The 288,358-nt window shown below is 38.3% G+C and overlaps 2 protein-coding genes, 1 long non-coding RNA gene and 1 pseudogene across 4 annotated transcripts; 2 read left to right on the top strand and 2 right to left on the bottom strand.

The window, feature by feature from the left end:
* The first annotated feature begins 22,353 nt into the window (after positions 1 to 22,353).
* On the top strand, positions 22,354 to 140,916 carry HECTD2 (HECT domain E3 ubiquitin protein ligase 2). Of its 2 annotated transcripts, none has more exons than XM_072625132.1 (22): positions 22,354 to 22,868; positions 23,212 to 23,517; positions 59,345 to 59,471; positions 75,909 to 76,047; positions 82,071 to 82,173; positions 82,601 to 82,690; positions 84,469 to 84,533; positions 89,770 to 89,815; positions 92,217 to 92,326; positions 93,294 to 93,442; positions 94,075 to 94,198; positions 94,452 to 94,548; positions 107,689 to 107,796; positions 108,558 to 108,690; positions 112,004 to 112,092; positions 115,202 to 115,360; positions 122,547 to 122,621; positions 126,226 to 126,313; positions 126,407 to 126,513; positions 133,731 to 133,846; positions 134,450 to 134,593; positions 138,661 to 140,916. In XM_072625132.1, the coding sequence occupies exons 2-22, from the start codon at positions 23,353 to 23,355 to the stop codon at positions 138,779 to 138,781; spliced, it is 2,355 nt and encodes a 784-aa protein (XP_072481233.1). In that variant the 5' UTR covers positions 22,354 to 22,868; positions 23,212 to 23,352; the 3' UTR covers positions 138,782 to 140,916. The 2 variants fall into 2 exon arrangements, with proteins under 2 accessions (XP_072481233.1, XP_072481230.1); XM_072625129.1 differs by having other exon boundaries at positions 22,354 to 22,727.
* Positions 140,917 to 193,577: 52,661 nt separating this feature from the next.
* Positions 193,578 to 202,229, top strand: LOC140524568 (uncharacterized). Its single transcript, XR_011973760.1, has 4 exons — positions 193,578 to 193,619; positions 200,419 to 200,519; positions 201,025 to 201,107; positions 201,859 to 202,229. It is a non-coding gene; the product is annotated as an uncharacterized lncRNA (long non-coding RNA).
* A 1,983-nt stretch (positions 202,230 to 204,212) lies between these two features.
* On the bottom strand, positions 204,213 to 211,726 carry LOC140511494 (large ribosomal subunit protein uL11-like; annotated as a pseudogene).
* Positions 211,727 to 264,655: 52,929 nt separating this feature from the next.
* On the bottom strand, positions 264,656 to 269,876 carry PPP1R3C (protein phosphatase 1 regulatory subunit 3C). Its single transcript, XM_072625140.1, has 2 exons — positions 269,579 to 269,876; positions 264,656 to 267,043 (listed from the first exon to the last, which is right to left on the bottom strand). The coding sequence occupies exons 1-2, from the start codon at positions 269,590 to 269,592 to the stop codon at positions 266,104 to 266,106; spliced, it is 954 nt and encodes a 317-aa protein (XP_072481241.1). The 5' UTR covers positions 269,593 to 269,876; the 3' UTR covers positions 264,656 to 266,103.
* Positions 269,877 to 288,358: the final 18,482 nt, after the last annotated feature.

Raw genomic sequence — 288,358 nt, forward strand, 5'->3', positions numbered from 1 at the left:
GAGTGGGAGGGACAGATTAATTTGAAAATATGCATGTTAATTGCAAACTTAAATAATTAGCTATTTTTTAAAAAAAGGAATCCTCAGCCAGGCTGAAATTATGTCTTGTTTTCTCCCCTCACAAATAGAAGACACTATCTGCTTAAGTGCTTTTACTTAGATATTAGCCCCAATTCAATCAAAATCTATTGTATACAACAAAAACCTAATTATATAATTGTAGTTAGCTCTTCAATTTGTTTCTCTTTGCTCACCAAATTCCAAAGAACTCCTTGTAGTTCTATAACCATTTGCTCTTCCCTTCCTCTGGTTTTAGTTTTATCTTCTTCCTGTGAGTTACCATAACCCTTTTCTGGAACCCTTCTTTAGCTTTTATTTATTTGTGTGCTTTTTTAAATTGCTACTTACCTTATCCCTACCTAATAGACTGTAACTTTCATATTTTACTTATTCTTGTCTCCTCAGCACCTAATTTGGTGCCTTGAATATGGTAGGGGATTGATACATTTTGTTTGCACTGAAGCTCTGCCTCAGTTTTCCTCTAGGCAGGATGGAGATTTTAAGTGGCTGCCTAGTCTACTTCATAGGGACCTTGTATGGGCAGAATGAAACAGCTGATGAGAAAGTCTTTTGAAAATTAAAGGCATTTTATAAGTATAATGTAGCATTATTAAAAATCAGTTTTGAAAATGATGCTATTTCCCAACACTATTGCTTAAACCAATGCTACTTTGGAAATAAACAGCTGGAGGGTAAATTAGCATCCCAAATGATCAGTGGAATAGGTGATTTATTCTGCCCCCTCACAGCTCAGATGAACAGAAGGCAATATCACAAGATCAGTTTACCTTAAACTAATGTACTTAGTTAGAACTTATATTTTTTAAAATTATTTTCATTTATAAGGAAAGAGAAAAAAACATTATTTTCAGCTATTTTCCTCAGCACACAGAAGCCCCAAATGGAGTTAATGTGCCCATGGGGCATCTGAAAACCAGAGGCTCCCTTCAGATCTGCTATTTGTCTACAGATGCTTAGAGTGGCAACCCCCTGGTGCGAAATTGTGCCTAAGAACATAAATCGTGTTATTTCCTTCTCAAAAATTGGAGAGCATGCGGAGAATATAAAAGGATTGAAAGGATGAAGCAAATATGGCATGCCATATGTACATATACATTAGTTTTTTATTCTTAGAATCACAGAACTATGGAGCTGGAAGGAACCTCAGAGATGATCTCCAACTCCCTCAGTAGCAGAAAAGGAAAAAGATTCAATGTTTTACTCTAGACCAAAAATAAACCCTGATTTTTTCCTAGCCTAGTCTTTTTCTAATAGGTTGTCTCTGCCCTAGCTATGTCCCATTTTCCTTCTTAACACCAATCTCCTTTCTTCCCTATCTCTCAAATCTGGAATCTTCTGTTCTAAGTTTAAAACTTCCATTTTCCTAGTTGATTGGTATCTCCCTACCTGAGTCCTCCGGGATGGGAAAGCAATCAGATGTGCCTGAGCAGGATCTTAGGAATAAAACATTCCAACTTTGATTTCCAGACAAGTCATGACTATGGATTGAGCAAGTTACCTTGATTACTGAGCTCAGCTGAATGAACTGCCCTGAATCACTGACCCAGGAGTCCCCAGATCTCAGCTAAGATACTTATAAACTGAGTGGCTTTAGTTCAGTCTCTGAATTTCACTTTTCTCATCTGCAAAATGGGGATAAATAATACTCACATTACTTATCTCATTGTTAGGCACAAATGAGATAATACATAGTAAGCATTTTGCAAACCCCAGAATGCTAAATAAATTAGAATAGTTTCAGATATATATGTATATATATGCATACACATAGACAAATAGGCTACACATTATATAGAACATATATGATATATCTAATATAATGCATAATGTACATATGTTGTCATAATATATTATATTATACAAAAATTGTATTATATTGTTTTCTGTATTAAGTTCAAAATGTGGGTGGCACAACTTAAGAAAGACCTTGGTAAGGTAGAGAACATAAGGAGGAGGGCAATTACCTGGAATCATAATGCCATACCAGGATCAGTTAAAGGAAATGGAAATTCCTGGAAGAGAAAAGGCTGAGGAGAAACATGATAGTTGTCTTCACATACTTGAAGGTCTTTCATGTAGAATAGAGATTTGACTTGCGCTTAACTCCAGAGGGCAGTAATAGCAGTAATTGGAGGAAATTATAAAGAAGCAAATTGAGGTTTGATATAAAGTACCAACTTCCTACCAATTAGGGCTCTCTAAACATACAAAGGGTGGCCTCAAAGGTTAGTGGATTCTTCTCACTGGTAGCCTTAAAGCAAAGGTTAGAGAATCATGTTTTCAGGTTCAGGTTAGACTGTAGGACCTCTGACGTCCCATCTAATTCTGAGCTTCTGTGACTTAGGAGATAACAAGGATGGAAAGGCCAGAATAGTGATTTTGATGAGACAAGCATGGACCTAGGGTCTGGGCATGTGAGAAGTTACTTCCAAAAGGTTTATTAATCTAAAGAGAGTTAAATGGGTACCCCAAATTCATAAAACGGGGCTGAGGCCAGCATACACAAAAGGGAATATATGAGGAACAGGAATCCAATAGACCTGCTGAGTTTAGATTCGAGGATGCAAGTTAATGCCAAAGGGACCAAAAAACAAGAATGAATCGTGCTGATCCTAAGGCAGAGGCTATATGTTCTTTGTCCTGATTTTATGTTCCCTTTCACAATGGGTGGCTCAAAATACATGAGATGTATTATATATGAGATGTGTTAACTGCTTCGCAAACTTGTTGGAAAGATCAATGTAGTGTCATGGCTCCTTGGAATTAGGAAGCTCTGGGTTCAAGTCTTGCCTCTGATATAGCCTGCCTCTGACTCTGACCCCAAGTAAGTTATTTAACCTCTCAGTTCCACAACAATGAATTGTAGAGAAGGCGCTGCCCTGAACTGGTAGAGAGCTTTCTTATCTGGCAGTTCCCTAATCCAATGAAATCCCAGATTCGGTGCCTATCCCCATTTTAGGTTGACTGGTCGGGGCATTTTTAAAAAATTGTTTCCTTTTCCTTTAACTTCCTCTAACTCTAAAATTACAAGAGTCTAGGAGTTAAAAGAAGAAGAAAGATACGGAAGGGGAGGGGAAAGAGAGAAGGATTTTCTATGGGAATTCTGCTACAGTGTTCTTTACTCCCATATTTATAGCCCACATGTTAATGTGTTTGCATTTTAATGTCAAAGGGAGTTTTTCCATTAGCATTTAAAAGAAGTACCCAACTAACATAATCATGGGATTTGAAACCAATTTTGTTTTCTGGGAAGTTGGCAGTATGCTATACTGGAAAGATTATTGGATTTGGCATGGTAACACTAGTTTGAATCCCAGGTCTGTCATTTATTTAAGACCTTAGATTTAGAGGTAGAATAAAGAACCTTAAAGGTTACTTGGTCCAACCTCCTCATTCTACAGGTTTGGAGACTGAGGCCCAGTAGTAAATGGCAGGTGTGGGATTTGAACAGAAATCATTTAACTTTATTGTCAATGCTGTCTTATGCTGCAGTTTTGACCATAGGCCAGTCACTTCCCCTCTCTAGACCTCATTTTCCACATCTATAAAATGATCAGGTTGGAAGAGATGATCCCTAGCTCTAACACTCTCAACAGCTCTGACTTGGTGTGTTGAAACTTGCAAGAATTTGAAACCATTTAATGCCTTCTCTATGCTAAAATTATCTTTGGAGGGAAAGTTTCACACACCAAACATTCAAGAAAAAGACTAAAAATGTAAATATATTGGCTGCTTGTGCCAAGAATCAAGACTGGGGAAGGAAGATGTGAATTCACCCATGCCCAAATTAGGAAGGGAAAAACATTCTGCAGCTCATCTCTCAACATTACCATAATGTCTCAGAAGCCTGTTCATCATCTCATGCATGCTCACTTATCTCATAATTGGCAAGCTGACTTTTTGGAACTTCCCTTGTCAGCAAAGTAAATGTGGGACTTAATCCAAGACAATCCTGACTGGTGAATAAATAGAGTGCATGAATAGAACAAAGGAGGAAGGAAGGAATAGTGATCTCTTGCGAAGAAAGCTTTAATTATAAACTGTTATTATAGCATAACACAAACATGTAAGCCCATTTTCCACTTTCTTGGATAGTTTTTGTTTTTCCAGACAATGCTACCATTTCTTCAGAGGGGGCAATACAAAGGAACATCTGTTCACAGGAATTTTTATTGGCACTGGTGACTCCATAAATGATGATTTCCTCTCTGGAAAAAAAATCAAGTTTAGGAATTTTGGTGATTTAACTTCACATTAAATATGCAAGGCTAGAAGGGAAACACTGCTATAGTCAGCTGCTTTCCTGTACTATCTTCAGCAAAAGACAACTTTAAGTTCAGAGATGAAAAAAATTTGCAATCTGGGCAAGTTAACTGATAATAAATTTTTGAGACTCACACCAAAGCTCCTATTCATTCAAGGCTCATTTCAATAAATCAGCAATTCCACAATTACACTGAGGACATAAATTCTCATTTTTTTCTTTCCTTCAGCAATCAGTATTTATTAGTAGTGTCCATTCTTCACAGAGCACTGAAAATGTATCACTATTTGTGTGGAGTCACAGGGAAGGAGGCTATGGCTTTTTTTCCTTAAGAAATGTACAGTGTCTATCTGGATGAAGGATGACAGGATTAACATGCAAAAATACAGTGATAATTCCTGAGAGGCATGCTATATAATGGATTTAGCCTGACCTTGGAGTCAGGATTATCTAGGTTTAAGTCTTCCCATAGCCAGGTACTAGCTGTGTGACCATTAGCAAGTTGTCTAACCTCTCAGTGCCTCCAGGCAACTCTCTATGACTAGAAGGTACAGAAAAGTTACAGATCAGCACTAATGTAGGGATTTACATGCTGGGAATTCCTTGTATAATCACCCTTCTAGACTAGGAAAAAAACATTGCCAACAAAACCCTTCATTTATATGGTGCTTTAAGACTGATAGAATGATTTCCTTACAATAACCCCATGAGGTAGGTAATGCAATTCTTTCCATTTTATAGATGAGGAAATGAGGACAGAGTACTATTGTGATTTGTTCACAAAGCCAGCATTCAAAATTAGGTCTCCTGTCTCCAATTCCCAACTCTTTTCTTATCTTGTGTCCTCATCCTCCCTATCTTCTGTACAGTCTTCCCCACCCCTTCTCACTCTCTTATCCCTGAATTTTCTCATAGCTCCTAGTTTGAGACACTGCATGTTTCTGGTTCTCTGCCTATGTCACTGCATGTTTGTCCTCTTACCTTTAGCGGCAAATTTTCATTACCCCTTCATATTGCCATTTCCCAAAGTTCTAACCTTGAGTTAAGTTCTGCTCTTAACTCTGCTTTTCTTTTACAAACTGATTTACTCCCATTGCTTCAACTATCACCTCTCTGCTGCAATCTCTATCTTCAGCTCCAACCTTTTTCTTGACCTTCAAATCCACATGCCAGTGCCTACTAAAGAACTCTCCCTGGGTGTCTGTAGCTCCAACATGATATTCACAGCACCCATGGCAGCCATGAATGCTGCAATTCTGAATCACGAAATACCACAGACTCTCCACATGAAAGACAGAACCAAAACATTTATTCAGACACCAGAAAGCCCAGTCCATCATAGTAACAAAAGTCTATACACAATAATAATGGAAAGGACAACACCATCCTCAAACCTTTCCCCTGCTGGGCTTTCCACAAACCAGCTCCCTTAAACAAATCACAAGCAGGCTCTCTCACTCACGCCAGTCAGCTGTCTTTCCCAGCTCTGATTGCCCTCTGATTAACTTCCTCTCAGCTGTGCTCTAGCTGTGCTTCTTCCTGTTCAATGTGACTTGACTCATATGATTCAGGCTTCCATGTGACTTAAGCAGCTCAGAGGAGAAAGTGAGGCTAGTGACCTTGCAAAGCCCTCCCTCACTCAAAACAAAGTCAAGTACAAGTCATGTCATCATTTCTCTGATGGCATGGTCCTCTTTGAAAATGAAAGATGAATACAACAACAACAACGAGCAGGTCTTATGTTCCTATTAATGGATAGGAAAGATCTTCCCATTAAGAAGCAAAATTACATTAACAATAAGCAAAAATGCATTATCAATACAGTGTCTCCTAAGTACTTCAAACTAAACATGGCAAGACTGACTTCGCTTCCTCCCTACCCAACTTGCTGCCAGCTGCTTTTTTTCTGTGAGGGTTACTGATGTAACCTACAAACATTTAGTACATGTTTTATACCTTGATGTTGTCTTAGACACTTTCCTCTGCCTCACATCTCATATTCAGTTAGTAGCCCTTTCCTATTGGATATTGCTATTCATTTTCTCTTTATTCTCGCTAACAATTCTCTAGTAAGGGCACAAATTATCATCCTCTGGACTCAGTAGCCCCTTAGCAGGTCTTTCTCCATTCTTTCTTTTATTCCATACTTCTTACTACTATCAGAGCAGTTATCTTCATGCATAGATCTTGTCATGTTATACTGCTAAAAAATCTTGGACTAGGAGCAGTAGTATAGTAGTAGTACTAGTACTAGTAGTAGGCTACTAGAGCCTAATAATAAATTTCAGCCCGACATCCAAGACAATCCACCATCTTGTACCACCTAGGGTTTCTAGCTTTGCTTCAGACTCTCTTTCAGCTAAATCAGACTACTCATTTTCTTCTATACACATTCCCTGCACAGTTCTATAAATGCAGAGAAACCTGAAGAATTATTTTTTAAAGAAATATAAAATAAATAAGACAATATAATATTTATGGTCAAATATATACATAATAAGATTATACCACTACCTCCCATAATGTAATTGGAGAGTACTTCAAGTCTTTACTTGCTCCCAAGTGTAATTCCTACTAACTTGTTATGATACTGTCCTCATCTCTTATATATGAGAGGTGAGAACAGATCAAAATATTGAATCAAAATATAGGTAACTAATGTGTAAGCACTGAAGTGGAAATGGATGCCATGTAAGTGAAAGAATGCTATAATGGCTTAGAAGTCAGAACACCTGGTTCTCAATACTGTGTGATCTTGAGGCAGTACCTTTTGAGGTTCAGCACCCTTTTGAGAGTCATGAGCCTTGAAAAGCTCCATTGTCATAAATTTTCAATGTATATATTTTATATCTCAGAAATCAGCAGATGCTACAAATCAGGACTTAATTTATTGTTTTGTTGATTGTCTCTAGACTTAAGAAAATGTTAATAATGTATATTCAATTTCAAAGTTTCTCAGACCATAAAAATTTTGGGAGGAGAACCAGTTTTTAAACATTTGCCAGTACACCATGTCTTGGTTTCCTTATCTGTAAAATGAGGCATTTGGACTAAAATGACTTCTTATGTAACTTGTAACTTTAAAATTCCTAAGATCCAGATCCTAGTCCTGAATTTCTACTACTTACTGTATGATCTCAGGTATGTCACTGACCATACTGACTCTTATTTGTTTTATTTCTCTTTGTGTTTGTTGTTTATTCATTATTCATTTATTGATTTATTTATTGTAAATTCACCTGTGAAATAGTGTATGATTCAAAATAAAGATCAGAAAATTAGGTATTGGGGACACCTGTGAATTTCAAATGAAAAAATACTATGTGAGAACATATATATATATATTATATATATATATATATATATATATAATATATATATATATATATATATATATACACATATGTGTCCGTATATGTGTATATATGTATATATATTTATCATATATGTGACTGTTGCTGCATATTATACCCTATAAACCCACTAGAGGGCAATATAATCATGATTACTATATATTCCCAAATTCCAACAATACTTGGATCAAGACTTGGATAAGAAAATTAAAATTTTTCTTTAAATGAGTACCTCATTACTCATATTTATATTTTCTAATCAAAATTTTCATCAATATTTATTTAAATATTTTCCCAACCAAGTACTACATTTATTTAACTTTTGAAAATGTGAAATGAATGTAAATAGTATCTTTGCACAAATTATGAAATTTAAAGCCAAAGGGATTCTTAGAGGTCATCTGGTTCATAACGCTCATTTGATAGATAATAAACCCTGATGCCAAGGGAAACTAAATTACTTGCCCATGTTCATACAACTAATAAGTAGCAAAGGCAGAATTTGAATCCTCTGACTACAAAGCCATTATTTTTTTCTATTACATCATAGTTTCATGATAGTAGTGACGCTTTCAAATTTTCAAACTGATTTATCATTTATATGATTAATCTTCACACCAATAGTAGGGCAATGTTCAGTGCGGTTGCTTTAATGGATTGTGGTCTTATTGATATAGGTGTTCTCTCTACCATTACAGATTGCAATCCATCCAGACCTAATCAGACTGTAATATTCCTATCCATAGAAATCTTATAAACTCTCTATAGAGATCTATCCATAGCTTTGAAGGCCTTCGTCTTGTCTTTATGTTTTACAAATATCATCGTAACACTTGGGCTGTCCTTTTGTTATCTCTTGCTCTTGCCAGCCCACCTCCTTTTCTGATTGTACATAACCTTATCCCATTCTTCTATGTTTACCAATGGTAACATATTTTAGTCTGTTTTTGCCCACCACATGTATCTCAACTTTCCTTTGAGTCACCCACAACTTTGATTTATTGAAGACTGTGGTATACTATGGTTCACAGCTATATATCACCAGAAGAAATAGGTTTTTTTAAGGATGAGTTTTTGTGTGGAGAGGCAACTTGGAAACAATAAAAGTATTGTATAATTCCAAATTTAATACAGCTTACTTTCTTCCTTCTATTCAGTTCTCAGCCCAGTTCAGTGTTTGTCCTAAATATATTTACTGATAGACCAATTCAATGGAATGGCTGTCTAGGTGCATGTTCTAGTCTGGACAATAGGCATTTTCCATCCATTTGATTTTTTGTGAGGATATAATTATACTAATATCTGATTTCATTGAGTAGGCTCTTTAGCAATGAAGGATTTGATGCAGTCAGCCCAATGTTATCTGCAAACAAGAGCATCTAGAGGACTCTATCACTTATAAAGAATCTCTCTTCCATTTGGATCCTGAACAGAACATACTTCATGACATCTTTAGCAACTGTATATTAAGTGCTCAGGGAAGTGAGATAGATATTAGCCATATGGTTCTAATAAACATACCAAGTATAGCAGTCTAGATCCTGTTTACAGTCAGGGTCCCAGGGTCAATGGCTGTCAATCAAGCAGCACTACACAATTCACTGATACGTCACTATTACATCCTAGATTTTTATCTGTAGTAAAGGTCTGATTCATTCAGCTGCTAGCTCAGCCCTTGACAATTAACTGCAGTGCTTCTTTTATCTTCTCTTTATCTACCTTATTATTATGCTCTATTTATCTACCTTAATTCAATGTTATAATTTAAACACAGAATTTAGTTAAATTAGTAGATGTGTAGTAAAATCAGATGCATTAATTCCACATAACAAAGATAGTACATTTCAAGGTAGGACTCCATTTTAGGCTGCAGCCCATCTTCCTTTTCTGTCATAGCATGAAAAAGATAACCCAAAAGTTTAATGTTTATTATAGCCTACTCATTTTCTGTATCAGCAAGCACCCCAACACACACAGCAGGGCCTCCCATCACAGGTTCTTAGATCTGCATTCATAAAAGGAAAGGCAATATTTGAGGGGTTAACAATCACTTTAATAAAGCACATATATCATTCCTTTAACCAAAAACATATATCATTCACCTCATTCAGGGGAATCAGCATTCTGAACTTCAAAGAAAATACAGAAAAATCAAAAGATCAACCAACATGACTTCCTCTGCCTGAATTCAACAGATAATTGGACCCCAACTGTCTGACCATAGTTACCAGAGAGGAAAGCATGACATCTGGGTTCTCAAAGCTGGAGGGCTTCTTAGCAGCTTTCCAGAGTACTTCTGTGGCCAAACAAATACTTCCAGTCAAAGTAATCAACAGACATAGTTTCCTCTGCCTGACCATAATTCAACAGACAGGTATAGCTGTCTGACCATAGTTATCAGAGAGGGAAGCACAACATCCAGGTCTTCAAAACTGGGTGGGGGGGGCCTCCTTAGTGGCTTCCCAGAGTCCTCATCTGGCCAAAAAAGCACTCTTACAAAAACTATACCCCAAACTAAAACCTCACCGTTAGAGTATTTATATACTTTTTAGAGTCAGGGGGCATAGCCCTCTGACCCAGTGCCCTAATAGAAAAAAACAAAAGGTACTTGGGACCTTCCTACAAAACAGCTCCCCTAATCAAGCTTCTCACAATGGGCAGGCCTATCAATGGGTGGGAAAGATCTTCTTTAATCACATTATTCAATCAGAGGCACTTTTAGTAAAATCAAAACAGCAAAAAGATCCTAATTTGATTGCCATCACATTTTCTCATGAAAAGCTGAGTGCAAATAGGTAATCATGAGCAGATTAGAGAATACTGAGGAAACTTTAGTGAGAATTCTTATGGTTGCCATTACATGAGCAAACAGGACATAGGATCATTCCTCCAGAATCTCAGGACTTCTGTCTCTGGGACTACATGAGTATATGCCTGTCCTGGGAATTCCAGAACTGAAATGAGTCATCACTCAATGATTCAAGGGGCTAATGTCTTTTTCTTAGGCCCTATTATATTCAGATAACATAGAATAATCCCTATATCCTATTTCAGTCTTCTCTCTCTACCATCTCCAGTGGCCCCAAAGGCCCAAATAGCAAATTAAGCTATGTCAGAATGTTGGTGTATTGGAAAAGAAATAGAATGTCTATGTTACATAAAAATCTAGTATCACTTTCAGACTGAGTTTATATATAGAACTAATAAAAAAAATCTCAGTGTAGAGATTTAGAAATTAACTAAGAATTAGAACTAAGCTTCTAACTCCACATGCCTTTGCCTGAATTTCTCATTTGTTTTTATTCACTCTTGAGTTATAAGAATCTTCCATTAATGTCCTAATGTGATATTTCATCATGGTGTAGAGATAACCCTGAGTTTTTAAGTCCATAGAGAACTACAAACTCTGAAATGTCCTTCTATACTGAAGAACCTTTAAATATTGGCCTAGCGACAGACTATATATTGGCGATCCAAGGGCCAGTTGTCTAATTTCAGAAAGGCTAATTACCAGGTTGGCTGGAAGGTAATAAACATTCTGGTGAAAGTAACTTTAGCAAGTAACATACAGCAAGTCAAAAAGAAATTGTGATCTGCTTTGATGGAAGGAGTACCCATATTGATAAAAGCACAGACCCTTGAATTATCGAAGTGTATGAAATTCTGTGACACGATAGCACATTTTTTCATGCTATACATTTATTGGGATTCAGGATTAGACAGCCTCCTTAGCACAAGAGACATTAAATTGGAGAAGTAGTTCAAGGAAATCAAGTTTTTCATGACCTAAGTTAATAAAATTAAAATGTATTTCAAATTAACCTGCTTACTTTATAGATCTGGGAAATTACTATTGTTTCCTAGAATAGGGGCTTTTGGTTTGTAAACCAAGGTGTTCTCTTTACTTTCTCATCTTCTTTTCTCAATCTCTTTTTATTTATGGTGTTCAGCCTAGTTTTACTTCTTCCAGCAGCTTGGATTTCCATTGATATGGCAGCATAGTAGTTACTCATCTCTGGGTAAATGAAATTCCTCCCTTACATTAGCAATGAATCCATGATGAAGAATGTATGAATGAAAAACTATTTAAGTGCTTACTATAGGTCAAGCATTGTACTAAACACTCAGGATACAAATAGAAAAAGTATCTCCACTTTGTTTCTGGAAAGGAAATATTTTATGACTATCCAAGCTAGAACTCTAAGCCAAAAAAACTAAACAGCTTCCTGGAAGAGAAAGAGATCTACTAGAAAGTGAAGTGGAATGGATTTGATTGTTTATGGGCTCAGGTACAAGACCTTCCTTCTTATGTGAAGTTCAATAAAGCCTTCCCATTTTCAATACAATGTTAGCTTGAGTGCTTGCATGGGAGCTAGGGTTATTTTCCTTTTTATTTTTTTTGATACATAGATATTAGTTAATTTTTCAGCTAAAATGAATATAACTAATGAAAAACCTTCTAAATTGAACCTGATCTGTGTAAACTCAGAAATTGGTTCTAGGCTACTGGTTACAATTGAGAAAGAAATTTCCTCACAATATCCATTTGAAGTAGGTAGTCTAATTATTATTATCCTACTTTTACAAATAAGGAAACTAGGTCTAATAAGCTAAATAAAAAACCAAGGTCACATTTTTCTTTGAAGCAATTCTCTGCATGCATGGCATTTCTTTTTCCTGACCTTGTAGAAAATATACTTTCATTTGTATAGTTCAATAAATGATTTCTTTTACTTTATGTTTTTAAAACTGTCAGCATGAAGAGTTATCATAATTTGAGTATGTTTTTAACATTCCCTCAACATAAGCTTGTTGACAGAAGATGGATGTAATATGAATTATAATAAATAAGATAATAGAGTAAAATGGCAATGATGGTGGTTTTTGCTTGTATTAAGACTTCCTATTTTTCAGAATTGGATATTTAAAGGAATTGCTACTTCATTTATGCATTTGCTGTTGACTACTTCAGGAGACAATTCAATTTTCCACTAGATAATGACTACTTAAGATGTATACACTCTACTTCAAAACATAAAAGACATAACAATTGGTCTCATTTAATCTGCCAGGAAAGCTTTTTGGATGACAGCAATACAGAATATGAATGATTTTTAGGTGTAGGTTCAGAAATACTATCTCTACTAAGTAGAGTACCAACTGACAATGTTCACACACCACAGTAGTAAAATACAAGGATTTGTGAAGGCTGTGATCTTCAAAGTAGACCTATCTTTGACTCAATAGAAAAGTTTTAGGGAAAATCCTGAGGTACATAGAGTTAAAGTGGAGCCATCTCTTCTAACTTAAAACTTCCAAAGATCTTTTTGCCTTGAGGTAGGAAAAATGCTGATAACTGAGAAAGGAAAGCATCACTAAGGAAACAGTACTTAGCTTCGCCTTAGAAAAAAGATAAGGAATCTCTGCAAGAAAGAGGAGTACTTTCTAAGGTTGAAAGACAGCTTGGACAAATAAACAAAGGTGGGAGATAGCGCATCAAATTTCAGAAACACAAAGTGGTTCAGTTTGATCAGAACATAGATTTAGCTTTCAAGATTAATGCTACTTTTAACATATAGGACAAGAGATCAGAAGTGTTGTTGCTAGCAGATATAAAAGGAAGAGATGTAGATGGGGGCAGAGGTTCTCCCTGTTTTACCTAGCTTTTTATTTGTCCTTAACTGAGGGGGATTGTGAGTTTGAGAGGAATCATTCCAGATTTCCACACAACTACTATATGGTTATTTTAGGCAGTCTCCAAAATTATTTACAGGCATATAAACTCTTTTTTTATTTTATTTTTTTCATTTTAACATAGTTCATATCACATAAAACAATTCCAACTTTTGGTCAGGTGATACTTCTTTTAAAGTATTTACAATATAGACCACAAACAAATTTTTTTTTAACATTAACCAGCTGAGACACAAATAATAATTATGTATGCTAACTTCACAAGCCCTTGACCTAATTGTCTCCACAGCATTACTAAGAATTAAAGGACCCTAGCTTATTGTTGTTGGTCTAAAGTCCTAAGCCTAATGGCTTAATTTTAGACTTAACCTCGGATGTTCTCCTACCAACAATCTATAATTTAATAGATCTGGCATTAAACTTACAAACCTTTTGACTATAGAAAATTGCCACTAAGAGTAGGGACACTGCAAGGAAACAACATCTCCCCAACTTCATGTCAATTCCAGGCAGGAGTAGATTGTCAACTTGCACTCAGTCAGGCTTAAAGTCTGTCAGGTGTCATTGGGGAGTCCAGAGAATCCTACCTCAGCCCAGGCTGAACAGCTGCTCTCCCACCCTTCCCATGAGATCACCTTTTTCAGTTCAAACCAGCATCTCACAGGCTTACTGGCATCATGGATTGGAGACTCAGACTGCCTTTCTTGTTATCCATACCTGGAGTTAGACTCAGAAGACCAGTCAGTTAAGAGTCTCATAGCATCTTAATATAGCAAGCTCCAATAACCAGGATTCAGATATGACTCTAATTTTACATTGGCTAAGGAACATCTTTTGAGACAAGTATTAAGTGGCTTACATACCTTTCTACACCTGTTCTAGTTCCTTCTTCAATAACAATCATAAAATCAAATTTACCATTAAAACCTTAACTTTTCCATCAATGACAAAGTTTACTCAAGGTCACCTCCCTCTAGGAAATTTAGCCTAAAATTCTTTTCCCCAACCTAAAGATGTCTCTGATTTAGTCTCAGTAATTAATTCAGTCAATTGTTTTAATACTAATTGCTTTTACATCACTTTGTAATATGTGTAATTTTTCTCCCTATCTCTCCCCTCCCCCAACCCCCTAGTACCTTGCATTTTGATTGCCCCTTCCCTCAATGTACTCTCCCTTCTATCACACCCTTCCCTTCCCTTATCCCCATCTTCTCTCTTTTCTTATAGGGCAAGATAAATTTCTATGCCCCATTACCTGTGTTTCTTATTTCCCAGTTATATGCAATAATAATTCTCAACATTCGTTTCTAATACTTTGAATTCTAACTCCTCTCCCTCCTTACTCATTCTCACTAAGAAAGCAAGCAATTCAATACAGACTAAATATGTGTCATTTTGCAAAAGACTTCTGTTGGAGTTCACGGGTCCCTGAAACCCCAAACCCAAGACTCTTGTCCAACAAGACTCTTGATCTAGTGAGTAATGAATGAGGCAGGAGGCAAGATGGAGATCACTCCATTTATTCCAGCTAGCTCACATACATCTATAGTCTTGATGATGTAAACATACCTAAGCATATACAACGAACCTATCACCTAACAATCTTCCTTATATGGATGTCTTCTCCACCGCACACCTGGAACTGTACCTGGAACTGCCATGTTGCCAACAAGGACAAGACCCTTCCTCCTAGTGCCACCTAGTTCCATCCCTACTGACAAGCCCCTAGTTTACCTAGGCAGGCTCTCCGTGTAGTGTCCTGTGATGGGCAGGGGTCAGCTCTAACTCATCCCGTTACAGACTTCCATAATAATCATGTTGTGAAATACTAACTATATCGCTCTCTATCCTACTCTATCTCCCCTCATTAGACCTTGTCTCTTCCCAAAAGTGCTTATTTCTAGTTACTCCCCTCTCCCATTTGTCTTCCCTTCTATCATTTCCCTCACCCCACTTGTTCTTTTCTTCCCTACTTTCCTGTAGTGTAAGATAGATTTTCATATCAAATTTAGTGAGCATGTTATTCCCTCAAGTCAAATGTGGAGAGAGTAGCTTCACTTTTCCCCTCTCTTCTTCTCCCTTTTCTCTTCCATTGAACAATGTTTTTCTTAAGTCTTTTATGAGTTAGAGCCTGCCCCATTCCATTTCTCCCTTTCTCCTCCCAGTATTTTCCTCCCTCACCCCTTAATTTTTATTTTATTTTTTGGTGGATATCATCTCTTCTGATTCAACACAGCCTGTACTCTCTGTCTATATGTGTGTGTGTGTGTGTGTGTGTGTGTATAATCCCTCCTCCTACCCAAATACTGAGAAAAGTCTCAAGAGTTATAAATAATTTCCTTCCATATAGGAATGTAAACAGTTCAGCTTTAGAAAATCTTTTATGATTTCTCTTTCCTGTTTACCTTTTCATACTTCTCTAGATTCTTGTGTTTGAAAGTCAAATTAGCTCTTCAGTTCTGGCCTTTTCATCATGAATGCTTGAAAGTCCTCTATATCATTGAATGACCATTTATTCCCTCAAAGTATTATACTCAGTTTTGCTGGGTAGGTGATTCTTGGATTTAATCACAGTTCCTTTGACTTCTGGAATATTCTGTTCCAAGCCCTTCGATCCCTTAATACTGAAGCTGCCAGATCCTGTTTTATTCTGATTGTATTTCCACAATACTTGAATTGTTTCTTTCCAGCTGCTTGCAGTATTTTCTCCTTGACCTGGGAACTCTGAAATTTGGCTACAATATTCCTAGGAATTTCTCTCTTCAGGTCTCTTTCAGGAGGTGATCAGTGGATTCTTTCAATATTTACTTTACCCTCTGGTTCTAGAATGTCAGGACAGTTTTCCTTGATAATTTCATGAAGATGAGGAGGGAGTACATTTTATGCTTGGATGACAGCCAGAGAAAATGCCCAAAGCTTTAATATAGAAGTCTTTCTGTAGAAGAATAAGAAGGGTTTTGAGTACCAAACAGAGGATTTCGTATTTGATCCTGGAGGTGATGGGGACCACTGAAATTTACTGAGTAATGACATGGTTGGACCAATTCTTTAGGAAAATTACTTTGGTAGTTGAATGGAGGATTAATGAGAGAAGGGAGAGACTTGTGGCAGGTAGGCCTACCAGCAAACTATGGCAATAGTGTAGGTGAAGTGAGAGGATCTGTACCAGGTGATGATGGTTAACAGTGGAGATAAGGGGTCATACTGAAGAGATATTACAACAAGGTGGATATGGGAGATGAGAGATAGTAAAGAGTTTAACATGGTACCTAGGTTGGGAGTCTGAGGGATTGGGAGGATGGATTACCTTCCACAGTAATAGGAAAATTAGAAGAGGGTGTCTCTTTTTTAATGCTTTCACTACCATCTGTGTTCCCTTCCCGGTAGGTGCCAGTAACTAGTGCCTAAGTTCCATTAACCAATTTATGTAGAATAGCTCTTATACAGTAGTATTTATTTCAGTGATATAGCAGTAAGAGAAGTACAAATTCACCTTTCTCCCTGCCCCCCAGATATCAATGGCATACTCTCCCCTTATCCCCCCTCAGACTTTGTGGAGAAGAACAGGCTCATTTTTAACCTAACACTGGTCCAAGATCATGTACAAATGTGGTATGACTCTAAGATAAGGCTTCATCTCAGCAACCACTGGGCCAGTAGCTGTGTGAATAGACAGAAAGAGATGGTTCCAAGAGATGTTGTAAAGGAAGAATTGAAAAGACTTAGGAACTGAGCTTATGATACTTAATGTCAGTTTTCTGAGTGAAGTAAGAGATAAGGACATCTGCTGAAACGGAGGGGGATAGGGTGAGACTAGAGACTTGAGAGAGGAGCATGCTTGAAACACCTGCTTTGAGTAGTGTTATAGAAATAAATCAGGGAAGAATGAAAAATTGTTGTGCAACCATGAACTGATAACTGATATTAGGTAACATGAATTTGTAATAAGCTCCTCGTTATGGTGGCAAGATTTCTTTAGCAACCTTTAACAGCTCAGGAGAAAAATCAAAGAAGGAGTATGGTAGAAGTAATCTATAGTTGAGGATTAGCAGCACATGAAAAGCAGGACATGGGAGCAAGAAATCCAAGTGTATATTTGAAGTGGTTAATTTGAGGGTCAATGCTGTGAAGGAAGGAAATTGAGTAGGGAATGGGGAAGAGTGGAGAAACAAGGAAGAAAGAAGGACTTGAGCTCATGATGAGAATGAAGTAGATGTTTAAGAAGAGATGGAAAGTTAAGCTGATGATCAGAGAGGGAAATTTCAGAGGTCTTTGAGGTGGCAAAATTTCAGGTAATGCTAAAGTAAGTATAAGGCAGTGTAACCCCTAAGGATGGTTATGATAAAGACAGAAATCATGAAAGTTGAGACTATAAATGGACAGTTCAAAATCAAGTTATATGAATTATATAATATTAATATTATATTATTATATACATGGGAATTCAAAATGTTCAAAGTGACATAAACATGATCATTATGACTGAAAACAGGACTTGGGGGGGGTGTAGAGAAAATCAAATACATCCTCAAACAAGGAATTTTTTTTTTTAACATGCCATAGGCTTTAAGGGAAATTCCAAAACTGTTTTAAGCAATGGCAACATGATTGTTGTATGTAGCTTCCAGAAGGATATCTTTGAAGAATGCTCATTTGAATGTATAAACTCTGACATGTCTGTAAAAAAAATCAGTAGCATTCTTTTATAGTCACACATTGTATAATCAATGCACTAATTATATACTTTCCTTAGTGGGGCTGTCAGGACATCTGGCAACCATTAAACTTAGCCTAGTTGGTATTATGGCACATACTTGAGAGAAATAGAGGAACTATATTTTTAATGTAGGTTTCATTAATTCAGACATATTTTTGTTTTCTATTTCTCATTAGCTAAAATTAGTGATGCTTTCCTTTATGTATAATTGAATAATTAATTCAGTTCTTCTCTATGAACTCAAAATTTTGACTGGATTCAAGAGAAAGCTCATTCAGTTCCATTCTTGGATTTTCAAATGTGACTTTTTGTTTGTTTATTTAGACACTGACACTCATGTTAAAATCCAGATCAAATGGCTGGGTTCAAATTCTGTCATAGACATTTTGTGACCCTGAACAAATCAACTAGGCACTCTCAACTTCAATTTCCTCCTCTGTGAAATGAGAATAACTGCATTTCCTCCGTAGGATTGTTGTGAATATTAAATGAGGTAATGTATGTAAAGTGCTTGGCAGCCCTTAAAGTGCTATGTACATGTGAACTATTATTATTATCATCACCTGTATTCAGGAGAAAGGAAGGGAAAGAGAATGAGTATTTATATAATGCCTACTATGTGCCAGGCACTGTACTAAGCTCTTTAGAGTCATTGTGCTATGAAAGGGGTATTGTAAATCACATTTTTGAGACTATATGTATTAATTTAGTTGTTGGTATTATCATTGTTCAGTGATAGTGAGTTAATGCATTACTGGATGAAGTGAACCTTATCTATACTGTCATTCTTGCTACAAATGAGAACAGAAGGCATAAAGTAAGGAGAAGCTAAATGGAAGGATGGTTCACAGATTCCCCCCAGAGTGATGAATGAAAGAACTAGTGCAGTTGGTTTCATTGTCCCCAAAGGGCAACAAGTAAAAAATAATTAATTGGGTTATCTCACATCATAGTATCCATGAGTGAAGAAAAGAGGAATGGCCTTGAAGATAGCCGCGGTTTATACACCAACATGTGCTGCAGTAAATGATGAAGTAGAGAAATTCTACAAACAACTCAACAGTATACTTCAAACAAAATCAACGTATTCTTTGAGATTTGGTGACTGCAACAGTGGTTACAAACAAACAAATAAATGAATGAATCAATGAATAAAATAGCTTGGGAAATATAGCTGAGATAAAGAAATTTAAGAGGCCCATGGTGTGTATAGCTTATTAATCAGAAATCTCAGGCCATTCTTGATATCAAGATTCTTAAGTAATGATATATTCACCCTACCAAGTCTTGCTGTCATGCCAAATTATTGCATGGAGATGATCCTGGGTTCTAAAAGACCATACCTTTGGATCACTCTGGAGTGTGAACCTTGTAGATTATATATTTTGTCTGAGGATGAGGCTGCTCAAGTTGGGAAGGGTTCATTAACAGATGTTTAGATACGTAGTGGTGAATTTCTTTGGCCATCCAACTCATAAACCCATGCATGGAAGTACTGAGTTTCTGATATACTTCAATGGAATCAATACCCATAACAATGAAAAGTTAGGTCACCTTAGCTACAAATTCATACATAGGGAAGCTACCAGTATTACAGCAAAATTGTCATAGCTTTGCGATGTATATCATGCTCCTCTGTTAAATAAGTATTGGATTAGGTGATCTCTGTGGTCTCTTCTAGCTCTAAATCTTGAGATCCTAGTAACTTTATCTCATAAACAGGCTATAAAATCCCAGAAATGTACTGACAGAACAGCTTTGAAAAATGAATAAGGTAAAAGTCAAAGACAATTTTTTCTCACCCCATTTCAGTCTTCTGGCATCCCATTTCCACCACCATTCCTTACAGGGAGGGATTGAACTGACTATGCTTACTGTAGTAAGTAAAAGATTAATTCCAAAATGTTCGAAAAATTCTACACAATAAAAGTAATTGGGCCTTAAAAAAAAAGTAGGGAAATGTATTGTTAGTCATTCTTATCTAAACCTAGAAATTCAAAATTCAGAAATGCCTTTTTTAGAAACATTTACTTTTAAATATTTTATTCTATTAAATCTTACCACATTCATAGACACATACCTTCAAAATTGTTGCTGTGCGCTAAAAAAGAAAGCACAAAGGGTAAAAAGAATAGTGTATTTACTTCCAAGTCATTTTCAGCCAGGCACTTATATAGTGAACTGCTGAATGTAGTTGAAAATTATAACTCCAGGGATAATCTTTTTCTTAGTTATTTGCCCCCACAAACCAAAACAAAGCTAAAACCATAACTTCAATATTGTTCAAATGGGGATTCTATAACAGTCATACTTCGAAGTCAGCTCTACATCATGGGCAAGGTTTGCTTAAGATGGAAGCTGAAGCCCGAAAACTAATTCAAGAATAACTAGTAGGGGGTGGGGGTGAGGAGAGAATGAGATTTCAGGGGAAAGTTAGTTCATGATGTCTAAAGATGGATTCTTTTTCCCTCCAAGAGTAATTAATAAACACTTGTCTGTTGAGTAGATAACACATTTCTAAACCATTTTCAATGAAAATAAAAATAAGAATGACAGCTCATGAATTACAAGGAGACAGACTTACTTGAAATTAAGAAAACCTAGCATTTATAATTTGGAGAGTTTTTTGTGCACTGATTTTAAACGCTGACATTCAATGCTGTAAACTGATTAGTGCAGACTTTATGTTTACAAAATATTTCCACCAGAAAACAGGATATTGTAGTATTGAGAGACATTAAAAGATGTGATCGTCACTGCCAGTAAAAGGTGTACAATGTTATGAATAAAACAAAATATTACTATAATTTAAAAGTATTTCAATTTGGATTGGCTTTTTTAGCCCCTTATAACCAAGTACGGATAGTTCTAAAGGTCTGGAAATTCACAATTTAGCAGCTTAATAACTGTGTTTTTGATCCATTCATTTGATCTTCCTGAGTCTTCAAAGACCCATTCCAGCTCTAATATTTTATCATTTTATGCTTAATCCCAGAAGTGTATAGCACCATTTCTATTTCTCAGTCAGATTAGAAATGTCTAAAAATATAGAATTCAATGGGTAAAAGGAGAGTATATGTATGAAGAGAAGAATAAAACCTATTGAGAATTTATCACATTTTGAATTTTAACTTTGGTGGGTAATTCTTTACTAAGTAGTAGTTATAATTTTTTTACTCAATTAAATCCTTGTAACAAAGAAGCTGTACAAATGCAATGTTTTACAAGAATCTGGAGTCTATTCTGATGTCTTTGTCATTATTACACATGAAGAAATTGTAGCAGAAGCAAGATAGGCCATCTGCTGCTTATAAAGAATAGGAAGGAATGCCAGAGACAGAAAGAGGTGGAGGGGAAGGGTATGATGGAGGGAAATGAGGTCTAGGAAAGCAAGGACTATTCCATTTATAGTTTGAAACTTAATCCGGCATTTAGCATGCAGTAAGAGCTTAAAAAATGCTTCTTGATTGGTCTAGAGGAAGCCATTCCTGTTCCTAGTACCTTCTCTCTGAGGTTAACTTTCATTTACACTAAATAAAATATGCATTATATAGAACAAATTCTAAATATATTTAATTATATATTACGAGGAACTATCTGTAATATATACTTATATGTAAGTATACTTATACTTAATATACTACACCATTTGTTGTTGAGTCCCATTTGACTCTTTATGACCCTATTTGGGGTTTTCTTGGCAAAGGTACTAGAGTTAGAGTGTTTTGCCATTTCCTTCTCCAGTTCATTTTATATACGAGGAAACTGAGACAAACAGGGTTAAGTGACTTTTCCAGGGTCACACAGCTAGTAGGTATCTGAGGCCACATTTAAACTCACAAATACCACCTAGCTGCCTGCATACTAGACACACATATATGTATGTTACTATATGTACTTATACTAATATGTATACTTAATTATGTATATACTTACATATTGTATGTAAACACGTGTCATATGTATATATCACATGTATCTATACACACACGCCTATGTATGTATGTGTACGTGTGTCTGTCGTCCGTGTTGGAATGAGAGAGAGGTCCTGGAGGGAAGGGGCTGGTTTTTCCCCTTCTTGGTCTCTGTGACCCTTGGCATACACAGTACTTGGCACATACTAGATTGACGGAGTTTAATAAAAGCTTCTTGACATTACAAGAAGGAAAAAGTGGGGGTGGGGACAAGAAGTACGAGAGCAAGATAGGGGAGGGGGAAGAGGGGGAAAAAACCCGGGGCGGCTGGGGTGTTTCGGCCCGACGCCTCCCGGCCTGGGGGCTCTGACCCGGTCCGGGGAGGTCCGGGGCCACGCGGGTACCCTTTGGAAGAAGGGAAGGCGGGAGCCCTGGCGGGATCCCTCGGGGGAGGCGCTGTTTACTCGCATCAGCGGGAGACGAGGGCCGGCTCTCCGGGCGCCGCGGAGGGGCAGGACAGCGAGCGGCCGCTGACCGCTCCGCCCGGGCAGGGCCCCAGGGCCCGAAGGCAGTGTGGCCGCGGCCAACGCCAACCCTGGCCGGGCGCCCCGCCCCCGCCCCGCGGGCGCCTCCAGCCCGAGCCCTCTACAAACATGGCGGCTCCCGGAGCCGCCCCTCCTCCCGGGGCTCCCGGAGCGGTCGGGGTGGGTAGCGGCCGGCGGCTGCCAGAGAGGCCGGCCCTCGCTTGGTAGTGTTCGCCTCGAGCGCGGGCCCGGCTGCGGGGGCGCGGGCCGGTGCGGGCGGGCAGCAGGCGCGGGGCAGAGGCGGGCGATGTGGGCCCCCAGGTGACTGACTCACAGACGCGGGGGGAGGGGAGGAGCGGGGCGGGGCGCGAGCCCCCAGGTGACGGAGCGGGCGCTGGGGAGCCGGGGGCGGCGGGGGGAGGGGCCCGGCGGGCGGGTGGGCTGGCGGGAGGAAGCCGCTGTCGCCGGCGGCGCGGCGGGGCGGGGGCGGGAGCGCGGCGAGGGAGGGAGGGAGCGAGCGGAGGGGGAGGGAGAGCGAGGCAGCGGCTGCCTGGTGTTCCGCCCGGGGGTGGCGGGGAGAGGAGGAGGTGTTTGCCAGCGACTGGAGCGGAGCCCTCTCGCGGCCGCGGCATCAGCAGCATCGCTGCATCCCCTGTATCCCCAGCATCCCCGGCATCCCGAGCATCCCGAGCATCCCCGCTCGCTAGCACCGCGGTCCCGGGCAACGGTCCACCCCACTCCCGCCGCCTCTCCGCCTCTCCCTCCCGTCCCACAGAAGGGGGTCCCTGGGCTGCTGGGTGACACCATGAATGAGGACACTCGGGATCCCCCTCCGGCCGCGGCAGCGGCAGCGGCAGCAGCCCTAGTGGAGGAGAAAGAAAAGAAGGAGGAGGAGGAAGAGAAAGGGAGAGAAGAGCAGCGAGAGAAGCTGCCCCCCATCCTCGCCCCTTCCAGCTCTGCCGCGTCCGGGGTAGGTCTGCCCTCCGCGCCCCTTGGGAGCTCCCGGGACTGGGATGCTGAGGGAGTGTGAGGGCATGTGTGCCCTCAAAGACTCCAAGTGAATCTGCATGGCGGGGGGGGGAGGTTTGAGAAAGGGAGGTTCATTAGCTTGATTCATGACCGAAGTCTTGTTTTGGGATACATGTAAAGAGACTGGAAAAGCAAAAACGGCTAATTCATTTTTAATATTAAAAATAATAGTTTAACTGCAGACTTCTGAAGCAGCTTGCAAATTGAACATTAAAAGCTTCTGAAATATGGGTAAGGGCTTTCTACCCTTGCTTTTTAATTAATTATTTATTTCTCCTCTTAGTATAACGGAGGGATGAAATAGAAAGGATCAGGAGCTAGACCCGGGGTTCAAGTCTCACCCTTGCCTGTGGTGGTTGTATGACCCTAGACAAGTCACCTAGGAGTTGCAGAGAGAGATGCTGCTTTGGTGGAGGGAGTATCCTGACCCGAGAGTCCCCTGTACCGATGAAATCACGGGTCCAGTCCCTGTCCCAGTATCTTTGTGAGTTCGTCTGTGTCTAACAGGCAGAATTGTTTAAATCCAATTCTGTCATTTGTTCAGGGGTGGATTATCAGGCGGCAGCCTGCCATCTGAGGCAAGGAAAACTTCCCCATTTCCTTATTTCTGCTCCCTCCCCATCATCCTGAACCTGTTCTCTAGTGACTTCCCATCTCACTGTGACCTTTCCATTTCTGTCAAGTAAGTGGGAGGTAGATAGCGGTGATAGTATTGTTTTTCATATGATATGGAATGGTGACTTTTAAAAGCTTCCATAGACTTTTCACTTGAAACTAAAGTTATCTGACCTTGTTCAGAATGATTCTACTTCAGAGATAAATTTTAAAGAACTTCCAAGCATTTCAAGCTTCATAATGCTAGATAGAATATGCCATTGAGCATGGTTTATTTTCTACAGTATCCTCTCCCCTCCTTTCCTTTTGCTGACAGTTGTAACACTGGTTAACTTGGCACACAAAATTCAACTCAGATGTTGATATTTTTTTCTGTGGTACATACTTTAAGTAAAAACTATTTTTTTCAAGTTTGCCTTGTTTATAAAAAGCCTTGATACTAATTAACAGTGAACTTTACGTGCCAAAATAGTAAATGAAAGTTAAGTGCCTATTGTAAATTTCCATTAGTAAATCACTTTTAAAACCACCCTCAAATGACTAAGTGTCATACTAAAATAATTCAGTCTTTTTTTAATGTGTTGTATCAGGCAGGAATAGTGGTTTGATGCGGTAGTTTTGAAATGTTTAAAGCCAGCTAGGTGGCGCAGTGGATAGAATTCCGAACCTGGAGTCAGAAAAGACTCATCTTCCTGAGTTCAAATGTGAACTCAGATGCTTACTAGCTGTGTGACCCTGGGCAAGTCACTTAACCTTGTTTGACTCTATTTCCTCATCTGTAAAATGATCTGGAAAAGAAAATGGCAAACCACTCCAATATCTTTGCCAAGAGAACACCCAAAGGGAATTGTATGTGACTGAAGCGCACAAGGACTGTAATAAATGGAAGCTAGAGAAAGTTAAAATCCTAAATTATTGCACACAGCAAATAGTGAACTATAATTAAATTAAATACATTTTTTTAAGAAAATCAAACCATTAAAGTTGTGATTAAGTTGGGGGCAGGGTGATTTAAAGGAATTCTTCACACACTCTTTCAGATTTTGTTATTTCTGGTTCCTTAGTTAGTTTCCTTGGATTATAGAAGAGGTCTGAATAGGGCAAATGGATTGTATTCTAGTAGTGTAAATAGATTTATATGGTATTCCATTTACATTTTCTCATAGAAAATGTTACCAATGGTATTTAGGTTCCAAGGTTGATAGATTACCCCCTAACATAACTGAAATAATGTGTATTCATGGTAAGTGTAGTAGAAAGGAATATTGTTACAATACTAATAATTAAGACAGAAATAGAAAACTGAATAAGAAGTAGTTCTTTATGTGACATTCCTGCTTTTGAAGAAAATCAGACTTATATAGAGGAGAATATGGAAGCAAACAGAGACTTCTAGAGATGCTTAAATGAATTTCTGTTTGGTTCTTTCTGGCATCTGACCTTTTTCAAGTGTTTTAGAAGCTAATGTCATTAATTCTTGTGTCTAACCTTTATATGACTTTCTTAGTTATTTATGTATCATTAATATTACTTATATATTTAGCCATGATTAAATCTAACTTTTATTTGACTCATAAATGAAGAGATTTTTTTCCCCCTGAAGTAAAAGATGGAAGAGGGAAGGGAGTTACTGAATATATGAGAAAAAAATTGCCTGAATGGGCATTAACAGTTTTCAGCCACTGAAGGAAAAAGGCAGACCAGGTACCATCTGCAAAGGGGAAAAATGAGATACTGTATAGTGAGTGTAAGTAAAACTGCTTTGTGAAGTGTTATCTGGATATACCTTGTTTATTGTCATTTTGATAAATGGTAGGAAAAAAGATGATGTTGGTTTAGATGAGTTCCTCAAACAACCAGAATTTGATTATAAGGGTCAGATTTCAATACCAATAGCTAGCATTTATATAGTATTTTAAGGTTTGCAAAATTCTTTATATTTTTTATTTCACTTGATCCTCACAACAACCTCGTGAAGTAGGTGCTGTTACTGACCCCATTTTACATATGAGGAAACTGAAGCAAAAGTTAAATGACTTCCCCAGGGTCACATAGCTACTAAGTGTATAAGGCAGACTTTGAAACTGTCTTCTTGCTTCCAATTCCAACATGCTAATCACTATACCATTTTGCAATCCCTAAACTACTATATTAAGCCAGTTATTACTAATTCATAATAATAACATCATTGTCTGTATCTAATAGGAGAGAAGGTTGAAGAGATTTCCAGAATATGTGCATTAGAGAGGATCACTTGCCATTTGTATATATGGGTCTTTTGCAAATTGACTATACCTAACTTGAAGTATGACTGTCTTTTTTAAGAGTGGCAATGTGATTGTTAGAATTGTGTCATAACAGTCTGCTTCGTTCTGATGTTTCCTCAGAATTTTTCAAGTTATGCTATTTTTTTGAAGATTTGAATTTACGGGACAAAAAGAGCTGTATATGATAACCACACTTGGCAGGGCCCTAAAAATTCAATTCCACAAATTGAAAACTAATTGCAGTGGTATTAGAACAGTATTATTTTCTATTATTTTTATAGCAGGTGTGCAGTATTGTATGGATTTAATAGATTAAACAAGGTTTTGTGGGCTAACCTGGGATCCCAAGTATCATTTATGACAATGGTTTTTTATTAAAAAAATGTATTTGGATTTCCCAAGAACTGGCTTACAAGTGTCTTGTATTCAAGAAGTTCATTTAAAAGTTCAGCAATGCCTGAAATTGTTGCTCATTAATTTTTTGGTAGTTTGTATATGGTTATCACTGTGTGATTAGTCAATATTTTGTCTTCAAAATTTGGAAGAATTATACTAGAGCTTTGGCCCCTGGGGTTGGGTGGTTGGTGGGGCAGTTGGAGCGGTAGGGGGGGGCAGTATTGGGGAGGGTAGAACTAGGATCAGTGAATGCCAGTTGCAAAGAAACAGATTTAGTTTTGAATGAAACGTAAACAAATGGAAGGGTTCTCTGAATACATTGCCCAAACAAGATTTTTTTTAAAGTTTGTTACTAAGTGTCCCACTTGCATTTCTTAAGGTTACTTGTTGAATTACTAAATATAAAAAGTGTCATTCAGTAGAAATTATTGCTACCTGCAGCTATTGATATTGTCAAATAATATGCAAAACAGCTTTGAATGTTTCCACTTGAAAATAACATGGAAGGAAGGAGAATTGCCCATGTGTCTTGAGACCTATTAATGAAGAAATTAAAATCTTCCTATTTTGTCTTATGAGTAGTGAAGTAACAAATATAATTGAAGATGCTTGCTCATTTGTTTACATATGTAGGGTACATTATTGAAACTGATGCTAGGGAAGATTGACTACTTTGCAAACCTATTAATGGTCTTGCCCCATGAAGAGAAATTTTCAATATAATCAATGTAGATTATAAAATAAAAAAATATATTATGTGGGAGAATGTAGACTGTACTGATGGAGCTTAATCAATGCAAGCACAAAAATACAAATCTATAAGCAATAGTTTTAAATGTACCCCCCATGCAAGTTGGTCACATTACATGTTTCACAGACAAGCACTTACATTAAGAGATAGAAGCAGGAACTGCATGCAGTTTTTCAAGTCATTATTAATCACCTTTTTAAAAAATGTACATTAAAATGAAGACTAACTGAAAATTGTGAATACTATGGAGGAACAAAAGGCACTTCTATGTAATCGTGAAACCTGCTGCCTTACATTACTTTTCACTAACATTACATTTCTCATTGTTGTTCATTCATTCAGCTATGTCCAATTCTGGGCGATCCTGTGGACCGTAGCATGATAATACTGTCCATAAGGTGTTCTTGGCAAAGATATTGGACTGGTTTGCCATTTCCTTCTCAGTACATTACCTACCATTATTTTGAATGTTTGGATTAGAAGAAATGGCAGTTTTTCATAGAGGTGATAAAGATGAAGCAAATTCCTTTTACACCAGAAATTTCTTCGTGATATAGATTCCATACTCTGATACAAAAAGATGAAGTTAGTATATTTATGAAAAATTTAAAGTCCTAGAAAATAAATTTACAAAGATAGTATTTTTGAGATGCTCTCTAATTTTATTTTTAATAATTTTATTTTTCCCCAATTACTTATAATTTTTTTAAACATTTTTTGAGGGTTTTTTTGAGTTCCAATCCCTCCCTCCTCTTGCCTGTCCTTGAGATGAGGAGCAATCTGATACAGGTTATACATGTGGAATCATGTATAACATTTCCATATTAGTCATTTTGTGGAAGAAAACTTAAGAGAGAAAAAAGAGAGGGAGGGAAGGAGAGAGAGAGAGAGAGAGAGAGAGAGAGAGAGAGAGAGAGAGAGAGAGAGAGAGAGAGAGAGAATGAGAATTCTTTGGTCTGTATTCAGATGCCATCAATTCTTTCTCTAGAGGCAAATAACATTTTTTCACTATGAGTCCTTTGGGATTATCTTAGATCATTGTATTGCTGAGAATAGCTAAATTATTTATTATTGTTGTTCATTATCAATTGTTCATTGTACAATATTGCTGTTATTGTGTACAATGGTTCTGCTTGCTTCACTCTGTATCAGTTTATGTAAACGTTTTCCAGGTTTTTTGAAATCATCCTGCTTGTCATTTCTTATAACACAATAATATTTCATTACAATCACATACCACAACTTGTTCAGCCATTCCCCAATTGATGGGCATCCTCTCAATTTCTGATTGCTAGCCACCACAAAAAGAGGTGCTCCCTAATTTTAAAGATGCAGCACTTTAAATGAAATAGAAAAAAGTACAGACTTGCTAATTAATCTCTTAAACAACTACAGAAGTAATTCTCATTTTAAATTAAGTAATTCGATATTTCTAAATATGAAAAGATAAGTAACTCATTGGTCATGGACAAATATGAAATATTTGATCTTGTTGTGTGTTTGTCCTTTGTTCTCAAAGAGGACCATGACATCAGGATGATGACATGCCTTGCAGTTGAGTTTGATTTGAGTGAGGGAGGGCTGTGCAAAGTCACCAACCTCACTCTCTTCTCCTGAGTCATCTGGATCCAGTGGCCTGATATTCATCAGGATGACTGGATATGACCCAGGCTGCAATGTGAGACCCTGGCCCTTTCAGGCTAAGGTCTTATGGCATTCTCACTTTGAGCGAGATACACCCATTCAATGAATAGGCTTCTTTAAATAGTTTCTCCAATTGATAATAATTCCCTCTATAGTACTTCCACCAAGCAATCATCCAGCATTTGACTAAAGAACAGTGACTCACTACATTTCAAGGTGATCCATTCCATTTGTAAATAGCTATAATTGTTAGAAAGTTTTTACTTACACACTGATCTGCCCCTTCAACTTCCACTAAATGCTTCTTATTCTTTTATCTGGAGGCAAGCAAAATCGAATAGCATTTTCAAATAAAAGTTCTTCAAATGTTTGAAGACAACCCTTATATTTCCCTAAGACTTTTCTTCTAGACCCTAAATGCCTATAGTTCTGTCCTTTGAAAGTGTTGGCTACCTCTCACTATATCACCCCCAGCTGGTCAATTTCCTTTCTAAAATTTGGCACCCAAAACTGAGCATAGTATGTGGTCTAATTGTTTAATGGAATATTGTACAAGAGAGCTATAACTTATACTTTTTTTCTGTAAAACGTGCTACCCTTAATGTAGCTTAAGATAGTATCAGTATTTTTGACTGTCACATAACTCTGGTGATATATATTGAGGTGATTTATATCGAAACCTTCTGGTTCTTTTTCCAAGAGCTGTGATCTAATCCTGTCTCGCCTGTCCTGTACTTATGCAGTTGATTATTTGAACTCAAGTGTAAGACTTTATACTTATTCCTACTAAATTACATCTTATTACAATCATTCTATCCTGTTAAATCCTTGTTGGATCCTAATTCTAGTATCCAGCATCTTAGTTACTCTCACCTAGCTTCATGTCATCTGCAATTTTGAGATGTGTGAACAAGTAACAACTCGGTCTTCACGTAATGCCATCATTGTTTAAAATGTTGAACAGATTAGAACTGGGGACAGCGTCTATTCTTGTTTAGAGTATCCATGCCCAACTAACAATTCATCTGCATTTTCATTTCTTGGCATAGAGTGTTGGACATGGAATAAGGAAGGGTTCACAGTACACCTTGACAAGGATGTTGGTAATGAGCTTGTATAACTTATGCTACTTCTGTTTTACATGATTTATGAAGATAATACACGTTCCACCAACTTCTACAAGATATGATGGATAGAACACTGGACTAGAGACAGTAACCCTTGGGTTCAAACCCTGCTTCAAATATTGACTAATTCTGGGACCCTGAGCAAGTGTAACCTTTTTTAACCTTTGTTGTCCTATCCATAAAATGAGTGTGATACCTGTATACCAGGGTTGTTGTGAGGATCGAATGAGATAAAAACTTCGAACTGCTCTAAAGTGCCAACAATTGTTTCTCCTCATCATCCTCCTTTTAATTTTGGGTTATTAATTTAGGTATTATTATTTATACATGTATTCTTACAGACCTGAGAAACTACTGGTTAAAAACCTGTCACTTAGAGGGCAGCAAGGAACACATCATGGGTGTGAACAGGTGGCAGCACATTCCAAAGAAGGGATTATGAATGAAAGCTGAAGTAAAAGATGTCATTAAAGATGTATGAGAACAACAACAAAAAAGATAGGCTGGTCACATAGTAAGACCAAGGAATAACAAACAAATAGAAGGTCCCCAGATATGAACATATTTGTTGATGCCCCTGTGCTGAACTTTTGGGAAGACCTGGGCAAAGCTCACACAGGATGGGCAGCAGTCTTCATTTTTGGAGGAAATGCCAACATCCGTGAGATCATAGTATTTGAGCATGTATGCATCCACAGGCAGCACCAATGATAAATTTATTTTGCTTTAAAAGCTTATGGTACCAAAGTGATTCTCAACTGTTTTTGGTTCATGGCTCTGTGAGAAATTGTGGCACATTGAATGCTGAAGATGGTGACAAAAAAGGATTTCCAGGTGGTTGTGCCTTCAGATCCCTTACCTCTGGAATTCCTCCACCTCTCCTTTCCCTCTCCCATACCTTGTCATTTCTTTGCTTCCCCAGAACTCTTACCTGAGGACATGACTTTGCACCTCCACACATACTGCAGCAATTGTGACCTTCTTGATACTAAGCAGGAAGGAGCAGTAGTCAGCCAACTAGCATTTATTAAGCACTTACTATTTTTCAAGTACTGCAACTCAAGGCACTACTTCCTAGAATGCCCTTTGAGGACCACAGATGTAGAATGCAAGGCAGGAAGGGATATGGTTTTGTTCTTGTATCCTCAGTGCCTATAGGGTAAATGTTAAATTGATTTGCTAGGGTTTTTTTTTTTAATCATAACCATAAGGTACTTGCCTCTCAAGTTCCTTAAGCAACAGAATGAAGGCATGGTGAGGGTCGATTGGGCTTTTAAATTTCAGTTCTCCTAATAATCTAGTATGGAGCTAATATTATTCCCAGGGGAAACTTGAAACTATGGCTATCTTATAGTTAGCCTCTTCCTACGCACTGCTCAGTGCCTTTTCCTGTTTCTATTCCAAACCTTTAAACAAGTCTTGGGCCTTCCTAATACTGCCCTACAAAAGGTTCTCCCTGAGTAGGAGTCAGAAAGGGAAGGCATAAGAGCAGCTACTGTGCAGATTTTGCACAGTGTTGGAAGATCGACGTAAGTTATTTATTTTTAACCAGTAGTTGATTGTCTCTTGCTAGGGAAGGAAGATGAAACAAGAGAAGGTGGGAAAACGCAACTGGGAATTTCTCACTCTCAGTGGGAAAACCACTAACAGCTCTTGGAATAGCTGTGATATTTTCCCTCCTGTTTTTTTCCTTTCTATTAGGGTTGATTGCATGATAAAGATTCTGTCACATTCCAAAATAACTTATTTTTGAGCTTTATTTTAGAATTATGGTAGAAAGAGCCCTGAAAATAAGTAAATCCGAGTCTGTCCCTAGATTTGCCACTAACTTGATAGAAAACCACTCTCTGACCTTCAACATCCCCATCTGTAAAGTGAAGGCCTCCATAGTATTCAATATTGCTAACCTCCTGCTAGATCTGCCTTCCCTTGACTTAGGAGATGCCACATTCTCCTGGTTCTCCTACCTCTCCAAAACTTCAATAAATATTGAGTGCCTACTATATTCAAAGCACTATTCTTGGTGCCAGGGATACAAAGAAACAAAATAGTTCCTGCCCTTAAGGAGCTTTAATTGTACTGGGGGAATCCAATATGTATAAGCAAATATAAAATATATACAGTTATATAAAGACGTTTCAGAAGGGAGAGAAGGGGGGGAGATTAGGAAAGACCTTATTTTGATGGTACTTGAACTGTGGGCTAAAGAAAACAGGGAGTTCTGTTAAGATAAAGTGAGATGAAAGGGATTCCCCAACTTTTTACTGTTTATTTCATTTTACCTGGCTTGATTTCTTAGAACCTCTGACTTAGACTAGGAACTTTGTTCTGTACCTGACTCCAACTGCTCCCATCTCTAGGACCGCATGCTCCCTAATGTAGGGTACTACTCAAGCTTCCCACCAGAGAAATCATCTATTGTCAGCTTCTTTCTGGACATCTCCACTCTGCATCCCTCCATCTTCCTGTCTCTAGTTTTGCTTTTTTAAGGCTTAGTCCAAGGGTCATTCTTAATGTACTGTTCATAATTGAGGAATTCCACTATTTAGTCAATTAAAGAAACTTTGCCAAACCAAGTCTGAAATACATTGTCAGTGGGGATGTGTATATCTTGTGCAGGTGTAGCATCTTCAATGCCAGAACCAAGGCATCATCCTTGAACTTTTTCAGTCCTGACTTTCATAAAAGAAACATCATCCAAATTGTCACAAATTCCAAATTAAAGGAGCCCTGAATGTATATGATTTAATTGTAAAACTCAGCCATTCAAAAATATATTAAATGTATAACTGAACAGGTAATCTTCCTGTTTTTGGTGAGAGTATCACCATCCTTCTAGTTGCTTGTACGTACAACTCTTTTCCACTAGAAATTATTCTGTGATGAAACAGAGTAAACTCTGGCTGTGGGTAATAGAAGTCAGAGGATGATGTTGTAGGATCAATTTCCAGTTCTGGACTCAGCCCATGGAAGCCTATGGCATCTCCCTTTGGGGACTAACTCTAAATTTTGATGATTTCTCATAGCCAGTTTTCAAGGTTATGTCTTATTTTGATATTCAGATTTTAAGGTATACAAAACAACAGAATCATAATGTTAAAGCCAAAAGGAACCTTAGGGATTATCTCATTCAATCTTCTGATGTTAAAGAAAAATGAAACCCGGGAAAGAAGAGTCATTTGTCCAAGATCACACAACTAGTAAGAGCTGGCAGAGTTAGGGCTTAAACCAAATTCCAAATTCATTGCTCTTTCCACAGTAAAAATCCTTTTTGTGAAAATAAAACATAATGAGCAAGAAATCTAATTAAAATTTTAAATAGATAAGTTGGCTATTTCAGTGCTGAAGTTCATTATTTTGACATGCTAATAAGCCTGATGGAAGTTTGAAAATTATACTTAAAAGTTAATCTAACAACATTTTTAACAGTTTGATGATTAACCCTAGTTTTTTATGCCTACCTCTGTTCCATGGACCTAAGTACTTCTTACTTTATATTCTTTAGCCTCCATTTCAGTACTGTGGGGAGCTCTTATCAAAGTTGTATTAAAAATCATTCGAAACTTTGTTAATTTGAAATCTAGTAGAACAAAAATAAATTGATTTCAGGTTAACCACATTTCAACTATCTGACATTTAGTCAACTGACCAATTGTGATTACTTGGATTAGAAACACATTTAAAATAAATTTGAAAATAAAGGATTTTGGTAGTATTAGTATTGTATACTGTTAGTCTATACTTTTCAGATTCTTAAAAATAAATAAACTAGAGCTGGAATTCCTTCTCATCCCACACCTGTGTCAAAGTACCTACCTGATTATTAGCTTTTTCAGGAGATTAGGGTTAATGCATACTTCCATAGTTTACCACAGAGGGTGTTCTCAGTTATCATCTACCAGGTTATTTCTCAATTTAATGGCAAATTTTGCTTTCCAAACCCAGAAAGATCCTTTAAAACAAATCACTTCCTTCAGTTTTCATAGGAAAAGAATGAGTGACCAAACACCAAGTCTAGAAAGACTGAAGCTTTAATTAGGGTAGTTAGCCTGAGAGGGAAGTTCATACTGTTTTTATTTCTGTCAGGTTATATCCTAAGGAAAAGACCAAAGTTGGCACCTCTGTCCTTAAATCATAACCTCAAAACACTAATAAGGAAGAAATGGCTAAAACACACAAAGAAAGCAGTTGTCCAAAGGAAAAGAATCCTCAGGACTTGAAAGAACCTTTACTCACTTCCTCTTCCTCAGCTCACCACTCAATGCCCTCCATAATTCCCAGGATTTTAAAGGACAAAATATCTTAAATCTTTATCCATCTTAGATGTCACATAAAATGACAAATTTCTTTCTTAAGGTTTTTGATAGAAAAACATGATGATTATAAAATCTAAGTTAGCTGTAATGAACAAGAAGCCAAAACAAACATTTTTTAATAGTTACTTGGTAGAATTCACAAGGAATGCGGAAGTGAAAAATCACATCTTTTTATCCCTTCAGAAACTTACCAGTCTACCAGGGGAGCTTTGTGCAGATAAGCATGATACAAAGAAAATGTGTTGTAAGAAAATTGGATAAGGGAAAAAACACTTTTAGACAGGTAGGCTTCATAGAGAGAGGGACTCTGAGCTGAGACTTGAGAAAGGAGAAAGATTTCAACAAGCAGAAATAAGAAGAAAACGTATTCCCTTCCAGTCATGCCAAGCAGCCTGTACAAATGTTTAAAATACATGGAGGCAGGAGAGAAAAGGCCAAAAGTGAAGAACATTTAGTTATCAGAAGGTAATGAGGAATAAAGCTAGAGAAATAGGATGGGCTCAGGGTATGGAGAACTTTAAATGTCCAGCTAAAGAGTTTATAGTTTGTTCTGTAGGTCATGGGGGAACCACTGAAGGTTTGAGTAGAGTAAAGACATAATTGGAACTGTGCCTTAGGAAAATTACTTTTGCATGTGTGTGAAGGATGAGCTGGGTAGAGAAGAGACTAGAGACAGAAAGCCCATTACTGAGAGATGGGTGACAAGTGGTGAGCATCTGAACTAGGGCAATACCAACATGAGTGAAGGGGGAAAAGGAGAGAAGGAATTCTATGGAAGAGATAATATGGAAGTAGAATTGACTGGACTTGGAAATTTATCAGAACCAAATTTGAAAACTAATTTGATACATATTAGTAAGATTCATGAACTATTATTGTCCTTTCTTTTTAAAGATGCTGCTGTTTGAGGGTGATTTAAAATATGTATGTTTGAAATGGTCAGTATAGTCCATGTTAAGCAATTACGAAATCTTTGAAAGTCGTGAAAACTAGTGACTGTAGCTGATGCCCAAAGTATTTGTTGATAGTTAATACTAATGATGAACTCATGATCACCCTGAAATGTTTATTCAGAGAAATACCTTGCCAGGGTTGAGTTGTTTCCCAACCATTCACAATTATGCTCTATTGTTTGAGGTTTGGTTTCATTGAATTCTTGAAGTGTTTTTTCCCTGCCCTTTCTGCTTGCAATTATCACACTTCAGCTTCCAACAGCTGTTTGGGTATCCTGCTACTGCCAATTTATAGTTGTGTGATGATGAGCATCACTTTGAGACTCATAGACTGGCCATGTTCCAAGATTTGTCACTGGTGTTCCTGTTCAGCCAGGCTCATAGATAATGTGGATGAAATGTTTCAAGAAACTGATTTGGAATTTGTAGTAGGTTGAGGTCTCGAATGAAGTTAGAGAATGTTATCGCTCTATAGGTTTTAGACTGAAGCTTGATAATAAGTTCATTTTGGCATAAGATGCTACTTAAGTAGAAGAACTGGGTAGTATGACAATTTTTAGCCCTTATTTTTTCTCAATGAAAGTGTTTCTCTTGTTCAAACTGCCACTACCAGTCTTCTTCAGGCTTATTGTTGGTCTCCCGTGCTATTCCAGCTCTATAAAATGGTCTTCATCAGTCCTCAGTCAGGCATCTTGAATGCGGACTTTGAGACTTTAGTCACCTATGATACGTTTTTGTGATATTAGGTCTCCTAAGTTGAACAATTAAACAAGATGTCTTCTGAGTCTCTGGTGCAGCTTTCCCTGCACCTAGAATGAAAACGGATGAAGTAAAAGTCCAAAATCTCAGGTCTACTTCTTGGGGCCACATGACCAAAGGGGAGGAAGTTGTTCCCAGACCTGCCCCTTTTATCACAGGCAGTTTGTGAGTGAAAGTGTTATTCTGCTGAGCAGGGAATCAGATTCCCTGGGATCTGAATGCAAGAAAAAGCCCTAATAGTACAGAGAATTCTGGCTAGAACCATTAGAACTATGTGGTAGGCAGAATGTTCATGCCTATGCCAGTTCTCAGGTCTCCCCAGGATCTTCTCTATTAGTGATGTCATTTTTTATTGGTCCAAGGATATGCCAAATCCCTATTATAATTTTAACATTTTGTATTGTTAACATTTAGATATAATCTCTAATATATGTCCGCTAGTAGGAAATACTAAAATTATTTGTTTGCCTGTATAGATGAGACTCTAATAGAAGAAATGTTTGATAACTCACATAAGAGTCTTTGGATCTTAAAAGGAGGAGAATTCTTTACTACTGAAAAACTCTGGGACACAGTAATAGATGAAGAAATGATTTGCATCTTTTGATAGTATATTTTCTATCCACTATTGAGATAAAATAATAACAGTAACAACAACAGTAATTAAGCATTTATATAGTGCTCTAAAATTCACAAAGTGTTTTATATACGTTATCTCATTTGATCATTAAAACAACTCTCTGAGATAGTTACTATTAAGACCATGCAAAAATTACAAATTGGTGTAATTTTCAAAATTTACAAAATGGTGGCTCTTATTTTGGGTGTTAGCCTAATAGATTTAGTTTTGAGCTGAAATTTAGGATAGTTAAGCTGTCAAAACACAGTTCTTCATGTTCCTGGCAAAATATCAGCTACTAACAGTTTTTATCTTACTGTAAAATATTATTTCTCACTGGGTATAAGTGAAAACACTGTAGCACAATGTAACCAAGCCCTTTAACATTTAAAATTTGAAAATCCATCTCTTAAGTGCTATAAAAAAAGGAATATGGGAATATTTCCTTAATTATCTGCTTATGGCCTCATTAAAGTTTTTTTTTCTAATTACTTTGGGTAAAATATGATCATCTGGAATATGGCACCAATATGGCAAGGATGTATTGGACATGGAGAAGGAAGACCTGAGTTTGAGTCCTGCCTTAGACACTTCCTTCTAATATGTCCCCGGGCAAGTCACTTAACCTCTTTCAGCTTCAGTTTCCGCATCTGTAAAATGGAGATAATAATAACACTTACCTGATAGGGCTGTTTTGAGGATCAAATGAGATAATGTATATAGAGTGCTTTGTGAACTTTAGAATTCTGTATAAAATGTTTTATTATTGTTCTTCTTGTTGTTATTGTTATAATAATGTGAAACTTCTGATGGATAGAATGGCCATGCAGTTACCCATCTGCTCAGATACCTGAAGCAGCCTGAATAAAGCTCTGAGGTCTCTAGTCCCAGCCCTAATCTATTGTAGATAAAATCTTGGAAGTAGCTCCTTATTTTCTCCACTCACTGTCTGGTCATCATGCCTGGTATTATAGCCCCTTTCATGTGGAAAAGAGAATAGATGGTTCCTCCACCCATCCTTCCCAGAAATGTTCATATTTAGCATGACCGACAGGTATTACCTCTTCCCCTTAGTTCCAGCCAATGACTGAAAACACAAAATTGCAAGATTTACTTGGTTCTCCCCTGACTGTTAGCCCCTAATCCAAGATATACAACTGTAGTACAGATATATTGAAACATGATTGTACATTCAGTGCAGCCACTGAGGCTGAGCTGCAAGAAAGTATGGATTGATTCTCTACTGCTTGTGCTAATTTTAGCCTAACAATTAACACCAAGAAAACAAAGGTTCTCCACTAGCCAGCACCACATCAGCCATACATGGAACCATCAGTTATAGCAACTGGAGAAATTTTGAATACTATGGATAATTTCACTTACTTTGGCAGTATATTTTCCAAGGCTGTATGTATAGATGATGAGGTTAACACACACATTGCCAGAACTAGCTTAGTGTTTGGGAGGCTCTGAAGGAAAATGTGGGAGAGAAAAGGTATTAGGCTGCCTACCAAATGGAAAGTCTTTAGAGCCATGCTTTCCTCATTGTATGCCTGTGGAACCTGGACAGTCTACCAATGCCATGCCAGGAAACTGAATCACTTCCATTTGAATTGTCTTAGGAGGATTCTGAAGATCGCCTGGCAAGATAAGGTACCAGACATTATGGTCTTTCTCAAGCACAACTGCCAAGCAGAACTGTAATGAAGAGAGTGTAATGCTAATGGACTAATTCGAACATTGTTCGAATGTCAAAATTTTGTTTGCTTAAAAGGGCATTTTGTGGATAACTCACACATGGCCAGTGCTTACATGGAGCAATATAGAAGCAATATAAGAACATTTTCAAGGTTGCTCTGGAGATATTTGGAATTGACTGTGAGACAAAGATCACCCGGAATGGCATGCCTGCATCAAAGAAGACACTGCTTTATGAGCAAAGCAGAATTGCAGTAGCTCAAAAGAAACATAAGATGTCCAAATTTACAGACGTCTCCACTCCAAATGTTCATATGAACTATTTGTGCCTAACCTGTGGTAGAGCCTTATGAGCCCATGTTGTTCTGATCAGCCACAGACAAACACACTGTGCCTTGACCCCAACATAATGATATCATTTTGATCCTCTTCAAGAAGGAAAGACAACAACCAGCCATAGTAAGACAATACTCAATATGAACACTCAAATTGTTCAATGGATCCATGATATCGTAAATATGGAAATTCCCTCCAGTGATGCAAACGCAATGCATCCATGGGTGCCTAGTCTGTGACTCTTGTCCAAGGCCTCTTGTCATTATAGGCAGAATCCACTTAGCGTACTGAAGGCCTTCCTTGCTTTCTTCTGACATTATAGGAATACCATTGGAATATTCTGTGTATCATACCTCAACATAGTACCAGTCTGCCTTCTCTTTGGGATACCCTGTATATTTCAGCGAGCTCCCATTCCTCATACATAGAATGACAAAGAAATGTTTGAGTTTTATTGATACTTTATTGATACTTCATGTAAACATAATTTATAATATCAGTATGCTGTTAAATCTGAAAGAGTAGCCTGCATGGGAAAACTTATCTTTTTCTTAGAGCTTTTGACTTGAATGTCCTTACTTTGATGAATGAAACAGGAAAGAGAAGTTCTAGTTCTGCCATTAATTAATTATACAGTTTTAGCCAAGGTCACTTCCCTTTTCTGATCCTCATTTTCCTTGTTTTCAAAATGAAAAGGTTAGAGTAGATGACTTCAGAGCTTTGATTTAGAGGCAAGTGAGTTCTAAGATAATCAATTTTTTATAATCTCCTAGACCTTATTTTCAGCCTCTACTTAAACTTGTTTTGCTTTAAAAAAAGGAAATTTAAAATACAATTATTGTTGTATGGAGTAACATTTTGTCATAGTGGATGGAGACCAGGCCTTAGAAGACATGGGTTCAAATTGTAACTCTGACACAAATGAGGCAGCCAGGTAGTATAGTAGATAGAGCTCTGGACTTGGAGTCAGGAAGACCTGGGTTTAAATCCAGGCTCAACCTTTTAGCTGTGTGACCCTGGGTAAGTCACTTCACCTTGTGGCTGCCTCAGACTCCTCATCTGTAAATTGGGAATAGCAATAGCATCTAGCTCCCTGGATGGTTGTGAGGATAAAATGAGATCATATTGGTAAAGTGCTTTGCAAACTTTTAAAGGCTACATAAATGCTGGCTATTATTGTTACTCTGCCTATGATTGGCAGTTCATTTAACCTCTCAGTGCCCTCAGCACACTATGAGTTGCACAATAGTTGCTGATCTGCATTGGTAGAGAGAATGTTCTCACTGTGGAACTCTTATACCATCAAAATCTCAAGTTCTGATCAAGAGATAAAAAAAACTATGTTGGAAAATGATCTGGGAAGTGCTGATTCTTTTGTTTGTATTAAGCAAAGTAAAGCAGTGTGTGATTTGATTGAGTGCCACAATACCAAAGCTAGGAGGTGGCATCCTGTTCAAATGGATCTTTGATCCTATCATTTTGAATGTGCCGTTAAATGATCCATATTGTAGCTGTGTGTCCATCTTTGCCTGTCCAGCCTGGTTAAGTCCTCACTCAGTGGCAAGTCTGGAGAACATCCTCACCTGAGATTGCCACAGAATGTCCACTCATAGACGTGTACCTTCCTCCATTTTTGCTGATGTTGGGAGCAATATTCAGACTTTCTATCTGTAAGCACATCTTTTCCTTTCATATATTTTCCTGACATCAGCTTTTACTTTTGTTGTTTGTCAGAGTTCCTCATTTACTTAATGCTAAAGCCTGCTGACATACAATGGATTTGATCATGCTCTCTTTCAGGAAGTGATCAGTGGATTCTTTCTGTTTTCATTTTTAGATCTGGAGAATGTGGGCTGTTTTCCTTTCATGATTTCTTGAAATAGGATGTCTAGACTTTTTTTTTTGGCCACAGTTTTTAGGTAGTCCAAGTAATTCTCAAATTATCCCTCCTTCATCTGTTTTCCAGGTCAGTTGTTTATGATATGAGATACCTTGTATCTTTTTTCCCAACCTTTTTACTTTGTTTTAATATTTCTTATTAAGGAATCATGAACTTTCATGGTCTCATGTTGATTGTTTCTGAGTAAAGTTTAGTACATTTTTGTACCAAACTGTAAATTCCCTTTCTATTTTTTTCTTCCATGACTCTCATTTTGATTCCATTTCTTTCCTGTAATGGCCTTATATAATTATTATTTATATATTAATGATTTAATTAAAGCATTTCCATAATATAGTAGAATAAAAAAGATTGCGCATGAAACTGCAAATCTGTTATGTACAACTTGCCACATTTCTTTTAAATATAAAATTCAAATATAACTGTATATTAAATATATAATAAAGGTACCGTGTTACTTTCTTTTTTTTCTTCCCTCTCCCTCCACCCTAGTGATGGCTACCATTACATACAAATATATATGTGTGCATATATATATATACATTATATAAGTGTGTATGTATATATGCATATGTATATATTTATATAATTTATATATAACACATATAAATATATTACATAATTATTTCATACATTTATTTATCAGTTCTTTCTCTGGATGCAGATAGCATCTTCCTTCATAGGTCCTTTGTAGTTAATTTAGGTATTTATAATAATCAAAATAACTTACTCACTCAAAGGTGTTGTTAAAACAGTATTGCTGTTACTGTATACAAAGTTCTCTTGGTTCTGCTCATTTCAATCTTAATTATTTCATGAAAGTCTACCCATATTTTCCTAAAATCAATGAACTCATAATTTCTTATAATGCAACAATATTCTGTCATGATCATATAACACAACTTGTTCAGCTATTCCCCAATTGACGGGCATCCCCACAATTCTAGTTATCACTACAAAAAGAGCCACTATAAATATTTTAGAACATGTAGGTTCTTTTCCTTTTCCCCTAATCATCTTTAGAAATAGGCCTAATTATCTTTAGAAGTAGTGATGATTAGTGACCCCTAATCATCTTTAGAAATAGTGGTGTTACTGTGTCAAAAAATATAGGCAGCTTAATAACTCTTTATGCATAATTCTGGATTGCTCTCCAAAATGTTTGGATCTGGTCACAGTTCTATCAGTAGTTAATTAGTGTCCCAGTTTTTCTACATCCCCTCCAATACTTATCATTTTCTCCTTTAATCATTCTAGACAATATGCTAGGTATAAAATGACATCTCAAAGTTGTTTACATTTATCTAATCAATAACAATTTAGAGCATTTTTATATGACTATAAATTGTTTTGATTTGTTCATCAGAAAACTGCCCATTCATACCCTTTGACCATTTGTCAGTTGGGGAATGACTTGTATTCTTATAGGGCTGACAAAGTTCTTTATATGTGAGACTGTTAACTGAGATAGTCTATAAAATTCCCCCCCGCCCTTTTCCTTCTGATCTTGGCTAGATTTGTTTTATTTGTACAAAAAACTTTTTAATTTAATATAATTGAAATTATTTATTTTATACCTCACACCTCTCTCTTCTGTTTATTCATAAATCGTTTGCCTATCTGTAAGTCTGATAAGTAATATGTTCCATGTTCTCCAATTTTTCTCATAATATCTCTTTATCACTAGGTCATGTATCCATTTTGAACTTACCTTGGTAGATGGTGTAAGATATTGGTTTATGCCCAATTTCTACCAGACTGCTCTCCAGTTTTCCCAGCAATTTGTTTCAAGTAATGAATTCTTATCCCCAAAACTTAAGCCTTTACACTTGTCAAATAGAAATATTTACTATATTCATTTACTTCTGTAAATTGTATGTCTACTCTATTCCAGTGATCTCTCTATTTCCTTGTACCGGATAGTTTTGATAATTACTATCTTATAATGTAGTTTAATGTCTGGTACTGCTAAACCTCCTTCCTTTACATTTTTTCATTAGTTCCTTTGATATTCGTGATTTTTTTTTTTTTTGGACTTCCAAATGAATTTGTTACTATTTTTTCTAATTTAGTAAAATAATTATTTGGTAATTTAATTGGGATGGTATTGAATATATAAATTGGTTTAGGTAATATCATTTTAAAATGCCTCATTTCTTCTGGGAAATCTAATTGAATTTATGCCCATGTTGTGTTTTCATTGAGGCTTTACTTTTTTTGGTTTTTGGAGGTTTCTGAGGGTTTTTTGGAATTCTTTTCCTCTTCTGGGTTTGTGTCTTAGACAGCCCTAGCATCATAATACCTCTTTATCTTCTTTTGTTTACTTTTTCCCCAGTCTTGTCCAGATTGGGACTTTGTGTTAGGGCTAAGCTTTGTGCAGTTCTGTGGAGACTGCCCTGGCATTATATGGGCCTGGCCTGTTTTAACTCCTGTCCTACTGCTGGATTCAGAGACTGTTGTGGCCTTGTTCTTTGCCTAGGCTCCATGATCCCTTTTCCTTGGGAGAGATAGAGCCAAAGCCTTCTTCTATTCCAGAGAGATGTCCAGTTATAATATATCTTCTGGATAGAGAAAGCACAGTGGCGTCTACTGTGGAAATTTAGTCTTGAATCCCCCTTCTGAGGACTGGAGTATGAGTGCTAAAGTCCTGTTCTTTGCCCATGGCTGAGTCTGAGGTCCCCTCTCTCAGGTTAGAGGATCAGAGTTGCCACTCTTGTTCCCATAGGCTAAGTCTCAAGTCCCATATCCCTTCCCTGAAGGATCAAATGGATGACACTGAAACCCTATTGTGACAGTTGGTGCTGAAGTCCTTTTCTTCACCCAGGGTTGAGTCCAAAACCACAGTCTCCCTGCTTTGCTTCTGTGGTCTGGCTCCATGATTTGGGCCTACTTCTCCCTATCCCACAACTTCTGTGGTCACTTGTATGTGTGAACTTGTGCTGCAAAGATTAACCATTGTAGCTTCTTATATTTCTGATCTCTACTTAGTCTGGGATTTATATGAGATCTTTGGATAATTGTTGGGGGGGGAAGAGACGGACCGTACTGCTTACTTCTAATCCTCCATGTTAGTTGGTTTCTGTGCCTTTTTCTAAGTATTTCTTTACCTTACCATCTTCATTAATTCTCTTCTCTTTATGTCTGTCCTATATTTTTATTCTTTAATTCATGATCTGTATACTTGCTTATTCCTTTTTTAATGGAATTAGGGCTCCCAAAGTGACCACATTTGAGTTTTACCTTACAACAGATTCCTATATTATTGCCCTGTAGTTCTTGCTCATCCTTTTCTTTCCTCCCCTTTTTCTTTGTCATGTTTCTTTCTTTGAGGTATCAGTTCCTGAGGGAGATAGTAAAGAGAGAAGCATTACCCCATGGTAGAAATCTCCTGTGTCCCAAATTGTGTTGTCTACTTCTAACCCCCACTCCTCCCTGTGGTCACTTTCTTTTCGTTTTGCTGTGCTGTGAGTCCAAAACTCTTATTGTGTGGATGCTAGTTTCCCTCAGAGAGTTCTAATTTCATTTGAGGCAAGGTATGTCCAACAGGATGTATCCATGGACAACTTTTATCTCTGAGGAAGTGGTCTCCTTGTACAATTCCCAGCAAAGTAGATTGTTTGTAAGGACTCCACCTCCTATTACTAGATATATCTATCTCTCCTTCTGGGAGTATACTTCAATGAGACCCAGCCCCACTGAATAAAGATCTCCCTCTTTCTTTCACCTTGTATGAGTCCCTTCCTTTGCCTCCTCTTCTTGCTGAGAGATTAAAGGAGTTATATTTCCTTTATTGTTTATCATGGACTAGATTAGGGTACATCACACATCTCCTCCATCCTCCATCCCTCCCTATTCCTTTTTATGCCCCCTCCCATTCTGCTATTTAGTACCATGGTATTTCAGGCTTGGTCCTTCATTGTAACTTCTGTTTCTTTAGATTCTACTTTCTTTAGTCTCTTGCATACTTTTAGAAAAAAACCTGTTACTGTCTCATCTGTTACCATTTTTTTATCCAATACATGTCTTTCTCTTTTTTGGTTGTTTCTTCAGTCTCTTGAGTTAGAATTTTAGTTTATTATTCTTTTCTTGGTAGTTGTAGTTGTATATTTTTTTTGCTTCTGTTGATTATAGTGTTTGTAACTCAAAATGATCTATGCACATCTCCCCGTTCCCCTCCCAAGAATGCTTCAAATGTCTCTCTTATTGAACATCAGTCTGTTTTTTCATTGTTGATTAGGATCAGGTTTGCTAGACATATCATTTCAGGCTGCATCTTAAGCTCTTTTGTTTTTCAGAATATATTATTCCATTACCAACCTTAGTTTCTAATGAGTGTGGAATAATTTTCTATTACTTAAATTTCCATTCTTTTATATTTGAATGTCTTTCTCCTGGTGGCTTGGAGCATTTGGTTTTCATCATTGTAATTATGAAATTTAACTTTTGTGTGTCTTGGACAGTGCAGTGATCTGTGGATTCTTTTGATAGGTACCTTATTATATTCAGTAGTTTTCAACAGTTTTCTTGCTATTATTTCTTGTGCTATGATAATCAGGTTTATTGATTTCCCATGTTCTTCTGGAAGGCCTGGGATCATTAAGCTGTCGCTGTGTATATTGTCTTTGATATGAAAACATTTTGTTTATATGAACATAATTTTTTTAAAAATGTTTTTGCTTTTTTTACTTCTCTTCTTCCAGATTGTCCTTCACTTCAGTATATTTATATTTCCAACCTGGTGTTCTCTCTTTGTTTTTTAGAGAAACTCGGCACTATGGATTCAAGTTTTTTCTGTTCTAATTATTTTTGCTGTGCAGACTTAAAATTTTGCCATTTGTTCCATTCTGATCTCTCAAGATTCAGGTTTTTCTCTTGAACCTTTCAGGAACATCCTGCTTTGGTTCCATGTTTTCTTGGGAATCCAAAGGGTTCTATGTTTCATCAGGTAGTGATTTAATTTCAGTTCCTTTGTCCTTTAATGTTTATTTAGCTATGTCTATAATGTTTCAAATGCCTTGAAACTATATCCTCTTTTAATTTTACTATCTTCCTTGTTAATGTATCTGCTTGTGTTCTAGGTTTTTAATTGAATTTTCTTCCTCCAAAGGTCATTGGTGATTTTAGTCTTTTTCCACGTATTTCCCTGTCACTAACTTTCTGACTTCTCCTCCTTTGATTTTTGGTTAGCCCTTGGGGACTGGACCTCAAAACTATCTCAGACACCTCTCTCCCTTTGAGGAATGTAATTTTCACTGGCATTGGCCCTTGTCCTAAGTAACTTCTAAAGGGAAAGGACTGGCCCCAAGTGGATTCCAGTCTCTTTTTTTTTTTTCAGTCTTGATGCATCTCAGGATATTGGCACCCCATTCTAGTTCTCTCCATTCTTAAGTTCTGTGGTTGGGCTCGGTAAGTGTCTGGCACTTTTCGTAGGCTTGGGAAAAGGTAGAGTGAGAGGTAGGGCAAAATTTCTGCTAATTTGCATATGACTGGGCAGAGCTGGGATCTAGTGCTTGTTGCAGCAGATTGCCAGGGGGGAAAGACATATCTATGAAGTACTAGCAGAGACTGGTAGTATGAGGTATATCCCTGAGCAGATCTCAGCCCAAGCCAGTGGGTTAAGTTTGTGTGCCTTCCCTCAGCATGAAAGCTGTTAGGGGAGGGGTGCTGAGTGAGTGATAGGGATTAACATTCTTCAGTTTTAATTTATAAAGACTTTATCTTGTTGGGTTTTTTTGCTTTCTTGTCCTGTGAAACCACTTATAATCAATTCCTTTGCATAATTCCTCTCTTGAGATGTGGGGAGTAGAAAGAGAGGAGAGGTTCTCAATCCTCCGCTTATTCTTTTTACAGCACTTGACATTGTTGATGACCTTCTCCTACTAGAGTTTTGTGACACTGTCCTCTTTGTTCTCCTCCCACCTGTCTGACTGTTTCTTCTCCATCTTTTTAAATGGATCATTATCCATATCATCAGATCATAGATTTGGAGTTGGTAGGGACCTTAGAGGCCATCAATTTCACACTTGTCATTTTACAGATGAAGAAACTGAGGCACAGAAGGCTTAAATGATTTACCCAGCATCATACTGTGTCCAGCTCCATTATGTGATTGCCTTTTTTTTAACCCTTAGTAAATTATATTCCCTTTCTCTTCCTCCTTTGCTTCAATGTTTGCTATTTTTGAAGGGAACTCGGAGCAATTCGTGAAAGTTGCAGAGAAAGAGACTGAGACTTGATGTGAGTGTAAGGAATTTAATTAATGGAGCACTCCAAGCAGTCAATTTGATAAGCTTAGAAGCTGAATATTAAAAATTTTTGAAAACACCTGTCCCTGTAGTGTGGACATGCCCACTGGGTGCCTTTAAGAGGACAAAGACAGCTCCAGATTAAGTCCCGGAGACCTAGGCTGCCCAGAATTAATTAGATTCATTGGAGTCACCCTTTGGCTCCTCCTGGTTAGATGGGTTTTCTTTTTTTTTTTAATTTGAATTTTTGTATTTTTTAATAGATTTATTTATTTTTAGATTTCATCATTCATTTCCACAAAATTTTGAGTTCCATTCTTTCTCCCCATCTCTCCCCTCCCCCCTCCCCATAACACCTTGCATTCAATGTGCCCTCCCTTCTATCACACCCCACCCTTCCCTTATCCCCATCTTCTCTATTTTCTTGTAGGGCAAGATAAATTTCTATACCTCATTACTTGTATTTCTTGTTTCCCAGTTATATGCAATAACAGTTCTCAACATTTGTTTCTAATACTTTGAATTCCAACTTCTCTCCCTCCCTCCCTTCCTACCCATCCCCACTGAGAAGGCAAGCAATTCAATACAGGCTATATATGTGTCTTTTTACAAAAGACTTCCATAATAGAATAAATATATTGCCCTCCATTCTACCCTGTCCTCCCCTTTTTTCTATTTTTCTATTCTCTCATTTGACCTTGTCCCTTCCCAAAAGTGTTTACTTCTAGTTACTCCTTTCTCCCATTTTCCCTCCCTTCTACCATCCCCCTCACCCCACTTCTCCCCTTCTCCCCTACTTTCCTGTAGTGTAAGATAGATTCTTATGCCAAATTTAGTGAGCATGTTCTTCCCTCCTTAAGTCATATGTGAAGAGAGTAAGCTTCACTTTTCCCCTCTCACCTCCTCCCTTTTCTCCTCCATTGAAGAAGATTTTTCCTGTCTCTTTTATGAGTGATAGTCTGCCCTATTCCATTTCTCCCTTTCTCCTCTCAATATTTTCCTCTCTCAACCCTTAATTTTATTTTATTTTTTTATGGATATCATCTCTTCTGATTCAACTCTACCTGTACTCTCTGTCTATGTGTGTGTGTGTGTGTGTGTGTGTGTGTGTGTGTGTATAATCCCTCCACCTACCCAAATACTAAGAAAAGTCTCAAGAGTTACAAATATTATCTTTCCATGTATGAATGTAAACAGTTTAGCTTTAGAAAGTCCTTTATGATTTCTCTTTTCTGTTTACCTTTTCATGCTTCTCTCAATTCTTGTGTTTGAAAGTCACATTTTTTGTTCAGTTCTGGTCTTTTCATCATGAATGCTTGAATGCTTTCTATACAGATCTGGTCTTTCTTCAATATGAATGATTGAAAGTCCTCTATATCATTGAATGACCATTTTTTCCCTTGAAGTATTATACTCAGTTTTGCTGGGTAGGTGATTCTTGGTTTTAATCCCAGTTCCTTTGATTTCTGGAATATCCTATTCCAAGTCCTTCAATCCCTTTATGTAGAAGCTGCCAGATCCTGTGTTATCCTGATTGTATTTCCACAATACTCGAATTGTTTCTTTCTAGCTGCTTGCAATATTTTCCCCTTGACCTGGGAACTCTGAAATTTGGCCACAATATTCCTAGGAGTTTTTCTTTTTGGGTTTCTTTTAGGAGGTGATTGGTGGATTCTTTCAATATTTATTTTGCCCTCTGGTTCTAGAATATCAGGACAGTTTTCCTTGATAATTTCATGAAAGATAATGTCTAGGCTCTTTTTTTGATTATGGCTTTCAGGTAATCCTATAATTTTTAAAATTGTCTCTTCTGGATCTATTTTCCAGGTCAATTGTTTTTCCATTGAGATGTTTCACATTATCTTCTGTTTTTTCAATCTTTTGGTTTTGTTTTGTAACTTCTTGGTTTATTGTATAAACATTAGCTTCTTTGAATTCCACTCTCATTTTTAAAGAACTATTTTGTTCAGTGAGCTTTTGAACCTCCATTTCCATTTGGTTAATTCTGCTTTTTAAAGCCTTCTTCTCCTCATTGGTTTTTTGAACCTCTTTTTTCCAATTGAGTTAGCCTATTTTTAAAGCTGTTATTTTCCTCAGCAGTTTTTTGGTTCTCCTTTAGCAATCTGCTGAGTCACTTTTCAAGCTCTTCTATGGCCTGAGCCCATTTCATATTCATTTTGGAGGTACTGGAGACAGAAGCCTGGACCTCCTCTGACAGTATGCATTGTTCTTCCTCATCTGAAAGTATGGAAGGAGATACCTGTTCACTAAGAAGGTAACCTTCTATAGTCTTATTTTTTTCCCCTTTTTGGGCATTTTCCTAGCCAGTTACTTGACTTCTGAATCTTTTGTCAAGAGGAGGGTCCTAATGCTCCTCCTCCCCCCAGGCCCATGCTCAGGACTGAGGTTCAGAGCAGCTGCTCAATTCCCCCAGGGACTTTAGGCAGGGGGCGGGGCCACCACTGAGGGCTGAGGTACAGATCCCCTGCTCAATTCTCCTAGAGGCTTTAAGCTGAGCTAGTTGGACAATGGACCTGGGCTGCTTCCTGGCCATTGTAGCACTGCCTGCTGTTGATGCTGCCACTGCCTCTGCCACCACCTGGGGCCAGTGCTGGGGGGACCCCTGCTTCCCTCTTGCCCAGCTGGGAAAACCCTCCCACATTGACCTTTTGAGCTTTCTTTGTTGCTTGTGGGTTGAGGGATCTGGGACCCTCCCTGCTGGGGATTCTGCACTGGAGGCCTGTTCCAGTCCTGTTCCTCCCCATGCCACCTGACCAGGGCTGGGCCCCTCTCTGCTCAGCATCGCATGGGATAGACCTTTCCTGTCAGCCTTCCAGGTTACCTTTTGCTGGAAATCTCTTTCACTCTGTCGTTCTGTGGCTTCTGCTGCTCTAGAATTTGTTGAGAGTCATTTTTTTGTATTTTGTGGGCTGTGGGGGAAGTGCTAGAGTATATGCACTTTCTACTCTGCCATCTTGGCTCTGCCCCCTAGATGGGTTTTAAGATCATTTGGTTAGTCTGGAGAGACATATGTTAACTGATGCTGAGTGAGGCGAGCAGAATCAGAACACCGCACAGTTATAGCAACATGGTGCAAAGACCATCTTTGAGACACTTAGCTCTTCTCAACCATACAATGATCCAAGACAGTTCCAGAAGACTCATGATGAAAAATGCTATCCACATCCAGAAAAAAGAACTATGGGATCTGAATGCAGATCAGAGCACACTATTTTCTCTCTCTTTTTTGTTTTTTTTCTTTCTTGTGGTTTTTCCTTTTTGTTCTGATTCTTCTTTCACAACATGACTAATGTGAAAATATGTTTAATATGATTGTATATGTATAGCCTTATATCAGATTGCTTGCTGTCTTGGGGAGGGGGAAGAGGGAGAAAAAAAGTCTTATAAAAGTGAATGTTGAAAACTAAAAATTAATTTTTTTAAAAAAGTTCATTTGGTTAGAGTATGAACATGTTCCCAAGATCATTTAGAACTCTTTTAGAAAACATGGTCTTGTAGAAAAGCTTCTTGTATATTCTGTTCTATAAGAGTGAAATAACATTATTTAAAATTTTTCTTGTCATTTCTCTGTTCAGAGGACAGACCCGAGTGTAGCAAAGCAGCCCTGGGTTCTCATAGGGATGGGAAGCAGGAAGGGGAGAAGGGAAGGAAGAAAGCTTATGTACATAAGCCTCAACCTGGATCCATCAATAGATATCTTGGAGTGTCATGGAGAAGTCCTTATCCATTCATGGCTTGCTCAGTGTTTTCAGACCTTTGCCTCTAATTTAAAAAAGGGAATTATCCCTGGAAGTGTGATCCCAGAATAAAACCTTCTAGAAAAGAGATTTGTGAGATAGAACCAGGCTTAGGGCTTTCCTTGAGAGTAACCCCAAGCTCAGAAATTCAGAGATTTGACTTTCCAAAGAGAAAAGGAAAGAATTTCAAGTATTGGTCTTGTTCCTCAGGCTATCCTTTGCTGGTTGTAAGTCTCTTCAGGGCCACCTGCTGCTTTCTGCCACCAATTGCAGTGATGCAGCAACTAGTAAACCCTGGCAAGAGAGACTTATTCAATGGCTATGTGTGAGGTGGGACAATGAAATTTTCCTTTTTACCATGATACTCTTTGCTTGGTTGTCTAGAGGAACCTAAGGGCCAAAAGTAAAAGTCTAGGTGAAGGTGGCAGGATCATTATATATGGGTGTGCATGTACGTGTGTGTATATACACACACACACACACACACACACACACACACACACACATATAAATGTTCTTCCACATTTAATTCCATCAGAAGTAAAGTACAAACAAAACTTAGAGAGATGCAGGATTCCTGGCTCAGTAAGAAGGCAAATGAAATAATTCAGTTTTATGCCAATAGTAACAATCCAAAGCACTTTTATGATAAAAGCTATTTATAGACCAAAAACCTATGGTGCATCACAACTACTTAGTGCTGAAGGAACCACATTGATTAGTGATAAAAACATGATCCTATGGGCTGAACACTTCCATAGTGTTCTCAACAGATCATCATCAATCAATGCTGAGGCTATTGACCATTTACCTTAGGTTGAAGTCAATCCCTCCTTAGCTAAACTTCCATCTGAAGAAGAGGTTTTGAGTGCCATTAGGCTCCTTTCATGTGGCAAAGCACCTGGTGCTGATTCTATTCCAGCTGAAATTTACAAGGTAGGGGGACCATTGCTTATAGAAAAGCTGACTGAAATATTCCAGGTTATATGATAAGAGAAGGTTGTTCCCTAGGAGTTCAAGAATGCCTCCATTTTTCATCTCTATAAAGGTAAAGGGAATAGATTGTCCTGCGACAATTGTGGGGGCAGGGTGGGGGTGTCTCTCTCTTAGTCATTGCTGGCAAGATTCTTGCTAGAGTTGTCCTTAATAGGCTGATCTTTCACCTGGAAGATGGTCCTAAGAACCAGTGTGACTTCAGAAAGGGCCAAGGAACAGTCGATATGGTGTTTGCTGCCCAACAACTCCAGGAGAAATGCCAGGAGCAGAACAGAGGTCTGTACGCAACATTTGTAGATCTGACCAAGGCCTTTGATACTGTTAGTCATGAGGGCTTATGAAAATTATGTCAAAATTTGGTTGCCCAGAGAAGTTAATCAGTATTGTACACCAATTTCACAATGACATGTTTGCCTGAGTTCTGGATAGTGGACAATAATCTCTGCCTTCCCATACACCAGTGGAGTGAAACAGGGCTGTGTGCTTGCTCCCATGCTTTTTAGCATGATGTTTTCAGTCATGTTGTCCAATGTTTTCAAAGGATGAACAAAGCATCAAGGTCAGCTACAGTACTGATGGTAAATTCTTCAGTTTGAAAAGGCTACAAGCCAAGACCAAAGTGTAAGGAGTGTTGGTGCATGATTTTCAGTTTGCAGATGATTGTGTACTCAATGTAGCCTCTGCAGCTGAGATGTATGGATCAGTTCTCTGCTGCCTATGCTAATTTTGGCCTAATAATTAACACCAAGAAAGCACAGGTGCTCCATCGACCACCACCACTGCATCCATATGTGGAACCATTGGTTACAACAAATGGAGAAGTTTTGAATTCTATGAATAAGTTCATAGTGTACTTTCCAGGGATGTACACATTGGCAATGAAGTTGATGCATGCATTGCCAGAGCTAGCTCAGTGTTTGGGAGGCTTCAAAGAAAAGTTTGGGAGGGAAGAGGTATTAGACTGACTACCAACTGAAGATCTACAGAGCCATTGTGCTGACCTCATTGTTGTATGCTTGTGAAACATGGACAGTCTACCAGCGCCATACCAGAAAACTATATCTCGTCCATTTGAACTGAATTAGGAAGATTCTGAAGATTATCTAGAAGGATAAGGTACCAGACACTGAGGTCCTTACTTGAACTAAACTGCCAAACATTCAAACTATGCTTCAGAGAGCACAACTCCAATGGGCTGGCCACATTGTTCGAATGCAAAATGTACGTATGCTTGCCAAAAAGACTATTTTATGGAGAACTTGCATGGGGCAGGCAATCACATGGTGGTCAGAAGAAGCAATACAAAGACATTCTCAAGGTCTCTCTCAAGAACTTTGGATTTGATTGTGTGACATGAGAGACACTGGCATAGGACTGCTCAGCATAACATGCCCACATCAAAAAGGGTGCTGTGCTCTATGAGCAAAGCAGAATTGAGACAGCACAAAGTAAACGCAGGATGCGCGGATTTGGAGTATCCACCCCAGGTATTCATGCAGAATATCTGTGCCCAATCTGTGGTAGAGCATTTTGAGTTTGTATTGGTCTGATCAGCCATAGTCGGACACATTGAAACTTGAGTGTATCACGGTGATGTCATTTTAGTCCCCTTCAAGAACAAAGGACAACAACCTGAGAACTATGATAAAAAAAAAGAATCTTGATACAATAACATAAAAAATAAAGAGAATTGTTCTGAAGCATCAGAATAAGAGTAGAAAGTAGAAATAAAAAAAAAAATCCACCAATCATCACCTGAAAGAGATCATTCCAAAACCTCCAGCTAAAGGATAAGATATTATGAGCAACAAGGAAAAAAAAACAATTTAAATAAAGTGGTGCCACAATTAGAATCACACACGACCTAGCACAAATGATGTAAAAAGACCCCAGGTCTTGGAACACTGTATATTAAAAGAATTGGAGTTCTGTCTGAAAATATCATACCTAGCAAAGGTAAGTATAATCCTGGATGAAAACATGGACATTTAATGAATTGTCAGACTTTCAGGACTTTGTTAAATTTAAAAAAAAAGCTTGATTTGACATACAAGATTTGACATACAAGAGCCAAGAGAAATATAAGGTACGTTCCAAAGACTAAATTACAAGGGCCTCAATTAGGACAGATTGTTTACCTTTTGTGTATGTAAAATGTATGTCTAAGATTGTTAATAGTAATTGGGTAGTTCATAAGAAAGATTGGGGTAGAATTGTATATGATATGATATGACATGATATGATATGATATGATTTTTATAAGTAGAGTCTAAAAACATTAATTATCTTATACAAATGAAGTGTGAACAGAAGAAATGACATAAAGGAACTAGAGACGGGGGCTGGTAATTCTGGAAGCCTATTTTCATTGGGAATGGGTTCAAGAGGGAACAATACATATGTATCTAGAAGAGTGTAAAAGTCTTCTAAATTCAGAAAAAAATAAGACGCTAAGGGGATAGGGAGAAGGGAGAGGATAAAGGAGGGATCTTTAGAGAGGAGAGTGAGGAAATAGGTTAAAGGGGAGTATAGAAGAGTGTTTAGATTAATGAGAATGGGAGGATAAGGGAGGGATGCTGGCGGGGGGGGATAAGTTAAGTAATAGGAGGGCAAGGTAGCGGATAGAAGTCAAGTAGACAATTCAGGAGGGATAGGAAATAAGAGATATGCAGAAACATAAAATAAATATCAGGAGTAGAATTTTTTAGGGAAAAAGGGAGCAGGGGTGGTAATGATCTCAGACAAAGTTAAGGCTAAAATAGATTTAATTAAAAGAGAAAAAATAGTGATATTATGTGTCAGCCATTTATCAGTGTTGTTTTGCACTATTTAAAACAACTCGGCAGTATAAGGTGGGAATATTGCTGTAGCATAGGAAATGATGAGTTGGTGGAAAAACATGGAAAGACTTGGATTTATGAAGGAAGAGATTATCCATCCTCAGTTAAGTCAAAAGGGTAAGTATATACAGATAATACATCTTACATAGATTTATATGAATGAATTTGTCTACATATGAGTTTGATTATCAATATAAATATAAATTTAATATAAATAAATATAAATATAAATATAAATATGATAAATAAATGTATGTGTAAGTATAATATATATGGGGATGTGCCTATTTACATATGTGTATCTTTGTGTATGTCTATGTATGTATATATGCATGCATTCATATATATGTATATACGTATATATGTATGTATGTATGTATATACACACACATATATCCACACTTAATTGTAGCTTGGGGGCACAAGAAAGAAGAGGAAAAAAGAATAAAGTAAAAAATGTGCAGCAGAGATCAAAAGAAAACTTACAAGGAAGCTCTCAACACAATGCGTAGTATTTATTATGTAGGCTTTCTTGAAATGGAAATTTATTGCTGTATATTTTGAATCCTCTCATGTTCTGTTGTATATACTGCAATGCTTTTTTTCTTCTTTCTTTTGTATTATTTTAGTTTTAGTATTTAAGTTTGTTTCTTTTCTCTTTTCTTATTTTGTATTTAAGTTTAAAATAAAAAAATTTACAAATAAAATTTTTTTCTTCTACAGTTTAATTTTTTGTACCAAGTTGTTACTGTTCATTCCTTTTTCTAGTTTCAAGACTTGCTTTTATGCCAGTAATTTCTCCATTTCCCTTCTTAGTTATTTTCTCTTACACAAATAATCCCTCATGCCTGTGTATGCCTAGAATTTAATTTCCCCCCTTGTCCAGCTAGTAATACTACATATTGTATTTTTATTACTAGGTATTAAAACATTGTGTTTAAATCCCATTATAACAAACTCTGTGGGACTACAGAATTTATTTGATTAGGGATATTGTTACCATGTATAAATTCCTTGAAATCGAATTCCTAGGAGCTAGTGATTTTAAAATCTAACACGTGGCTTTACCTGGCTTGCCCACAATGTGTTATCAAGTGAAAAGAAGGGCTTTCAATCTAGTGGGGCTTATTACAATCAGAATGATCGCTGGGGAAGAAAGAATGTGTTTGGTCTGCAAACATAGGCAGCATCTGTGACAGAAATGAGTGTAAGGTCAGTGGTCAAATCGCAAATGGGAGTGAGGTGTATAACCAAGCCAAGAACACTATTTAGGTGGAGTTATGCCTGAGTGTGGGTTCCTGTGGCCGTTGTTCTGGAGGATAATCAGTGGACTACTTTCCATTCAGCTCTGCAAAAGTCTGTTTTATGAGGCAGCTATAGAATGTAAGCAAGATGCCAGACTCTGAATCAAAAATTGAATATTAAGGTATAAAGAAATCACCATTAGAAAGGAACCCTTGTTGAGCTGACTTGATACTTAATCCATTTGTTCAGGTGGGTTTTAATGTGCCCAGGGAAAAGAAAACAAAGTTCAGTCACTCTTGAAAGTCTCTGATAAACTTACAGATGATTAACAGGTTCAGGCTGGACCCATTAATTAGTTTTCATGCAAATGAAAGAGCATGATAAAATTGCTGTGACAAATATAATATTCTTTTGTTGGAAGGAGCCTTTTTGAGTAAGTTTAAGAAGCTGATAGCAATAGTACCAAGCTAATCAAACTGTGCCTTGACCAAGAGTAATAAGAAGGGGTCTCTGACAGAAAGAGATAGAATGAGAGACATTTAGAATTGAGTTGTTAAGAAGGCAGTTAACTCCTATTAAGTGGGGGACTAGACTGAAGCACATCGTAAATGGCCAGGAGAATAACCTCAAAGCTCAGATTTATCACTTGTACATCCCTTTCTTTGTTCAGAAGTTAGAGGTAAATCAAATATCCACTCTTAGTTTAATAGTGAATTATATATCATAAAATTCATTAGTGAGTAGATTTTATGTTATATACACATTACTCTCAGTTATTAACATTAGGTAGCCTAACTATGACCTCAAGGGAGGAATAGCACATCTGGTGGGAGGGTTTGCTGAGCAATTTTCAGGACTGCTCATCCACCTTGGTGTCTACCAGGCATTCAACTCTCACCTGTGTCTCCAAGAACGTATAGCATACACAGTGGCCACACCCCAGTAATCTCTCAAAGGACAGGCTAAACCAGGTTGAGGGTAACTGAGAGGCCTCAAACCTGTCAGTGAGTTAAGGGAGTGTTTACCCCAAGTATGTGAAGACTTGCCCTTGGCAGAATGGGTGGATAAGAATCATTTGTTCCAATGGCCATGAAAGTGACTGAAGCAGGTGCTGTGGATTGGTCAGAGCTTGGTTAGACATTGAAGACACCAAGGTCATCCACTGCATCTCTGGTCATCAGTAGTCCTGATTTTTGTCTTGCCACTGGATTTTAATGATTCTGGAAGACAAAGTGAGGCTGAGGACTTTGCACAATTCTGCCTAATTAAATTAAATTCACCCATGAGTCAAGATATCACCCAGTGATGCCACTGGTGCTCTTCAAAAATGAAGGAAAAACAACAGTGACTCAAAGTACAGCTATACTTCCTAAGAGGAATTCTCAGTTTGAGAGAGTTTGCCTTATAATCTAAAACCTTTTAAGAGACATCAGTCTTCAGAATAACCTTTCATAAAATTGGAGGGTTGAACTAAAGATGACTTACAGGATTCTTTCTGGCTGTAAATTTTGATTGACAAAGTGCCATCTGAATGTTTCAGAGGTTCCCAAACTTATTTAGTCTACTGCTCCCTTTTAAAAAAAAATTACTCAGCACCCACCTGGAAATCTTTCTCTTTTTTGTTTTTAATATATAATTTATTTTTCAGTTTTCAACATTCACTTCCACAAGAATTTGAATTCCAAATTTTCTCCCCATCTCTCCCCACCCCACCCTAGGTCAGTGTGCACTCCTTCCAACCCTTCCCCCAGTCTGTCCTCCCTTCCATCACCCCCCCTTTCTTTCATCCCCCTCCCCTCTATTTTCCCATAAGGCAAAATAGATTTCTATACTCCATTGCCTGTACATTTTATTTCCCAGTTGCATGCAAAAAAAATTTTTAACATTTATTTTTAAAGCTTTGAGTTCCATATTCTCTCCCTTTCTCTGTCCTCACCCAACCTCATTGAGGAAGCAAGCAATTCTATATAGATCATACATGTGTAGCCATGCAAAACACTTCCATAACATTCATGTGGTGAAAGACTAACCACATTTCCTTCTGTCCTATCCTGCTGTCCATTTATTCCATTCTCTCCCTTGACCTGTCCCCCCACAATAGTGTTTGCTTCTGATTATCCCTTTCCCCAATTTTCTGTCCCTTATTATCTTCCCTCTCCTATCCCCTTCCTGCAGAGTAAAATAGCGGAAATCTTCTTTCTTTAACCCTTTGATTTTTTAAAAATTTGCATCATTTCAAAAAACTATAATTTTTTAAAATGATGCATCTCAAATTTAATAATTTAATTTAATAATAAATTTGTGGGGTTTTTTCCTGCATTGAAATGCAGTATCACATCATGTAACCATATAGTATTGTATCGTAAACAAATCATTATATATACATAATCCTGCCAACGCATGCTGGACTTCCCAAAAATGCATGATATCCTCACCTCCCAACACTTACTTTTTTAGACCTATTGGCAGACTTGACCACTGATTCGTTATAACTTACATTTTGTATGTTTATTTGGAAGATAATGTAGTCACTATGACTTTAACTCAGTTATACAACAGATGAAAAATATACTAATGGTTTTTCAAAATTCTCTTCTTTGTACTTCTGCCACCCCTTATTTTTATTCAATACCCCCCCAATTGTACCCAAGTGTACTGTTGCCCCCCAGAAGGCATTATCGCCAAATTTGGGAACTATGGACTTTATATTAATGGTAATCACAGTGTGAGAGATAGTGTAGGGAGCTGTCTCTAACTTAGGGCCTGGGTTCAACTCTCACCTCAGATACCTACTGCTTATGTGATGCTGGGCAGTCACTTCACCTGTCTCAGTACCCTAGACAATTCTAAGATTAAAAGGTGCACAGTAAGTGCTGATCTGCATTAGTGGGAGGAAGTTTCCTCACTGAAGTTACAGTTCAGGTCCCAAAATGTATGTGTAGGAATGGGGGTGTCCTTTGAGAGCTTCCTAAAATAGCACCTTGTCAGTGCAAATTAGTGATCAGTCTAACTTGTCATTTGCAAATTTCTCAGGTATCTTTTCCAAAATGTCAATAATTGATTTCTAATTGGGCAGTGTTAATGAAGATTGTCATTATATCACCTGATTTGAAATCATTTGCTTCCAGCAAAAATTCATTACTTTATACATATAAAAGCATCAGATGTGCTTAGTTTCAAATTAAGAAACCTATTGTAAATATCACTGTGATGCAGTTCATGGAAATATTATTTAAAGTGGTGGATATTTAAGCATATTGAAAAAAAAACAGTTTGCTACAATGACTGCCTTCCTATTTCCAGGCGGTGGAGAGAGGAGCCAAAGGCCAGCTTTCTACTTTCAGCAGTTTCGTTTCAGCTGCTAGCCAGAAGAAAGAAGTGGCTGAAAAGAGTTCACTCACACAACTTGTTACACCGAACGTCAAGAATGGTAAAATAAAACAACTTTTGTTCTAAAATTCTGAAACTGTGGCCATTCTATGAGTATTACTCATATTTTTTCTGACCTTTTAAAAAGATTTTTTTAACTTAAAAGAGACATGCAATTAGCATGTCTCATGCACTCATACACTTTAGACACCATGAAATTTTCTAGGCAGAAAGATATATTGTTACATATATATGTATATATTTATACAGTTTTTATATTGTTGCTATTACTGTGACTGCCTTCTTACATTCTAGCCCTAACTCCACCCTCCCCAACTATCTAGGTCACAGCCACAGAGCACATTGAGTCTGTGGCCGTGTAGGAGTGGTCTCTCTAGCCTACCAGAATTCTCTTTCCTGGAGAAGTTCCTACTCGCTAGGCCCAAATTTCAAAGGTACAGCTCTGACTCACAATAGTAATACAACTTCTGTAGTCATAGAGGCCTTCTCTACCCTGGTTGGTGCCAGGAGGGCCAGTAGCAAGAAATGAAATACATTGAGGCTGGCAGGCTAGCGTTATATTTCATTGCCCCAAGGTTTCCTTTCCTTTCCCCTCTGCTTTTATTTTTATTCATTTTGCCAAAAATCTTTCCTTGGGAAGATTGGCAAAGAATAACTGAGTGAATCAGAGAGATTTATAGCCTTTGAACTGGAAAAGATATTGGATAGCAACTAGTCCAGCCCCTCAGCAAATGGCTAAGGGCAAGTGAGGCTTACCCACTGAGAAACTAAAAGTCTTGACTAAGGTTACAGAGACCTAGTACTTGAGCCCAAAGGCACCTGTCCCTTAGTGCCTTCCACACAACACAATGAAGTTGCCTTTTTCATCTTACTTTTTTTTTCTGCCAACCCACATACATTGATTATGCACCTGTCAGAGGCCCAGTTCTGTTCAGGGTTCTATGTGAGATTCAGGGAAGCATAAGACAGAGTCAATGCCATGACTCCCTTACTTGTTGCCCCTTTTCCCCCACTGGTGTTCACATAGCTATGAATATTTGCCTCCAGGAGCAAGCTTCTTGAGAGCAATAACCATCCTGATTTTGTATATGTTACCCCAGTGCCTAGGACAGTGCCTGCCATAGGTAATTAATACATGTTTGTGGCTTGATCAATTGATTACTCTTAATGAGTTTATAATCTTATTGAGGAAAGAACATCTGCAAGGCAGTAGATGATAAATATTAAGTGACTAACAGCATAAAAATTGTTCAGTTGTTAGAACAGTGACCCCCAGAAAGCTAATATAGAAATCTGATAGGGGATTTTTCTGGGTGGTTTAGAGCTAAAAGTATGACTTGAAATTTGCAACACAAATGTCCCTACTCATGTCTCCTAAAATACACCAAATCAAATAAGGGTGAGAAAATGGTTATGAGGCAGTCTGCATAGGGTGGGCACTCCAGTTTTCTAGTTTCTGGTTGGAGAATAAATGTATAAAACATGCTTCTCTGTTGTGCTGATGCCCTGTCAAGACTACATTTTTAAAGACTTCCTCACCTTAGAGAGGGAGAACTCAGAAGCCCCAGAATGGAAATTTTATATGTGTGTGGGGAGAGAAAGAGGTTAGTATCTGGGAATGTATGCTCTATCCCCGGTTGGAGGTCTAGCCCTGCGATGCATGCCTGCCCCTGCTCCCTTTCTTGGCCACACTAAGGGTCCTTCATGGAGAAGCCCTCCGATCCCACTGCTGTGTCCTCTGATCTATCCTTGAATCTACCCACCTCCACTTCCTCCCTCAGTTGGGCATTTGATTGGGTGGAATTATTGGCTGTATTTCAGGAGCACGTGCCCTATCCTTTGGGTGGGTGGGGGTGGGGCAGGCTTTCTTGCTCTTCTCAACATAGCTTCTCCCAACCAAGGCAGACTGGCCTGTACCTCTTCTCATTCTGCCAGGCAAGGAAGGGCACTAACTCTGGAGTTAAGGGCACCTAGGTTTCAATCTGATGTCCGATATTTACTACCTGTGTGATGAGGGCCTGCATTGGAGTGGTAACAGTATCAGGGGAGAGAAAGATGAGAGATGTTGCAAAGGTGAAATCAGCAGGCCTTGGCAATAGATTATGTATGGGGAGTAAGAGAGCTTGAGGAGTTAAAGATAACATACTAGTTCTTATAACTTGTTTTTGTTTCTCCAAAACAGTTACCATGTATGTAATTTGTATGACTATGTCTGCCTCATCCCAAGGCTCAGGTTAAGTAAAGAGAAATTTGGCCCATCCTTGGTACATCCTGTTTATTGGTAATGAACCATCGAGAACAGAAACGAATTTAGCTGACAGAATTTGAGATGCAAAATATGAAAACTGAAAGCTAAATTACTTTTTGTATTCCTCACTTCTTAACACAGTGTCTGACACATAGTCTGACACATAGTCTGACACGTTTTTCTGCTCTTGAGTATGTCCTGTTATAGCCTCTTTTAGGATAAGGTTGTTCCTGTTCTCCTGTTATGGACATCATCTCTACAAAAGTCCCAGAACTTGTCCCATACCCAGAATTACTTTGAAAATGACCCATGTTTAAATCATACTGTTTAAAATCTAGTCTATTAATGCTAGCCACTGCCAGATTGAAGGCAACTCTTTTATTTCTGGCTTCCTGCATTCACCATACTGAATGTTCAAACCTCAGATTAGATCATAGTAAAGAATGATCATTTCCTAAAATATGTGAAGTATAAGATGTTCTATAACATGTTTCAAAAGTTACCTTTTTTTTAGAAACAAATATTTGTACTTATTACAGAAAACACTATAACTAAATTCTTCTAGGATTGTAATTAGCCCATAAAGGAACATCTTACCTCAGGCCATGACTCGAAAAATTCAGTTTCCTGGGGCAAATTCAGAAGGCACAGAAGGTTAAAGGCCTTCAAATACCATGTAGCCAGCCTGTGCCACCTTCACTGTTGACCCTAGGCCTACTATGTATCCATGATTTCACATTCCTTAGAAATGCTTTCTAAAGTCCTTTTGGTAACATCATTTATGTCCATCTCAATTACCAGAAGTGGACTGTAGTCATCAGAGTTGTCAAGTCTTTGAGGGTAGCTGGTAGGTGAGAATGGGTCTCCATTATATTCTAGATATATGTTCCATAAAAAACAACATAGCTATCTGTTGCTATTATCAGGTTGACAAATTACTGCCCCCAACCACCCCCAGCCATTGGAGAGTCACCTGTCACCACCATGCATCTCATCCTCTAACTCTTGTTGGGTGATCTTTGACCATGGCACCTAGAGAGCCACTTTGCCATTCCTTGGAGAACAAGCAGTTGTTTCCTACTTACAGGACTCAGTTTCCTCTTAGGCTAGATACAGTGGGCATATAAAGAAATGTTAGATGTTCTCTGCCCTGAAGGAAGTTACAATCTAGTAGTTATAAGCTATATAAACATGGAAAGATAATTAACAGTACTGCCTAATAGAAAAGTGACAAATGATTGGTACAGTGTATTCTGTAGGAATTCAGAACAAGAAATAAATAGCAATAATAGATACTTATGCTATGAGATATCACATTTATTTATATAATTTATTGCTGTGCAGTGGTGTTGTTATGAATTAAAATTCCAGCACTGAACCTGAGCTAAAAAGGATTGGTGAAAATACACTACATTATCTTGTTAGTAAAAAAAAGCAAAACAAAACAAAAAAAAAACCCCAAAACAACAGCATCTCAATGTGCTACCTTGATCCGGTAGTACTTCTGTGACTAATACTGTTATTGATAACAAATGGGAAGTATTTATTGAAAACAGCTATGTATAAGTGCACATTTTTGTTCTAATCATTCTAAGATATATACTATACTATAAAAATTTTGTGCTGTGTAATAAAAAGTTTATAGAAAGGAGAGATCACTTCCAGTTCTGGGCATCCTGGAGAGGGTATAATTTGAGCTAACCTTAGAGGATCGGTAACAGACTTCATCTGATTTAAAGAGAGTAGTCATTCTAAATTGAGAAGGAGATTAAGCTGTAAGCAAAGACTAGAGGCAAGAAAGTATAAAGTGTGGTTGAAAGATAGCAAATAGACCAGTCTGGCTCCATAATGATTTGATTTGATGACCTGTTTTCTGAAAGGAATTCCAAATGTTACCTATTTTGGGACAAATTATTTAAGGTCTCTGGGACTCAATTTCCAGTAATGATTGTACTAGATGAGATTCTTTTTCCTTCTGGCAGTCAGCCATTTGGATACCTCATCATTCACTGGCACTGTGACTTGAAGATAGGATTGAGAAAATAAAAAATGAAATTTGCTTTTGATAATTGGTCAAAAATGATAATTGTTAGTTCTAGTAAAAGTTTTTGTGGAAGATGAAGTTATAACCAAGCTAAAATGAGTTTTCTTTTAAAGATAATATCATCATTTTAATTACACATCTTTCCTTATGACTTTGGTTTACAGAGGTCACTTTCATTTGGACTTTACTTACTTGGGGAGTGGTTTTACCACATGGTGTCTCTTCAATTTAACTCAGTAAATATTGTTTTAAGTGCTCATTAGTATGAGGCACATATATCACAATACATTAAAAACTTGAATCACCATAAAAATAAAGTAACTTTACTGCCATATTCAACTATAAATTATTTCCTGTGGGATAACATTTAGAGCTCAGAACTCTTGTTACACATAGAAACCCTAACAGCAAACTTTGTTATTAGCGATTCTCTTTAGAACGAAGAGAAGGGAGACTGGGGAAAACCGTTGCTTTCTCTAAGCCTGAAGCACCATGCCACCTGCGACTTTCTTTGTACTAGCCTCATTCTTTTACTATCTTTGCTACTCATATATTCATGGAAATAGTCTCAACTTCTCTGTTATATGACAAATTTAAAATGGAGGACTACTCATTTGTGAAAAGTGTCTTAATCCTCAATATTCATGTGCTGACAAACATATGCTGCTTTCTTGTTGATAGTAATCTGGCAAATTTGGCTAATAATCCTACCCAATCTTACCATGTGGTATGTTTCTCATAATTTTCATAATACCGCCAGCTTCTACCCAGCCCTTATTCTTCCTGTATTCGTTTTAAGCGTTTTTACTTAATGTTTCTAAGCAACCAACTAAAATTGGCAACACTATATTAAAAGAAAGGAAAAAATAATCACTGCTTATCAATTCAGCACACAACATTCTCAAGTATTGGCTGAAAGGAATCTAAATGACTGGTTTTCAACTGATAAATTCATTATAGCTTATTTCATAGCATTGCAAAATCCTGTATTTCAAACAAATCTGCATGTACTAAAAAGAAAGACTTGCCTGTTCTATTTTTAAAATCAGTTTGAGTTTAATGTCATCTGTCTTCGTCATAGTCATTGATTGCTTCCTTTTGATTCTTATTTTTAATATCCATCTTTGAGAACAGGCAAGAAGTCCTTTCTGAAAACAATGCCTTGATATTCAGGAACATTAAAGCAGCTGTGAATTGCCATTTCCTCCACCCCTTAATAGATGAATATCATATCCTCTATTTAGGTTTTCATTCACTAATGTGAGGAAAAGGATTCTGGCTTATTACTTAACTCGTTTCATTAAGATAGAATGGAGTAGTACTCTGGATCACTGTCTAGCCTCAGCAAAACCTTCTTTCTGAGCTAAGTAGCAGTTCCATTCACATACTTGGATTTTTTCTATTCTAGAATTTGGTTTTGTCTAACATTGCTCTCTACCAAACTAAACTCCCCCTCCCCCTTTTTTGGTGTCCTTGCTTTACTATTTTTTCATGTTCTCTTTTTGTAAAAGTTTATTGATGCTTTTTGGTTTTTTACATCACAGATATTTCTCAAATACTATGCCCTACACTTTCCTAACCCTAATATATAGCTTCGTTTGTCCCAAAGAAACAGTTACTACTATTTCATCAATGCACTAATCAACAAATTTACTTTCATCTTAATATTTTTTCCTTTCTTACTCCTCTCTTCTAGCACATACAGATCTGTTCTTAGTCCTCACTGTGGCCTCCCTCTGCCCCCTAACTCCTTCAGTTCTTTCCAAGGCCATTACCCCTACACCGACTTTACTGTCTTCCTTTCTCAATCTCAACCCTTTGGTGAGTCAGTTCGACTCTCCACTAACCTCTCCTCTCACTTCCCCTTTTCTATTATTTCTTTGTTTATTCCTACCATCCACATTTTTTGTTTATTGTATATTTGCTGCTGTACAAAGCTGAAGGAAGTCACGAAACCATCCTGATGAAATCTACTAAAATTTTATATTACACAATTTCAACTGAATCTTCATTGTGGAAAAGCAATCCTTGTATTTCTCCTTGATCAATTCACTATCCTGTTCACCATAAGAGCTTTCTAAAGAGCTTCATCTTGCCTCAATCTATAACAATCTATAACATCAAACAGCACTCTTTCATGTAACATCACCACACACTCTTTCCAGTGAGGACTTTACCTCATACTTCACTGAAAAAAAAAGACTCATTTAATGACAGCTCCCTTTGTCTTATCTCACATCACCCAGAAGTCTTTCCCTACTATTTCCTCCTTCACAACTATCTTACCTGCCTAAGTGTTCACCCTTGATCCTATCCTATCCCATCTTCTCCACCAGATTGTACCCACTATCATCCATGCTCTCTCTCTAATCTTTTACTTTTTAAAAAATCTTCAATAAAAAAAAATCTATTTTCTCTCTTTTCTACCTCTCACCCATTGGAAAAAAATATCATAATACATATTACAATAATACATATTATTGTGCAAAAAAAATCCCATATTGGTCATGTCCAAAAAATGTTCCTCATTTTATATCCCGAGTCCATCACCTCTGGGTGGCATGCTTCATCACTTGTTCTGTGTTGAATTGATTAGAGTTCTTAAATTTTTTAAAACTATTTGCCTTTGAAATGTTGTTATTGTAAAAACGGTTCTCCTGATTCTTATTTCACTCTGTATCAGTTCATGCAAGTCTTCTCAGGTTTTTTAAAAGCTATTTTCTTAAAAACAAGTTTCTTAAAAACTTTCATCAATTCTTACAGCATAGTAGTATCCCACCATTCCGCAGTTAATAAGGACACCCCTTAGTTTCCAATTCTTTGGTACCACAAAAAGAGTTGCTATAAATTTATTTTCATGTATGTCCTTTGCTTCTTTCTTTGCTTTCTTTGGGGTAAAGGCCCAGTAGGGGTATTTCTGGATCAAAGGACAATTTAGGAACAATTTAGGATGTTTGGGTTCATAGTTCCAAATTGTTTGTCAGAATAATTTTGCTAATTCCCATCTCTTTCAATAATGAATTAGTGTTCTTGTTTTTCCATAACCCCTCCTACATTTGTAATTTTTCTTTTTTGTCAACTTTGTCAATTTATAGGTGCTAGGTAGAACCTCAGAATAGCTATAATTTAAGTTTGATTTGAAGAACTTTTTGTGGGGCTATGTATAGCTTAGATTCTTTGAAACTTGCTTATTAATATCATTTGATTATTTGTCAATTAGAGAATGGCTATTGTTCTTGCAAATTTGATACCAGTTCTTTAAATGTCTTGGAAATTAAATCTTTGTCAGAGAAACTTGCAAAGATTTTTCCCCCCCAGTTTCCCCATCTAATTTTAGCTGTTTGACTTTTTTTGTACAATATCTTTTTATTTTATGTAATCAAAATTGCCCATACTGTCAGCTGTGATCCTGTCTTTTCTTAGATCACAAACTGTTCCACTCTCCAAGGATCTGAAGGACAATGTCTGCTTTGTTCCTCTGATTTGTTTGTGATATCCCCCTTTGTGGCTAACTGATATGCTCATTAGTAGTTTTCTTGGTATAGGAAGTATTGATCTAAATCTGATTTCTTACAGACTTGCTAATATTTTACTTAAAAATTTTCACATCAGTGTTTATTTGGGATATTAGCCTATAATTTTCTTTATTTTCAATCTTTCTGTTTTGCATATCAAAACAATGTTTGTATTATAGAAGGAATTTCATTTTCCTGTGTTACAATATTGTCTTTTATTTTATCTTCATTTGTTGTGGATTCTTGTTTTTATTTTTGATAGTGACTATTTCATTTATCTTTTGTTTAAATCTAATTGCTATATTTTATCTATTTTATTGATTTTTCTCTCTAAAAACTAATTTCTAGTTTTACTTGCTAATTCATTAGGGTGTGTGTGTGTGTGTGTGTGTGTGTTTACTTTAGGATTTGTTCATCTCTTTGATTTTCAGAATTTCTATTTTTGTATTTAATTGGGAATTTTTATTTTGTTAATTTTCTGTTTTTTAAAATTTAAATAAATTTATTAATCTATTCTTTTTTTTCTTTTTTATTGATGACAGTGTTTAGCGATATAAATTTTCCCGTAAGGATTCTTTGCCTGTGTCACCAAATTTTGATATATTGTCTATGATTTGTTCTTTGAGTCACCAATTTTTTAGAATTAAGATATTTAACCTTTAATTTTTTATCCTTCAGCGACTATCACATATTATTTTATTGCATTGTGATCAGTGAAAGATGCAATTAATGTTTCTGGGGTTTTTTAATTTGTTAATGAGGTTTTTATGCCTTAATAAATGTTCAATTTTTGTAAAGTTGCCATACATAGCTAAGAATATGTCCTTTCTATTCCCGTTCATTTGATTGTTAGAGGTCTATCATATCCATCTTTTCTGTTATACTAGTTATACCCTTAACTACTTTCTTGTCCATTTTTTTTATTAGATATGTCTTAATCTGAAAGGGATCAATTGAGATCCCCCACTATTATATATTTTACTGTCTCTTTCTCCCTATAACTCACAACTTTTTAAGTATTTAGATGCTATACCATTCCATTCATGTATATTTATTGAAATTAATTCATCATTTATGTTTCTTCTTTTCAGCACAGTGTAGTTTTTTTTTTTTTTATCTCTTTTACTCAAGTCTTTTTTGCTGTTACTTTGTCTGAGATCCTGGTTGCTGCCCCTGCCTTTTTTAGTTCAGCTGAAAAATAACAGCCTTTTAGTTTAACTATATGTAAATATTTGTTTCAAGTGTGTTTCTTATAAACAACACCTTGTTAGACTTTGCTTATTAATCTATCCTTTTGTCTGCTTTTATTTTATTGACAATTTCAGCCCATGCACATTGACTTGTTGTTTACTCTTTCACTCTGTTCTCTTTTATATTTTCCTTTCTTTACTCCTTGCCTCCTCTTTAAAAAAGAGGGTGGTGAGAAAGGAGTGTGCTCAGCATTAATGCTTCTTGCTTGATAATCTGCTTCTGCTCCCCTGCCCTTTTTCTCTCTTATTCAGACCTCAGTCACAAAGTTTTACATTATCTCTTTCCTTTTTAAACATTTCTTCAAAATCCACTCCTAGAGATTAAAGTTTGTTTTGCTTATGAGTAATCTCTCCCTGAATCTATCCTTACTTTTATTTCCCCTCTCTCCTTCCCCCATTTCTTCTTGTTTCCCTGGAGTTAAATCTATTTCTTCACCTAATTCTGGATGTCTATGTATTTTGTCCTTACCAATTCAAATGAAAGTGAAGTTCAGAAATCAACCCTTTCTCCTTCTACTACTTGTACATTACAATTATGTAATATAATTCCTTGACCCTTTTCCTTCCTGAGTATATTCTCTCTGCCTGACTTTCATTTTTCTTTTAAGATGATCAAAATATAAGAACACCATCTCCAGGCCTTCTTTCTTATTTAACTCCCTTTCTGACCCCTGAAAATATTAGGGTTCTGAGGGGAAATGTATCACCTCCTCCATTTGCAAGGCAAATATTTCATCCTTATCTCTCCTGAATGATTACCTTTTATGATTCTCTTAAATTTTAAAGTTTCTATTCAGCTTTATTCTTCTCACTTGGAATGCGTGGAAGTTCTGTATTTCATTAAAAGTTCATTTTCCCCCTCTAGGATTACATTCAACTTTTCTGGGTAAGTTATTCATGGTTGTGTAATCCATTTTTTTTTTTTTGCCTTGCCTTTACCTTCTTAGTACTAGAACTCTTTTTTTTTTTTTTTGACTGCTTAAATCCTTTTTCTTTGACCTTAAAGATCTGGATTTTTGCTGTGATGTTTCTGGGGGTTATCATTTGGCAGTTTCATTTAGGAGGTAATCAGTAATTTTTTTCTGTTGTCACTTTGCCCTCAGATCCTAAGAGATTTGAGCAGTTTTCTTTTATAATGTATCTCTTTTTTTAAACTTAAAAATACTTATTCTTTTCTTTTTAAATTTTGAGTCCCAAATTCTCTCCTTCCCTCCCTTCTCACCCATCCCCCACCTACTGAGAAAGCAATATCAATTTTACATGTGAAATCATGCAAAATTTATTTTCATATTAGTCATATTGCCAAAAGAAGCAAAAAAAAATAGAGAAAATTATAGCTCAGTTTGCACTGAGTTTATTATTTTCTCTCTGAAGGTGGATAGCATTTTTTTCCATCACGAGTCCTTTGAAATTGTCTTTGATCATTGTATTAATCAGAGTAGTCAAGTCTTTCACAGTGGATCAACATTGCTATTACTGTGCATGATGATCTCCTGTTTCTCCTCACTTCACTTTGCATCAGTTCAGGTCTTATCATGTTCTTCTAGAACCTGCCTCCCAGTCATTTCTTAAAGCATGATAGTACTTTATCACAACCATATACCACAGCATGTTCAGCCATTCCCCAATAGATGGGCATCCCTTCACTTTTCAAATCTTTGTCACCACAAAAAGAACTGCTATAAATCTTTTTGTATGTAGAGATCTTTTTCCTTTTCTTTGAAGCGCCTACAGCAGCCATGAATATTCCAGTGTAATTCTGAATCATGAAATACCACAGACTCTCCATGTGGAAAACAGAACCAAAACATTTATTCAGATACTAGAAAGCCAAATCCATCATAGTAACAAAAATCTATACACAATAACAATGAGGAGGACAATGCCATCTCCAAGCCTTCCCCCTGCTAGGCTTCCCACAAACCAACTCCATTAAATAAATCACAAGCATGCTTCCCTTAAACAAAATGTGTTTCTTACACTCGCAGCCAGTGACAGGCTTGCCTGCATCCTTCCTGGCTCTGAATGCTCTCAAGACTAACTGCCTCTCAGATCTGTTCTAGCTTGGCCTCTTCCTGTCCCACCCATTCAGCAGACTCCTCCCATCACAGGCTCCATGTGACTCAGACTCATGTGATTCAGGCTTCCATGACCCATGCAGGTCACGTGGGCCCATTAATGAAGGAGAAAGATCTTCCCACTTTAAATTAGCATTACACAGATCTAGTAGAGGAATTGCTGGATCAAAGGGTTTTATAGCCCTTTGGGCATAGCTTCAAATTCTTCTCCAGAATGATTTCAGAAGTTCACAACTGTACCAACAGTGTGTTAGTGTAACTATTTTCCCTATCCCCTCCAGCATTTGTCATTTCTGATTGGTATGAGGCAGCATCTCAGAGTTGTTTTAATTTGCATTTCTCTAATCAATACCAATTTATAGCATCTTTTCATGACTATAGATAGCTTTGACTTCTTCTTCTGAAAAGTGCCTATTTCTATCCTTTGACCATTTATCCATTTGGAGATAGCTCTTACTTTTGTAAACTTGACTCAGTTCTCTATATATTTAAGAAATGAGACCTTCATCAGAGAAACTTACTGTAAATTTTTTTTTATATTTCGTCTTTGTCTGTGATACAAAACAAAATGTAGCTTTTTACAAGCTATATTTTTTTTTTAGCAAAAGTAGGTGAGCATTTTAGCAAAATGTAGTTTCCCTGATTATCTTTTTTAATTAGGTCTATTTTTGCTTTTGCTTTGTCTAAGATGATGATTGCTATCTTTGCCTTTTTTTAGTTCAGCTGAAACATTAGATTCTGCTCTAGTCTTTTATTTTAATTCTGTGTGTGTCTTTCTCTTTTAAGTTTTTCTCTTGTAAACAATATATTGTTAGATGATAATTTCTAATACATTCTACTATGTACTTCTGTTTTATGGGTGAATTCATCCCATTTACATTCACAGTTATGATTGCTAACTGTTTATTTCCTTCCCTCCCATTTGCTTCCCTCTCTCTCTCTGTGTCTTTCTCTCCCTCCCCCTTTTCCTTCCTCCCTCCATCCCTCCTTCCCTCCCTCCATGTCCTGTCCACCCTCCCTTTTATCATCCCCTCCCCCATTCTCTTATGCCCTACCCCTCCTGTTTCTTTATTAAGTAAATGGCATTTCTATACACAGCTGAGTGTGTATGTGTGTGTGTGTGTGTGTGTATATATGTGTGTGTGTATATATATATGTATATACATTCTCTCTTTGAACCAGTTTCAATGAGAGTGAGGTTCAAGCACTTCCTGCTCCTCCTTCATTTCCCCCTTTACTATAAAAACTCTCCTTTGTGAACCTCTTTTATGTGAGAAAATTTTCCCCATTCTATCTCTCCTTTCCCCCTTCTCCCAGTGCATCCCTCTTTTTCATGTCTTCATTTTCTTTTGGATATCATCTGAACACAATTGACTTACATGTCTTCTCTTTTTGTAGACTCCACCTGCCCTAATAATGATAAAGTTTTTGGGAATTAAATGTATTATCTTTCCATATAGGAATGTAAACAGTTTGAGTCCCTTTTGATTACCCTTTCATGTTTACCTTTTTACGCTTCTCTTGGTTCTTGTTAATTTTATTGTATCACTCATTTCTTTTCTCATTTTTTTTCCTCTATCACTCTTATCTTTTCTTTAACTCTTCCAGGAATTCTTGTTGGGTTTGAGTTCAGTGACCATTTTTCTTTGAGGCTGTTTTTCGCATAGTTGTCTTCTTCTGAGTTTATGTCTTGTTCTTCCCTACCACCATAGTAGCTTTTTATGGTCAAATTCTTTTTGTTGTTTGTTCATATTTCCAGCCTATTTTTTTACTTTGAACTTTATGTATAAATTGGCCTCTGCTCACCTGAGTGTGAGGAGGCACTGCCCCAACCTTCAGACTTTTTTTGTTGCTGTTTTCAGAGCTAGTTCTGGGGGTCTGAAAGTTTTTGGTGCTTCTGAAATGCTGTGATCCTGGGAGAGGAACAGTTACTGCTCTTCTGGTCTGTGCTCTGGTCCTTTCCCGGGAAAGACCCCTTCTCCTCAGCAGCTCCAAACACTATCACTCCTCTTTGCTTTGGTACCATGACCAGGGCCCCTGTTCCCTTGTGTCCAACCGCCAGTACTCTTCTCTGCCCTGGAACTGTGACTCAGAACTGCATATGGACAATAGAGTTGCCTGTCAGAGAAAACTGTATTCAGTGCCAGCAGAAGGTCCCCTGTAATCTCTTTTTGACCAATTGTCTGATCTCTTTATTGTCTCTGGGCTGAGCACTCCTAAAGTTGCTATTGCAGCCACAATTGTTGCCACCACCTGTGTGAGCTCCTGACAGGCCATCACCTTGGTACCACTGACTTCTCTTGCCTCTTAAGTTTTCTTAGGCCAATAAATGTCTCTCTAGCCTTTTGTTGGCTCTGCTGCTCTGAAATTTGATTTGAGGCATTATTTTAAAGTTGTTTGAGGGGAACTGTTAGCAGAGTTCATCTGGGTGACTGCTCCTTGTCTGCCAGTTTGTCTCCATCCTTTTTTTTTGGTCATGACTTTTAGGTAGTTCCAATGATTCTCAGATTGTCTCTCCTTGATCTGTTTTCTAGGTCAGCTATTTTTAATATGAGATTCCTTACATTTTCTATTTTCATTGTGTCTTAGTTGAGTATTTCTTGTTGGCTTTTGGAGTTATTAATTTCTGTCTGATCTATTCTCATTTTTCAAGGAGTCTGTTCCTTGAGTAAGGCTTTATATATCTCTTGTATCAAACTATTAATTCTCCTTCCAAATCTCTCTTTTCCAGTTCTTTCCTCTAGTATTATTATATTATTTATAAGCTGTTTTTAAACTCTTGCTTTATTTCTTCCAATAATTCTAGTTGAATATATGTTCAAGCTTACTTTTTCTTTGAGACTTTGCTTGAAGACGTTTTAGAGTTATTGGCCTCTTCTAGGTTTATGTCTTGGTCATCTTTGTCACCATAGTAGCTCTGTATAATGAAAGTCTTTTCTGTTTTTGTGATTTTGTGGGATTTTGTGTTAAGCTCTGCATACAGCTAGTGGGAGCACCTAGGTCTTACTTAGAACTGCTTTGAATTCTATGGGTCCTGATGTTACTTTCTCTGGGTATTGGATGCTGTGTTCTTGAAAGATATTAGGGATGGTTTAGGTTGAGGAATTATAAGCTTTCAGTGCACCCCAAATAGTCAGATCTTAGAGCTAGGTCTTATTGCTGCCATTCTGGTCTGAACTTTGCTAGTTTGTAATCCCAGTTCAGGTCTGGGCAGCACAACTACAGGCTTGCCCCTGGTTGGACTTTCAATAGCCTGATGCTAGCCCTAGAGCTAGTTGGAAGGCTCTGCAGGTTCCGAGTAACAGAACTGCTGTCTTCTTTTGCCTGAGTTCCCTACTGTGGTTACTTAGCAACAGGTCCCAGACTAGATGAGGAGCTGAAAATAAGCCCAGAGTCTTGAAATCTAAAACTCCAGGGTCAGTGCCACTCAAATACTCCTTGTCCAATACGTAGTTTTGGACCGTGACCATACCTAGGTGCAGGTTACCTCCTCAGTATGCACTGGGTCTGTGACCTGGCTCTGGTGTATGAGTAACAGAGTTGCCACATGGTTCCTGCACAGCATTAGACCCATCCCTGCTGGTTCTGGGACTGCTTCTTGTTCAAGTACAAAGCTGCAGGCTCTAGTTTCATCCCTGCACTAGAAAGCTCTGTGCAGCATCCTCATCTCCAGTCACTAGACACCGTCTTAGTATCCACACTCCTCTGTCTGTCTCCCTCGACTAACCCAGATTAGAAAATTGACTGAATGTGAGTTTCTTTGGAATTGCTGATTACAACTTAGTATGGTCCCCTTTTGAAGTCTTTGTTGACATAGTTGTTGAGATGAGCTTGACTGAGCTGCCTTCTCCTTCTCTGCTATATTTGTTCTTCCTGTTGCTTCTCTCTCTGTCTCTTTCTGCTTCTCTCTGTGTGTCATTTACAGTCTTACTATAGATTGTCTCTTTCTCTTCTCCTGCCTGTAAATATGACCCTGTCTTTACCATCCTTAAAACTTACTCACTTGATCTTGCCTCTTTAAATTTTTCTCTCCTGATTTTCCTTTTTCCTGACTGCTTTTTGTCTGTCTGCTTTGATGAATTTTCATCTACATCGCACCCACTAACTATGGGTACCACAATGCTCTGTCATAGGGAGTTATTCTCTTCTCTGTCTCTACTGTTTCAATTGGTGATCTTAGCGATTCCTTTGGACTCAATTATTATCTCTACATAGATGGAGCCCAGATTTGTGTATCTTACTCTAGGTCTATTTCCTGAGCTTCAAAGCCTTCAAGCTTTTCAACATCTCAAGTCAAATGTCCCATAGACACCTCAAAATCAACTTGTGCAAAATAGAACTGATATTTTCCTCCAAATCACCTCATTTTGTCAAGGGCATTGCATGGTCATCCATATTTGCAGCCTTGGAATCATCCTTGTCCCTTCTCTCTCCCTTAATCCCTATATCCAGTCATTTGCCAAGTCTTATTGACTCTGTCTCAACAAAATCTCTCATATCTGCCTTATCTTTGGCTCATATAGTCTCTCCCTTAGTTTGGGTTCTTACCACTTCTCCTCTCAACATAGGTAGCTTGTAAGCTGTACAGGTAGAATCAGTGTGACACTTGACATGACACTTAAACTTTGAAGACATTACTTTTCCCTTCAAGAAAATGAGAGAATCTTATTAGATTTTTTTCCCTTAAATGTGCCTTGGTCTTTTAAATATATAATCCCTCCATAACTCCTATGCTATTAATTGTCTATATTGGTGGTGTTAAATTCAAAAAGAAATGAATCCTTGAGGCCACATGTTGACTTAGAAAATCATAAATTAATATTCTCTGTGTTTTATTATGTTGTATTTATTTTGTTAAACATTTCCCAATTACATTTTAATCTGGTTCAGACCATTCAGGAATTCTCTTGGCCTTTAGTTTGATGCCTGTGGCCTATACCATTCATTTGGTACTGTTTTATTTTTATGGTACTGAACTTTTATATTCCTCTTGTATTCTAATTGAACTTTTCATATATTTATGTCTTGATTCCCCAACTTGATTGCTAGATTATAAATTGTTTGATATCAGGAACCATAGTCTTCATACTTATTGTTTACCCCATAGTATCCTTTGAATATTATGTGCCTAATTAGCATTTTTTGATTTATTCAATTATCGCCATAACTATTAACCAAAGTATTCCATGCCAATTTTCCTTTATTATAAATAAATCCATGGTTAGCCAGAAAAACAAATTTTATATGCTATACCTATTTTCTTTATTCATATTAGTCTAGCATTTTCATAGTTGGGAATAATAGCTTATAATTATATGAATGTTCTGTTTTATACCTCACAGTAAGAGATCTGCCACCAATTTGCCTTGATGTTAGACAAAAACAACGCCTCTCTATTGATTCATTGTCAGCTGAAATGAAAGCACCAGTCCCTCTGGAACCTGCCCTTCCCATTAGAACCAAAACTATGAAAGACTTTCAGTAAGTTTCAGCTCTCTATTTAATATTTACAAAGCATTGTCTTCATGTCCTTGAGACTTTTACAGAATATACTGTTCTTTTTACTTTTGCAAGATGTTAGGTGCATGGGTTACCATAGAATTCCTCAGTTATTGGTGTTTATCATTAGTTTATTAGCCTTCTTATCAGTTAATCAATATGTTTTGCGTGCCAAATTCTTATTATTCAGAGTGATAATGCAATTTGTAGCTTTTTGCTGTCATCTTCTCTATTTTTCAATTTTTTTCACTGCTCATTGTTGCTACTAACCCTGGTTGACCCAGGAAAAAGGAAGTAAAATCCACTCATTTTTCCATGTTTTAGCAGCTCGGATAAGGAGGATTTTATAGAGACACTTATTAGTAATAACACCAACAATAGATGACATTTATATGGTGCTTTCTGACAATAAGTATTATATGTAATGTTTCTTGTTTGATCCTTACAACAATCTTTTAAATTTGAAACTCATGAGATTTTATGACTAATAATTTGAACAAATAGGCAAAGAAAGTTTAAAAAGCAGAATAGTGTCTAAAAACATAGAACAAAATAATATTGCTCGCGATTGGTTTCCAAGAAGCAATAATAGGAGCCAGAGAGCACTTGAAAGTATGACAGTCACATGGCAGTGACTTAATAAATGTTTATTGATTGTGTAGAATATGAAGCAAAAGGGATGATTAAAAAACTTGACTTTAGTAATGGCCGTCAAACTTCAACCAAAGGGCAGACCACACATGTAGGTATAATATGCTAGACTCACAACCTCAGGCATGTACTATTGTCAGTAGTTATTTTTGCATTTGCAATACAATTAGTAAGACTCCATAAATCCTCCAGTAGCCAGCACTTTGTAGAGCTACAAGCTTCTTAAAAGCTGTGTAATATGGCAGATGTAAAATTCTATTTTCAAAAACTATCTTTTAGATAAAGAAGGAAGCTTCAGAAATGACATAGAAGAATTTTATAGAGGGAATGTGGTATAAAGGAAAGGATGCTTAATATACAGTTGGAGGACCTGAGTTTGAATCCCTACTCCACATCTTACCAGCTTATGACCTTGGACAAGTCACTTAAACACCCCGATCCTCAGGTCCTCATTTGAAAAGTGACAATAAGAATATTTGTATGATCTGTTTCTTAAGTGTTGTAAAAATGTGTGTGAAGGCCTCTAAACCTATACAATGTATGAAGGCCTTTAAACCTATACAGCATGTCCAAAAGTCCTCATGGAGTTTTAAGCTTGAATACCTTAGATAACTCTGGGATGCGCTATAGAAATGTAATCTAGTAAGCCAGTCAGTAAGCATTTATTAAGCACCTACTTTGTGCCAGGCACTGTGCTAAGCATGTAGGATACAAATACAAAAACAAATTTAAAAGATTGTTCTAGTCCTCAAGGAGCTAACAATGTTAGGAGGATAACACATAAAAGGAAAGGGAATTGGGGGTGGGAGAGGGGAGAGAAGTACCCCAGGGGCAAGATAAAGTCCAAATGCATGTAGTAGGGTGGGCAATGCAGAGATGGCTGGCCTGAGCACCCTCCTTAAGTGGAAGTTTTGCAAGGAGCTCTCCATTCCACTTCCATTCAGAGTGGTGCTGGGTACAGAGGGTACTGATGAAGAGTGAGTACCAAGGTTAAAGCAGTCTTGCCCAGTGATGAGGTTCCTGGGGCATGATAAAATCCAGAGGAAAGTAGCTAGGTTTTACTATGGCCATCAGGGCCCATAAAGCAAAGATAGAGAATCTGATTTTTAAGGCCCCTTTCAGCAGTGAGAGTATGAGTTTCCTTTTACTTTACCCCTAAAAATCACTTTTTAATGGCCTCATTTTCTTTCAAAACTACCTCTAGCCTATATTTCTAACCAACCTTAATTTTTAAGTGTTTGTCACTTTTCTTAGACTCTTGAAGAAACTGTTTAACTGTTGCCTGTGTACAAAGTTTTAATCGTTCCTTCTCAATTTTATTTAGCTTAGTAGTTTGTACCAAGAGTATCTCTGTGCTGTGCAGTTTCATTAGTCAACATACCTAATACTTAAAACCAGAGAGAAAGAGGTCAGAGAAAGAAAACTATATTCCTAAAAGTAAAACTATCCCTAATTAAAATATTTGTAAAAATATTGAATAAAATGTTAACAAAGAGGCTGCAGCCATATTTTTAAAGTATTGTACACTGTGATCAGGTAGGATTGATTCCATGAATGCAGGGTTGTAGGAAAGTGACTGTATAATAGACCATATTAATAACAAAACAAAAATCACATGATTACATCAATAAATGGCAAAATGCCTTTGACAAAATATAATATTCTTTTATGTTTAAAAAATATCTAGGAAGCCTATAAATAAATGAACCTTTCCTAGGATGGCCAATCACATTTATGAAAGTCTGAGACTAAGAGTAACTATCATTTGCAATAGAGAAATAAGTACTAGAGGCCTTTCCAGTACATTCAGAGGTAAAAACAAGTGTGTCGGTTGTCATCACTAGTATTTAATATAGTTCTAAAAATACTGGCTAACGCAGTACAATGAGAAAATATAAATTGAGGGAAGAAGAATACAAAGAAACGAAATTGATGCTTTTTGACGATGATATAGAATAGTTTACTTAGAGAATCTTAGAGACAAAATTTTAATATTTGTAGAAACCATTACAATAAAATTAGCAGGGCATTATGTAAGTATACAAAATTAATCAGATGCTCTTCCCAGCAGAAGTGGGAAAACTTTTAATCTCATCACTGTGCTGCTAACTTAACCTTGGCTGCTCAGCCACCTTCTCACTTCCATCAGCCTTCTCTCCCCTCTGATACAAAGCTGAAGGGTAGAGTACTAAGCTCCTTCCAAAGCCTTCCTTCACAGAGGGCAGAAAATTGGATTTTTGACTCCCTCCACTCTCCATCTGCAACTCTGCTTGGTTTCAACTCCATGGAACAAGATGCCCCTCACTGCCCCCTAACTGCCTTCCCAGCTTCCTTTTAAGTTTTGTCTTCCCCCATTAGCCTGCAAACTCCTTGGGAAGAGGGGCTCTCATTTCTTAGTTTTATCCTTAGTGCTTACTTCGTATAGTACCTGGCACACAGTAGGTATTTAATAAATGTTTATTGAATTGAATTGAAATAGAAAAAGAAATTCCATTCAGAACTGCTACAGAATGTGTATATCTGAGAGTTTGTTTACTGAGACATATACAGGAATTATGTAAATGCAACTACAAAACACTTTTTACAGAACTAAAGGGAAATTTAAATAATTTTAAAGTAATTAATTTTTCATGGCTGGGCTATACTAGTATAAGATGAAATATATTTTACAGATTCAGAGCCATGTCAGACTACTAACACATTACTTAATAGAACTAGACAAAATTATAACAAAATTCATCTGGTGGAACAAAAGATCAAGATCTCATGGGAAAATTTTTTTTAATGGAAAAAAAGGATACCTAGCAGTATCATATGTTATATTATGCTACAAAACAGTAATCATCAGACTAGTTAAGTAGTTGTTAAGAAATAGAGAAGTCAAACAATGGAACACATTAGTTATACAATATATATTAAAAAAACAACCACAGCAGCAACAGATTTTATTTTTTGGGATTGAGAAATGAGAAATCTAAATGCCTGCAAATTCTCAGGTATTCCCTAAATCATATTTATCCCATAAATCTGTATTTTTCATAATATTTTATTTCTGTGTTTTAAATAATAATGAAGTTACCATAATGATGAACAGTGAATCATTTTTCTGTAATAAGGTTATTCTAAAAGTTTGAGGGAAATCCTGTAAAAGCGATACAATATAAATACATGGTTTTTTATGAACCAATATATTGTGACAACAAATGTTTTTAATATATATTTGTGTTTTAATTTAAACAATTAATGGTTAATTGTTATTTAAAATGTGTGATTTAAATTATTTTAGTTAGATGATTAAATTGATCATATGATTAGTGATATAAATGATTATGATCATTTAGTGACTTAAAATATATCTATAACACTTTATATTATCCAACTCTTACAAGAATGTACCTGCTAAGTAAATTGGATATTTATATTGCTCAGTTAGGATACACTCTTCCCTGGATAGTGCTGGATAACCTCTGAAAAATTCTTACTCTTTAGCTACCTTTTTTTAAAGCTTTCATGTAGAACCCTACACTTATATGATATGACAAAATCTAGTTATAATGCAGATAAGTAGTTGCACTTATTTTTGGCTTTCATTATACTTTTTATTGGGCTAGGGTGGTTTCAAGGACACTGTAGCTAGGGTTATAATAACCAGAGTTTTGCCTTATAGTACCAGAAAAGTAATAATAACAGCGCATTTATTTAGTAGTCTATCTGTAATGCCACATTAACCCTGTAGTAATAATATTAATAGCTAACATTTATATATAGCACTTTAAGGTTTGCAAAGCATTTTATATGTATTATCTTATTTGGTTCTCACAGATACCCTTTTACAGATGAAAAAGGTCAGGTGACTTGCCCAGGGTCCATAGGTGGGCAGTGTCAGTTGCAGGATTTGAACTTTGGCTTTGTTATTTTACTGAACCCCAAATCTAGTACTGTAACCACTGTACCACCCAGCTGCCTCACGGAGTTGTGAGGGTCAAATGAGATCATATATGTCAAGTGCTTTGTATACCTTAAAACACTATCTAAATATCCATTACTAGTATTGCCTTGATTGTTAACCCCAAGATATCCAGAGAAACAGAAAACATTCTCAGACTATTGAGATTTATGGAAAGACTCAAATGAGAATCACATTAGATGAGATGGTGGTCTTGAGGTTTCAGTTTTCTTTATTGGAGGGATGGTGGGAACTAGAGCTGAAAAACCCATTGGAGATCATTGGGTACAAACCTCTCATTTTACAGCTGAGGAATCAGACTCAGAGAAACTATGATTTGCCTAGGGCTGTGTAGGCAGTAGGTGGCAGGGTCAGAATTCAAATGTCATCTTCCAGTTCCAGTATGTACTTTTCCTACCATCCCAATTACATGGACAAAACCATAGAATCATCACAGTATCAGTGCCTCCAAGTCTGTGGTGTGCCCTGTTTGGATCTTTAGATTCTTATGTACCTCCATACTTGAAGACCACCAATTTAAATTATTAGAATCATAATACTGTAGATTTAAAACTAGAAGAGTGGCTTAGACCAACTCTCTCCTTTCAGAAATGAAGGAACTAAGATACAGAAGATGAGTACCAGAGGTGAAATTTAAACCCTGGTCCTTCTACTCCAATCCAGTGATCCCTCAACTGAAGCCCAATTCAGCATTTATTTTTGTTTTTTAATCCAAGGTATGAACTATTTCCATTCATACTTCACATATATTTACTTATAGTCTAGGTTGATATTTTCATGCAGGTTAATGAAGGAAATACATTTATTAGAATTTCAAATGACGTTAGTTAAGACAGTATTACTATCAGGAGATTTGAATTCTAATGCCAGTTTCACTACTAACTAACCAGCCTTGTCTTTGCTTTTATTTCTATACTTCTTCAAGTCTCACTAGGCTGCAATAAGGAAAAGAAAAAAAAAAAGGAAAAAAGTAATTAGAAAAAGCTATATAAATGTAAATTATTGTTTCTCATGAAAAAGAAACATGATGAAGGCAAATGCTTTACAAGGGATAAATAATAGCTATAGTAGGAACTTACTCAAAAAATAGAACCCTCTTTAGACATGGATATGCATCATGTCCTTGTCGACTAGGCACTTGGCTACATTAGGCAGGGTGAGATAGGACTGAGGCAAAATTGGAGGTGGAGTGATATTGTAATCTAATTTAGAAATCACCATATCATGAAACTGTATTTAAGATCAAATAACAAGATGCTAATCCTGAAGAAGAAAAAAAAACTTCAGTATTCACTTAGGGAAAATACTATTTTTGAATGAGAGTATACTGTAATTATGTGTGTATTAAGTTTATGTCTATTAAAGTGATCTTTACTTTTCATTTTAGGGAAGATGTAGAAAAAGTCAAGTCATCAGGAGAATGGAAAGAGGTCCATGATTTTTATCTAACAACATTTGATTCTTTCCTGGAGCTCAGTGCTACATTTAAGGTTAATTGATAGTTTTCTAATCCATGTTGTACTTTCTTAATTTAAAATTCTTCACAAAAACATGATTACTTTGCCCTTTGCCTTGTTTTCTGCACTTCAGAATTAAGCAGCTTTTAAAACAAATGTCTTTGAACTAATGATTTAAATCCTATACAAAAACTATTCTGGTCTGTTATTGGTACAGATATTACTCTATGGTTCTTTTTCAGGCTTCAAAAATGAATATATATGCATATATACCCACATATGTATACATATAAATAGCTTCATTTTCAATATAAGTAATTTTTTATAAAAAGATTCTTTTACACCATCAGAACAAAAAAGAGTAGATATAGTTTCAATTTTATTACTAAGAACTACTTTTATAAACTTATATGACATATTCGACTGTTTAATTGATTCATCTGTTTAATTGACTTTGCAGAAAGATGCCAATGCCCCATTCAATACCATTGAAGATTCTGGCATTAATGCCAAATTTGTGAATGCTGTTTATGATGCTTTACTAAATACTGTAAGTATTATAAAATAAATTATTTAAAATACACATATATAAATGTTCTAAAGTGTTTAGTGAATTTATAAGCTGTAGAATTTAACTTTTTTAAACCTAAAGATAATAGATTGGGAAATTACCTATGTAAAGTGATATTTAAAGCCATGAAATTCATTGAGTTTTTCAAGAAGAGGATAAATGGAGATCTCAAAGAATAGAAAAGTACAACTATGCACTACTTAAATTCAGCTGTCATCTTTATTGGTGATGCACAAAGCAGTGGCAGACACAGAAAGGATATAAAATACATGTGCCAAAAAGTTCTGCCAGTTGCCCATTTTCTCCACAAAGAAGCATACTTCCTGACTGTTTACGTAATTTAAGAATATAAGTTTGGGACTAGGGCTAGTTCTGTTTTATACTTAGCAGAGTAAAGGAGGCTGCAGGGTTTTTTAAATGTGTCAACAGATGCCTATTAGATATAGCAGTCAAATGTAAGCTAGGTTAAGATGCGCTAATAGTTTAGAGAGTTGTTCTAGAGGTGAAGAAGGCTACGCTTGTCAATATATCAGTCAAATCATTCTCATAGTTTGACCAGCAAAATCAGGATCAGGTTGGAAACGTTGTTAGATCTGGAAAGGTCTTGAATATAAGGTTAAAGAGTTTGAATTTTTATTCCATATACATTTGAGAGCCACTGAAGATTTTTGATATGAAGAAGTAGTTTTTTTTAATGAATCGCAGAGATGAGTATTTTTCTTGTCATACACCTTTTACGAAAGCACAGCACACATAAAAAATTGTCCTTACCAAGGTTTTAGTATGTTAACTGTGTTAAATATTTTTATTTAAATTAAATAATTCATTAGAGTGACATTTAACATTGTTTGAAAAATATGTTGTGCAGCATGTTTTATGTAAAAATATTTAATATAATGCATTTATACAAAATGTATTATTAAATTGAATAATATTTTAAGATTTTTTCCATTACTTTATAAAAATTCTCATCTTGCCATTTTGGTTTTAATTGCATCATTTTGTGACAATTAAGAACAAATATTTACATAACTTGGGCAATGCTGAAGGGGTGTTAGTACAATAAATTATATGCAACTTTAATTTTTGCGTTAAATATGGTCTCTTTTTATTTGTATTCTTGTCATATTACCCTCATGGGTTGTTGTTGTATTTGTCCTTCATTCTCGAAGAGGATCATGATATCAAGATGATGACATGACTTGCAGTGGACTTTGATTTGAGTGAGGGAAGGCTGTGCAAGGTCACCAACCTCACTTTCTTCTCCCGAGCCATCTGGGTTCAGTGGCCTGATATTCATCAGGACGACTGAAGATGGTCCAGGATGCAGTGTGAGACCTGGCCCTTTCAGGCTGAGGTCTTATCACAATCTTACTTTGAGTGAGATACAACCATTCAGTGAAGAGGCTTCTTTAAGTTACTCAAGGGATGGCCCCTTTAATAAAAAAAAAAAATCAAACTGGGAGGGAAAGACTCTCAGGGTTCCTGGGTAAAAGAGAAACAATTGCTATTTAGATATTACATCCACTCTGTGCTAGGTGGGTGGGAACTTATTGTCCAATGCTCCAGAGTACTTTGGGTTTAAGGCTATCTAGAAAGAGAATGCAAAACCTTTTTATTTTTCTTACTGTGCTATAACAGTATTACAGATCAAATATAGTTTTTTCCCAGTTAAAACTATAAATGTACCTAACATAAAAAAAGTAATTTTTTTCACATAGTTAGGTGCCAACATTTTGGTTTTCTTTATTTTATAGCCTCAAGATATTCAGAAGTCAGTACTGAAGGGTATCATTAACAGTCTATTAAGAGAATGGAAAGGGTAAGTATATTATTTATTTTATAATTAAATTTTAACTCCCTAATACTAAGTAAGGTGTTTATAAGTAGCTTATACTTTTAAAATATCAAATTGAAATATTTCCATTTAAGGTAAAATACAATATTATTTAATAGGGTTTTTTTTCTTAGAAATTCACCTTAATTTCTCATTAAACAATTTCTAATACCATACCTACAAAATTAGTTATTCTTTAATGACAACATGAGCCATCCAAATTTTTTATAATCCTGTTTTGAAAATAAATGCATCATTAAAAATTCCATTCTAATGCTTCAGAACCTAGAGAAAAGCTCTTAGGATCATAGATTTAAAGTTAAAGGAACTTTGGGACAATCTCCTCAAACTCCTTCATTTCTCACATGAGGAAACCAAGGCCTAGGTAGGTCAATTGGCTTTCCAAAGGTCATAAGGTAGTAGGTAGCAGAACTGGAATTCAAACCCTATTCTCTGACTACAAATCCATCCTGTCTTAAAGACAAATTAATTTGTTGTTCCTTATTTGCACAACAGATTTGCAGGTGAAAAGAAGTACTTTGAACCTTGTTAGAATAGAAGTAAGGCTGGGATCCTTCTGTGAAGCCTTGGCAAATGTCCGTTATTTTGATTGTATGTGTAAATTATCTTGTTATCGCATATCGCAAGAGAGATGGTGTACATAACTCATAAACAAGTAACCATGGACAAGTCACAGTCTCTCAGTTCCCTACATAACTCTCTAAAATGGCAAATTATGGATGAGTTGTTGATCTGCATTGGTAGGTGAATTTTTCCACAGCGGGTATTATCCAAACTGATGAAATCACATATCCAGACTGTCCCACAGTGCCATTCCCCCCTCTCTCAATCATAGAACTGCTGTTATAAATCATTCTTCTAAGAGGAATTGTGTGATGCCTTATTGGAGAGAAAAAGAAAGATAGATAGATTGATAGCCTAAAATAGAAAATGTTTAATTTTTCATGGGGATTTGGACCTGCCAGTCCTTTTACAAAATGAACCAAGAATAGTTGATGCTTCAGACAAGAAACAGACACTTTCTGGGCAAGAGTCTTGAAGCAGGTAGATATCAGGGAAATTTTCTCCAGCCACTGGAAGGAGCTATTATGATGTGAAGAGAGGTACTCCAGAGAAGGTATGACCCTGGGCAAGTCTCTCTGGGTCCCTGTTTTCTCATCTTTTAAATGTGGAGGTTTCACTCATTAAGGCTTTTTCTATGATTCACTTTTATCCACCATCAAAGCTACGTGTCTATTAGTGAAGTGATAAGATGCTAAATCAGAAAAAGAGGTGAAGAAACAAGGTTTTGCTGAAAAGTAGAACCAGCCTTAACAACCAGCTACTTATTGCTCATCACGCAAACCAAACCCATGTTGGAGGAGTGAATCAAATGTAAGACCTTCCATGAGCCCAGTGCCATGTGAACTTTCAGGAAAGCAAGCAGAAGTATAGCTGCAAGGTAAGTGAAGGATAATCTGGATCCCAGGGGCAAATTAAAAAAAGCCCTCCTTCATAGACCAGGGAATGCATGAGAGGAGCCAAAAGGCTGTGGGTCAGTCAGTAAGTTAGCAAGCATTTATTAGTCCCCTACCGTGCTAAGGCTGGTGATAAAAGGAAAGACTGTAGGGAGTTGTACAATGTAGTCCAGCAACACAGCCAGAGCATAACCAAGGAGGCTGTACTAGGTAAAATATTAAGAAGCAGATTCAAGGCCCAGGGCCTCAACCTTCCAAGTCCTGTCAGCCAATCAAATTGAGCGATTAAGCTAGAAAAAAAAAAAAACTTGTGCACTTAAATTTGTTTCTTTATTTTTCCTCTTCCACTTCAACTGAGCAAATTAAATACATATCATGTAGGAGAAAACAAGACAAAAAAAAATCCCTACTCTTAAGGAGCTTGTTTTCTACTTAGAGGGTGCAACAGGTCCACACATCGGCTCAGGAGAGAATTAATAACTGAGAAGATTTGGGAAGGCTTGCTTCCCCAGGAGGAGGCATCTGATCTGAAACTGAAGACAGAACAGGGCTTTATGAGGCATCAGTGAGGAGGGAAAACACTCCAGACTGAGCCTCAGCTTGTGCAGAGGCAGGAGATGAGAGTCCTGTGTTTGGAGAATAACTCACAACCCAATTTGATTAGAAAATAAGTATGAAAAGGGAGGTCGGTGACAGATTGTGGAAGGCCTAATACCTAAAGCTGAGGAATCATAGAGTTTGAGAGTTGAAAGGGAGCCCAGTGGCCATGTAGTACAACTCATCACCATGCTGAATCCCCACAGCTGATAATGGGTTCTCCAGTCTTTGCCAGAATGCCCGTTTCTACTAGTTGTGCCCCCAGGGCCAAACAGAGCAAGTTGGATCCCTTTTCCATGTGACAGCCTTTCAAATAGTCGGAGAACTACCATGAGTTTTCTCTCCTCCAGGCAAGACATCTGTTGTTTCTTCAAACAATCCTCATTTGTCATGAACTCAAGGCCTTTTGTCCTGTTTGCCCTCCTCTGGACACTCCCCCATGTCTGTCCTTCTTAAACTGTGTTCCCAGAATTCCTGGTATTGAGCACAGTATCCCAGATGAAGTCTGACAGCGTGTATGGCAGGAGTTCTCAGTCTGGGGTGTGAACTGTTTTTATGAAATAGTGTGGTAACTATTTCCCTTTGTAATCCACTCATTTTATTTTATGCATTTAAAGATCTCATTCTGAGAAGGATCCACAGGTTTCACCAAGCTGTCAGAGGAGTTGTTGACATAATTTTGAGAACTCTTGATATTGTGGGACTATTGGCCCCTTATTTCTGAAAGCTTTTCTCCTTTTAATGCTGCCCAAGAGCACATGAGCTCTCCTAGCAGTCAGAGCACACTGCTAACCCATAAACAACTGCCATCTATCAGTACCTCTCTCATCTTATACTGAGGAAGTTTGGTTTTTGTACCCATGTGTATGACTCCACATTTTGAGTTTCATTTCATTGAATGCAGCCCAGGCTAGCTTGTCAGGATCCTTTTAGATGCTGACCTTGTCATTCAGCGTGTTAGCAATCTATCCCAGCTCGATGTCATCTGAAAATTTGTTGGGAGAGTCATTTGTGTCTTTATCTAAGTAACTGATTAGAAAATATTAAATAGCACTGTGGGTACTCCACTAGGGACCTCTAGTCATACTGACAGTGTGTGACCTGCTCAAGTTACTTAAGTGAGGTCTACTTCCTGGAACCCCATTTCTTCACCTGTAAAATGAAGAGGTTAAAAAAAGAGACCTTTTTTTTAAAGGGGGTCTCTTTTAAACACTAATCTGTAATCTTATGAACTCTTTTAATGTAGTCATACAACCAATTCTAAGTCTAACTTGCAATGAGGTTTTGTTTGCCATGTTGTATTGCTCAGGTAGTATTCCTTGGCATGTTAGGAGAGCTCACTTCCAGAATGGTATGAATTGATTATTCACATGTATATTATGTTCTTAAATTGGGTGTTCGAAGTTGAGTAATGTCAGTGTTGAAATTAGTCATTCTAGGAACTCCTGTAAAAACTTCAGTGTCATACCATGCATGTGCTTTCAGCAAATTAGGCAGTGCCTACATGATAACACCCACTAAAAGAAGTTTCACAGTGAGTCTTCTATTGCGCACAAAAGTTTTTTTGTACTATACTTAGTGTCAAAAGAAATACAAGAATCCTTTTCAGTGTAACATTTTTGAAATTGGTTAGTTTTAAGTCTTTTCACCAAACTTGGCAATCTGATTTGAAAGTTTCCTTGGTTTTATTATAGATTAAGTTTTATTCTAGTTCTCCAAAGATTATCAGAACTACTTCAAGTGGTTACTTCAAAGTTTATAAAGTAGTAATGTACAGTAATCAGTCAATCTACAAATGATTAGTACAGAGTTATTATGTGCCAGGCACTACCTTTGTGACCTCTGACTTCACATTTTAATTTGCTGTTGACCAAGTCACACTACTAGTATAAGTCTTATAGTAATAAAAACATTAAACTACAGAAATTAGATTTAGGACTGAACTACTAAGAACTAAAAGGAAGTACTATACCATTATTTATATTAAACTATATTTTTCATAAAAATTAAAATTCATTAACTCACTTATCAGACATAAAAGATGAAACAAAAGATGACCACATAGCACAAATCAAAAAAATAAACTTTAAGTAGAGAAAAGTTGCCTTGTTCTTCAACTTTACTGTGTTGACTTTACTTTGGTCCCAAGTTTTTCTCACAATATTTGAAGTAGTAAAAATATTAGTAGCAGTAGTACTAGTAGTAGTAGTAATAGTAGTGGTGGAGTGGTGGTAGTAGTAGCAGCAGCAGCAGTAGCAGTAGCAGTAGTGGCAGCAGAAGTAGCAGTAGTAGTCAGAGCAGTAATAACAGTAGCAGCAGTAGTGTAGTAGTAGTAGTAGTAGTAGTAGTAGTAGTAGTAGTAGTAGTAGTAGTAGTAGTAGTAGTAGTAGTAGTAGTAGCAGCAGCAGCAGCAGCAGCAACTACATAGCACCTACAATATGCCAGGCACTTTGCTCAGTAAGTACTTTGCAATTATTATCTCATTTGATCTTCACAACAACCCTGGGAGGTGGGTGCTGTTATTATCCCCATTTTACATTTGAGGAAACTGAGGCAAACAAAGCCTAAATGATTTGCCCAAGTGACTGAGGCCAAATTTGAACTCAAGCACTCTATCCACTGTACCACCTAGTGGCCTCAAGTAGTAATTATGGGTTAAGGAGAATTTAAAAATATCTCGTTAGCACCAATTTGCACTTACCTCATTGCTTTGAGCCACAGTGTCTGGAAATAACCTGGTCCACTTCTCTCTTGGTTTTCAGAACAGCAAATCTCTGCTCAAATGTGCCATTTCTTTCTGGAGCAGTCCATAGCCATACTCTTTTCTTTATAGTTTGTGAAGAAGCATGTGAATGAGTGTTCAACCTGAAACATACATTTAAGGTTATCTAGTCCAGCCTCCTCATCTGGCAGGTAGGAAATGGAGGCCTAGAAAGATTCCTCATGTAATTATTTGGGGGACAAAATAATAGTAGATAACATCTTTATGCCTGTCACTCCTTGTCTAGCTAACCCTTCCCTTCCTAACCCCAGCAGTCGTAAGCTCCTTTGGCATGACTCAGTTCTTATGGCCAACCTTTACTGACCAATTCAGTAGGGATTTAATATTCATCATAGTCACTGATCAGATTTCTGTTTCTTTTCAGACCACGATCAAAAGATGATCTTAGAGCATATTTTATACTCTTACAGGTAAGACAATAAAAACTGAGCTAAGTGATTCAGGTCATGTAAACCTGTGTGTATAACACAGTGCAATAAAAATATAAACTGTTCATTTGGGTGAGAATATCTCACTGTTTTAGAGAACTGAAATCATTTGTGAGCTAAGACTGTTGACAAATTTGTAAAATGAATCTTAGTCAAAGTGGTTTTAACTACTTTCATTGCCGCTTGCACTTTAGTTGCACATGTGACCAGAACACAGTGTAAAAGAAGCTTCTCTTTTCCTTCTTATATTTGGCCTGAGAGTTAAAAAATTCCTGCTCTTTATTTACTTTCTCGTAGTTGCTGGATCTCAAACTTTCCTATTTCTTCTCAGAAATGTTTGAGAAAGCTGTTTTGTGAGAAACTATAGACTTTTGTCTACGTACGGAACTTTTGGGAAGAGGAACGTATGAGGAACACAGAATCATTGTAGGGGGAGCAATTGATGTCTATAGATACAAGCATCTAAAATTTGTTTTTGTTTTGTGGTTTATTTTTTTAAGAAAGAAAGCATATATACATCTTATCTAATTAAGATTAACATTTAATTTAATTTAAAATTAAATTAAATTTAAATTAAGAACAGCATGAAAGAAATGAAAAGTTATTAAATTCATTTCTATACCATGAATGATTTAAAAAGAGAAAAAGGGAGGAGGGAGGAGAAGAGAGTAAAAGATAGGAAAAGATAAAGGAAGAAAAAAAGGAGCAAGAGATACAGTAGAGGAGAAAGAACAGAGCAGATACTGAGACAGAAGGAACAATAGACAGGGATGGAGAGACAAGGAAAGTTTCTACTCTTGTCATATCCATCTGTTCGTTTGAGTTATGAACCTCAGACTAAGCTACTTATTGTGACTTGTCTTTTGAAAATCTGTAATCTAGCCATCTCCCTTCTTTTTCCAATTTCTGCTTTTCAACAATTGAAATTGTCCTATGGAATTCTTCTAGGTGTTTTTGTACATTTTGAAATAATGACCTAGGTCTTAGAAAGTTACTTCAGAACCTTAGAAGCATTTGGAAATTTACTTTTTAGTTTACTTACCTGTATTTGAAACATTGGTATTTAGAAGTTGACATATAGAAACTATCAATTCAGCAACAAAACAAGCATTAAGTACCTCCTGTGTGCCAGACACTATGCTAAAACAGGTCATTTCCTCAAAGAGTTTACAATCTAATGAGAGAAAGAATATGTAAACAATTACATAGAAACATGACATATTCTGGATAAATTGGAAATATGTTTGGGAAATTAGGACATACATGCACAGTAGTTTAAGTTTGCATTAAGAATCAGCATTTACTTTCCAAGTATTTTTGTCAAATTAGATCTTATTTTTAGTTGAGTCCTACTTCAGCAAATATGAAATCTAATCAATATGAACACTTCCTCCATCAGTAAATATCACAGACTACTTATGCCTTCTCATTCTGTGTAATTGTGAGCTCCTTTAGAGCAGATGTCTTTTGCCTTTTTTTTTTAGCCCTAGTGCTCAGCATGGTACCTGGTACATATCAGTAAATGTTAATTGACTGAAGGACTCTATGTCAAACCATGACTTGTCCAAAGAGGATCTGCCCAAGTTACTAGAGACTCCTTTAACTTTCTCTGGGGAGGAGTGTAGCACTTGAGCTGTCCGCTCTGCTGTCCCTTACTGTGCTTCACCTCCCTTTACAGTTAGATGTTTCCTAGATGATGTCTGTTACACCACTTCTTACCTGGGAGTGATTGTTGGTAATGTGCTGTAAACTACTTAGACCCATCCTGGGTATTTTACCATTGCCCCTTGGTTCCCTTGGGATTTGGATGCTTTCAGGATTGTGATGTTCTGTGATTCATAGTCATATATAAGTTAAGTCACAGTAGTATTGATAAATAATGATAGCCAATAAAAAATAAGGGGGAACTTCTTAAAAATAAGAGGGAGAAAGATAGCTTGAGAGAGGGAAAGGTAAGGGACTGAAGGTTTAATGTTATTATACTCTACAGTTGCTATTATACTTTGCTATTCGTTTGAGCTATAGGCAGATGACTAAGTTATTGTAATTATTGTCTGAGATTCTGAGATTTATTCTCCATCAATTTAACAGTTTATTCTCCCTTGGAAAATGTATAATGTTTCCCATTCCTTTTACTCTCTTTTCAAAATTTTTTTTAATGAATGTAATTATTTTCCCTAAAATTCTAGAGATTTTCTGTACATTTTGAAAAAACAATTTAAGCATTAAAGGATATTCACCTGATATTTATGTTTGAATTTGTTTTCCTAAGCTATAATTTAGCATTAATTTCATTTTATTTAGTATATATTTATTTAGAATGTCATATATTTCTTTTTAGTTTTGCAAAATTTTAACAGAATGCCTATAATGTCTTTTGCAGAATCCTCAGTTTAATAACACATCTACTTATGTCATCTATGCCCACTTGCTACGACAGATAGCTACCTTAGTGGAAGCGGACCACCATTTCCTTGTTCACTGGTTTAAAAAGTAATTTTTTCCATGATACCGAATGTTCCTAGTGTTACTGTTTGAATCCATTTGAAAGATTTAAGAATAAGATGCATTTGAATATTTTCAAATATAAATAACATTTATAAATTATAGTGCTTCAAAAACCTGTTGTAAAAGCTACTATGCAAAGATATTATAAATGCATGTACTTTAGTAGAAATAGCCAATTTTATATCATTTTGAATGTCTCTAATGTTTTTTTGTTTTATGAGACCAATTTCTATTGCCAGTTTTTCAAATATTCCAGAAATAATGATTTGACGCAATACCTTTATCTTCATATAAAAACTTTACTTTTTTTTTTTAACCTTGCCCATTGTTAGTTACTTAGAGCCTTAGGGGAAGGAATATAATATAATGTGAAAAGTAGAGGCAGAAGACCTGGTTCTTGGCCTAGTATAGTTACTTTATTAGCTAGAAGGCCTTGAACAAGACCTTCTACCTCTCTTAGACTCGGTTTCCTTATCTATAAACTTAGAAAATTGGTATAGGTGTTTTCCAGGTGTCCTTTTCACCTCTAACATTCTGTGGTTCTTCCTAAAAGATAATCAAATTCAGATTGACTATTGTAAGCCATTTATGTGAGATCTAATTCTCTTATTTTAATATACTATATCTACTTTCAGAATAATTTTTATTTTTTATTTAAAAAGCTGAGAGGCAAAAAAATCTCAAAATTAGAAAGCAATTAAAGTAAAAAAGTCTAATACACCATTATACCTGATAATCAACTTTACAATAATCATATTTTGGTGTTTATTTCTTATTTAATTAAAAACATTATTTAAAGAAGTTTATATCGTCTCTAATTCCTCATAATTTAAAATATTGGTGTAATTTTAAAAGAATATTAGAAATGTTTGCATGTTTTGTCCAATAAGCATGTCACCAAAATGTAGAAAATGTTGAATTCGATTGGAATTATTTCAAAAATCTTTCCTAGGTTATCACAAAAGAGATTCAAGCAATTGGTAGACAGATTGCTACAGTTTATTTCCTTACGCCTGTTTCCTGCAAAGCCTGAAGAATTCCCACCTATGACAAAATGTTCCTGGTGGATTCCATCAGCAGCCAAAGTCTTGGCTTTACTTAGTAGGTTTTTCTTCTGCTGATTTTATTTTGTATTTATTTAAGTGAATTTAAGTATACTATCTTTCCCTGAAGATTTCAGTGTCCTATACAGATAAACTTAAGATCTCTCACACAAAGAGAATTGTGAAGTAGCTTTTATTTCAGTGGTAGTTTTCTTAATAAATTTACTTGAATAATAAAGTACATTCTTAAATATTGTACTGGATTATATCCTCCTTTGTATCAGTGAGGTTTCATTGGCATACTATAAAGCCTGCACTTACAGCTGATCACCTAAACTGGATTCCTAAGAAAAGAATTTCCATTACTTTACAAGGAATCATGGAAGACAATGATTGAGGTTGGAAAACAGTGTATGGGAATGGTGGTATGTGCCCTTTTCTGCTGTGATCACAATGGTGTGTGTGTGTGTGTGTGTGTGTGTGTGTGTGTGTGTTATGTGTTTGTGTATGTTTGTAAAGAAATCTTTGGCAGAAGTTTCCACTTAATTTAAAAGCATTCCTTGCAAATGGAGTTTGAATTTATTGAAATAAGAATCTCCTAACAAAAATAACTTCTCATTTTGTACATTAAAATACTTTATAGCAAAAAAAATAAGCACATGAGGATCATGCCAGAAGTTTTCTTTTCAGATGCTGCAAACGATCTGGTCCATCTTCCTCTTATTCCTTATACTGATTTCTATAATTCTACATTGGATCATATTGATCTCATGGAGGAATATCATACCTGGCAGTGCTTTGGAAACTCTCGAAGGTAAGACAGATAAATGATCAAATGCAACCCTTTCTCATCTGATCATGCATAGCAATGGAAAAAAATGATTTAATTAAAACATAGTTTTGTCATTTACTTTCAGAAGAAAGGCCCTATTCCAACCTAGTATAAATAGATTATAAAAGAGTGTCCATTTAACGCAGTGACTTTTTAGGTAGATTTCCTGGGATAGTTCACTAAAAAAAAAGAAATGTTTTTCCTTAATCTGTTTTCTGTTTCTGTTTTTGAGCAGGTTTTCCTTCTGTCAGTATCCATTTGTTATTTCTATAGCTGCAAAAAAAATCATTATTCAGAGGGACTCAGAGCAACAGATGATAAGCATTGCCAGGGTAAGCCAGATCATAGAAAAAGTTATATGTTGTCTATAATCAATACAGTGAACATGCTTTTTGAATTTTCCTAGCATAATTGGTGAAACTTCCAAATAAACTTTTAAAATAGTGGATGCTCAGATAATCTCAGGAAGCTCATGTTGAACACAAACCTCTGTTAGAATTATGCTTCACAGAATCTCAGCCCCTCAGAGGTGTAAGGGACAGTCAAGAGTTTATCAAATCCAATCTGCTCCTGTGTAGGAATGCCCTCTACAGCATAGCCACCTTCAGTGACAGGTATTCCAGGGCCTCCCAAGGCTGTCCATTACTCTTTTGGACAGCTCTCAGTGTTGAAGTAGTTTTTTCTTATAAAATCTACCTCCCTGAAACTTTCAACTTCTTCTCCTCATTCAACCCTTTAGGGCCAATCAGGGCAAGTCTCAAAGCTACATGGCAGTTCTTCAAATTCTTGAAGCCAACTAGCTGTCATGGCACCCTTACTCACAGTTGAAGTCCCTTCCTACACCTGAACAAAAATTCCCTCTACAATGTACCCAACTCTTCTCCAGCCTGGCCATCCCTCATTCCTTAAGACATCCTACCATGAGAGGATATTTTTTTTTTTGCCATTTTGGTTGTCCTCCTCTTGACCTAATTCAGTTTATCAATTCCCTTCCTAAAATGTGACACACAGAACTGAACATTACATTCCATATGTGTTCTAATCAAGACATAGTACAGTGGGAATATCAACTAACTTTATTACGGATACTATTTCTCCATTACTAAAGTCCAACTTTGAATTTGCTCTTTGGCTGCCATTATGACAACATCTTATCAGATTTTCAAAAGTAGTAGAAAGAGGAAATGCTGAAGTATCTGAACTACATCATTCCAACCTTAAGTAACCAGTAAAATGTTGACTAACAATATAGTGACCATTTTATGTCTTCATAGGCATATTCTGAAACAATTAGAACATGTGAGACTTTCACAAGAAAGCAAACATGTCTTCCAGAATATCGGAATATGTACTGAAGAATTTGAGGAGGAGAGGAGGGCTCCGATATGTGTCATACATTCTAAGGAAACTAGAATCAAAATTTATTAAGCCCTAGTAGATTTAAGATGTTGTGCTAGAAAAGCAAAAACGGGTGGGGGGAGAGGTGCTGCCTTCAAAGAGTTTACAAGGAAGAGGGGAGACTGCATTACAGAAGTGGTGTCAAATAGAAATGGAGGTCACTGATACATGTATAAGGATCCTTGGGTCATGTATTGATTTAGCTTTAAAATGTAATGTTATCTATTTTTTTAGTGTTTTTGGTTATTTTGTTAAATATCTCCTAGTTGCATTTTAATCTAGTTTGGCTATACTTGGGGATGTTGCTAGCTGCTAACAGCCTGGGTATGTTTGATACCTTTGCATTTAAGCATCATAAAATAAATGACAACTTCTTTGTGTCAAGATAAGAAAGGCATGCAAGAAGTACTGAGCTTTCCCATTGTCTTCAAACACTTCAAATTGCTGCCATTTATTATGTTATAGATGGCTTGCTGTGGGGCTTTCTTTTTTCTTTTATGTTTCAATACATATAGCTAAGAATGTGAAAACTTGACAGAAGTATTTCCTGTATTCATTAGACTTACTACCATGAAGTCATTCCCCTTCAAGAGTGTTAAAATTGATTTTATGAATCAAGATGACTATCCTAGAGAGGCTGCCCTCATCTGTGCATTCTTTACATTCTACAAAGGCAGTCCTGGACCCATTATTGGAACTCATTACCCACATTTTTTCACCAAATCACTAAAGCTAGCTTGCCAACATCGCTTATTCTGTCATTCTCACTTCAAGTAGGGTGAGGTGAGATGGGAGATGAGAAGAGGAATTCTGTCATAAGGACTCCCATTTTTAGAAAAGAAGTCTGATTAAAGTAAGGTGTACATTACTTCTAGTTGCAGCTACTCCCCCTTAGGGAGCCTACTGATTAAGCCAAATGAATTTGTTGATTGGTGGAAAATTTCAGGCTGTATAAGAGATGTTTTGGAATGGACCCAAGGAGAGGATTTTTCCTTAAATCAAACTATTCAGACCAGTCCACCTATATGTAAACTGAGCCCTGGGATGGGGGAGTTATGAGTCTCTCAACTCCTTCTTTCTGACAGGTGATAGAGCTGGGACCTGAAAATGTTTCTTTCTCCTTCTAGGACTATCTAGTAATACCTTTTCATCAAAAGAGAAAAGTCATTCATTGCTTTACCTCCCTCTTCCCCACCAACTTCCTCTATGGTCCCCAAGACCTCATTTGTTCCAATATGATATTTGCCAATAGAGAAGAGAGAAGTATTATTATTCCACCTTAAGTAAACTGAATTCTGAGCACCTTGTTGTCTTCTATATGCCACTTCCCAAACATATATGTCTTCTTGGTGATATGGCTTCTTGAATTATGACTTCTTGAAGGTGGCTTTAACCAGAAAATCTTAGAATCCCTCTACTGTTGAATCTTCTAGAAGCATAAACTCTCAGAGTTGCAAGATACCTCGGAGTCCATCTAGTCTAACTTACACCTAAACAAGAATACCCCCTACCAAACTCTTTGGCATATGATTTCTTTAACTGAAGTGTAAAACTGCATTTATCTCCATGAAATTTCATATGATTGATTAGTTATTCAACTTCTTCTTGAATACCTCTGGTAATGGAGAATTTGACTATCATTTGAGCTGGCCCATTCTACTTTGGGACAGATCTAATTGTTATGCACTGTTTCCTTAGAAGGAACTGAAATATGCCTCTCTACCACTTCCATCATTGTTCTGACCTCTGAGATAAAAATAAATTTAACATTTATATTATAGTCAGGTAGGTGACACAGTGGATAGAGCACCAGCCCTGGAGTCAGGAATACCTGAGTTCAAATGTGACCTTAGACATATACTAACTTTGTGCCCTGTTCAAGTCACTTAGCCCTATTTGCCTCAGTTTCCTCATCTGTAAAATGAACTGGAGAAAGAAATAGCAAACCACTCCACTGTCTTTGACAAGAAAACCGTATGGGGTCACAAAGAATTGGACATGACTAAAACTAATCAACAACCACAATTATATACCACTTTAAGGTTCATAAATCACTTATACAGTATCTTATTTGATTGTTAAAATGTACACACCATTATTATTCCTGTTTTATAGATGAGGAAATTGAGGCGGAAAGAGATTATATAACTTGCCCAGAGGCATACATAGTGAGGATCTTTGACAGGATTTGAATTCTGGTCTTCCCACTCACATGTAGCACTCTATCCATTACATCATCTAGCTGCCACAACAAATCTGTCTTCAGTCAGTCTTCAGTCATTCTCCAGTCATCTAGTGTATTTCTTCTTTCTACCCAAAGTGCTGCTATAAATGTTTTCTTATTATGTAAATGGAATCTTTCTATCTGTGCCATCCTTGGGTTATATACCTAGCAGTGGGATCTCTGTATCAAAGGATATGGGCATTTTAGTTACTTTTATAACACAGTTCCAAAATGCTTTCCAGAATGGTTGGACCAATTTAGAGCTCCAGGTTAGAAGTTGGAACAATTTAGAGCTTTTTAAGTGTATCTCTTTTTCCATATCCCTTACAATAATAATTTCCCATCTTCTGCCATCTTTGCCAAATTGTCTAGATATGAAGTAAAACCTCAGAGTTGTTCTAATTTGAATTTCTTCTGTTAGTGACTTGGAGCAGGCTTTCCTATGTTTGCATTTTTCCTTTTGAGAACTGTTTGTTCATATCCTTTTGGGGAAGAATCCAGTCTTTCAGCCAGTTCTGAACTCACCTAAATGCTATCGCTTATCACACAACTCTCCATCTTGTACACAAGTCTATCATGAAACACTTTGTCAAATGCCTTACTGAAATTCTGACATATATCATTCATATTCTCCTAAGCTTTCAGTCTGGTAACCCTGTTAGAAAAAAGTATATGAAGTTAGTATTACATGACCTCCTGCTTATTCTCAGTGACCACCTTTTTCCCTCCAAAATGTTCATAATCCATACCTTTAACAATATGTACCAAGGAGTTTTCCAGGAATTGAAGTCGTAATTACAGACTCTTAGATTGAAGGATTTATTCTTTTTCTGTTTTTGAAAACATTTGCTCCTTTACAGCCTTGTGTCATCTCTTCATTTTTCACAGTTTTTCAGAAATTAATAACAGACTTAGTGACCACATCGAATCCTTTCAGTTCCCTAGAATGTGGTTCATCCAAGACTGGCAACTTAAATTTACTGATGATGCCTAGATATTCCCTTACAGCATTCTCAATTATTTGGTGTTTCAATTCCCTGTCAATAATCTTTGTCCTAATCTTTTCTCATGATGATAATTTTCCTTAGTATAAAAAAAGAAGCAAAGTGAGGAATAAATAGTTAGTCCTCCCTTCTCTGTGTCATCATTCCTTAACCCTGGAAATCCATCCTGGGGAGGAGCCAAGATGATAGAATAGAAGGAAAGAAATACAACTAAGCTTTCATCAACAGTCCCTCCACAAAGATCTAGACAGACTGAATCCTGACTGGAAAATCTAAGAAAAGATCACAATGACTCATTTTTTTCCAGTCTAAGTTGGCATAGGGAGACAAACAGAGAGGTCTATGGATACTGGAGATGGGATCTAGCCAAGAACAGTCATAGAGAGTATTTTAGCTCAAGGACTGAAAGAGGACTGAGGCTCTTCACTAGAGAAAGAAGTCCCAGGACACAGAGGAGCCGGACCTCGTACAAAAACATATGCCAAGTGGCAGTTCTGCCTCTCATTACCTAGTTTTGAATCATAAATAGAAGGAAGACTGAGGAGGGGGCCTTCTTCTTGGTGTTGTATTCCATGGCAAGAAGTGATCATTGGCCCTGGGCTATCTACTATGCAAGAAACAAGTTAAAAGCCAGCAGCAGCTATGGGTCTCTAACTCTGGGAGAGAACTGGAAGTCTCAGTTTGAGCCTCCAATCTGAATTCAGCAGCAAAATAATCTGGGCAGGAAATCCAGACAAAAAGGAAGCCTGTCCTTCTGTTACTCTGGACTATCAGAGCTTTCCAGCTGGCTGATTATGGTTAAGTTTGGAAACAGTCTATTGAAACTCAAACCAGGGATAAGCCCACAGCTGTGTTGCTGAGAACCAAACCCAGGTCAGAAGCTTTCAGAGCTCAGACCAAGAGGGCTGTGGTCAGACTTTGCTCTGGATCCAACAACTTTGGTAGCACTGAAAGCTTGTGCCTGAGCTCTTTCTGAGATCCTGGAATAACATAATACTCAATACCCCAAAGAAAGCAGCACTAGGATCTAAGAGGACACAAACTTAGCCCAGACATTCCTTCTAGAAGAACACAGAGCCCTACCCTAACATAAAATCCAAAGTTAGAAAGTAGGTTGGAAGAACAAGGGAAAAAGAGAAAATCCCACTATAAGAAGCTATCATGGTGATAGGTATATTCAAGACACAAAACTGGAAGAAAAGAATAACTTCAAGACATCTATAAGCAATGCCTCAAAGAATAATATAGCTTGAGCACAAGTTCAACTAGAGTTTCTGGAAGAGATGAAATGAGTTTTTAAAAGAATTAAACATATGTTTTATAAATGAAATAAAAATGCTGGGGTGAGTGGGAAATTATAAGAGAAATGAAAGTCATCAAAGGAAGTATAGATCTAGCAGCTTAATACAAGAAATATGAATCTTACCCATACAGCAAATTCCCTGACAATGAGAACCGACTGAATAAAAACTAATGGCTCCATGACACAACAAATAGTATTAAAACAAAGAAGACTGAAAAAATAGATGAAAATATAAGATATATCATAGCCAAAACAGTTAACCTGGGAAGCAGATCAAGGAGAAAAAAACTTAAGGAACATTTGACTTCCTGAAAGCCTGGACCCCCAAAAAGAAAAGCCTGGACCTCATGTTTCAAGAAATCATAAAACTCCCAGAGTTCTTAGAACTAGAGAGCAAAGTAAAAATAAAATCCACAGGTTATCCCCTGACAGAAACTCTAAAATAAAAATTCCCAGGAAAGATATAGGCAAAAACAAGAGCTAATAGGTCAAAGAAAAAATACCAAAAGGAGTAACAAAGAAAGAATTCCAGTACCAAGGAGCAGCAGTCAAGTCACACAAGATTCAGCAGCCTTCATTTTGAAGTTGCAGAGAGCTTAGAATATATTTCAGAAAGCAAATAGGGTTACAACCTAGAACAACTTACCCAACACAATAGAGTGTAATCATAGAAGGAGAAAAATGGATCTTTAATGAAATAAAGGACTTTCAAGCATTCCTGATAACAAGACCAGATCTGCATAGAAACCTTGAAATATAAACACAGAAATCAAGAGAATATTTTTAAAATGTAAAATTGAGCAAGAAATCATAAAGGACTAAACAAGGATAAATAGTTTACATTCTAATATGGGAAGAAGGTAGATGTGTCCCCTCAGAACACAATTGTCATCAAGAGCCATATAAGGAATCTAAGAAGACAAAAAACTCAAGGGTAGTTTTATTATGTTTTGATTATCTTAAATTAAGAAAAGAGAAAAGGAATGTATTACGTGGAGAAGTGGAGAGGAAAAGAAGAGTGGGAAAAGTTCCTTCATATAGTCAGAGTTTTCAAGTAGAACACTACAGCTAAATCCAGATTACTGCAAATAATAAATCCTCTGAAGTGACTGCATGTTTTAGAGCTTTCACTATTTGAAGTTATAGTTATGAAAAATATGTTAATTGGTTGCAACCCAATAAAAATATGCAGTGTGAATTAAAATAATTCACCCACTTCAGAGGGGTTCATTGTTTATACTTGTCATGACCTGGTTGTATACTGTGCAGAAAGGATAGGAGAAAAAGAGTATTGAGTGAACTTCATTCTCAGAATTGGTCAGAGAAGGGAAGAATACACCAATACACACACACGTGGATACAAAGGTACATTTCATTCAGTAAAGAAACAGGAGGGAAAAGGGAAAAGGGAGAGAAGGAAGAAATTGCAAGAGGGTAGGTTAAGGGAGAGAGTATTCATAAGCAAAACTAACTAAAGAGGATAGATCTCAAAAGAAGGTTTAAAAGAAAATAGAAGAACGTGTCACTGAGCCTCTTAGTGAAGGAAAGAGAAGAAGGGCAGAGGAGTGGAAGCAGATTGCACCAAACCTAGCGCATTGGCATTCTGTGCCTTCTGCTTTTGGGCAGCTGGGTGGTGCAGGGGATAGAGCACCAATGCAGGAGTCAGGAGGACCTGAGTTCATATCTCACTTCAGACACTTGACACTCACTAGCTATGTGACCTTGGCCAAGTCACTTACCCCAGTTTCCTCATCCTGGGTCATCTCCAGTCATCCTGAGGAATGTCAGGTCTCTGGATTCAGATGGCTCTGGAGGAGAAGTGAGGCTGGTGACCTGCACAGCCCTCCCTCACTCAAAACAAAGTCAATTGCAAGTCATGTCATCATTTCTCTGATGGCATGGTCTTCTTTGGCAATGAAGGATGAACACACACTATGTGCTGTTATCTCTCTCTTCTTTTTTATAAAGAGGAGGCAGGAAACAAAGACAAGGAAAAGTACAAAAGAGCAAGGTAGAAGAAAAACCCAATTAATTATCGTAATAGTAAATATGAATAGGACAAAATCGCCCATAAAATGTAAGAGCATAGCAGAAAGGATTAGAAAGCAGAATCTAATAATATGTTGCTTATAAGCAAAGGGGAAAGGAAGAGATTAAGCATTTATGTAACACCTGCTATATTCCAGGCACTGTGCTAAGTGCTTTTTACAAATATTATCTTATTTGATCCTCACAGTAAAACTCTAAGGTAGGTATTATTATTATCCCCATTTCATAGCTGGGACTACTGAGGCAATCTTGGGGTTAAGTGACTTGCCTAGTGTCATAAAGTTAATTCATGTCAAGGCTGGCTTTAAACTCAGGTCTTCCTGACTCCAGGCCCAGTATTCTATTCACTGTGCCACCAGCTGCCTTCAAAAACACACTTGAAACATAAAAGATTCACACAGAGTTAAAGGACTAGAGCAAAAATCTGTTATGTTTCATGCAAACTGAAGATGTAAGAACTACAATCAGTCCAATGGCCAACCTGAATTCCAAAGGTCTGATGATGAAGCATGATACCCAAACCCCAAGAGAGGTGATGAACTCAGGATTTGGAATGAGACAAACATTTTTGGACATGGTCAATTTATCATAATGTAAGAATGTGTTTTGCTTGACTGTGTATATGTGTTATGAGTTTTCTTTTTCTCTCTTTTATTTTCAAAGAGGGAAAGAATAGGAGGAATAGAGAAATCAATACTTGATCATTAATAAAAAGTAAAATAAATTACCATTTTTATCCTAACTTTGATTTTCTTTTTGCTTTCAACATAAAACCCTTTTTTCATTGTCCTTATCAATCATTGCCTGTTTCATCTTGCTCTGAACTTTGACATTTGGCAATATTCTTTTTTTATGTTTAAATTTATTTATTTTCAGTTTTCAACATTCACTTCCACAAAATTTTGAATTTCAAATTTTCTCCCCATCTTCCCCTCCCCCCATGTATTCTGATTACACCTTCCTCCAGTCTATCTTCCCTACTGTTATCCCTCCCATCTCCTTCCCTTTTATTTTCCTGTATGGCAAAATAGATTTCTATACCCCATTACCTATATATCTTATTTTCTAGTGGCATGTAAAAACAATTTTTAACAATACTTTTTAAAGCTTTGAGTTCCACATTCTCTCCCTTCCCCCCTCTCCACCCACCCTCAGTGAGAGGGCAAGCAATTCGATATAGGTATATACATGTGTAGTCATGCAAAGCACTTCTGTAATATTCACTGATTGAAATCCATTCACTTTTAAATCTACCCTCCCAAAGCTCATGGTGTGTATGTATCAGACTATGTCCAGCTTTTCTCTAATTATTGAATATGAAGTTTATAAGTAGTGTGGTCATATCCTCCCGAGATTCCTGTTACTTCTGTTTTTTACTAGTTCTTTTTGGTAAAAAAAAATGAGGCCTTGAAAAAAGTTATCCTTATTACTTCCTACACTTTTTGAAGAACATCCATATGTATATGTGTATGTATATATGTCAAGAATTTATCAGTTGCCCTACTTTTAACAAAGAACTCCAGAAGATGTCTCTCATTGCTATTATATTGTGCCTCCATGACAGGTTTTCAATGTTTCCTGAGCCTATCATCCATTTCCTCCCTCTAGCCTGATGAGCTGTAGCAACATCACTTCTTTTTCTCCCTAACGTATTCCCTTATCATTCTTGATCTAGATTGCTACTTCATTGATCTTTTTTCCTGATTTGTTCCTTTTGAACAATGTACATATTCTGTCTTCATATTCCAGTCACAAGTAACAATCCACCAGGCCTCAGTGATACCTAGGAGGATGAATTTACCTACTTGCATCCATATTTTAGATCCTGTATTTTATTAATTACACACATTTATCCAAAGACATTTGAAATGGACATCTTTTGCCTCCCTTCTTGGATATTATCTCCTAAGAAGTATTGTTTTTTCTTCTGAATCTTAGTCCTGTATTTTGTACTTGCCACTCTCTGTAGTAGCCACTTTGTTGATGGCTCTGACTTCAGCACTCTTGGTCAGATTGTGCCAGTCAAGTTTATTTCAACCTACCATTATGAGCTGTGTACCATCAGTGGTCAAGAGCCCATCATTCCTTTTGTAACACATTCTCTCAAAGTATACCTCATTCTCCCATGATTTCTTCCTAACCAGCTATTTACTCTTGCAGAAGCCTTCACTCAGACTTTAAATTACTTTCCTACTTGTTTCTACTAACCTTCCTATAGTTGACATCAGAAATACTTTCCAAACATCAGCTCTTCATTTCTCTGCACTCTCCCTAGACCCAGTGCCTGATTGTTTTGTTTTGTTTTCTCAGGGTTGGGTCCCTTATTCCCCAGGTGACTGTCCAAGGCAAAGATTATAAGATATACCCTGGAAAAGAAATCTTTATTCCTACATCCACCATCCCCAGAAATTTGCCCATTGTGTAGTGGGATAAAATTAGAACAGCTGTTCTCTGAGAAAAGCTGGTTACAGACAAAAGCTCAGGAAGTTTGGCTTTGGACCCTCACACTTCCCTTAACTCTTTATACCCAGTTACCATGTAGCAAAAATATTCATGTATCAAATACATGATTATTAATGTAATCAATATGCATATCATTAAATTTGTCAAATTGAATTTGTTGTCCATTTCACTTATAAATTTTTGATTCTTTGTGATACTTCAAACATCTATAATTTCATCTGTGGGTTTTTCTTCTGCCTATGTGGATCATGAGCCATTTATAACTTAAAAAATGGCTTTCTAGAGTTACTGTTGCTGAAAAAGTTATCTTTGTTTTCCTGATTCCTTTGGACTTTATCTTCTTCCTTCCCCCTTTCTTCCCTTCTCTTCTCTTCCCTCTTGCTGGTGATGAGCCTCTCCAATTTTAGCTTGGCTATTCCTTGAATAAATAGGCCCATATTCAGAGCTTTTCCAACTTAGTAAGACTTTTAAAAATTGGAGCTCTATTGGCATAGCCTCAAAGAATACAGGGTCCCCTTTAATACCATTATGAGACATATGAATGTAAGACTTTAGTGGAGGATAATGACACTTGGTTCTATATCTGGATACGTAGTTTATTGCTTATTCATCATGATAATCTCTTCATAGCTTACAGTGAATTGTAGTGTTTATTTTTTAATAAAAATATAGGAAAAATAAGGGGTTTTTTGTGTCTGACTTGAGAAAATAAAAAGAACCTTAGGAGCATAATTAGTATAAAATCTAAAGATTATTTCCTTTGGTACCTTTGTTCCCAGAAGGCAAATATTTCTTTTTGTCACAACCCAGGAAGAAAGCTTTGAGTGATTGATGATATACATAGTCAGCCTTTACTGATCAAAGGACTCAAAAGGGCTATGAGTATGAGGGTACTAGAAGAAAGTTCATTGATTATGCCTGCCAAGAGAGTTCCAAAACCCACACTGCCCCTGGAGAAAGATTTTAATGTATTTTTTAGTAGAAAAACTCACCCTTCATCTTGTGTAGATGCTGAAACCCAATAGTGTTTAGTTGGAATAATTCAAGGAGTAGTTCCTATCACTAACTCTATGGTGCTTTCTTCCTTGTATTTGCACTCGTAGTATTTAATATTGATTTTTAGAATTTTTCCCTTGACCTATGATTTTTGATATGGGGAGGGAGGGCGGGAACCTAAATCAAAACTATGCAAATTTTTTTCCAAATTTCTCTTAGCAGTTATCCATTTGTGAGTAATTTTTAGTTCCTTAAAGAGTATCCAGAGAAAGAACTGATAAATAGAAGTACATACAGAGTAATTTTACATATATAACTATTTGTGTCTAATGGTAGCCATCTCTGGAGGGGGATAGGGAAGAAGAATAAAAAGAAATTTATTTGATAACTTTATTATATATTTTAAAAGAATAGAAAATTGTGCACAATAGATTTGCAATTTCATGTGCAATCATCTTTTTTATTTTACTATGTTATGGAAATGCATACTTTATTCCATATTTTTTTTTAGAAATTAAAAAAATGCATCAGATATGAACCTTGCCACTAGCTAGTTCCCTGAGTATTCCTGGCCTATTATTACTTAGGGGGTCTGACCCAGATGGATGGGAAAAACTAACCAGTAAATCCTTAGGTTCAAAGGCATCACTTCAGAACAACAGCCAGACAAACATCTTACACGGACAAAGGTCTTTACAGTTTGCAGAGTGCTTTCCTGTTTAGTCCTATGAAGTAGTTAATATAAATAATGTGGACTGTGCTTTGCAGATGGAGAAGTTGAGGCTGAGTTTTGAAGTGATTTGCATTTAGTCAGGCACAACTAGCAGGTCTCTGGGGTCTAAGTGTGCTCAGTTTTCCAGCAGGTAGCTCAGTATGTGGTGTGATTTGAAGCCATGATGACTCCTTTGACCAACAGTGTCTCCTCTAGCCTGTCTCAGTACCTAGAATTCCATCATTTGAGTGGCAGTCCTTTGAGTCATAGAGGCCTAACTCCTATTAAGATATCCCCATGGGAGAGAAAACACATTTGACCTGATTTTTTTAATGTCTTAGTATACTTTAACTTATGGAGTTTTTTCCAAAATAATGTCTCACAGAGGAGGTTAAATCCTACTTAAAAATGGAATATTGAACAGAGTAAAAAGTACAGAGCAAAAGATACCACTGCACAGGAAAGTCAGACCCATTTCAAATATTGAAGGGAGATCCATAGGAGAGTATTAGCCACAAAGAGTTGAAGATCCCTGGACCCATAAAGTTTTAGTAGAGTTGACTGGACACATTATGAAAATGGTCTTGTTATATGGGTCCTTGTCTTAAAATCATTTGTGTTGTTAAAAAAAATTGAAATGGAATTTGTAGTATTCATCTTTTTAATCATAATATTTTTTTTTACTTTTATCTGATACACAAGAGTTCTGTTTTCTCTGTAGCCAGAGAAACTAATGTCTTATGGGAGATACTTTTTAATGAAAATAAGTGGAGGAGGCTGTGAATGTGTCTTTGTGCCTGTTCATACTTGTAAAACATCATTCATTATGAAATGCCCCAAGACATCATTTTCCTGACTAGTTTTGTTATGGAAATAATATTTTCTGTTTTGTAATTTTTGGTAAAACTAGAAAATTATCTAGCTTTAGAAAATATATTGGAACTTCATTATAAATACTCTGCATTTCCTATAGTTGGTTATTCTTCTCTGTAACTTAAATTACACTAAGATGTTAAAAGATCAATAAGGCCTAATTCTTGGATCTCATCCAAGGTAGGTTGATTACTGAAGTACCAAAAAGCCTTCGTCATAAGGCAGTTTCACCAATAAGATGAACCTATGGGATAAATTTATAGGGAGTACCTTTGTAACAAGATTCTAATGTATAATCATTGTTAGCTTGGGGAAATTATTAAATGATATCCCAGTGATAGTAAAATGTTATATATATATTTTTATAAAATCTATCCTTTTTACTAATTAAAGTTTAACAGTATTATACTTGTGAAAAAACTGAAGATGATCTTTCTGTGATTCAAATAGCAGAGTCTGGTGGACAAAGTTTCTCGAAGGCAAAGACCTGACATGAATATGTTATTTCTAAACATGAAAGTAAGAAGAACACATCTTGTTAGTGATTCACTCGATGAGGTACAGTGAAATGATTCCTCACTAATATTTATCACTTGAATACTTAGTTTTTTCAGTTCAGTCTGGGACTTGATCTATGCCAGAAATATTGCTAAGTATTACTTTTTCTAAATGGCAATGAATATTCCTCATTTTTAAATATTACAATAGCAGTTAGGTTATATAGTTTATAATAAAACACTATATTCAGTGGAATTATAAATGATCAGAACTGGAAAGATTTTAGAGATCATCTACTCCAACGTTCCCATCTTATAGCTGAGGCAACGGAAGTTGCCTAGGTCACACAGCTGATTAGTGGTAGAGCAGAGTCCCTATCTTGGACCCAGATTTCCTAATTCATTTCTGATAGAGCAGTTTCTGAATATTCATTATTCAAAACAGGTAAAGATAAATCAAATAAGCAGGAAACCTGGGCACTGGTTCTAACTTTGTCACTAACTAGTCATGCCACTTTATACAAATCACTTTTCGTTACCTGTGAATGAAGTTTTGAGGTTAGATGATTTCTTAGGGCTCTTCCTAGTCTACTATTATTTGAGCTATTTCTAGATAATAATCAATTTTCCTCTAATGTCCAAAGCTTTACCCATTTTTCATTTGGACTAGAATAGTCATTATTTAATTATCTAAAGTGATAAAGTGATTTAAAAATTTTAATAACAACTTGATGAATTGAAAAAATAATGCATATTTCCCTTAGTTAAAATATAACATCTTCATTTTTAATATCTTCACATTGGGGTAATATTTTTAAACAGTTGACGAGAAAAAGAGGAGACTTGAAAAAGAAATTGAAAGTGACATTTGTGGGTGAGGCTGGCCTTGATATGGGTGGCTTGACAAAAGAATGGTTTCTTCTGCTGATTCGCCAAATTTTTCACCCAGACTATGGTGAGTACTTGTGATAAAAGTTTTATAACTAACATGTCCTCAAATTCACCCAATTAAAAATTATTGTAATTTCATCCAGTCATGTAGGTTATTGTGACTTGTTTTGCTCCCCCCAAAAATTATGCAGTCATAGACATCAATGCTGACATGTTAGTTTCAGATTGTGAGAAAAGAATTTTAAAGTTTTAACAGTTTCATGATATGACTACCTAGTGCCTCTATTTGGGAACACTGTGGAAAGAATATTAATGCAAAAATTACCAAAAAATTTTCAAAACCCATTATCATTATCGTGTTATATATTGTCATCTGTTCCATAAATTACTTCAATTTATCCTAATAAATTAATCTTGTGAGTATTTCCTGCTTAAAACTATTTTGATGATTCATTACAAGATATTCTATTATTAATTTGTTAACTGATTTTGGCTTAATACTGATAATACTTTCCCATGAAAATTATTCTATGATCTTTGACTTTTCATTTGAAGAATGACAAGTTAAATAAATACACCAAGGTTAAATGTCTTTTCACTTGATTTTTGTACAAAAATATGGTCTTGCAACAATATTTTTAACCACTAGAATGTAATTTGCTAAAGGAACTAAATCTATAGAAGTTAAATGTCATTTGGTTACAGGGAACAAAATGTAATAATAATGAGCTGTACTGGATTGTTGTGCCTTGACATTTGAAAAATAATACAGAATTTTTGTACTTGACTAATTTGGCATTTGGTGCATGATTTCATTGGTGTGGGTAATCTTCCATGGATGCAGTTGACAATCCTTTCCTACCATTTTATTCCCTGTAGTTTTTGTTCACATCTTTCCATAAATCACAGATAGAGGTCTGACACTCTGTGCTAGAAGGTCATTCCTCAGGTTGAGTCAGTATCCTTAGAGTAACACAAAGGCCTGATATAATCCTTCATCATGGTATGAAGGTGACCCAGGTTTCTTAGAGTTTTTAGTGGAGTACCAGTTCTGGGAGATTTAACCATGCATGAAAAACTTCAGGTATAGTTTTGGCAACAGTGTCTGCTTTCTGAAGACCAGCCTACTTAAGGACAGAGTGGTTTATCCTAGGTAGCCTGGTCACTTGGTGGTACATTCTTTAGCCGTGGCATTCATGAAACAAAGGAAAGTAGAAAATGTTCTTTAGTTCCATGGAGCTGCCTTCCATTGCTGCAGCAGTGATGGCAAAGTAACGGCAGTGAAACCACACAGTTTTAAGAATCCATTTTTAGACTGTCTAGAAATGGGAACTTAGCTGTTGATGTTAGATTGTGAGATCTTTGACGAGTGACCAGGAAGTGGCCATATTCCTGGAGGGACTAAATTATATAACTCTTTATATTCTTGGAATGAGTGAAAAACAAATGGGATGCTGCTAAATGGACTGATGGCTCAAGTCTTTCCTCAGAGAGATAAATAAAGGAGGTGGCAGAGTTGATTTTATTGTTCATCCAAAAGCAAAAAGAAATGTCTTTTCAAAAGACGTTTGGTCATCTCATATTTCATGAGCAAGTCATGTAATCTCTCCTGAGCTTCAGTTTCTTTATTTATAAAATGGGGCTAATAATAATTGTATTATCTCACAGGATTGTTATGAGACTGAGATGAGCTAATTTATGCAAGATGCTTTATAAATTTTAAAGTGTTATGTAAATATGAGTTATTATTTTTAATCATCATCTAAATGGAAACATTTAATTGCAACTTCTTTTTTCTTAATTTTTGGACCAGACTTGTGACTTCATTGGTATATGGAATTCCTAGTGAAGAAAATTTCTTTACAATTCATATCAATACCTGTTATGCCACTTAAAGACTTAGAGAGATGGCTCTGGCATTGAGAGGCCTTGCCAGGGTCACACAGCCAGGATGTAACAAAGGCAGGACTTAAACCCAGTCCTGCCTGACTCTGAAGCTAACTCTTGGGTCAGTAGATCACACTTTTACTACAACTGCAACTTCTTTATGTCTTGTCATTTCACCAGAAGGCTGACCTCCAAGGGATGATTTTTTTTAAACTATCGCGACCCATGAAATAGCCAATGGATAGTTTTTTGCAGCCCTCTTTTGCTTCCAAAGTGATGGTGACAAAGTGATGGAAAAGGGCAAAGAGAGTACTAAGAACTGTATGATTATGTGTGAAAACGTAGAACTTTATAGTGAATAAATTGATTTACCTGTTGACATTCAAGATGTAATCTTTGTCAAACAGCCTGCAGTATAACAAAGTACTGGAAAAAATGAGCCACATACAAGACTTGTCACAGTCTTTTGAATGAAACAAGGTTCAGATGATAGTCCCCCACCCCAGAAGACAAGAAAGACTTGAAAACTAGATTTTGTTTCCTTTAGAGAGAACTTATATAATAATAACTTGATGTTAACATATATTTATATTATATGGCTAAATAAATGAATTTATAAATAAATAAATTTATGAATATTTATTTCTATTAATATACGAAGCTAATTGGGCTACAATGTTTGAACACCCAGCATAAAGTTTTAATGATCTGCAAAAGTATTTTACATATACATTATCTGACAATGATAACTGATTAGCAAAATATATTTTTGGTAGATATTGCCTATCTTCTTTAGAGTAAGATTCTAAGAATTACCCTACGTAGGATGTTTTTATAACTGTCTTTTTTCACTGTCTTTGTTAATGGGACTTAGGAGAGTCATGGATATGTAAAACCAGTGGATAGTGCCCAAATTTAATTTTGTACATTAACATTTGAAGTTTATCTATCTCATGTTCCAGTTTCTCTATCTACCCTTTGTTTAGGGCTGATGGGCGATAGAATTCCCTCAGGGTAGGCAACAGAAGGAAGGAAAAAACTACACAATCCAGAAAATGAGTAACTAATTCCTAAGTAATCTAGAGTTGGTTTGATTTCAAAAAGTTAGCTTTTTGTTGGTTGATAACATATCACTCTCTTCAAAGTTATGTTACTGACACCCATTGTATCAAAATAAGACTGTTTGACTGCTGTGTTTTATCTGTCTACAGATAGATATGTGTGCATAGATATATACACACATGCGTATGTATATACATATATGTGTTTGTATGTATGTGTACATGTATATATGTATGTATATCTGTATGCACACATAGTAATTCAATTATGGAATTAGTATGAAATGTTTTAGTGGAGGATAGATTTGAGCAGAAATCCCTTTGCTATAAAGAAACTGCTGAATATGGGAACTTCATGTGTTTTTGTATTGCATACTGTTCACTTTTGCTAAATATATTAATTTAATAAAATTGTTTTTTCTTCCTTAGGCATGTTTGCATATCACAAGGATTCACATTGTCATTGGTTTAGCAGCTTTAAATGTGATAACTATTCTGAATTTCGGTTGGTTGGAATTGTATCCTTTATACTGTCCACTAGGAGGTGCTAACAGACTAGAGAAAGAGGTATTTCTGCATGTCTTTTTAGATTGCAACTATATATGCAAAATAAAATGATCTTACTAATTATAAAGTTTACTAATTTCCACTAACTGCTAGTAGTAGTAATATTTCTATTTACTATAAACAGGATAAATCAATTAGATAAGAATTAATATAGAAGCTAAAAAGTCAGAAGAATAATTTTCATTTTTTAAGATAATCTTTATGCAATTAAACTAATTTATATTTCAGATATAACCTGAATGGTAAGAAACGCAAGTGCTTCAAAACATTAAAAATGCAAATTATTTGTTCAACTATGATTCAGTATTTCTATATTCTTTCATTTGGTACTTAATAAAGTACCAAAATATGATTATCTAAGATTAACTTATTCTTAGTAAATTAGTTTGAAAAATTTCCCAAATACTCTGTTCTCAGACATGAAATGCAAATTTACAAGAAATTATTTAGCAAGTAATTTAGAATAAACACATGAAAAATTGAATATGAGCCTTATACTATATTAAACCATAGAGCTTTTATTGATATAAATTCTTAGGTCTGAATATTACGAAGGAACCAGTGATTAATACCAGCAGCAAACTGTACTGCCATATGCTTACTCTGTGTAGGCACTAGAGCCACAGAGAGGTAGAAGACATGGGTTTTGCTCTGTAGGAGCTGCAGTCTGGTGGGCTCACAGAACACACACATGAAAACCAAAATAATCCTAGAAGGTAGCATATGTTAACTGTCAGTGAGTGGATGAGACAGCAAGAGGGGCACAGCTTCAGAAAAGGGAGGGATCACTGTTTACATCAGTGGTTGAGGAAAACTTCACAGAAAAGGCAAATTTGAGCTGATGCTGGTAAAATAACTCAGACAAGATGGAAAGGCAGTCCAAGTAGAGCTAAGGCTAATGGTTTGAGTAAATTTTCAACTTAGCAGATATTTTCACATTTTGAACTTTGTAATCAACATATAACTTTTTTCATAGTTATCATACAGAAAAGAATTATAAGCAAAACTGGGCAGAAAGTTTGCTAGTTGTTTCTATTACTGTAGACACCAATTTCTATACAGATTTACACACACAGATAATATATATTTATATATGTTTCCATAATTAATAAGTTTGAGTATTCACTGGATGTAAATTGAGTTATCTTCATTGCTACTAAGCCTTAAATATTTGTTGTACAAAGCATTAAAACAGAGAAATCAAGATTACTGGCATTTGAAACTTATGACAGAAGAAAAGTATGTTAGAAAGGAATTGAGAGAAGATATTCAACTTAGTGAGAAAGCCGAATTGTTACAAAATGAGAGCTTTTCAATTTTGAAGCTTTGACAGTAAAATTCTGGTTTTGCTGTTTCTGGAAAAACAGTGAATTTGAAGTATTTTCAACAATTTTAAAACATATGTAATGTTTTAGATTTTATAAAACATGCTATCTTCCCAAATCTGTGGTATCTAAATAAGGTACTTTAAAGGTTCCATGAAGAAACTTAATGCAATAGTTTTTTTATAAGCAGAATTGATTCTAGAAATGGAGACATATATATACACACATGTATAAAGGGCATTTTATGGAACTGTTTTAAAGCTATTGAGTTCCTATTTTATACTACTGAGTTTATTATACATTTTCTGAAATAGGCATATAGTTACTTGCATTGCACAGTATTACAATATAATATCCAATGATCTGAAGATCATTATTAGTTTGCATTCTGACTTGAGCAAGCTGGAATGTTCAATCTTCTCCAACAAATTATTTTTATTTCTAAGATATATATATGTATATATACATATATATATACACACACATACATACACACACAACCCAAAGTCATATGTTGCAATTTCCACTCTGAGACTATAAAATAGTAGCTTCATTGGTGATTTGATATGGTCTTTATTTAGTTGGAGTTTAAATATTCTGGAATGTGATATAAAACTCTTCTCTTGGCAAATGGGTCAATTATATTCCTCCCACACATCTGCCATAATATAAATATATACATTAAAAAACCACAGACCTAGAAAGTTTATAAATATATCTGCATTATTTTATTTTAACTTCACTACTCCACAATAATCTGTTCATATGAAAACCATTGAATTAACTTTTAACTGTAGGAGTATAACTATCCTGTAATTTGTCAGTAGCATATTTATGAACATATATTAACCCAGCTCTTATTTTCTTCAGATACTCTAATTTTAAAATTCCCAAAATGACTATAGTCAAAATCAACAGTGAAGGCTACTTGTTTTAGTAAACCACTTCTTCTATTCAAATCACCTCCATACATGTTGATCTAATTTTAGAATGTATTAAACATTCTCTAGAAATGTTTGAAATAGATACCTTTTGTGGTCTTGGATCAAGGTTTCTAAGTCTGTCATGAATTCTGTCAGTTTAAGCAATATCACATGTAGAAGTGAATGGACAGTTGACAATAAATCTGAAAGAAGTTGGAATGAATGAATGAAAAAGCATTTATTAAATGCTTATTATGTGCTTTGCCCTGGGGATACAAGTAGGAAAACAGGACAGTGCCTGCTGTCCAGAGCTCAGCACATAAAGCATTTATCAGCAAGTTAGATGGAAAGGCTCCGTAGTCCTTAGAGTTCAGTGACAAAACAGTTGATAACTTTAATGTCATTTCTACTGATAAAACCCATGTCTGTTACCGATATTGAACCATTTGACAATGCCAAGGGCTGTGATAAGAGCTTTAATTTCTAGGTTTTCAATAGCTGTGGCTTCTGATGAGGTGGGGGCCTTCAGAATTTGCAGAGATACTTAACTTGTTACATCTTCACAAGAATTGTTACCCTACATTATCAATGGGGGATGAGGTTCAGAGCAGCCTTGGTGGTCATTGGAGCACTCCTGTTTCCAGGGTTCTTGGAATTACCTGCCTATCAGTGTCACTTGGGCCATTGTCATTGGGGTGGTGGGGATAAGGGTCTCCCATCTCCAGTAGGGTTGCTTCCCTGGATGATGCTTTATTTAAAATATGGTTGTTATCATGGATTCAATTTTAATTCTTAACATTTAACATATGTAGCTTATGGGACTAGCTGTATATAACAGCATTACCTTGGATATTCGTTTCCCGCCCTGCTGTTACAGGAAGCTCTTAAGTCCTCCCATCGTTCCTGGTGACCAGAACACACCAGTAGGCATCTGCAGTGTTACAATAGATGATCTGTATCAGATTATGCCTGTAAGTATATATTTATTAACATCTTGTGGTTCTACAAAAGACAAACATTTCTCTTTTGCATCTTCTCTTTTGTAACAGTTTCTCTTTTTATCCAGTTTCTTTACCTTTCATTTATTCATTTTATTTTGCTCTCAATTTCCCGCTTCCTCACAGACACATTTTAGCCCATCTTGAGTTCATGTTGACTTGTAATGGAAATAGAGTTTCAGCAGCAGCAAGAGGACAGATGGGGACGAATGAGAAGAATTTGTCTCCTGACTGGTGCAGCGTTGAGATGGGAATAATCATAGCCTCAGTGGAGCATTTTGTAGGGTTAATTGGATAGACAGAAAAAGTATGCATTTCCAACATACAGCCAACTTGCAAATTATCTACGTGTAGATTATCCAGATTTCAAGAATCTTCATGCTCTAGGTTTGATTCTTTCCTTTCAATACTCCCTGGGAACTTCTCTCCCATATCTTTTGGGAACTTGGTGCTGCTTCTCAACTAGCCTGAGAAGGGTAATGGTAAAGCTCTGGAGGATTTGCCCCTTTAGTATCTGTTGGGACAGAGTCCTGCTGACCCTACAGGACAATAGTTGCAAAAGGATGATTCTACTGCTACTGTTAGTTCATCAAGGGATGACCATAGAAAATTGAAAAAATCACTATCCTACAGTGACAGCCATAGCTGAGTTTGAAAGGTTGCTTACAAGAAAAGGGAAGGGGATGATTCCCATTAGGTTATAAGGCATATCTCTGGAGTATTTATTACATGTATGTACTCACTTAAATTCTTAATTGGGAAAGCCCAATAATACATACAAGGCTTGGAATGTTGTCTCATGATACTGCCAGAAAGTTCTAGGAGTTGTAGCCTACGGTTCTGATAATTTTGCAGAGAATAATTATAGGAAGTAATTTGATCCCATTATTCATACAGTACTTAGAATTTCATTTTTAGAGGCCCTCTAAAATAGTGGTGTCAAACTCAAATGGAAATGAAGTCCACTAAAGCCTACATAAGGATTCCTGCAGGCCACGTATTGACTTAGAAAATATCATGTTAATATTATCTATATTTTATGGTATTTTACTTATTTTGTTAAATATTTCCCAATTACATTTTATTGTAATTTGAGCACATGCAGGAATACTGTGGGCTGTATGCAACCTGATACCTCTGCTCTGAAACAATTCCCTAATTTTATATGTGATAAAACTGCTAGCCTTGTGTAAGTCAGTTTCTTCAGCCATAAAATTTAGTGTTTAAGACTTAGTCAGGAATTGCTTTGGATCTGGAAGCCAAACACCAAATTAAAGAGTAACAAGAACTTAATAAGATGAATTCTGATCACCCACAAGCATTTTTCAAAGGCAAAACCATGGGGGTCTCACTCCCATTAGGAGTAGGGAGAATTGTGTAGTGTGTCATGATTTTCAGTGACTGTGAGATTTTTATATTTTCTCTACAGCCACTGCTTTCTAAGTTCAAAATATAGACTTGTCTTCTTCCTAGAAGAAAAATTGAAGGGACTTGAGCAGCACCTCTCTTAGGGCATCAGGGACCATGAGGATTCCCTTTTTTGAAAAGGAAGTGGGGTTTCAAAGTGAAAAAAGTAGACATAGAATCTGAAGAGGAAAAGGAGAATCTTGAATTGTGTGAGGAAATTGGAGAATAGTAAAATATCACACAAAGGAGGGAGGGAAGAAAAAAGAATCATGAAAAATATGGAATAACTAACATAGAAACATATGTCCATATACACACGTTTGTGTGTCTTTTTGAAAAGGAAAAAAGTTGACTAACCTGATAAAGAAAAAGTTATTTGTCCTCCAAAGAATAAAAAAGTAGATCCAGAGGTGAGAGATCACCCACTAATGGTCAGAAAAAAGAGAAAAGTAGGCTCCCTCTTCTTTCCATGTGGAGAAATGCTCCCCTCATGTGCCAAACCCATGTGACTTTAATAAGATGCCCTTCTGAGAAAATCCAGGAACCAGATGGTAGAGAAATATGACACAGAGAGAATAGTTTGATGTAGACCAATGTGCCAAAAACACTGGGCACTATATACAGTCGCTGGGTGCCCCAGTGAGCTGGCAACCTATCTGAAAAACCCTGGACCTGACAATTTCTAAGGACCATTCTAGCTCTAAAATTCTGCCATTTTATTTCAGTTTCCTCATTTGCAAAATGAGACTGAACTATGTGTCAAAGATCTCTTTTACTACCACCATTTAATGATTTCTATTTCAGTGGAATCTGTATTTTAAAATTTTTGACAGAATATCACCTACAAATTAACTTTTTAAAAAATTGAAGGGATTCAGTTTTTACTGATTTACATATGGATTTTTTTAAAGTTAGATTTTAGTAGATTCTTTAATGAAAAACTAGGATCATGAACAGTTTTGAATTATAGCACTGAAATAGTTCTTGAATGTAAGTAACCCAGTATCTGTCAGATTAAAATATGTGATCAGCCCCACAAAGAGAATCATAGGGTTCACACATTTAGAGTTAGGGGTAGATAGGTAGCACAATGGATAGAACACTGGGAATGAAATCAGGAAGAATCCTCTTCATGAGTTCAAATCCAGCCTCAGACGCTTACTTACCTGTGTGATCCGAGGCACTTCACCTGGTTTTCCTCAGTCCTTCATCTGTAAAATGAGCTGCAGAAGGAAGTGGCAAACCACTACAGGACCTTTGCCAAGAAAACCCCAAAAGGGGTCGTGAAGAGTTGGATGCGATGGAAACAACTGAACAACCACCACAAATCTAGAGCTAGAAAGACTTTAGCGAAGGTCTGTCTAACTCCTTCACATCAAGTCTTTATTAAGTCTCTCCTTTGTGCTGGCACTATGCTAGGGGCTATGGATGCAAAGCCTAAAGTGAGATAGTTCCTGCCCCCAAGAGCCTTGTCTGACGTCCTACAGGCATGAAGTATCCGAATCCCAGAACCATTGACTCCAAGTCCAATCCTCTTTTCTTCGTATTCCCCTGTATTATTAGCTACTTCCATGTAATATAAAGTTAATTAAAAATAGACCATTGAAAAGAAAAAGATGAATAGAAAATTCAATGAAAATACATCTGTGAAAATTCAATGTTTAGATGTCTCAAAAAAAGTAAAATGAGGTGGAAAGATGCATTGAAATGTAAGAACTGAGTCACATATGCCAGGCTAACAAGATAAAAGAATAATAGTAATGTATTTAAAATAACATGAAACCAGCCTATTTTTAGATTTTGACAAGTTAAAATTTTTAACAAGTTAACAATCCAATATGACCAGTTGAATGAATTTATGTATGTTTATCTAGCAAACTACTGTTTGTCATGGAGGAGACCACTCGGCACAATGATGAAATAGAATTGTCCAGCAATAAAAACTTTTCTCAGAGCAGGACCAAATTTAGAAATTTGGTGATTTCCTTGGTGATTTGAAACTGATAGGAGAGGATCATAACTTGGATTTGTAGCTTAAATAGGCCTTTTCCCCCACCTCCTAAAATGTGCCCAATAAAATGAGGTTGAATCCACAGAGGGAGCATGGCCTGGTGATTAAAGTCACTGAAGGACCTGAGGTCAGAACCTACCTATACCTTTGTGACCATGGGCAAGTCATTTAACTTGTTTCAGCCTTAGTCTTCTTGTTTCTAAAACGAGGAAAGTAATAGCTGTAATATTTACCTCACAGGTTTGTTGTGGAGCACAAATAAGATAATGTATGTCAGGCTTTGCAAACCTCAAACAAAGCACTATAGAAAACTACAGTTATTTATTCCAGTAGAATGTAAGCTTTATGAAGGCATGGACTTTTTTTTTGTTATTTTCATCATGATATATCCTGTGCCTAGGGCACCAGCTACATACAGTAATGTTAGAAAGAAAAATCAGATAAGTCATTAGTGAACTACCCACAAAAAAAATTCCACACTTGGGCCAGTTGCACTCATGTGTTCTTACATAACTTCAGTGAACAATTAATCTTTGTGTTAGACAAGTGGCCTAATGAAAATATGATGAACCTGAAGAGAGACCTGAGTCTGTAAACCATCACACTTAGTAGTTCTATGGACCTAGCAAGTGGTTCAGCTTTTCCAAACTTCATTTATCTTTAGAATAGAAGGAAGGAAGTACTATCATGTTATATCAAAGTAATTTCCTACATTGTCCATGAATAAGGACTTAATATATGATTAAATATTGGATATTGAATAATATAATAGTGAATATAAAATTTAAGCCCAGTCATTCAAATAACATTTTTATTAATATTTTTGCATAAAAACTCTAACTTTCCAGAAATGTATTTTGAATTATTAGAGAAAAATGAAAGTAGAGTAAGGTTCAGGTGGACATTTTATGGACAAATAAAAATTTTTTGTCCCATTAAAACAAGTACCTTTTTTAACAATCACATTTTTATTCATTTTCTTCATCATATTGAAGATTAATGAAAGTTGTGGAGTTTGGAAGTTGCAATTCAGAGATTTGGAATTGTTACTAAAAATCTGAGGAATCTGGAGGCTATTGACTGAATGAATCTTGAATGACAAAACAAGTGAGCAGGTCATGGGACCTCTATTACCTTTTCTTGAAGTGATCTTTTAATGAAAACTAAAATATTAATCTGGGTCACCCGTATAGACGTGCGGCAGGAGTGGGAAACCTGTGGCCTTGAGGCCACATGTGGCCTTCTAGGTCCTTTGGTGCAGCCTTTTGACTGAGTTCAGGTTTTAGAGAACAAATCCCTTGTTTTTTTAAAAGAGAATTTGTTTTGTGCTAGGGGAAGGGAATACCCAGACTTTGGATAGCTTTCATTGCTCCCTAATAACCTTGTCATGGCCCTCTTCTGGATTTGATTCTGTTTGGCTGATTACTATACCCATCCCAGCATCAATTCAATCTAGACTAATTTAATTCAGTAAGGCAAATAGTAGGGCTCTAATACTTTGTATTTTTAACATTACTACCTGCATATTCTTCATTAAATAGTTTTGCCAAAAGTCCAAGGAGGTGAAAAATTAGCTTTGAAAATTTGGAAATAATTTATTTTAAATTATTAGAATCTAAAGATGATGGAAAATGTTTTGTTTTACAATTCGTAACGGCCAATTACAAAATAAAACACAAAATGAATCTTTCAGATATACAAAGCACAACACATTTTCACATTAATGTACTTGAACTAACTTCTAATTTGCATTTAGTCCCTTTTTAAAGGAATCAGTGACAGGAAGGAATTAGGAAAGAAATTTTGTAATGAGGTCAAGGGATGAGAATGGTTCTGGACTTCCTGAGACATGAATCCTTCATCACTTCATGTAACATGCAAAGCACTGGCAAATAGTGACTTATTTCCAGTGTTCCCATAAACATTAATTGCCTGCTGGTACTTACTAATTTCACTAATTTAAGCCATTTTTGTTGTAATCCTAATTTAAATCTAGTTTTACTTCCTCCAAATTCCTAAGTTTTTCAGAAATGAAATTGAAATTTTGAGTATTATTTATTCATTTTATAATTTATTCATTTGATAAGCAGAGAAATCTGTTAGGGAAAAAGAGGTTTTTAATAGAATCTTAACAAAATTGTAGCAGAAAGTACATGAAGATGCTTTCAATTAATTGCTCAAGAATACATCCCATTCTGCTATTTGAAGTGGACATTTTCTTAAGTTTTATTGATGTCTTTTACATAACATTCCTTTCCAAATTTATCCCTTCCATTAATGCAAAGGTTTGAGGGGGGAAAAGTTCAGCAAATGAACTGTCTCTCAGTTTATGCCCTGTTGCACTCTTATCATCCTTCATCTTTTCAACAAAAGGAAGATAGTGCATTTTTTCATCTCTTCTCCAGAACCAAGCTTGGTTTTTATTATTATACAACATTCAGTTTCATTTTATTTTTCTTCTCATTTATATTGTTTCAGTAACTGTATTATTCTTTCCTGTATCATTTCACATATCATCCAATTTTTTTTCTGAATTCCTCCTATTTGTCATTTTATAACACAATAATATTCAGTTGTGTTCATGTATCTTAATTTGTTTCTCAGTTCCCCAACCAAAGAACACCAACTTTGTTTCCAGTTCTTTTCTAACACAAAAGTACTGTTATGAATAGTATATGCCAAAAAAAAATGAGATCTCTGACCCCAATGGGTGTGGACATTTTAATCATTTTTAGTACAACTCCAAATTGCTTTCCAGAATGAGTGGACCAGTAAATAAGTCCACCAAAAGTGTTTGAGATATCTGACTTCCCATATCCCCTCCAGAATTGATAATTTCTATCTATTGTCATTTTGATAATTTCTTGGCATAAGAAAAAAACCTTTGTGTCATTTTAATTTACATTTTTCTTATTACTGTTGATTTGGAGCTGTCTTTCATGAGATTGTTGAAAGTTTGCAGTTCTTTTGAGAACTGCTTATATCTTTTGACATCTGATTCATTAGGAGAATGATTGTTGGTCTTTTATACTTGCTCTGTTTTGCTATGTATCTTGAATATCAAATCTTTATCATTGCTATTAGATACAATGGTTTTTCTCATATCAAATTTCCTTCCTTATCCAAGTTGTGTTGATTTGTTCACAAAATTCATGTACTTGAAATTCTTTTATCTTTTGTGGTATCTTTTATCCCTTGTTTGGTTAAGTAATTTTCCCCTATTCATAATTGTGAAAAGTACCTCCATCTATTTTCCTCATGTGTGTGTATGATGTGACTTTTAAATATTTAAATCATCTGTTCATTTGGAATATATTGTGGTATATGGTGTAGGATGCTCATCTAAACCTATCTTTTTTGCTTAACTACTTTCCATTTTTCCCAGTACTTCTTGTCAAATAGGGAGTCCTTAGCAAGCTGGTTTATGTTCTTTGATAATGTAGACATTTCCCTGCTATCTAAATTACCAGAAAACTTGGCAATGATTTAAGAATATTTTGATAAGGAAAACTTTTTTCTTGGGTACATATTTCCAGTTATAACAGAAAATTTTTCAGAAAAACATCCCTTTTGTTAATAAAGATACATCATACCATCTGACATATAGCTAGGTATATATTACCCTTATGCTTTAGTATATAAACAGTTTATTTATTGTATTAATTTCCATTTTAAGTGAAATTATATATATGTCACTTAATTGTAATTATATAAAATAACACATAATATTCATTTTTATAGGAATTGGCCCATGGATTAAATGAACTTTTATCACATGATGGCAATGTTGAAGAAGATTTTTACTCAACCTTCCAGGTAATAAAAATGTCAAACAAAATAATATGTAATATTCAGATCAGTATCAAATAAAAATTTTGTCACTATATTATTGAACAGGATGCTTCCCAGCTGTGTGGTACTATACTAGTCATTTGGGAATAGCTAGTCTTGTTCAGTCATTTTCAGTCATATCCAACTCTTTATGACAGCTTTTGGAGTTTTCTTGGCAAGGCACTGGAGTGTTTTGCCATTTCCTTCTCCAACTCATTTTACAGATGAGGAAATGAGGCAAATAGGGTTCAGTGGCTTGCTCAATGTCACTCAGCTAATAAGTATCTGAATCCAGATTTGAACTCAGGCCTTCCTGACTCCAGGCTCTGTGTTCTTTCCAACATGCCACCTAGCTGCTAATTTGGGAAATGTAACAGCCTAATCTTAATACTGTTATCCACTCTCAAGTACCTTATAATTTAAAGTAGAAACAAAAAGGTAGACACAGAAAGATTAGAATGGCCTTGAATACAGATCACTGATCATCACTAATGAGTAGAAAATTCCATGAAGATGAATGTTGTTAGAAGCCTTAGCACCTTATACAAAAGCAAAGGTATCGAAAATAAGATGAGTAATCTGTAGGTAGCAAATCAGTATGTCATTGGCTCAGTTTCTCTCTTTGTTCTCCTTTAGAAACAAAGTTCATACTGTGCCCTCACATCAAAAAGCAAGTTGATAGAGACCAATCTGTAAAACAGCTTGCATATAAAAGTTCTTAAGTTCTACTCCCCTACCAATACCTAAGGATAATTAGAAATCCACAGGTTTGCAGGTAACTAGGAATTAGCAGTGTAATCCAAAAATATCTCAAAGGGGTAGAGCCAAGATGGCAGAGAAAAGTTGAGCTCTCCAAAATTCCCTTACAAACAACTTTAAATAATGCCTCAAAATGAATTCTGGAGCAGTGGAATGCATAAAGGTATGGGGTAAAACTCCTAGAAAAGTTCAAAAAGGAGTTTAAAAAAATGAAATAAGAGAAGAGAGAAAATTGGGAAAAGAAATGATAGTGATGCAAGAAAGTCATGAAAAAAAGATTCAACAGCTTGGTGAAGGAGACACAAAAAAAGTACTGAAAAAAATAATACCTTAAGAGACAGAATAAGTAAAAAGGTAAAGGAGGCACAAAAATCTACTGAAGAGAACTCCTTAAAAAGTAGAATTGGCCCAATGTAAAAGGAGATTCAAAAACTTATTGAAGAAAATAATTCCTTAAAAATTAGAATTAGGCAAATGGAAGCTAATGACTGCAAGAAACATCAAGAAGCAATAAAACAAAATCAGAAGAAAAAATGGAAAATGTGAAATTTATTATTGAAAAAGCAACTGGCCTGGAATATAGATTGAGGAGAGATGATTTAAGAATTATTGGACTACCTGAATGCCATGATAAAAAAAAAAAAAACCTAGATGTAATCTTTCAAGAAGTTATCAAGGAGAACTGCCCTGATATCCTAGAAACTGAGAGTAAAATAGAAATTGAAATAATCCACCTAAAGAGATCCCCAGATGAAAACTCCCACCCAAATTCCAGAGCTCCCAGATCAAGGAGAAGATATTGCAAGCAGCCAGAAGGAAACAATTCAGATATCATGGAGCCATAGTCAGGATAACACAGCATCTATATTAAAGGATAAGAGGGCTTGGGCTATGATATTATAGAGGTATTATTACAACCAAGAATTATCTACCCATAAAAAAATGAATTAAATATAATCCTTCTGGTGAAAAAAATAGACATTCAGTGAAATAGAGGACTTTCAAGTATTCCTGATGAAAAAAACAGAGCTGAATAGAAAATTTCACTTTCAGATACAAGAGTCAAGTGAAGCATAAAAAAGTAAACAGAAAAGAGAAATCATAAGTGATTCAGTAAGGTTAAAAACTATTTACATTCCTACATGGGAAGATGATATTTGTAACTCCAGAGAGCTTTATCATTACTAGGGAAGTTAGAAGGAGTATACATAGACAGAGAGCACAAGTGTGAGTTGAATATGATGGGATGACATTTAAAAAAATTAAATTAAGAAGTAAGAAGGAAGAATGCACTGAGGAAAGGGGTAAGGGAAAGATAGAACAGGGTAAATTATCTAATCTAAAATAAGTATGAAAGAACTTTTACAGTGGAGGGATGAGAGAGGTGGGGTGGGCGGGTTTGTGTTTGAACCTTACTCTCATCAGAATTGATTCAAAGAGGGAATAACATAACACAATCAGTTGAGTAAGGAAATCAATCATACCCTACAGTAAAGTAGGAGAGGAAGATAATTGGGGTGGAGAGAGGTGACAGAAGGGAGGACAAATGGGGGGAAGTAGTAGAAGCAAGACACTTTTGAAGATGGACAAGGTGAAAGGAGATCAAGAGTAGGATAAATGGTGAAATAGGATGGAGGGAAATACACAGTAATCATATCTGTGAAAAAAAATCCTATCAGATTAGCTATTATGACAGAAAGGAAAATGACAAATGTTAGAGAAGATATGGGAAAATTGAGACACTAATGCACTATTGGTAAAGTTGTGAACTGATTCAACCATTCTGCAGTGCAATTTGGAACTGTGCCCTAAGGGCTATAAAGTTGTGCATACCCTTTGACCTACCAATATTACAACTAGGTCTGTATCCAAAAGAGGTAAAAAATAAAAAGGAAAAGGACTTATATGAACAGCTCTTTTTGTGGGTGCAAAGAATTAGAAATTAAGGGAATGCCCATCAGTTGAGGAATGGTTGATTGTGATGAAATACTATTGTACTATAAGAAATAACAAGTAGGATTCTCTCAGAATAATCTGGAAAAAATTACATGAATTGGTGCAAAGTGAAGTACACAGAACCAGGAGAACGCTGTAGACAGTAACAGCAGTGTTGTACAACGATCACCTGTGAATGACTTAGCTATTCTCAGCAATGCAATGATCTAAGACAATTCTGAAGGACTTATGGAGAAAAATTCTGTCCACCTCCAGAAAAAGAACTGATGGAGTCTGAATGTAGATCAAACCATGCTTTTTTTTTATTATTTTTTTTGCTTTCTTTCTCTTTTTTCTCGTTTGGTTTGTTTTCTTTCACAACATGACTATGTGTAAATACGTTTTGCATGACTGCAGATGTATAACATATTAAATTCTTTACCTTCTCAGGGCAGGGGGGAGATTTTGGAACTAAAAAAATGTTAAAAGAGTATTAAAAAAAAACTTTTTACATGTAATTGGAAAAAATAAAATAGTAAACCAAAGTATCTCAAAGCAGCAATGCCAGACCTCTTTTTGGGATAGGAAAGCATGTTAGAAATAAAATCAAAACTGAGTCAGCCAGTAAAGTTTCTGGGTAGCCAGTTTGGGTAATGCTTTTGTAAGACCATGATAAGCATGATCTTGAGGAGAGAGGGAGGAGTTGGCCAAAATGGAAGACAAATTATATAAAACTGTTTTGAAACTCAATAAGTGATCTATTTCAGCATCTTGAGAATTTAAAATGTAATGCAAAAGTATTTTCCCCTAAATCTTATCTCTTGTATGAATATTACATGATAATGTTATCATCATGAACACATTAAAAATGTATCATAATGGCTTCTTCCATCAGGTTTTCCAAGAAGAATTTGGAGTAATCAAGTCATATAATTTAAAATCCGGTGGTGATAAAATTCCAGTTACCAATCAGAATAGGAAAGGTATGTTCAATATATGTATGTATTTTTCTCTGAAATGCATCTGAATTAACCATTTGCTTATATTAATTAATGAAATGTATAATCTCTTTCTAGAGTATGTGCAGCTATATGTTGACTTCCTTCTCAACAAATCCATCTACAAACAGTTTGCTGCATTTTATTACGGATTTCATAGTGTATGTGCTTCAAATGCACTAATGGTAAGAGATTTGGGGTTTTTTAAGTTGTCAAGTAGGCTTTTCAGTATGCAAGGAAAAAAATCATTTAGAGTGATAATCCTGGTTATGAATAACTTTTTTGGATAGAGAAGGTTTTTAGTAGAAAATACTTTCAATAAATTTATGCTAATTATTATTACATTATCGTTATTATTTTATTTGGAGAGGTTGGGGGGATTGCATATGTGGAATGTTGCATTAACTTTCAGATTAGGTACCATATTGTTAATTTTGTTTATTTCATTTTGTTATAAGAGCCCTTTTATGGAGTGGGGATAGCATAGAAATGTCTATAATGTATAAACAAAGCATATTACTAAAATTTACAGAAATAAATTTTTTAACTACTTAAAACAGGGCTGGAGATGAACAATAGTCAGCTCCTTAAAGGAGAGGCAACAGAGTATTTGATGTGTAGCTGGAATATTTTAATATAAATTCTGGCTCTGTCACTTTATAAGCTGTGTGACCTTAGACAGGTCAATAAAAGTCTTGGAACCTCAGTTTCCTTACCTGGACAATGGAGGGGATAATAATCATCATATTACTTTGCCTAATTTTATATGCTTTATAAAAATCCATATAAATTTGAGCAATTAATATTAATTAGACAAATGGACTGGATAAAATTCAGGTCCAATTAGCCAAATAATCTCAGAGGTCATCTAATTCAACCCCATCTGAAGGAGGAATCTCTTGTACAACCTTCAGTTTAATATTAATCCCTATCCTTATTCCCTTTCTTTATACAAAAGAGTAAAGAACACAAAAAACTTCCCAACTTACTGAAGACACTCCATTGGCCCAGGGTGAATGGTCTTCACTGTGCAGAAACAGTATAGGAAATTTGAGTTGGAGCAAATCCCAGGGTGGAAAAGTTTGCACATCTCCCCAGTGATGGTGGTAGTGTTCAAGCTCTCCCATTTCAAGAGCAACTTTTAATCAGTCAGTTAGCTTTTATGAAATTACATACTATGGGTCAGGCAGTGTACTAAACAGTGGGGAAACAAAGAAAGGAAAAAGATAAGGAACTTACACCCTAAATCTAAAGCATGTAGCTTGACTCTAAGGCAGTAATACAGATGGGTTAGGTTGTTATCTCCAAACTGTGAGCAAAGTAGGAAGTTGGTTTTTTTTTCTGTAAAATTGGGGACCCAGAACATTAATTGTATTGGAAAGAGTTTATACATCTATCCCCTTGTATCTTCACATAATTTTAAGATTTGTTTATTTTTATTATATATGGAACTATCAACACATTCAAATGCACAAAAATTTAAAGATGTTTAAATGAAATATTTAAAACTTTTTAAAAATATTTAAATGAAATAATAGATTTTTGCATGTGAAATAACTTTAGCAACATAATAATCAAAAATCCCTATTTGCTTCTGTATGTCCTTTTGTGTTTATTTTTCTCCACAATTTTTGGTAAAAATTTTTTGTTGTTGTTACTTTTCAGTCATGTCTGACTCTTCATGACCCTATTTGGGGTTTTCTTGGCAAAGATACTAGAGGGTTTGCCATTTTCTTTTCAGCTCATTTTACAGATGAGGAAACTGAGGCAAACAGGGTTGACTTGCCTAAGACCACACAGCTGCTAAGTATCTGAGGCCAGATTTGAACTCAGGGAGAGATGAGTCTTTCTGACTTGACTCTAGGCCCAGCACTCTATCCACTGTGCCATCTAGCTGCCCTTTTGGTAAAAGACCTCAGGATAAAGCCTTTAGGTCACCATATTTGGGGGCTGAGTGTAGATGTGAATGAAGCAAGAAAGTTATTTGGGACAGAAAAGAGTATGTCTGTTATCTGTTTATGTTACTTTCTTGAAAAACTTCAAATACAGTCCTGGAAGTAGCCTATGATTACTTTTCAAGATGTAATTCTTCCAGACTTTCTGATCTCTCCCCTAACTTTCTAGGGTACTCCTTCCCCCCCATACTCCAAGGAATTTGCCTCATACTTCACTGAAAACATTAAGGCCATTCACTGAAAGCTTCCTCTTCTCTCTTCCTCCTCATCTCATCTTCCTTCACTTACTCCTCCTTCCCTCCTGTAGCAGATAAAGAGGTGGCCTTTCTCCTAACCAAGGCCTTTCCCTCCATCTGATCCTTGATCCCATTCCCTCTCTCTAATCTTTCCTCTCTCCCTGTCTGCTGGATCCTTACTTTCTGCTTGTAAACACACTTCTATCTCCTCCATTCCTAATAAGTCCTCACTTACTCTGACATCCTTTAGCTACCTTCTGAGTTCTCTCTTCTAATTCCCTGTTAAACTCAAGAAAGTGCCTCTTTCACCTCTTTTCTCACCTCCCACTTACCTCCCTGCAATCTGGCTTCCCACTTCATCATTCAACTAAAATCTCCCTCTCCAAATTTACAAGTGATCTCCAAAGGGCCAAATCTGATCACGGTTTCTCAGTCCTCATCCTTCTTGTCTCTGTAGCATTTGGCATGCATCCATTCTCACCTCTGGATTTTCCTGCCATTGGTCTACCCTCCCTTTTCAGTCTCTTTCACTATGTCATCATCTATGTCATTCATTTAGCTGTGACTGAGGCCAAAATCCTATCCTAGTTTCTCTTCACTTCTTTTTCAGTTTTCTCTCACTGAATTTAAGTCCCATCTCTGATCCATCTTGACCATGTGACCCTGGGTAAATCACTTAAACTCTCAGTGCTCTGAACAACTCTCTAAAGCCATAAATTGAAGAGAAAGACCAACCTGTGCTGGTAGAAGGAATTTCCTCATCTGGGAGTTTCCTAGATCAATGAAATTGCACAACCAATGCCTATCCAATCTAACCATCTCCCAGAGATGGGAATGTGTGAACACAGAGAAGGCCAGTTTGGCTTGTCACAGACTGTGCTGGGTGGTAGTAATACCCAATGAGCCTGGAAAGATAGGCTGGAAGGGATTAAACAGCTAAGGAGAAGAGTTTATAGTTGATTTTAGAGGCAATAAAGGGGCCATGAGAGTGACATGATCAGATCTCACTTAAAACAAAGGGCAACAAAGGAAGCAGGAAGGATGATGGACTGGAGTGGAAGTACAGGAAGCAGAGAGATCAATTAGGAGGCCACTGCAAACCTAGAGACTAGGCACTGGGAGCCCTAACCTATTTAAGTTGATAATGAAAAATGGGAAATTCATGGAGTGATGGACATTAATACCACTTAAAATAATGTCATGCAGAAGTTTCTCAGTTGTAAATTAGTTGCCCTAATGAAGAGATCAAAAGAGTGTATGAACCACCTTCATAAGCAACACCTAACCTGTGTGCCATGTAAAGAGAGATGGAAGTCAGGGTAACAGCAGTTTTTAATATAATCTCATTTATAAAATCCAATGGACAAGAATGGTATATGACTATGAGAATACCACCTCAAAATAGTGAGAAGCAATAGACAGAAAAAATAAAACAGAAAATAGTTCAGAGACTCAACTAAGCAAAGTCATCCCAAGTACATTGAAAGATGAAATTGGAAGGAGGAAAATAAACAGCAAAGATCTGCAAGGATTTTTATAACATAATGTCTTCACTATCAGGGCACTTTGAGAAGTGAATCTACCCTGTCTTATACCATTCTTTAGTTTTTTCACATGTGTAGGTCATGCTTATGTAAAAAGATTGAGTTCTCCATTTCTCATATCCCCTACAGTATATATGTATACATTGGGGTATATGGGGTATTCAGGGAGGACTAGCACCTCTGGTGTGAAAGCTTGCTAACCCTTTTCCAGGGCTGCTCATCCACCTTTGGTGTCTACGTGATTCATCCAACTCTCATCTGTGGCTTCAGGAAGCTCTAGCATGCACACCCAATAAACTGTCACAGCAGACAGGCTAAACTAGGTTGAGGGTAGCTGACAGGCCTCAAATCTGTCAGTGAATTAGGTGGATATCCACATCAAGCATGTGAAGAAATTCCCCGGAAGAATGGGCAGATGAGAACAATTTGTTCCAGTGGCCACAATGACAGCTGAAGCAGGCATTGTAGAGCACTTAGAGCTTGGTCAGGCATCAAAGACATCAAGGTCATCCATGCATCTGAGGCCATCACCAGCCATCTTGATTTTTGTCTTGCCACTGGACTTTGAAGGCTCAGGGGAAAGAGTAAGGCTGATGACTTTTGTGTACCTCTGCCTCTCAAATCCAGTGCACAAGCAAGTCAAGATGTAACCCATGATGTCATTGATCCTCTTCAAAAACAAAGGACAAACCACAACACATTGTATAAGCTTAGTAAATATTTGCTGAATTGAAATACATTTAGGATTCATTCCTGACTCCCCAAATGAGAAGCCATTATCATTTTGATGTCATATAACCATAAACCTGACTTTATGTACTGAATTATTTTGAAGTGCTTATAGAGGAAGTGGAAATATCAGCGAAAAGGGCAGAGAAGGGAAAAGCAGCTTGACTAGAACAAGTACCCAAAGAGGAAGCCCATGCTGAATGTGACACAATTGTCAAAGAATTGAAAGATCCTTGATAGCTTAAAAAAGAGAGAGAGAGAGTATATCAGTTAAATGGAAAAAAATCTTGGACCCCATTTCTACCAAAAAGGTTACTGAGAGAATCAATGACTAATAAACCCATACATCTGCTTTCCCATCTATATAAATATGATCTCCAAAAGTGTTCACCACTATTATTGAAGAGATCCAATGCAGAAATTACTGTTAGATGGTGAGATTTGCCTGACAGTCCTCTTTGTGGGTAACGTTGTGTTGACCAGTTCTCTTAACGTTGCAGACCCTCCTAAAGGAAATCCAAATTAACTCCAAAGAATTTTTGCCTAACTTCACATGGGAAAAATTAAAAAACAAGTGAATGAAAATTACCTATTGTTCAAACTAAGAGACTCAATTGAACAATATGAACAATTTACAGAGCCCATCAGGGTATGTGCATGTGTGATAAATAATAGAAAAATAGATAGATAGGTACACAGACAGACAGATAGATAGATCCAGCACTGACATTTAAAATAGATAGTGAGAACAGTCTAGAGCTGAACAGAAGGAAGAGAATAGGCTGGATTGCGTTTGAGAAATTGCAGAGATCTTTTAACAACTCCAACATTTTCCCCTAAAACAAAGGCCATTTTTTTATACCTGGTGATGGATGTTTGTTTCATGAGGCCGACCTGAAGTTGAGGATAACCTAAAATGGAGTAGAGAGAGTGGCATGGTGCAGTGAGCTAGCTGCAACATATTGCAAACAAGGAATTACAAATCAAGGCAATATGAAGGTTGTCATTAAAGAAAATCATAGTCCCAAAAGAAGATGGGCTTGTCCCAGCATGAGAATAATAGATAACCAATAGGTAATCTAAATGCTTCATTAGCATAGTTGGGATATAAAGAGAACTCAAGGGAAGCTTGCAGCACTTTGGATGAAATCTCTGTGGCAAACTTTTGGGAGGATATGGGAAAGAGTTACTCAGGACAGGCAGGTTGGATGAATCTGCTTTGTTGAGGAGAATACTCATATCACTAAGACCCCAAACTCATCAACGTATTAAACTTGTTTTAAAGTAATGATAAACTCTTCTGACATTCCACAGTGGGAGCCAGAAATTAGCCCCCTAATTCTTTTCAATCCATCAAGTATTTACTAAGCTTATGCAGTATGCTAGATTGTTGTAGGAGATGCAAGAAAGTCTTTGTCCTTGAGAAGCATCCAGTCTTTTATGCAGGCTTGACCTACAGATATGAAAAAACTAGAGAGCAATACAAGATGAGATATATAATCACTTTCCAAAATATATGATACCAGCAACAAATATTAGGCCAGTAAGTATTGTGAGAGGTCAAGAATTAAAGAGAATATCCTGGGTTCTAAAAGTCAGGGGAACTTCCTGGAGGAGGTGGGACTTACTTAGGATCTTGAAGATTCTTGTTTAACCATTTGCTAGGAGGCTTGGATTTGAATCTTCCCTCTGGCATCATACTTACTGTCTGTGTGGCTTTGACCAAACAGCCACCATGAGGTCGTGGATGACAATAAGAAATGTTGTATTATTACATAGTGGGAGGAGAATAGGTCTTAGAGCCAGAAGTACTTGGTTTCAAGGCCTGTCTCCGACATTCTAGAATCATAGATCTAGAGCTATTAAGGTCCTGAGAGGTCATTTAGAACAACCTCCTCATTTTACAAACAAGCAAACTAGTAACTGAGTAACTTGTAACTAGTACAAACTAGTAACTTGTCCAAAAGATCACATAGGAAGTAAGCAATGGAATGAGGACCTGAATTCAATTCTTCTTCATTCCAAGCCCAGTACTTTTTTCTAACTGACCACACAAGCTTCATCCACATATTGTCTATGTGATCATGGCCACCCTGATGGGTAACTGAGGACATCCTGACCTAATTCAGTACATGTAACCAGCTCCAGACCACAGTGTGCTTCACATCCTGTGCAGTCATGGACCAGTGCCATTTTGCCATCTGCCCTGAAGCTTTGTGCATAGCTTTGCTCCACACCTATAAACTTTCCACCTCTTAGCTCTGGGCACAGTAATCAAATCAGTTCTTACTATTGTTTCTGGAAAGGGCCAGTTAGTTGGCCCTATGCATCAATTCATTGCCCCTAAAATTCCCCAGAACAGACACGGTTTCCTAACCCATACTGCTTTATATGTGTTATCTCCTACTACTAGAATATAAGCTTTTGAGGGCTTTCTCTTTACATGTATATTCCTGGTGTGGTATATCCAAATCTATACCAAAAAACCCCCAAAACTACTTGACCTTATAGAATTATTCTGGGGGACCTTTTTGTGAATCTTAAAGCTCTACATAAAGTTGAGTTATAACTTATGATAATAATTTTCATTGTTATAAAAGTAGAATTGGTGGCACTAGGGAGCAGATGAGTTCCAGCATACTGCCTAGTATTCTCTACTTCAGTGCTTTATAAACCATAAAACACTATATGTGTCACGATTATTAATAATGTGAAAGAGTTCATTTACTCCCCAGAGCTGAAAAAAATGTTGTTCTTTAGAATTGGATCTATTAACACTGAGGTTGAAAAAATGCTTCCTCAATGTAAAATATTTGATTCATTCTAAGAAAGCATACTCTTGTGATTTCCAAACTTTTCCAACTGAAGTTTTTTTAAACCATTGTCAGAAAACTTTTTATTATTACTAATAATCATTTTAATTTTTAATTATTGTCAGCTGCTTCGTCCTGAAGAGGTGGAAATTCTGGTCTGTGGGAGTCCTGAATTGGATATGCATGCTCTGCAGAGAAACACTCAGTATGATGGTTATGTGAAAACTGACCTTACTATAAGGTAAGTTGTTTCCCCTTACATAAGGTAACAAAGAAGATTATATGCTCTGTGCAACATTTCTTGGTCATTTATGCTCATTTAAACACCAAAGGCTAGTATGAATCTTCTTAGCACAGAGTTGCTATTATGAGCATTTTAAAAGTGGAAGCACTTGGTGCTCCTCAAAAGAATGGTGACAACAATATAAGTTTAAAATTTAAATTTAAAATTTTGTATATGAAATATAAATTAAAAATAAATGAATAGATGAAAACTGAAGTACAATTTTGGCCACAGAATATGCAAGCATATATATATAATTTATATATATGAAACTGGATAGTTTTTAGTAACAATACTATAACTAGAAACCTTACATTTCATAAGAGAAAACGACTTTGGTGCCACCCCTGGTTGAACCACTTAGAAATCATTTAAAAATCTACCAGTGAAATTTTCTTCATTTACAAAACTCCTAAATTACCTTAACCTTACAGCAAGGGAATTACTTGTTTGAAGGGATTTGTTTACCTCTTAAAGATGATTTTATTCTAGAATGTAAGATAACTGTTTTGTTTTTTCTTTAAAAAAAAAACCTTTTAAAATTGTTCTTTGTTGTGATAGATACTTTTGGGATGTTGTGCTTGGGTTTCCTCTTGATCTTCAAAAGAAGTTACTACATTTTACTACAGGAAGTGACAGAGTACCTGTAGGAGGGATGGCAGATTTGAATTTCAAGATTTCAAAGCATGACACTTCTACTAACTGGTAAATTTTCAGTTTTACTTGTATTTTTATTCTACAGAGTTGGAGCATTATCTTTTTTAGAAGTATATATTTCTTGGTGAAATACATCTTTTTGGCAGAGTAGATTTTCCTTTTCTCTCCATTTCTTCCATTTCTTCTTTAAATAAAAACTAGATATCAAAAATTAATGATGAACATTTTTGACAAGTCACTGTGACAAACTGGCCTTTCTGAATATCAAAAAAACTCTGAGAAACAACAAAAAAAATTATTAAACCTGGCCTCTAGTTACTGGAAATATCATCAAGAGGCAAGTTCCATTAAACCACTCATAGTCAAAATGTTATAGTAAGTCCAGAAGCCCAACCTATGGAGAAGCTCTATATCTCTGAAGAATCAGTCCTTTCTGGAAGGTGTAAGGTTGATCTAGCCAATGACAAAGGTTCTCAAAGACTTGGAGGTGCACGTGTGAGGTCACCTTTCAGTACTGTTACATTTTATACTGGTTCTCTTTTACACTACATTGAATTTTAGCTACTGACAGAACTCTCTAAATTCTGTCATATTCCTAATGTTGTTGCAGCATGGAACTTGACTTCATATTGTTTGGATGAAGTGTCAATGTCAGGAGATAGAACACCATTAACAGTATCATCCACTTGAAGTTCCCTACTTCAGAAATCGTGTATAAATTTTTTAGTTCCTTCACTAGTATTGTTTATTATTGTACCTTACCACAAGGTTTATAATCAGTGTGAAAGTCACCAATGTGATAATAAAATCAAGAAGGCTGTTGAATACTTGTCACCATAATCATCATCATCCTATTACTTGGAAGCTAGGAAACTTTAAAGTGATGTCTGCATATTCACCTTAAAGTCACTTGCATGGATTTTGTTTTCAGATTGAGAAAAATATGGAGATGATGTATTGCTATTATGATCAAAAGTAGAAATGTTTTGGGCTTTTTTTAAAGCTATGATGTTGTCCTTAGCTAATGAAGGTAAGCAGCATGGCATAGGAGAGTACTGGCTTGGAGTAAGAAAGACCTTGGCTTCAAATTATGCCTTGGTACTTTCTAGCTTTGTAACTATGGTTAAGTCACTAAAACTTTCTAAGCCTCAGTTTCCTCATTTGTAAAACTGAAATCATTATATTTGTGCTGCCTTCTTCACAAAGTTATTGTGAGTCTCAGATGAGATAATGTATGTAAACTGTTTTGAGAACTTTAACCAAGAGGCACATTTGGGTCATGTGATATTGTGAGCTACCACCATTAGCATATATTCATAGGGATCTGAATAATAATTATTTTATAAAGGACAAATTTTAAAGCCTTAGAACAAATTTTTTTAAATGTTGGGGACTGGCATGAGTTTAGGTTTGATCTACGCAGGATATCACCATTAAAGTTATGTCTGCTTTTCTTTAGTTAATTCTATTCCCTAGTGGTTATTTCAAGACCAGGATTTAGACAGAGAGAAGGAAACACAGACAGACAACATTAGAGAGAGAGTGCCCTTCAGAACTCAGAACATTATATATTACATATTTGAGCTGAGTTGAAACCAGAGTATTCATGACTCTGAGCTCCAAGCTCTAGAGTCATATGAACTGGTTCTAATTTAGAGGGGGAAGGAGGTATGTTGGGGGCGGAGGGCAGCAACAGCCAGGGAGGACAAATACTCTGCTATTATCCATATCCAGGGTTGCCTCTAGGAAATCTCAAATTGTAAGTTGAATATAGCTCCAGGTCTCCATAGATATGGAGGTTCCCAGATCCCATATCAGAACACAAGGTCATGTATATCAGACAATCTTTACCCCACCTCCACTGAAAGTATAAAATGACATAAAAGACATTCAGCTTCCAGCAAGCAAATTCTCCTCCCTCTCCAGGAAATCTTATCTTCCTCCAGGATCCTAATACACTCCACATTCATAAGAGCATCCTGTGGTTTGGACTCCTCTCCAAAGGAACATGAGCTTGGAGTTGTGAGGAAAGAAGCATTCCAGTGAGTCCTTCTTTCACTCCAAAGAGCCCTACAGGCATATCCAGCCCTCTGGGATTACCCTGGATTTGGTCTGCCCCAGAAGAGGAAGGCTTTGTGTTGCTAAAGAGACAGCTCCTATCCCATCAGACCTAAACTGTCCAAATAAGTCACAGTAATAGTGGAGCACAAAGTCCAAGGCCCTCACACCCCCACCATATGCTGGTGTTCATGCCTTGCTGTTTCTCCAGCTTTGGGTACCAGGTATATGACTGTCTTCTTTCCAGATAGCCAGAGCTCTCTAGAAAATCCTCCTCCTCATTGCTAAAAACCTAGATTCTGGGCAGTGCTGCCTTATAGACTGGCCTCTCCTTTATCTTGGAGTTCAAGAATTCTCAACCTTATTCACATGGTTCCTCTCTGTCCATCTGCCATCTAAGCCTAGGAGGTTACAATATGACCTTTCAAGATTGGGCCAGAGGCTTGAGGTCCAGGGACTCTCTTCTTGGGCCATATGAGTGAGAATTCAAGCAGTTTTCCCACGCACTTCTGCCCCAGGATAGCTGTTCTACTGCTTTTAAGAAGAGAGAAAAGGGGCAAATCTATAATTTTAAAATTCCCATTTAGGTCAAAGGATATGAACAAACATTTGTCAAGAGAAGAATTGCAAAGTGTTCACAACCACATGGAAAAATGCTCTAAATCACTGATTAGTAAAAGAAATGCAAATGAAAACAACTCTGAAATTTCACCTCATACCCTGAAAAAATGACAAAAAATGGCAACCATGTTGGAAGAGAAGTGGAAAGATAGGCACACTAATATATTGTTGGTGATGCTGTGAAATGGTGTAGTCATTTTGGAAAGCAATTTGGGATTACTCAGGGTGACTAAAATGTCCATATCCTTTGGACCAGACACTCCATTACTGAGCTTACACCCCAAAAAAGCTATCAATTAAAAGAAAGTTTTTATATACTCCAAAATATTTGTAGCAGCACTGTTTAGCTAAAAATTGCAAACAAATCAAATGCCAGTCATTTGGGGAAAGGCTAAACAAATTGTGGCACATGAATGTAATGGAATATTACTGAAATGTAAAAGAAATGATGTGTGTGATGAATACAAAGAAGCAGGAAAAGATCTATCTGAATTTAAGCTGAATGAAGTAAGTGGAGCCAACAAGACAGTGATATGACTACAACAAGGTCAACGGAAAGAACAGCCACACACCAAAAACAATCACAAGTCAATGTAATGAAATGATGAAGATCAAGTGGAGAGACATGAGAAGCCTCCCTCCCCCCAGCTACCGGGAGGTGGGAGGGCCCCAGGTGTACACACTTCATATCACTGTGTCAGTCAGTTGTGCTGACTTGCTTCTCTAAAAATACAGTTTATCATATGGTATAGCTCTTCGGAAGCAGGAGGGAGAGGGATACATGGGATCCTGTGGTAATATGAGAAACAGAAAATATCAATAAAAACTTTTTTAAAAAAAAGAGAAAGAAAGAAAGAAAACTTCCCATTTATAGCCCATCACAGAGGACTGGTTTCTTTCAAAAACAATTCTAAGGAGATCATCATTCATTCATATTCTCTGAGATCCATCTTTCAAGGGGTGCATCTATACTTTCCATAGAACAGTACAAAGAGAAGCCTCAACTAAATTAGCTCACCACCTGAATGCTTATCAGATTGATCAGGGAACTCCTATCAAAACATCACCCTTGACAGGAGAAAGAAGGAGCATCCTAGATTAACTACAGAAACACTAAATCAAGAAATGAGTTTTCAGCAAAAAAAAAAAGGAAATTTGTTAAAGTAAGAACCGCAGAAGGAAGACAAAGTCTATGGCTTTGAAAGCAAGATTATTTAAATATTGAATGTATCAGATTCTTCCAGAGTGTGTTCAGCACACCTCTCTAAAATTCACAATTGACTCAGGAAAAGAAGGTGTGGTCTGATCACCTAGTGAGTGTGTGTGTGTGTGTGTGTGTGTGTGTGTGTGTGTGTATACTGATGTTCATGGCAATCAGCAGTTTTGCTTTTCATAAAAATATGGGTTACTCTAATTAAAGCTTATCTTTTTTCTAGGTTACCAGTGGCCCATACCTGCTTCAACCAACTTTGCCTGCCTCCTTATAAGAACAAAAAAGAGTTAAAGCAGAAGTTGATCATTGGGATTTCAAATTCAGAAGGCTTTGGCCTGGAGTGACTTTAGACTTGAAATAAAGTATTTTTATATGTAGCATCCACTCTCTTCTCATTGTGCCTTTAACCTTTTCATGCTTCTGTCTTCAGCACTACAATAATCTAAATGATTTTTGGATACTGATTTTTTGGATTATTAAATGTGAAGTACATTTAATCTATATACAATTTTCAAAAACCACAGAAACTTTGGCACAGGGAGGGGGTGGGGGAAGTCAATAGGTAAGAACAGGATTCTTTTTTTTTATTTTAGGATCTCTTTTTATAGCACTTTACCAGTCTCCATAATTATGTCACACATGTTACCACTAGGTGATTGAAGTGCAACATTTAATGCATTTCTAGAATAGAACCTAGTGACAGACTATGTGTTATTAACACACAGTAGCAAAGCATATAGCTACAACACCATTAATATAAGGCCTGTAGCCATATTTTCATACAGAAGTGAACAATTTTAATCGCAACAGAAATTTACAGTGTTTTTAATATTCTGGCTTTAGTTCTGTAAAGTTTAAGCTGATTGTTGAAAAGCATGTAAATAATTGCTTTGGGGGGAATGGAATTTTTAATAGTGCTATTTGTTGCTAAAGATTTATTTTTACAAAATAAATTCAGGGTTTTAGATGTGTATACAGCTTTTACAAATCAACAGGGATGATTGTACAGGAATGTAACTTTTCAGACTAACTGGGTTTAAGATTATATGCATTTAAGTATTTAAGGTATGTACCTATTGAAATTGGCAGAAAACTAGTTACTTATTTGTGTAACCATCATGTTTTGAAAAGCACCTGGATATTAGAAAGTGAAATCCAGTCCAATTACTTGTGAATGAAATAAATCCTAGAAAAGCACAAAATGAAAGAACTTTTCCTTTGAAAATTTGATTGATGGCCTGGGCTTACTTCCAATCTTGTTTTTAATGGCCAGTAGTTCTGGAACCAACTTCTAGAAAAATAGGCTTGGAATGCAGGACAAAATTGAGTGAACATATCAAGTAAGATTTGTGTCAAAGTAGTATAGTTTCAATATTTGGGCCAAAGTAATCTATTTCCCCCACCCCCAACGAATTCTAAATATATAAAAGTCCAAAGTAGGACGTGAGGAAAAGAGCTGTGTTTCATTCATAGTTACTGATGCATTTTTGCAACAGTAAAAGTGAAGCAGTTTTCTTAGCCTGTGACATATTTTTCTTAAATTGAGATTTATTTCCTGGAGACATTCCTAGCTTTTCTTCTGAAAACTCAGAAGCTATTATTGTTGCAATAACAATAAATGATGCCAGCATTTATTACCAGCAAATACTCTTTTTTAGATAAACTCTCTCCCATCTTTTTCTGAGTTTTGCTATCTCCTTGTTACACTCCCAGCAGCAGAATTTCAGCAAGAGTTGAGGAAATGAATAAGCTCATTCTTCTGAGATTCTGAAGCAACCAGTGTTTGGAGGAAAGGAAGGACCTGTTGTATATACTTATCTCTCCTTCTGAAAGTGGCTCTGAAATACTTTGGGGATCTTAAGTGATCTCGAATGAATAGTGTCTTTACTAAGAAAACGTAGAGGCTAGAAAAGGTAGCAGGCCAACTGATTTCGTTTAGTTTATGTGCAAATAAAATCGCTTCTCCGTTGTGCTGCCTGAACTGGACTGTGAGGTGTTTAGAGTAGGTTGGTAAAAACTAATAAGCACAAAAGAATTCTATGTAGGTAATCAGGTTTAAATGTTTAAGATGTAAACAAAGCTCTTATTTGATAAAGATGATTTATGGTTTCTTGTGCACGTTTAATAATGTGTCTATATACATTAATAGCTATGTTACTTTAGAAATATACAAATCTGTTGTTTTTAATGCCTCCTACCTACAATTAGCTGGAAAATTTGTGTCTGTTATGAAAATGAAAAATACAACTTTTAATTACTAAATTATACATTGCCTTTATTTATTTATGCTCTCTCTGGTTTTAGTTTACAGTGTAATAATACCTCATTTTTTTAAAAAACCACTGCTGTTCTACTTTGGTAATTTTCAATTGCTTAGTAAGTTCATGTAGTTACATTTTTATATATCTGTTGTTAATAAACACTTTAATTTTTGTATTTGCCGTGGTAAATTAAAGTATTGCACAACATTTCTTAGTAATTATGAAATGTCTCTAGTTATTGGGGGTTTTTTTGTCTTGGTTTTGTTATCCCAGTGATCAAGATTTGTTTAAAGTTCCCTTTTTCTTGTTAACGTGTATTGTGACAAGTTGTTCATGACTGGGCTTATTTTTGCGAGTATTAAAGCTGTGCTGTCTTTCAGGCCTCATTCCTTCTTTTAAAAGCTCCACACCAAATAATTTAAAGGAGAAAACTTCAGATGTCTTGGAAATCTCACATAGTCTTCCCTGCCCTGATAATTTATCATCTCAGATCTGTATGTCTGCTAAAAAAAAAAAACAAAACTAGCTTCATATACATGATCATCATTATAAAAGAATATCTAAACAGCAGCTAGATTTCCATATCACTACATGGCATCCAAATACCTCTGAAAGAGTCAGTCACTCAAGAAAGGAAAGGCAGTATTTTGTATAGATATTTACAAAGATATTAAACAGTATAAAGACATCTAATCCCACATACTATGCACAAGACCTGAGAATTTGGCTTCCCCTTCTTCTCACCCTCCAGTATTTGTTATGTTTAAGGGAAGAAGATATAGAATGGAAGAATAATTATGGCTCACTCATAAGTGTTTTTAAGGCCATTATTCTGTGTGATTCTTACAACCATCCTCTGACTTAGGCAGGTTGATTCATTAAGCACCTACTATGTGCAAGTAACTGTGTTATTCCCTAGGGAAACAAAGGTAAAAAAGAAAAACAGTTCTTGTCTTCAAGGAGCTTACATTCTGCCGGAAGATCCAAAATGAACACGGTGGAATAAATACAAACTAAGCTGAAAAGGACAAGAGCACAACTGGGAGATCAGGAATGGGTTCCCAAGAACTAAGCTTTGAAGGAAACTAGAGATTCAAAGAAGCAGAAAATGCATTCCAGGCATGGGGGACAGTAGACAGAATACTGAGTGTGGGAACAGAGGCCAGTTTGTTGTGAAGGGGAGTGATGGAAAGAAATTGGAACAAGATTGTGGAGGTCTTCAAATGCCAAACGAAGTTTGTGTTTTAACCTAGAGGCAAGAGAGAACCCCAGAAGACTTTTACAAGTGAGAATGACATTGTCAAGCCTGTGCTTTACAAAGATCTTTGGCATGAAGAATACGCTGGAGGGTGGGAAGACTGGAAACCATGAGGCCAATTATAATGCTATTGTAATAGTTCAGGGGAGATGTGATGAATACATAAATTAGTGGAATGACCATGTGAGTGGAGAAAAGGGAACTCTGGGCAGATATTGTCCGGGTAAAAAGTGACAAGGTTGGTAACCAGAAAAGGGAAGAGTCAACAATGATAGCTGAGGAACTAGGGAAATAGTGGTGCCCTCACAAACAATCAGAAACTTTGGAAGCCAAGATGAGTTCCATTCTGTATATTGAGGTTGAGATGCCTGTGAAACACCAAGAAGGAAATGTCTAGTAAGCAGTTGACGGTGTGAGACAAGTTAACTTAGGGGGATTTGGGATGATGACAACAGAGTAGGAATGCTAATTTAACCAATGGAAACTGATATGATCACCAAGAGAAAGTGCAAAAAGAGATAAGAAGTGGTCACAGAAAAAAGTCTTGAGTGAGATTCATGCTTAGTGACTGGAGTTGGATGACTCAGCAAAAGAGAGAGAAGGAACAGTCGGGTAGGAAAGGGACAAAGTGACAGTAGTCACAGAGGCCAAGGAAAAAAGATATATATAAATATAGATATATGTGTGTGCACATCTCTTCATGTAAACAAATATGCATATATACACATGTGTTTATATGTGTGCATACTTAAACACATACATATATGCATATATCCTTTATATGTGTGTAAATATTTATTTATACATTTTTTTGAGAGAGAGCGAGCCAAGAAGCATAATGATGAAAAGTGTTTAGAACTGTATAGAGGAACACTGAGAAAAGCCCTTTAAATTGAGCAGTTCAGAAATTCCTGGTAATCTTTAGATAAAGAAGTTTAATTTGAGTGGTGGGGTCAGAAGCCAGATGACAAGAGACAGAGAATTGAGTAGAAAGTGAAGAAATACAGAGTCAAGGAATCCACACAATACGTGCTAACAGTTCAACTTTGAAAAGGAGAAATGAGGATGACTAGAAGGTAATATCAAGACAAGATAGGGGTTTCTTTGGTTTTTGAGGATATAGGATCATAGACTTAAGGCAAGAAAGGACTTCAAGGTCATCTAGTCTAATCTCCTCATTTTAAAGATGAGGAAACTGGGGTTCTGGGAGTGATTAGGCTGAAAGCTAAAAGTACAAATACACTAAGTTGATTCCAAGTCTAGCTCTCTTCCCATTACACCATCTTGAATATAGACAGCAAAAATGGAGTCATTTCATTTATGTGGGCTCTCCATCATCGATCACAAACCCTCCATACCTGTAAGTAGAAAATTTTTGAGTGTTTATGGACCAGAAAAAACTCCCAAAAATGTGTCATCTGATTTCCAACTTCTTTGGCTCTAAATTTAGCTTAGTCTGGTCCTTATACAACTTACACACTACACCCCTGGGTCCATACTTAAAGCCACTTCAGCTTGATAGAATGTTTCAGTTTTTACTCCACTAGAGAACCCTGAGTTACCTCTACATAATGAAAAGGCATTTCAGGCATCAGTAAAAATCAAACACAATCGTGGTATGACACCTTCATTTTTCCCACAAAGGGCTTATGCTTTCCATTCAAAATTCCATTGGCCTACTTTACCATTTTGATGTTACAAACAGGTCAGAAGTCCCACCTATCTTCTTTCTCCTTCCTCTGTCTTTTGATGCTTGAAAAACAATATCCACACCTTAAGAGCCATCAGTACAGTTTCTGAAATCTGCAAAGACTTTGGAGGTAATCACTTAAGTTTAAAAAGAGCCATAGAGCAAAAAAAGAACCTTAGAGATCATCCAGTCTAATCCCTCTCATTTTACATGTAAGGAAACTGAGGCCTAGAGAGCTACAGAGATTTTTCATTATGCATTTTTGACATCTAAAAAATTCTGAACAAATAGATAACTCTGTTTTCAATCTTCATGTTACAGCCCCCCACCTTTCCTGATTTTTTTCAAGTTTCAGGCAAATGTTACTTTCTGAAAGAGGCCTTTCTCAGGTCCCCTCAATGCTAGCATCTTCCCTCTGAGATGACCTCCATTTTATCCTGCATATATCTTATATGTCTATGGTTGTTTTCAAGTTGTTATTGGCCCATTAGAATGTGAGGTCCTGTAGAACATTATCGCCTATTTATATTTTCTATTTCTATTTCTATGTTTCTTCCCCCGTCCCATATATCCTCCCCCCATGCTTGACACAATGCCTTGGCAATATAGCAAGTACTCATTGACTTCTTGACTTAAAGTTCTTTAAAATTCATAACCAAGGTCAAGTTTTCAAAGGGAGATAGCTTCCAGGCTCCCAATAATTTAGGAGTTGTGATATTATGATTCATCCCACATAGCCAAGAGGGGCCAGTATGGTAGGTCCTCCTTCTCTTGCACCAATCTAATTCATTATCATTCTAACCCATCACCTGCTTTATTATCTCTAATTATCTAATTATCTCTATTTATTCTCCTTTTCCTTCTTCTTCCACCAGAGAACCAGTGCATAAAGGGAGAAGTCCTGGACTTCAAATCAAACACCAAGTTTCCTGTCCTATTTCTCCCCTACACCAGTCCAGGGACTATTGTCAAATCACTTATCATTTTTGTATCAACTTTGCCATGGTAAAAGTTATCAAGTCACTTTTGTATCAACTCTTGTTAAATGGTATCACAATCTTCCTCATTTACTAAGAAAATCAAGGCCGTTTGAGAAAAAGATCAAAGATTTAGACCTGAAAGGGACCTTGGAGATTATCTTGTCCAACTCTGTCATTTTACAAATGAGGAAACTGAGACCCAGAGGGCTAAGAGGACTTTTCCCCCAGCACCTAGGTGGGTTATGGTGGAGAAGAAATTTGAGCACAGATTCTTGGATTTATACCGACCACACTCTCTGTTAAACCCCACTGACTCATAAGCTACATTGTCTCGCTTGTTCTGTCCTACAAAACTCCTCTGATCACCCCCCATTCTCTTCTTTCCTCCTCTCATTTAGTCTCTGACAAAGGGTGGTCTTTTTTGTGCTTTTGATACCATCTCTGTCTTCTCTTAGAGCTTGGTTTTTCCATCCTATCCCCTTTCTCTTTCTCTCATTTTTAATTTTTTTTCTACTGGAGCCTTCCTTTTTGCCTATAAATGTGCTCAATTCTCAGTCAGTCAGTCAGTCAACAAACATTTATTAAGTGACTAACAAAAGCTATATGCCAGGCACTGTACTAGATGCTGGGGATACATAGAGGCAAATGATAGTCCTTGACCTCAAGGAACTTACAGTCTAATGGGTGGAAGTCTCTTGTATCCTTAAACCCCATCACTTAACTGCAATACTCACTCTGAAATTACCAATGATCTCTTAACTGCAGGATCTAATAGCTTTTTTCAACTTTTAGCCTTCTTAACCTCTTCCAGAACATGGCTCTGTTCTCTCCCTGTTTGTCCGACCACTCCTGAGTCTCATTTACTAGATCATCATCCCTTTTCTCTCTACAAATTAAGAGTATTGTCCAAGTCTTTCTTCTCTTTCTGCACCATCTTTCTTATTGATCTCATCAACTCCTATGGATTCAGTAATTATCTCTATACAGATGACTCCCCAAACTATATATCCAGTTCTAATCTCTCCATTGAATTCCAGTACTGACTTCTACCTTCTGAACATCACCTTAAGGTCCTATAAATGTCTCTATCTCAATTTGTCTAAAACAGAACTCCCATTTCCTCCCATTACAGAATATTTAGAGTCTACACGGCCTTACAGACCATCTAGTTCAACTCATTCTTGAACAAGAATCCTGGCTACAACACAACCAAAAGTGGTGAGCTAGCCTTTGTTTAAAGACCTCCATTAGGGTGGATCCTACTAGTTCCCCAAAGAAGCCCTTTCTGCTTCTGGTCAGCTCTAGTTGTTAGGAGTTTCTCCTTATATCAGTCCTAGATGTGGCTCTTGATAACTTCTACCCATTGCTTATAGCAGCTAACTAAGATATTAGAACAAGTTTGAACTCTTTTCCAAATAACAGTCATCCAAATAACTTAAAGACAGCTATTAGGTCTTCTAAATTTTCACTTTTTGGGAAAGATGAGATATTATCATCAAAACTTATTTTGTACTGGTTTAAAAAATAGAAAAATAGATCAGTGGAATGGAATAGATTAGGCAATCCAACCTAGGAATAGCCAAACACAATAAACTGATATTTAACAAAGTCACACACAAACTACTAGGATAAATTTTTGTTGTTTTTTACAAGAGCTTCTAAAAAAAATTAGAAAATAATTTGACAAAAAAATAGGATCATACCAACATATTGCACCATATACTACAATGATCTCCTATTGGATAGATAGCTTAAATACAAAAAGTTTCAGCATAAAAAAATTAAAGAATGGTAGGATGTACTATGTACTTCTGGGATAAGACAAAGCATTTTTAGACAAAAAAAGACATAGGAGTATTATAAAAAATAGAATGGACAATTGAGATTACATTGGAAAACTTTTGGAAAAACAGAATCTATGAATTAGAATGAGTAAATATTGAGTTGTGGAAAGACAAGTGCATTAATTCACTACTAGTGGAGTTGTGAATTAGTACAATCATTCTAGAAAGCATTTAGAAATTATATTTTTAAGTCACTAACCTATTAGGGATAGCATTATTAGGCATATAGAGCAAAGAGGTCAAAGACAGAGGGAAATGGTCCCCCATGCACAAAAGTATTTGCAGTAGCATAATACTTTAAAGAGAAAGTGGCTACGTAGAAGGATCAGTGAGGCAGGGAACCCAGAAATCAGACACGGTGTACACTGTCCCAAGCCCATCTCCCTCTTCCTTTGAAAAATGAACTTTCTTCTTTTTCTTCCCAGAGTCTTCAACTCCAAAAACACAGATCACTATTTCTGTGTTGCCATAAGTACTTCCACAGCCAGTGTCCTTAGTCATTCTGGCAATATTCACTGATTGGTAATCAGTCAATTAATATTTATTAAGCACCTACTATGTATGTGCCAGGCACCATGCTAAACCCAGAGGCAAACAGCTACACAGTGAATTTGCTCAGTGTGATTGTGTGACTCACTCCTGCTTCCTTTAGCAATACATGAGTGGGAGCACAGGTACTACATGGTGAGAATAATCCGGTATTGGGCAAGGTTTAAGTGGATTAAGACAACAGAGCAAAAGTTTTGAAAGTACAGGATAGTGTAGTATTAAGTTGTCTAACTAAAGGATGGGGAATGGGGAGGGGGGGGGGTGTAACCATAGCAGGGTGAAGGCCTGGGAAAGCATAGAGGGATGGAAAAAAAGGAGGTTATAGTGAGGACAAAGATTAGCTTTTAGAGTCAGGCATAGGGAGAAATGCACCAAGATTACAGTCAGATAAAGGAATTTCAGAGTTCTTGATCAAAGTTGTGGAGTAATTGTGAAGATGGCATGATCAAAGGTGTGACCATCTCTGCATGGCACTGAGGCAGAGTTGATGAGCAGGTCATGGGAGATGAGTAGACTGAGGAAATGGGAGATCAGGGTGTTTGAGAGAATATAAGCAATATATAAGAATATATATTGAAGTGTCCTGGGATAAACATGGGAGATGCAGTGGAAAGGAAGACTGAGATGCAACTAAACTCACTGAAAAAAATAGATTTTTGCCTCAATACATCCATGTTCAATCTGTGAACTGTTAAGGTTCACAAAATAGCTTCCATAGATTATTTCATTTATCCTTGTAACAGGTCTGTGAGAAATGTACTAGAGATAACATTATTCTTCCCATTTTACAGATGAGGTAACTGAATCTTAAAGGAAATGATGACTTACCCAAGGCCAATCATTTAGTCAATAAGTGTAAGAGATATGATTTGAACCCAGGGCTTCCTGGCTCCAAGTCCCTGGTTCTTTCACTCCACAACACTGCCTCTTAATTTGAGGATAATTCAAAGAGTTATAAAGAAAAATGAAGGTCATAGGTTCTAGAGCTGGAAGGGACTTTAGAAATCCTCTAGTTTAACCCTCCCCCACCCTCTCCTTTTTACAAGTAAGGAAGTTAAGGTACAGAGAGATAAAGGGTCTTGCCTGAGGGTAAGCAGATTGGCCAAAATTCCAATTCAGACATTCTGACTCCAGTAAATGTGTATGTGATTCTGTGAGAGGCTGCAGAGAACTTGACCTCCCACATGTGTGGAATATATGTGCATGTGTGGATATTTATAATATATATTGAAAGATGACATGCTACAGAACACATGTATGAGTCAGATTTGTGATTTCAATGGTATGGGAAACTCCCTGTACCTATGCAGATCCGCACCATTCTGCAAACTCCAGGGCACTTAAGAAGTTACATGACTTACCCAGGATCACATAGCCAGTATGCGTCAAAGTCAGAATTTGAACTCAGCTCTTTCTGACTCCAGGACTAGCTTTCTATCTTTCCACTGTTGGTTAGGTATGTCTTTTAATCAGTTAGCAAATACATTTGGAAAACCTGTTTGATACCAAGGACTAATTATCTACTAGTGCAAGCATTTAACATAACAGTGGTCTCATGGCTGTTCTATCTCTTGGCTCAGGGTATTTTCTCTGGCTGCTGCCTATGCCTGGAACTCACTCCTCTGCTCCAACCCTGCTGATTTCTTTCAGGTCCCAGCTAAAAGAAGCCTTCCCTAATTTGCCTTAATTCTGATGCTTCCCCTCTTTAATTGTTTCCTATTTATCCTGTATATAGTTTGCTTTGGATTTATTTGTTTGCATGTTGTCTCCTCCTTTAGACTGTAAAATCCTTGAGAGCAGGAACTGTCTTTTCCTTCTATATGTATCCTCAGCTCTTAACACAATGTCTGGCACACAGTAGGTGCTTAATAAATGTTTATTGAATTAAATTTAAATTCAGTTGTGCTGGGATGCTCCTAATCTCTTTCCTTCAAATAAAATAAAAATACATAAAGTGTGATATGTTCTACAAGGATGTGTTACTCTCTGTGCTGATGCTTTGCCTCTCAAGGTTGACTGCCTTTGGAATCAGATACATAACTCATTTCCTTATTTCCTACCTAAATCACCAGGGGCAGCTAGGTGGTGCAGTGGTTAGAGCACCAGTGCAGAAGTCAGGAGGACCTGAGTCCAAATCTCACCTCAGACACTTAACACTCACTAGCTGTGTGACCTTGGGCAAGTCACTTAACCCCAATCGCCTCATCCAGGGTCATCTCCAGTCATCCTGATGAACATTTGGTCACTGGATTCAGATGGCTCTGGAGGAGAAGTGAGTCTGGTGACCTTGCACAGTCCTCCCTCACTCAAAGCAAAGTCAAGTGCAAGTCATATCATTATTTCTCTGATGGCATGGTCTTCTTTGGCAGCAAAGGACAAACACACACCTAAATCACCTGAGATTTCATGGTTGTGGACACTGTCTTTACTGCTGCAAGTCATGACTCTTCTTATAACTTAGTAGTGTATGGTCTTAGAGAGTCATCGTGGCCAAAACGTTGATCATTTTTCAGCCAACCCAGTTGTGAGCCTCTCCCAACTTAATGAGTCTGGTATCAGCAAGCTTTCCCGGTATTGGTCTGCCAATACTTGCCCTCTGTCTGTGTAGCTTTTTTGAACTTCAGGGTCACTTCAGCTGCTTCATGAGGCATCAAAGGATGGCTTCACTTCAGAAGTGAAGCTGCTATCAGAAGATCACTTGCTTATTCTTTGAACCAGGTATAAGCTTCCTTATTTCTTGTGAATGCAAAGGGCAGGACTGATTCTGAATTCTTAGACCATTACACACTTAATAAATACCTTCTCATAAGGAAGGATCTCAAGAGCTAGCGTGACTCTTAATGTCGAAATGCATGACTTTCAAGCAAGTCACTGAGATATGACTGTTCCTCTCCAGCTATTCAAGGAAAGTTTCAGTAAGCATTCCAATAAATATCCAAATTTCCAAGTTATCAGCATAATTCTGCACTCAGAGAGGAGGCTAGTGTAGTAGACAGAGCATGGAACTTGGAATGGGTGAGAAGTGACCATTGGCTCAAGCCCCAATTTGTGTGCATCCCCTTGAGATTATGAGTTGAGAATCAATTAGTCAACCTAAGTAACTTTCAGAAAGGGATATTTACTAAGGAGGTACAGAAGAGTCAGTGTAAAACATCCCCCCAGAAGACTGTGATTCACTTTCCCAACAATATGTACAAAACTGCGGGGAAAGTGGACTGAAGCTTAGGGAGCACATCTGACAAGATGGAACTCGTGAGTGCTGAAAGTCTATTTCTCCCATAAATTAATCAATCAGTATTTATTAATTACAAACAGTGTGCCAGCCACTGTACTAAGCATTAGGGATACAAAGACAGGCAAAAGACGATCCCTTCCCTCAAGGAGCTCACAATTAAATGACTTTCCCTTAAGCCTGGCAAATCTGCTTTAAAAAAAATATAGAATAATCATGGAAACATTAGAGTACAGACAGTCAGGTGTAGGAGAGAGATGGCCCACCTTGAAGTTAGAAAGGTTTGTGGTTCAGTCTAGCTAGGTGACCATGAACAAGACTTTTAATTTTTCACTACCTCAGACAAGTTTCTAAGATTCTAAGTAACAAGTGGGCTGCCAATCTGCATCACTGGCGGGAGTTTCCACACTAGGAGTTCCCTACACTGATGAAATCACAGGTAAGGATGAAAAGAAAAGAAACAAGAAAGAGAGAGAGAGAAAAATCAGAAGAAAAGTGGTCTGGTTACCAGAAACAAACAGAACAACTTCCATTAATGAATGAGGAAAGTCCTGCTCTCACAAACAAAAAACAAAAGAATCATAGACTTCGTCTGGGGACATCTTATTTCACTATGGTGCCTTTGAGAAAGCAGAAGCAAATTCTAGAAGAACTGAAAGACTGAGGCTGGACTGAGAAGGGCTGACCCTGGACAAGAATGGAAAACGGGGGAACAGGTTAGTCTGGAAAGAGAGGAAGAAGGAAGGTAAGGATAAAGCCTAGTTCACTAAAAAAGTCTGCACATTAGAATTAGCCAGGATTAACTGATAAAATCTCTACATACTTTGTCCCTCCTCCCTTCCCTATCAGAGGCTGCCTCACTCAGAAGGGGTTCTCAGAGTCAGGAATGCCTGGGCTCAAGTCTGCTTGCTGACAGATCCTGTCTACGTGATTCTGAACCAGTCACCCCATCTCTCAGGACCCACCTCAGCAGTCTAATGCTATGAATTGCAAAATGACGGCCGCTCTGCTTTGGAGGAAATTTCCTCACCAGGTGTTCCCTGTGTGAAAGAAATGACAGATCTAGATGCACACACACTTTCTCTTTTAGAACTACAGTGGGACCTGGAAAACAATCAAAGAAGGGCTCTCAGTCCTGCTCCCAGGGAGAAAGAAGAGAGGTTCCTAAGAAGAGAGTGACTACGCTATGGCATCACATTCAGGACGACACACCTACGTATGTTGTCTGAGATTTACCAGTTTTTCCCCTTGTGTCACAAGGCTTTGGGGGCACACCTGATGTACAGATGTCTCAGGGATATGGATTTTGCAGATGACTAATATTTTACCTTTTCCTGCACCGGGGAGAAATTACTTTGCCTTTGTCTAGTTTCCTAATTGAGAGCAACCATGAAACTAAAGTTCCCAAGACAAGAAAGAGAAAGAAATATCAGCGCAGAAGAATCTCTCAAGGCCTTTGGGATGGCCTGGGTCTGGGGACTGAATGGAAAATTCATTCCATGTTGGTGTCACCTAAGACTAGCATTTCCAATTTTATTAGCCTTTATCTAAGTTGATTAAATGTTTATACCAAGGGTGGGGAACTTGCAGCCTTAAGGCCACATGTGGCCTTCTAGAGCCTAAAGTGCAGCCTTTTTTGCAGAACTTCTGAATTTGGATTCCACCAAAACACCACATTTAAGGACCTAAAAGGCCACATGTGGCTTTAAGGCTGCAGATTCCCCACCCCTGGCTAATACCTTAATGACACAGGGAAAGGCAAATTAATACGATGTATAACCAACCCACAACCAGTGGGTTGACTTTAGCATAGTAGTCCATATATGGTTGGTGCTTAGGAAATGTTAGTCGAATTTAAGACCCAAAGAAGTTAATTTGTAATGGCGGAATCCTAGACACTGTGGCACCTGGTCAGAAAGAGATAATGGTACTTCCCTGACGTCCCTAAAATCATACCACCTGGCATGCTACTAACTTCTTCTCTTAGGGCCAGCCCAGGTTTAATCAATCAATACATAAGCATTTATTAAGTGCCCGTTATGTACCAGGCACTGTTTTAGGTGCCATAAGATACAAGTACAAACAATCGCTATTCACGGTGAGTTTATATGGAGAGATGGAGGAAACAAGTACGTATAAAAATGTATACAGCATAAATAAACATTTAGTAGATGCATCCACACACAGCAGTTAAAGAGAAGGTAGTCTGGGAGGGTTTGCACTACAGCTGGGAGGGTCAGACGGAGTGTCGCCTGGGCAGCACATTGAAGAAGGTGGCAGTACTCTCCAGACATCGGGGCTGCCAGGGCAAAGGGACCGAGATGGAAGATGGAGCATTGTGGGTGAAGGACAGAAAGTCAGTCTGGCTCATTTGGAAGTTTGTGCAGTTTCTTTCCATGGAAGAAGAGGGGGTTTGGAGTCAGATGACTCAACTGTTGAAAAGCGTTTGTTGCTTCTCTAACCTTGAGAGTTGCCAGATTCAGTCTGGTTTATTAACAACCTGATTTATTAAGTAAAACAAGGAGTTTGCTGCTGGCCATTGATTGGCATTACACAATAGCTCCTTGTTTATGAGTAATTAGGCGAGAACTTGGCCTCAGGGTGTCAATCCTGCAATATCCCAACCAGAGTGGGAAACCCAGGACATGAAAGCTCACTTACCCTTTTGTACGGGATGACCTAATTATCCGTTTTAACTCTCCCATCCAGGATTTCAGTGGGGTCAGCAATTGGCAGACAGGCTAGTGGGCTGCTGTGGGCAGAGAACTAGATTTAGGATCAAAACCCCTGGATTGGAGTCACTTATTAGCTATATGGAGGATAAATGTCTCCACTTCTCAGTCTTTACTTTATCATCTGTAAAATGGGAATGATACTTGAACTAGATCCAAGGGTTACTGTGAAGAAAGCACTTTAACATTAAAACAATGATAATATAGGTAATTTGTAATTCTCTACCTTATTGGATTATTGCAAGGAAAATGCTCCATAAATTGTAAAGTGGGGCAGATAGATTAATAGATAGATAGAAAGATAGATATATAGACATAGGAACCATTCTCAATGAAGGAAATAACACTAGAAGGTAAGGGGGAAGTCTGGCAGCTGAACCCCTGCCCTTCTCCTCCGAGGTATTAATACTCAGTGTTATGGGGTACATGGGGTTCAGGAGGAGTAGCACCTCTGGTGTAAGGACTTGCTGAGCTTTTTTCAGGGTTGCTCATTCGCTTTGGTATCCACTTGATTCACCCAACTCTCATCTGTGACTCAAAGAAGCTGGAGCATGCACAGCAGTCACACCCCAGTACACCATCTCAGCTACACCAGTATGAGGATAACCAACAGGCCTCAAACACATTGGTAAGTTTAGAGGATGTCTACCCCAAGCATGTGAAGGCTGTCCTTGTCAGAATGGGTAGGCAAGAAAAATGTGTTTGCAATGGCCGTGAAGGAGGCTAAAGCAGGCTCTGTAGAGTGCTTAGATATTAGTCAAGTATCAAAGATGCCAAGGTCATTAACTGCATCCTGGGTCATCACTAGTCATCTTGATGTTTGTCTTGCCACTGGACTTTGATGATTTAGGAAAAGAGAGAGAGGCTGATGATTTTGTGCAACTTTGCTTCACTTAAATCCAATGCATGAGCAAGTCAAGATGTCACCCATGATGTCACTGGCCCTCTTTAAAAATGAAAGACAAACAACAGCCTTTGGATAGCAGAAGAACTGGGAGACTAGCAGGGATGGTGTGGGAGCAGAAGAAGGATAAAAAAGGTCATGAAACTGAGACTGTGATCCCCCCACCCCACCCCATGCCATAGCCATTGAAGTGGTATCGAACTCAATTAGAAATGGAAGCCTTTAAGCTATACAGAAAGATTCCTGTGTGCCACATCTTGACTTTAAAAAACACATGCTTATATGTATGGGCCTGTGTACGTACATATGTATGTATATTATTAACAGATCAATGCATTAAAATCATATAGGAACTACACTTAAATCTGGTTCAGGCCACATTCTGAAGTGCTGCAGGACACATTTTTGATACCTCTCTTCTAGATCTCCAAGGCTGACCAAGCAAACAGGCTCCTTGGAAGGATTCTGGGTTCAGGTGCTCTCGACAAAGTTCCTCAAGTCTTTTCATCTCCATAGACCTCCCACCTATCCTACATAGCAAAACATATTATACCAGTAGGGGCTCAAGCCCTGATCTGACTTTGGATCAAAGCTTTAATTCATTCAAAGGTTCATGAGATCATAGATTTAGAGCTGGAGGGGATCTTAAAGGACCTCTAGCTCAATCTCTTCATTTTACAGAGAAGGAAACTGAGCCCTAGGGAGGTCAGATGACTTCTCCAAGGTCACCTCCATATGTAAATGGCCTCTGAGGTCCCTGTCAGTTCTAGATCCATTATCCTAAGTAACATGCTCAAGACCACACAATTAATAATATACAGAAGAGCTGAGATTTTATCCCAGGTCCTCTGACTCAGCGTTCTTCTTAATATAACCCACCACCTCCCAGACATTTATTCATTCATTCAAGTAGCACTTATTAAGTGCCTACTATGTACCAGGGATAGTAGTGAGTGCTGGACATACAAAGACAAAAATGGAAAAATCCCTGTCCCCAAGGAGCCCCATGGGGTGGCCTCAGGTAATATGTTCACAGATAAGTAAATACTAGATATAGCAAACACTCAAATGAAAGGGAGCAAAGGATTCCAAAAGGTAGAGAAGTGGATCGTTAGCATTCCAGGAATGGAGGACATCGTATGCCAAGGCATGGAGGCAGGAAATTAGAATTTGATAAGCAGCAAAAGCAAGGCAGTCAGTTGGGATGAAAAGTATAATTTGTGAAAGGGCATAATGCACAATCAACTTGGAGTGAGACTCCATTCTCGCTCACCCTTAAATCCAATCAGCTTCTAAGTCTCATTGATTTCTCCACCTGTGGAATCCATCCCCTTTTCTCCACTTGTACACAGCCATCAACTTAAGAGAAAGAGAGTCAACATGTAATAAGCATAGTAAGATGAACTTAAGGAATCCTGAGGAGAGCTGTGACCTGAAATGCGGGGGCAGGTAACTCGTCATCCTCATGGGGTGGTTTGGACTATCTAAGAAGGATCTCTTTTTACTGGGTACCTCTCCTACCTAGATGACCAAGTGCCTCAACTTCTAACATTGGAGATGACCTTAGCTTTGCTCTTTGGGGAAGTGGCCTTATATTACTAACTCCTTTTGTTACTAGAAGGTACGGAATGTCAGAGACAGAAGGGATGTTGAAGGTCAGCCACTATAGCCTCTTCATTTTCCAGGTGAAGAAACTGAATCCCAGAGAGGGGAAATGACTTACCTAGGGTCCCAGAGCTAGTTTGGACTAGAAACAGGCATCTCCTGTTTCCTTTCCCACATTGCCTCTCAAAGATTATTGGCTCCTTTTCCTCAATGATAGGATAGTCTGAGAAAGCAGAGAAAAGAGAGGCAGAAGCAGAGAGCTAAGCACCCAGGAGGAGGAAATAAGAGCCATCCTATTATCAAATCCAATCATCAGGTCAAAGGGTACAGAAAGCAAACTTTGCCAACTTCATGGTGTTGCCCGGGGCTGTTTACACTGATTAGTTAGGCTATAATTATGCTGCATATATCATGTTATAGTCAATGATCTATCATTCCACCATTAAAGGATTTATTTCCCTTTTTTATTGAGCAGCTCTCTCATGGACAGTTTACTGAGAGACAGTAGATCAGCTGATACCATGTGCCCAGGTATTGTGCTAAGTGCTAAGACACCATCAAAATTATCCCTTACATTTATGTGGACCTTTAAAGTTCACAGAGTATTTTCACGTACAACAATCCTGTGAGATAGATAGGACCAGTGTACTTATTCTTCATTTGACAGAAAAGGAAACTGAGGCAAAATAATTTACCTAAGGGCATAAGGCCAGCAAAACAAACTGCTTCTTAATTCCATTAGCTCAGCCAGAAGTTGGGGCCTCTTATCAGAGTTTTCTATTTTCCCCACTTTTTTTAGTTCCTAGATAGTGATCTGCTGACGTACAAAGCGAGAAAGCTGGTCAAAAGTTCTGAGGCAGAAGAAAAGCAGGTCAGTTACTCAGTAACAAAGAAAGACTTGCCTTGGAAAGCATTCAATACCTTCATCCAGAAAAGTTAAGTGTTGTCCTTCTTTAGGGAAATATAGCGACTTATTCAAGCTTTTCATTCTCTTTCCAAACACAAATAGAGGTTTGGTAGCCATGTGGAATTGTTGTCGTATGATATCAGAGCTGAAAGGAATTTTAGAAACTATCTGTTTCATCCCCTTCACTTTCTAGATGAGAAGACCACATAGGTTAAGAGATTTATCCAAGGTAACATAGGGAATAAGTGACAGGGGAAGGACTTGAACCCATGTCTTCCTCCTCCAAAGTCAATGTTCTTTTCACTGTACCCTGCTTGCTTCTCATAGGATGGCCTCAGATGTACCTGGGAGAGATGTTTATGGGTTATTGGATCATTCAACATCATCTCCCAACCTTCTTTCATGCCAGAGAGGCAGACTCTAGAACGTTCTGCTTAGTGAGTATGATCCAGACCCTGGAGGGAGCTCTGTTGGTACTTAATGGAAGAGGGGAATGCTATGAGGTGGATGTGAGGAGAAAGTGTACTCCAGGCATGGGGGATGGTCAATGCAAGGGCATGGAGATGGGAGATGAAGTGATATGTTTGAGAAATAGAGAAATGGTTAGTTTGCCTGGACCACAGACTATAAGAAGGACAGAAATATACAGTGAGGTTGTCAGCCTAGCCACCTGAACTGAGATCTGCAATGCAGTCCTGATTTTTTAACTGTGTGACCTCAGACAAATCACCTAACTCTTGTGAACTCTAACTTCCTTATCTCAGAGCCAAAGGGTAGGACCCTGATTCATCATGGGACCATGTAGTAGAAAGGGCAGTGGTTTAATAGATTTACTCAGCTATTTTCTACCTACTTATATGGTGTCAGGCAACTCATTAACCCTCTCTGGGCTCAATTTCCCCATTTGTAAAATGGAGAGGTTGGGCTAGAAAATAATCTCTAAGGCCTTTAAACTTTCAAAGCACCTCACAACCTGGTTCCTTCCTACCTTTCCTGTCTTCTTACACTATTCCCTCCACATGCTACAACCTAGCCACACCTGCCTTCTCGAAGTTCCTCCCACACAACACTCCATCCCCCAGCTTCCAAGTTTTTCTTTGTCACTGGCTGGCTATCCACCATGCCCAAAAGGCTATTCCTCCTCACCTCTGCCTACTGACTTCTCTGGCTTCCTTAAGGTTCAGTTCAAATCCTACCTTCAGCAGGAGGCCTTTCCCACTCTCTCTGTTTCTCTATCTTTCTGTCTGTCTCTGTCTGTCTGCCCCTCTCTCTCAAGTTAGGACTTAAAGAAAGCTGGGGTAGCTAGGTGGCTCAGTGGAGTCACTGAGCCTGAATTCAGGAAGACCCAAGTTCAAATCTGGCCTCAGATGTTAACTAGCTATGTAATCCCAGGCAAGTCACTTAACCTCTGTTTGCCTTAATCTCCTGGAAAGAAAAATGACAAATCACTCCAATATCTTTGCCAAGAAAACCCCAAATGAGGTCATGAAGAGTCAGACATGACTGAGACAACTGAATCATTTTAATAAATGCTTATTGACTGACAACCTCACTATACATTACTGTCATTCCTGTATTCTGTGGCCCAGCCAAACTAATCATTTCTCTTTTTCTCAAACATTTCACTCCATCTCCCATCTTCATGCCCTTGTCTTGGTCATCCCCCAAGCCTAGAATGCATTGTGTCCTCACCTCCACCTTATAGCATCCTCCTATTCCTTCAAGGCACAGCTCAAGTACCACCATCAACCTGTCTTCTACACTGCCCCCAAGCGGTTAGTGTCCTCCTTCCCTAACTTCCTTGAATTTATTTTGTATTTCTTCTGCATAAACATATGTATTTGTTGTCTCCCCAGTTGAACATAAAGTCTTTGAGAGCAGGGATCATTTCTTTTATCTATGCATTAATTCACTTGTTTATTTCTCACCCCCACCGGCATTCTCTAGAATGTTGCCAGGAACATAATTAGTGTTTAACAAATATTTGGTTAACTGATTGACTGAGTCTCAGCTCTGAATGCTAAAACCTGTACCATCATAAATTTTAGAGAGCTTGTCCGCTGAGAACTTAGAAGTCCTGACTTTTGGACTCTTGTGTTACAAAAGTCTGTCAGAAGGATTTGTACGTGATCTTCTTAAGTATGTTTTTTTTTTTTTCCATAGGGTATCTCTGTTCAAAGGACTGAGGCAGTCTGCAGAGCCTGTAGGGTCTGTATGGTCTACAGAGCACAATTTTTTTCCAGGCCACCCACAGTCATGAGGACCACAGCATGAGGTTGGAGGACAGCAAGGGTGGAAAGACAAGGCAACTGCTTTCAGTAACTGATTCCTTTTATCTGGAAACCCTCCCATCCTATAGCCAAATAGCGCAAGTCAGACAGCATGTTTTGCTCAAATATCTGTTTCCTCAGCTGGTTTCAACATCAGGGCTATTCATCCAGAGTAGGCCCCCTTCTCATTTGAAACATTCTTAACTCTTAAGTGATAGTTTGCAAACTGAAATGCAAATCATCTGAATGGATAGTGGGGCCCTAGTTTAGTCATCTAACAAAGGGGGATAATCCCATAACTGCACTTCATTTCTTACAGTGCTGTTCAAAGAAAAAACCTGTAAAACCTGAAGAGTTATAAAAATATGAACTGTCGTGGTTATCAACAATCCATCTAACTTAGTAGCTTTAAGGTTCATAATAATTGAACTAGATACTGCCTCTGTTTGTCAGGAGTTTAGTAGATCTAACTTTATTCCAGTAGGGTTGGGTCCATGGTGCCATGGAGCACAGCCTTGACTTAGTTCCTCATGCTCTTCTGCCTGGTGGCTTTAAGCCATCTTTTGTCATGTCTGTATGTGTATAGTTGGAGAACCATGAGTTTGTCTCTAAACAAAATGAAAGTCTTCAAACTTTGAAGACATGACCAGGCCTCATTTACTTCCAGAGATGCTGACTCCAAGTCCTATGGTAGACAGTGATTTACAGAAAATCTTGGTTACTTTGAGGTCATGAGTAGCTATTAAGAGTTCTTAAGGACCCCTTTGAACTTGTCTTTTTGAGTTGCCTCTTGAAGAGGACCATGACATCAGGAAGACGATGCCATGACTTGCAAGTGAATTGGATTCAAGTGAAGAAGGGCCGTGCAAAGTGACCAGCTTCACTTTCTCCTCCAGAGACATCTGGGTCCAGTGACCAAAAAGAGATTAGGACAACTGGAGGTGGCCTGCTGTAAAAGGGGGAGAGTGACAATGGCCCTGCCAACTTCACATAGCTATTGTGACGATTGAACACAATAACTTCTGTAAAAGGCTTTACAACCACAAAGCATCCTAGAAAGGTGAGTTTGTATTAAATTGGGCGCTGAGATGCTACAGACTTTGAAATGGATAAAGGAAGAATTTCCAGGACTTAGTGTTCTGTAGAATCTCAGAGTTGGAAGGGACCTTAGAAACTATTTGGTCTAACTTGCACCTCAATAATAATCAGAGTAATTATTATTATAGCTAGCATTTATATAGTGATTAAAGTTTGCAAAATGCTTTACAAATGTTATTTCACTTTGTCCTCACAATGACCCTGAGGGAGAGATGTGCTATTACTATGCCCATTTTACAGATGAAGAAACTGAATCAGTCAGTCCATCAAAAATTTTTTTTTATCAATTTTATTTATTTTCAGTGTTCTACAATCACTGCCATATAACTTAGATATTTTTCCCCTCCCTCCCTCCCTCCTCCCTGCCTGAGATGGCATACAACTTTATATAGGTTCTATACATACATTGTGATTAGATACATTTTCACTATAGTCATGTTGTGTAGAAGAATTAAAATGAATGGGAGAAATATAACAAAATAAAACGTAATACAAAAGAAAATGATCTGCTACATTCTCTGATTGAATTCCATAGTTCTTTCTCTGGGTGTGGAAGGCATTTTGCCTTAAAAACCATTGGGAATTTTTTAAGTCCTTGCATTGCAATGAAGTTCCAAGTCTACCAGAAAAAACTCTCACACTCTGTGGCCATTGCTGTGCACAAAGTTCTCCTGGTTCTGCTCCTTTCACTCAGTATCAGTTCATATAAATCTTTCCAGGCCTCTCTGAAGTCTTCCTGTTCATCATTCTTATAGGACAATAGTATTATGTTACATTCATACACCACAATTTATTCAGCCATTTCCCAATTGATGTGCATCCCCCTGATTTCCAGTTTTTGGCCACCACAAAGAGTGCTGCTGTAAATATTTTTGTACATATGGGAACTTTTCTCATTTTTTATGATCTCTTGAGGATACAGTCCTACAAGCAGTATTGCTGGATCAAAGGGTATGCACATTTTTGTAGCCCTTTGGGCATAGTTCCAGATTGCTCTCCAGAATGGTTGGGTCAGCTCACAGCTCCACCAACAATTAATTAGTGTTCCAACTCTGCCACATCTTCTCCAACATTTATCATCTTCTTGTTCTGTCATGTTAGCCAATCTGATAGGTATGATGTAGTATCTCAGAGTTGTTTTGATTTGTGTCTCTCTAATCAATAGTGATTTAGAGCATTTTTTTATATGACTATAGATATCTTTAATTTCTTCCTCTGAAAACTGCCTGTTCATATCATTTGACCATTTATCAATTGGGGAATGACTTATCTTCTTGTGCATTTGACTCAGTTTCAATCAAAATTTATTAAGCACCTATTATGAGCTGAGCACCGTGCTAAGCTAAAGGGAATATAAATAAAAGAAAAGGACAGTTCCTGCCCTCAGAGTTTACGATGTAAGCGGAGAAGACATAAACAGTTCCAGTACATAAGGAGATAACAAAGTCTTGCAGTTGTCTTGGAAATGTTAAGATATCTGCCCAGGCCCTTCCTTAAAAAAAAGGATCTAGGAGGAGCTCCACTCTCTCTAATCAGAAGGAGTAAGGAGCACTAAGAGCAAGGAATATTGAGCAGGTCTGAGTTTCAGAGTCTATGTGATCTTTCAAAAAAGTGAATTTGGAGATATTGATAAAGTGTTGGAGAGTAGTGAGGAAGGAAGCTGAGACAGACAGGTTAAGTGACTAGCCCAAAATCACATAGCTAGTGCTTTACAATACATCCAAGGAGTGATCCCCTGGATTTTGCATGGATATCTCTAGTGAAGGGGAGACAATGTATTACCTTCCAAGAGAGCCAGTCATTCCACTTTGGGATAACTAATGGTTTAGAAAATTTTACCTTACATCAAGCCCAAATTAATTGCTCTTTGCAACCTTCAAGCCCTCCTTGGAGTAAGAAGACCTAGGTTCTCTGACCTTAGGGAAATCACTTCACCAATCAAATGATCAAGTAAGCAACCAGCAGCATTTATCAAATTCCTCTTACATGTACTGTTCTATATATCAGAAATATAAAGAATAAAATAATTCCTACTTTCAAGGAGTGTATGTTCTAGTGGGGGAGATGAAGCACTATATAAATATGTGCAGAATAAATGTAAAGGTAATACACAAAAGTTTAAGGTATTTAAGTGTAAGATAGTTAGAAAAGGAGGGCGCTATGGGTTGGAGACATCAGGAAAGGCTTCATGTAGACGGGATGCTTGGACTGTGCCTTTAAGAAAGAGAGGGATGCTAGGGAGGCAAAGATGGGAGGAGAGTGCATTGAATCTCCCTAAGCTTATCTGAGGCCAATTAGAACAAACCTTATCTGTCTGTCATAAAACAGTCTCTAATTTTCCTCCTGCTTAACCCCTGATAATTTCTTCACCCATTCCACTACCTAGAGACCAAGGACTACCAAAGAAAGGACAGATATAGGAGAACGGTTTGGAGGGATGGCAATGTCAAATGAAAGGGGTTTTTGCTTCTCTGTTTGTTTTTTTTTAAATAGGTGGGACCTGGGTATCTATAAACAGCAGAGGAGCCAACATATAAGAAAAGAATAAAGATGAGGAAAAGAAAAACCCTGATCACTGACTATATTGTGTGTGTGTTCATCCTTCGTTGCTGAAAAAGACCATGCCATCGGAGAAATGAAGACATAACTTGCACTTGACTTTGTTTGGAGGGAGAGAGGGCTGTGCAGGCCACCAGCCTCACTTCTCCTCCAGAGCCATCTGAATCCAGTGACCAGATATTCATCAAGATGACTGGAGGTGACCCAGGATGAGGCAATTGGGGTTAAGTGACTTGCCCAAGGTCACACAACTAGCAAGTGTCAAGTGTCTGAGGTGAGATTTGAACTCAGCTCCTCCTGACTCCTGCACTGGTGCTCTATCCACTGCACCACCTAGCTGCCCCTACTGACTATATTACTCTTTTCCTAAAAGAGGCTGTAGAAGGTGCTTTCGTAAGCAGAAATAAGTTTCTCTGTGTTCTATGGAGGTTGGAATCAGTTCCATCCCAACATAGCCAACTTTTTGAATGGAAATGAACCAACTGTATGATATTCATAGAGAGGTGCCAGGATTCTGTAGTTTTTAAATAGTGTATCTAAAGACGCCCATCTGGGGAGAGGGAAATGATATTCTTAGACATCTCTTTCCTCACCCAGGAATAGAAGATTCCTTAACTGGTTTCCGGAATTGTACAGTTTTATGTGGGAAATGCCTCCGCTCCTGATGATGAAGTGATTTCCAAAAGGGGCCCAGAGAATTGGCTGCTTTCCAGAAGAAGAGGGGGAGAAACACAGAACTCGCTGGGAACACAGTGGAGACACTGAGAAAAAAGGCCAAGGATGCAAATAAGTAAGATACTGGGTATCTCCAAAGTCTTAGTGATACACTGTAGGAGCAGAGAGATAAGGACAAAGGAGAATACAAAGAAAAGAGTTTGCTCTAAGAAACTGAAGGCAGGAGACAAGATTTGTTCAGGCAGGAGGAAGGGGGTGGGTGTTAGTGAAGGCTTCATGGAGGAGATGGTGCCCAAGAGGACCTCTGAAGGAAGGGGACATAAAGAGACAGAATCCCCAAGAAATTCTTCAGAAGAACAAATACGGGAGAGGACAGAATGGTGGAGCCACCTTCACACTTAAAGAGGAATCTAAGTTTCTACTCTTGCCTCTGCCACTGGCTAACTGTGACTTTGGGCAAATGATTTGCCATCTCTGGTCCCCAAAGTAAAATGAAGGAGTGGGATGGGCAGTCTCTAAGATTCCTTCCTGTTCTGGACTTCTGTGCTTTTTGTCGATTCATCAGGTTATTTTTTTTCTTCTTGTATTTGGTAAGCTATGTCATATTCATCAGTAAGTGTGTAACTCACAGGTAGCTGGCACCAGTGTGCCCTTGGCCTTTGTGTGACTAAGTCATTTGTCCTACAGGACTCCCAATGGATTGTATTGGGGTATTTCATTTGATCCAAAACATCTTCTTTTCAGAGCATTTAAGGAAGTCCATGATCTAGTTCCAACTAACCTTTTCAGTCTTATTTCATAGTGTTTTCTTTCACCTGTTTTACATTCCTCCCAAACTGGACTGCTTTCTGATTCTTGAATTCAACATTCCATCTTCTGACTCCATACATGTGTAGATGCCCAAAAGGCCTCCTTCATCATCTTTGCCTGCTGAAATTCTTATCTTCCACAATTGTTTAGTAAATTATCTTCTCATCCATGAAGTTCCCCCACCCCACCCCATGGCGAAAGTGATCTCTTTATCCTCAATTTTTCTTAGAACATTTTGTCTAGATCTCTCCTTTACCTCATCTTGTGTCATACTCATTTATAGACATGTCATATCCCCCTAAAATTTCTGCAGGGTCGAACATCTGTTGTCATTCATCTTTATTGGACAGGCAGCATGGTGGTGTTCATAGACTGCTGGACATGGAGTCAATGAGACCAGGGTGTACCTGTCACCTCCAATACTGACCAGCTACACAACATGTAGCAGGTCGTGTCATTTCTCTTTGCCTTCCTTATTCATCAATAACAGCCAGCATTTATGGAGTCATTTACAATTAGCAAAGCACTTTACAAACATGACCTCATTTGATCTTCACAATGACCTTGGGAGGTGGGTGCTTTTATAATCCCCATTTTCCAGAGGAGGAAACTGAGGCAGACAGAGGTGAAATGACTTACCCAGGGTTACACAGCTAGTAAGCTCCTGAGACTGGATTTGAACTTAGGTCTTCCTGACCCCAGGTCCAGCACTGTGCCACTTAGTTGCCATGGCTGATGATGCCTATAATATTTGTCTTACAGGGTAGTTGTGAGTTTCACTGAGATAAAATATTTTATAAGCCTCAAAGTTTTATATGTATATCAGTTATTATTATTGTCATTATCATTATTTCCAGACTACTCCATATGAGACCCAGTTGAAGGAACCTAGAATGTTTAGCTTGAAGAAGAGACTTAGGGGAGATTTGATAGCTGTCTTCAAATGGTTGAAGGATTGCCATGCAGAAGAAAAACTATCCTTATTCTGACTTGGACCCAAGAGTCAGAGCTAGGACATATGGGTAGAAGATGCCGAGCTTGACTTTGACTCTATATAAAGGAAAGTTTCCTAATAGATAGAGCTATCACCAGGCCTGGTGACCTTGGGTAATTCACTTCATCTCTCTGAGGCCTAATTTCCTCAGCTATAAAATGAGAGAATTGGACTCTAAGGTCCCTTTCAATTCTGAAGCTAGGCTGCTATGATGTTCTGGCACTGGTTAGGGCTGTGCTGTAGGGATGTCATTTTGGCCTCTGTGCAGAGAATGGATTGAGAAAGGGAGAGGCTTGAACACTTAGGGGGCTCTGAATTAATCTAGGCTAGAAGTGCTAAGAGACTAAACTAGACTGATGTATCTGTGAATGGAGAGAGAGAATGAAGCAAAAGAGGTCATGAAGGTGGAAATGATCAGACTTAACGACTCATTGGATATGAAAGGTAAGGGAGAATGAAGCATTAAAGACGAACCTGCGTTTGTGAACATGGGTAAATGGAAGGATGGTGATGTCCTTTACTGAAATAAGAAACTTAGGAAGAAGGGTGAGTTTTGGGGAAAGATAATGTATTCTGATTCTGGTTTTCAATATGAATATAATAACATTTTCCTTTGTCTGACACTTTCCATTTTTCAAAGTCTTCTACATATATTATCTTAAATGATCCACCCAACAATTCTGTGAGGTGTTATCTCCATTTTATAGATGAGAATGCCGAGGTTCATATAAATTTGCCCATGACCACAAAGCTAGTTAGTGGCTGAGTAGGCAAAGTCTGACTGAACTGTGACAGACACCAATGGAAGTCAGAATCAATTGATGCGTCACTTTTAGTTCTTCCTTTGAACGATCTAAATTCAGCTTATCCTTGCCAACATCCCTGGGTGCCAGTAATGGAGCTTGAGTGAATGCATCTGTTAGAACTGCCTCAAAACAAAGAAAGCCTTGGCCCTTTCCCCCACTAGATCTCTGTGAAGTCTGATCATCTTACACTGCCCCTGACTGGTTGCAATGAGCACTGACAGAAGGCCTAGCTAGCCACTGATACTGTGTGATTTGAAAGAACCCAAAAGAATGGTCTTCCTGACTTATACTCACCCCCATCCTCACCACCACACTGCTTCACCCTCAGAAGTTCATAGGCTCATAAAATGTCCCAGTAAGTGTCATCTCCAAGAGACTGTGAATTCCAGAGCTAGGAGAGACCTGGAGAATCACAATTCTCTCATTTTACAGAAGAACAGAAGTCTAAGGAATAGAAAGGGACTCCCTTGAAGTCACCCTGGAAAGTCAGTGGCAACACTAGGATCAGAGCCCAGGTCAATTGATTCTCATCTGGGGGTGAGGGTTGGGGGTGGAGGTTGATTGATGAGGAGAAAGAGAAGTCTGGAGAGTAAGGCAAGATATTGGTTGGATAAAGCTTAGTTGGTGCCTTTCTCAAAACAGTGGTATAGGCCAGATGGTTACCAATCAGGAAAGCATCCCCTCATAAGGGAGATTTCTTCAGAGTAGGAAGGCAGTTGAGCAAGAGAAGCCTGGAGAATGAAAGAAAGAAAGAATGAATGAGAAACCTTCATTGTTAACACATGCAACCTGACAACACAAAAATAATTATCTATGGGCCGGATCTGTCCAAGGTCCCATAGGTGGTGAATAGCAGAGATGGGCTTTTCATCCCTGGCTTCTGACTGAAAATCTAATGCTCTTTTCCACCATGCTCTGTTGCTTCCCTGACAACAAGGTGGTGTTTGAAAACTCACTAGATGATATGGAGGTCCTAAAGAAAAAGTATATAAGACAAATAAATTCTTAAAATTTGGAGATGAGGGGATGGAGGAAAGAGTGGGGAGAAGGTCTAAGCATGGACTGTTGCTTAGGGAGAGCAAATCTTCATTTGACCTCACTTTGAATCTCTACTCTGACACTCATTGGCCAAGTGACCTTGAGGGGCACTCTATCACCCCAAGCCTCTGTTTCTTCATTTGTTATTTTAAAAAAGGACTATTCTATTCTACACTTATTAGTTGGGATAGGGAAAGAGGATATTGGGCTAGTCAGCACAGTCTTAGGAGTGAGGAAACCAAATTTAGTTCTAAATTCTAACTGTGTTACTCTTAGCAAAAAGTCTCTGGACCTCAGTTTCTCCTCATGTGAAATTATTTCTAAGGTCTTTTCTAGTTCTAACAGTCTTATCCAGATCTATGAGGGAACCTAGGAGTTTTGTATGTGTGTGTGTGTGTGTGTGTGTGTGTCTGTGTGTGTGTGTGTGTGTGTGTGTGTGTGTGTGTGTGTGTATGGAGTGTGGAGTGTGGAGGGAAGGATACAAAACCAAAAGAGAAAGGAAAGGAAGAAAGTAAAAAGAGAGGATTTGCTATATTTCATCTCACATGCAGTGTCATAGAGACCACACTGGATCTAGAAACAGAGAATCTGGGTTTGAATCCTGGTTCTGCAATTTTCTACCAGAGAGATGGAGGCCTGAGTTTCGACCACTGTAAAATGAATAGACTATATCCATAGCTTCTGGATCTAAGATGAGATCCTCTGAGAAGTCTAGTTGCAACTTCAGAATTAGGTAGATGTGCTGGAAAATGTTTTGCAATCAGCTCTCCAAAAAATGTATGCAGAATGCACTTTTAAGTTTCACCTGCTATATTAATACTTTTTTCTGTGATTTTCTGAAGTCTACACAATCAGTAAAACAATCAATCAAGCCCTGATTTATAGTATTTGCTGATTTCCAAGATGTAAAGGTTCACACAGAAAACATAATAGTCAGCTCTCCTGAGCAATAGTAGCTGACTTCAGCATATAACCTTTGGAGGTAAGCCAAGCAGCCCAACCCCAGTCCTGTGCAGGACTCGTTTGTCTTCTCTGCAGAAAGGTAAGACCCACACCCTCATGGAAAGGAATTATGGAAAGCCATCAAACAGATGGAGTGACATTAGCTTTATGATACATTAGGGGGTCCATACTGTGCCCAGCCAATCCGAAACATTCTAGGTAAAGAGTGAAGTCAAGAGAACAAATATTTAAGCTACCACTATGTGCTGGGTATTAATAATTATTTAATTAGTAATTAATTCATAATTCATCTAAACATCTGGAGGCCATCAAATAGCTGTAAATTTGATTGGGGGTGCCCAACACATCTGGGTAATCCTCTGGGCTAAGATAGTAAACAAGAAAAGGGACACTCAAGAGACACATCACAGGAAAAGGTAATGACTTGTTGGCAGCCTAGCTGCTGAATAGAGTGATAAATCTAGACCTGAAGGCCCTTCATTTTATAGATGGGAGAACCGAGGGGGAAAGGAGTGACTTGCCCAAGGTCACACAGGCAGTAATGTCAGGAGTGACGTTGGAAATCCAGGTTCTCTGACTCCAAAGCCAGTCTTTCCACTCTCCTACAGGGTCTTCTGGTGGGAGCCATCTCCAGTCATCCTGATTTATATCTGCCTGCTAGACTCAGGTGGCTCCGGAGGAGAGAGTGAGGTAGTTGGGGTAGAGACTTTACACAGCCCACCCTCACTTCTATCCAATTCACTTGCAAATCATGGCATTCCTTCCTGACCTCATGGTCCTCTGGAAGAAGAAAGGGCAAACAGCAACAATGATCTGGTATAATAAGCACTTAAGTCAGATGACATCTATGGACAAATGACAATAAATACTGCTGATAATAAACTCCAGGGGATCCCTGTCACCTCCAGGATCAAATATCAAATTCTCTGTTTAGACTGAAACTCTAAAACCTTTCTAGTCTTACACATTTCTCTGGAGTCAGTCAACAAATAAGCATTGACTTAAGTGCTTCCTACATTCTAGGTGCTGAATTAAATACCACGAATATAAAAACAAGCCAAAGAGAAAGACAGTCCCTATCCTCAAGGTGCTTATATTCTAATGGGAGAGGGGATCAAAAATGTCACATAAAAGGTGGCTGAGGGGGCAGGGTGAGGGGTTACTACAATTCTGTAGCACTGGCTTCCTTGCTGTTCCTTCAACAAGACACTGGAGATTTTCAGTGGCAATCCTCCATGCTTGCTCTCTCCATCTCTTCTATCTCTACTTCTATCTCCTGCAAGATCTCTCCCTCAGTCCCCCTTAATATTAGTGCCTTCCCTCTGAGATTACCTCACACTTACACTGCATGTATTTTCTGTTTGTATATATGGAGCTGTTTGCATGTTGTCTCCTCCACTGGAGTGTGAAGTCCTTGAAAGTGCCATCTGTTTTTGCCTATATCTCAAGAGTTTAGGAGTGCATACAACAAGCAACTGAATAAATACTTTTTGATTTGGTGTATTAAATTGAACAGAATTTATTGGATTAGATTAGATTGGGAGTGGAATGGGATGGGTTGGATTGGATTGGAATGGAATGGATTGGATTGGATTGGAATGGATTGGTCTGTATGCAGGGCTCCCAGGATACAAAAACAGTCACAAGTGACTGTGGGAATTTGATTTATCTCAGTAGATTAGAACTTCTTCTTGTCCAGGCCTTGGCCTTACCCAACAGCTGTTCCCTGTTCTTGTTAAAAATCCCATGCTGACATCAAGCTACAGTTAGGAAGTAAATTACTCCTTTAGCTTCCTGGCTTTCTGTTACTCTGTTTGAAACATTGTCTGCTCCTCCTACACCCCCTACTCCCTGGCTGTTGGACAAACAGCCATAGCTGTTTCTTTCTCCCACTTTCTTCATGAGCAGTAGCTGCTGCTGAATCTGTTCCCCCTGGCCTAACACCTAGAATTCCAGGGCAGGCTCTCTGAGTCCCCACCCCAGATGGATGCCCTACTGGCAGCTTCCTCTTTGCCAAGTGCCAGAGGCTGATGCAAGGAGCTGCAATGGCTCTGCAAAGCTACCAGTTCTGACCATAGCACAGCCAGTGTCACCAGCTGGGTGTTCACCCACTGTGGCATTTAAGAAAAATATTGCTCTCTACTGGAACAATTGGCTTCTATTGGAAGGGGAGGAGGAAATTCTCTAAGCCAAAGTAAAATGCTGTTAGCTTCCAGGTCTTCTAGACTAGGCCAGTCTCTTGCGCCCTGCGCTGGGATGATGCTTCTCAGGGATCACCAGATTAATATACACCGCCACCCCAACCCACCACCCTTCATAACCTCTGAGACTGTCATCTCTCAACTCTTTAAGGGACGGACGCCTGAGAAACTCACAGGGGTACTCAATATTAACAGCAGGCCCTATGGTCCAGCAAGTGAATCAGCCTTCCCCTCTTTTCTGATGTCAGAAGAGGAAATCTGGGGTCTCTAAAAAAGACACCACTGACTGAAAGAGGCGGGTGTGTGCATCCAGACTGGTTTAACTTGTAAAGAGGAAGATGGAAAGGTGATTTTTAAAAGAAAAAAAATTCTCTCCTACTTAGCTATTCTCCTTTAGAGGCATAGCCTTTCTTTCTGAGGATTTTTGAAGAGCAATGGCTAAGGGCAGCACACTTTTTTTTAGTAAATAGTATTTTGTTTTTTCCAATTACATGTAAAGATCATTTTCAACTTTCATTTTTTATTTCTTTTTGATTATTATTATTACAATGATTTGGAATTTTTAATTTTTTTACTCTATTTGTTTGTTTGTTGTTTATTAGTTTTCAACATTCATTTTTATAAGATTTTGAGTTCTACACTTAGCCCCCTTCCTCTACTCCCCTTTCCCCAAGACAGCATGCAATCTGATACAGGCTAGACATGTATGATCACATTAAACATATTTCTACATTAGTTATGTTGTGAAAGAAGAATCAGAACAAAAGGGAAAAACCACAAGAAAGAAAAAACAAAAGTGAAAATTAATATGCTTTGATCTTCATCCAGACACCATAGTTCTTTCTCTGGATGCAGAAAGCATTTTCCATCAGGAGTCTTTTAGATTTGTCTTGGATCATTGTGTTGCAGAGAAGAGCTGAGTCTATCAAAGGTGATCATTGTACAATGTTCCTTTTACAGTATGCAATATTCTCCTGGTTCTGCTCACGTCATTCAGCATCAGTTTATATAAATCTTTCCATGATTTTCTAAAATCCACCTACTCATCATTTCTGATAGCACTATAGTATTCCATTACATTCATATACCATAACTTGTTCAGCCATTCCCCAGTTGATGGGCATTCCCTCAATTTCCAATTCTTTGCCACCACAAAAAGAACTGTTTTTTATAAATATTTTTGTACATGTGGGTTCTTTTCCCATTTTTGTGATCCTTGGGATATAGACCTGGTAGTGGTGTTGCTAGAACAAAGGGTATGCACAGTTTGATTGCCCTTTGGGAGTAGTTCCAAATTGCTCTCCAAAATAGTCAGATCAGTTCACAACTCCATCAACAATGCATTAATGTTCCAATTTTCCCACATCTCTAGTATTTGTCATTTTTCTTTTCTGTCATATTAGACAATCTAATAGGTGTGTGGTGAGAGCAGCATGCTATTAATCAGCTTTGTAGATTCAGTATTTATCCAGTACCCCTGAGGCAGAGCAGAGAGCATGTTCTAACACGCACCAGAGTGAGTGATGAGCCTGGGAAAACTGCTTTTGTGAGTTTTGTTTCGGAAATGGAAAGGTGTGGGCCTGTAGAAAGGATGTGACAAGTGCTTCCAGTTAGGGTCCAAACTGTTCTTTCCTCTTTGTCTCCTCCTCATCATGTCCACACATCCATACCATAGACACACCACATACACATCCTGTGAACAAATAGACCCCAGGCCTTGCCTTGGCATGGTGCCCTTTTTTTCTCTCTTTAAGAATTATTGACAAAAAAAAAAGTGTTTTCTTACCAGTTTAAGAAAACAATATAAGAGAAAGCAGCTTATGCAGCACGGAATGGATGTGGGAATTTTAGCCTGAGAGAGACCACAAATGGTCTTCTTTCTTTCCTTTCTTCCTTCTTCCTTCCTTCCTCAGCTAACTAATCTCAGAGCTATAACTAGTATTGGGCAAATAGGGCTTTCCTCCTGGTTTCTGACACCCAAAAGGAGTATATTATTCCTTCATCATAACTGCTGCCTCTTTACCTTTTCTTAAAGTTCTTTGCCATGGACTCTCTAGGGCAGAAATTCTTTTTTTAAAATTATTTATTTATTATTAGTTTACAACACTCAGTCCCACAAACTTTTGAGTTCCAAATTCCTCCCCCTTTCCTCTCCTCCCCAAGAAGGCATGCAATCCTGTATAGGCTCTGCATATACATTCACATTAAACATATTTTCCCATTAGTCAAGTTGCAAAGGAGAAAAAGAACAAATGAGAAGAACCACAAGAAAGAAGAAACAAAACAAAAAAGAGGGAGAACAAATAGTATGCTTTGATCTGCATTCAGACTCCATAGTTCTTCTTCTGGATGTGGATAGCATTTTCCATCATGAAACTTTTGGAATTTTCTTAGATCCTTGTGTTGCTGAGAAGAGCCAAGTCTATCAAAGTCAGTCCTAGCACGCTATGGCTGTAATTGTGTACAATGTCCTCCTGGTTCTGTTCACTTCACTCAGCATCAGGTCATATAAGTCCTTCCAGGTTTTTCTGAAGTCTGCCTGCTCATCATTTCTTACAGAACAATAGTATTCCATTACATTCATATATACCATAGCTTGTTCAGTCATTCCCCAATTGATGGACATTCCCTCAATTTCCAATTCTTTGCCACCACAAGAAGAGCTCCTATAAATATTTTTCTACATATGTGTCCTTTTCCCATTTGTATGATTTTTTTGGGGATACAGCCCTAGAAGTGGTTTTGCTGGGTCAAAGGGTATGTATTTTATGGCCCGTTGGGCATAGTTCTAAATTGCTCTCCAAAATGTTTGGATCAGTTCACAATTTCACCAACATTTTCCCATATCTTCTACAGCATTTATAATTTTCCTGTTTTGTCAGGTTAGCCAATCTGACAGGTGTGATGTGGTACCTAAGAGCTGTTTTGATTTGCATTTCTCTAATCAATAGTTATTTAGAGCATTTTTATATGACTATAGATATCTTGAATTTCTTCCTCTGAAAACTGCCTATTCATATTCTTTGACCATTTGTCAATTGGGAAATGACTTGTATTCTGATATATTTGACTCAACTCTCTATATATTTTAGAAATGAGAACTTTATCAGAGACACAGGTTGTAAAAATTCTTTTCCAGTTTTCTGCTTCCTTTCTAATCTGGGTTGTATTGGCTTTGTTTGTACAAAAACTTTTCAATTTAATGTAATCAAAATTATCCATTTTGCATTCCAGAATGTTCTCTATCTCTTGTGTGATCATAAATTCTTCTGTTCTCCATAAAACCGACAGGTAAACTATTCCTTGCTCTTCCAGATTGTTTATAGTATCAGCCTTTAAATCTAAATCATGAAACCATTTTGACTTTATTTTGGTATACAGTGTAAGATATTGGTCTATGCCCAGTTTCTACCATATTATTTTCCAGTTTTCCTAGCAGTTTTTATCAAAGAGTGAGTTCTTATTCCAGAAGGTGGAGTCTTTGGGTTTATCAAACAATAGATTACTATAGTCATTGATTACAGTGTCTTGTGTACCTAACCTATTCTACTGATTCATCACTATTTCTTAGCCAGTACCAAGTAGTTTTGATGATTGCTGCTTTATAATACAATTCAAGATCTGGTATGGCTAGGGCACCTTCCTTAGCATTTCTTTTCATTAATTCCTTTGATATTCTGGATAGGGCATAAATCCTCAACCTGGAATTTGTAAACATTTAAAAAATGTATAACTATGTTTCACTATAATTCATTTCTATGTATAATCATATGCATTATTATACACAATCACACATAGATAATATATTCCTATGCATTTTATTTTATGCATTTAAAACCATTATTCCAAGAAGGGATTGATAAGTTTTACCAGACTGCCACAGAGGGATCCAAGGCCAAAAATTAAGAACTCTTACCCTTGAATGTGAATTGTCCCCTCTCCCTGAGATATCTCATCTGAACTTGGACTATTTTCTGTTCTGTGTCTCTCCTCTCCCAACCCCTAAGAGTACTGTCCTGTGAGTCCTCCCCAGAGATGTTTACCCAGGTGAAAAGACTCCTATTTACAGCCTTGATTATCCCTCTTCCTATTTAAGGAGCCTCTGGATCTGGCCCTACCATGTGGCAGGTACAGTGCTGCCCCTGAGAGAATCTGGCTCAGGGATACTATTTCTTTTGTATGTCACTCCCATAGTCTCTATGAGCCTTTGCCTCCAACTATCCCCCTGTCAATTCTGAGAGTTCTCCTAATTAGCAAGGCTCCACCCACTGCCAGTAAGCAAAGAGTCTTTTCACAGGAGTATTGGTTTTGGATAGAGAAGAGACCTGGAAGATCATTTAGTCCAATGCCCTCATTTTACAGAAAAGGAAACTGAGGCACATAGATGTCAAGATCTTTTGATATTCAATGCAATGCTCTGTCCACTATACTATATAACCTGTTAAATAAAGCAAGATCACATTCTTTTGCCACATGGCAACTCCCAGCACCTATGCAGATGGCAGCTAGTTTATAACCTACCTCTTAGAGTGTCATCTCAGAAAGATTAAATGATTTTTCAAGAATCACAAAGCTAGTCAATGTCATAAGAGAGATTTGAACCCAAGACTTCCTGATTCCAAATTCAACATCCTACTTACTAAGTGATGCCAAATTATACCACAAATAATAATAATAATACTTTAAAATTTGCAAAGAGCTTTCCTCAAAACAACCCTATGGAATAGGTAGCACAAATACACTTATTCTAATTCTGTGATTGAGGAAACTGATGATCAGCGAGATAAAGTGACACCTCAAGTTCACATAGCTAGTAAGTCCTGGCTCCAGGGCTTGAACTCAGATCATCTGACCTGAAGACCAGTACACTGAAACTTAATTAATTTGTATGAATCCAAATACTACATATTTCCATTAAAATTGTATATGCTTTCTTTATAATTTGCCTATGACTTTTTAATGTGTTTTTAAGTTGTGCAGGACATTTTTGGCATTTGTTTTTCAAGTTGGAGTTTCAGGATATTGTCATTTTTCTATTTTCTTCCTTTTCCCTATTTCTTCTGTTCCACAAATTTATACAGAAAAGATGGTGAAATAAATAAAAAGTAGCTGGGGTAAAGACAGAGAAGAAATGGTGAGGAAGGGAGGGTGATGAGGATGAATTGGAGAAAATGCAGAATTTGTATAGAGAATAATATCTGGTATTTGTGTGGTGTCAAAATAGCAAGAAATATCTGGATACACTTTCAGAGGATATCCATGATATGATCCCACTCAGCATGTTTAGCACTAAGCCACCATTCCACCCAAAAGCACCCAGTTCGCAAAATCCAAAGAGGACCAGGCAATGTTTTACAGTCAGGTTGCAGAATCTAAAATAGAACTCCCAGCAAAGCTCTTGGAAAAGGAAGACATCTGCCAATGAACAGCCTCTTCTCCAAAGAACTGATGGAGTCTCAGTCCTTTGGAAGTCAGGTAATAGGAGGTCTCCCAGCAGGCATCATCTCTTGAATGTCATCAGGCTATGGCTCCCCATTGAGGTTTCCCCATCTATTCTGCAGGGGCAAAATTCCCTTTCCACAATATTGCTACAGAAGGAAATACTCCAGAGTTTTCCTGTCTTGGAAAGAGATACTTACTTCATCACAGACCTAATACAATACTAGACAAGAATTCTCTACTCTGGAGTTTCTTTCTTGTACAATAGTCCCTACCAGACTCTAACCTCAGAATTAAAGTCAGGAATCAGAAAAACATGGTGGTTCTTATCATTCTCATCTCTCCAAGTGGTTACTAGTTACCAATACCTGCCTCATATATGGTGACTCCAAAGCTCTCTCCCATAAGAACCCAGGTATTTTGTCTTCTGCTGGAATGGTCATTCCCCTCTAATCTAAGGAATTTAGCAAAGCACCCCAGTTTCCCCCTAGTCATCTCACTGGTTCCCTTGGATTTCTCTGGGGAACAAATGGGTGGGGTGATTCAAATGATCTTACAAAACCAGAGTTTTTCCTAGTAGGTAGGGGGAATCAAGCACTCCTTGGGTCACTTACCTATTAGGAAAGTGGATCAAAAAGAAAAATCCTTACTACACATGTATAGAGCTTTGAGCACCTTGCAAACATCATTTAATCCCCACAACAATCCCCTGAGACTTAGAGGGTAGATATTTTTACTGCCATTTTGCAAATGAGGAAACAGAGGCTCAGAGACGTGCCTAATTTCTTAAAAGTGGCAGAGGCTGGATTCAAATTTGTCTCCTGAATTTGAGAGTCCAGGGTTCTTTCTTTTCTTTAAAAAAAAAATCTCTTTTAGATAGAAAGAGAAATCCCATTTAAACCTAGGGTAGACACTATAAAATATTTGGAAGTCTACCTGCCAAAACAAATTCAGGAACTATATGAACACAATTACAAAACACTTTTTGTACAAATAAAGTCAGATCTAAGTAAGTGGAAAATCATCAGTTGCTCGTGGGTAGGCTGAGCCAATATAATAAAAATGACAATTCTACCTAAATTAATTTACTTATTCAGTGCCATTTCAATCAAACTATTAGATAATTATTTTCTAGAACTAAAAAAAGTAATATCAAAATTCATCTGGAAGAACAAAAGGTTCAGAATACCAAGGGAACTAATGAAAAGAAATGCTAGGGGAGGTGGCCAGATTTCAAATTGTATTATAAAGCAGCAAGTATCAAAACCACTTGGTATTGGCTAAGAAACAGAAGGGTAGACTAGTGGAATAGATTAGGTACTCAAGACACAGTAGTCAATGAAAATAGCAATCTACTGTTTGATAAACCCCAGGACCCCAGCTTCTGGGATAAGAACTCACTGTTTGACAAAAATTGTTGGAGAAACTGGATAACAGCATGGTGAAAACTAGGCATAGACCAATGCCTGACACCATATACAAGAGTAAAGTCCAAATGGGTACATGATCTAGGTATAAAGATTGATACTATAAACAAAGTGGTGGAGCAAGAAATAGTATATTTATCAGATTTATGGAGAAGGGAAGAATTTTTGACTAAACAAGAGATAGAAAGCATTATGAAGTACAAAATGGATAATTTTGATTACATTAAACTGAAAAGTTTTTGCACAACTAAACCTAATGCAACCAAGATTAGGAGGGAAGCAGAAAACTGGGAAAGAATTTTTGCAACTAGTGTCTGTAATAAAGGCCTCATTTCTAAAATATATAGAGGACTGAGTCAAACGTACAAGAATACAAGTCATTTCCCAATTGATAAATGGTCAAAGGATATGAACAGGCAGTTTTCAGAGGAAGAAATTAAAGATATCTATAGTCATATGAAAAAATGCTCTAAATCACTATTGATTAGAGAGATGCAAATCAAAACAATTCTGAGATACCACATCACACCTATCAGATTGGTTAACATGACTAAACAGGAAGATGATAAATATTGGAGAAGATGTGGCAGAGTTGGAACACTAATTAATTGTTGGTGGAGCTGTGAGCTGACCCAACCATTCTGGAGAGCAATCTGGAACTATGCCCAAAGGGCTACAAAAATGTGCATACCCTTTGACCCAGTAATACTGCTTGTAGGACTGTATCCTCAAGAGATCATAAAAATGAGAAAGGTTCCCATATGTACAAAAATATTTACAGCAGCACTCTTTGTGGTGGCCCAAAACTGGAAATCAAGGGGATGCCCATCAATTGGGGAATGGCTGAATAAATTGTGGTGTATGAATGTAACATAATACTATTGTCCTATAAGAATGATGAACAGGAAGACTTCAGAGAGGCCTGGAAAGACTTGTATGAACTGGTGCTGAGTGAAAGGAGCAGAACCAGGAGAACTTTGTACACAGCAACAACCACAGTGTGGGAGGAATTTTCTGGTAGACTTAGTACTTCATTTCAATGCACAGACTTAAATAATTTCCAATGGTCTCTTAAGGCAAAATGCCTTCCACATCCAGGGAAAGAACTATGGAATTTGATCACAGAATGAAGCAGATCATTTTCTTTTGTATTATGTTTTGATTTGTTTTGTGATTTCTCCCATTCATTTTAATTCTTCTATGCAACATGACTAAGGTGAAAATGTATTTAATAGGAATATTTGTGTAAAACCTATATAAAACTGTATGCAATCTCAGGGAGGGAGTGGAGAGGGAAGGGAGAAAGCAGGGAGGGAGGGGAAAAATCTAAGATATATGGAAGTGATTGTAGAACACTGAAAACAAATAAAATAATAAAAATCCCCCCAAAAAATAAAATAAAAAATAAAAAAATCTCTTTTTAATGATGAACTTAGCCATTAACAAACCTGAACATTTACACACAAGAAGATGAACATTAAAAGATTATTTATGACACTGTGCCAGACTACCTTTTGGAATATTATCTGGCATATAGCAGGCACTTAATAATACAAATTAATTAATGAATTGTTTGTGTATGTTATTGAACCTACACTGCAGTCTGCCCCAGGAAGACCATCATACGTGAGAGACACTTTGCTCCCTAGTCTTCCCAGGAACTGGAGAGTGTATACAATGTACTCTCATATTTACATTCATCAGCAATGTTTATACACTCACCCAACTCAATAAAGAGTTTCTAAACAGTGACACAGGACCACTTTTGTATTTTTAGATGCCTGACAGAAGGACAAAAATAAATGAATATTTTTCAGCCCGACTGGTGACACTTCCAAGAAAGACAGAGTTCTTTCCAGAGGAACTGGGTTCTGACCTTGGCTCCACTGTTCACTCCCTGCATGACCTTTGGCAGGTCTCTGTCCCTCTTTGACCTGTTTCCTCATCTGTAAGAGGGAAAGGGTTGGACTAGATAATTTCTAAGGCCCCTTCCAACTTCAGTCTGTGATCCTATGAATTTTGAAATCTTTCTTTGGTTGTTACAGCTTTATTTTCAAAGATTCTGCATCTCTAAATAGGAAGGTCCCATTAAGATGCCTAGGCATAGGTCTGTCCAAACTGCATGAATCAGTTCTCTCTTCAATTTGGAGACACTGTGTGTGGGTGCGTGTGTGTGTGTGTGTGTGAGAGAGAGAGAGAGAGGGACAGAGACAGAGAGACAGAGAGGAACATAGATACAGAGATAGACAGAAACAGAAAGAGACAGAGACAAGATAGGCACAGAGACAGGAAGGGAGAGGGAGGGAGGGAGAGAGGTTATTTAGTTGAGTCAGTTTTAGCTGTATCCCTGTGAACTAGACAAGGGACATCTACAGACCCTTGTCGCTGAAACCCTAACCACCAAAACTAGATCTCAGTTTGTCTCATTTCCTGGCCTGGATGTCTGCCAAAGTGACTTGCTGGAAATCTTTTATAGATTGAATTCCATCTTCTTTTAATGACAGAGACAGCTGTTCTCTTAGCCACCAAAAAAAAACAAAAAACAAAAAAGACCAAAGCTCTAACTCCATCTTCCTGCAATTCTTACTGAGTCTTAGTGTCCCTCTAGGATGGAGGTCACTGGGTAAAAGTGAGGTATTTTTATACTTTTACCAAATAAGTTTTACTCCTTTTACTAAAAAATATATGGGTCAGTAGGAATAAAATCCAGTGTAGTCTTGGGAGGAATCAGACAGCATTGCTAGCTGGTCATCAACATCTGGAATAGCAATTGCCAGCTTTCTGAAGAAAGCTATTCTTTGCAGTAGGGTGTGAGTGAAAACAGTAGTAGTGGTGGTGGTTGTAGTGGTAGTGGTAGTAGTAAGAGTAAGAGTAAGAGTGGTAGTAAAGCACTTGTAGTAGTAGTAGTAATTACAGTGATGGTAGTAGTAATAGTAGTAGTAGTAACAGTAGCTGCAGCAGTAGTAGCAATAGCTGTAGTAATAGTAGTAGTGGTGGTGATGGTGGTGCCAGTGGTGGGTGGGTGGTAATGGTGGCATAGTAGTGGTGGTAGTGGTAATTATGGTGGTGGTGGTGGTGGTGGTGGTGGTCATGGTAGTAGTGGTGGTAGTAATAGTAATAGCAGTAATAGGTGGTAGTAGTGGTAGTAGCAGCAGCAGCATTAGTAGTAGCAGTAGCAGTAGGAGCAGCAGCAGCAGCAGCAGCAGCAGCAGCAGCAGCAGCAGTAGTAGTAGAGCACTTTGAGGTCTGAAAAAAAATCCCTTCATGGATTTTCTTGTTTGTTCTTCCAGTTATGGTGGGCATCAGATCCTGACACAATAATGATCTCTGTTTAGCAGATGAGAACATTGAGGGCAGAGACCTGAAATGACCTGAGAGTCTTGTGTTCTAGTTCTGATTTTTTCTGATTTTGGGCAGTTTCCTTTCCCTCTCTGAACCTCAGTTTCTCCAACCGCAAAATGAAGAACTTGAACCAGATCGACTTGAATTCTCAAACTTTTGGAACACCTCCAACTTGATGAGTCAGGAGGTGCCTTAAGGGACACTACTTGCTTCACTATGCTAGGAAGCTTCTACTGTCTGGAGACCACTCTACATTTCTCAGTTTTAAGAAAGCATAGAGCCCCAATTAGCTAGAGCAAGGATTCTGAGCTCTGATCTCCTTCTCTCAAACTTAAGGAAAAAGAAAAGTAGACTTCCAGAGTCTTCTTTGGAGAATGGAAATTCCATGAAATTTTAAATGGAAAAACTATTTAGACTGCATATCTGAAAGGAAACATAGCAATCATACAGTCTAATACCCTCCTTTTACAGAAGAGGAAACTGAGGTCCCGAGAGCTAAAACAACTTGTCAGATACTACAAGGGCAGAAAAGAGATTTCAAGTTCTCTCCTCTGTGTCACAGCTTCCTCTGGTATGGAGGATGGTGACCTATATTTGTCTCTGAGAACCCCGGGTGATTGCCTAACGTGATGATTTGGGTGCTTTGCCAGTCCCTGTACAAGAGCAGAGAAGAGCTTTGGGGAAAGGACATTCACACCCTATTGTCAAGAGTTGGAAAGGACCTTACAGTACAGGAACAACTTGGGTCTTCCTCTTAGCCAACAGAGTAGTACCCCTGGCTCTCCTGTGGCCTGGAACTTGGGAAAGGATGGTTTGCTCTGAGAGTTGACACCATGACTTTGCTCCTGCATGAGCCAGGGCAGATGGAGGCAGTTGAGATCCCAGGAGGTAATCTCTCATGCAAGTGAGCCATGTGCCCTGCTGAGAAGAGTGTTCATCAGTGGCCTGATAGGGAAGGGGAATGCTCTGGCTCCTCTTACTAATATCTGGGGTGCCCTGGATGGCTGAGAGAGGACATCATGTAGCTAAGTGCTAATGCCAGGCCAGGCCAAGACAGGATGGGGGAGACTGAGCCAATGGAGGAAGGTTCTTCAGACTCCCAGGGAATAACAACTCATTGGTATGCAAAGATTCTTCCTCCTGGCAACTGTAAGTGACACTGGGGAACATTGGAGAACATTAGATTACCTACTGGGTTTATTCACCTGTTACAGAATAACACAAGGTTTATTGATTTTTTTCCAATTATTTTACTTTAATTTCTTTTTTACACACTGGGGCCAGCAGACTTGAAAGCGGAAGAGATGGTGTGAGTTTTCTGACTGTTTTTTCCAGTCTTCTGGGTGGAGATTAGAGCCCCTTTCTCTCCATAAAGACTGGATCTGACATTAGATCTGCTGAGTTCAAAGGAAACCTATTATGTGACTTTGGGCCAATAACTTAACTTTTATGTACATCAGTTTCGTCACCTGTAAAATGGAAGGGGTGGACCAGATGACCTTTACAGCTAGTTCCTGCTATATCTCTGATCTTTATGACAGCTGACAAAAGGTTACGCATCATTCCTTTCTCTGCAAAATGTTTCAGTCAGTACTCAGAGTAGGAAGCTGGCTAGGGCATCACTCAGAGGGTTGGGCACAAGAGATATTTCTAAAACATGACTTTATAAAAATAAATGTCCAAAGTTTACTGTTAGGATATGTTTTGTGACCTTTTATGTGAGACAATGTGACTTAGTGGATAGAGAATCAAGCTCAAAGTCAATGTCAGCTGGGTTCTAGTGCTGTCTCTGACATATAATTTCCGTGTGACCCCAAGCAAGTTATTTATTTTCTTAGTGCTCTAGAGAACTCTGTAAGACTATTAACTTGAAGAAAAGGTACCAGCCTGCATTTGCAGAGGGAGTTTCCTTACCTGGAAGTTCCCTAGACCAGTGAAGTCACAGGTGCAGGTCCTGTCCCCATCCCTAAGTGAATCAGCAAAGTCTCAAAGCTTCTAGCTAAGATATCTATAAGCAGAGCAGGCACTGTTTTCAAACCTTGCTCAGGGTACTGAATATCTTGTTCTGGCTTGTTAGCAATGGGATCCAGTTAAGTCTTGAGAGGAGCTCGCCAATATTGTTAGCTGAAGATCAAATGCAGAGCAGGAATTTCCAATTTCCTGAAGACAGCTGTGTTCCCTTTACCCTCCAGGGAGAAACACACACACACACACACACACACACACACATACACACACACACATCAGTAGAACTAAGGATATTTAGCGTGGAGAAAAAAAAATTGGAGATGGAAGAGGGGTGGGGAATGTGATAGCTAGAGTCAGGTATCTGAAGAAATGTCACGTGGAGCAGAGAAATTTCTTTGGCCATGAGAGGCAACTTGGCATAATGGAGGAAGGGGAAGGAAAAGACATTTCTATAGTACCTATTATGTGGCAGACATCACGCTAAGAGTTTTCCAAATATTGTCTCATTTGGCTAGGGAGCTGGCCTTAAGGCTCCAAATCCCTGGTTTTCATGTCTCTGGCATACACTGGGTTGTGTGACACATTAAACATCGAGGGCGGGGGCTGGATTTTTTTTGTTTTGTTTTGCCTTTCTGTGTATCCCTGATGCTTAGTATAATTAATAAGTGTACATTGGTTGACTGATTGACCCCTAAACAAGTCATTTAATTTTTGAGTACTCTTGGCAAAGAAGGTGCCACCATTCATCAGGAGAGGCAATTCTGTCATCTGAAAGTTCCCGGTACCAATAAAATCACAAATCCAGCCCTTGTTCCTGTAGCTGATTGGCCGCAGGAGGCAGAAGCAGGAGTAGTGGAAGCTACAAAGAGACAGGAAAATCCTCTAAAAAATTAGAACTATCCAAAAGGAAAATAAGGCTGCCTCTCCATCTCTGGAGCTCCTTAGGCAGTCAGGGTGGTCCCTGGTCAGATGTGTTGTAAAGAGTTTTTTTTGTAAATATGTGAAAGCCTAGGCACCTTCTGATGTCCCTTCCAACTTGGAGGGTCTGATTCTGCCTGAGGCAGAGGTGGCAGAGTACAGTGAAGACTCCCTGGACTAAGGGGCAGAAGACTAGAGATTAAATTCTAGCTCTGCCACTTACTAAAACAACTTAAAGTATAAATGTACATATTTTAATGTCAGGATATTCCATTCTCCCTGCCATGCAGTCACTTTTGTAGTAGTAGTAGCAGCAACAACACAACAGCAGCAGGAGAAGTAGTAGGAGTAGTAGTAACAGTAGTAGTAGCAATAGGAGCAGAGCAGCAGCAGCAGCAGTGTTAGTAGAGCAGCAGGAAGAGGAGAAGGAGGGGAGGTGGTGGTAGTAGTAATAGTAAGAAGGTGGTGGTGGTAGCAACAGCAGCAACTAACTATGTAGATCTTTAAGGTTTGTAAAGCACTTCACAAATGTTTCTCCTTTAGCCCTTACAATGGCCCTGGGAGGCAGATGCTCTTATTAAGCCCATTTTACAGATGAGAAAACTGAAGCAAAAAGAGGTTAAGTAACTTGTCAAGGATCACACAGCTGGTATCTGAGACTAGATTTAAATTCAGGTTTTCCTGACTCCAGGTCCACTGCTCTATCCAATGCACCACCAGCTGCCTAATACTGCCATTTACATGTGATACGGGAAAGGTCCAAAGTGTGAACAGACATCTGCAGCAGGCACCGTCTTCAAAGGACCTCAGCTACCATCGAGTCTAACCTGTTCTGCAAAGGAATCCTCTCTATATCCTGACAATTCTCTCTCTCTCTCTCTCTCTCTCTCTCTCTCTCTCTCTCTCTCTCTCTCTCTCTCTCTATCTATCTATCTATCTCTCCCCATCCCTTCTTACCTCCTTCCCCCCTCTCTTTCCCTCTCCTCCTCCCTCTTCCTCTTCCTCTGTTAATCTCTCCCTATATATGTTTCTTCTTTGATATATAAAACATATCCATGTCCTTCATCCTTAAAAAAAAGTCTCCCTAGATTTTAATGTCCCATCAAGCTATTATCAATGTCAAGCATTTATTCAATACCTATTCTATGCCAGGCACTGTGTTGGTGGACTGTTGTTCTTTGTCTTCGAAGAGGACCGAAATGACATCACCATCATAAAGTGAAATTTCAGTGTGTCCGACTGGGGCTGATCAGACCAATATGAGCTCAGAATGCTCTACCACAGGTTAGGCACACATAGTCCATGTGAATATTTGGGATGGATATCCCAAATTTGCACATTCTGTGTTTACTTTGTGCTGTCTCAAATCTGCTTTGCTCAAAGAGCACAGCACCCATTCTGGTGTGGGCATGTCATGCTGAGCAGTCCTGTGCCAGTGTCTCCCACGTTGCACAGTCAAATCCAAAGTTCTTGAGAGAGACTTTGAGAGTGTCCTTGTATTGCTTCTTCTGGCCACCATGTGATCACCTGCCCCATGCAAGTTTTCCATAAAATAGTCTTTTTGGCAAGCATACATTTTGCATTTGAACAATGTGACCAGCCCCTCGGAGTTGCACTCTCTGAAGCATAGTTTGAATACTTGGCAGTTCAGCTAGAGCAAGGACTTCAGTGTCTACTACCTTATCCTTCCAGGTAATCCTCAGAATCTTCCTAAGACAGTTCAAACAGAAGTGATTCACTTTCCTGGCGTGGCACTGGTAAACTGTCCGTGTTTCACAAGCATATAACAATGAGGTCAGCACAATAGCTCAGTAGACCTTCAGTTTGATAGTCAGTCTAATACCTCTTCTCTCCCAAACTTTTCTTCAGAGACACCCAAACACTGAGCTAGCTCTGGCAATGCATGCTTCAATCTCATTGTCAATGTGTACATCCCTGGAAAGTACACTACCAAGGTAAATGAGATTATCCACAACATTCAAAACTTCTCCATTTGTTGTAACTGATGGTTCCACATATGGATGGTGTGGTGGTGGCTGATGGAGCACCTGTGTTTTCTTGGTGTTAATTATTAGGCCAAAATTAGCACAGGCAGCAGGAAATTGATCCATACTTTGTTGCATCTCAGCTTTAGAAGCTGCATTGAGTGCACAATCATTTGCAAACAGAAAATCATGCACCAACACTCCCTCCACTTTGGTCTTGACTTGTAGCCTTTTCAAATTGAAGAATTTGCCATCAGTATGGTAGTTGACCTTGATGCCTTGTTCATCTTCATTGAAAGCATTTGTCAAAATGGCTGAAAACATCACGCTAAAAAGCATGGGAGCAAGCACACAGCCCTGTTTCACTCCACTGGTGACTGGGAAGACATGGCAGCATTGCCCATTATCCAGAACCTGAGTAAACATGCCATCATGAAATTGACATACAATATTGATGAACTTTTCTGGGCAACCAAATTTTGACACAATTTTCCATAAGCCTTCGTCAGATCTACAAATGTTGCGTACAGACCTCTGTTCTGCTCCTGGCATTTCTCCTGGAGCTGTTAGGCAGCAAACACCATATGTACTGTTCCTCAGCCCTTTCTGAAGTCACACTGGCTCTCAGGTATATGAACATCTTCCAGGTGAAGGATCAGCTTATTAGGGAGAACTCTAGCAAGAATTTTGCCAGCAGTGACTAAGAGAGAGAGATCTCCCTGTGATTGAGGTGGACGATGGATGCATGCTTGAACTCCTGGGAGAAAACCTCCTCTTGCCATATAACCTGGAAAATTTCAATCAGCTTTTGTATGAGCATAGGTCCCCCTACCTTATAAATCTCAGCTGGAATAGAATCAGCACCAGGTGCTTTGCCACCTGAAAGGAGCCTCAAAACCTCTTTTTCAGGTGGAAGTTCAGCTCAGGAGGAATGACTTCAACCTGAGGTAAATGGTCAATGGCCTCAGCGTTGATTGATGATGGTCTGTTGAGAACACTATGGAATGTTTAGCTCATCTCTACAGGATCATGTCCTTATCACTAATCAATGTGAGCTCCAATGTGATGCACCATAGGTTTTTGGTCCAGACATTTTGTCTGTCTCTTCTCCTTACAATCACATAATCTATTAGATGCCAGTGTTTGCTGCAAGGGTGCATCCATAAAGTTATTGCATGTAGGTAAACAGAAAACAGTGTTGGTGATGAGAATGGTCATGTGATGCACAAGTCTTCAGCAGTAAATTACCATTGTTCTTGCTGTTTCCAACTCCATTCCTCCCTAGGACTCCCTGCCAAGTCTGGCAGTCTGAGCCTACTCTAGCATTAAAGTCACCCAGAATTATGAGCTTGTCCTCTTTTGGCACATTGACGATCAGGGTCTCTATATCTTCATAAAATTTTTCTTTGACTTCATCAGGGTTTGTCATGGTGGGAGCATATTCACTGATGATGGTGGCATGTCATTTTCTTGCAAGTGACAGTCTCATTGTCATAAGCCTGTCATTCACTCCTTTTGGCAGGCATACCAGCTTGCTGATTAGATTAGTTTTGATTGCAAAACCCACACCAGCTTCACAGTGCTCCCCTTCACTGTGCCCACTCCAGAAAAAGGTGCATCTAGCTCCAACTTCAGTAAGCTGGTCTTCATTTGCCAACTTTGTTTGACTCAGGGCTGCTATTTGGATGCGATGCCTGTCAAGTTCTCTTGCAATAAAAGCAGTTTTTCCAGGTCTACTGGATTTTGTGTTGTCTATTAGTGTGCACACATTTCATGTGCCAATGGTGAGTGAAATCATCTTTGCAGATATTTTCTTACATTTTGTACATTTTGGGGGGTTTCGACAGCACAGTGGGATTCCCCACCTGCCATAGTAATCAGGCCAGGGTTGGGTAAGCAGGCAATTTTAGGGCACCTTTTCTAGCCCCCTTCCTCACACCAGGAGGTGAGCAATGCAATCCTTAAAAGGCTGCTCATATACCCAGGGGGCTGCTGAATCCCACAGCTGCTTGCAGTGAGAAGCAACTTTATGGCCTGGGCTCTGTGTGCAAGGTTGTGACTACAGCTCCCAGCATATCCACACCTGCTGATGCATCTGCATCACTTGCCTGTTACCACAGGATGTTGAGGAATAATAGTGAAATGGTATGGGTGATGTCTTGATTTCTGCGTAAATTGGATGTGAGTGAGGTAGAGTTGCACAAAGTTGTAAGCCTCACTCTCTCCTCCAGAGTCATCACAGTCCAGTGGCAGGACAGAGTCAAGACAGCTGGAGATGGCTCAGGATGCAGTGGATGACCTTGGTGTCTTCAGTGGCTAACCAAGCTCTAAGCACTCCACATCACCTGCTTCGTCTACTTTCATGGCTATTGGAACAAATTGTTCTCATCTGCCCATTCCACCAGACAAAGTCTTCACATGCTTGGAGTAGACACCCCCCAACTCACCAATGGGTTTGAGAAACCTTGGTTACCCTCAACCTGGTTTGGCCTGTCTGCCAAAACAGTCTACCAGGGTGTGGCCGCTGCACATGCTGTAGCTTCTTGGAGTCACAGGTGAAAGTTAGGGGGAACAGGTGGACACCAACGGTGAAAAAAGTCCTGAAAAGGGCTTGGCAGCCATCACACCAAAGGTACTGGTCCTCCCTGAACGCACCGTACACCCCCTGTGTAGGCACTGTGTAGGGATGCAAAAAAAGGCAAAAGGCTGTCCCCGCTCTCAAGGAGCTTAAGCTCATTGTCTCATGTCCCTCTTCCCTTTCTCAATCAAATTCCTAAGGGGAAAAAAACAGCCATCTGTACTTGCCTCAACTTCCTTTCCTCTCTCACTTCTCAACCCTTGGCAATCTGGCCTCTGATCTCATTGTTCAACAGAAACTGCTCTCTCCAAGGTTATCGATGATCACTTACCAAATCTGAGGGTCTTTAATCAGTTCTCATTCCTCTGGATCACCCTGCAGCATTAGACACTTTGACAACTCTCTCCTTCAGGATATTCTGTCTTCTCTGGGTTTTTGTAACACTATTGGCTCCTGGTTTTCCTCCTGACTGGGTGTCCCTCTCAGTCTCCTTTGATGGCTCATCATCCATACTATGCCCCATCATTTTGAGTGTACTGTACTCCAAGGTTGTATCCTAAACCTTCTCTTCTCTCTCAAAACTCCCCCTTTTAAAAATGGGTTTAATTATCATCTCTGTGCTAATGATTCTCAGATCTAGATAGCCAATGCTAGTGTCTCTCCCTAGCTCCAGTCCCATATCACCCCTTAGACATTCCAAAATGTAGATTCCTAGAATCATCTCAAATTCATTATATCCAATAGAAAGCTCATTACCTATTCCCTGAAGCCTGCACCTCTCCTGAAGCCTGTTTCTGTCTAAAGTACTAGCATCCTCCCAGTCTCCCAGGGTAGCACCCTCAGCATTATCCTTCACTCCCCCACACCCCACATATAGAGTTAGTTGCAACATCCTGACATTTCTGTCTTCACAAAGCCACCACTTGAGCTCAGCCCTCTGTCACCTTTTGCTTGGACTCTCACAATGCGATTGAATTCCCTGCCTCCACTGTCTTTCCATGCAAATTCGTCCTCCATACGGGCATCCAAGTGTAAACCTATGTTAATCCCTTACTTGGTGAACTCCATCAGCTTCCTATTACCCCTAAGATAAAACAGAAACTTCTCTATTTATGGGGAGAAGAGAACATAAGGAAGGAGCAGGAGAGGAAGGAACAAGCATTTGTACATCTACTACAAGCCGAGCACTGGGCTGAGCCCTTTTACAAATATCCCATTTCATCCTCTTGACAACCCTGTGAGATAGGTGTTACTATTATCTCCATTTTACAGCTGAGGAAACTGAGGCAAATAGAAATGACTTACTCAGGGTCACACAGCTAATAAGTGTCTAAGGCCATATTTGAACTCAGGTCTTCCTGACTCTGGGTCCAGTGCTCTCTCCATGGCCCTACCAACTGCCTCATTTGGCTTTTACAATTCTTCACATCTTTTCTCTAGTCTCCCTTCCCACACCTACAGTCAATCTGCCCATCTCCCTTTTCCTCAAACACAACATTCTAGCGTCTGTCTCCACGTCTTTGTGTTGACTGTCCACCATTCCTGAAATGTATTCCCTCTTCCTCTTTATCGAATACCTCACTTCTGCCTCAAAGAACTTACATCCTAGGTTTAGTTCAAATGCCACCTTCTTCCTTATCTTTCCATCTGTTAGTGCCTTTCTTTCTTAAACTATCTTGTATTTATTCTATCTTTATATATATATATATATATATATATATTTATATGTATTCATGTCTGACCTGCTAAAATATAAAATCCCTGAGAGTGTGGACCAATCTGGAATAGCAGGAGTTCTTGAAATATTTCCTTATTGATTGATTACTAGTTGGACTCTGGACCTCAGTTTTCTCATCTGTAAAAAGAGGCATCAATTCACTTTCTCAGGACATCTGTGAAGCCAAAGTAGGATAATTTACGTGAAAATTCCTTGGAAACTGTAAAGCAGTGTAGAAGAGTGAAGGATTATTAGAAGCCTTTTATATTCTTGAAGTATTTAGTTAAATTATAATCTTGCCTTTCTTCCACATTTGAACAGTAAACATTTGTAAAGCTTCAGCTGGCTTTGAAAAGGCCTTCAATTCTGCTGGTAGTAGAAACATTTGTGTTGGCAGCCTGTTCTCCACATGAACGTAGCCATGAAGGAAGCTTGATGTTTGACATTTCAGCTGTGTGATGGGGTGCCTCCAGGGGCCCATGAGCCAGAGTGAAGTTCTCAGGCAAAGGATACCTAGAGCTATTATTACACTGAAGAAATCACTCGCCATGGAGTCACTTAAGACTCAGTTTCCTCTTACGAAAAATGAGGATTTTAACATATGTGCCATCTACCTCACAGGGTTGTTGAGAAAGAAAGTGCTCTATAAATGTTACAGCCCTGTAGAAATCTGAGTTATTACTTTTGTGAATTATTCTTTGATTTCTACTGGCCTTAAGGAAGCCTCAGTAAGAGACATAGACTTTGTTGGAAGATATATGAAAAAAAGGGACGACAAGCTTATATCCAGCCCTGTCGGGAGAAGACACTCATCTAGGCTATCTCCTTTACTTGTTAGATAAGAAAACGGAGAATTGATTTGCCCAAGGTTGGTTGCACAGTTAGTTGCTGGCAGAATCAAGATTCTAATTCCAGTTTCCAACAGTCATATTTAGTGCTCTTTCTACCATGTTGTTCAGTCATTTTCAGTCACGTCCAGCTCTTCATGGCCCCATTTGGGGTTTTCTTGGCAGATAATAGAGTGATTTGCTATTTCCTTCTCCATCTCACTTTACAGATGAGGAGACTGAAGCAAACAGTTAAATGACTTGCCCAGGGTCACACGGCAAATTAGTGTCTGAGGTCAGATTTGAACCCACAAAGATGAATCATCCAGACTCCAGGCCTGGTGCTCTATCTACTGTACCATGCAGCTGTCCTGTCTTTCTACTGAACCTCCCCCTATGACTGATTCTAAACATTTTCACATTTATCAAGTCAGAGAAGGACTCTGATCTCCACAGTGGAATAGAAAAGACTGGTGGGATTTGGAATTAGAAAAGCTTGAGTAGTTTCTCTCTCTCTCTCTTCAAATCTCTGCCTCTGGCACTTTCTACCATCATGAATTTTGTTAACTCACAACCTCTATCAGTTTTCTTATCTGTAAAATGGAAAGGGGGGAATAGATGGCCTTTGAGGTCCCTTATATCTCTCAGTCTATGACTGAGCAAGCACCGTGACACATCCATGATGGCCTGCTAGCACAGGTTCTTAGATCTACTTTTCTAAAAGGAAAGCAACTTTTGAGGGGTCAACAATCTTCTTTAATCACATATACCAACAGAAAAAATACAAGCAGAGAAATAAAGACCAATAGACACGCTTCTAACTGTCTAACCATAGGCAATATATGGTTGTTGTCCTTCATTCTTGAAGAGGACCAAAATGACATCACCATGATAAAGTGAAGTTTCAATATATACAACTGTGGCTGATCAGACCAATAAGAACTTGGAATGTTCTACCATAGATTGGGCACAGATAGTCCATGTGAACATTTGGGGTGGTTACTATGAATTTGTGCATCCTGTGTTTCATTTGTGCTGTTTAAATTCTGCTTTGCTCAAAGAGCACAGCACCGTTTCTCATGTAGACATGCCATGCTGAGTGGTCCTGTGCCAGTGTCTCCCATGTTGCACAGTCAAATCCAAAGTTCTTGAGAGAGACCTTGAGAGTGTCATTGCATCGCTTCTTCTGGCCACCATGTGATTGCCTGCCCCATGAGAGTTCTCCATAAAATAGTTTTTTTGGCAACGTACATTTTACATTTGAATGACATGATCAGCCCATTGGAGTTGTGTTTTCTGAAGCATAGGTTGAATGCTTGGCAATTTAGTTCTAGCAAGGATCTCAGTGTCTAGTATCTTATCTTGCCAGATGATCTTCAGAATCTTCCTGAGACAATTCAAATGGAAGTGATTCAGTTTCCTGGCATGGTGCTGGTAGACTGTCCATGTTTCACAGGCATGCAACAATGAGGTCAGCACAACAGCTCTGTAGACCTTCAGTTTGGTAGTCAGTCTAATACCTCTTCTCTCCCAAACTTTTCTTCAGAGACTCCCAAACACTGAGCTAGCTCTGGCAATGCATGCTTCAACCTCATTGTCAATGTGTACATCCCTGGAAAGTACACTACCAAGGTAAGTGAATTTATCCACAGCATTCAAAACTTCTCCATTTGTTGTAACTGATGGTTCCACATATGGATAGTGTGGTAGTGACTGATAGAGCACCTGTGTTTTCTTGGTGTTCATTATTAGGCCAAAATTAGCACAGGCAGCAGAGAATTGATCCAGTGACCTTGTGACCCAGTGCCTCATTAGAAATTAACAAAAGGTGTGGGCCTTCCTACAAAACAAGCCTCCCCTAATCAAGTTTACCTTAATGGGTTCCACCTGAGGCCTTCTAAAGAGTGGGGAAGATCTTCAGCTCTAATTAACATTATACACTATCATCCACTCTGGCACCATCTCTACCATACTGTGTATATAAAGAAACACACAAAAGAATAAATGTAACAGTAATAAATTTATACATATCATACCCTTGTACTTTCTTGAATGTTATTTCCATCCCAAAGAAGGAGGTGAGGAATATTATGGCACCATTTGAGTGCTGACCTCCACAACCCAATGGTGTCCCAACATTGATCCTCTTCTCTTTGAGTAGTCTCATCTGTATCATCAGCCCATTATACTGGGTTTTGTAGAATTGAGGGGAGGGTGAAGAGAAAAAAGAAGGGGGAAAAGGAGAGAAGTAGGAAACATGTTTCTTGTAGCAATTTGGCCTGCCTCAGAGCAGAGGGGTAGAATGAAAGTTGTTCCCAAAACTTGACCTTGGTTTTCTCTAGCTATCTATCCCTCACCCTCTTTCCTCCCAGCCACCTCCCCCAAACACCAGTTTGAACACAAACACTATACCCTAGACCCTGAGATATGCGAATGTTTTCTGAGTAAGATCCCACCAACCCCTTTACCCTGGTTCCTGACCGAGTTCTCTCTGTTCTGACTGTTTATCTGAGCAGCATCTGGAGTTCGGGGCCAACAGTGTTTCTCAAATCAGGTTAGTGGCACGGCTACCTCCTACTTGCTCTTGATATTGACTGATTCAAAGATTGCAGTTGACCAAACAGACACACGTTAATTTTTAATTCAACTTTGTTGATTTACTGGTTTTTTTCCCCATCCAGCAAACCGAAGCTATCTGATCATAAGCCACTGACGATTTTTACCTTGAACTTACCGCTCTATGTCTCTGTCTCTCCTAATTCTTTTTCTGTTTTGCAAAAGATTTTCATATGTTCTGAATCGAGACATCCAGTTAAATCCTAAACAGCTAAATTTAGTCGATTTTTCAGTGCCACCTTTCATGTGGACAGAGATTAACTATTTATGAAGTGCTTTTACAACCATTAGAGGCATTGTGGCCTAATGAAAAATGTCTGGAATCTGGAGTTAGAAAACTTGGGTAACAAACCTGGCCCTGTCACTTACTTACTACCCTAAACAAATCATTGGGCCTCAGTTTCCTTTTCTGTAACCTGAAACTGGGCCTCAGTTTCCTTGTTTTCCCTCTTTTCATTATTTCCTATTTATCCTATATATAACTTGCTTTGTACTTATTTGTTTGGATATTGTCTCTCACCATTGGATTATAGGCTCCTTAAGGCCAGGGACTATCTTTTGCCTCTTTTTGTATCCCCAGAGCTTAGACCATGCACACAGTAGGTACTTAACAATTGTTGACTAATTGATAGGGGAAGGGATAGACTAAATGATCCCAAAGCTGACCTTTGGCTCTATACCTTCTTAATACCTCCATGAGGTAGTTCATCCCAGCACTGCTATGTTAATTTTACAGATAATGAAAATGTAGCTCCCCAAAAATGAAATGACTTCCTTCACACAGTTATTAAGCAGAAGAACTGGGACTCAAGTCCAGATACTCTGAGTCCAAACTTAGAGTTTTTATGTTATAACACTGGCCTTCTCTGTGGATTAGAACCAGTAGGAAGCTAGAAGCTACAAAGCATTGTGATGGAGCAACGCTGACTGTAAACAACAGGTAGACATGGATGGTGAAAGCATTCCATCTGGTCTGATCACAGTTCGTGGTAAGTCATCACTCCTTGGCTAGGTCCTGGGGTTCTCAGGACAAAGGCTGCAAAGAGGTGACTCATGTAAAGTCATACACTGCTAAGTGGTACAGACAGAATTAGAAGACAGAGTTCCTGACTCTCAGTGTAGGAAACCCAGGTGAATTGAGGGCTTTGGGGAAATGTGCTGCTGAAAACACTTCTCCCCTTCCCCTGTGCCCTACCCCCCCAATGTCACCCTGGGGAGCCCAGTGATAAGGAGAACTATCTCTTAGACTGACCCCTTCCCAGCCCCGCTGAGGCTGCATATTAGTTGCTGCTTAAGGCCATTGGCCTGTCCACAGAAGGCCTTGAGTGTATTTTCTCCCACATTTGTTGACTGGTAGTTCATCTCTAAGCTAAATCAGCCATTCATGGGTAATGCCAATACTACTGGACTGGAAGTTAGGGCTCCTTGCTTCTAGTCCTGGCTCTGATGCTGACTAGCTTGTTGACTCTGACCAAGCTGCTTCCCCTCTCTGTGCCTCAGTCTTCTCAAGTGTAAAATAAGGGGGATGGACTTACTGATCTCAAAGGTCCATTCCAGCCCAGACATGCTCTTCCAGAGTCTTTCAACCACGTTGCTGATTTTTGCTATAGGGTATGACTGGCTAATCCAAAGAGACCAAATCATCCAAGGAGTTGGTCTCTGTGAAAATCAAGGTTTAGGAGGGACCCGCACAAAGGAAGTGAGGGTTTAAGGGGAAGCACATCACCCATACCAAGCCAGAACACTAGAGAATTGTCCCCAAGACACACATTTTATTTTAGCTACTATCCACTATTTCACCTTATAAGACATGAACTCTACCTTTCACCTCTTCAGAAGAACAGTTGTTTAATTCCAAGAATTTTTTTTTTATCTCTCAACTTTTATTTTTTCCATCACACAATTTCCAACTTGGAAGGGGCCTCTGTGGCCTCTGATTGGGCTTCTTATCTGATCTATTCCTGAAAAACACACACCTGGTAAGTGGTCAACCAGATTGCTTGAAGACCTCCAATGAAAGAGGAACTCACTACCCTCCCAGCTCCAAGGCAGCCTATCCCACTCTAGGCTGCTTAGGAAGTCATTCCTGGCATGAAGCTCAAACTGGTCTCTTTGCAATTTCCTCTCAATATTCCTAGGTCTGTCCTCTGGAATCAAACAGAATGAACCTACTCCTTCTTCTATATGCCTGCCTATCAATCTTTAAAGACAACTTTCACACTTCCCCACCCCACCTCCATTCTTCTTTTCTTCAAGCTAAACGTGCCTCTCTTAGTTGCTTTGACTGATCATCACAGCACATGAATTCAAGACCCTTGACTGTCCTAGAAAATCTCCTCTGGATGCTCTCTATAGCTTCCTAAAATGTCATGCTCAGAATTTTGGGACTGAGTAGTTTGAGACTTGCCTTCTGCTTTTGAAAATGCCATGAATTTTGCATGGCCCTCATCACCTGCCGGTGGCCACTGAGGGCCATGTAAATTTCATGCCATTTTCAAAAACGGAAGGCAATTCCCAAGCCTCTGGGTCTGCAAGTGCTGGGCACCACATTTTGGTACATAATGCATTGCTCTGTCACATACCATTTGTCTAATCAGTCAATGACTGTGCAGCTCATCTTCTAAAAATACCCTGTGGGGCTGAAGGCATCCCTGGGGCTGTTGGACTAGATACCGGAAAGAGAGAAAACATGTTTAATTCAGAGAGCAAGTTTGAAAGCCACTGAGCAGGATCCTGATTTCATTAATTGCTTGAACTAAGCAAGGAATGTACTCGGAGAAAAGGCCAGTTGTGTCTGTACACAGGGAGAAACCAGTCAACTGAAGCAAGCTTCAATAGACACACATACAGAGCAGGAAGGGGCATTTGAGATGGAGATCATCAAATACAATTTCCTCATTTTGCAGGTGAGAGACCTAAGAAAAAATTACTCACCTGGCAGTGGAATCAAGGGCCCAGTCAGACTCTTTCTGCTAGATCACCCCTAGAATTGATCTTAGACTTTTTCAAGGGGAACAAACCCATGGTTTCACTGGTGTGAGAGACTCCTGGTATGGAAACTTCCTCCTCCAATGCATCATCTCTAATTTGTAGTTTTATTTTTTATAAATTTATCTATTTTTCGTTCACAACATTCAGTTCCACAAGCTTTGAGTTTTAAATTTTCTCGCCCTTATTCTCCTCCCCTTTCTGCAAGATGGTATGCAATCTGATACAGGCGCTACACATATATCCATATTTAACATATTTTCACGCTAGTCTTTAATTTATAGTTATAAAGAATTGCCTAGGGCTACCAAGAGATTAAATGATTTACCCCTATTCACACAGCTTCCATGTGCCAGAAACAAGACTAGAACCCAGGTCCTACTGGCTTCAAAGCCAGCCTTCTGACCATACTACTTGGTTTTTATTTTAGATGTGTGAACAAAAACGCTGACAGTTTTATATTGCAGAAACTATGAGCATACCACATAGTAATCTAAATGTGTTAGCAATGTGTCTTTTTATTTTTTTTAACACTTCATATATTCCTGCTTTCATCAGCTTGGGCACTCCCTGAAGAGTCAAAGATCCTGACTCCTCCACATCTTGGTAGCCTGTCTCCATGAGCTGAATAACCGAAAGAAGATTCATAATATGGTGACCAACCAGTGGCATGCTAGAACCAGCTCATACTGGTTCACAAGAGCAAATTATTAAATCTTTATTATGAGCATTTATACCTTGGAGATGAGCAAACAAAATAAGTCAGGGCTTGGTTTATTGTTTTGTTGATAGTCTAGGCTTAAGAAAGTGATGGAGAAAAATGTTAAATGCAGATTAAATTTAAAATTTAGTTGCTAAATATTTACCAGTCTACTCCTATGGTTAGCTTGCTAATGATGAGGCTCTTCACACTTAACTAAAATAGTTCTCAGTTCAGAAATATAGAGTACATCATCAGGACTATGCTTGAAGCCTTTCTAACATGGTAGAACCTTCCAGAGTCTCTGCTCAACTGTTATAGCCTTCAATGGCCCAGGGTCAGCTGCATACCATGATGGGATATCAGATTTGGCTTTTAGTGGTCAGATATGACTCAGAGATGTCACTAAGTGCCTAAGAAAAATTTATTATACCATGATCATAGAACAAAAATTGGGCCACATAAGTACTACTGAATCTTTCAGTCTATGATTCAGTTGCTGAACATCATCTCAGACAGCAGTATTTGCTCTCCAACCTTCAAACTTTTCATGAGGAAAAAAAAAGAGGAAAGCAACGTGCATTTATTAAGCACCTACTGTAGGACCAGAAAATATCCAAACACTTTAGAAATATTATCTCATTTGATCCTGAAGACAAAGTCCTTTGGATTTCCTCCAACATCTTATGATGCCCAGGAAGTGCGGGGTCACAGACACAATCCCATTTCTGCTGGAAATCCCTGACACAGTGAAATAATGTATTTATTCATTCAATGATCATTTTTTAAGTGTCTGTACTACATTAGGTACTAGGAACACAAAAACCAAAAAAGGAATAGGACCCAGATCTCGTGTCTCTGGAACTCACCTGCTTTCCACTAAACCACACTCCTCTGACCTCAGTGAGTTCGCATTCTTCCAGAACTGAACAACTGCATGATGAAAACAACTGATCCCCTCCCTGAAGGCAATGCCTCCAGAGCTAAAGTGACGAAGACCATAAGGTCAAGTAGGTGATCTACCAGATCAGAACATAACTGTTGGGAAACCCTCACTTTGTCCAACCTTTTCATTTTACAGTTGGGGAAACTGAGGCCAAGAGAAGCTGTGACATAGTCGAGGTTATTCAGCTACATCATGACACAACCAGGTCCAGGTCCTTTGACTTCTTTATGATAATAGCTAACATTTATATAGCACTTACTGCGTGGCAGACACTGTGCTAATCACTTTATAATTATCTTCTCTTTTAATCATCACAACAACCTGGAGAAGTAGTTGCTATTATTATCTCCACTTTACAGATGAGGAAACTGAAGGAAACAGGATTAAGTGACTTGCTTAGGATCACACAGCTAGTAAATGTCTTGAGGTTGGATTAGAACTCAGGTCTCCACGACTCCAGACCCAGTACTCTATCCACAGAGCCACTTCACTATCTCTAATCTACAGTCCTCTTTTCACCACGTCACCCTGTCAACTCTTATTCTTGCTTTGTATAACAATATTTTGTCCTCATTCTTACACTAACTTTCTAATTGTTCTTCCTAACTGCTTTCTGTTCTTTCCCTACTTTAATCTGTCCTGCCCAGGTCAATTTCTAAAATATCACTTTCCTCATGTCCCTTTCCTGCTCAAAAATCTTCAGTATTGCCTTGGCTCTAGCCTCAGACTAGCATTTGAAATCCTCCACTATCTAGACCTATTTATATAACTCCCTAAATCTACCTTATTTACTTCCAGTATAAACCCTCTATTGTAGCTACATCAGTTTCTTTGCTATAATTTTTTTCTATTTTTTTATTTTTCTTTTCTTTTTTCTATTCCAGCCTCCAAGTCCTTGCTCATGTTGTGTCTTTCGTGTGGAATGCCTTACATTACTGTGCCTGGCATCTAGTAGACAGATACTTAATGCTCATTCCATTGAATTCCACTGAATTCTGGCTCTTCTCCATTCTAAATTCTGCCCAACCATCAAGGTCATCTCTTTCTTGAAACCTGTTGTGACTACCTAGCCCCTGGGTACTTTAAATTCCTATAGTATTTATAGGACAGCACAGAATTATGTGTTTCATTGTAAATAAACAGTAACTCTGTAAATGCTTCAATTGCCCAAGTTTTGTGTAAAATACCACAGCAGTCCCCAGTGCTTTCATATGCCACATCTGGAACATCTGAGTTGTGATACTTCAGTTCATTGAATATCTCTACCCATCCCCCAAATCCTACCCAAACTTAGCTCAAATGCCACCTCCTCTGGGAAGCTCCCCCTGATCCCCTAGTTGGAAATTCTCTTTCTTCAAAAGTCACTTTGTTTGTAACTCTTGTGTGTACTTACAGTGTTTGATTTCATGTTTTGATTATTTGTCTAATTTTACTGCAAGTTCCACAGGACAGAAATTCTCTCTGTATTTGTAGCACTCACAGTGACTTAGCATAGTTCCTCAGACACAAGTCATTGCGATCTCAACAAATCACAACCTCTGTCTGCTTCAGTTTCATCACCTGTAAAATGGGTACAATGATAATAAAACCTATCGCTCAGAGTTATGATGATCAAATAAGATTTGCAAAGCACTTAGAACAGTGCCTAGCAAACAGCAGGTATTTAATAAAATGTTGCCTTCTTTCCTTCCTCCCTCCCTTCTTTCCTTCTTTTTTCCTTCCTTCTTCCCTTCCTTTCTTCTTCCTTCTTTCTTATTTTCTTTCTTTCCTTCCCCCTTCCCTTCTTTCCTTCTTCCTTTCCTTTTTTCCTTCTTTCCTCTTTTTTCCCTCCTTCCTCTCTTCCCTTCTTTTCCCCTCCCTCCCTTCCTTCTTTTCTTCCTTCCCATATACAATCGGTTGCCAACTTTTGACAAATCTGCTTCCATAGCAGTTTTCTATCAGTGCACTTCTCACACTCATATGATCACTTTCCTAATTCATCTCCTCATTACATACATCTCAGGTGTACTATTGCAATTGTTCCTAACTGAACTCTGCTTCCAATGTCTTCCTATCTGCAATGTATCCTCTACAGAGCTGTCAAAGTGATATTCATATTGGTCTAATCATGTCATTCCCCTGCTCAAAAATGTCCAGTGGCTTTCCTCTAAGATAAAATACAGACTCCTCATTTTGACATTTAAAGCACTTTGTACTCTAGCTGTAGTCTACCTTTCCAATTTTTTTCATGTTATTCTCTTTAATATGCTTTCAGTCCAACCTAACTGATCAAAAGCTGCTTACCTCGCTCAGTATTCCATTTTTTTGCCTTTATGTCCTCGTATCTGGAATATGCTCTTTCCTTACATTGCACTCTTAGAATTCATAGCTTCTTACAAGGTTCAACTTAGGTGTCACTTCCTATTATAAGTCTTTATGAATTCTCCTGGTTTTTAATCCCCTCCCACCTCAAATTATTTCTCTCCTCTCTGTGTGTCTTCATACAGACTCTCTTACATCCCTGAAATGCTCTTCCTTCTCCTTTCTACTTCTTGTAAACCCTAGCTCCCTTCAAGATTCAACTTAAATATAAATTATCTCCTACTTCAAGTCTTTCCTTATTTCCCCAATTGACAGTGCTCCTCTTATCCCGATTACTTTGTGTTTACCTATATTTATACATGTTTCTCCAAGGAGAATGTAAGCTCCTTGAGGGCAGCCACTGTTTCATTCTTGTCTCTGTATCCCCATCACCTAGCCCTGTGCCTGGCACATAAATAGTGCCCTGAAAATTACTCCCAACAAAGAATTACACACATTGACTTCTATAACAGGAGACTAGCTAATGAGCCCAATCCTTACAAGCATGTGCAGAGTGCTCAGCTAATACAATCCCTTTATGGACTCTGGAGCATGCACAGGCATTCCATAGCTTGTTCTAACCATATGGGGCTCTTATTTGATTAGCTATGGAGCTAGAACTGGAATACATTCAAGAGGTACTAATTAGCTAGAGATATCCCCTTGGCAAGTCCTTCCTGCCTTGCTGCTATTTGGGGAAGAAATAATAACATAAGGGAAGAAACTTTGGGCCCTCTCCTTGTGAGGCCAGTGAACAGTCCATAAATATAGATCTCTGTTCTTTGCCTTTTTGAATTTTTCTTTCTTGTTTTAGGTGAAGCAGATGGCTTTGAAAAGTTAGAGGAGTGAGCCACCAAAATCTAGGAACTAGAGTCCATGCTGGGATTTGCTGGAAACAAGATGGTGAGGAATGAGGTATGGAACAACTTGGTTGACCTAGCCCAGAAGAAACAGAGATGTGTGCTCATCCATTCATAGGACATACCACATTTGGCAATGAACTTGAAGAAGAAGGAGGAAAGTAAATTCTATGTATAAACCATATTATATCTGAGCCCATTCTCCCCAGAGACTGAGGTGGCATGTCTTGTAGTAAATATCCCTTCATAAAAGCTAATCGATGCTAATTAGTTAGATAAAACAGAAACAGCACTAAGTATTGGTGGCTAATAGTGGGTAGAACGTACTGTAACTGGATTTTAAACTGATAGAATTTGAGAATTATCCCAACCCCTCAGGGATACCCTTAGGACTCTGAGCAGGAGACATAGAGCCAAACTTGCTCTGGAATAGTGAGCTCGAAGTAACTTGCTACACTTGTAGTATAAACCCTACAATTTTTTTTTCCATTTAAACACTTTTGATATGCAATATGTCCTCCATTTGCTATAATAATTTGTTTTACACAATTTGGCATTAGGTTCACAAGACTATAACATATTCATAACATCATAGGATTCCAGATGAAGGGCTGGAAGGGACCTTGGAGGCCACCTAGCCAAGGTATTTTATTCTTTAATTAATACTTATCATAATGAATATTAAGCACACCTTTGATAAATAGCCCATTTGTCCAAGTGTAGCTTTGGTAATAGCCCACAGATTTTCAATGCCATTCAGAACAGTCCAGTTCCCATGCTATTAAATCAGGATTACCTTCATCTCCTGGATAAATTTAAGTTTCCATTACAGGTCACACAGTTCAAGGATATATTGAAATACTCCATACCCATTTGGGAATTTCTAAAGTTCAAAAACATTTATGTTTCTGGTAAAACAATACATTTATTGGACTTCATCATTCATTTAATGAGGGTAATACTTCTATGCCCAATGGTAGTAAAGTAAATCCCCAAAATACCATTTGGTTAGATATTTGGTCTGATGAAAATACCCAGAACCAATAGACTCACCTGAACTTTTCCCTACAATTATTTTAGGATAGTCTTAAGTGAAAAAGTGAGTTTTATCAGTAAAATTTACCTTTTTATAGTCATTAGTATTCGGGTCTTCATATTGTCTTGCCTCAAGTAAGCTTTTCCTTCTTTCCAGCAATAAGCAGATTTTTAAAAAACTTATCTTTTGCTATTTTACTAACTTTTAGAAGCCTATACCACAGTGTAAAGGAACCAATAACAATCTCTCCAGCTTCCAAGTCCCTCTGAAGAGCATTTCTTATTTTCTAAGAATTTGGTGATTTGTTTTACAACAATATTTTTTCATTTCTAAATGAGTTTTTTTTCTTTTTTTACAGCTCCATTTTCTATGGTGCTTTAGTGTGACTGATCCAGTTTCATTGTGGGCTTGAATAATCCTTGAAACACCTGACTTTCCCACTCCAATAGCCTCTGCAATGTACCTAAGTGTTATTGAAGGTTGCTCTCTAAGAGCTATAACTTTACCACATTTGCTTAGAGTAATAGCTTTTCTTTAAAACCATGGAATTAAAAACACAAAAAAAGAATAATGAAATGTGTATATGGCATAAAATCCAATGTTCAACTGGCAGAACTAGCTAAATGTAAGTAAGCCAATTCAATACAATGTCATCTGTTTAAGATCAAATGCTCTGAATCAGTCTAGCGTCAGCAAATACATACACACATAACCTCTGCTGTAACAAAATAAAACCATATCAAAATTATTGTTTTTCTCAAGCAATTTATAAACCCTTAGAGGTGCTTAATAAACACTTGTTAAACTGAATTGAATCAGTTCATCAGTGGAGTAAAACATATTTTGTTTTCCATATGAGTATGCAATGTTTGGCACACTGGAAAACACTTAATGAAGACTTGTTGAAATGAATTAATTGAATATTCTGATTTAAATGACATGCAGTGGAGGAAGGGCATGGGAAAAGACAAATAGGCCAGAACCTAATTAAGGAGGAAAAAGTCCCTCAATCATTTGAGTAGACAGGGGACTGATCAGCAGTGAAATGGAGAGTTTTTTGCTTGTAGGAGCCCCTAGAAGTTTCATCCCAGAAGAAATCTTTATGTAAAGGGAGGGAAAAAAATCATTTTCGTGATACCAAGGAAAGATGTTTCCTTTTAAGGGGCCATTGCAAGGCATACTTATTCACAGTACATACTTTGGCTGCCTCCCAAACTGGCAGAGGGTTGTGCATCTTGGCTTTCCCCGTGAGTGACAGTACCCAGAGACTACCTCGTGATCATGGGGCTGCTGGCTCCTGCAGCTTCACATTTAGACCTTGTCTGTCTAATCCTTGCTAAAATGGACAGGATCAAAACGGTAACTTGCTATTAATGTGACCCTTGTGAAGATGGACTGGAGCACATTTTTGTCTGACAGATTTGTCCAAGGTCACATTAACCTAACATTGATTTCTCAAGACACATTGGAACATAGGATTCTAGGTATGGGTTCTAGGATCATAGATTTTTAGAGTTGAAAGGGATCTTGCAAATCTTCTAATCCATTCACTTTACATTGATAAGGAAACTGAGGTTCCAAGAATAACTGGATCGTAGATGATGACTGGACTATCCAGGATCATAGATTTAAAGTTGAATGGGACCTTAGAGATTATTTAATCCAATTCCTTCATTTTGAAAATGAGTAAACTAGTCCAGAGAGGTTAATTAATTCACTCAAAATCACACAGGTAGCAAGCAGCAGAGTAAATGTAAACCCATGAGCAATGTTGCTGTTGGTTAGTGGTGGTAGTTGTTGCTGGTGGTAGTGGTAATGGTTGTTTTCATTTTCCTGTTGCACCAAGAGTGGCAGAACTGGGCTTAAATCCAGTTCTTCTGATTCCCAAACCAGTGCTTCATCATAGCTAAAAGAAGGAGTGATTGAGGGAGCCTGTAGGGATTTGGGGAAAGCAAAATAAAACTGTTGTCACCCACAGCTTCAAAGGTGCTAAAAGCTATCTTCACAACCTTATGGAGCAGCATTAAATAGAAATACTGAATGGACTGTGAGAGAAAATAATTCCCTGATGATTGGTGTGGGTATTTCTGGGGCAAAGTGGGCTGAAGTCTGTGTAGGTGGAAGAAAGAGGAAAGGCTTATTCTGTGAACCTTATGTCACTGGATTTAGTGGAGCTACTGAGATAAGGGAGTGCACCTTGTACTGGATGACTGAGGTTCTAGACCTAGTTCTCTCATTAACTTTTTATGTCACTTAAGTCATACTATGGACAGCTACGGGTTGCAGTGGATTGAGCACCAACCCTGGAATCAGGAGAACCTGAGTTAAAATTCTGGCCAAGTCACTTAACCTGACTTGACTCAGTTCCTCATCTGTTAAATAAGCTGGAGAAGGAAATGGCAAACCACCCTAATATTATTGCTAAGAAAACCCCAAATGGACTTTTAGAGAATCTGAAACTCAAAAAAACAACAAAAGACATACTACTTAACCTCTCTGAACCTTTGATTCCTCATTTATAAGATGAAGGGATTGGGAGTACTCCTCAAAATGGCAGATCATTGGAAACACAACTACACAGCTCACTTATAACTCCTATAACAAGGATTTTCTTTAACAAGAGTACTAGATGAAGAAGTGATCAAGAAATTCAAGGGAAAACTATGTTAAGTGCACTTTTTCAGCCCATGTCCTCACAAAGAGATCCCTATAACTCTATGTGTGCTAGTTAAGGGGACTGGCCAGAAAAATGCAGCCTCTTTGGCTTTGAAAGCCCTTTACTATCTGGATCCTTGCTATGTTTCTGGTCATTGTATGTTTTATTCCCCTTCACTTACTCTGTGATACAACAACCCTGTTCCCGCCATTCCTCTCAAAGAACGCTTGATCTCCCAGTTCCATGCATTTTCACTGTTTATTCCCCACGTCTGAAATTCTCTTTCCTCTTGCCTTTGCCTCCCATTGCCCCCAATGAAATACAAGCTTTCTGAGGGCAGAGACCATGTTTTTCTTTTCTTTGTATTCTGAGCACTTAGCACAGGGCCCTGTACATAACAAGTGCTTAATAACTGTTCATCAGCTATAACTGTCTTCCAGAGGGGTACAGAGTCTGGTCCCAACACAGAGTCTCAATTCAGGATCCAAATCTGTAAAAATGAACAAATATTAGATAATACTAATGATAAAGAAATATTATGGAGTCAGGGATGCTCAAGACAGAAGACCATTTATTCCTATAAGTCAGGTCACAAAGAAAATCATATATTTGTCATAAGCTCTACTGAAACTCATGGCTTTAGAGCAGAGGTGTCAAACTCATGGCCCATAGGTCACAAGCAAGGGCAGTCTGAATGAGACAAAAATTAAAATGAAATTTAAAAATAAGTTATTTACTGGCCTCAGTCACTTGACAATTACTAGTTATGTGACCCTGGGCAAGTCACTTAACCCTGATTGCCTTGCAAAATAAACAAACAAATAAGTAAAATAAATAATTTGGAAATGTTTAACAAAATAAATAAAAATATAATACAGTATAGATGTTAATTTGTCAATATCTTAGTCAATATGCAACTTACAGAAATCACTTTCTATTTGAGTTTGACACCACTACTCTAAATGAAAATATTAATTGGAAAAGAAGTGAAAATTCTTTGGATATATTGTGATACCTTTAGGGGTAGCTGGTAGTGCAGTAGACAGAGGACTGGGCCTGATGTCAGGAAGACCTGAATTCAAATATGGCCTCAGATAGTTACTAGCTGTGCGACCCTGGACCTCTGTTTACCTAAGTTTCCTCAACTGTAAAATGGGGAGAATAATAACACCTACCTCCTAGGGTTGTTTTGAGGATCGGATGAGAAAATAGTTATAAAGGGACTCAGTAGCCTGCCAAATAATAGGCATGATATAAATGCTTATTCCCTTTCCTTTCTTTCTTCCCCACTTTAGGAAAGAGAACAAACATTAGTTAAGTAGCAGACTCCTTGAAAATTAGATTGGACTTGATAGAGAACAATGTACTCCATAAAATACAGAAAATACAAGAATAAAAAAAATTTAACTGGAAATATTTTCTAAAATGTAAGGTAACATCAAAATCACACATCAAAAAGGGGTAATCTAAGAGCCACCATCCTACCAGCCCACCTGGACTAGATAATCCTGTAATCATCAATGGAAGCTACTAAAACTGTGAACAAGCCGACAATAGAATCTGCTAAGTCACCTCCTGAAATAAACCCCGAAATGAAAACTTCCATGAACATCACAGACAAAATCCAGAGATTTCAGTTCAAAAGAAAAAATAGTTCTCACAGCCAGAAAATAAAAGTTCAAGTAACGAGAAACCTCAGTCAGGAGGACCTGACCATTGCTGATGCTACGCTGTCCCCAACAATGGCGGCCTCCACACCAGCCCTCTCCCATTAGCTATACTTCTCTATTGTTTCTTCCCACTGTTCCCTCTAAAACCAGCCTTCCTTGTGGTAAAGTGGAAAGATGTTTCCATTTAGAATGGGAGACCTGAGTTAGAATCCTGACTACCTGTATGACCTTGGGCAAATCACCTGAAGTCTTTGGGCTTCAAGGTCCCATCCGGCTCTACATCTATGATCCTAGATGTCTCCCTCTCACTTTGGCACCCTTTCCAAGGCCAGGTGTCCCTTCTTTCACACCCCTTGACCCACAGGGACTGGAGGAAGAGAAGGCATTATCCCTCAATCCCTACTCTCACTTTCAGAGCCTCCTTCCTTTTCTCTGTCTCTCAACAACCATCCATTTTCCTTTATAAAATACCTCATCACCACACACACACACACACACACACACACACACACACACACACTCTCTCTCTCTCTCTCTCTCTCTCTCTCTCTCTCCAATGCACTTACTTTTTTAGCTTCTCCACCTTCTATATAACCTTAGTCTCTAATCTACCTCAACAATGCAAAGGAGTCATCCACAGGTGGGCCCCTTCCCCACCTGACTTTGCCCCAGGCACTGGAATTCTTAGTGAAAGCTCTGATTAGGTGGAAAGCTAAAGATTTTTGCTCAAGTCCTGTGCCAAAAAGTAGAAGGGTCATGGCATGGCCAAATGCAAATGTGCAATCTCAGTGTCTTCCTGTGTAAGTCCAATGATTCTACCTTGTCTAGGACTGGCTGGCTCAATCATTTCTCAGCACAGGTGGTCAATTTGACCCATATTTTACAGTGTTGCACCTTTCTGAGGCAAGATGGCCTTGAAACTACCCACCCCCTTAATCCATCATGGGGGTGTGGAAAGAGGAGTCTTGGAATCCCACCTCCTGTCCAACTGATTTCTTGTCCAGTCATTTCAGTCACCTATGACTGTCTGTGATCTCATTTGGGGTTTTCTTGGCAAAAATACTAGAGTGGTTTGCCATTTCCTTCTCCAGCTCATTTTACAGGGAGGAACTAAAGCAACAGGGTGAAGTGACTTGCCCAGGGTCACATAGTATATGTTTGAGGCTGGATGATCTTTCAAAGGCCATCAGTGCACAAAGACAGACTACTCCCAGAAAACAGCAGGGTTAATGAAGGATAATTTGGTCACCAATGATAAGGACTCAAGTGAGTTCCCTTTTTAAATCAATAATGGTGGATCCCTTATTCAGGGGTATATTTCAGTCAATTTACAAGATCCAGTTGTTAAATTTTCAGCATGAGCATATCTTTATTTATATCATGAAAATAAGCAAATGCTATAAATCAGGGCTTGATTCAATGTTTTATTTGTCTAGACTTAAGAAAATGGTGAGGGAAATGTTAATGATGAAGATTAGACTTAATAGTATGTCATGGCTGCATATCTTTTAAAAGGAGAGCCAGTTGTTAAACATTTACCAGAGCACTCCTATCTATAATGTATTCCACTTCAAAGTCATTCAGTGCAGCTGCACAAGGAGAAAATTGAGGCTTAGTTACTTGTCCAAGGTTACACAGCAAGTCAATGAAAGAGCTGGGTTTAGATTCCATTACACTTGGCTCACAAGCCAGTCTAGCAACTCCTTACACCTAAAAACTGAGCAAAGTGCTAGCATGAATAAAGTAGCACTTGAGGTCAGAAAGACTGAGTTTGAACCCTATCTGAGGCACTTACTAGCAGTATGACCTTGGAAAAGTCATTTAACACCATACAGCCTTCATCTGTAAAACTGAGATGATAATAATAACAGTACCTATTTCACAGGGTTGTTGTGAGGATCAAAGGAGATAACACAGGTAAAGTGCTTTGCAAACATCAAAGAATTATATAAAGTTATAATTAATATAATTATTATAATTATGATCATCAGAAGAGAAGCAGCATTGTGTAATAGGAAGAGCACTGACTTATAGGATCCTAGATTCAAGAAGCAAAGGGATCTTAGAAGCTACTGAGTCCAAATCCCTCATGTCCCTGATGAGGACATTGAGGCACACATCTAACAAGTGCCTAAGGATAGGATGATGAGCCCAGGTCTCCCAGTGTCCCATCCACTACCATAGAATGATGTGAGTTCAAATTCTGCACCCCATCATTTACTAGCTGTATAACCCTAAGCAAGTCACTTAACCTCTTCATATATAAAACAGGAACTCTACTGTTCAGTCCTTTTGGTCAACTCTTTGTGACCCCATTTGGGGTTTTCATAGCAAAGATATTGGAGTAGTTTGCCCTTCTCTGGCTCATTTTATAGATGAGGAAACTGAGGCAAACAGGGTAAAGTGATTTGCCCAGGGTCACATGGCTGGTAAGAGTCTGAGGTCAGATTTGAAATTGGGAAGATGAGTCTTTCTGACTCCAGGCTCAGTGCTCTATCCATTGTGCCACCTACTTCACAGGGTCATTGTGAGGATCAAATGAGATACTATAGGCAGAGTGCTTAGCACAGTGCCTCTCACAGGGTAGGCATTGCCATTCTCTCTAAGCCTTAAAGCTCTCAAAAAATATCAGATATTACTTATGTTTTTCTTGTCCATCCTGGTCCATCCTATTCATCATAAGTAAGAGTTGGGCAGAGCATTTGTATGGTTGGAACATCCCCAAGACACTGCAAGCTCTAGGCGTTCCTCTGTTCCTCTGTTCATTCTAAGGTAATATGACCTACATAAAATCTAAGCCAAAAAACTATTTCCAATCTGGCTTCCTCCACATTCATGCTTTCCATCAAAAGTAATGAAATGCTTTCTATGTAGAGAGACAAGGAGTCCACAGAAGAAGTCAGAAGATGCTGTCTTCCATATACACAACTGGAGTTGTAGACACCCATCTATGGCTGTGTTATCTCCTTCATTTGAATATAAGCACTGTGAGGGTAGGGACAGTGTTGATGACATTCTTTCTACCCCTAGAGCTAAGAAAGTGCCTGAAACATACTAAGTGTTTAATAAATGCTTGTTGATTGACTGTCTGCAAATCACTTAACTTCTCTGAGCTTGTTCCCTCATCTATAAGAAAAATATGAGCCTCAAAGCATTGTTGTGAAGATGAGAAAATGTATGTAAATATTTCAGTACTTTATGGATGCCTCATCCTCCTGGGTCCCTTTACCCCTTCAAGTATACCCCTGGCCTATCTATATCTTAGTATATGGTCCTTGTGAGTTGCTATAATTTTAAAAAATGCATCACTCAGCAAGGAAATTTCTGGGGTATATCATCTCCAAACTTAGCTAGACTGGTGCTGTGCAGACAGACATATAGTCTAGTAGTGGCCTTGAACTTGAAATCTATTTAGGTTGATAGAAATAGGTTGACTAGAGTTTGAACTTAGGAGCGGAAGGAAAAGTTTGGGGGTGGAGTGTGGATGAATAACTTCCAAGAACCAGTGTCACCTTAACACCGTGGTGCCACATCAGAGTAAGACATTAGTGAACAATTGGACCTACAGTATGATTTTTATATGAATATATATTATTATGCCCCTTCTCCAACCAGGATAGCTCTATAAAATAGGCTAAAATTGCACTACTCATCCCCAATGCCCTGCCCCTCCCACCATGGTACAATCCAATATTTTCTTTTTCTATCAGATTCTCTCTTGTATTTATAAGCCATTTGTCTTATATCTCATCCCATATTATAAGACTTATTTATCAGATAAGATTAATCCAAGCCAGCATACTAACAGGTCTCATTTTCATGTCCTCTCAAGCAGCTTCTAGACCCTTTCAGAGATAATGTTCATCATTTGCATCAACACTATTAATGATTCTTAGGATGGGAATTTCAGGTAGAAGGGGAAATAGAACAAGTAGGTTGGTGATCAATTTCCATCACATTGGCAGCACCTTGTTCTACTTATAAAGAAGTCTATTCACCCACCCATTAATCTAAATATAGGGCCAATGCAAGAAATTTTGTACTAATGGGGCCACAGAAATAGCTTTGGGGAAGAAGAAGAAGAAGAAGAAGAAGAAGAAGAAGAAGAAGAAGAAGAAGAAGAAGAAGAAGAAGAAGAAGGAAGAAGAAAGAAGAAAGAAGAAAGAAGAAGAAGAAGAAGAAGAAAGAAGAAGAAGAAGAAGGAGGAGGAGGAGGAGGAGGAGGAGGAGGAAGGAGAGGAGGAAGAAGAGAAAGAGGAAGAAGGAAGGCACTGGCATTAATGGGATTCAGGAAAGTCTTGCTAGAGAAATTGGAATTTAAGTTGAGAAATTGAAATAAACCAAGGAAATCAGAAGGTAGAAGTGAGGAAGAAGAGCATTCCAGTCTTGGGGGATAGCCAGTGAAAATGCCCACAATCTGGAAATGGAGTGTCTTCAACAAGGAACTGCAAGGAAGCCAGGATCACTAGATTTTGCAAGTTAGGGCAAGGTGTAAGAAAACTGGAAAGGTAGGAAAGGGCTAGGTTACAAAAGATTTTAAAAACCCCAAAAAAAAGTATTTTATATTCAACCTTGGAGGTTAAAAGGAGTCACTGGGAGAAATAGGGATGACACAGTCATGACTGCACTTGAAGAAGGTCATTTTGACATCTGAGAGGAGGTGGATTGGAGTGGGGAGACTTGAGACAAGAAAACCAACCAATAGGTTATTGCAATGGGGGCCTGCACCAGGGTGATGGCAGAGTCAGAGGAGAGAAGGGGGTGTCCGTTACAAACATTTATTAATTCAGGTATTGTGCTAAATGTTTGGGATACAAATACTAAAAACAAAAAACAGTCACTCCCCTCAAGTTTACAATCTAATGAAGGGAAGCTGACCCATAAAAGAAAGCTAAAAAATGGGGTAAGGAGTAGGCACCCTACATGGGGGCATGATGGTAAAATCTGAAGAAGCCCAGAAAGCAGGGCAGCTGGCAGGCAATGAGGAGCTGACTTTCCTGGGCCCCCTCCTTAAATGTAAGTTTGGAGCTCGTTGCTCCATCCCCCAATCAGAGAAACAACCAACCCTCCAGCCTGAGGGGCAGAGGAGTGATGAGACTTACCTGGTTTAAAATGATGAAATTTCCCAATGATAAGATTCCTTTAATATTTTGGAAATATCAAAAAGCAGGACAGCTGGTGGGAAATGGGGGTATATAGGAGAAATATTTCAAAGGCAGAATGGCTCAAATTTGGCAATTAGGTATAGAAGGTGCAAGAGAGCAAGGAGTCAAGGATGACTTGTCAGTTTTGAGCCTGGATGCCTGGGATGATGGTAGTATCACGACAGTATGTCACAGAACCACTTCCAATTTTGCTATTGTGGTGGTCAAACGTTAATTTGTTGCAGTAATCTTCTTTCGTAGCTTCTAACTGACTGGGCATTCCACAGCACCACCATTCATGTCATCAATGACATCAGGAGGATGTCTGCCACTAAGTTTGCAGCCCACACACTGGGCTATTCCAAATATCTCTTTAATGGTTCCAGAGAGGTCTCTCTTCAGGGATCGATTCCTCATCTATCAGACAATGTTGGTAATACCATCCAGACTGCTGTTTCCACTGTGTTTTATATTCTTCTGTTTCTTTCTGTCCCAATGAAGTTCCTTTAGAGCTTTGATGATCAAGGCTGAGACAGGAGGAACAGCCTCAGTTTGGACCTAAGTTTCACTGTGACCCTTTCCAATCACCCCCCTCTTTGGGAGACAAACCCAAGGGACCAGTTTTAGAGGCCAGAGCATATGGGGTACCATCTTCACCACTGGTGCATCCTGAACACATAACTTTAATTTCCTTAGGATCAAACTGGTGAGAAACATGGAGACGCTGCTTGGATGCTGTGGGGTGGCCAATGGTCAGACAGATCCAGATTCAGGAGGACCAGAAGAAGTCACCTCTTCACCACCCATGAGCCAAAAGGTCACAGTTTGGATTTTTCTGATGTAGAGTCAGGCATTTGGGAAGGAAACAAGAGGAAAAAAGTAGGAAGGCTGTTGTGAGAAAGAACTTCAAAACATTTTTGTTAAATTACCAAAGGTGATAGAGGATGGGAAAGTGAGAATGAGGGGTTTACCCTCTGAAAAGTGACACAGTCAATCCCTCATAATCTTCTACATACTCCACCCAATAGAGGCCAAATTCCATTGCTAATGTCAGCATTTCCTGATTCTCAATCAAAAGCCCCCATGGAAAGGCTCAGGACTCCTCCCTCCCTAGCCTCTATCTGTGGTCCTGCCAGCTCAGCACTCTGAAGGCCCCAGGATGGGGGAGTCTGGGCTCCAGATGCTCCACTCTCAATTACGCTTAATCCCTGAAACCACAAGTAGTTATTATAATTCTAAAATTCCACACTCAGAATCCAGAACAATATTCACATCTCCCCCTTCTGAATAGCAGAGAGTGAGCCATGAAAGGGTCTTGGACACAGGCCTAAGATTTCAGTCTCCCCTGGGTTTCATTTCTCTTCCTCTCCCAGCATCAGATTTCAGGTTATAGAATCTTGGGGCAGGGGGAGGAGAGGGGAGGAAGGGGAGGTCAGGCAGGAGGAGCTGAACTGAGAGGAGGGAATAGGAAAGACCCTTCCCTTGGGATTTCCCAGGTAATGAAATAGGACCCTAGAACTCTGGGAGTCTTCACATGTGGAACAATGTGGTGTTTATTTCATGACTAATTGATGCCCGTCCCTCACAGAACTGGATTCAAGAGGTGACTGCACTGTCCGGAAGGTTATCAGAGCTTCCCTTAGTTACCAGGAGCTGAGTCTCTTCCTCTGGGCCTCTCTTCTAGTCACAAGGAGGAATATGCAAGGTCAACTTGAAGTGTTTCTCAAAGCAACCAAATGCACCATTTCCAAACAGCAGCAGCATAAATACGGTGTTGTTTGTCTGTGTGCAGAAGAGAATCCAGGTCATTCTTTGCCTTTCTCTTCCCTCAAACACAAGCCCGTTAGCTTGGGGCTGTAGTGAAAAGCCAGCGATGGACTTGAGTCAGATGAGTTGGGGTAAATGCCAAGTTCTGACATTGATTTGCCCCATGACCTTGGGCAGGTCACTTCCCCTCTGTGGAGTTCAGTCACCAGCTGTCCCTCAAGTTTGGAATATTTTGCCTCCTCATCTCCAAGTCCTGGCTCCCTTCAAGTCCCAGCTAAAATTCCACTTTCTCCAAGAAGTCATTCCTGGTCCCCTTTGATGGTAATGCTTTACCTCTGTTGATTATTTCCAGTTTATCCTTAATAGCTTGTAAGTACATAGTTGTTTGCCTGTTCTCTCCCCTATTAGAGAGTGAGCTCCTCAAGGGCTGGGTCTGTCTTTTATCTTTCTTTGTATCCCCACATCTTAGCACAGTGTTCAGCACAGAGCAGGTGCTTAATAAATATTTGTTAGCAGACCAATGAGTGAGTTGGACTAGATATTATAAAGTCTCTCCCACCTCTAATAATATCTGAATCCATCACTAAGACTGAGTTGATGACCTAGCAGCAGCTAACTACAAGTTGTAGTGGATAGAGTTGCTGGTCCTGAAAAGCCTCAGATGCTTAATAGCCAAATGATCCTAGACAAGTCACTCAACTGCAGTCTGCCTCAGTTTCTTCATCTGTAAAATGGAGATAATAATAGTACCTACTTCTCAGGGTTGTTCTGAGTATAAAATGATTTGTAAAATTCTTTGCAATTCTTAAAGTGCTATGTAAATGCTAGTCAACAGTCCATAAAAATAATACATTACAGTCCTAGAAAAATAATGCATTAACGAAAGAATGACTGAAAAAGTGTTATACTTCTGTTGAAATTTATTAATTTAAATGTAAATAATTTCTAAGACATTCTAGTTGTTTGTGTTGATATTCTATTAATGTTAAACTTTTCATAAAATATTTTAAAAAATAAAAATAATCTTAGCATCCATCAACTTAACAAAAAATTAAGCTCCTTCTATGTCCAAGATACTGTTTGTCACTGAATGTTGTCCTAGTCTGTGACCACTGAATCCAAGGACGTGACCAGTTTGGTAACTTTTATTGTATATTGCCATTGAATAGCTTTTCAAAACTACTCTAACCAATTGGTAGTTCTGCTAACTCTGGAAGATCACATTTGCTTCCCCCAAGCCCTACCAATAGTGGGTTTTATCATTTTTAATCACTTTTATCAACTTAAAAGGAGCAAGGTGATACTAACAAATGTTTTTTTTTTAAATCATCACTTATCTAACCCAAGAACTAAACTATTCAAATGATTAACAATACATGTTTGTTTGAGAAATGCCTGTTGAGATTCTTTTACTATTTATCTCTTGGGGAATGGTCATTCTCTCTCATGAATTGGTGCTAAGTCCTTATAGATTTTAAGTATCTGATTCTTCAGATATTTACAATGAAGATTTTTGCTAATGTATTTTTAGACATACTACTTTTTGTTGTGAAAAAGCCCATTTTTATATAATTTAACCCATCTATTTTTTCTACAGTAATTTTCCCAGTTATTCCTTTCATGAGAACTTTCTTCCTTTCCACAACTGAGACAAATTTCATTCTTTTTCCTTCTAATTTTTATGAGTTTGAAAGGACATTGCCTTTAGAGTAAGAGTATCTGAGTTCAAATCCTGCCCCCTGATATTTTATTATTATTACTCTGACGTGTTGCAAGTCAATCAATCACCTTACCTGGGCCTTAGTATCTCTGAAATGAGATCATTAGATTAAATGTCCACTGAGATTTCTTGCAACTCTAGAGTTATGATCTTAGGATATATTTTATCTATTCTCTGGTTACCTCCTCCAAAACATGTCCCAAAGGTCTCTCTCCCCAAATATGTTCTCTACATGTGTATCTTCCATGCATAGTCTCTGGTCACTCACATTTTCACCATATGTACCTTCCCCAGTGGCGGTAATTAATAGAGGAACAGTATGTACATAGGGACAGATCTTTTCACATTCCATAATTTGCAGACTGTTTCGCTAAATGTCATTTGCTAGATAGTGGACTAGAAAGAAGCACATAAGCTTAGCTCTTACCCCACAGCCTATAAAATACCTGTAAAGAAGAAGAACTCTCAACAAATTCTAGAGCAGCAGAAGCTACAGAACAATGGAGTGGCGGAGATTTCTGTCCCAGAGAGACCTGAAAGACCGACAGGAAAGGTCTGTCACGTACCGGACACAGAGCAGAGCACAGCCCTGCCTTGGCCATGTGGCACTGAGAGGAGCAGATCCAAGCAGGCTTCAGAGACAGAATCTCCAGTGGCAGCACAGATCCCTCAACCCATAGGTGCCAAAGGTCACTGAGAGGGTCTTTTCAGCTGGCCAAGAGGGGAGCAGAGTGTCCCCATAACTCAGGCCTCCACAGGTGGCAGCAGTAGAGGCAGCAGCAGACAGGGCTCCCAAAGCAGGCAGCACATCCATTGTTGAAGGTCTCATCAAAAAGATGCTGAGGGAACTGAATGGGTGTGATGGCCCTGCCCCCACCTGAGCAGCTGATCTTAATCTCACACTGAATAGCAGCCCCACCCCCACCGAAAGCCCCTGAGGCTTTGGAGAAGCTCATCTGAATCTCAGCCCCCAGTGCTGGCTTGGTGGAACTGGAGGCAAGGTGGATGTGGAGAAGAACCTCAGAAGTCAAGTAACTGGCTGGGAATATGCCCAAAAAAGGGAAAGAAAATAAGACCATAGAATGTTACTTTCTTGGGGAACAGGTGTGTCCCTCCATCCCTTTGGATGAGGAAGAACAAGGCATACTGTCAGAGGAAGTCAAGGTCCCTGACTCCAAAGGGAACTTAAACTGGCCTCAGGCATAAAAGACCTTCAAAAACAAGTTAGCAGCTTACTAAAGGAGAACCAAAAAAATGCTAAGGAAAATAACAGCTTTAAAAAGAGACTAACTCAATTGGAAAAAGAGGTCCAAAAAGCCAATGAGGAGAAGGAGGTTTTAAAAAGCAGAATTAGCCAAATGGAGGAGAAGTTTCAAAAGCTCACTGAACAAAATAATTTGTTGAAAGAGATAATTGAGTTCAGGGAAATGAATGACTTTGAGTTAAACCAAGCAGTTAGTAAACAAAACCAAAAATTTGAAAAAAATAGAAGATAATGTGAAACATCTCATTGGAAAAACAACTGACCTGGAAAATAGATCCAGGAGAAATAATTAAAAAATTATAGGAATACCTGAAAGCCATGATCAAAAAAGAGCCTAGACATTATCTTTCATGAAATTATCAAGGAAAACTGTCCTGATGCTATAGAATCAGAGGGCAAAATAAACATTGAAAGAATTCACCAATCACCTCCTGAAAGAAACTTGAATGGAGAAACTACTAGGAATATTGTGGCCAAATTTCAGAGTTCCCAGATCAAGGAGAAAATACTGCAAGCAGCTAGAAAGAAACAATTTGAGTACTGTAGAAATACAATCAGGATAACACAGGATCTGACAGCTTCAACATTAAGGGATTGAAGGGCTTGGAATGGGATATTTCAGAAGGCAAAGGAACTGGGATTAAAACCAAGAATCACCTACCCAGCAAATCTGAGTATAATACTTCAAGGGAAAAATAGTCATTCAATGATATAGATGACTTTCAATCATTTTTGTTGAGGAAAAGACCAGATCTGGATAGAAAAATTTGACTTCCCAAGACAAGAATCAAAAGAAGCATGTAAAGGTAAACAGGAAAGAAATATCATAAAAGACTCTCTAAAGCCAAACTGTTTACTTTACTACATGGAAAGAAAATATTTTTAACTCTTGAATCTTTTCTCAGTATTTGGGCAGATGGAGAGATTGTACTTACACACACATACACACACACACACACATACATACACATAAATAGATAGAGAGTACATGATGTGTTATATCAGAAGAGATGATATCCACACAAGAAAATAAAATAAAATAAAAAATTAAGGGGTGAAGGAGGAAAATTCCAGGAAGAGAAAGGGAGAAATGGAACGCGACAGGTTATAACACATAAAAGAGATAAGAAAAATCTTATTCAACAGAGGAGATAAGGGAGAAGGGGAGAGGATGGGGAAAAATGAAGCTACTCTCTCCATATGTAGCTGAAGGAGGGAATAACATGCTCACTAAATTTGATATGAAAATGTATATCACACCACAGGAAAGAAGCAGAAGAGGTGACAAGTGGGGTGAGGGGATTGTTAGAAGGGAGGGCAAATGGGAGAAGGGAGTCACTAGAAATAAACATGTTTGAGAAGGGACAAGGTCAATTGTAGGGGAAAAAAATAAGGGGGAATAGAATAGGACAGAGGGCAATATAATTAGTACTACACAACATGATTATTATGGAAGTCTTTTGCAAAAGAACACATATTTAGTATGTATTGAATTGCTTGCCTTCTCAGTGGAGCTGGGGAGGGGGGGGAGGGAGAGAGGTTGAGAATTTTTATTGCATATAATCAGGAAATAATAAATACAGGGAATGGGGCATAGAAATTTATCTTGCCCTACAAGAAAAGAGAGAAGATGGGGATAAGGGAAGGGTGGGATGTGATAGAAGGGAGGGTACATTAAGGGAAGGAGTAATCAGAATGCAAGGTATTAGGAAGCGGGGGGAGGGGAGTGATGGGGAGAAAAATTGGACATCTTACAAAGTAAGGTACAAGCAATTAGTATCAAAACAATTGATTGAATTAATTACTGAGAATAAATCAATGACATCTTTAGTTTGGGGAAAAGAATTTCAGTCTAAATTTCCTAGAGGAAGGTAGCCTCAGGTAAAATTTGGCATTGATGGAAAAGTTAAGGTTTTAATGGTAAATTTGATTTCATGATTACTATTTAATCAGGAACTAGAACATGTATAGAAAGGCATATAAGCCACTTAAGACTTGCCTCAAAAGATGTTCCTTAGCCAAAGTGAAAATTATAATCATATTTGAAACCTGGTTATTGGAAATTGCCATTTTTTAGATGCTATGGGACTACTAAGTGACTGTTCTTCTGAGTTTAACTCCAGGTATGGGTAGCAAGAAAGGTGATCTGAGCCTCCAACCCATGATGTCAGTAAGCTGGTGAGGTGTTGGTATGAACTGCAAAAAGTGATCTCATGGGAAGGGTGGGAGAGCAGCTGCTCAGCCTGGGCTGAGGTAGGATTCTCCTGACTCAATTTCCCCACTGACACCTGGCAGACCTTAAGCCTGACTGAATGCAAGTAGATAATCTAATCCTGCCTGGAACTGACATGAAGTTGGGGAGATATTGTATCCCTGCAATGTCCCTACTCTTGGCGGCAATTTCCTATAGTCGAAAGGTTTGCAAGCTTAATAGCAGATCTATTCAATTATAGATTATTGGTAGGGGAACATCCAAGGTTAAGTCTAAAATTAAGCTATTAGGCATAGGACTTTAGACCAACAACAATAAGTTAGGGTCCTTTGATTCTTAGCAATACTGTGGAGACCATTAGGTCAAGAGCTTGTGAGGTTAGCAACTTAAATATTATTTGGGTCTCAGTTGGTTAATGTTCAAAAAAAATTCTGTTGTAGGGAGGAACTAAGAGGGTGGAGTAGAAAAATACACATATGCTAGCTCTGAACCCACAGCCCATAAAATACCTGTAAAGAAGAACTCCCAACAAATTCAGGAGCAGCAGAAGCCACAGAACAATGGAGTGGAGGAGATTTCTGTTCCAGAGAGACCTGAAAAATTGACATGAAAGGTCCATCGAGCACCGGACCCAGAGCAGAACCCAGCCCTGCTTTGGCTGTGCAGGACCAAGAGGAGCAGATCCGAGCAGGCTTCAGGTATGGAATCTCCAGTGGCCGAGCAGGTCCATGAGAGAGTCTTTTTGGCTCGCCGAGAGGGGAGCAGGGTATCCCCATAACTCAGGCCCCCTCGGGAGGCAGCAGTGGAGGCAGCAGCAGACAGGGGCTCCCAAAGCAGGCAGGAGCTCGGATCCATTGTTGAAGGTCTCAGCATAAACCCCCTGAGGGAATTGAGTCCCATGAGATGGCCCTGCCCCCACCTGAGCAGCTGAACTTAATCTCACACTGAATAGCAGCCCCGCCCCCGCCAAAGCCCTGAGGCTGGGAAGCAGTATTTGAATCTCAGACCCCAAGCACTAGATGGGTGGATCTAGAGGCATGGTGGATGTGGAGAGGATACTCAGAAGCCAAGTAACTGGCTGGGAAAATGCCCAGAAAAGGGAAAAAAAATAAGACCATAGAAAGTTACTTTCTTGGTGAACAGATATCTCCTCCCTTCCTTTCTGATGAGGAAGAACAATGCCTATCATCAGGGAAAGACATAGAAATTTCTGTATCCCAAACATCCAAAATAAATATTCAATGGGCTCAGGCCATGGAAGAGCTCAAAAAGGATTTTGAAAATCAAGTTAGAGTGGTGGAGGAAAAACTGGGAAGAGAAATGAGAGAGATGCAAGAAAAGTATGAAAAGCAGGTCAACACCTTGCTAAAGGAGACCCAAAAAAATGCTGAAGAAAATAACACCTTGAAAAATAGGCTAACTCAATTGGCAAAAGAGGTTCAAAAAGCCAATGAAGAGAAGAATGCTTTCAAAAGCAGAATTAGTCAAATGGAAAAGGAGGTTCAAAAGCTCACTGAAGAAAATAGTTCTTTCAAAATTAGAATGGAACAGATGGAGGCTAATGACTTTATGAGAAACCAAGAAATCACAAAACAAAACCAAAAGAATGAAAAAATGGAAGATAATGTGAAATATCTCATTGGAAAAACAACTGACCTGGAAAATAGATCCAGGAGAGACAATTTAAAAATTATGGGACTACTTGAAAGCCATGATCAAAAAAAGAGCCTAGACAGCATCTTTCATGAAATTATCAAGGAAAACTGCCCTGAGATTCTAGAACCAGAGGGCAAAATAAATATTCAAGGAATCCACAGAACACAGCCTGAAAGAGATCCAAAAAGAGAAACTCCTAGGAACATTGTGGCCAAATTCCAGAGTTCCCTGGTCAAGGAGAAAATATTGCAAGCAGCTAGAAAGAAGCAATTCAAGTATTGTGGAAATACAATCAGGATAACACAAGACCTAGCAGCTTCTATGTTAAGGAATCCAAGGGCATGGAATATGATATTCCAGAAGTCAAAGGAACTAGTACTAAAACCAAGAATCACCTACCCAGCAAAACTGAATATAATACTTCAGGGGAAAAATGGTCTTTCAATGGAATAGAGGACTTTCAAGCATTCTTGATGAAAAGACCAGAGCTGAAAAGAAAATTTGACTTTCAAACACAAGAATGAAGAGAAGCATGAAAAGGTAAACAGCAAAGAGAAGTCATAAGGGACTTACTAAAGTTGAACTGTTTACATTCCTACATGGAAAGACAATATTTGTAACTCTTGAAACTTTTCAGTATCCAGGTAGTGGGTGGGATTACACACACACACACACACACACAGAGAGAGAGAGACAGAGAGAGAGAGAGACAGAGAGAGAGAGAGAGAGAGAGAGAGAGAGAGAGAGAGAGAGAGAGAGAGAGAGAGAGAGAGCACAGAGTGAATTGAATAGGATGGGATCATATCTTTAAAAAATGAAATTAAGGGGTGAGAGAGAAATATATTGGGAGGAGAAAGGGAGAAATGGAATGGGGCAAATTATCTCTCATAAAAGAGGCAAGCAAAAAACTTTTTAGTGGAGAGGAAAAGAGGAGAGGTGAGAGAAAAACATGAAGTTTACTCTCATCACATTCCACTGAAGAAAGGAATAAAATGCACACTCATTTTGGTATGAAAACCTATCTTACAATACAGGAAAGTGGAGGAGAAGGGGATAAGTGGGGGGGGGGGATGATGGAAGGGAGGGCAATGGGAGGAGGCAGCAATTTGAAGTCAACACTCTTGGGGAGGGACAGGATTCCTCCCCAAAATGAGAGAATAGAAGCAATGGGGAGCAGGATAGGATGAAGGGAAATATAGTTAGTCTTACACAACACGACTATTATGGAAGTCATTTGCAAAACTACACAGATATGACCTATATTGAATTGCTTGCCTTCCAAAGGGAATGGGTGGGGAGGGAGGGATGAAGAGAAGTTGGAACTCAAAGGTTTAGGAACAACTGTCGAGTACTGTTCTTGCTACTAGGAAATAAGAAATACAGGTAAAGGGGTACAGAAAGTTATCTGGCCCTACAGGACAAAAGAGAAGATGGGGACAAGGGAAGGAAGGGATGATAGAAGAGAGGGCAGATTGGCGATAGGGGCAATTAGAATGCTTGGTGTTTGGGGGTGGGGGGAGGGGACAAGTGGGGAGAAAATTTGGAACCCAAAATTTTGTGAAAATGAATGTTAAAAGTTAAATAAATAAATTTTAAAATAAATAAATAAAATAAAAAGAAAAATTCTGTCGTGGTCCATTTTGTAAATGCTTTAAAAAGAAGTATCACCTGACCAAAAGTTTGAATTGTTTTATCTTTTTCTTTTATCTTTTATCTTTTATCTGTTATATAAACTGTGTTAAAACTGTGTTAAAAAATGAAAAATTAAAAATTAAAAAAATAAATGTCATTTGCTTTGAACTAGTGTATGCTTTGACCTTGTAAAACTAAACACACCAGTGGGAACTCTTTACCTAAGGTATTGAGAGAATGCTTATCTACAAAGTACTTCAAACTTGGAATACTTCAAACTTCTACCTACTACATATGAGGGAAATCTGTGGCACTATCCAAAAAAGATTTTGGTAGAGGAAGAATAGTGAAGGATATTTATCACATTTGGGTGAATAGAGCCTTGATAGCTTTATGAATATAAATATTCATATTATAGCTTTATGAATATACTTTCTCTGAATTAACCCTAATCTGCTACTACTGGACCCTGATCAAGCCAATACACATGATTTGCTTACAGATTGACATACTATATTAAACCATAGTGTTCACTAATTTTCACCTCTTGAAAGGTTCTAAATTTTACTACATATATACATACATACATACATACATACATACATACATACATACATACTTTTTCCAAGGTGGATGCACTGAAATCCCAACTGGATAGGCAACTCTCCCTAGAAAGAAACCACAGTGCCCAACATGGTGCTGAATACATAGTAAGTAATCAATGAGTACTTGTAGACTAATGATGCTTTAAGAAATTAAAATTAGAGACTTAATAGACATTAAACAACTTGAGGAAACCACAAACCTAACTTACCAGCCCGGAGATTACATAAAGCCATGGATGGTAGCCCTTACATCTGTTGATACAGAGAGAGAGAGAGAGAGAGAGAGAGAGAGACAGAGAGACAGAGAGACAGAGAGACAGAGAGACAGAGAGACAGAGAGAGACAGAGAGAGACAGAGAGAGACATGGAGCCTATGACCCTCCCTTCCCTTACAGATGTGGGGAGAATCTCCATGTCTTTCCTTCCTACATGTTTCTTGTATTGAAATCAAAGTATATAGAGACTGATTTCAAATGCCCCTATGAATCTTCCTGAGAGTTGCTACCATCATCATTATTAACAACAATAATAATAGTACCTAACATTTATGCAGCACTTTAAAGTTTGCAAAGCCCTTTATATAGATTACAGGATCCTCATGTCCTTGGGAATTGGTGCCATCCCTATCCTCATTTTTACAGATCTGAAGCTGACACATTAAAACGACTTGCCCAGGAAATGCCAGTAAGTGTTTAAGGAGGGATGGGAACGAACATATTTCTAACTCCAAGTCCAACACTACCAAATGTGCCAAAATATACCGAGGAGGTCTATATACTCCCTCCCATGGTTTATCACCAATAAGAACCATGGAGAAATGCACTAGAACTCAGGGACTATTTTCAGCCTGGGCATGAGCTGGATTTGAGAATAGAATATGAGGGAAAGAACAGAAGGATATTTTCTCCCCCAGTGAGTAGTGAATAAGATGAGTGTCAGATATTTTGTTCCCTTTCTGTTGCTGGCAGGGGAACTTTTGAGCTGCCCCGAGTTGAGATAAGGAAATAAAGGCTTAAGAAAGGTGAGATATGCTTTTAAATCTTACAGGAACTAGAGCTAGAACAGCTCTTGCCCAATCTTAGAAAAATGAGGCTTGGAGAAGAGAAAGCACTTGCCCATGAAGCCATTTCTCTAGTTAGCAACAGAACAGAGTTTCAACCCAAGCATTCTGGTGGCAACCCTTTTAATGTGCCTCCAGTTCCAGCCCCTGACTCATCCACTCAGTGCTGTAGCTTTAGGGCACTGGCCTCAAATTGAATCATGTTTATTTTTTACAACTCAACAAGCCATGAGTTATCTTTCTGATGCAAGAGAGGATCAGATGTTCACATCCTATGTGACCTCTTTCAAGCTGTAGACAGAGTGAGCAATGGTCCTGCAATTGTGACACCTGAGAAAGCCCAAGACATCCCATTGCGGAAATGCTATGATTCAATGGAGGAGAGTCTAGCTCAAATGAGAATGTGTCAGCCATAATGAGAGCCCCAGATGTCTAAAAGAAACTGCAAGAAACGCTTAATTCATGCAGCCTCCTTTCAGGGCAACCTAAAAAAGATTTCTCCAACTCTAAAATACTAACATAAGAAAACCTCTTCTCTCATTGAGAACGTCATAAGAACTATGTGAGTCAAGGAGTATAAAGAATTATCATTTGCTTTTCACACTTACAGAAACTGAGGTTCAATGAAATTTAGGAACTTGCCAAGGTAGTATAGATACCCTGTTCTCTTCATTCTAAGTCTAGTTTATGTTCTTCCACACCACATCACACCCTTCCCTGAAATGCTAAGAAAGCTGACTACACTGGAGACTTGTTCTAACATTCTCACTCTGGTGCCAGACTCAAAGTCTCTTCTCTCCTGTCCTCTCATGTCCTGTCCTCTCCTCCTCTTCCCTCCCCTCCAAATCCATACTTGGAGACCAAGAGTGAGACTTCTCCCACACTTCACCACCCCTCCCTGGTGCATCTCAAAAGGAGTCCACAGTCCTATCTCTCACTTGTGATCCCACAGACTGGCATTCAAGGAGTCCATGACCTCAAGCAAAATCCATTCCACCATTTCAGCTATGGAGTCACTGAGAAGGCTACAACAGCTGTTAGAGGCAACTGGCCCATCTAACCTCTTCTACAGAGCTTGCCTACTATAAGGTACCATATGTCTGCTTATTTGAGTCATAGAACTCTCAGAAGGATGTTGGTGTTCTCATTGAATACTGGTGTTCTCAGAAGCAGCTTCTGCCTTTCCCTTGTTTCCTCTGCCATATCCAGGGAGGAGATAGTGGACACAGGCAGCTATTTGGTGAGCATCTCCTTCTGCCCACATCCTTCTTATTCAACTCACAGCTTAAGATCAAGCTCCTTTAAGAAGCCTTCCCATGTTGTCTTCTGTCCCTAATTATATTGACCCCATAGAGCAGCTTATGGTTTCCAAAATGCATTTCCACACATTATCTGATTTGAAACCTCATGAAACTGTCAGGTGGGTAATTCAGATAGTGTTATCCTTATTTTATAGGTAAGGAAATCAAAACCAGAACCTTAAATACATATGATTATTCCACGAGAAGACCAAGACTAGGACTCAGGTCTTGAGGCATCATCAGAAGTATCAGAAGAACAAAGTGCTTCTTCACCTATGTGTAGTGATTTCATGCAACGCTAAGCACGTCCACTCTTGTTGTTGATTGGATATGAATGTATGGGACAGTGTAGCCCAAGTCTATTGGGGAATTTTCTATGCTATTTCATTAAATGGCTTTGCTTTGAACTAATTTTATTCTCTGACTAATAAAAGTAAACCCATTGATTATGAGATAGGTTTTGAGGAAATATAGGTCCCTAGAGTACCTTGAACCTAAGATAGCTTTTCTGGGGGCCCTAGGTAAGGGGAGAGGTAGTTCTCAGTTATTATAATCAATTAAACTTTCTTAGCAGCTATTCACATTAAGATAATGAATTTCAACATGTAAAATATTTTAAATTTTCAATTCTCCATGTTATTGTGACCAATTTTCAAGGCTACCAATGTTGCTTCTGACTAATCTTTGACAACTATGTTTTTGCTAATGTTGTAATAATTATCCTAATTACACCTTTGGGTCTTGAGTTTGTGAAGTCAGGTGTTCTGCTTGCTTTTTAGTACACAGTCCAAACCTCCTAAACACTCTCTAGGGACCTTGTGGATTCTCAAATAATACCTGCTGACCACAGCCAGTCCTTTATTATCCCTGACAGGCTTGAGACCAAATAGGCAATTCATCTGAAATTAATGGGAAATCTACAGCCTCCTACTGATTTTAGCTATTAATCACAAAGGTCTTTCTTAAACATCATCTCTTTTGTATCTGTCTTAATTTGATTCTTTTTTTTTCCTTTTTGAGTTTTACCTTCTGCTATCTCCCAGGTGTAGGGAGGTGCTGATAGCAGAGAAATGCCCAGCAGAGTTGAGCATCAAGGGACCCATGGAAAGAGGTAAGAGACAAAGAGCCTGGAGAATCTACAGAGTGAACAGGCTTTCATATAATTCAGAATTGATGCATTCTCCTTCTTAACAGCCTCCTTGAAAAGTCCATGGCAAGAATGCAATGAAAGCACTTTCTTTCAGTTCAACAAATGGTCACATTCCCTTGGCGCTGCCTTTTCTTTTTTTGTCCTCTCCCCCAAACCCCAAATCCAAAAGACAGACTGCTCCTGAGGCAGAGCCAGCCATGTAGCTATTTACTGAGCACCTGTTATATACATTATACTGGTCCCTGAGGGACATACAAAGATGAAGGAGTTGGCTAAAGAACCTTAAAAGTTTCTTCTAGCTTTAAATCTATAAATTTATAAACAAGACTCCTGCCCCCCACCCCAGTCTCTGATCCTGTGACTCGAGGAATTTATAATCTATTGGGGGAGATAAGACATGAATGAAAATCATTATTAAATAAGTTAATATATGCCAAGTGCATAGAAGAAGTATGAACAAAACTCATGAAAGACATCAGTAGATAGAGAAATTGGTCTGGAGTGAGAGATCAAAGGAGGCTTCATGGAGGAGGTGATAATAGCTAAGCTTTGAAGGATGAGTAGAGCAGGTGTTCTAAATGGTGATGGATAAGAAAAAAATGTTTGGTGTAAAAAATAAAAAGAACAATCCATATCTATGCTGCCCTTTGTGGTTTCCCAAGTGTTTACATAGTTTTACTTATAGTTCACCCACAACAACCTTATGAGGTATGTAATGTAAATATTATATCTCCATTTTGCAGGTGGGAAAACTGAAGCATGGAAGAATCAAATGACTTGCCCAGGGTCACACAGCTAGTAGGTGTCTGAGACAAAACTTAGACTCTGGTCTGTCTGAATTCAAACAAAATTGTCATCCACATCTTAAGTGTTTACCTGTTTTCATTTCTTTAAAAAAAGTCTATGAGGGAACTTTCAAGGTTTTTTTTTACCCCCTTACATGGCTAATTAGTATGTTCTCTTGGAGGAAGGGAAAGAGATAGTGGATTTTTTTAATGATTCATTTTTAAGGACACTCATCTACCTTTCCCCACCCTAACTGGCAGCTTCCCAAAGAATAGACAGGCTCTCTCCAAAGCAAAAAGCTAAGCCTGACTTGTCAGTCTTGGTCCTGAAGAAAAAAATTATGAAACACACATCCTCCACTTGGCAGAGAGGTGAGAAACTATGGATAGAGAATGTTGCATACACATGCTGTCAATTTCAATCAGTTTTGTCAGGTCAGTTTTGCTTAACTTGTTTCTGTTGTTGATTGTTGTTACAAAGGAGAATTTAATGAGATATGGGCTATATTGGGGAAACTGTTACAACTGGTGAACTGCTGGTGGTGTTAATGTTGATCCAGCCATTCTGGCAAACAATTTGGCTCTGTGTCCCACAAGTTACTAAACTGTGAATATGCTTTGATCCAGCTCTACCACTGCTGGGTCTATACCTTATAGAAAATTTTTAAAAAGAGGAAAAGGGTTCATATGTACAAAAATATTTATAGCAGCTCATCATAGTAGCCAAAAATTAGAAACTCAAAGGATGTCCTATTGGGTAATGGCTAAACAAATTGGAAGAATGGAATGGAATGTTATTATGCCATGAGAAACCACAAAATGGAAAGTTTCAGAGGAAACTGGGAGGTCCTTTATGAACTGATACTGAGAGAATTGAGCAAAACTAGGAAAATGATTTATACAATGACAACAACATTATGGGGGGGAAACAACTTTGAAAGGCTTTAGATCTTTGATCAATGTCCTGATAAACCAGGAGTCCAGAAGAGCAAAGATGAAAAGCATGACTCACCTCTTGCCAGAGAGGCAATGAACTTAAAATGAAGAGGAAGACACGTTTCGAAACATGACCAATGCTAGGCTTTACATGTTTATGATGAGGGTTTTATTTTTCATTTTTTGTTGTTGCTCATTGTGAAGGGTGGGAGGAGACTGATTATAAATACATGTAATACATATATATATATATGCATGGAATGATTTGTATAAAAAAATAAAAGAGACAAAATTTAATATTTGAACTTTAGTCTGGATCATTCTCTCTGTGCTTAGGTTCACTTAGCAACAATTTCATTTTAGTTCTGTTTTTCCTCAGAGAAATCAAATGTCCCCTTTAAACAGTCAGGTAATGACCATGTACTGGTCCCCAATACTCTTTAGCATTGACAATTAAGAACCATAGGCTATATCTACCCAGAATAAAAAATTTGAATTTCAATTTATCACTCATTTACTTATTCAATTATTTATTTAACAAACATTTATAAAGCATTTTCTATATGGTATACTGTGGTAGGGGCTGGAAAGAGAAAGAGTTGAAGATATAGTCTCTATCCTCAAGGAATTTGTAACCCAATAGAGATGGAAAGAGATATACATGAAGAATTATAAAATAAGTGGCCTTTAGATAGATTCTACCTTAAATTTAGGAAGATCTGGGTTTAAGTCCTAACTCCAACATGTGCTGACTGGGTGACCTTGGGCAAATCACTTTAACACTTAACCTTTCAGTGTCCCAGGAAACTTAAGATTACAACTTAGAGATCAGTTACAGACATGCATTGATTGAGAGCTTTCTCACTGGTAATTCCCTAGACCAATGAAATCACAGATCTGGCTTTAAAATTGGGAGCAGCTAGGTGACATAATGGATAGAGCACCAGTCCTCCAGTCAGGAGAACCTGAGTTTAAATTTGGCCTCATACACTAACTAGCTGTGTGGCCCTGGTCAAGTCATTTAACCCCAATTGCCTCCCCCCATAAAAACAAACCTTAAAACAACTACAAAAACAAGCAGAGCACTTCTAGCCCCTTTCCAGACTACATGCTCTGACATAGACACTATCCAACTGTAGAAAATGCAGTGTCTGAGAAGAAATAGCTAGGGTGAGGAGGGAGGTAAGAAGGAGCTGACTCAGAAGAAAGATGCAGAGCTTGTAAAAACTGGAATGTAAAAAGTGCATAACAAATGTTTTGAGCTACTTAAGAAAAGGCAAGGGAAAGGGTCAGAGTGTTTCAGGAAGGAGGTGGAAACTGAGCCAGGTCTGAAATAAAGACAGAATTTCAAAAGATACAAGGGGAAGGCTATTCCAGGCATGGGGAATGGAGCAAAAATGTGGAGATGGAAAAGGTTGTGTCAACAGTGTTTTATGGAGTCCAGTCTCTAACCTGAAAACAAGGAAAAGTCAGAGACAAGGTGCCAGTAATCAGGTAGTCATTTAATTAGTTAGTTTCATTATGAGGAACAGATTTGCAAATTGAGAATTCTCCTGATCCGAATTCCACATTGCTGAAGTGAAGACAGAGATTATACACATAAATCACAATGGGAAAGGAGGGGGGGAGAGGGATTGCAAATGATCGTTTCCAGGGTCAGAGTGATTTCCCAAGGCAAACCCACAAATGGATGATAATACAACAATTCTGGAGTCCTGTGGACTCCAAAGTCACAGGATCAGAGTTCTACAGTCTTTGATTTGCTTCACTTAAGATACTGAGCCAGTGACCCTTTTGTTTCTTTGACTCTGATCCCCCACTTTCCATGGCACCAAGCTGCCTCTTAGAAGATCTCAAGACATTCAAAGTTATGACCCCAATGGCATCAGAGTAGAGTACCAGTTATCATCCATAATAACCCTTGAGTGCTTGTTTAATGAAATTTGTTTAAAGTTTATGATTATTTTTGTCTTCCATATTTTATATTTATGGGGGGAAAATAAATTTATCTTATTCCTTATGAATGTTTTAAGGTTTCCAGAATAAGACACAAGATGATCATTTCAAGCTGCATTGTGAATCTGACTCGTTAGAAAAGACAATTCTGAAAAGTCTGATCTATTAGTACATTCATTGCACATATCATATTGATTATTATGAAAATCATAATTCCATAGGTAGGATAAGATGGAGGAGTCACTTGATAATACATTTGGGCTGAAACATAGTAGGTTTTGTCTTAGGCAGCTAAGTGAAACAGTGGTTAGAGCCTTGGAGTTAGAATCAGGCGAGTCTCAGATTCAAATCCTGCCTCAGACACTTAATAGTTGTGTGACCCTGGGCAAAGTCATTTAATCATCCTCAGCCTTAGTTTCCTTGTATATAAAATGGGAATAATAATAGCACCTATTTCACAGATTTGTTGTAAGGATCATATAAGATAACATAGGTAAAGCTCTCTACAAACCTTGCAGCAATGTTTAAATGTTACTTTGTAGTAGCAGCAGCAGCAGGGTGTGTTCGTCCTTCATTGCTGAAGGAGACCATGCCATCAGAGAAATAATGACATGACTTGCACTTGACTTTGTTTTGAGTGAGGGAGTGCTGTGCAGGTCACCAGCCTCACTTCTCCTCTGGAGCCATCTGGATCCAGTGGCCAGATATTCATCAGGATGACTAAAGATGACCCAGGATGAGGCAATTGGGGTTAAGTGACTTGCCCAAGGTCACACAGCTAGTGAGTGTCAAGTGTCTGAGGCAAGATTTGAACTCAGGTCCTCCTGACTCCTGCACTGGTATTCTATCTATTCATTGCACCACCTAGCTGCCCCAGCAGCAGCAACAGCAATAGTAGAAATAATAACAGCAAACACCAAGAGTTTAAATCTTGCTTGTATTCCCTGGATTATGACCTGCCTATGATGAAAGAAGAAAAACCAATCCCTGAGTCTAAAGCTATCCTTGATACCAGATATAAACATGGATGTCCATGTATACTACAAGATGGCTTTCATGATCTGCTGAGAGACTAAAAATGTAAAATCCAACAAGGAGATTGAGAGTGCTTTCTGTGCCCTCAGTTCAAAGGGAAAATGCTTGTGACCAAGGAAGAATTGTACCAGAATCTGACAAGGGAGTGTACACTCATACATGAAGCCCTTTATTTATGGCAAGGGCTATAGATGCCCCTCTGCTTTTGACTACGTGGAATTTCCCCATTCTCTCTTTGTAAATTGATTCACAGCCCCAGTGTTAGCCACAGCCAAACACTACTCATCTTACTGCCTCACTTAATGTCTGTCCATCTTTAAAGGGAAAAAAAGTCAGACAGTGTTACTTCCACATGTAACCTTAAAAAAAAGTGCTTAGCTTAGGCATATTACTTAGAGAAAATGTGCTTCAATAAAATGTTATGAGTCCAATTGAAATGACTGGGTCACTGTCAGGAGATTTACATTTAAAATTATGGGACTTCATCATATGTGTCCTAAAACCAGCTTGCCCTCACCAGGCTTGAAGGGTAAAACTTCCACAAAGCTACCTTCACTTCATTTCTATTTCCTCCTAATTCTCTGTATGCAAAAAAATTAAAAAATGACTCAAAAATAAATAAATGACCCTCCAAAAAGATGCAGTAGTAGTAGTAGTAATATTAGTAGAGCTAGTAATAGCAGCAGCAGCAGTAGTAACAGTAGCAGGAGTAGAGAAGCAGCAATGATAACAGTAATAGTAGTAACAGTAGCAATAGCAACAGCAATAATGGTAACAGTAGTAGTAGTAGCAGCAGCAGCAGCAGCAGCAGTAGCAGTGGTAACAGTAGCAGTAGTAGCAGTAGCAATGGTAACAGTAGCACTAGTAGCAGCAGTAGTGGTAACAGTAGCAGTAGTAGCAGCAGTAGTGGTAACAGTAGCAATAGTAGCAGTAGCAGTGGTAACAGTAGCAGTGGTAACAATAGCAGTGGTAATAGTAGCAGTAGTAGCAGCAACAGTAGTAGTTGTAGTGGTGTAGTGGTAGTAGTAGTAATATGTGAGATAAAGTAGTATGGAGTAAGGACTAGAAAGGCCAGATTACAGATTTCAAAACGAAGCAACTTTAGAGATGACTGGCCTAGATCATGAGATCTATTTAATGCTAGATTAAGGAATTTGGACCTTGTTCTATAGGTAAGGGGGAGCCATTGAAGAACTTAAATCGAGGTGGGAGGGTGTGCATTCAGAGGGGTGCATTAGGAATATTATTCTGGCAGGATATACAGGAAGGAATTGAGCTATTGACCTACTCTACCTCTATTCTATCCTAAAATGAAACTCCAGCCACCAGCCAATGGTACAGTCTCAACAGTCCTCAGCCTAAAATCTCTTCTGGAAGTCGAGCGCTTGCAAGCACCCAAAGGAATGTGCTCTGGCCTTTCCAATCAGATTGGCTTGGGCCTAGCCGGGTGGTGACAGTGAAAAATGAACCAAGAATCTGGACTCTCTCCATTGACTATTAGTAGAAACAGCTTGCCTGTGAGCAGCAGTCCATTTCTCCATATCAAACTGTCCCAGGCTAAGTGGGTCTCCCAGCTGCCTGCCTCAAGCATTCAACACCAGATAGTCACTCAACATCTTCAACTTGTGGTTCAAATCATTCCCCTACCCCACACACCCATTAGCCTGGATTCTAAAGATAGGACTAATGAAACAACCTCTCACTTAGAGTTCTTGTATAACTACCAGGATGGGGGGTGTCAGGAGTGGTAGTGGCAGGATTGGTACTACCCCAGTGCCAAATGGATAGCAAACATGGCATCCTTTCAAGGTGGTAAAAATAGTATGTGGGTGTGTGATTTGAACACTGCATTCACCCCAAGGCACCTCCTCTGAAGGTAACCATGGCATAGTGCAAAGGCCAAAAGACTTGGCAATCCATGATAAGCCGAATGCTAGAGTGAAAAGAACATTGAATCTAGTTCAGAAAGTAGAGATTTTGAATCCTGACCTCATCACCAGCAAGTTGTGTGACCTTGGGGAAATCAATTAACTCTTTGAGCCTCAGTGCCATATTAATCATCTTGTTTTATACACAAGAGGAAACTTACTACAATAATGTATGTAAAAGCCTTTGTAGATCATGGAAGTCAGTGTGGTAAAGGGTTGATAAGGATACCTGAATTAGTATCCTGTGTGATACAACAGAAAGAAGGCTCAACTTGGAATGGTAACCTTAGGGTCACAGACCTCAAATTCCAATCCCACTTCCTGTGTTACCTTAGGCAAAATATTTCATTTCTCTGGATCTCAGTTTCCTAGTCTGTATGATGGGAAAGTTAGACTAGTTGATCTCCAACCCAGATTTATGATCCTATGAACATCCTTCCAACCCTATAACACCAAACTACAGGCTCAACTCTCTGAGCCTCCATTGTTCTGTCTTTAAAATGGGTATAATAACACCCGAACTAGTTTCTTCATGGGGTTGTTGAGAGGGAAATGTGTTTTGTAAACCTTAAAATGTAAACTGCCTGGCTATTTTTGACAGGCCTGTGGTTACACTGATATAAGGAGTTCATGATGAGGAATTTCTTCAACCAATATATAGTAATATCTTCTTATAGAGTTCACAGGCACTCCGAGCTTGCCCAGGGTCACACAGCTAGTATGTGGCAGAGGAAGGATGTGAGAATACTTATCTATCCACTACATTATAATGCCCTGTAAATGGGAGTTATTTTCACATAGTCAATTGTCTTTTTATTTCAAGGATTGTCATCCTTGTGGTATCAGGAGCAATCAAGGAATATTTCAAACACATTCATGGGAGGATAGAGACCAGAATCCCCCAGGAGAGGCTGTGATCGGTGTCATTGGATAGCACACTCACATTGGAAAGAGCACTAATCACACTGTATAACTTTGGACAAGTCCTTCTACCTCTACAATATGAGGCAGCTGGACTGGATAGATTCCAAGATCACTTTCAACATTAAGTCTAAGATCTGCTCACCCTCATTTTATCTATGGGAAAACTGAGGCCCAAGGAGGATAAATGGCTTATCCACAGTCACATAAGTAGTAAGTATCAAAAGCTGGACTCGAACCCAGATCTTTTGACTTTAGAGCCACTTTTTCCACTGTTCCATTGATTATTTGGGAATAGAAGATGATAGTATTGTTCCCAGTTCTGCTGCTAACTCACTGCCAAATCACTTTCCTTCTCTTGTCCTTCTTGTAAAGGAGAGGGTGTTGCCTAGATGATTCCCAGGGATCATCCAGGACTAAAATTCTATAATGTAAAAGAGACTGACCATGTCCCAAAGAAAGCAGTGCACACACAGCCCCTAGTATATGGGGAGAAAAGGAGGAGAGAAATCTGCCCAGTCAGCAGTTCTTCCAACTCTGCTGGGGCTCAGTCAATTAAATTTTCAGAGCAGCGGGTGAGGTAGGGGTTGAGGGAAGGCTGAATTGGAAAGTCTAAGAAAATATTTTCTTTCTCAGGAAGATGGCCAAACTGAAACTTGCGGGAGTTCTATAAATTATACACTCAAAGAAGACTTAGTTTGTGGGAGAGGGGAGAAGGAAGAGAAAAAAAGAAGGAAGGGAAAAAGCTCCTGTTTGCTTTCATGAGCTCAGGTTGGCCAGCTGAGGCCCAAACCCCATAAATCTGGCTGAAATCATGTTTGTAAAACTTATACACTGTGCCAGAAGAAATGACCCCAGAACTTTGTTAAGATGTATGATCTCTGTAATTGGTGTTTGGGCCCAATTCTGGCCTGCTGCTTGAATTCTGTAATATATATAGGTCCATGCCTCAGTGAGAAATAGTTGGGGATACAGGGGGTCAAGAGTTTCACAGGAACTAACAAGACATTAGGATTTGAAGAGACCTCAGAAATCATCTGCTCTAACACTGCCCCACAATCTTATATAGGAGGAAACTGATAGCTATAAAGAACTGATTTAGCCAAATATCACACATCTGGTTCACACACACACACACACACACACACACACACACACACACACACACACTCCTTATTTTATACATGAGGAAACTGAGACCAGCAAATGATTTGCCTAAGATCACAGTTAGTAGTAATTGGTAGAGCTTGGATTATCTGACTAAATTCACAGGTTTTTTTGTTTTGTTTTACCAGATCACTGTTAGCCATTGTCACTAAATGATTACTGTTTTCCCACCTTTGGACTTCTTCTCTAATAATCTCCTTTGGGATCTGGAGGAGAATGAGAAGCAATTCAGGCATGATGCCCAGTGATGTCTTTAACCACCCTCTCTGTGCAGTTACTCTCTTATCCAGGGGGGTTCTGGTAAATGTTTAATCATCTCTGGAAATACACGAGACACACTTTTAGGTATAATCTCAATTATTAACAGCCTCTTCATTTTCTTTCTTAAGCCTAGCCAACCAAAGAAATAATCAATCAAGCTTTGATTTGTATCATTTGCTGATGTCCAAAATGGAAATACTCCCACTGAAATTTACCAATCCAGCTCTCAGGAGCCAGTCTGAGTTTACCTCACCTCCAAAGTGCCTTTTTTGACATAAAGTTTAAGGCAAGTCAGAGGGGCTAAATAGCAACCCATTACCAAATTAGAGGAAATGAGAAAAGACTTAAAAGAAAGTGGAGGAAAATCTCCAGGAATAAATAGAAAGAACCCTGGGCAAGGAGTCAGTAAACCTGAATGTACCTCTGGTCTTTGCCACTGAGTGGGTATGTGGATTTGGAAGGCTCAGCTAAACCCTCTGAGCCTCAGTTTTCTCATCACTAAGAGGAGGAGGATGGACTACTAGATAATCTCTAATATCCCTTTCCAGCTTTCATCATTCATCTATTTCTTCATTCATCCCATATTTACTGTCTACCACACAGATACTATGCTAGGCATGTTGAGGGGGAAGAGGGGAGGAAACCTGGTTCCTATCTTGTTGGAAGATAGCATTTTGGAAAGAAACTTTGGATTTCTAAATGTTGATCTCGATTGGTTGATTTGGGAAAAGTCTCTAGGTTCCAATCACACTCTCTAGGATAATAAAAGTTTGTCTGGCTCTCCTTTCTTCACTCTGCATCATCTCAGAAAGTCTTCTTGTGTTTTTCTAAATTCTTTATCTTATTTTTCTTCATGGTAAAAATGCTCCACTGCATTTGTTTTTCAGATATCGAAAAAGAGATGTAGGCTTCCTTATAGATAGAACTAAAATATACTCAGTTTCCTCTTCTGTAAAAGGGGGCTGTTAATAATGTGTATTATCAACCTCACATCATAGTAGTGAAAAAGCATTTTCAAGGTACCACCTAGGTGAGCCCTTATTACATACTGCTCCCCTTCATAAACTTTACAGTGCAGCTAAGCTGACTTTCTTCTATTCCTCCTACACAATGCCTTGTCTCTCATTTCTGTGACTTTGCATGGGTGGTCTGTCCTCCATGACTAGAAGGGATTCCTTCTTCCTCACTTCTTAGAATCCCTACTTTACTTCAGCATTTAGTTCAAGGGCTGCCTTCTACATAACCTTTCCTGATCCTCTTTTTCTCTCTCTTCATATGTATGTGTGTGTGTGTGTATACACGCACACATACACATATGTATATATACACATGCATATTTATGTATATATAAATTGTGTATGTGTACATTTATACATATATTATATATGCACAATTTATTCATATAATTATATACTTGTATGCAGATATAATATATAATTAAATATACATAATAGTATAATATATTCACATATATTATATGTATGTATACATGTCTTCCTTGAAAAAATGTAGGGCTTTGAGAACAGATATTATTTGATTTCTCTCTTTGTACCCCCAATACCTTACACAGTGGGATATGTACAAGGAAGACTAACTGATCCCTTTTCAGAACTGCTCCTCTGCCTTTGGGGTCTACCAGGCACCTGACTCTCACCTGTGGCTCCAAGAAGCCGTAGCAGGCACATGGCCACTCTTCAGTAAACCATCTTGGCAGATAGGATAAACAAGGTTGAGAGTAACTGACAGGCCTCAAACTTTCAGTGGGTTAGGCACGTGAAGACTTTCCCCAGTAGAATAGCCTGCCCATAGCTATGAAAATGGCTGAAGCAGGAGCTGTGAAGCCCTGAGAGTTTAGTCAGGCATCAAAGATGCCAAGATCATCCACCGCATTCCAGGCTATCACCAGTCTTCTTGACTTTTGTCTTTTCACTCGATTTCAAAGACTCTGGAAGAGAGAGTGAGGCTGATGACTTTATGTAACTCTGCCTTAAGTCCAATTCACATTCAAGTCAAGACATCAACCTGTGAGGTCATTGATCTTTGAAAATGAAGGACAAACAATAACCTTACACATTGCCTGGTACAAACAGATTCTTAATAAATGTCTGTGAGTTGATTTATTGGAGTATACTTTCTTTAAATCTCTGGCTTGATTCTAATTGACTTGGCCACACCTCTTCCTCCACTTTCACATCTGTTGCTTCATTCTTTTTCTTGTGTTAGGCACAACACAAGTTTGGTTTGGTGGTTTTGTTGTGATTGTTGCTGCATGGATGCCTTTTGTTTTTACATCATAATCATTTCTTGATTTTCCCCTTCCCCAGAGCCTCTCTGCTCCAAGGAGACTTCCCATACGCAAAAGAAAAGAAGCAGTTGAACAAAACTGACTGACACATTTTCTGGCTGCTTCCTTGATCTACCTTTGCTCAAGGTCATGATTTATAGACATAGTTTAATTAAATTAGTAAATGCTCAGTAAAAGCAGAAGCATTAATTTCACTTAGCATAGACTGAATATTCCATGTGATCCTCAGATACAGTCCCTCCCAAAACAGAAATGTCTCTTATGATAGTCTCTGTACCCTCTCATTATTCACCTAGTCACAGCCTAGAAGTGGTGGAGAGACCTAACCAAGAAGTTGAGGATGGCATTTTGAACTATTTTACTCCCTATGAAAGGGGATCTGGAAACCAGTAACCTAGGACATTGTAGAAACCGTAGAAATTCTCTTGGTCACAGTGCATAGGTAAACAGGAACATAGAATCTCTCTTCTGGCATTCCTGGATGTCTGCTCTCCCAGCGTCCAGGGCTCTGTTCCCAGTTGATCAAGTTCACACAGAAAATATGTGACAGTCAGAATTTGAACCCAGTCTTCTGACTCCAAGTCTCTTCCTATTTAAACAGCATTGCCCCTGTTGCTATAGCTGAAATATGCATAATACTCTTGTAAATATAATTTGGGGATGGAGAGACTGCATCATTCTTTTTCTCCAGTTCCACGACCTGAGTCGAGCACCCTTGATCCAAGATGGGTATCTTTTTATTCAACAAGAACTTGTTTCAAAACTAGGTTCCTAACCTTACAATGGAATTAACACTGGCTTCTCTGTTTTGCCAAAGCCTCCCATGCCAAGAAAAGTTGGGAAAAGAGAACTTATACTTTACCAACTCTTGCTGGACAATATATAACTGAAAGTGACTTGAGAGTGATTTTAGCAAATTTTTTATTCTACATCTTAGTAAATACTGTGAACAGTAACTATAATCTGTCAGTTACTCCTGCTATTGCTTTGTGTAATGCAGAAAATAGAAAATTTTATATGATTTAATGGTTAAGATTATGAGTCAGAAGATGAGTTCAAGTTCTTACTCTGATGCTTATCAGCCCTGTGGCCTTTTATTAATCACAAGGTCTCTGGGCTTCAGTTTCACCATCCATAAAATGGAAGCAGTAATATTTACCCTGTCTGGGCCTGGAGTCAGGAAGATCTGAGTTCAAATATGGCCTTGACTGTGACTGTTTGTGTAACCCTGGGACAAATCTCAACTTCTCTTGACCTTAATCTACTGGAGAAAGAAATAGCAAACCACCCTAGCATCTTTGCCAAGAAAACCCTCCGGACAGTATTGGCGTGCTATGGTCTGTGGGGCCACAAAGAGTCAGACACAACTGAACAACAAATGTAGTTCAGGGTCCTATGGAAGTATTTTGTATTAATGGGACTTATGGAACCCAAGAAAACAAGAGAGGAGACACTACTCACCCTTTTATCCTAATATCATTGGCAGGCTGAGCTGTCAATCAATATCAGACCTTCCTTTAAAGAAAATAGTTGTTAAATCTCCAACTAGCAATAGGGGACTCACTGTATGTCTCTTCCTCCTCTCTCTCTCCTCTACTGATCCAGTATTAAAAAGAGCTCTGGGCAGCAGCCTGAGGGTTCGATGCTGCTTAGGGAGGGCTAACTGTGGACACTAGGGAGTTCGAAGGTTTCCTCTTACTCATACTCACTCCCAAGAAAACACAGGTGCTCCATCAGCCACCACCACACCATCATTACGTGGAACCATCAGTTACAACAAATGGAGAAGTTTTGAATGCTGTGGATAAATTCACTTACCTTGGTAGTGTACTTTCCAGGGATGTACACATTGACAATGAGGTTGGTGCACGCATTGCCAGAGCTAGCTCAGTGTTTGGGAGGCTCTGAAGAAAAGTTTGGGAGAGAAGAGGTATTAGACTGACAACCAAACTGAAGGTCTACAGAGCTGTTGTGCTGACCTCATTGTTGCATGCCTGTGAAACATGGACAGTCTACTAGTGTCATGCTAGGACACTGAATTGCTTCCATTTGAACTGTCTGAGGAAGATTCTGAAGATCACCTGGCAGGATAAGGTACCAAACACTGAAATCCTTGCTAGAACTAAACTGCCAGGCATTCAAACTATGCTTCAGAGAGTGCAACTCCAATGGTCTGGTCACATTGTTCAAATGCAAAATGTACACTTGCCAAAAAGATTATTTTATGGAGAACTCACATGGGGCAGGCAATCACATGATGGTCAGAAAAAGTGATACAAAGATACTCTCAAGGTCTCTCTCAAGAACTTTGGTGATGTCATTTTGGTCCTCTTCGAGAATGAAGGACAACAACCAACCAACCAACTCATCCCTCGATGTATATTGGAGGGTAATTGTGAAAGAACATCCAGGTGACTCTTGGGCAGGTCAGACGGAGGCATCAAATCCAAGTGCCCAGTGAGAATGTGAAATCAATTTAGAAACTTTAAAGCACCTTATAAACATGCAATGATTATTACTGTCGGCCAAGAACATACAGGACCGACCAGGATCATGAGACCTGAACACCAAACCAGTTTTAAAAGAACAAAGATGGGACAAGCTTTCTCACTCAGAGAAAGACCCTTGGCCTGCATTGGCACTGCCCTTTGCACTGAATCCAGATGGCTGGGCTTCCTGAATTCCTATTGGAGAGACCAGGGCCAGCCCTACTTTGAAGTGGAACAAACTGCTGCCTGTATGGAAATGTTTTGAGAGGGATCAAGGCCTCCCTGCCACAAAGCACCCTCTTAGCTCAAGATCCCTATCCCAGTTCTGCCAACAGGTTAAGGCATTGAAGACCTCTATTTAAATGCCAACACAGTTTCTGGGAGAGGTTGTTTGCCACGAATACCATAATATTTGGTACGACTAGGTAGTATCATATATCAAAGTACCTATCAAAGAATAAAGTTTCATAAGACCTACCATACAGTGTCAGTACTGAATGGGGTCTTTGAGTCTAGGTATTCAACAAAGCTTTGAATTTTATAGATAGGGAAATTGAGGCTAGTAGAAAAGATCTTAAGTCAAGGCTGTTTCCACCAAAACAGAAGGGGAAAGGGCATAGAGAAGGAACATCCCTTTACTCTCACCCCTACCCTCAGGGCAGTGAGAGGGAGAGAAAAGTTCCAAAGCTTGAGCTGCCTGGGATTGGAGAATGTAGTCTTATATACCCACCCAGGCATGCCTCATCAGCCAGTCCAGGACCCTGAAATTCTTCCCTTCATCTCTCTTCCTGTCATATTAGGGGAATCAAGGGATAACATTAAAGCACTGAGTGGAGAGGCAAAGTGCAAAGTGAAGCCAGAAGGGTGCAGAAGGCATGAAAAAGGGGGCTAAGAGACATTAAAGGCTGCTTCTGTTTTCCTAACATTCAAATCTTGATAAACAATACTCCTACCTTGTGTCCTCTAAGAACTCATTTCCTCTCTCTGGCCTCATTTTCCTCATCTTTAAAATAAAAGGCTTGGGATCCATTACATCTAAGGACCCTTGGAACTCTCTGTCCTAAAATCCTGTGATTCACACCATCCTTTACAGTTACCAAGAACTCATGGGAAAGAACAAAGAACAAAATGGCTTCAACCACTTTAAGACAAAACTGTTGGACAAGCCATGTCCCATGGAGCAAGACAGCAAAAAGAAGCAAGAACCAGGGAGATCCTCAGTGACTCCTCTATGACAAGAACAATGAACAGTTTTCTCCTCAGGTTTTCCCACCAGAGACAGGCTACTTGTGCCTTCTCCTCAGAGGTTTTCTCTTTTCCTTTCTTGTCCTTTGTTCTCTGCTCAGCCTTCCTGTGAGCCAGCCAGTCCTCTCTGGGCACCAAGGGTGATGGCTGAGAGCCTGCGAGCCAAGCCCAGGCACTGTGCTCCTTCTAGCCAGGCTGACTCAGCTAGCTCATCAAGTCAGTGTGAAAGGAGGGACTCCCCTGGGAAGGACAACACAAAGGAAAGGTTGGGCCAGAGCGGGCAAGAGCATCCCTCTGCCAAGAAATGTGCCCTTTACCATGGCCTGCTGCATTTCCTGTTAGATGAGAAGCTCCTGATTTCCAGAATCACACTTGTCTCCAATACACCTTTGCTGTCCAGTCCAGACACACAACAATGGAAAGAAAACTATGGCTATGATCTGTTTATTTTCCCTCTCGAAGTAGACTTTTGCTACTGGCAGAGATGGAATATTAATGACCAGCCCAAATGCCAACACAGAGTTGTTTCTCTTTGGATGAGCCCTTCCCAGGGTAGAGAACATCAACCTGGCAGGCTGAGAGCAAGTAAATGTCACAAGGTAGGATGTAATTCTGACTCATCTGAAGCTTTTCTGGTTGACATTGCAAACAGGAGGCTGTGTACAATCATTAATTTGGGAGTTGCCTCAAAATCTGGAAACAAAGGCAGAAAAGGGCCCCTCTGGATTAGGAGCTAATTAGAATAAAAATAAATCAATGAGAGTAGCCATCTACAGCAATCAGGCAACCTGGGAGATATTCAAAGGGAAGTGTGAGGAGCAGGGAATATAAGCAGTTTTTCTGTACCTAAATTGTTCAGTACCTGGAGACTAGTGTCCTATGCTGGTTAGAACAGGAAGGAACTTTGGAGAGCATCTCATTCAGGGCTCCTTAACCTGACGAACTAAGGAGATTGTAGAGGGGTTATAATAAACTTGGATGGGGGAAAAAATTACATCTTTATTTTCACTAACCTTTGATTTCTTTTGTAATCCCATGTGTTTTATTTTATGCATTTTAAAGCATTCTGAGAAGAGGTTCATACATAGGTACCACTAGACCCACCAAAGGTGTTCATGACCCAAAAGTGGTTAGGAATTCCTGATCCAGTCAAATTCACTTATTTTAGAGAAGAGGAAGTGAAATGATTTGTCCCAAGCTGCATCATTTGTTCATGTCAAAACCATGAGTAGGACTGGAGTCTGGATAGAATCCAGGGTTCCAAACTCCTAGGCCAATATAAAATACAACCATCATCCACAAACATTGTGCTAAATGCCAAAGAGACATAAAATTTAACTAAGATATAGTCCCTCCCATCCAGGAGCTCCCCATTGGTGGGGTGGGAGAGCACCAGACACTGACACAGGTAACTATGATACACGATATTACCAGGTCTATGAATTAGAAAACCCCCACATCAAAGTAATGTGGGAGGGGACTGTGGCAATCAACGAGGGTCCTGTGTCATGGGATCATAGGATCATAAATGGACCTGGAAATGATCTAAGATATTATCTAATCCAACTGCCTCATTGTACAGCTCAGTAAACTGAGGTCTAGAGATGTTAAGTGTTTTGCCCAGGATCACACAGAATTTCAGCTGGGTTTTGAAGGATATGTAAAAATACAAGTGAAAAGGAAAGAGGGAGGGCATTCTAGCTGAAGGATGAGAGTGCAATAAATCTGTTGGAGGATGTCCAGTTAAGCTAGCACCAGGAGCTCATAGAATAGTAGGGAGTATGTATGAACATTAATGTGATTCATAAACAGCAGGTACAGCATCATCTCTATCCTCGTGGAACTTAAAATCTGATTGGGGAGATCAGCTATGTTTGCTCACTTGGACTTTTAGGTCTCAAGATTAAGCATCAGAATGTGAGTCTAGAAGCATGAGCACTCACTTTCACACACAGGCACGTGTGCCCTAAACGAGGGTACTCTGGCAAACATCCTGTGGCATTAAAATCTAAAGCATGAGAGTCAAGACCCACAGGAGAGTCAAAAAACACCCAGCTGACAGGCTGATTGCTCATTAGAACATTGTGCCTATAAAATTAACTGCCCCCTCTGATGCTTTTTTCTACTAATGTGTTTTTTATAGAACCACTTAAGGACAGACAGAATATGTTTGTACAGTGTGTTCAGTGAATCTGCAGGTTGAAGAAAAAATAGGCTTTTAGGATATGCTGAGATGGTTTGACCCCAGAGATACTTGCCAAGAAACTCTTCTGTAATATCTGCTAAAAAAGGAGCTAAAGCATCATTCTAAGTAGAAAAAAGACAAATATGTTCTTGGAAATGATGAACATTTTTGAAAGGGAAAAATTACATTATTCAAATAATCAAGCCCCAATCCAATAGATCCAAGGGTTCCAGTGACATCATCCCCCTTACCCAAAGATGAAAATGGATCTTAATTTTTTCTATTATCTTTGATTCTTCAATACCTAAATCCACTATATTCTTTCCTTCTCTTTCCCTTTCTCTCCATCTCCCCCTTAGCCCCTTTTCCCTGTCTCTTTTTTTCTCTTCTTTCCCTCTTCCCTCTCTCTTCTCTTTCTCCTCTCTCCCTCTCTTCTTCTTTCCTTTCTCTCCTCTCCCTTTTCCTTCTCTTTCTCCCCTCCTTCCTCCTTCCTTCCTCTCCTCCCCTTCCTTCTCTCCCTCTCTGCCTCTCTTCTCCCTTCCTCTTCCCTTTCCCTCACTCCTCCTCTCTCTTTCTCCTCCTTTACTTCTCTCCCCCTGCTTTCTCCATTCTCCCTTTCCCCTTCTCTCTTCTCTCTCTCTCTCTCCCTCTCTCCTCATCTCCCTCTTCTCCTCCTCCCTTTTCCTTTCGCCACCATGGCTGATTTCTTCTGCACAGGAAGCTGTTAGTGTGCATCCATCCATGCAGATAACACATTCAAGGCATGATTCCAACTCCTCTGTCCCCAACAGTGCCAGAGACATGCCTGAGAGTCATGACAGGTTAAACAGCTTGCCCATGGCCACTCAGCTAGCATCCATCTAATATAGAACCTGAACAAAGGTCTCCCTGATGCCGGCTGTCCCTGGTCCATTATATCACGTGGCCTCTCTATCTTTTCATAATGCAAATTTTTCTCTGACAAAAATATCCATCCCCAGCAACACCTGAATCTGTGAGCCCTTCCCTGGCAGAACCCCTATGTTGAATCTATTTCAAACACATAGAATATAACTGAGCCTCAGCAAATAGCACTTGAAGTTGAAGATCTTGCTTCAAAGGCTGTCTCTTCTAGAAAGCCTTCCCCCAATACTCTACCTACATTGGGAGCCCCAGGCCTCCCCAGTCAGATCTCCTGCAGCTCCCAGCTACCCTACTCATTGAATAATAATAGTATGAAAGAAGATGGAATTCATTGTTTTCCACAAATATGCCATCCTTCTCCTGTGGTTGTGAGCTCTTTTTTTAGGACAGTTAGTCTTCTGAGGTCAAAGCATGGTGCCCAGCACTGTATAGAACACAAGTGGAGGGCCTCAAACACTAGTCACTATTCAAACACTATCCAAATTGACCGGCCTGAAAAATGACAAAGTTCTGACAAAAATAATGACAGAAATTTTACAGTTTAGATGGTACTATGTCATTATAAAAGAAATTACAATAGTAACTTGAATTTCTACAGCATTTTAGAGTTTGCAGAGCACTTTATAAATATTATCTCATTCAACTTTCACAACAATCCTAGGAGGGGGATGCTATTATTATCTCCATTTTACAGGCAAAGTTGAATTCAAGTCTTCCTGACTCTAAGCCTAGCACACACATACACACACACACACACACACACACACACACACACACACACACACAACCCACCAAGCCCATGTCACTTTGATATTAAGCTATTTCATAAGGAATAAGGGTAAGCTATATCATTATCCTTGATTAATGCTTGCTGATGCTCTATAATAGAAGTGTTGAACATGCAGCTTCTCTCCCACTGTGGCCTAAATCAGATTAAAATGTAATTGGAAAATGTTCCACAAAACAAACAAAAGTACAATGAAACATAGATAATATTAATATTATATTGTTAATATGTTCATTATTATTTTAATATATTTTATATAATGTAAGCTATTATGGTTTTCTAAGTCAATATGCAGCCCACAGGGATCCTGATGTACAATTTTGTGGCCCCTATTTCTACTTCAGTTTGATGCCTCTAGTCTACAATCCTGTGGGTTGGGTAAAGAGCTAAAATATCTGATTCCTTCCCTAGTCACAGCTATGTATCTTGGGCTATGTAACTTGGCAAATCCAGCCTTTTCAAACTGGAAATGGAAATGGCCACTTCTGATCATTTCTTTGGCTTTTGAGTGAAACTAATCTGTGTATTTTGGACGCTCTTTAATCCATAACAGTCCTTTCCCTCTGCTGAGTCTGTCTCCTCCATTGTTTAGTAGGGGGTCAAGACCTCTATGGAAAGTGGGAGTTTGGCTAAATTTCAAGACCTTTAACTACAAAGCAGCAACATCCTAGTTATGGCCCCATTCCTCTGGTGAAGATGGATTCTACAAAACAAAACATTATTTATTGACCTTAACTGTCCTGCCACACTGCAAAGGGATCGGAGGGCACCAAGGATTGCTAATGAGAGGCTGGCATGCCAATACGATGGGTTGTGTTAGAAAGCTGAGGCCTTTGCAGTTTGTATTGCTGTATCCCAGTCCAACAAGCTGAGTCAAAAATAGCAGACTGTCACAGACCAAGGACAAACATGTGCAAGGGATTCTGAAAGGGCTAACAGACCAAGACAATTACTGTCTTTAGCCAGCTCACTGGGAGTGTGGGAAAGGGCAAAAGTGCTGGCGTGATTCCTGAAAGGGCCAGGCAGAACAGGGGATGTAACATGGGAGACCTAGGATCATAATAAGAAACTCACATTTCTATGTAACTCTTAATGTTTCAAAACTGTCGTTGCCACAACAACTCAGCGAGGTGAGTTGTATGTCAATGGAGCCATGATCCTCCTGATATGGTTTCTGTTACCAATGGCATGGACCAGGCCACAATTCCTCATCCAGCCATTCTTATCTACAGTCTCCCATAACATCTACCCATTGGGTTCAACTTTCCAAGTGCTAGTCTGATACCCATAAAATGTTAAAAGACTTAAGGGAAGGCATCCAGAGTGCTAAGTAGTGGTAGGTAGTACAAGTATTCATCTGTTTTATAGATGAAGAAACAGAGGGTCAGAGAGTTTTCACAGTTAGTAAGCCTCAGAGTCCAATTCCAAACCCCAGTCTCCCAGTTCTAGCCTTTTTCCACACCATGAAACAAACATGGTCTTCATAAAAGTTCCAATGGACCACACAATGTCATCACCAAAAGGTACCTTAAAGACCATTTGGTACATATAGATAGCTGTTTTTCCCACACCTATTTTACAGAGGGAGAAACTGAGGCCCAGAGAGGTAAACCTATATATAAATACCTTGGCAACAAATAGTAGATATAGACCCAGTCTGAGAAGTAGAATTACTTGGGTTCAAGTCTGGTCTCTGATACATACTAACAGTGGAACATTGGGGAAGTCATATAACCTCTCAATGCCTCAGGCAAATCATCAGCACTGTAAGTTGTACAATAGGAACTAATGTGCTTTGGTTGAGAGAGTTTCATTACCAGAGAGTTCTCTATGAACCAAAAAATACCTTAAACTCCCCCTCCTTGTGCATCCCCCCTCCTCCCTTTCTGTCCCTTCTCCCTCCGCCTCTCTCCTCCCATGCACTTAGTAAGCATTTAATAAAGTCTTGATAACCAACTGTCTGACTAATCATTTCCTTCTCAATGTACTGACAAGTACCCTCATCTATAAAATTAAGAGATTGAACTGGATGACTTCTAAATTCTGTCAGTCTAATGATGTCTGACTCCCCTACAGCCACAGCGTATGGGACAGAGCATGAACTGACTAAGTTAGGAAGATTATGGGTAGTTTTCAGTTATCCAGGTCAACCAGCGTTCCCCTTCAAGGCACAGGAAACTAAGAGTTGGTACCAGTGCAAAACAGAAAATTATCCTCTCCTCAAGGAACTAATAAATTCCAAGACAAGAATCTGCCAAACACAAATTCTTTATATTTAACACAAACTATTTAGAAACTAGCAATTTTATCCCTAGGAGTCTCAGTTTCATAATCTGTGGAATGGGGGAGGGGGCAGTGCTAACAGCTCCCAGAGAAATTATAAAGGAAATGTTTTATAATGTCATCTTAGCTATCATTGTTCATTCATTTCAGTAGTGTCCAACTTTTTATAACCCCATTTGGGGTTTTCTTGGCAAAGATACTGGAGTGGTTTGCCATTTCCTTCTCCAACTCATTTTACAGATGAGGAAACTGAGGCAAGCAGAGTTAAGTGATTTGCCCAGCATCACACAGTTAGTAAATATCTGAGGTCCGATGTGAACTCAGGTCTTCCTGACTATAGGTCCACCAACCTCCCTCCTTCAAAATGTAGGGAACAGAGCTAAACAGTGAGGAGTCTGAAACAGGCAAAGTATGCTAGGATTATCTCCAGCCTGGTTCTTGATGATATGGTTATCTTACTGTAACCTAATATTGCATTAGTTTATTTGGTTTCCATATCACACTATCAATTGATTCTGACTTTAAAGTCTATTAAAACCCCTTGATTTTTTTCCACACAAAAGTGTGGTCTAGCCACAGCTCCCACATCTTATAATTACAAGCTTGATTTTTAAAATTATTTTTTCAGCAGCAGCTCTATTTGGTTTTGACTCCAGGAAATATCATGCCTTCCCCAGGATAAGTTGATCACCCAAAATCTCATCACTGTGTAGACTGACTCAGATTTTTATCCTCAGTCTCCACTCTCTCAGTTTCCTTTCCCCCCTGATTGGAGAGTTGGAGGGCAGAGCAATAAACTCCACCCAAAGTCGTCCTTTATACAGGACGCAGAAATTTCCAGGTAAAAGGATGATTGGGTCAAAGAAGAAATCACACAAACAAACAGTTATTTCATTAAACAGAATGACAACAATGAGACCGCATTTTAAAGTTTGTATGATAGTACTTGGGAGAAAATTTATGTCTCTTAATGCTTATATCAATAAAAGAGAGAATGACTTGGGCATGCAACCAAAATAAATAAATAAATAACAAATTAAAAATCCCCAATTAAACACCAAAGTGGAAATCCTGAAAGTCAAAGGAGAGATAAATAAAATTGAAAGTAAAAAATCATTGAATTAATAACTAAAACAAGGAGCTGGTTTTACAAAAAACAAACAACAAAATAGATAAACCATTGGCTAGTTTGATTAACAAAAAAAAAAAGAAGAAAATCAAATTACTAGCATCAAAAATGAAAAGAGTGAATGCACTACCAGTGAAGATGAAGTTATTATTAGGAGTTACTTTATTATATGCCAGTTAAACTGGAAATCTATGTGAAATGAATGAATAATTGCAAAAATATAAATTGCCCAGATTAACAGAAAAGAAAATAGAACAATAAATAACCCTACCTTAGAAAAAGAAATTGAACACGCTATTAATGAGCTCTGTAGGGAAAAAAATCCCCAGGATCAGATGAATTGACAAGTAAATTCTTCATTCATTCATTCATTCATTCATTCATTCATTCATTTATTTTAAGTTCTTGACATTCATTTCCACAAAATTTTGAGTTCCAAATTTTCTCCTCATCTCTCCCCTCCCCCCACCCCAAGATGCCAAGCATTCTGATCACCCTTTCCACCAATCTGCTTTCCCTTCTAACCCCTCTTCCTTCCCTTATCCTCATTTTCTCTCTTTTCCATAGGGAAAGATAAATTTCCATACCCCATTATTTCCCAGCTGTATGCAAAAACAATTCTCAACATTTGTTCCTAAAACTTTGAGTTTCAACTTCTCTTTCTTCCTCCCTCTTCATTAATCCCCACTGAGAAGGCAAGCAATTCAATATAGGTTATGTATGTGTAGTTTTGCAAATGGCTACCATAATAGTCATGTTGTGTAAAACCAACTATATTTCCCTCCATCCTATCCTGCCTCCCATTTCTTCTGTTCTCTCTTTTGACTTGAACCTCCCCAAGAGTGTTTACTTCAAATTGCTCCCTCCTCCCATTTGCCCTCCCTTCCATCATCCCCCCACACTGCTTATCCCTTTCTCCCCTACTTTTCTGTAGTGTAAGATAGGTTTTCATACCAAATTGAGTGTGCATGTTATTCCTTCCTTGAGCCAAATGTGAGGAGAGTAAACTTCACTTTTTTCCTCTCACCTCCCCCCTTTTCTCCACCATTGAAAAAGCTTTTTCTTGCCTCTTTTATGAGAGATAATTTTCCCCATTCCATTTCTTCTCCCAATATATTCCTCTCTCATCCTTTAATTTTTTTTAGATGTTATCCCTTCCTATTCAATTCTGTCTCTCTCTGTTTCTCTGTCTCTCTCTCTTTATATGTGTGTGTGTGTGTGTGTGTGTGTATGTGTCCATAATCCCTTCAACTACCTAGATACTGAGAAAAGTTTCAAAAGTTACAAATATTATGTTTCCACGTAAACAGGTCAACTTTAGTAAGTCTCTTGTGATATCTCTTTCCTGTTTACCTTTCCATGCTTCTCTTCTGGTCTTTTCATTAAGAATGTTTGAAAGTCCTCTATTTTATTGAATGACCATTTTTCCCCAAAGTATTATTCTCAGTTTTGCTGGGTAGGTGATTCTTGGTTTTAATCCTAGTTCCTTTGACTTCTGGAATATCATGTTCCATGACCTTCGATCCCTTAATGTAGAAACTGCTAGATCTTGTGTTATCTTGATTGTATTTCCAGAATACTCGAATTGTTTCTTTCTAACTGCTTGCAATATTTTCTCCTTGACCTGGGAACTCTGGGATTTGGTTACAATGTTCCTAGGAGTTTCTCTTTTTTGGATCTCTTTCAGGAGGTGATCGATGGATGCTTTCAATATTTATTTTGTTCTCTGGTTCTAGAACTGGAAATTGGGGGGGGGGATTTTTACAGCAAGTTTCTCTGATAAAAATATCATTTCTCAAATATATAGGGAACTAAGCCAAATTTATAAAAAATAAGAGTAATTCCCCGGGTGATAAACAATCAAAGCATATGAACAAACAGTTGTCAGGAGAAGAAATCAAAGCTATCAATAGTCACATAAAAAATGTTCTAAATCACTACTGATTAGAGAAATAAACATTAAAATAGTTCTGAAATACTACTTCAAACTTATCAGAAAATCATGAAAGTGAGTCAACAGGTTGCTAAAAGAGACCCCAAAAAAATGCTGAAGAAAATAACACCTTTAAAAATAGGCTAACTCAATTGTCAAAAGAGGTCCAAAAAGCCAATGAGGAGAAGAATGCTTTAAAAGCAGAATTAGCCAAATGGAAAAGGAGGTTCAAAAGCACTGAAGAAAATGGGAAATATTTAATGAAATAAATTTTTAAAAAATAAAGAAAAAATAAAAATCTTTTCTGTACAAAGAAAAACTTTCCAGGTTAATCTGAATTTTCCATCAGCTTGTATTGGACTCTTCAAAGATCATAGCCTTTCTCCAAGTATCACTTGGTGACTCTCTCACACCCTTTTTTCAGCTTCCTTTTTGGTGTTATCTTTTCCACATTAGATTGTAAGCTCCTTGAGATCAGGAACTCACTTTCTTTTTCTTATTTGTACTTCCAGCATTTAGTTCAGTGCATGGCACATTGTTGGTGCTTAATAAATGCTTATTGAATTGAGCTAAAAAACACTAATCTGTTAAACTTCATCTAACTAAACTTGTTCCATGCAGTCCTTTTGGATCCTGACTGTTGTCCAGCATTAGAAATCTCTCCCAGCTTTGCACCATATGTCAATGTTAAAAGTATGTTATCTCTGTTCATCCAAGTTATTGATTAAAAATGTTAAACAGCATAAGCTGAATCCACTGAAGATGTCTCTTTAAACCAGGGTTTTTAACCTTTTTTAAGTCATGGTCTTCTTTGGCAGTTCAGTGAAACTTATGGAACCCTTCTCAGAATAACATTTTAAATGCATAAAATAAAACATTTAAGAATACAAAGAAAACAAATTATATTGAAAGAGTTGCAATTTTTTTAAAAATTCACTTTGCTCTAAATTAGCATTAGCCTGTTTATGATTCCTCTTTGGATCTAGTCATGCAGCTGGTTCTGAATCTCCTTAAGTGAACTGTAGTCATTGAATATATGTATCTTCATCTTATTTAGGAGGATACCATGAATTTGTCCAATGCTTTTTTCAAAATATGGCTATTCTGGGTCCACAGTTTCTCCTGACCTACAAACTAGTAATGCTATCAAGAAAGCAATGCTGTTATTAGTGCTAATGCATAATAGAATCTCAACTTGAATAGAGATCTTTGGACTGTCAGGCCAGTGTTTTTCCACTAAGAATTGATTCCTTGCTATTATTTATAAAACTAAAAAATATATAAATCCTATTTAGTTAAATAATAAAAGATTCATTGGCACAGTAGACTCTCTTAAAATGATTTTTAAAACATCAGCTATAATGGGCCAAAAAGCACAACTAATTAAATTAAGTCATATCAACAAATACCCATTGAGTGCCCAGCATCTTGGAGGGACTTTGTGTGGGTAACATGAACCCCAAATACATTTGCTTACAGAGACCAGTTTCTAAGGGTTGACACAAAGCACACCCATATTTTTTTGGTTAACATGTCTCTGCAACCTGAAAAATTGGATTTAGAAAAATGCCATTGTGATATGGAATTAATTTACTGGTTGACAAAGAGATCCATTGCAATCCAAAATGTTGATTCATATAGCCTCTTCTGGATATTTTACCAAGGATTTGGATTTACATTATGCTAAAGGAAAGCAGTCATTTAACATGAAGCAGATTTTATTATGTGACTATCTTGCATAGGGCAGTAACTAGAAAGCTAAGTGCTAAAAGATATGCAAAGATAAATGATTCTGTAGAAGATGGATCTCAGAGGTTCCAATAAATAGGATAAGACTATAAGAAAGGGAACCTTTAAAAAGGGAACCTTAAGGGCTGATAGAAAGTATTAACATGCTCATACTCCCTCAATGGGGCTAAGTGATTGAGTCTCAGTGACTGAGGATAACTGGAGATGATATGGATAGTGCAGGTTATTGTGGGTATGACCAAACCTTTAATGTTGGCAGCAGCTATTACAAGAGAGAAATCCTAATACAGCAAAAAAAAAAAAATCTCTGCCCTGAAGGAACTAACAGTACAGAGGAGAAGAAGGAAAAGAAGGAGAGGAGGAGGAGGAGAAGGAAAAGAAGAAGGAGGAGGAGGAGGTGAAGGAGGAGAAGAAGAAGGAGGAGGAGGTGAAGGACAAGAAGGAAGAAGAGAAGGAGGAGAAGGAGAAGAAGAAGCTAGTTTGGTTGAAACTAAAAGGGCAATAATGGGAAACAAAGCTGGAAAAGTAGTCTGGAGTCAATGTGTGATGACTTTACATGCATAAAATAAAACACACAGGTTTACAAAGGAAACTGAAGTGAAAATAAAAATGTATTTTTTTCCATTCAAGTTCATAGACCCCAGTTAAGAACTTCTATTGAAACAGTTTGTGGAAGTTGCAGAAATAGATACAGTTTTGATATAAAGACAAAAATTCTCTACAATTAGAATAATTCCAGAGTGGAATGGGAGATGACGGTAGCCCTTCTTTGTATGCTCCCAACTAAGTCTAGTTCTTGGCATATAATAAGTACATAATAATTGTTTGCTAAATAACTGATGAATTAATCAATCCCTTTGCACAGGGGAAAAACAAAGATCTTCCTCATTTCTACCTCTTAGAATCCCCAGTTTCCTTCAAATTTCACTCAAGCAGTACCTTCTGCACAGCCCTCCTCGTCTCCTACTGCCCTCTCTCAAAAGATGATTCTATTTTGTATGTGTCTATTTGTGCACAAATCATTTCCCAAGCTCCTGGAGAACAAGGACTGTCTCACTTTTGTCTTGGTCACTTTTTGTCCTTGGTGCCTAGCGCACAGTAGGCACTTATCATTTTGACCCTGCCAGTGAGCTTTAACTATCATGATTCTGGGGATGATTCTGCCAGGGCTCAATTCTCTCTTGTTGAAATGGAGCATGCCCTTGACTATGAAATGGATGCAAGAGGGAAGGGGCCCTGAAACAGTACGTGAGAGTGGAGCATATAGGGAAAGTACTTGCCCCTTGTTGGGAAGCTGATGCAAGACTGAACCCAGAATCCCAGACACAAGAGATAATCCATTGAGGTTATCTCCCCTGCCTGCTGAAATTGTTTCTAAAAATAAAGAGGAATGCTCCGAGCCAGCCAGGGGACAGTGTTAATGATTGACCCTAGCAGAGGCCTGGTTGGGGGAGTACATTCAGAGGAGTGTAAATGTAGATCACGTTTAAAAAGCAGGTGATCGACTGTTAGAAAAAGCATTGTTCTGGTAATAGACAGGCTGGAATATTTTCATCAATCAGCACAGACTCTCACCTATATTGATGGTCACCCCATTTTCTGAGCTTCCTAGATTCCCCAATGAGGCAAAAATCAGTAACAGGATGGAGGGAGAAAACCATCATATTAAGAGTCTGGAAACCAGAGTTAACAGAAAGCACACCCATCTACTGGCTGACTTAGTGAACTGGGCTAGTCCTTTCAACTGTCTGGGCCTCCGTGTCCTCATCTGTAAAATGAGAGGTTGGGATGAGGTTCTAACACTCTTTTTGAAAATTTCCAAGATTATCAGATCCCCAACCTGAAGGTAACACACTCAAAAATTCCCTCCTACAAACCCATAGGACCTCACAAAAAAAGAAAATCTTAGAACACCATATAAATAATAACTTTTATTATTATTATTATTATATAGAAATAAAATGAACTGTAAGTGTACTTATAGGCAAGATGCCTAATTTTCATTTGGTTTACCTTGGAGCCCTCCAGCTCCTGACTATGTGGGCCAGTGTTTATTTTTAAACACTGAGTTTGGGTTGGGTTTTTTTTAACCTATGAATTCCCTTAAAGCTTCTGACTAGGGTTATTGTTAAAGCCACTCTGAGTAAAAATCATTCATTCAGCCCTCTCCACTAGGGATCTAATTTCTGCAATTTTCCCAAATGAATTTTTTAAGGTCTCAGAATTTCAGTGTATTCCATTGCGATTCACATTACCCATAAACTCTGAATTAGGGGACTTAGATGGCATGAATGAGGGTAATTTAGTGGTAAAGAATCATATGATGTTAGAATAGGAAGGGACTAAAGAGGACATTAAGTCCAAACCCTTCAATTTAAAAAATTATCTGAATTTTTTAAAAGTTTGATTGATGCCTTTTGTTTTTAATATCACAATCATTTTTCCTTAATTGTATTCCTAAGAAAAACACTTAAGCAAAACTGACAAATAGTGACTGGATCTGGTAACATATACCATCTTCTTTGTCCATATTCGTTCCCCCTTTCTCCTGTAAGTTTCATCATCCATTCTCTGAGATTGAGATTGGTCTTTGCAACTAATCAGAATCCAAATGGCTTTTGGGCTTGTTTTCATTGTGATAGATAGATAGATAGATAGATAGATAGATAGATAGATAGATAGATAGATAGATAGACAGACAGAAAAATAGATATATTCTTCTGGTGTCACTTCATTCAAAAGTCTCCCCTTGTTTCTCTGAATTCCCTATATTTATCAATTCTCATTATAATTCTTACAGTTCAATAATAAGTCATTACGGCACCACTTCTGTCTCTGGAGTTTTGCTGCCACAAAAAGTGCTGCCATGGATATTTTAGTATATTTGGCATATTTGAGACTTTTCTGTCTTTGACTCCATAGGGAATAAGATCCAGAGGGAGAATTAGTGCATAAAGTATCATGAATAACTCAAAATTTCAAAGTCTTTTTTTTGTTAGATGAGGAAGTTAAGGCCATCAGGGGAGAAATGACTTGACCATGGTCATAATACTGATTACAGACAGAGGTAGTACTCAGAATAGCCCATGTCTCATTCCCAGCTGTGCATTGCACAAATAGTGAATGAGAACATGCATGTTTTAGGTGAAGGGACAGTTTGCACTATATTAAAGTCAGAATTGAATGGATGAATGGAAAAGAATTTATTAAACATTTACTATGTGCTGAGTCTACTGGAGAAGGAAACAGCAAACCTTTGCCAATGAAACCCCATACTGGATCATGAAGAGTTGGACATGACTGAACAGATGAGCAAGAACGATATGCAAAGCACTGTCCTGTGTACTAGGAAAAGAAATAGAAAAAGAAAAAGAAAGAAATAGAAAGAGACCATTTTGTCAAGGAGCTTAATTTCTAATGAGAAAGATACAATATAGAAGTTTCAGTTCCAAGTAAGATGGGTGCACAGCAAAACCTATCGTAATACACTTCTTTAACTCCATTCCTTTTGATTATATAATATCTGTTTCTGATGTTGAACTGTAAAACAGCACCAAGGACTTTGGTAGTTAGAACTTTCCTTTACTGGGTCTTGAGTAGCTGTGACTACAGTACCCACAGAAGCAGTTGCCATGTTTTAGATCTTAATGAGGGTTGCTTCCTGGGATGATGGCTTTGGGGGCTCAGTCAGAAGTCTGACCAGTGGTTCTTGGGTTTACCTGTTCATTGGTAGCAGTTGACCAGTACATTGGCGATGGTGTCAAGAAAGATGGATCCTTTAACCATAGCGATTGTTCACTTCAGTGAAGGCTATGGGTCCAGATTGGAAGCAGAGCCCATGGTCTGGGGAAGGAGGTACTGCTATTTCCAAGATTTGGGTACAGGAACTTGAGCTCTCCCTATGGCCATTTGAGACAAAGTAGTGTGGTGGTGGTGGTAGTTTGGCTTCCCTGACACATGCCAACTCTTGTCTTTCCATCAGTGTATCTTGCTATGTCAGGTAACCTGCCCCCTACCTTTTAAATTTTTTTATATCTTATACACCTGCCCCCCTTATCCCACCCCACCCCACCCCCATGTACTCTTGGGCCAGTAACATTAGCATCCCTGCTGTTTCTCAAACAAGACACTATCTTCCAACTCTGTGTATTTTCACTAACTTTCCCCATGACTAGAATGCTCTCTCCTTCACTAGGTCTCCTGGATTCACTGGCTTTCTTTACATCTTAGCTAAAATCCTACTTTCTACAGAAAATCTTTCCTGATGCCCCTTAACTCTAGTGCTTTCCCTCCGTTAATTTTCTCCAATTTATCCTGTCCATAGTTTATTTGTGCAAGTTGTGCAATTGTTCACATCTCCTCCATCAGCCTGTGAGTTCCTTGAGAGCAGGAATTGTCTTTGCCTTTTTTCATTTTCCCCAGCTTAGCACAATGCTTGACATATGGCAGGTGCTTATAACAAGTTTATTTACTAACTGACTGACAGAAGTACTCTGGCTTTCCCCAAGTATTGAAACTTGCTGAGTATCTGTGAGAAGCTGACTCAGTTTTTTAGCACACAACAATCAGTGGGATAAAGCATAATAGGGAGAGAAACTCTTTTTGGCAAACATCTCTATCCTCTGATTTGGGTGGTTTTTTTTCCCACTGAACTCACTTTCTGCTAGAGATCAAAATCTTTGTAATAATTTAATGTGATATTTAACACATTTAAATCAAAGAGGATAAAGTGTCCACCTAGGGGTGGAGGCTGAGGGGGAGGCAGAGGCAAAGTATAGATGAGACAGAGTCCTGCTACCCTTGTGAGATTGAGAAAGGAACAAGACAGACACACAAACAATCACACAAAGTAATACATGCTGAGGGAAATTATCCAAGAGGAGAAATACATGCAAAGTGCTACCTGATAACTAAGGGAGTCGTTGCAAAAGAGGGTGGGATTAAGGGAAGCTTTCTAGCATTTGTGTTGGATGTTAGAGGATAGGAAGGAATCTAAAAGCAGGTGTGGGAAAGGCATTCCATTCCCTTTCACCATAAACAAAAGCAGAAAGGTATAGAGCCCTGGAGATGCATGGGAGACAATGAATATACAGTTTGACTGGAGCATACAGTATATGAAGGGGAACAATATAAAATAAGGCTTGAAAAATAGAGTGACACTGGATTGTAGAGGGCTCTGAAAGCCTTGTGAAGGAGCTTGAACTTTATTCAGTAAATAGAAACTTCTCTATTATGCATTTGAAGTTCTTCACAACCTTATGCCTTTTCTACCTTTCCAAGTCTCTTTCTCCTCCACTTACTCTACAATTCAGCCACACTGGCCCACTTGCTGTTCCTCATGTAGAATGTTTCATCTCCCAATGTAAAGTAAGATCTTCCCAGCCATTAATAAGTCTCACCCATAAGGGAAGTTTTTGTTAATTTCAATGAGGCACTGAATCATGAGGGTCATGATGCCCTCTGGTTCTGAAAAGTATAGATTGCTTTGGGGCTTACTCTTTGGAAGAAGGTTCCTGTGCCAGATGAGACTCCGGGGCAGCCATTAAGAAGTCCCCAGATTTGAAAACCCAGATGCTGGTGCTTCTCTCTCTGGTAACTATGTATATATGTCATGGTTAGATAGCTAGATCTGTCTGTTGATCTGTGATGTCTGTATTGCTTATGACCAGACACTTAGAAGCCCTGTCTGTCAGTCTTTATTTCTCTGTTTGTGTTTTCTCTATTGGAGAATGTAATTAAAGAAGATTGTTGACCCCCCAAAGTGGCTTTTCTTTTAGAAAAGCAGATATAAGAACCTGTACAGCAGGCTCTCCTATGTATGCTGGGTGCTTACTGTTACACCCATCTCTGTACCTTGGCACTAGCTTTCCCCCATGCTTGGAATGCAATCCCTACTTTCCCTTGCCTCTTGAAGTCCTGGTTTCCTTCAAGACTCAGCTCAACCAGCACTTTCTATAGGAAGCTTTCTCTAATTCCCCCAACTGCTAGTTCTGATGTCCTCCCTCCCAAAATTATTTTAAATTTGTTTTTAATAAATTCTGTGTTTACTCATATATGCATGGGTCATCTTCTGTGGCTACACTGTAAGTTCCATGAAATTAAAGGATTAGTTTACTGTTGTCTTTATGTCCCCAATAAATTCTTATTTATTGATCAATTGATGGGCATTATGACACTATTAAAGTGTTTTAAGGAGGGGGGGTGACATGACCCATTCTATACATAATGGAAATTCATCAGGCAGAAATGAGAAGGATGGTTTGGAAGGAGGAGAAATGGATGTGGAAAGTCATGATATGTTATAATTAAGCAAAAAAAACAAAACAAAACCCACACAATGCAACTTCTAGTAGGAGAGAATTAATCTTTCTACATCATCTAGGATATAAATAGCAATTATTTCTGTTTGGTCAGAAACCCTGAGGGTCTTCCCTCCCAGATTGATTTTTTTTTTGACTAGGTAACAGAGGTCATTTTTTTTTACCTCATTTCTTACCTAACCTTAATCACTGAGTGGGTGTTATCTCAGACAAACTGAGAACTGGGAAAGACCTTAGCTTAAAATGGTCAAAAATCTTCCACTGCATCCAGGGCCATCCCCAGTCATTCTAATCTATACCTTGCCACTGGACACAAATGACTCAGGAAGAGGCTGATGATTTTGCATAGCCCTGCCTCAGTTAAGTCCAATTCACTTACAAGTCATGACATCCCCTTCCCCATGCCATGTCCTCTTCAGAACAGACAAACGACAACAGTTTTCACAAGAAGAAATCAAGGTATCTGTAGTCATTTGAAAACATGCTCTAAATCACTAATAATTAGAGAAACACAAATTAAAAGTACTCTGAGATACTACCTTACACCTATCAGGTTGACTAATACGACAAAAAAGAAAAATAATAAATGTTAGAGGGAATGTTGAAAAATAGGATATTGGCAGCATTGTGAACTGATCCAATCATAGTGGAGAACAATTTATAACAATGCCCAAAGGCCATAAAACTGTGCATACCCTTATATGAACTCACACAAAGTGAAATCAGCAGAACCAGGAAAATATTGCCCACAGTAATGGCAACATTGTAACAGTGATCAATGGTGAAAGACAGCTACTCCAAGGAATGGAATGATCCAAGACAATTCCAAAGGACTAATGACGAAAAATGCTATCTATCTCGAGAGAGAACTAGTGAACTCTGAGGACAGATTGAAGCATGTTTTTCACTTTACTTATCTGTCTTGCTTTTTTTTTTTTGCAACATGGCTAATATGGAAATATGTTTTGCATGACTTCACATGTATTATAGGTATCATTGCTTGCCTTCTCAATGGATGAGGGAGGGCTTGCTGAGAGACAGAGAATTTGGAACTCAAAATTTTAAAAAATAAATCAATTACAATAATAAAACTCCTATGTGCGAGCTAGCCCCAAACTTACTTAACTTGTCCAAGCTATTTTCAGAGGAAGAAAAAGGTTTTATTCTCATTTCTAAAGAACAGAAGGGGGATATCACAACTCCTTTCATGTAACAGCAATGTCCCAAAGAGATGTTTTGTCTTATACCTTGACTCAATCTGAACTTAAGCGCACACACACACATACACACACACACACACACACACACACTCACAAAATAGACTTCAGAGGTACCTTTGTCATGGATTCAAAACCACATACTAAAATTTGGCAAAACAGTCTTTCCATGCCAACTGCTACAAAAACACATCATTCTTTTTTGAAAACTCTGTGGGCAGAGCTTTTCCCAAAAACAACAGAAAAGGTAAATAAAATCTCTCCAGATAATGCAAATGGATAAATATTTCCAGATTTTATAATATACATCAAATGCTAAAAAAGCATTCCTTGACTTTGCAACTGAATTTAATTCTGTATTTTCTGCAAATTTTATTAAATGTAGAAATTAATAAACACTATTCTAGAAAGATATTGTACTATGGGGTATCAAGATGAAGTCCAGAGGGTTTGTTTCAGTAGAGGAATAGTTTAAGAAATGAGGGCTGGGAACCATTAGAGTAGAATTGTATTTCGATAACTACGTGCACCCACAAACAGCACAATTTTTCCACTGCTTCTTATCAAGCCTTCAGAGGCTCAGAATTCCAAATATTAAAAAAATTGTAGCTTTCCAGAAGTTATGTAAACAGAAACAAATCTTCTATTTCCTCCTCATACATTAGGTTATGGGAAGGAGGATTACATGAATAAATATTATTTGAGGGAAGGCATATAGCACTCCTTTTTATTAAGGCATTTACTAAGACTTATGGACATATAAAGGTCAATAATTTTTGTTATAACAGTTGTAGTTGTAGCCCAAAGTACAACCAAAGGAGAAAGCTACAAAATTAGAAAATTCACTCATTTAGTCAATCACCAATCAATCATTTTATCCATCTATGCCACATTTGAGATAATTTGATATTTATTGAAATTAAATAAATAAAATTAACAGAAGGAAACAATAGAGTACTACACTCCTCACAAGGTTGTGTACCTCAGTGATGGACTACATTTCTCAAAATTCATGGACCCCAAGAATGATACTCACCAGAGAAAGTTCCCAGGACTCCATTCCCCATGAGACCAAATGAGGTGGGTTCTAATAATTTGATCAGAGGGAGACAATGAGAAAAGAACTCTGGGAGAAGAGAAAAAGCCAGTACACCCAGTCTGGACAAAGGCTGTTTTCAGTGGTGGCATCTGAAAAACCAGGAATCTCAGCCTATTCCTGGGACCCCATAAAACAAGAAAAGGATATATATGTATGAGTTGTGATGGAGGTAAAAAAATCAAGTAGTGATTCAAGCAAAGATGCAAACACTGCTTGAGTCAAACTGACCAACCATTAGTCTAGCTGCCCTAGGGATAGGCCATGTTTTACAGATTCAGAGATGTGAATCTTAGAGAAATTGCTTCCCAGGCTATTCTTGTGGGAAGGGGGGATGAGGCTAATATGCATTTAGATAAAGAAATCCTCATACATACATATACAGGGTGTCTCAAAAAAGTCTCTGAAAAGATGTGTGTGTAGACATACACACACAATTATGTATATGTTTATATATGGATGTATACACACATATACATCATATATATAGATATAACATATATGTATCTACATACATCTATTTATCTGTGTATGTTTGTGTACATATGTGCATATAGATGAATACATAAACACACATATGAGCAAGGCATATTGAATTTCTGGGGAGAATTTGGAGGGGGAGGGAATAAGGTGAGACAAACTCCCATGCATTTGTTATGTGTAGTATACTATACCTAGTTGTTGGTATGCACTCAGGGAAATAAAGTAAAATCAAGGACCAAAAAAAATTAGAAAGTAAAACAACTAAAGTTTCCTTCTTCAGCTATGACCTTAGTTAAATCAACAATTTCTTTTGATTCTATGAACATGAAGTCAGTAGCTCTCATGCCCCAGGAACTATACTAAGAGCTGGGGAAACAAAGGCAAAAAGGAAAGGGTTCCAACTCTCAAAAAGCAGCACCCTACTAAGTATGGAGAGGAAGAAGGGAGGGAGGGACGGACATCTTGACCGACTTCACCAGCCTCATTTATCTTTACCATCAGGACCTAGGACACCATCACTAGATGTTTTCTTCATATCTCTTTCATTCCCCTATTCTACTGTAACATATGCCAGAATCTGAGAGCTGGAAGGGACCTTATTAGCTATCTAGTTCAGCCCATACACCAAAGAAATCTCCTCCATAACATGCCCTACAAGTCATGGTGCAATGGTGTTTAACAAACTACTCTCTGAAAAATAGAACATAGTCACAAAGCTTTTCAATATGATCTGCATTATTATTTCCTTCATCATTTTCTTCATTCTAGACACAATCAACAAAAATCAATCCCTGATTTATGGTGTTTTTGCTGATTTCTAAGGTGCATATGCTTACACTGAAAACTTAACAGTAGGCCCTCACTAGCCATTTTGAACACACTCTAACTACAAGTAATCCAAGATTTCCAAAGAGGTAGGTCATTTCACTTCCATTTTTTTTAGAGATCAAATTGATAGGAAGCTTTTCCTCATGACAAGATGACATTTGCCCCTTTGCAGCTTCCATGTTTCGCATCCAGTTTTGCCCCTTTATAGCTAAGTGGAACCCCACCTCACCATGATCCACTTCAAATACTTGAGAACAGCTTTCATGTATTTTCTTCTCCAGGAACATGCACATCCTTTAGGTCAAGCTGTATCTGGTTTCCTGGGATCTGTTACATTGGTTTGGAATTTCTTATTGAGAACCTGAAAATTATCCCTTATTTGGGGACTACCACTACCCAAACAAGTGAGATGACTAACATGAGTCCCTTTGCATGACTTAGAAGAAGCGTTAACATCTAGAATCAGCATGGGACAGGGGGGAAGAGTACTGTACGAGGAAGCTCAGTACTTGAGTTCAAATCCCAGCTTATCTATTTATTATTCACGTAACCTTGGATAAGTCATTTAGCCTGCTAAATGAAAAGGTTGGACTCAATGACCTCCAAAGTGCTTTCGGGCTGTAGATCTATGATCCTATAAGTAAATCAGGCCTTTTTTTATTAAAATACTCACTGCCTAAGAGTCTGGAGTAATGATGGGGTTACTATGGAAGGAAGGAACAACAATGGTCAGATGAGATACTTAAGCTCCCAAGGGATCATGATGCACAATCACACTCAGAGAATTATTCACTGAGCATTCAGCTACCTGAATTCCTATGTGCCAGTAACCTAGCAACAGGGAAAGGAAAGGGCTAGCATGCTGGGGGATGGGTGACCTTATGCATATAAGAGCAGACCCTGATTATCACCTGTTAACAGAAAACCAAAAAAAATTATATGTAACATCCAAGCACACAGTATGCTGAAAAGAGTCGAGACCAGGCTGCTGGATGAAAACTGATCTAAGAAATTAGCAGCATTTATCATAAAGAAAAGATCTAGGAAAGAGAACAGCATGACAGTAGTCTTCAAGCGTTTGAAAAATTGTCATGTGGAAGACTTGTTCTATGCCAATGCAGAAAACAGAATCTGAAGCACTGACATACATAGATAGAGGTCTATTGAGACTGGATTTAAGGCAAAACTTACCAGTTACGTTGTGCATTCCCTTCAGTGGTGTCTGATTCTTCATTCCCTCATTTGGGGTTTTCTTGGCAAAGATGCTGAAGTGGATCACCATTTTCCTCTCCAGGTCATTTTATAGATGAAGAAACTGAGGCAAACAGGGTTAAGTGGCTCACTCAGCCAGCAATTGCCTGAGGCTGGGTTTGAACTCAAGAAGACTCCAGGCCCAACACAATTAGAACAGTCTAAAAATGGGATGGACTGCCTCCAAAGAGATCAGGTACCACCTCACTACTGGTCTTAAAACTGTTGTTGAGAATCACAGATCCACAATCAAAAGGGGCCACCAAGGCCATCTAGTCCAACCTTATTTTGCATGTAAAGAAACTGAAGCCCAGAGAGGATAACTGACTTATCCAAGGTGACAGAAGTTGTTACCGTCAGAGGTGGAATTTGAGCCCAGAACCTCTGATGTCAGAGCAGGACTCTCATCACTGTAACACAAGACACTGTAGAAAGCCATACTGTTCATGTATGGGTCAGATTATACGGTTTCTAAGACCTCTTTCAACTCCAGCATTCAGGGAAATATGAACTAAGGGAAAGGATCTAGATCTAAGCTCTAGAAGAATCTTACCTTCAGCTTCTGATAGCATTCAAGTGAAAGTCAGTAGAGCCCGAAACTCATCAACCACACAAAGTACCACCTCCCTGATCCTCTGACTCCTTACCCCCCTACACACACACACACACCTGCACCTACTTTTGCTTGAAATTGCGAAGGTAATAATTTTGGTAAACAAAATAGAGTTCTTCCTGGAATGACCAGATATTGCATTTTGTTTCAATGAAATATTGAGAAAGAACAAATGAATATTTATTAAAATCTATGCGCAAAGCATTGTGCTAAATGCTAGAGATATAAATAGAAAAGCAAGTTTGCTCTTTTCTGCTCTCAAGAACTGATATTCTCATAAAAAACTAGAAATATAAAATCTACACCACAAACCAATCCCAGAAGTAAATCTAACAGTACAAGATCTTACTGTACAAGACAAATGAACTAGAGCTTAAATTTCAGGCAATAAGATTGAGAGCTGGAAGAAACCTCAGAGCTCCTCTGGTTTTATAGATGAAGAAAGTGAAGCCCAGAGGGGTCCAGTTGTGCTGCTAGAAAGGAAGATCATAGCTGGGATGTAAGCCTGGTCTTTCATCTCCAAATTCAGATCTCTTTCTACCACACTGCTCCCACCCAGATTTTTGTTTCTTGGCTTTAGGTCAAGGCCTCTATCCATCTCTTGATCACATGCAGTATGAGGAAAAAACAAAAAAAAACCCAGGTATCATGCATGTAAGCCAGGGCCTGGAAGGTAGAGATGAGCTGGCCACACATCCACTTGCCATCCACATCCAAAGACCAGCATACAGAAGGGTAAACTGGTATAGACACTCCATAGAGGTGCTAAGATCTTTTCTTCATCTGATCAGCATTGACCTCAGGGAGAACAGGCCAAGATCATTCCCATCCTTTAACAGGCATCTTGGTTAATTTGATTTTTGCAGAAAATAGAATCTTTGCCCCTCATGTTTGTATATGCTTTTTCCACAAGTTCCCAGACTTGCTAGAATTTATTAGTATCAGATATTCTAGCAAGTTTGACACTAGCTTTTTCTGATGCACCTCAGCCTGATCTGCTCATTGATATCACAAGTTTCTTCCCCTAGACTTCATAAGAGTAATCTTGGATGTCAATAGGAAAGCCAATCTTTTGTTTCCCTTTCTAATTTTAAGATTTAAAGCTTACCCCACTTCTCCTCCCCCCTACCCAACATCCTCCTGACCCCTGAAATTACTTTGTATTTACTTTTCTCTGTGTATGTTGTTCCCCATTCCATAAAATGTCAAGTCTTTTTGGGCAGAAACTTATTTTTCTTAGTTCCCCAGCACCATGTCTGGCACACAGCTGGTTCTTAATAAATGCTTCTTGAATACCTGACCAGAAATTGGGGGAGCATGAAATCCTAGGGTGAGGTGGTAAAGATTTGCAAGCGATGGGCAACACATTTCATCAAAGGAGGGCAAAATTGTGAACATGTACTGTATCTCAACTAATCTGCTCTCAATTAAGTCTAGCAGATCCCAGGAGATCGGATTTTACATTTGCGGGATAGTATGGTATGGGAAGGAGCAAAGAAGGAAAAACCAATCTGTTCTTTTATCAAACAATTTATTCTTAAAGTGACAAGCTCACATAAAATACCTACAGTAGGCTGAAATATTAACAAGTAGAAAAGTTTTCGGTGCTAGCCAACCTCAAATAATTTCATTGCAAAAGTATTCCAAATTAGTATTTTGTCAGCACAGCCAAATATGTTCCTTAAAAGTGACCAGGGTTCACTCTTTATTACTTGAAAGAAATGTACATCACATTATTTTATGAACACCAAGGACTAGTGTATATTCACAGTTGATACCTATTTTACAGAATGGATTTATACATATCAGAGAACAAGTATTACGGTATGACCAAGACAATTTTCACATCTATAAAACAGAAGAGAAATAGTTCTGCTTAAAGAAACAGGACAAGAGAGGTCCCTAACTGCATGTGTTTAAGGTGCTGGATTCTTAGAGACTCCTCTTTTCAAAGATCACATTCAAAATACAGCTGAAAGATGTTACCTTCAATATGAAGGATGCTAGTTGTATACACAGACACCAATATCAGACATATCAGTACTGCTAAGCAAACAGTCTGCAGGGCAGACTTCTCCTAAAGCATACAAACATTCAGGACTTAGCAAACGGCCATTTGAATATTTGGGTTAAGCAACTAAAGTACTAATTAAGGCACTTAACAAGGTATTGGGATTCTACATTGTGTAAGAGTCTAAGTAGGTGATATGAGGAAATGGTTTAGTGTTAGCTATCTACAATGAAGAATACCAATGTGGCGGCCATTACAAATGAGGTCACCTCTCCTACTTAAAACAGTAGGGTTACAAATCATGATTTATTTAAAACTTCCATAAGTCATTTTTTGGATCAGGACATCCTTTCTGTTCTGAGAAATGACTTAAGTGATAGTTAAGCTCTAGAGTTTTCATTCACTTTTACATCCTCATTGGTGTCCCATAATGTTGAATGCAGCCCCACCAGAGCATGCCCCTTTTCTCCACAAGTGTTATTTACAAGGCATCTTTCCCTTCTTTGTATTAATCCTCCAGAAGAGGATCATATAACATACTTGAAAAAAAAATCACAGTAAGTTTTCATTTCTTCATCAACATACAAATCTTTCTCCCATTCCATCATAGTACATGAACTCCATCTTGTGAACCCTCTCTTCAGACATACCTCATACCACTAACACAGCTTCCTGTCACCATCATGTATGCTTCCTCATAGCTTTCTTGCCCCAAGATAAAAGCTAGTGAACATTAAGTGCATTGTAAAATATTATATACACATACATATTACTTATAATACAGAATTGAGGCTTAATGGTCTTCCAAATAATCCTTTCCAACTTGGGCACCAAATTGAGGACCATCTGCTTTTAGTTAGGGGATGAAACACCCAAACCTATCAAAGGTTCATCATCAAAGCTTCCTATGATTAGCATAGCTAGCCAAACCTGGTGACTTGGCAACTTAATTCATCTATATGAGGCCAAATTTTCCATTCTCCCCCAGCTCTGCCATTCAGGAAAGAAATCACTAGCTAGCCTTGGGCTTCCAAAAAGTGGTGAATCAAGTTCGGTTTTATTTGGGGTCTGGCGGAATGTACAGTCCTGAGAGGTCATCTGTGTCTGTACACCATCGGACTTCCACTGCACATGGACAATTTTGTAATTCTGACCCTCATTATTATCCCAGAATACCTGTCCATTGCTCTTATAGGAAATGCAGAACTCAATTTTCTCCTGAGTTGGAATGACAAGAGGCAAGTCAATAGAAAAGGAAAATGTGTCAGTATCAGAGCCTCCATAGACATTTTTCATATAGATGCAGTCCACATCGGTATAGGTCTTCCACGTGTCAAAGGTGATGCGGACCTGGACTTTCTTCTCAAAACTTACATTTTTTACTTTTACTGTTCCTGTCAAAATTCTCTCTTGCAGAGAACAGTTCTCCAGGCAGACCAAATTCTTCTGAAGACGGTTCCGGAAACTCAAATAATCAGTTGATGGTTGAGGGAAATCCAAAATCAAGTTTTTCTCTTCGTGAAGCTTGAGGCCAGTTGTGATCTCTCCCAGGTCTAACAAGTCAAATTGAAGATCCCATACGGGTTCCTCCTGGAACTCCGAGAAGACATGGATTGCAGTGAGAGACAGACCCTTGGAGTCTGCAAACACAACTCTTTTCTTAGTGCGGCTGGGGGAGCACTTCCAGTCATTCTGTGTTTTTGCTTCATGCTTGATGTTGAGACAGGGTTTAAGAGGTTTTAACCTGTTTATAAAATTTCTTTGCTGGAATTCATCATAAGGGCCCAGAAAACTCTTCAGAGGTGGTGAATGAGCAAGGCAGATCCTCATGGCCACATCCACTGGCATGACTGAACTCGTCAGAGGCCTGGGATCTAAAACCTGAATCATTCTGAAATGGAAAAAAAGAAAAGGGGTTATTCTCTTTGTTTGCCATCCTTTTAAGAATCTTCCCTTCCCAGTCCCAATACACATTTGCTATCCATATAACTGAAATGGGTGGCAGAGTGGATAGAGATGCAGCCTTGAGCTCTAGAAGAGCTGAAGTCAATCAACAAATATCTATTATGGGCCTGTCAGGCAGTCTGTCTACCAGGAGCTGGGGCTACAAAGACAAAAATGTAAAAGTTCCTGCCCTCAAGTAGTTCACGGTCTATAAAGGGAAATAACATGTACACACACAAGTACATATAAAATGAATGAGTCCTGTTGGACACATGCCATTTTTTACTATCAATGAAAAGTCACTTAACCTCTTCGTGCTCCAGACAATGGAGACGAAGTTATATAACAGTTGCTAACTGACATTGGTGGCAAGTTTCCCACAACAGTGAAATCATAGGTCCAGATTTGGTGGTAGAAGGGAGGATGAGAGAGGATGTGATACAGGCTATCCTGTTACTATGAGGGACTGTAACAGGAATCATATGATCTGGGTCCCCGACTGAAGAAGGTGCTTGAGTGACTAAGTAAGTCACTTCCTTTCTCTAGAGCTGTTTCCTCTGTAAAAACAGAGGGTTAGCCTAATTGATCCCGAAGCGTCCCTTTTTCTTCCTTATTATCTACAATTGTCTCTTTCCAGGAGTGGCTCACCACATTCTGAATTATCTAAATGCCTTTAGTTTTGGTCTCTGTCCTCAGCATTATACACAGCCAAGAACAGATGCCTAATTCATTTTGTTTTATTGTTCTCTTGGTTTACCTTCTGGACATTTTACTGTTTGACTGTATCTTAAGTAAGGTGCAGGGCAAGGAAAGATAGCCATACTGACGGCTCTGTTACAAGTTTATGAGGAGCTTGAAACTGTTATATAAAGTGAGGTTTGAAGAGTATCTGTATGCTTTATCATGCATTCCTTCTCTATTTCCCACAAATAACTGAGAATCTGCCTATCGTCAAGCTGAAATACACATGCTACCAAATCTAATGAAGGGTTTTGGAGATTCCAACACTAGATGTACTAGAAATCACTGACCTCCTCTGAGCTCCCTCCTCCCCTTCCTCCCTCCCCCTTCTTTTCTCAGCCTTTTAGTCACTTTCACATATTACTAGCAGCCTAAATTTGGTGACTAGCCCAAGCAGCACCTAGCTGAGAATTACACACAGTAGGTGCTAAATGCTTGTCGAATGAATCACAAGAAATCATGGACATTTTTCTCCAGCCCCAGTCTTATAATATCATGAGCTGAATTTATCATTCCAGTTTTGTTAAGTGACTGACGCTTGGGTCAGTAGCTTAAGTTTTGGAGGGTAGGAGGAAGTTTAGGAGGCCTGGACTTGGAATTTCATGAATGCAGGGAACTCTTGTGGAAAAAAACTATCAATGCCTCACGGCCAGCAAGACTCCAAGGCTGCTTCTTCACCTGAAGTTTATAAAACAAGTGCAATGAATATTCTTTACTGCTGCCAAGTAACCATCATTTTTAGGTTCCTCTCTCCTCTCCATTTCCTCATGAAGAGATTGGGGGAGTGGGGCCGTTCTAGATGAGCCTTAAGACTTCTAATTTTAAGGTATAATTGTTGCTATCTACAAAGGTGACAAACAGATACAGAGGACCAAAATCAAGCTAAGATGTCATTTGTGGCCTCTTGTCCCAAGAACTCAGACTCCTCATAATGAAGTAGGAATTTTTAAAGAAGCCTTTTGCCAAGTCATCTTTGGCATGGTTACTCAGCTTTTTTTCCCCCAGTGCATCAATGTGGCAGATTTAGTACTCTGGCTCATCACACAAACCCCCACCCCCACCCCATCCTACCCTAGCCCATTCTAGATTATTTCCAAGAGCTAAAAAACAATAGTTTACTCAGATTTGGAGGGCCTAGATTCTGCCTGCTGGAGCAAACTGGATTAAATTTAACCCGGAAAGAAAGAACGATCCGAGAATACAGTTAATTGACTTTTAAAGTCTTCATCTCCCACAACGGGGTCAAGCTTTTTGTCTAAGATACAAAGTTAAGCGAAGTTGTCGTGGGCTACATTTTTATCTGCAGGTAAAATGGGAGAAATTGTAAGAAAGTGAGAAATCGAAAATTAAAGTGCACGCCTGCTAACATCAATCTACAACTTGGATGCAGATGATCTAGAGTCAAAATGAGATGGAAAGCAAAGAAGCCTTCAAAAGGGGAGGGGGAAGGGACAAGAGAGAGCACCCCAAATCTTTGTGGATCTCCAGGGAGTCAGAAATATAAAAATATATACATATACTTATGTGCATGTGTGTATATGTATACACGCACATACATACTTATATATGAATATGAGTGTGCACATGTACACACTTCCATATATACATATACATACATACTTTCCAGCTTTCTTTTAAACCCCAAGTCTCCCATCTGCTCTCCCCGGTCCGCTCTGCACCCCCACCCCACCCCAATCCCGCAGCTCCGCCTTGGTCCTGGCAAAGCGAGCCGGCGGCTTACCTGGTGCAACTCATCGGGTCCTATGCCAGTCACTCGAGCCTCCAGAGGCAGCAGGACTTTCTCCCCCGCCCAGGGTTTCTAGGTCAGCCAACCTCCTCCGCACCGGCTCGGAGCAGACTAGCGCGCAGCGCGGCGAGAAGCAGCCGCTTATCTGTCTTCGAGGCACCGGGGTTTCACGTGAAAGCCAAGCCTCGGCCAATCGCCGGCCGGCTCCGCCTCCAGCCCAACAATCCGGGGCCAACTCCGAGCCCTAGCTGGCCCGGAGGACGCGATCGGCCTGCCTGGGGAGGGGTGACCTGCTGGGAGGAGGCGGGCCGAGTCAGGGGGAGCGGGAGGGGCGGGGGGCCTGAGCGGGCTGGGCGCTGGCCAGCTCCTCCGCGATTCGACCAGCTGAGTTCAGCCCACAGCCGCGTTACTGGGGTGCCAGGCCAGCTGGAGCGCAGCCCGCAATGGAAACCCTGCGCGCATTGTGAGTGTGTGTGTGTGTGTGTGTGTGTGTGTGTGTGTGTGTGTGGAAACCCTGCGCGCATTGTGAGTGTGTGTGGAAACCCGATGCGCATTCTCTGTTGAGTCTAGGAGCGTGAGTGACAGCGTGAGCCTAAACTGAGAACCTAAAGACCACGAATAGCCTGCTTCCCGGGGTGAGGTCCAGAGAACATTTCATAAAGTGCCCTTTCTCCAGTGCCCTAGTTACTATTTGGGGTGTAATGAAAAGAACTCGGGATGGAGGAATTTCTCCGAATTTATATCAGTCTGCGATGTCCTGCCTGTATGAGCTAGTTTGTCACCTCTGGCCTCAGTTTCCCCACTTATAAAATGAAGGGCGATTTTTAACCTTTATGTGTGTGTTACTGGTACCCTTTGACCCTCTGATGAAGCGTATGGGACCCCTTCTCAGAATAATGTTTTTAAATGCATTACAAATATGTTGGATTTCAAAGGAAATCGGGACCTATTCAAATACATATATCAGCCTATTTTTGAAACAACAACAAGGTCTCAGACTCTAAGTTTAGAGCCTAGATTAGATTATTAGCTAAATCCCAGGAACAAGTGTCAAGCTAGTTCTCACCTACTCAGTCCTGGAAAGGACCCTGGGTTTAGTTCATAGATTTAAAGCTCAAAAGGACTCATCCTGCTCGTTTTAAAGCTAAGGAAACAGAGGCCCGTTGACTTGTCCAGGGTCATACAGTTATAATACATGTCTGTGGAAGAATTCAAATTCAGGTCTTCCTGGCTCGTTCTAAGGTTCTATGTATGTACCAGACTGAGCTGTCACAAAGCCTTCATTTTTACATGACCAGATTGAGGCCCAGAGAAAGGAACATGACTTTACTTGCCATATTAATGATTTAGGGACAGAACCACTCCCTCAAATTAGGTGTTCTGCTAGGCCCGAATTAGTGTGCTGTCTCCTACCCCTTGCTGTTTTTTAAAAGATGGAACACTGCCTTGTAGATGAAATAGCTTTTGCATCTTTAAAGCTTCTCAGCCTAGGGGACATGTACCCATATTTCTGCAATCTCTGTTCTCATGTATCCACTAGGGATATCTATATTGGCTCTCTCCTTCCTTGGGCCTCTCCATTTCCCCTTCCCCTGCTCCACCTCCCACATCACTTATCCATTGAAGCTCAGCAGCTTGCAGTAGTAAAAGGAGAAGATTTGGGGGTGGGGAAGGGAAAGAAGCTGTTTTTTGGTTACATTCTGGATCCAGATATAAATAGTCTTTTTAAAAATAACTTTGTATTTTGTGATATCTTCATATCTTCTGCCCTCCACTGGCTTGAATAATTGACAGTTGACTGTATGTTTTCTGATGCAACAGCAAGTTTTACTCAGTTGGGAAATCCTGGCAGGAATTCCCTAGACATTCTATCAGCTTTACACCAGCCTATTAACTGTATTATGAAATTATGAGGGTCCCTATGAAACAGGGAAACAACCATTTTAAACAATAATGAAACTTGGGGTTAACTCTTGGTGCATTTTTGCTTTTCATTTTGTCCTCACAGCAGCCCTATGAAAAAGTTGGACAGTTTTATTCCCATTTGACAGAAATAGAGACTGAGGTTCCAGGGAGATAAGTGACTTTGCCCAGGATCACCTGTGAAATTAGTAGCAGCAGCAGGACAGGAATGTGGTCAAAATATCATTAATGTATTTAATTAATTAATGTGTTATTTTATTAATTAACTAAATATATTGATATCATTAATATATTTAAAGCACTAAGCATTCCATAATTAATAACTTCCTAATTCCTCTAAAATAGTATTGTCAAATTTAAATGCAAACAGGACCCCTAATTGGCATATAAGGAACCCTGCAGCTGCATATTGACTTGATTTTAAAATGTAACATTATCTATGTTTTATTGTACTTTTTATTTGCTGAATATTTTCCAATTACATTTTAATCAGCCACACTGAAGAGTATAGTAACTGCATTGGCCCTCTGGTTGTATGTTTAACACCTCTGTTCTGGACAACAATTTTCCCTCAAGCTACAGGATAAAATTCATTCATTAACTCATTCCTTCAACAAATTTAATAAATACCTATTAATACTGCTACTAGGCCTGTATCCCAGAAAAGATCAAAGGATAAAAATCAAATGTACAAAAATAATGATAGCAGCTCTTTTTGTGGTGGCAGAGAATTGGAAATTGAAGGGATGCCCATCAGTTGGGGAATGACTGAACAAGTTGTAGTATATGATGGTCATGGAATATTATTGATTAAAGGATGAGAGGGATGGTTTCAGAAAAACCTGGGAAGACTTATATGAACCAATACAAAGTGAAGTGAGCAAAACCAAGAAAGCATTGTACACAGAAACAACTTTGTACAGTGATCAACTGTGAATGACATGGCTACTCTGAACAATGCAGTGATCAGAGACAATTCCAAAGGGCTTTATGATGGAAAATGGATCCATCCACAGAGAGAGAACTGATGGAGTCAGTGTATTCTGAAGCATAAAATTTTTTTACTTTATTTTTCTTGCTTTGTTTACATCATGGCTAATATGGAGATATGTTTCGCATGATTTCCCATGTATAATTGACATTGTATTTCTTGCCTTCTCAATGAGTGGGGGAAGAACCAGAGAGAGAAAAAGAATCCAGAACTCAAAAATTTTTTAAAATTAATTTAAAAAATAAATAATGCATTTTTAAATGTATTATTTCCACAGCCAGAAGCACTCCTTTTAACCAATTCACCTCCATTGAACACCTCCAGTATTAACAATGGGCTGGGCATTACAAGTTTTATAGGAGGAGCCTAGCTTCTCCCTATCCTTGAATATCCCTATACGATCTTTTCTGTTCCCTGCCTCCGACAAACATTATTCAACAGTAAAGACTTGTGAAGTGATCAGAGAACAGTCTCTTAAGGTCATTAAGTCCCACCTCATCTGTACTCATTTTGGACTGCTTTGACTTCTTCAGCTGGTCTACAGGAACCTTATCTTGGGAAATCTCATCATCCTGCAAGACCCTGTCGGGCTTGGTATTTCTACTTCATTCATCCCCTCTGCACCTTTGATTGAAGGGGGAAGCCACGAACTCCTCAAACTCTCAGATTTAGAGAGGGAACAGAGGACAGAATGCCCTCATTTCCTGCCAATAGCTTCCTATCCCTTGCTTCCCACTCACCCCACCTTTTCAGCTTTCCTTTGTGTTTTCTATTTGGATCCCCAGTGTCTGGCACCCTGCCTGTGGAGACAATGCTTTATTGTCTGGGCTGGCCAAATCTCATTTACCTAAGTTCCTTGGACAGAAGAAGAACATGGATAATTAAATAAATCAACCTCCAAACCTATCTAGCCTACTACTCAGAAATCATATTGCTGCCTTTTGACTTTTCTCATGAACATACCTACCTTCTGATGCCAAGTCAAAGGTCAGAAGATGAGATGGGTGCCCCCAAGGAGCACAAACTATCCCCAAAGTGGACATTTGGCTCTAGGGTACTTCTGAGACACTATCATAGGCAACTAGGTGGTGTCTTTTGTTGTTCTGTTAAGAAAGTAATGAAGAAAATGTCAAATAATGCAAATTAAACTTAAAAATATGTCATGCATCTTTTTTTTGAGAGCTCTTTGTTAAACATTTACTAGCATATAGCTGTTTTTAGAGATCCTGAAGTCACTGTAATTTAGGGAGCAGGAAGGGGGATACAATCAGCCTTTAGGAAAAGCATTTTGGCAACTGTATGAAAGATGAATTGGAGGAGGGGGAGGGACTTGAGACTGGGAGTCCAATTAAAAAGCTATTGCAGTAGTCCAGGCAAGAGGTAATGAGGGCCTGAGCTATGACAATAGCTTTGAGAGTAGAAATAAGGGATGTTAGAGAGCCAGGGAAAAATTCATAAAAACGTAAATAACATTCATTCTTCCCATGAACATCATTTAAGTGCCTACAACTTGTAAGATCTTGGACTCAGAGAGATACAAAGAAAGATTAATGGCAGTCCCTGCTACCCTCCAAGAGCTTAAAATCTAGATGGAAAAGATAAGATGCATACAGAGGTAAATGATAGACATTCAAACATAAATGCACAAGAGGAAGTAAAGAGCTCTTAGTCTCGAGGAGGAAGAAATGACTTTCAGGTGGAGAGAAGGATGGGAGGGGAAGGAACAAAAATCAAGGAAAGTTTGATAAAAGAGTAGCATTTGATCGTGGGCCTTGTTGACTGAGTAATATTTCCCCAAGCAGAGTTAGGAGGGAGGACAGTCCAGATACAGTAAGCAATATTAGCAAAGTGGTAGGGGCAAGAGAGCACAGGACGTATTTGAAGGATAGTGAGTAATGCTGTTTGGTCAGAGTGGGGGAGAAGGAGGAATGTGCAATAAAATAAGCTACAAGCATAAGGTAGCAAAGGCTTGGTGCCAAGAAGCAGTAAGTTCTACCAGGGCTCAGACATCTGTGGGCTGAGGTGGTTGGAGAAGGCAGGAAGGAGCATTGCAATGAGGAGAGCTAGAGCCAAGAATTCATCTTGGGGGGTGAATGTGAGGCAATGGGGTACTTCAGAAGATGGAGGCTAGAATCCAAGTCCTTACTCAGACACACTAGCTGTGTGACCATAGACAAAGCACTTAATTTCTCAGTGCCTCAGGCAACTCTGGAGGGAGTTTCCATACTGGGAGTTCTCTATACTGATGGTCTGGTGAAATAAGAAAGAGGAGGAGGAAAAAAGAGGAAGAGGAGGTCTAAACAGAAAGATTATTACCAGTAAAGGGGATCAGAAAATGTTTCTTGGAAGAGGTGACATTTGCACTGGACTTTAAAGGATGAGAAGGAATCCAGCAGGCAGATGCAACAGGAGTTGCATTCCAGACATCATGAATGAGGTGAGCCATGAAGGTGGGAGAACAGAGAGTAATCTAACTTGCCTCTAACATGGTATAAAACACATATCACTGTGGAAGAAGGGGATGCTATCACCTGGGTCAACCTGGAAGAATGGAAAAAATGGTCAGGGGACTATAACTGGGGCAACAGTATTGAGTACCTTCAGGTGGGCAGGCAGTCAGGCCTTCCAGTGGTCTAGAACATAAGGAATTAATTGCAGATGAGCGCCTCCTGACCACTGGAATTCCCTGGACCCCAAGGGGTGATATCCTTTGTGTCCACCTACCTTCCCAGGAGTGGTTTTAAGATTTAATAGCTCACTTTGGAAAGAGAACAGCTCTCTCTATCCTGTATCCGGTCAACAAATGGCTACCTCAGTCTGACCTTGGCAGGAATCTGCCAACAACCACTACTAGTATTTTTCCTTAATTCTCTATTTTAACCAGAAGATGGCAAACATCACTGTGTGAGCATAAACACAGACTAGCTCTGGCCAAAGGCACCATATTAGCCTGAGAGATGATGCTCTTTATTTCCAGTATGGAGTGAAAAGTAGTGAAAAGTTCTGGGTGGAAGATGGAGAAACAAAGTAACTTTCTAAATTGTCCTGGATCATTTCTTTCAGTGTGTCATCCTTGTTTTGAAAATTATCTTCAGACTAAGAAGTCTAGAACAAAAATGGCCAACAGAGAAATTAGTCATAAGGAGTGAGAAAATAGTAAGAGCACTCCTCACTGCTTCCAGGGGTTTCATTCTACTAGATCAGATAAACTGTAGCTTTGGAGACTGAAATTACTTGTGGGTGGGATTACCTGAACTACTCTCTCTGGAATCAAAGGATCAGAATTCCAATCCTTCCTCTATGATTACCCATATGACCTTAGATAAATCACTTAACCTTCATGGCCTCAGTTTCCTCATCTGTAAAATAAGGAAATTGCAAGATGGTTTCTGAGGTTCCTTCTAGTTCCAAAGTAACAGTTCTTAGCCTTTCCTGTGTCACAGATCTCTTTGACAATATGGTGAAGCCAATGGACCTCTACTCAGGATAATATTAAATGCATGATATTTATATGTACATTTATGAAGAATGATAAAGGAAATCAATTATGTTGAGTTATAGTCATCCGAGTATTTTTTAAAAGTAATTACATGGACCCAAGAAGGCAAATGTTGCTGGAGTATATAATGGAGGGGAATAAAGTATAAGACTAGAAAGATAGGAAAAGGTCAGGCTCTGAAGACCTTGAGATGCCAAAGAGAACATTTTGTATTTTATTTTAGAGGTAATAATGAGTCACTGGAGTTTAAGGGAGGTGACATGGTCAGAACTGTACTTTAGGAGAATCACTTTGACACCTAAATGAGAATGGATTGCAGTGCGGAGTCTCGAGGCAGGGAGACCAATTAGCAATAGTCCAGGCATGAGATGAGGGTCTACACTATGGTGGTGACTGTGCAACTTGGGAGAAGGGGACCTCTGCAAGAGATGTTGTGAAGGTAGAAATACAAGATAGGACAATGTCCATGCATCCATGAAGTAAGTGTGAAAGAGAAGGAGGTGATATTGAGATTATAGTGGGAGGATCGGGAAGATAATAGTGCCCTTGATGGTAACAGGAAAGTTTACAAGAAAGGTCAAATGATGGGGTCAGTTTTGGACCTACTGAGTTTGAGATGGGGCGTTGGTTTAAGATGTCTAAAAGACAACCGATGATGAGAGACTAGGACTCAAGAGAGAGTTTAGGGTTTGATATGTAGGACTGGTGGTCATCTGTACAGATGATAATCAAACCCACAGGAGCTGATAAGATCATCAACTAAGATATATTACCAACTAAGTAAAGAGGGAGACAAGAAGAGGGTCCAGGACATCCAAGGGCATGAGCTGGAAGACAAACTAGCAAAGGAGACTGAGAAGGAATAATCAAACAGGTGGGAGGAGAACCAGGAGAGAACAGGATCACAAAAATGCAAAGGGAAGAGTGTCCAGGAGAAGAGGGTTATTGACAGTGTTAAAGGATGCAGAGATGTCAAAAAGGATGAGGAGAGAGAAAAAGCCACTCAATCTGGTAATTAAGAGATCACTGATTTAAAAAAACAACAGTTTATAGTCAGAGAAGATAATCCTTTTTTTTAATCATTGAGTGAGTATTAACAACCCTTCGAGGTTTTATCAGATTCTAGATTTAGAGCTATAAGAGATCTTAAAGTCATTTAGTCTATTTTTTCAGAGGAGAAAACAGAGTAGAGGAAGAAAAAAAGAAAGAAAGGAAGGAAGGAAGGAATGAAGAAAGAAAGAAACAGAAACAGACTCAAGAAAAACAAATGCCCATTTTAGTCATGTTCAAAACTGTTTCTGTCATCTCTCTATCATGAGGTAGAAAGATTTAAATACAATGATTAATCCCTAAAGCTATTCAGGAGAATAATTCTTAAATCTGCTAAATTAAAACAAATATTAATTACTACTTTTTTTTCCATTTTACTCTAATTAGGTCAGAAGGCCCATTTTATGACCCTTAGACTTCTCTGGGGTTCATGAGATGATAACCTTAGAGTTCAAAGAAACTTTAGAGGCCATCTGATTCAACCCACTCATTTTACAGAAGAAGAAACTGAGGCCTAATGAGGCAAGTGACTAACCCAAGGTCACACAGGCTTTTATTAAAAGTACATGTTATTCTCTTATGTGTGTGTGTGAGTTTAACTGAGCCTTTTTTAAACATCACAGTCATTTCTGGATCTTTCCATCTACCAGACTGTACCTTCCCTTTACATAGAAAAATAATCACAAAAACAATACATACAGGGACCCTAGATGACAGTGTCTTCACAGGGACATGCTCTTTTATAACCTTTAAACTGAAGCTTAGGGCCAAGCTGGTGAAGATCATAGGGACAGACATAGGTGAGAACCCCAGCTCCTAATTTTAGAAACAAGAACTATTTTTGCCTACTAATAAAAGAGGCTGGCTCTTCATAGGTTTTTCAGTCAGATTGGAGAGTAATTTAGCACTTTGTTGAATTGCTCAAGAGAAATATATTGGTACTAGATGATCTTCCAGATTTGACAGTCTACGTATGAGTCTAAGTTTCTAATTCTAGAGTCCTCCACAGAGAACAGATTTAATTAGAAGTGACTGAGAAACTGATAGTATACCTACTAAAATTGGATAATACACATCCTGTTTGACCAAGACAGGATGCAAATTCATGATTCAGCTTATATTTGTGAAGCTTTCCCTGATCCAACCAGAGGAATTTCTTTTTCCCTCTGAACTTTCATTTAATTTATATCTCTGTAGTGGTACTTAGCAGGTTCTCCCTTATATTACATAATTCATTTAAGTATCTTTTCTCCCCTATTATACTGTAAACTTCTTGATTTCAAGCATATAGCTTATTCATTTTTGCATCTTCTACAATACCTCAAAAGTGCTTTGAGCATAATAGGTACTCATGATGCAATGAGTATCTGTTGAATGTATGGTTACTTGAATTTGGTGAAACAGAGGATGGCCAGAATGCAAATTGCCAAGAAATTCTTTCCAAAATGGTCTTAAGAGGACTATTGACAAGAAGAGAGGTAGGTGACCTATTCAGTTGGCAGTCAATGGTAAAAGTCATTTCAAAAGTAACACAAGACAGTGCCAACCAAACTTTACAACATGTTCAACATAACTACCACAGTGATGGAACAAATTGTCCTAGAACATTGAAGGTTTTTTCTAGGTCATAAGCCTGACTTTTTTTTTTTGTGGTGCTATATCAAGAATATCTGTATATACATATATACATTTTATATATATACATATGTGTGATAAAATATGTGTGTACATATATGTGTGCATATATGTGTCTGTGTATATATGTATATACACACATATACGTACTTTTGTGTGTGCATAAAGAGGAATTACTCTTGGATCTTTGTTGTTAATCATTATACCTGGTTTTCTAAGCTAACTTTTCCCTTTTTTAGCCCCTAGCTTTCTAGCTCTTCATTCTAAATGCCATTTACCCTTCTTCACCTCATTCCACAAGCATTTATTAAACACCCACTTTATACAGAGCCAATGCTAGAGCCTAGCGGAGATATAAAATTTAAATGACATAATACCTTGTATAGCCAAGGCAATATTCACAGCACAGGTGGTGACTATGAATATGCCAGCATAGCTCTCAATCGCAAAATATAAAAGACTCTCCATATAGAAGGCAGAAGAAAAACATTTATTTAAGCACCAAAAAGCCAAATCCCAGAACTAGAAAGCAAAATCCATCATGGTGACAAAGAAGTTAATAAACATGATCGCAGCAGAGGGCAAAGTCATTCTCAAACCTCCCCTCCCTCAGCCAGGGCCTTCTCACTATCAACTGTCACAATGTGTCAGTTGGCCTGTGTTCTTTCCCCTCTGACCTGACTCATTCACTTCCTCCTGGTTCTGCTCCACGCTTCCTGTTCTGCCTCTTCAACAAGCTCCTCCCACCACATGTGACTCAGGCTTCCAGATCATATGGGCCTATTAATTAATTAGAAAGATCTTTCCATTTAAATTACTATTACATACCTTTTCTCCTAGAGTTTGCAATCTGGAAGAAGGATAAGAAATAATGCAAATCACTCGTGCATATGTAAAAGCAAGAACCCCGACATACACAGGAGGGGCTGCTATTTGGGTTCTTAGATCTGCTTTTCTAAAAGGAAAGCATCTTTTAAGGGGTCAACAATCATTTTAATCAAGCACATAAATCATTCACTTAGTTCAAAGGAAAATGTCAGCACCCTGAATTTCAGAGAAAATACAAAGAAATAATAATCAACAGACAGGGCTTCCAACAATCTGACCACAAGTAGTACATACATCACAGATCAACAGACACATCCAACTGTCCGACCATACATATGTACATAATTACTAGAGAGAGAAGCACCAATATCTGGGTTTTCAAAGTCAGCAACCTCCTTAGGGGCTGCCCAGAGTCTCCTCTGGCCAAACAAACACTTCCAATGAGTAAGCCCCAGAACAAAACCTCTTCTCAGAGTATTTATGCACTTTTCAGAGCCAGAGGGCATGACCCTCTGACTCAGTGCCTCAGTAGAAATTAGCAAAAGATACTTGAAGTCTATTAATGGGTGGAGAAGATCTAGATGCAGGATAAACAAGGTTAGAAGGGAATTGAAACTCAAGAGAGATTAGGAGACAATAAGAGTCACCTAGCCACTTTAAATGAGTTTAAGCCTCCAGGCTCAGACCAATTATAGGCTAGGATTTTGGAAGGATTTGTGAAATAATCCAAAAAATCCCTACTGGTAAGGTTTGTAAATTAATGATGAATGGGATGACCTGAAAGACTGAAGATGAGCAAATACTATCCCAATTTTTAAAATAGGAAAAATCATGACTATAAGCAGATAAGCTTGATATCAAATCCTCCTCCTCCTCCACCTCTCCTCTGGTGTTCTACCCAGGGGAAGGTACACTCCATGCCCAAAAGCTACCTCTTTTCCTCTGCGTTTACTGGCTATGTTTCTTGCTCAAAGATCAAGCCTTAAATCCAATTCACTCTGGAGCTCATAGATTGGACAAGTCTACACCCACCTAGCACAGAGTGAGTGTAATTACTAAATAGTAATTGTTTCTCTTTTACCCAGGAACCTTGAGGGTCTTCCCCTCCCAGTTTGACTTTTTTTTATTAGAGGGGTCATCCCTTGAGTAACTACTTAAAGGAGCCTTATTGAATTATTATTCATTGAATGGGTGTATCTCACTCAAAGTGAGAATGTGATAAGACCGTAGCCTGAAAGGGCCAGGGTCTCAAATTGCATCCTGGGCCATCTCCAGTTGTCCTGATGAATATCAGGCCACTGGATCCAGATGGCTCAGGAGAAGAAAGTGAGGTTGGTGGCCTTGCACAGCCCTCTCTCACACAAATCAGAGTTAAGTGCAAGTCATCATCTTGATGTCATGGTTCTCTTTGAGAATGAAGGACAAACACACAACTGGATTTGGAGTCAGAAAGAACTCGGATCAAACCCAGTCTCTGACACTCCATTTTTAGTGTTTCCCCGAGCAATTCACTTAACCTCTCTTAGCCTTGGTATCTTCATCCATAAAATGAGTATTATAATAATATTAATACCTCAAGGGATAGCTGTAAGGATCAAATGTGATAGTCTGTAAAACACCATGTAAACGCAGGCTGTTCTTATCATTATTACTATGTCTCTTCACCTTTCTTCTGTTATTTGCTCTTCACCTTTTTTCAAGTTTTTTCTCATAATCATGCAGCAGGATCATCAGTGATTTCTAAAATTCCATGCAGAGGCCATAGTTTGGTTTAGAGCCAGGAGCTAACAGGCACATTGGCTTTGGGAGCAATAGGAATGATCTTTGAAAAAGTTGATGAAGAGTATTCTGGTATTCACCAAACACCTTACAGCTTACAAAGTCTATACGTGACGGTTGGGAGGAGGGATCCACACACATGCTCCAACTTATTCCATGTGCTTACAGATGATTTAGAATCAAACAAGCAAGCAAAGGCATAAACTAGGTTTGAACAAGTCCTATGACTATGAACGAAACAATCCATAAAAGGCATAAACTGGGTGCAAACAAGTTTTTAATCAGTTTGAGTGAGATGAAGAGCTTTTAAGCTATTGAATAAAATCATATAATGATACCCAAAAAATGTACTAGGATTAGTTGAGAGAATTAGGGTTTTTGTATATCAGAGAAAGGATTGAAGCAGGAAGAATCAAACCATGAAATTACCCTGAGAAGACATCCCTGTCACCTGTACCACAGGAAAGGAGGGGAAAAATCTATAGGGAATGTCGTACATACTTTCCTTCCCCCATTGACCTTGTCATCAGAGAGGCTGGACCATTAACAACTAATGCAACCAGGCAGGAGCTGAGAAGAGATAAACTAGACACATCTCTGAAACGCAGCTGGCCGCTGACCCTCAGAGCCCAGAAGAGAGCTATACCAAAGGGAAATTTCATGATGGGGGAGGTGAGGGATTCCAGTAACTTGAGTCTGTGAGTTAAACTTAGACCAAATGTGCTAAGTTTAAGGCTCCTCTCTCCCAAGGCCTTGGATGTGGGAGGGTGTCCTACAGTTTGGAGGAATGTTTTATACCACCTGTTCTTAATATAGCCTTGAAATTGGGAATATCACTTCATAAAAGCTAACTATGAGTGGCTAATTGATAATAAATGGAGAGTACAATTACAATTGCTGAGACCTCAAGAATAAGTGTACTACAGAAAACACAAAAGCCCTCAGGGTTACCCCTTGATCCCTGAGGGGAAGGATAGTCAGCCACACTCTGGGGACTCATCCTATGAAGGTAGGAGAAGAAGGGCTACATATGCATGATTTCACTTGATTTCATGACAATTTGGTGAAGTAGACAGAGCAATAACTATTCTCCCTATTTCACAGATGAGGAAAATAAGGCTCACAGAAATCAAATAATTTGCCCCTGGTGAAACATCTAATATTCAGGATTACCAGGAATTAGATCTAGGTCCAGTATTCATTCCACTATACCCCAACAGATACTGTGCATGTGTACAACATTTAAATAGTTTAAAAGAAACTTACTGAAGAGACTGTCAGAAAGCATGCATTTGTTCAGGCCCTGGACCTTGGTATAGGGCCAAGGCAGGGAGAACCAAGGTTCCTTTAACTTTATGATTTTATGAACTTAAGTAAAACTTGAAAGTCACCTTAATCTTTAAACTTAAACTCACTTGAAATTAATTAATTTAGCAATTTTAATTAAATATCTAATTTTAAAAATTAATTCGTCATTTTAATCTCCAAACTTATTTAAAATAAAATCATAGAATTAAAGAAATTTAGCACTCAACCAACCCAAGCCCTTCATTTTACAGTTGAGAGAATCAAGTTTCAGAACAGGTGAATGACCTGCCAAAATCACACAGAGACTAGATCCAAGGTTCAGACGAAGACTTTAACTTCTACAGAAAGCCTTCCCTAATTCCTCTTAATTGTAACACTTTTCCTCTTTAATTATTTACTATTTATCCCTGTCTATGACTTACATTGTATATATTTGTTTGCAAGCTGTCTTCCTCATTAGATTATAAGCTCCTTGAGGGCAAGAAATGTCTTTTGCCTCTTTTTATATCCCCTGCACTTAGCAAAGTGCCTGGCACATAGTAGGTACTCGATAACTATTTATTGAATTAAACTGAAGTCTGCTCTGTATCTGCCCTAATGAGGACAGGGACGGCTTTTTCTTTTTCTTTGAAACTTCAGTGCTTTGCACAATGTCTAGAATACAAGAAGTGGTTAATTGCTTATTTATTAATTGACTTTATCTGTAACATTGAAAGTGTCCTTCATATAGAGCAAAACTCCATCTACAGCTTAGTGTATGACCTTCAGGGATCAAATACTGCATCACTCTATGGTCAAATTGGTGATGATCTTCTCCAAAGTAAATGGGACCTTGACAATGACTAGTCTATTATCAAATCCATACACAGAACTTTTCTAGCTTGGTATATCTTGCCATTGTGTTTCTCTAATATAACTTCCAAGGACCAAGGGTCTCAGTGGTTAGCATAGTACTTGATACTTAGTAGGCATTTAATAAATATTTATTGAATGAATGAAAGGATCATTCTATGTCATGAATAAGCAACCATAGATTTTAAAGGCATACTGGTAAATGTAAGTACCCACTTAACTTGGATACAAGTTTACAACAGTCAGAACTTGACAGTGATATAGCTTTGTGAAATGGGCCCCATCACTGGAAGGATTTAATCAAAGTCTGGATGAAAACAAAAACCCTACCTCTAGGATTTGCTCTAATATAGAAAGGGTTTCTATTCCATGTAAAACAAGATCTCTAAAATCCCTCTCCCACTAGATTAGACCGCAGAGTTTGCCAGCTCTATACACTGGAAAAATGTAAGTACTGAAGAGAGGAAACATCTGTGACCCAGACCATCCATCCTAGGGCAGTACAACCTGACCCATCTGTCACAGTGATCTAGTTTCAGCCATGTACTTTTTGTGCTAGAATCAGATACCTGAGAAGATTGTTCAGGGCACTGCCACTTCAGCATCACTTGACCTTTGACTAGCTGAAAAAATATTTCACATGATACTTCTTACCCAATCACTAGTGTACCACAGAAAAATTTCTGCTATGTAGTGAAAATAGCCACATCAGTTATTGCTAATGCTAATGATCTCAATCCCCAAGAGCAGCCACTCTAAGTTAAAAAAAAAACAAAAAACCCAAACAAAACCTGGTTCAAATAATAACTCCAAATTTTAATATCATTTTAAATTTTATGTTGATTTTCAAGTTTTAAACATGTTTTGTATAGGATTTTTATATAGGTATCAAAATTTTCATTTCCCCACACCATAGAATCTTCTCTTGAAAGAAAGAAGTGCAATTAAGCAAGACAAACCATCACTGATCATTGCTGACAGCATATGCCTCAATCTGTACCCATAGTGTCACCACCTCTCTAATAAAAAAAGAAAGCTATGCCTTATTATCAGCCCTCTAGTTTGATTGGTTAATGACATTGGCTTGTGTTCTGATGTCTTTTTGTGTTTTCCTTCATGTTTTACTAGTCATATATATTATTCTCGTGATCCTATTTACTTTGCTCTGCATCAGTTCATATAAATCCTCCCAAGGTTCTTGGAATTTTTTATATTCTTTCGTTGTTGCACAAATATATTCCAATACAACCATATTCCACAAGTTTGTTCAACTTTTACCCAATTGATGAGCATTTTTGTGTTTTTCAAAACATTTTCCTCACAACAATCTTGTGGGGTGGGTAGTGCACTAGTTTTTAATCATGTTTTACAGAGAAGTTATTTGAGCCTGGGAGAGATTTAGTGATTTTCCCACAGTCAAATATCTACTGGGTGTCAGTCCTCTCAGGTCCAAGCCTCATATTCTTTATACCTGTGTTTTGTCACACAGATGCACTGTGGTGGGGAAATAAGCAGTTTCTGAAAGCCAATTCTGTGGTAAAGATTATCTTCTGAAAAACAAGCTTTGAATTCAGCAGATGAATAATGGCTTGGTTCAAGTGTCTCCCTATTCCCCCCAATTTTTAACATCCTCCTCTTGGAAATTACTTTATATTTTTCTTCTTTATGTGTTATATTTACTTTTCTATTATGTTTTTTCCCAAAAGAATGAAACCCCTCCTTGAGGGATTCTTTTTTTTGTTTGTTTGTTTTTATCTCTTTTATCCCTAGTTCCTGGCTCTATGCCTAGAATGTAGCAGGTACTTAATAAAGGTTGAAAGACAGAAAGAGGGGCAGGGGGAGAGGGAGGGAGGAAAGAAGGAAGGAAGGAAGGAACAATTCCACCAGTTATGTGCCTAGTATATGAGGAGAGGATTCTCCCTGGATGGTTCTCCTAAAAAAGGTCATCTCAGTTTCCCCTGAGACAGCATTTTAGCTACTGCTCTCCTTTAAAAGCCTTGCTGGCAGATTCAAAAGAGCCAGGGATCAGCATGTACTTTCTTCTAACCTCTCCCAACAGAAAAGATCAATTTGGTCACATTTGCTGTGTGCCTATAATCACTGAGGTTACTTGCAAGTAATACGATGAACATTTTGTATTAAGCCCATGGTCAGAGGTTGTTACCTGTGAGTTTTCACAATCAAATAAAAAAAAAAAAATGACAAGGGACTCTAGTCACCAGACTGTGGTTTCCTCCTTGCTTTTCAGTTTAGAGGTGTTGTATAGTAGAACTATCTTACTCGATGTCAGATTGTCTACTTTATCATTTATCCTGAGGAAATGCCTAGGAAAAACTTAATCTGCTGAAAGACAGAGATAGCCCAGGGCTAACCTCGGACTCAATAAGACCTAGCTTCAAATGCTGCTTCTCACACACACATGGCTGTAGGAATGTGAGCTAGTCACTTAACCTCTTAGTTCCCTAGAAACTCACTATAAATTATAGGCAAAAATTGCCTCCCTACACTAAAAAAATTACAGGTATGAAAAAATTATGGAAAACATCATATTTTATATTCTAAAACCAAGGAAACTTAACTTGGGGGGTTAGCCATTTGGGTTATCTTCATACAATTTCTCTATTAGTAGAGTTCCAAATTAGAACTGACCATAGATTAATAGCATTATTCTTCTTGCTTCTTTCCTACCCTCTCCAGAACAGTGGAACAATACAAAGGTGCCTCATTTCATGTACTAGCGGTATTCCTAAAGATTTAAATGTAAATCCAGTGTTTGTCTATTTAAAATTGGGGAGGGGGGAGGAGTTCCTTATTTATCTAAAGGACTCCTCCAGTAAATGGTTAGAAAAAAAGAGCTCCCTCTCTGGAGTCAGAGGACCTGGGAGTCAGCTGCTATCTTAAACATTAACTACTTATGTGGTCTTGGCCAAGTTATTTATGCTCAGTGGGCCTCAGTGTCCTCCTCTCTAAAATAAGAGAGTTGCACTAAATGACCTCTAATGTCCCTTTCTGATCTAAATCTATATTCCCAAAGTGTCTCTCATGACTTTTAGTCAGTCTCTCTCCCTCTGACATACTAACCCAAGCCAATAAAATAGACTCCGGCCACCATTGCTTCCAAAACAAAACTGACCTGAAAGTGAAAACCATCCTGGTTAATTGGACTCAAATCTAGGAAGCTGTAAATAAGCTAACTCTTCTCTTCTGACAAGCTCAGAAAATGATGAAGAACTCAGCAGTGAAAATAAGATTCCAAAAGCTCAGCTTTGGTCCACAGGCATTCAAATTCTATTCTGTTATATGAGAATGACAAAATGGACCACAGAGGATAGTCTTCTCTAAAAGTAGGGTTGAAATCTCAGATGATAGTTTGGAAAACTCCCTTCCTGGAGGAAAGTAGATCCAAATAACTCACAGTTTTCAAGTTTTCTGTGGTTCTGATGGGAACTAGGAACCACTTGACTCAAACCTCTGTACAGAATTCTCCTCACTCTCTACTGAAATCTTTAAGCATATTAATCAAGAAAGTGCATGCTGGGATTACTAATCATATAATATATTGTATTATATATTCTCAGGTAAAAAAAATTCAGTGTGTTACATTTTAAAAAATTTATTGTTTCAGTAAATCTTAACAGATCTTTTCAATTTTTTACCTGCTTATTTTCCTCCTTCCAGTTTCATCCTTAAATGTTCTTGGGATGATCTGGATCCACTTCTATAAAATGAGAATAGCACCCGAATATATAGCATCTATATAAAATAGCACCTACCTCTTAAGAATGTTGTGAGGATCAAATGAGATAATACATATAAAGTGCCTGGCAAATCCTTTGGCAACCTGAAAGCATCATGTAATTGCTAGCTATTGTCATGGTTATTATTTGTGAAGCATTCACGTTTTTAATCCTGTTTGCCTTTTAAAGCCCTTCATAATCTAGCCCCTTCCTACCTTTCCAGTTTCTACAATGCAACAATACTTCCTTTCTTGCTGTTCTTCAAATGCGATACAGCAGACAGATATTTTCTCAGGCTATCCCCCCCAGCCTCCCACTGGAATGCTTTTCCCCCTTATTTCTATCTCTTGGCTTCCCTAGAAGTCTTAGCTTAAATCTCACCTTCTACAGGAGGCTTTTCCTAGTTATTTATGCTCTAATACTCAATCTCTCTGAGATTACCTGAGCCTACTGCACTGTGAAGCTCAGACACCATGGGGCCCCTGCCCCCTGCCTAAAGGCTCTCTTCTGGACCCTCCTGGCTTCAGAGTGATTATCAATATAACTGTTGCTGGTTCCCACCCAGCCTGAGGTCTTTCTTTTCTTTTTTTTCTTTACCTCATTAAAGGGACCATGCCCTGGCTAGTTCTTAAACAGGCCTATTCAATGAATGGGTGTTACCTCTCCCTGAGTACCTGCATATACCTTGGCCTAAAGGGGCCAAGGTCTCCCATTGTATCCTGGGTCATCTTCAGTCATCCTGATGAATATCTGGTCACTGGATTCAGATGGCTCTGGAGGAGAAGTGAGGCTGGTGACCTGCACAACCCTCCCTCACTCAAAGCAAAGTCAAGTGCAAGTCATGTCATCATTTCTCTGATAGCATGATCTTCTTTGGCAACAAAGGACAAACACAACAGCAACTACCCAGGACACCTGCCTACTCCCCAAGACACAGGATGTAATAGTACCATTTGAGCTATGTCCTTGTCAGACTCTGTATGAAGTATGATATTTGATGCTGGGTGCCATATTTTAAGAAGGATGTTGAAAAGCTGGAGAGAGTCCAGAGAAGGACGGGAAGGCTGGTGAAGATTCTCAAGACCATGCTATCCATAGTCCAGTTGAAAACCTTGAGGACATTAACCTGCAAAGAGAAGACCTAAGAAGATGTGATTGCTATCTTCATGTGA

The sequence above is a fragment of the Notamacropus eugenii genome, chromosome 1, assembly GCF_028372415.1.
Source record: "Notamacropus eugenii isolate mMacEug1 chromosome 1, mMacEug1.pri_v2, whole genome shotgun sequence".
NCBI lineage: Eukaryota > Metazoa > Chordata > Mammalia > Diprotodontia > Macropodidae > Notamacropus > Notamacropus eugenii.

Coding starts and splice junctions, on each gene's coding strand:
- HECTD2 (XM_072625129.1), top strand. CDS start 22,677: ATGGCGGCTCCCGGAGCCGCCCCTCCTCCCGGGGCTCCCGGAGCGGTC. Junction 23,518..59,344: donor CCAGCTCTGCCGCGTCCGGG/GTAGGTCTGCCC, acceptor TCCTATTTCCAG/GCGGTGGAGAGAGGAGCCAA. Junction 92,327..93,293: donor CTTGTTCACTGGTTTAAAAA/GTAATTTTTTCC, acceptor AATCTTTCCTAG/GTTATCACAAAAGAGATTCA.